The sequence below is a fragment of the Selaginella moellendorffii genome, unplaced genomic scaffold (genome assembly GCF_000143415.4).
Source record: "Selaginella moellendorffii unplaced genomic scaffold, v1.0 SELMOscaffold_64, whole genome shotgun sequence".
NCBI classification, from domain to species: Eukaryota; Viridiplantae; Streptophyta; class Lycopodiopsida; order Selaginellales; family Selaginellaceae; genus Selaginella; species Selaginella moellendorffii.
The window spans coordinates 682,075-941,414 of NW_003314325.1; the positions used below are offsets into that span (position 1 = coordinate 682,075).

General features: G+C 46.3%; 53 protein-coding genes, 11 long non-coding RNA genes, 1 other non-coding gene and 1 pseudogene across 103 annotated transcripts in view; 38 read left to right on the top strand and 28 right to left on the bottom strand.

Annotated features, from left to right (window-relative positions):
• The first annotated feature begins 33,440 nt into the window (after window positions 1-33,440).
• Window positions 33,441-34,881, top strand: LOC9645140 (carboxy-terminal domain RNA polymerase II polypeptide A small phosphatase 2). Its single transcript, XM_002984758.2, has 3 exons — window positions 33,441-33,566; window positions 33,834-34,002; window positions 34,235-34,881. Exons 1-3 carry the CDS (start codon window positions 33,441-33,443, stop codon window positions 34,879-34,881), a joined length of 942 nt encoding a protein of 313 aa, XP_002984804.2.
• Window positions 34,882-35,097: 216 nt separating this feature from the next.
• LOC9648725 (uncharacterized protein YmaE) lies at window positions 35,098-37,087 on the bottom strand. The gene is made up of 9 exons (XM_024689891.1): window positions 36,567-37,087; window positions 36,434-36,514; window positions 36,270-36,376; window positions 35,901-36,200; window positions 35,672-35,728; window positions 35,472-35,611; window positions 35,383-35,403; window positions 35,302-35,322; window positions 35,098-35,241 (listed from the first exon to the last, which is right to left on the bottom strand). The coding sequence occupies exons 4-9, from the start codon at window positions 36,187-36,189 to the stop codon at window positions 35,098-35,100; spliced, it is 672 nt and encodes a 223-aa protein (XP_024545659.1). The 5' UTR covers window positions 36,190-36,200; window positions 36,270-36,376; window positions 36,434-36,514; window positions 36,567-37,087.
• A 4,535-nt stretch (window positions 37,088-41,622) lies between these two features.
• Window positions 41,623-44,316, top strand: LOC9645141 (G-type lectin S-receptor-like serine/threonine-protein kinase SD2-5). The gene has a single exon (XM_002984759.2). The coding sequence runs from the start codon at window positions 41,716-41,718 to the stop codon at window positions 44,284-44,286; it is 2,571 nt and encodes an 856-aa protein (XP_002984805.2). The 5' UTR covers window positions 41,623-41,715; the 3' UTR covers window positions 44,287-44,316.
• A 14,628-nt stretch (window positions 44,317-58,944) lies between these two features.
• LOC9645142 (glucose-6-phosphate 1-dehydrogenase 3, chloroplastic) lies at window positions 58,945-61,182 on the top strand. The gene is made up of 9 exons (XM_002984761.2): window positions 58,945-59,341; window positions 59,396-59,490; window positions 59,539-59,653; window positions 59,701-59,906; window positions 59,960-60,109; window positions 60,183-60,303; window positions 60,354-60,583; window positions 60,665-60,865; window positions 60,921-61,182. The coding sequence occupies exons 1-9, from the start codon at window positions 58,970-58,972 to the stop codon at window positions 61,180-61,182; spliced, it is 1,752 nt and encodes a 583-aa protein (XP_002984807.2). The 5' UTR covers window positions 58,945-58,969.
• A 393-nt stretch (window positions 61,183-61,575) lies between these two features.
• On the top strand, window positions 61,576-68,872 carry LOC9645143 (CLIP-associated protein). 2 transcript variants are annotated; one of them, XM_002984762.2, is made up of 26 exons: window positions 61,576-61,659; window positions 61,734-61,816; window positions 61,877-61,946; window positions 62,699-62,798; window positions 62,862-63,314; window positions 63,383-63,538; window positions 63,592-63,654; window positions 63,704-63,772; window positions 63,821-63,995; window positions 64,051-64,212; window positions 64,271-64,368; window positions 64,424-64,498; window positions 64,553-64,621; window positions 64,670-64,755; window positions 64,813-64,930; window positions 64,985-65,083; window positions 65,141-65,459; window positions 65,517-67,255; window positions 67,309-67,401; window positions 67,453-67,557; window positions 67,607-67,681; window positions 67,740-67,808; window positions 67,860-67,928; window positions 67,982-68,083; window positions 68,136-68,258; window positions 68,317-68,452. In XM_002984762.2, exons 5-26 carry the CDS (start codon window positions 62,982-62,984, stop codon window positions 68,386-68,388), a joined length of 4,269 nt encoding a protein of 1,422 aa, XP_002984808.2. In that variant the 5' UTR covers window positions 61,576-61,659; window positions 61,734-61,816; window positions 61,877-61,946; window positions 62,699-62,798; window positions 62,862-62,981; the 3' UTR covers window positions 68,389-68,452. The 2 variants fall into 2 exon arrangements, 1 of the variants encoding a protein (XP_002984808.2); XR_002994200.1 differs by adding an exon at window positions 68,537-68,872 and having other exon boundaries at window positions 61,577-61,816; window positions 68,317-68,442.
• Window positions 68,482-68,802, top strand: LOC112351650 (predicted GPI-anchored protein 37). Its single transcript, XM_024689892.1, has one exon. The coding sequence runs from the start codon at window positions 68,482-68,484 to the stop codon at window positions 68,800-68,802; it is 321 nt and encodes a 106-aa protein (XP_024545660.1).
• A 24-nt stretch (window positions 68,873-68,896) lies between the features above and the next one.
• Window positions 68,897-71,415, top strand: LOC9645144 (ultraviolet-B receptor UVR8). Of its 3 annotated transcripts, XM_024689906.1 has the most exons (13): window positions 68,897-68,936; window positions 69,003-69,147; window positions 69,203-69,280; window positions 69,364-69,396; window positions 69,448-69,508; window positions 69,559-69,689; window positions 69,771-69,856; window positions 69,915-70,116; window positions 70,193-70,246; window positions 70,312-70,422; window positions 70,501-70,557; window positions 70,625-70,899; window positions 70,958-71,353. In XM_024689906.1, exons 1-12 carry the CDS (start codon window positions 68,908-68,910, stop codon window positions 70,820-70,822), a joined length of 1,185 nt encoding a protein of 394 aa, XP_024545674.1. In that variant the 5' UTR covers window positions 68,897-68,907; the 3' UTR covers window positions 70,823-70,899; window positions 70,958-71,353. The 3 variants fall into 3 exon arrangements, with proteins under 3 accessions (XP_024545674.1, XP_024545676.1, XP_024545675.1); XM_024689908.1 differs by lacking the exon at window positions 70,958-71,353 and having other exon boundaries at window positions 70,494-70,557; window positions 70,625-70,758; XM_024689907.1 differs by lacking the exon at window positions 68,897-68,936 and having other exon boundaries at window positions 69,033-69,147; window positions 69,326-69,396; window positions 70,958-71,415.
• A 501-nt stretch (window positions 71,416-71,916) lies between these two features.
• On the top strand, window positions 71,917-73,574 carry LOC9645145 (histone H3.v1). Of its 2 annotated transcripts, XM_024689905.1 has the most exons (3): window positions 71,917-72,546; window positions 72,598-73,190; window positions 73,289-73,574. In XM_024689905.1, the coding sequence occupies exons 1-3, from the start codon at window positions 71,971-71,973 to the stop codon at window positions 73,290-73,292; spliced, it is 1,173 nt and encodes a 390-aa protein (XP_024545673.1). In that variant the 5' UTR covers window positions 71,917-71,970; the 3' UTR covers window positions 73,293-73,574. The 2 variants fall into 2 exon arrangements, with proteins under 2 accessions (XP_024545673.1, XP_002984810.1); XM_002984764.2 differs by having other exon boundaries at window positions 71,917-73,190.
• Window positions 73,575-74,441: 867 nt separating this feature from the next.
• LOC9645146 (chlorophyll synthase, chloroplastic) lies at window positions 74,442-77,725 on the bottom strand. Of its 3 annotated transcripts, none has more exons than XM_024689909.1 (22): window positions 77,611-77,725; window positions 77,399-77,480; window positions 77,207-77,343; window positions 77,053-77,140; window positions 76,848-76,940; window positions 76,745-76,797; window positions 76,627-76,688; window positions 76,400-76,580; window positions 76,311-76,352; window positions 76,158-76,249; window positions 76,006-76,093; window positions 75,870-75,955; window positions 75,733-75,819; window positions 75,618-75,683; window positions 75,469-75,552; window positions 75,359-75,420; window positions 75,226-75,301; window positions 75,108-75,170; window positions 74,955-75,036; window positions 74,799-74,875; window positions 74,661-74,708; window positions 74,442-74,593 (listed from the first exon to the last, which is right to left on the bottom strand). In XM_024689909.1, exons 8-22 carry the CDS (start codon window positions 76,554-76,556, stop codon window positions 74,531-74,533), a joined length of 1,173 nt encoding a protein of 390 aa, XP_024545677.1. In that variant the 5' UTR covers window positions 76,557-76,580; window positions 76,627-76,688; window positions 76,745-76,797; window positions 76,848-76,940; window positions 77,053-77,140; window positions 77,207-77,343; window positions 77,399-77,480; window positions 77,611-77,725; the 3' UTR covers window positions 74,442-74,530. The 3 variants fall into 3 exon arrangements, with proteins under 3 accessions (XP_024545677.1, XP_024545678.1, XP_024545679.1); XM_024689910.1 differs by having other exon boundaries at window positions 76,745-76,805; XM_024689911.1 differs by having other exon boundaries at window positions 76,627-76,797.
• On the top strand, window positions 76,918-79,699 carry LOC9645147 (copper methylamine oxidase). The gene is made up of 9 exons (XM_024689893.1): window positions 76,918-77,630; window positions 77,677-78,004; window positions 78,056-78,271; window positions 78,321-78,557; window positions 78,612-78,797; window positions 78,871-79,011; window positions 79,069-79,337; window positions 79,411-79,492; window positions 79,552-79,699. Exons 1-9 carry the CDS (start codon window positions 76,918-76,920, stop codon window positions 79,612-79,614), a joined length of 2,235 nt encoding a protein of 744 aa, XP_024545661.1. The 3' UTR covers window positions 79,615-79,699.
• On the bottom strand, window positions 79,652-81,086 carry LOC9648727 (very-long-chain 3-oxoacyl-CoA reductase 1). Its single transcript, XM_002984862.2, has 3 exons — window positions 80,242-81,086; window positions 80,086-80,155; window positions 79,652-80,015 (listed from the first exon to the last, which is right to left on the bottom strand). Exons 1-3 carry the CDS (start codon window positions 80,946-80,948, stop codon window positions 79,740-79,742), a joined length of 1,053 nt encoding a protein of 350 aa, XP_002984908.2. The 5' UTR covers window positions 80,949-81,086; the 3' UTR covers window positions 79,652-79,739.
• An 86-nt stretch (window positions 81,087-81,172) lies between these two features.
• Window positions 81,173-82,176, top strand: LOC112351656 (immunity protein SdpI-like). Its single transcript, XM_024689912.1, has 5 exons — window positions 81,173-81,344; window positions 81,395-81,515; window positions 81,583-81,760; window positions 81,827-81,914; window positions 81,971-82,176. The coding sequence occupies exons 1-5, from the start codon at window positions 81,233-81,235 to the stop codon at window positions 82,138-82,140; spliced, it is 669 nt and encodes a 222-aa protein (XP_024545680.1). The 5' UTR covers window positions 81,173-81,232; the 3' UTR covers window positions 82,141-82,176.
• Window positions 82,177-84,535: 2,359 nt separating this feature from the next.
• LOC9645148 lies at window positions 84,536-85,298 on the top strand. 2 transcript variants are annotated; one of them, XR_002994196.1, is made up of 4 exons: window positions 84,536-84,767; window positions 84,837-84,944; window positions 84,997-85,139; window positions 85,190-85,298. It is a non-coding gene; the product is annotated as an uncharacterized LOC9645148 (long non-coding RNA). The 2 variants fall into 2 exon arrangements; XR_002994195.1 differs by having other exon boundaries at window positions 84,837-85,139.
• Window positions 85,299-85,401: 103 nt separating this feature from the next.
• On the top strand, window positions 85,402-85,895 carry LOC112351634. The gene is made up of 2 exons (XR_002994197.1): window positions 85,402-85,522; window positions 85,670-85,895. It is a non-coding gene; the product is annotated as an uncharacterized LOC112351634 (long non-coding RNA).
• Window positions 85,896-86,026: 131 nt separating this feature from the next.
• Window positions 86,027-86,671, bottom strand: LOC9648728 (probable C-terminal domain small phosphatase). Its single transcript, XM_002984863.1, has one exon. The coding sequence runs from the start codon at window positions 86,669-86,671 to the stop codon at window positions 86,027-86,029; it is 645 nt and encodes a 214-aa protein (XP_002984909.1).
• Window positions 86,672-86,746: 75 nt separating this feature from the next.
• On the top strand, window positions 86,747-90,302 carry LOC9645149. Of its 5 annotated transcripts, none has more exons than XR_002994223.1 (6): window positions 86,749-89,249; window positions 89,346-89,455; window positions 89,508-89,588; window positions 89,656-89,765; window positions 89,835-90,143; window positions 90,194-90,302. It is a non-coding gene; the product is annotated as an uncharacterized LOC9645149 (long non-coding RNA). The 5 variants fall into 5 exon arrangements; XR_002994221.1 differs by having other exon boundaries at window positions 86,750-89,028; window positions 89,073-89,249; window positions 89,508-89,765; XR_002994222.1 differs by having other exon boundaries at window positions 86,751-89,249; window positions 89,508-89,765; window positions 89,835-89,942; window positions 90,001-90,143.
• Window positions 90,303-90,321: 19 nt separating this feature from the next.
• LOC9645150 (uncharacterized protein YmaE) lies at window positions 90,322-95,926 on the top strand. Its single transcript, XM_024689979.1, has 4 exons — window positions 90,322-90,336; window positions 95,414-95,553; window positions 95,622-95,642; window positions 95,703-95,926. Exons 2-4 carry the CDS (start codon window positions 95,428-95,430, stop codon window positions 95,859-95,861), a joined length of 306 nt encoding a protein of 101 aa, XP_024545747.1. The 5' UTR covers window positions 90,322-90,336; window positions 95,414-95,427; the 3' UTR covers window positions 95,862-95,926.
• Window positions 90,406-90,899, top strand: LOC112351674. Its single transcript, XR_002994229.1, has 2 exons — window positions 90,406-90,526; window positions 90,674-90,899. It is a non-coding gene; the product is annotated as an uncharacterized LOC112351674 (long non-coding RNA).
• Window positions 93,253-94,612, top strand: LOC112351673. Its single transcript, XR_002994228.1, has 3 exons — window positions 93,253-94,248; window positions 94,345-94,454; window positions 94,507-94,612. It is a non-coding gene; the product is annotated as an uncharacterized LOC112351673 (long non-coding RNA).
• A 133-nt stretch (window positions 95,927-96,059) lies between the features above and the next one.
• LOC9648730 (probable C-terminal domain small phosphatase) lies at window positions 96,060-97,480 on the bottom strand. Its single transcript, XM_002984865.2, has 2 exons — window positions 97,389-97,480; window positions 96,060-96,708 (listed from the first exon to the last, which is right to left on the bottom strand). The coding sequence occupies exons 1-2, from the start codon at window positions 97,478-97,480 to the stop codon at window positions 96,060-96,062; spliced, it is 741 nt and encodes a 246-aa protein (XP_002984911.2).
• A 232-nt stretch (window positions 97,481-97,712) lies between these two features.
• Window positions 97,713-99,641, top strand: LOC112351672. The gene is made up of 3 exons (XR_002994227.1): window positions 97,713-99,277; window positions 99,374-99,483; window positions 99,536-99,641. It is a non-coding gene; the product is annotated as an uncharacterized LOC112351672 (long non-coding RNA).
• Window positions 99,642-99,740: 99 nt separating this feature from the next.
• Window positions 99,741-100,924, top strand: LOC9645151. Its single transcript, XM_024689975.1, has 6 exons — window positions 99,741-99,775; window positions 99,845-99,943; window positions 100,012-100,144; window positions 100,197-100,363; window positions 100,424-100,553; window positions 100,622-100,924. Exons 1-6 carry the CDS (start codon window positions 99,752-99,754, stop codon window positions 100,720-100,722), a joined length of 654 nt encoding a protein of 217 aa, XP_024545743.1. The 5' UTR covers window positions 99,741-99,751; the 3' UTR covers window positions 100,723-100,924.
• Window positions 100,925-101,057: 133 nt separating this feature from the next.
• LOC9648731 (probable C-terminal domain small phosphatase) lies at window positions 101,058-101,702 on the bottom strand. The gene has a single exon (XM_002984866.2). The coding sequence runs from the start codon at window positions 101,700-101,702 to the stop codon at window positions 101,058-101,060; it is 645 nt and encodes a 214-aa protein (XP_002984912.2).
• A 1,111-nt stretch (window positions 101,703-102,813) lies between these two features.
• Window positions 102,814-105,054, top strand: LOC9645152. Of its 2 annotated transcripts, none has more exons than XR_002994225.1 (4): window positions 102,814-104,248; window positions 104,345-104,454; window positions 104,507-104,941; window positions 105,000-105,054. It is a non-coding gene; the product is annotated as an uncharacterized LOC9645152 (long non-coding RNA). The 2 variants fall into 2 exon arrangements; XR_002994226.1 differs by lacking the exon at window positions 105,000-105,054 and having other exon boundaries at window positions 102,862-104,248; window positions 104,507-104,764; window positions 104,834-104,845.
• Window positions 105,055-105,431: 377 nt separating this feature from the next.
• LOC112351671 lies at window positions 105,432-105,977 on the top strand. Its single transcript, XR_002994219.1, has 2 exons — window positions 105,432-105,570; window positions 105,639-105,977. It is a non-coding gene; the product is annotated as an uncharacterized LOC112351671 (long non-coding RNA).
• A 108-nt stretch (window positions 105,978-106,085) lies between these two features.
• LOC9648732 (probable C-terminal domain small phosphatase) lies at window positions 106,086-107,526 on the bottom strand. Its single transcript, XM_002984867.2, has 2 exons — window positions 107,435-107,526; window positions 106,086-106,734 (listed from the first exon to the last, which is right to left on the bottom strand). The coding sequence occupies exons 1-2, from the start codon at window positions 107,524-107,526 to the stop codon at window positions 106,086-106,088; spliced, it is 741 nt and encodes a 246-aa protein (XP_002984913.2).
• Window positions 107,527-108,515: 989 nt separating this feature from the next.
• LOC9645153 lies at window positions 108,516-111,005 on the top strand. 7 transcript variants are annotated; one of them, XM_024689970.1, is made up of 7 exons: window positions 108,516-109,527; window positions 109,580-109,837; window positions 109,907-110,014; window positions 110,083-110,215; window positions 110,278-110,444; window positions 110,505-110,634; window positions 110,703-111,005. In XM_024689970.1, exons 2-7 carry the CDS (start codon window positions 109,814-109,816, stop codon window positions 110,801-110,803), a joined length of 663 nt encoding a protein of 220 aa, XP_024545738.1. In that variant the 5' UTR covers window positions 108,516-109,527; window positions 109,580-109,813; the 3' UTR covers window positions 110,804-111,005. The 7 variants fall into 7 exon arrangements, with proteins under 7 accessions (XP_024545738.1, XP_024545735.1, XP_024545733.1 ...); XM_024689967.1 differs by having other exon boundaries at window positions 109,580-109,660; window positions 109,728-110,014; XM_024689965.1 differs by having other exon boundaries at window positions 108,516-109,321; window positions 109,414-109,527; window positions 109,580-110,014.
• Window positions 111,006-111,138: 133 nt separating this feature from the next.
• On the bottom strand, window positions 111,139-111,783 carry LOC9648733 (probable C-terminal domain small phosphatase). Its single transcript, XM_002984868.2, has one exon. It carries the CDS (start codon window positions 111,781-111,783, stop codon window positions 111,139-111,141), a length of 645 nt encoding a protein of 214 aa, XP_002984914.2.
• A 1,378-nt stretch (window positions 111,784-113,161) lies between these two features.
• Window positions 113,162-116,037, top strand: LOC9645154. 5 transcript variants are annotated; one of them, XR_002994215.1, is made up of 8 exons: window positions 113,162-114,353; window positions 114,450-114,559; window positions 114,612-114,869; window positions 114,939-115,046; window positions 115,105-115,247; window positions 115,308-115,476; window positions 115,537-115,666; window positions 115,735-116,037. XR_002994215.1 is itself a non-coding variant. In XM_024689973.1 (8 exons), exons 5-8 carry the CDS (start codon window positions 114,950-114,952, stop codon window positions 115,833-115,835), a joined length of 696 nt encoding a protein of 231 aa, XP_024545741.1. In that variant the 5' UTR covers window positions 113,171-114,353; window positions 114,450-114,559; window positions 114,612-114,692; window positions 114,760-114,869; window positions 114,939-114,949; the 3' UTR covers window positions 115,836-116,037. The 5 variants fall into 5 exon arrangements, 4 of the variants coding, with proteins under 4 accessions (XP_024545741.1, XP_024545739.1, XP_024545742.1 ...); XM_024689973.1 differs by having other exon boundaries at window positions 113,171-114,353; window positions 114,612-114,692; window positions 114,760-114,869; window positions 114,939-115,247; window positions 115,310-115,476; XM_024689971.1 differs by having other exon boundaries at window positions 113,171-114,353; window positions 114,939-115,247; window positions 115,310-115,476.
• Window positions 116,038-116,170: 133 nt separating this feature from the next.
• On the bottom strand, window positions 116,171-116,815 carry LOC9648734 (probable C-terminal domain small phosphatase). Its single transcript, XM_002984869.2, has one exon. It carries the CDS (start codon window positions 116,813-116,815, stop codon window positions 116,171-116,173), a length of 645 nt encoding a protein of 214 aa, XP_002984915.2.
• A 1,608-nt stretch (window positions 116,816-118,423) lies between these two features.
• Window positions 118,424-121,059, top strand: LOC9645155. Of its 3 annotated transcripts, none has more exons than XR_002994218.1 (8): window positions 118,424-119,370; window positions 119,467-119,576; window positions 119,629-119,709; window positions 119,777-119,886; window positions 119,956-120,258; window positions 120,319-120,487; window positions 120,548-120,686; window positions 120,755-121,059. It is a non-coding gene; the product is annotated as an uncharacterized LOC9645155 (long non-coding RNA). The 3 variants fall into 3 exon arrangements; XR_002994217.1 differs by having other exon boundaries at window positions 118,425-119,370; window positions 119,629-119,886; window positions 119,956-120,063; window positions 120,116-120,258; XR_002994216.1 differs by having other exon boundaries at window positions 118,425-119,370; window positions 119,629-119,886.
• A 10,189-nt stretch (window positions 121,060-131,248) lies between these two features.
• On the bottom strand, window positions 131,249-132,689 carry LOC9648737 (probable C-terminal domain small phosphatase). The gene is made up of 2 exons (XM_024689894.1): window positions 132,598-132,689; window positions 131,249-131,897 (listed from the first exon to the last, which is right to left on the bottom strand). Exons 1-2 carry the CDS (start codon window positions 132,687-132,689, stop codon window positions 131,249-131,251), a joined length of 741 nt encoding a protein of 246 aa, XP_024545662.1.
• Window positions 132,690-134,872: 2,183 nt separating this feature from the next.
• LOC9645158 (1-(5-phosphoribosyl)-5-[(5-phosphoribosylamino)methylideneamino] imidazole-4-carboxamide isomerase, chloroplastic) lies at window positions 134,873-136,228 on the bottom strand. Its single transcript, XM_024689958.1, has 8 exons — window positions 136,108-136,228; window positions 136,012-136,058; window positions 135,755-135,956; window positions 135,596-135,681; window positions 135,439-135,540; window positions 135,253-135,386; window positions 135,144-135,192; window positions 134,873-135,080 (listed from the first exon to the last, which is right to left on the bottom strand). The coding sequence occupies exons 1-8, from the start codon at window positions 136,178-136,180 to the stop codon at window positions 134,913-134,915; spliced, it is 861 nt and encodes a 286-aa protein (XP_024545726.1). The 5' UTR covers window positions 136,181-136,228; the 3' UTR covers window positions 134,873-134,912.
• A 168-nt stretch (window positions 136,229-136,396) lies between these two features.
• LOC9648738 (calmodulin) lies at window positions 136,397-137,355 on the top strand. Of its 2 annotated transcripts, none has more exons than XM_024689977.1 (3): window positions 136,397-136,544; window positions 136,649-136,772; window positions 136,877-137,355. In XM_024689977.1, the coding sequence occupies exons 2-3, from the start codon at window positions 136,688-136,690 to the stop codon at window positions 137,248-137,250; spliced, it is 459 nt and encodes a 152-aa protein (XP_024545745.1). In that variant the 5' UTR covers window positions 136,397-136,544; window positions 136,649-136,687; the 3' UTR covers window positions 137,251-137,355. The 2 variants fall into 2 exon arrangements, with proteins under 2 accessions (XP_024545745.1, XP_002984822.1); XM_002984776.2 differs by having other exon boundaries at window positions 136,644-136,772; window positions 136,877-137,347.
• Window positions 137,356-137,450: 95 nt separating this feature from the next.
• Window positions 137,451-138,774, top strand: LOC9648739. Its single transcript, XM_002984777.2, has 2 exons — window positions 137,451-138,313; window positions 138,382-138,774. The coding sequence occupies exons 1-2, from the start codon at window positions 137,873-137,875 to the stop codon at window positions 138,691-138,693; spliced, it is 753 nt and encodes a 250-aa protein (XP_002984823.1). The 5' UTR covers window positions 137,451-137,872; the 3' UTR covers window positions 138,694-138,774.
• LOC9645159 (F-box/kelch-repeat protein OR23) lies at window positions 138,716-140,147 on the bottom strand. The gene is made up of 2 exons (XM_002984874.2): window positions 139,158-140,147; window positions 138,716-139,098 (listed from the first exon to the last, which is right to left on the bottom strand). Exons 1-2 carry the CDS (start codon window positions 140,117-140,119, stop codon window positions 138,798-138,800), a joined length of 1,263 nt encoding a protein of 420 aa, XP_002984920.1. The 5' UTR covers window positions 140,120-140,147; the 3' UTR covers window positions 138,716-138,797.
• Window positions 140,148-140,198: 51 nt separating this feature from the next.
• Window positions 140,199-143,206, bottom strand: LOC9645160 (MADS-box transcription factor 23). 3 transcript variants are annotated; one of them, XM_024689960.1, is made up of 10 exons: window positions 142,623-143,206; window positions 141,929-141,961; window positions 141,515-141,593; window positions 141,385-141,446; window positions 141,220-141,319; window positions 141,116-141,157; window positions 141,011-141,052; window positions 140,743-140,933; window positions 140,545-140,656; window positions 140,199-140,479 (listed from the first exon to the last, which is right to left on the bottom strand). In XM_024689960.1, exons 1-9 carry the CDS (start codon window positions 142,808-142,810, stop codon window positions 140,575-140,577), a joined length of 819 nt encoding a protein of 272 aa, XP_024545728.1. In that variant the 5' UTR covers window positions 142,811-143,206; the 3' UTR covers window positions 140,199-140,479; window positions 140,545-140,574. The 3 variants fall into 3 exon arrangements, with proteins under 3 accessions (XP_024545728.1, XP_024545727.1, XP_024545729.1); XM_024689959.1 differs by having other exon boundaries at window positions 140,545-140,659; window positions 142,623-143,200; XM_024689961.1 differs by lacking the exon at window positions 141,929-141,961 and having other exon boundaries at window positions 140,545-140,659; window positions 142,623-143,196.
• Window positions 143,207-143,952: 746 nt separating this feature from the next.
• On the bottom strand, window positions 143,953-147,086 carry LOC9648740 (probable sugar phosphate/phosphate translocator At3g14410). Of its 8 annotated transcripts, XR_002994213.1 has the most exons (13): window positions 146,946-147,086; window positions 146,744-146,851; window positions 146,646-146,680; window positions 146,480-146,592; window positions 146,164-146,425; window positions 145,836-146,104; window positions 145,614-145,777; window positions 145,444-145,514; window positions 145,311-145,387; window positions 145,163-145,233; window positions 144,931-145,091; window positions 144,606-144,802; window positions 143,953-144,510 (listed from the first exon to the last, which is right to left on the bottom strand). XR_002994213.1 is itself a non-coding variant. In XM_002984876.2 (7 exons), the coding sequence occupies exons 1-7, from the start codon at window positions 147,069-147,071 to the stop codon at window positions 145,683-145,685; spliced, it is 1,008 nt and encodes a 335-aa protein (XP_002984922.2). In that variant the 5' UTR covers window positions 147,072-147,086; the 3' UTR covers window positions 145,552-145,682. The 8 variants fall into 8 exon arrangements, 1 of the variants encoding a protein (XP_002984922.2); XR_002994211.1 differs by having other exon boundaries at window positions 145,163-145,387; XR_002994209.1 differs by having other exon boundaries at window positions 145,311-145,514.
• A 104-nt stretch (window positions 147,087-147,190) lies between these two features.
• Window positions 147,191-148,612, top strand: LOC9648741 (5-formyltetrahydrofolate cyclo-ligase, mitochondrial). 2 transcript variants are annotated; one of them, XM_024689963.1, is made up of 8 exons: window positions 147,191-147,372; window positions 147,454-147,594; window positions 147,657-147,809; window positions 147,868-147,909; window positions 147,992-148,037; window positions 148,112-148,182; window positions 148,267-148,427; window positions 148,482-148,612. In XM_024689963.1, the coding sequence occupies exons 1-7, from the start codon at window positions 147,228-147,230 to the stop codon at window positions 148,416-148,418; spliced, it is 750 nt and encodes a 249-aa protein (XP_024545731.1). In that variant the 5' UTR covers window positions 147,191-147,227; the 3' UTR covers window positions 148,419-148,427; window positions 148,482-148,612. The 2 variants fall into 2 exon arrangements, with proteins under 2 accessions (XP_024545731.1, XP_024545730.1); XM_024689962.1 differs by having other exon boundaries at window positions 148,267-148,597.
• LOC9648742 (cytochrome c oxidase assembly protein COX19) lies at window positions 148,538-149,284 on the top strand. Of its 2 annotated transcripts, XM_024689978.1 has the most exons (4): window positions 148,538-148,553; window positions 148,626-148,739; window positions 148,801-148,898; window positions 148,975-149,284. In XM_024689978.1, exons 2-4 carry the CDS (start codon window positions 148,641-148,643, stop codon window positions 149,069-149,071), a joined length of 294 nt encoding a protein of 97 aa, XP_024545746.1. In that variant the 5' UTR covers window positions 148,538-148,553; window positions 148,626-148,640; the 3' UTR covers window positions 149,072-149,284. The 2 variants fall into 2 exon arrangements, with proteins under 2 accessions (XP_024545746.1, XP_002984825.2); XM_002984779.2 differs by lacking the exon at window positions 148,538-148,553 and having other exon boundaries at window positions 148,956-149,284.
• On the bottom strand, window positions 149,199-149,786 carry LOC9645161 (uncharacterized protein At2g23090). Its single transcript, XM_002984877.2, has 3 exons — window positions 149,649-149,786; window positions 149,551-149,591; window positions 149,199-149,478 (listed from the first exon to the last, which is right to left on the bottom strand). The coding sequence occupies exons 1-3, from the start codon at window positions 149,722-149,724 to the stop codon at window positions 149,359-149,361; spliced, it is 237 nt and encodes a 78-aa protein (XP_002984923.1). The 5' UTR covers window positions 149,725-149,786; the 3' UTR covers window positions 149,199-149,358.
• Window positions 149,787-150,227: 441 nt separating this feature from the next.
• On the top strand, window positions 150,228-150,781 carry LOC112351675. Its single transcript, XR_002994230.1, has 3 exons — window positions 150,228-150,291; window positions 150,352-150,515; window positions 150,566-150,781. It is a non-coding gene; the product is annotated as an uncharacterized LOC112351675 (long non-coding RNA).
• Window positions 150,782-155,077: 4,296 nt separating this feature from the next.
• LOC9648540 (GPN-loop GTPase QQT2) lies at window positions 155,078-156,444 on the bottom strand. The gene is made up of 5 exons (XM_024690041.1): window positions 156,318-156,444; window positions 156,029-156,255; window positions 155,666-155,956; window positions 155,403-155,608; window positions 155,078-155,329 (listed from the first exon to the last, which is right to left on the bottom strand). Exons 1-5 carry the CDS (start codon window positions 156,424-156,426, stop codon window positions 155,146-155,148), a joined length of 1,017 nt encoding a protein of 338 aa, XP_024545809.1. The 5' UTR covers window positions 156,427-156,444; the 3' UTR covers window positions 155,078-155,145.
• A 65-nt stretch (window positions 156,445-156,509) lies between these two features.
• On the top strand, window positions 156,510-156,938 carry LOC112351652 (putative glycine-rich cell wall structural protein 1). The gene has a single exon (XM_024689895.1). It carries the CDS (start codon window positions 156,510-156,512, stop codon window positions 156,936-156,938), a length of 429 nt encoding a protein of 142 aa, XP_024545663.1.
• A 3,439-nt stretch (window positions 156,939-160,377) lies between these two features.
• Window positions 160,378-161,476, bottom strand: LOC9648744 (uncharacterized protein YmaE). Of its 3 annotated transcripts, none has more exons than XM_024689938.1 (5): window positions 161,372-161,476; window positions 161,186-161,318; window positions 160,961-161,129; window positions 160,720-160,900; window positions 160,378-160,652 (listed from the first exon to the last, which is right to left on the bottom strand). In XM_024689938.1, exons 2-5 carry the CDS (start codon window positions 161,304-161,306, stop codon window positions 160,425-160,427), a joined length of 699 nt encoding a protein of 232 aa, XP_024545706.1. In that variant the 5' UTR covers window positions 161,307-161,318; window positions 161,372-161,476; the 3' UTR covers window positions 160,378-160,424. The 3 variants fall into 3 exon arrangements, with proteins under 3 accessions (XP_024545706.1, XP_002984926.2, XP_024545705.1); XM_002984880.2 differs by having other exon boundaries at window positions 161,186-161,323; XM_024689937.1 differs by having other exon boundaries at window positions 161,186-161,328.
• Window positions 161,477-162,685: 1,209 nt separating this feature from the next.
• On the bottom strand, window positions 162,686-162,758 carry TRNAF-GAA. Its single transcript has one exon. It is a non-coding gene; the product is annotated as a tRNA-Phe (tRNA).
• A 1,076-nt stretch (window positions 162,759-163,834) lies between these two features.
• Window positions 163,835-166,186, top strand: LOC9648745 (putative Rieske 2Fe-2S iron-sulfur protein YhfW). Its single transcript, XM_024689934.1, has 10 exons — window positions 163,835-164,034; window positions 164,098-164,311; window positions 164,361-164,602; window positions 164,660-164,787; window positions 164,848-165,084; window positions 165,137-165,344; window positions 165,392-165,467; window positions 165,530-165,699; window positions 165,753-165,897; window positions 165,952-166,186. Exons 1-10 carry the CDS (start codon window positions 163,894-163,896, stop codon window positions 166,098-166,100), a joined length of 1,710 nt encoding a protein of 569 aa, XP_024545702.1. The 5' UTR covers window positions 163,835-163,893; the 3' UTR covers window positions 166,101-166,186.
• Window positions 166,187-169,545: 3,359 nt separating this feature from the next.
• Window positions 169,546-170,724, bottom strand: LOC9648746 (GDSL esterase/lipase At3g26430). Its single transcript, XM_002984881.2, has one exon. It carries the CDS (start codon window positions 170,722-170,724, stop codon window positions 169,546-169,548), a length of 1,179 nt encoding a protein of 392 aa, XP_002984927.2.
• Window positions 170,725-175,338: 4,614 nt separating this feature from the next.
• On the bottom strand, window positions 175,339-176,517 carry LOC9648541 (GDSL esterase/lipase At3g26430). The gene has a single exon (XM_002984882.2). The coding sequence runs from the start codon at window positions 176,515-176,517 to the stop codon at window positions 175,339-175,341; it is 1,179 nt and encodes a 392-aa protein (XP_002984928.2).
• Window positions 176,518-185,183: 8,666 nt separating this feature from the next.
• Window positions 185,184-186,362, bottom strand: LOC9648748 (GDSL esterase/lipase At3g26430). Its single transcript, XM_002984884.2, has one exon. It carries the CDS (start codon window positions 186,360-186,362, stop codon window positions 185,184-185,186), a length of 1,179 nt encoding a protein of 392 aa, XP_002984930.2.
• Window positions 186,363-195,290: 8,928 nt separating this feature from the next.
• On the top strand, window positions 195,291-196,398 carry LOC9648749 (pentatricopeptide repeat-containing protein At1g09410, mitochondrial). Its single transcript, XM_024689896.1, has 2 exons — window positions 195,291-195,970; window positions 196,023-196,398. The coding sequence occupies exons 1-2, from the start codon at window positions 195,291-195,293 to the stop codon at window positions 196,396-196,398; spliced, it is 1,056 nt and encodes a 351-aa protein (XP_024545664.1).
• A 1,078-nt stretch (window positions 196,399-197,476) lies between these two features.
• Window positions 197,477-200,263, bottom strand: LOC9648750 (subtilisin-like protease SBT3.4). The gene is made up of 10 exons (XM_002984885.2): window positions 200,161-200,263; window positions 199,922-200,111; window positions 199,720-199,875; window positions 199,544-199,655; window positions 198,958-199,474; window positions 198,842-198,909; window positions 198,552-198,788; window positions 198,378-198,492; window positions 198,122-198,320; window positions 197,477-198,076 (listed from the first exon to the last, which is right to left on the bottom strand). Exons 1-10 carry the CDS (start codon window positions 200,218-200,220, stop codon window positions 197,532-197,534), a joined length of 2,199 nt encoding a protein of 732 aa, XP_002984931.1. The 5' UTR covers window positions 200,221-200,263; the 3' UTR covers window positions 197,477-197,531.
• A 188-nt stretch (window positions 200,264-200,451) lies between these two features.
• Window positions 200,452-201,991, bottom strand: LOC9648542 (serine/threonine-protein kinase H1 homolog). Its single transcript, XM_002984886.2, has 2 exons — window positions 201,370-201,991; window positions 200,452-200,816 (listed from the first exon to the last, which is right to left on the bottom strand). The coding sequence occupies exons 1-2, from the start codon at window positions 201,989-201,991 to the stop codon at window positions 200,452-200,454; spliced, it is 987 nt and encodes a 328-aa protein (XP_002984932.2).
• Window positions 201,992-211,052: 9,061 nt separating this feature from the next.
• LOC9648751 (GDSL esterase/lipase At3g26430) lies at window positions 211,053-212,464 on the bottom strand. The gene is made up of 3 exons (XM_002984887.2): window positions 212,385-212,464; window positions 211,855-212,152; window positions 211,053-211,802 (listed from the first exon to the last, which is right to left on the bottom strand). Exons 1-3 carry the CDS (start codon window positions 212,462-212,464, stop codon window positions 211,053-211,055), a joined length of 1,128 nt encoding a protein of 375 aa, XP_002984933.2.
• A 7,089-nt stretch (window positions 212,465-219,553) lies between these two features.
• LOC9648753 (pentatricopeptide repeat-containing protein At4g02750) lies at window positions 219,554-221,305 on the top strand. The gene has a single exon (XM_002984782.2). The coding sequence runs from the start codon at window positions 219,554-219,556 to the stop codon at window positions 221,303-221,305; it is 1,752 nt and encodes a 583-aa protein (XP_002984828.2).
• An 8,289-nt stretch (window positions 221,306-229,594) lies between these two features.
• Window positions 229,595-232,365, bottom strand: LOC9648755 (annotated as a pseudogene).
• Window positions 232,366-236,633: 4,268 nt separating this feature from the next.
• LOC9648756 (triose phosphate/phosphate translocator, chloroplastic) lies at window positions 236,634-238,432 on the top strand. The gene is made up of 11 exons (XM_002984784.2): window positions 236,634-236,888; window positions 236,943-237,005; window positions 237,069-237,134; window positions 237,194-237,272; window positions 237,326-237,446; window positions 237,510-237,605; window positions 237,662-237,774; window positions 237,825-237,902; window positions 237,961-238,077; window positions 238,135-238,234; window positions 238,291-238,432. The coding sequence occupies exons 1-11, from the start codon at window positions 236,671-236,673 to the stop codon at window positions 238,416-238,418; spliced, it is 1,179 nt and encodes a 392-aa protein (XP_002984830.2). The 5' UTR covers window positions 236,634-236,670; the 3' UTR covers window positions 238,419-238,432.
• Window positions 238,433-240,493: 2,061 nt separating this feature from the next.
• LOC112351653 (calcium/calmodulin-dependent protein kinase type 1-like) lies at window positions 240,494-242,261 on the top strand. The gene is made up of 3 exons (XM_024689898.1): window positions 240,494-240,722; window positions 240,972-241,085; window positions 241,564-242,261. Exons 1-3 carry the CDS (start codon window positions 240,494-240,496, stop codon window positions 242,259-242,261), a joined length of 1,041 nt encoding a protein of 346 aa, XP_024545666.1.
• A 1,292-nt stretch (window positions 242,262-243,553) lies between these two features.
• Window positions 243,554-245,828, top strand: LOC9648758 (subtilisin-like protease SBT3.4). Its single transcript, XM_024690047.1, has 10 exons — window positions 243,554-243,638; window positions 243,688-243,877; window positions 243,924-244,079; window positions 244,143-244,254; window positions 244,332-244,848; window positions 244,897-244,964; window positions 245,018-245,247; window positions 245,306-245,420; window positions 245,469-245,667; window positions 245,713-245,828. The coding sequence occupies exons 1-7, from the start codon at window positions 243,579-243,581 to the stop codon at window positions 245,226-245,228; spliced, it is 1,314 nt and encodes a 437-aa protein (XP_024545815.1). The 5' UTR covers window positions 243,554-243,578; the 3' UTR covers window positions 245,229-245,247; window positions 245,306-245,420; window positions 245,469-245,667; window positions 245,713-245,828.
• LOC112351654 (subtilisin-like protease SBT3.2) lies at window positions 245,241-246,672 on the top strand. The gene is made up of 3 exons (XM_024689899.1): window positions 245,241-245,667; window positions 245,794-246,233; window positions 246,595-246,672. The coding sequence occupies exons 1-3, from the start codon at window positions 245,241-245,243 to the stop codon at window positions 246,670-246,672; spliced, it is 945 nt and encodes a 314-aa protein (XP_024545667.1).
• Window positions 246,673-246,857: 185 nt separating this feature from the next.
• On the top strand, window positions 246,858-248,356 carry LOC9648546. Its single transcript, XM_002984787.2, has 5 exons — window positions 246,858-246,996; window positions 247,047-247,306; window positions 247,397-247,608; window positions 247,679-247,937; window positions 247,995-248,356. Exons 1-5 carry the CDS (start codon window positions 246,927-246,929, stop codon window positions 248,292-248,294), a joined length of 1,101 nt encoding a protein of 366 aa, XP_002984833.1. The 5' UTR covers window positions 246,858-246,926; the 3' UTR covers window positions 248,295-248,356.
• A 116-nt stretch (window positions 248,357-248,472) lies between these two features.
• Window positions 248,473-250,844, bottom strand: LOC112351670 (putative pentatricopeptide repeat-containing protein At5g09950). The gene is made up of 2 exons (XM_024689954.1): window positions 250,765-250,844; window positions 248,473-250,693 (listed from the first exon to the last, which is right to left on the bottom strand). The coding sequence occupies exon 2, from the start codon at window positions 250,676-250,678 to the stop codon at window positions 248,489-248,491; it is 2,190 nt and encodes a 729-aa protein (XP_024545722.1). The 5' UTR covers window positions 250,679-250,693; window positions 250,765-250,844; the 3' UTR covers window positions 248,473-248,488.
• A 33-nt stretch (window positions 250,845-250,877) lies between these two features.
• Window positions 250,878-252,180, bottom strand: LOC9648547 (IAA-alanine resistance protein 1). Its single transcript, XM_024689955.1, has 8 exons — window positions 252,137-252,180; window positions 251,919-252,084; window positions 251,730-251,863; window positions 251,567-251,674; window positions 251,403-251,510; window positions 251,251-251,352; window positions 251,144-251,188; window positions 250,878-251,091 (listed from the first exon to the last, which is right to left on the bottom strand). Exons 2-8 carry the CDS (start codon window positions 252,073-252,075, stop codon window positions 250,939-250,941), a joined length of 807 nt encoding a protein of 268 aa, XP_024545723.1. The 5' UTR covers window positions 252,076-252,084; window positions 252,137-252,180; the 3' UTR covers window positions 250,878-250,938.
• Window positions 252,181-252,965: 785 nt separating this feature from the next.
• Window positions 252,966-253,403, bottom strand: LOC112351676. The gene is made up of 2 exons (XR_002994231.1): window positions 253,362-253,403; window positions 252,966-253,300 (listed from the first exon to the last, which is right to left on the bottom strand). It is a non-coding gene; the product is annotated as an uncharacterized LOC112351676 (long non-coding RNA).
• Window positions 253,404-255,866: 2,463 nt separating this feature from the next.
• On the top strand, window positions 255,867-258,606 carry LOC9648548 (subtilisin-like protease SBT3.4). The gene is made up of 10 exons (XM_024689850.1): window positions 255,867-255,917; window positions 255,967-256,156; window positions 256,203-256,358; window positions 256,422-256,533; window positions 256,600-257,116; window positions 257,162-257,229; window positions 257,283-257,504; window positions 257,551-257,665; window positions 257,723-257,921; window positions 257,967-258,606. The coding sequence occupies exons 1-10, from the start codon at window positions 255,909-255,911 to the stop codon at window positions 258,509-258,511; spliced, it is 2,133 nt and encodes a 710-aa protein (XP_024545618.1). The 5' UTR covers window positions 255,867-255,908; the 3' UTR covers window positions 258,512-258,606.
• Window positions 258,607-258,903: 297 nt separating this feature from the next.
• The window catches only part of LOC9648759, a 1,353-nt gene continuing 916 nt past the window's right edge, over window positions 258,904-259,340 (top strand). The window contains exons 1-3 of the mRNA XM_002984789.2: window positions 258,904-258,915; window positions 259,068-259,175; window positions 259,221-259,250. Coding sequence (XP_002984835.2) covers window positions 258,904-258,915; window positions 259,068-259,175; window positions 259,221-259,250 — 150 coding nt within the window. The remainder of the gene's footprint in view (window positions 258,916-259,067; window positions 259,176-259,220; window positions 259,251-259,340) is intronic.

Below are 259,340 nucleotides of genomic sequence, written 5' to 3' on the forward strand. Positions count from 1 at the left end.
TGGTATTACCTACTTAGATACCTTATATGGCTTATTAAAACCTTGCTCTAGCCATGTGGCTATAGCACCCTAGTGGTAGAAATACTTATGAGCCTCACATTGGGTGTCCCAAATGTGATTGCATATATTAAAAGTTACACATCAACAAGTCTTTTCAGATATTCTTCCTTTATTATCACAATAGTAGAAGGTTGGTATTGCTAAACAATTTATCAGCCCCACTAGTGGAGTTAACTGGGCATTTGGAATGTACTTAAACTAGATGAGCATAAGGATGAATTCCTTTGTGCTATTATCTAAGTATATTTAGCCTGATAAAGAGTTCCCATCTTATTGTGTCTTGCACTGGCTAGTGACAAAAAATTTATATAAGATTATTCCCTCAATGTCATCAAAATAATAGCTTACCATGTCTGACCAATCTGAGGTATAGTCTAGCTCCCACTTGCTTGTGTGCTTATCTTTGTTTCGTGTCCAATTTGGGTCTAAGCCAAAGCTCTATACCATGCTAGCTAATGAAGTACTTATATTCGTGTGTTAAGTTATTGGTATACTAAAATAGCACTAAATTTCATTTGACTCCATTTTACATGCTAATCATGGCAATGGGATGCTTTAAGATATCTCTCCATGCTCCTATCCCTTCATTGTTTAGGCTAAATACTTGAGAGTCATTCTATACTTTAGCTCCTTTATTCTTTGGTTGTATGGTTGGGAGTTTAACTCCGTCCCTTCGTTCAGTGGCATAAGGCTTTGAAACTCCACTACCCTTGGACATATGCCCAAGGGTTTACATTTTATTCTATGGTTATCTTATGGTAAATCACCCATACATGTGGCCATGGTGTTATTATATAGTTCTTATATAAAGGAAAAAAGAATAATTATTTTATTTAGTAATCTAAGGTATAACTACATGGTAAGGAAGTTCTAGAGGTCAATAGGGTTTAGTGGGTGTCTCCATTAAAGGAAGATTCCCTAGTGCTATCATTAATGATAGTGGATGATGTGCCACCAACTGAACAAGATAGAAAAAAAAAATCATCTTATTACAAAGATAGACAAACAAAAATCAAATAAGTAACTTACTAAAATAAGTAGATATGTAACATTTAACCTCCTTATCTCGACAATATAACTTTCAGTATTTCAACCAATTATACCAAACTTTTGTTTAATTACTTTATAATTATTATGTCTTATAACATTACTGGTACTTCCACAACTCTATAGTATAAGTGGTTTAAAGTCATTTTGTGGTCATGAGTACCAAACCCCCTAGACCCTAGAAGATAATTGTTTTAGCTTTCAAATTTGCGGTTTTAATATCATCACTTAGATTTCTCTGCCAAATCTAATGTCTCTAGATGCACAACATTCTTAAATACCTCCAAGTATATTCTAGCATATCTTACCAATTAGATTAATCTTGCATTTATAAATTATAAATCTGAAATATTAATACATAGTTTGAAAGCCTAGTTGATCAAGAGTGCCTTGTTTTCATCTTTCTCTATAGAAGAAATATTTTCTAAGCTACTTTCAAAATGCTAACATATATTCCTTATAGAAATGATGCAATGACCATTTAAAAAATGGTCTCTTCCTATAGATTCATTTTCTCTATCAATAGTGGCTTTCTAAACCATTTCAAGACATAAATTCCTGAAGTCAAAGACATGTCAAAGTAGTGGTCAAAGTGAAAGTCTAATAAGCATAACCAAAATGTTAAGAGTAAAAGTATAACTTGGCAAGGAAATGCTTAGGGAATAAGCATGAAGCAATAGACAAATAAATCCCTAAAAAATATGAAAGAATGGTTACACATGACAAGTGTCATAGCATGTGGAAGTGTCTAGCTAAAGTTTTAAAACCCAAGGACTTAAAAGTGGAACAATGCAAAAGCCAACTTATCTCATTAAAAAATTGAATGTCTAAAGTATCAAATATTTTGAAAGAAAAACATATCTAGGGCTAGAATATCTAGAGGGTCAATACCTAATGTTAGCATGACTGCAAAACAGAATAAATAACTAAAGTATTACTATTTCCTTTTAGTGCCCACATTCAGCTCAATAAATGCCATATAAGTACCAAAAGATTTAGGACAAATATTTCTGTCAGCATCATCAATGAATTAAAAATATAAATCATGTAATTTGGCACAAAAGAGAATTACAATAGCAAAGTTTTGCACAGAAATTTATACAAGTGAGATGCCTAAGACAGCATTTTAGAAAGCTTTTCCCATATGTCTCTCTTTTTCTTTGATAGTAAGAGTTTGTTGTTTTTCAGGGAGAATGCAAATTCGATTGGTTGTGTTCAGCTCACATCATATGAGATGTGCATTAAGCTGAAGAGGGAGGATTCACAAGTGGATATAGGCATGACATCCTTTCAGGAAGGAATAGGAAAGAATGAGAAGACTTGCATAAGATGGTAGAGGGAAAAGCTTGCATGCAAGATCAATCACACAGAACATCATGAAAGAAGTTGTTGCAAATGAGTTTTTTCTAAAAGTGAAGATATTGACCACCTAATGGAGAAACAGCTGCAAGAGCTTTTCAGTCGCATGGGTGATATTATGAACTGAAGGTATGCATTAAAAGTTGTGCAAATTACTATAACACATAGTTCCAGGTTAAGGTGATGGGTGTATAAAGTCTAGAGAGAGCTTCTACTTGAGAAGGACGACATTTAATTCCTTGCACAACATGTAAAGATTGATTTCTTTCAAGGTTCATTCTTTATATTTTAAATCCACAACGTCAAAAAAGAGCATTGTCACATTATGAAGATTTCCACTAAAGAACCTAGCAGTGGGGTTAACTTGGTTTGACAAATGCAAGGAGGAGGAGATCTCAGCCAATCTTGGGTGCATTTTGACTTCAGCCATCATATTAAAGACTAGGCCACTATGGGTGCGCATGTATATGATCACAAGTAAGAATCTTTAATTTCCTTTTAGAGACAACAATATACTTCTAGGTTTCACAAGCTCCTCACAACTGCAATGGCTAAGTTCAAACTTGAGGACTTCAAGTCCCAGAAATTATTTTGGAATCTCTTGAATAGTGTGTATAAGCGGGAAACCGGTTCACTACCATCCTTCCATGGTTTCATGGCTGATGAAGCAGGAGCTAATTGGAATGCTGTTTGAGAAGTTTATTTCAGAGGCTATCCAGCACCAGAAAAGGAATGCTCATATATTTTCCATTTTGAATAAAGCTTTCAAATCCACACAAAGAAGTATATTGCCCAAGACCACCAACAAGAACACCTCACCATTTGTAGAGAATGGCAACAATCCCAGACAGAGGAAGAAGAGAAGGCATACCTTCAGAAGATATAGTCTTGGTGGGATGGAAAGACAATCAATGATGACAAAAAGCACCTTTTATCATGGATTGCTTGGGGCATGCAAGAGTAATCTTATATTCAAAGTTCGGTACTAAAATATTGCCTAAAGAAATATTTTTACATAGTGATTTTTACAGGATGCAAACATCGATAATGCTGCATATACAAATTTTTTAGAGATGAAACATGCAAGCTAGTTAGTTGGGTAGGGATACAACAAAAAAACAAGTTTATATGATGAATACTGTGAAGATATGGTTGAGGCTCTACTCTAATGCATCAGCTAAAATTTGTTTTTGGAGGGAAAATACATCAGTTCTGATCCAAGTTTACAGGAGTAGGAGGAGTAGCACATGCAAAGAAATGTGCAGCTAACACTGCAAACTTCAACAAAACTGCTTAGGAAAATGGAATCACGTCATATCAGAGTGGGAATCAGAAGACAACTTACAAGAAGCAGGCTGTGACTGAGACACACATAGTGGGTGTGGACGACACTCACAGGCCAGAATACACTATTGTTAACATCCCGAGGCATGATTATTCTTCGAGAAAGATGTTGAACTTTGATAACAATAGGCAATCATAATAGCAGAATGGCATAGTGAACATCATTGAGAAAGAACTCTAAGTCACGTTGGGCTTTATGACATGTGCTGAATAGGAAGGTCACATACTACTATTACCTCAAACATGAGAAGAGAAGATGTGCAGAGGAACTATCAAGAAACACAGTAGCACTATGTATCACAGGTTTTCAGATGTACAAGGACACAAGAACACTCCAAAATTTCTAGTATTGTGGAGATAACATTCTCCACAGCTAGAACTGGTCAATTACATCGTTGGATTCAAACATCTCATCTATTTGTACCTCAATCAGTATAAAATGGACTCCACACACATTACGATTGTGCAGGTAACATTGTCCAACAAACAAGCATGAGACATCATCAACCATGCAAAATGAATGATAGTTGATGTTAAATTTTTTTAATTGATTTAATAATGCATATTTTAAGTATATACTCTGAATATCCATTGATATGGCTGCCAGATTGCCATAAAACTGGATTAAAACACACACTCACAATTGATTGTCTCATCGCGTTGTGCGGAAAATGGCCAATCTACAAGAGTCAACATGTTCAATGCATACTTGAGGCTCTCCTTTAAGTCTGTTATCTGGGACAGGTTGAACAGGTCTCCATGACAATGACAGAAGCTCATTTTTCGACAGTCTACCAAGAGCTTGTCTTCTTCTGAGCCAGCTCAGAAGAAGATGGTCATCGCAGATGATATTAAAGTACCTTCTTGACCACGAATGATCTTGCCTAGCTGTGAAGTTTGTGAGCCTCCAGTTCTTCATCATTATGGAAGAAATGCATAATGTAACACCCTGGTTACTCCCTTGCCACACTCACTCCTTGCTCCCATTGTGGTGCTCCTTGTCATACATAGTCATGCCTAGCACCACACCCTAAAAGTTTAATGACTAAATTCAAATTAGTAATGTTAAAATTTAATTAGTAGATGTTGTTAAATGGTATATTAACAACTATAAATTTGTAATTAGCCAATGGATGAACAGCTATAAATTATAAGTATATAACCTACACTTGGTTTAAGTTTTTCCTCATTTCCTTTTTATATTTTTGTTCTTATTTTTATCATTCTCTTTAGTATTATGGCTATATTGGAATATGTAGATCATGCTTAACATAGTATTATTTTTTTCTGATCTTATTGAGAGAACTAATAGTAAGATAACATTTTTTATTTTCTGTATTATAGTTGGCCTTCTTCTAAAAGAGAGAGAATGTGAAAGAGCCATTAGTCAATGAGATATCAATCTGATAATCAAGGTTGTAAAGAGAATTGTATAAATTGCAATACCACAAAATCTCTTAAAACTAATACTTGGTTTGCAGATAGCAATCTCACATTTGCTTAAATGCTTAAAGTGATGTATTGTTAGTGCATTAAAATGCCACAAGATTAAACTCATATTGAGTGTAGTATTAAAAGTGAGCATATGATAACAAATTGGTACAACTTTTGTCATGATATTTATGTTATCACATTGCAACAAGATAGTCAAAAGATTGGTGGTCCAGGAAGAATTGTAGAAATTGATAAAAGTAAGTTTGGTAAGTAGAAATATAATCGTGGTAGAAGAGTAGAATGTCAATGGGTCTTTGGGGGAATTGAACATAATTTAGATTAAATGTTTATAGTTCTAGTGGCTGATTGTACTGCACAAACTTCAATTGATATATTATATGCATATGTTGACTAAGTTCTATTTCTATTATTATTATGAACTAAAAATTATAATTATTTTTTAAAAAATTATATATAGTGATTGTTGGGCTAGTTATAATTCAAAGTGGTTGAATCAATTAAACTTCACACATTATATGTCAACCAATCCTAAAATTTTGTTGATGTAGAGTTCAAATAAATTGTATTGAATTGACATAGAATGCAATGAAAAGATCCCTTCCTCACTATGGTACAACAAAAGGATTATACAGCTCTTACTTTCAAGAATATATTTGGAGAAAAATATATATTGAAAAGAAGGAAAATTGCATTTAATATTCATTTTAAGCTATACAATCAAGATAATGCTATTATAGTAGAATAAAAAGTACATATTTTTTTTTACTTTTACAAGATTAAGTGGTCCAGATTAAAACCAATCCAATGGCTATTAAATCCCACTACACTAATTTTAGTGTATAGCCGTTAATATTAGTATATAACATCATACTTGTACACTTGGACCTCACATCATCCTCTCCTCTCAGAAGAATGGAAGGCAGTTAGAGTTCTTTGGTTAACAGGCAAAGATCTAAAGGAACATCATGAAGAGGCACTAGTGGATTTATAGATGGTATTAATTGTTCTTGATCCTTTTATACAAAGTGTTTTAGCTGTTGCATATGCATAATTTTTGGAAGATTGGCCTATTAAACATTATGCCAAACCTCATAAACTTGCAGTCCAACTTGCCACAACACCTATATGGTCCCTTTCACCAAAAAAAGAGCCCCTCAGACAAACCATGTACCGTAAGATTGGGAAACTAGATTAACACAAAATCATCCATTTTATACTCCATAGGTAGACGATGATGGAAGTTATAGTGTCATTGTTGTCCCACTTGTATGTGGCCCAAGTGTTTAGAAAACTCCATTTAAACAAGTGAAAGAATGTTCGTTAAATACTAATTCTAAGACCTAGCATCGGCAGTTTGTGGCAATCGAGCAATATCAGATCATGACCATATAGGAATTTATATGGTGAAGCACCAATTGTACTTTGTACCTCTATGATATACACTTACTAAAGAGACAGTAAATAACCATCTCAATCCAAATGCTGAAAGTTTACATATTTCGCAATCATCCCTTTGAATATCCAAATAAGTTATTTCACCAAACCATTTATTTATGGATGATAAACACTTATTGAACAGAGCCTTTTATTCACCAGCAAAACACCAAAAAACTGGACATGGTTTCATTGGGTATGAAACCAGCAAAAACCTTTACTTAGGGGAGCTTACTATAGAAGTATCTATGAAGAGGGGTTGTTCATAAATTGGATCTTGAAGGTCTACCCAAATGTGTCACCCAAAACCATTTGTCTGGTGGTGTCCACATCCATTCCCAAATACCTGCCTCTCCTTGCTTTCACAAGAAATGCCAAAGTTGTACTTCTTTCTTAGCTTTTTCTAGTCCATTTTGCCTTCCTCTCTTTTCAGTTATAGGACATGAGCTGCTGCTGTAGTAATCATTCTAGCCCACACCCGTGATACTACCACCTTTAGCCTTTCATGTTTATCATTAAAGATTCTATTGCACCTGGCTTTCCAAACTTCCCACAATTAGATGACAAGCACTTGTGAAAATGTAGTATATCTCCAACTTGTAATACATAAATTCCTAAGCCCCAAAATGGGGCTGAAAGGGTGTTATATGGTAGTGGCTAAAGCGAAAGTCCAATAGGCATAACATGTTTGGACTAAAAGTTCCAACTCAGAAAATTGATAGCAGAAGTGGAACTCTCAATAAAGTGCTCAAGGAACGATCACAAAGCAATTAATAAGCAAGTCTTCAAAAAGGGATACAAAAGGGACCAACACAATACAAGTGTCGTGACATATAGAAGTATTGAGATGGAATCTGAGATGGAGTCTGAGAAGGAGTCTGTGATGGAATCCAAGACCGCATTTGAGATTGAAATTGAGACCAAGACCAGATCTGAGACCAATTTTGACTCTAAAGGTGAAAGCCCAAAGCAATCATCTTCCAAACCCTAGGGGGTTTGGTGAGTCTCTATAAGATAGTAAAAGGAGGATTCTAATGGAGCCAGTTTAGCCAAAAAAAACTAGTGTGACTAAGGAAGATTACACTTACGTGGTAGGTGATGATATAACCACTGAGGAGTCCAATGCTAAAGTGAACATGGATGAATAAGTGGGATAAAATGGTGAAGTATTTAAGAGTTGGCTCTAACTCCTCTAGGAGATCAAATGATCGATGCTTCCAATCCAAGTGTGGGTGGCACTACTTACTTAGATACTTTGCATAGCTCATTGGAACCTCACTCTAGCCACATAACTAGGGCACCTTAGTGGCAGAAGGTGGAGGAATACCCACAAACCTTATATAGGGCTATGGTATTTTGAAATGTCATCCTAAAGCCCCAAACTGTGGAAGAGGAATCATCCTTTTGCATAGTGATGAAAGATATAATCATGTGATGAGGAAGTCCTAGAGGTCAATGGGATTTAGTGGTCAGGCTTTTGAGCCTTGACCTAGTGGTAATTTTTGTGAGCACTATTGTGGATGAAGAGGGACTTGGTGGTTATTAAAGAGATATTAGGAAAGGGTGTTCCCCATGTTTAAAAGTCTAAAATGTATGTGTAAAAAATTAATTTTTCCATTCTACTTTAGTCACTTAACCCCAGCAGGCACCGCCGAGGTGTTTTAATAGGGGCAGAGATCCGAGATCAAGGGCAGCAGATAACGGTTCTGGACAGTCACCTTATTCAAACCTCGATAGTCGATGACTAGCTATAAACTCCCATCCTTCTTCTTGACAAAGAAGACAGGCACTCCAGCCGGGGACTGCGAATGCTGAATGTGGAATTAGTGGTGGCTTTGATGAAAAGTGGTGAGGAGCTTGATAAAGAAGAAAAATGATTTTTATTCGGGGAGTTCAAACAGACAGTTCCTACTCTGTTTGGACAAGGTCATTTCCCAATTGCAACAGAGGTGGACCTTGAGGCAGAGTGAATTCGAGCAGTCGGGGAGGCTTCTTGGGACACACAGCTACTTTGTGATTAGGATTAGCATAGTAGAGGCAAAGATTCTAAGATACTCGATGTTGCTTCTCAGCAGGACTTAGCTTCCCTCTTATGAGTCAAGGAGTACCAGAAATATCCATCGGGACTGGAGCAGTAGGTTCAGGAGTATGCCCCGAAGACTCAAGATGGGATTCTTGAGTCTAGGATGGGAAAATGACGGCACAACGACTTTCCTAACGACGTTCAAAGAGACAATTGTCACATCGAACAGCTTTTTTAATGGCGTCTGACAGGTCTGTGGGATCCTCCATGGTGAGCAAAAAATCCTTGACACCATTGCTGAGGCCGAAATGAAATTGATCAATCAGGGCCCGCTCATCCCACTGAGTGTCCAAGGCAAGGAGTTGGAACTCCACAGCATAGATCGAGGCAGGACGAGACCCCTGAGAGAGACGTCTCATCTTTGTGGTGGCAACCCGAACCCGATCCATCTTGCCAAAATATGCTTCGAGCTTCTTTTTGAACAACTAAAGGACCATCAACTCCGGAACCACGACCCCTTTCATGCTCTTCTCCAGGAGAGGAAAAAACCATGACAAAGCTGCACCTTTGAGCAACATCCCAATCGTGCTGATTTGAGACTCAAGAGTGGGGTACTGCCGATGGTGAAGTGCGAAGATCAGCTCCATCTGGTTCAGGAATCCGCAAAGCTCCGAACGCTTGCCTGAGGACTTTGTCGGGAAACTTACCTTCGGTTCAAGAACTCTACTTGATCCTTAAGCTGAAAGTGAAGCAAGCTCCTATTGCATGTGAAGAAGGGCCGCCTTCAGCTCAGTATTCTCATATTGGACTTTTGTAAGGACTTCGGCCAAGGAATCAAGATGGCTTGCAGACTCCATCGGCAAAGAAAAAAAAAGGGGGGGAAAAAGGAAAATGCAATCAAACAATCAAGATGAGCTAAAGCAAAAGCAAAAAGCACAATCTGAATCAAATTGTCAAGACCCCCAACAAGATCAGGGTTGGAAAATGCGGAAGACAAAGAGAAAAGCTAGTGGAGACGAAGAAAAAGCCTTAGATTGGTGTTGATTCAAATTGTGGAGAAATGGAACAAGTTAATCTATATATATTATAGGTTGATGAAGCTCCACCACTCTTGGATCGAGGACGGCCTAAATATAGCTGAGGTCGAGGAGGTGCGATATCATTATCAGGATTGTGGTTTGAGAATTAGGAATCATATGGGAAATCAAAGAGTCAGGAATAGAGAAGTGTCTTGAGAGTCAGGAATGTGGTCTACAAGTCAGGAATCTGGCAAGAGTCAAGAATGTGGTAAGAATTGGGGGATTCTTGACATAAACTATGCCTTAGGTTGGTTGGCCATGCCCAACCTACCCACTATCCCTACTATACATTTGAAACCCCCTATAACAGCAAAAGAAAAGTGATTTTTATTAGGGGAGTCCAAATAGACAACTCCTACTCTATTTGGACAAGTCATTTCCCAATTGCAACAGAGGTGGACCTTAAAGCAGAGTGAACTTGAGCAGTCGGGGAGGCTTCTTGGGACACACAACTGCTTTGTGATTAGGATCAACATAGTAGAGGTAAAGATTTTGAGATACTTGCTTCTCAACAGGACTCAACTTCCCTCTGATGAGTCGGGGAGTACCAGAAATATTCATCAGGAATGGAGCAATAGGTTCAAAAGTATGCCTCGAAGACTCAAGCTGGGATTCCTGAGTCTGGGACATGAAAACAGCGGCACAGCGACTTTTCTGAAGAGGAGAAAACCATGACAAAGCTACACCTTCGAGCAACGTCCCGATCACGCCAATTTGAGACTCGGGAGTGGGGTACTGCCGATATTGAAGTGCGAAGATCAGCTCCATCTGGTTCAGGAATCCACGAAGCTCCAAACACTTGCCTGAGAACTTTGCTAGGAAACTCACCTTTAGTTCAAGAACTCTACTTGATCCTTGAGCTGAAAGTGAAGCAAGCTCCTATTACATGTGAAGAAGGGCTGTCTTCAGCTTGGTATTCTCATACTGGACTTTTGTAAGGACTTTGGCCAAGGAATCAAGATGGCTTGCAGACTCCATCGGCAAAGAAAAAAAAAAGGGGGGAAAAAGGAAAATGCAATCAAACAGTCAAAACGAGCTAAAGAAAAAGCAAAAAGCACAATTTGAATCAAACTGTCAAGATCCCCAACAAGATTAGGATTGAAAAATGTGGAAGACAAAGAAAAAAGCTAGTGGAAACGAAGAAAATGCCTTAGATTGGTGTTGATTCAGATTGTGGAGAAATGGAACAAGGCTAACCTATATATACTATAGGTTGATAAAGCTCTACCACTCTTAGATTGAGGACGGCCTAAATATAGCTGAGGTCGAAGAGGTGCCACATCATTATCAGGAATGTGGTTCAAGAATCAAGAATCATACGGGAAATCAGAGAGTCAAGAATAGGGAAGTGTCTTGAGAGTCAAGAATGTGGTATGCGGGTCAGGAATGCAGCAAGAGTCAGGAATGTGGTAAGAATTGGGGGATTCCTAACATAAACTATGCCTTAGGTTAGTTGGCTATGCCCAACCTACCCACTATCCCTACTATACATTTGAAAACCCCCTACAACAACCCCCCCTCCCCCGAGGAACACATGCTTTGGGCTGTCAACCCAAGCCTCCCCAAGAGTTAATCTCTGAGACAAGCTCGAAACTTACTAAATATGGAATATCCCTAAATTGTGAATTTGGACACAGTATGAGCACTAGTGAACACCAATTTTGACATTCTATAGATATGCCAAATAAGCAAATTTAAACATTTGAGACTGGAATGAGACTAATACAAAAGGTATGATAGCAAGGGTGTTTGGCAGACACGGTAAAGTATCATTTAGTAATATTGAGGGACTAGTTTTAATATGCGATGGTTTTTGTCAAGCCAGTGCAAAACAAAGTAAAAGAGAACTAAGAGCCAGGCCGAGTATGCTCAAAAAGAAACATACAGAAGTTGTTATCTTATGTCCATCTAACTAAGTACAGTAAGCCTAGTTTACTAACAGTTGAACAAATAGAACTGCTAAAGGGTCTAGCAATACTGACTTCTTGCCATTGTGGCAATAAGGAAAGAATATCTGAAAGGACAGTTGATAAGTAACTTTCGATACCCGAAGTTACATCTGCGACACTCTTCCCCCCCTTAGGGAAGATCGACATCCTCGTCGATGCATACTTGAGTTTAAACCAACAACAAGGAAACAACTCTAGACGGTGGTCACATTATGTAAAAAATGCATCAACTTAAATGAGTTAAGATAACTTCTTTGTCTGACACAAATGCGCTACCAACTCAGACACCTTCCGGCTGTTGCCGACAAAGAAATAGCCAATGGAGTTAGCCACCCTTGTTGCTCTAGGTGTCACCCAACTTACAAAAGTGTGATATACCTCTACCTACAGGGACATAGAGAGAGAAGCTAGAGGCCCCAACCCTCCTAAGTAAAGAAACCAAACCTGTTAGTAAGGTTAAAATAGACTACTGTAAATAGGCAATTAGAGTTGTTTGCAAGGTCATGCCCTTTGTACAGAATAAGGAATATCAATAAAGAGGCAGGTGATGTGACCAATTGACAGTAGCTACCCTATGACTAAAGATTTCACCATTCACACAAAGTGCCGAAGCTAATGTGTGTATACTAACTCAAACTTAATGATTAATAGATGGACAATATCAAAGTCAAAGACAATGATATCTTAGAGACTTAATTATCAAGGATTAAAGTTTAGATTAAAACATAAAACTATTCCAAATAAGTTATCATATGATACACTAGAATTATAGTATAAGAACCACCAAGATCACTATAGTTGGAAAATATAGGATTTACTATCTAACAAAATTCAATAGTCAGTGTATCATTAGTAAAACTTAATACTATTGAAAGAACACAAAGTATCACCAATTAGCAAGCAAGATGCTCGTGAAAGTTTCACTCGAAGGAAATAACATCTTATTCTATCAAAACTAATTAAAGCAACAATCAATAAAACAAAATGAATGTTGCAAAACTAATAAACATAGCATTCATATCAACTATTGCACTAACTAATCTAAATAGATCCCAGTCATAATACAAAGGAACTCAAGTTGCTTAAGTAAGCGTTAGCAATATCCTAATGATATCTCAAACCCAAAAGACCAATCTAAAAAAACCACAAAAAATTTGTAGTAATGCAAAAGCTATAAGCTATCAAAGAGAATAATTAACTATCATGAAAAATCATCAATCATCTCATTAATAGAGAGATGCATAATTATTATTGAAGAAAGAATTTACCATCCTGAAGAACGACAAATCATTTTAGATAATAATCAATCATCACCAATGATTACTAGATGCAAATACTAATATTAATATAAGTTATAAGCCTGAATGCCTTTCCCAACAACTTATAACAAATAGACCATAAGTATGAAAACTCAAGGAACCAAATGCTTGAAGAAGCATATAGCCAAATCTTGCTTAACAATGATCATAAGTTTCACATAAACCAATTTCAATGCTAAAAAAAATATCATGGTACAACCCACAACATTCTCTTCAACACATCCATAAACTAAACTTCATAATAATAACACGAATGAAAAGAATATTTACATCAATCCAAAAGCTAAGCATAACAAAGCTATGCTCAATAAATGATCCCCAAACGATCCTCCATGAATCCATCTATAGCCAAACGTAACTCACTTTATAACAAGCACAAGAAGAATCATCAATGATGGATATAATTTCAACTCAAATCCAATAAATAATTAAACATTCCAATATCAATTATTAGCTCTTCTTCTCGTAAAGCTAGCATAGCCTACGACAATATCACTTTTCAAGGAAAAGTTAAAACTCAACCTCTGCTAAACAATCTCATATAGAATACAACTAATTTAATTTGCCACTCAACTTGTTTGAACACCAACATAGTTGCTAATTAACAAATGCATGAATGTTAATAACACAAAGCTACAACCAAATCATTAACACTATCTACATCAAGATTAATGAAACTCAATATCAATCTTATGGACATCTCTTCCCACTTAAATATCAATATCAACAATATCAACAATAGGGCATCATTTTAATGCCATTAACACCATAACAAAACTAAAAGAAAGTAATGCCACCCAAAACTTTCTAACAACTAAGCTAACCAAAGTTTAAAATACTTTACTCAGTATCCAAGATTAATTCTTTAACAAAACTCAGTTATGGATAACACTTCATCAAGGAGTGAATCACCACATCCAAGATGCATCAAAATCCAACACCATGGACTAAACGTAACCAAATGATATTAACAAAGGTAAAATTGATATGCCAACATGGAAAACCCATGTAAATCTAACTGTAGTGGTTTTTACCCTTTATTTTATGGTGATTTACCATACAATAACACCACGAAGCAGAACCTAAACCCTCTTTATGCCACATGACACATGCCACGTGTCATATGCCACGTGTCCAAAGGACAATGTTGCGGAACCTGAGGTTCAGGGCCTTGGGCCACTAAACAAAGGAACGGTGCCAAACTCCCTAGCATAGAGCCAAAGAGTGACGGAACTGAATCATGGAGCAACTCCTAAGCATACAGCCCAAGGAGCGAAGGGGCAGAAGCCTGGAGCGACTTGGAATAATCCTAGAGCAACTAGTATCCCAATGCCAGGACCAGCATGCAAAACAGAGCCAAACAGAGTCTAGCGCTATTTCGGAGTTGGGAGCTAAACTATGCTTTAGGTTGGTCGGCCATGCCCGACCTACCCACTATCCCTACTATACATTTGGAACCCCCTGCCCCCTTTGAGACAGAAAATCCCTAGGCCCCAAAGTGGAGCCGAAAGGGTGCCACGTGGTAGTGGCCGAAGTGAAAGACAAACAAGCGTAACATGTTTAGACTAAAAGCTCTGACTTGAAAAGTCGAGAGTAGGAGTGGAACTCCCAACGACGTCCTCGAGGAATAAGCACAAAGCAAGCAATAAGTGAGTCTCTAGAAAAGGGACACAAGAGGACTAACATATGACACGTGGAGGAGTCCGAGATGGAGTCCGAGATGGACCGAGATGGAGTCCGAGATGGACCCGAGATGGAGTCTGAGATGGAGTCTGAGATGGACCCGAGATGGAGTCCAAGATGGACCCAAGATGGAGTCCGAGATGGACCCGAGATGGAGTCCAAGATGGACCCAAGATGGAGTCCGAGATGGACCCGAGATGGAGTCCAAGATGGACCTGAGATGGAGTCCGAGATGGATCCGAGATGGAGTCCGAGAAGGAGTCCGAGATGGAATCCAAGATGGAGTCCGAAGTCGAGATGGACCGAGACCGGGACCGAGGCTGAGGCCGAGGCCAAGACCGAGGCCAAGTCCAAGTCCAAGTCCAAGTCCGAGTCCGAGTCCGAGTCCGAGTCCGAGTCCGAGTCCGAGTCCGAGTCCGAGTCCGAGTCCGAGTCCGAGTCCGAGTCCGAGTCCAAGTCCAAGTCCGAGTCCGAGTCCGAGTCCCAGTTTCAGTCCGAGTCCGAGTCCCAATCCGAGTCCAAGTCCGAGTTCAAGTTTGAGGGGGTGAAAGCCCAAAGCATTCGTCTCCTAGACCCTGGGGGGTTTAGTGAGCTCCAAAAGTATAGTAAGGGGAGGACTTTAGTGGAGCCAGTTTGTCCAGGAAAAGCTAGTTTGGCCCAAGAAGGCCAAATCCAGTGTTGAGTGATGATCTAACTACTGGGAAGTCCAAGGCTAGAGTGAATACAGACCGACAAGCAGGGTAGCTTGGTGAAGTGTTCAAGAGCCGGCTCTAGTTCCCCCGGGAGATCGAATGGTCAATACTCCCAGTCTAAGTGTGGGTGGCACTCCCTACTTGGATACCTAGTGTGGCTCAATGGAACCTCACTTTAAGCCCATAGTTAAAGCACCCAAAGGTGGAAGGTGGGGAGAGTACCTAGGAGGCCCGCGTAGAGCCACAGTGTTCCGAAATGTTGTCCCTCTAGAAAGGGAGAGGAGTAGCCCTCTAGTGCGGTGACCAAAGACACAATCACATGGTGAGGAAGTCCCAGAAGACCATGGTGTAAGCCACAAATTTTTCCATGCCAATTTGCCAGCTTACCTCGTCTATCCGACCAACACCTCCTTGGCTTGTGCTAAGTTCCCTTGCCAAGGTTCTCGCCTCTTGTACCAGCTCCTACTTGGTTCTACTTGGTTTCAGCTACTCACTGCACGAACAACGGAGTGTTAGCCATCCATCTATAGATTACCAAATCTCTCCCAATCCCCCTCCCCGGGTTAGACTAGACTTAAGGTTTGGCTACACACCCCACAGGCACAAGCAGCCAAGCACACCAAGCCTCCAGGTTCCTAACACCCCTTGGTACAACAAGACTTGATCATAGGACCTCTAAATCCCAAGCCTTGGGTGCAGCACTTGCTTCGGGACGTCGGGGCGAAACACCGTGGCCTAACGGCCCGGTATGGGTACCTCTACCCCCCACTTCCATCCCGAAGGGAAGGCCCAAGCCCCTAGGAATGGCAAGGACCAATGAGCTACAAGGTACTCAAATGGGGCACCACTCCACATGAGCCAGGAGCACCGCAGTCGGTTTCCCTTTCGGGAGTGGGAGCTGCTCTTGAGCACTTCCCTGGGTGGCCCCTCCGGCACCACCCAAGCCCATGCCCACTCTCTGGCTCGATCTCGGACTCGATCTCGGATCCGACTTCGGATTCAGTCTCGGACTCGATCTCGGACTCGATCTCGGACCCAATCTTGGACCCGACCTCGGACTCGACCTCGGACTCGGTCTTGGACCCAATTTCGGATCTCGGACTCCGTCTCGAGCTCGGTCTCGAACTCGGTCTCCGAGTCAGTCTCGAACTCGATTCCGGACTCTATCTCGAACTCAGTCTTAGAGTCGGTCTTGGACTCGATCTTAGACTTGGTTCCATCCAATGATCTCTTTATCATTTTGGTCATGCTTTCAAGGCTCCTTTAGCTTACGACACCTCGGCGAGTTGGTTCCTTACAACTCCACCATCCATAGAAGAAGTTCAATGCCCACATCGAACATCTCTTTTTTATCCTATGACTTGTTGACCATGTCTCCGGGGGCATCCCCCCACTTAGCGGTGTGCCTAAGTTAGCCTCCCCGGCAAGGAGCCCATGACAACGGAATATAGGTGTCCCTATACTCCTCACCTCAACACGCCCTAGTATGGGGTCGAGACTTGAACCCAGCCTTGCTTTACTAGGGGGTTGGGACTCGAACCCAACCTCCATAGAATACGTCTACGGATTCGACATCCCCGCAGGGAGTCGGGCGTAGTTCCCTACGCCTGGTCGACCTAGCTAACCCATGCTAATTAGCTTACCTTCGGCACGCCTTCGGGTCCCAACATATGCCATTGCTCAACTTCTCAAATTGATACTTTTAATTGAACTTTGCATAAGTACATAGAGTTCTACCTTGCAGAAATTCCTCCACTAGATCTCGCGCGTTCGCTATGTTCTCCTCCAGTTCCCATGTTGCTTCGCAGTGTGGAAATCCTTTCCACTTCACATGGAACTCTCTCACCTCGCGTCCTTGTCGCTTGCTCTTGTGCGCATTGAGGATGGCCTCGACTTCGTATTCCTCTTCCCCTTGGATAACCTCAAGTAAAGGTCTCACTTGGTCCTTGCGAAGCGGATCCTCAAAGTACGGCTTGAGTAAGTTCACGTGGAACACTGGGTGCATCTTCCCCATCTCTCGAGGAAGTCAGAGACGGTAAGCCATCTTACCGATTTGAGCCTCAATCTCGTAAGGCCCCGCGAACCTGCTTAAGGAACTCAAGATCAATTCATTTATAGGAATACATGCATTTTTACCTTTGGGTCAACTTCCGGCTGATCCCACTTGGTAGTCTGAGGTTCTTGGTGTTCAGCCACACCTTCTCCCCAGCTTGGAACTCTATGCCCCGGTGCTTCTGGTTCGCGTACTTGGTTTGCCTTTGTTGCACCCGTTCCAAGGAATCCCTCACTAGATTCCAAATGTTGAGTCTTTCCGCCGTGAATGCCTCCATTGCGGGTAGCTCTCTATGATACTCGGCCACGCCGAGTTCCACAGGACCTTCAATAGCTCGCCCATTGATGACTTCCCATGGACTCACCTCGATACTCAAATGTGGTGAGTTGTTATAACACATTTCCGCAAGTCATAAATGACTTACCCAATCGGTCTGGTCTTCCGAGACATAGCATTGCAAATAATCCTCCAGCTGCCTATTCACCCTTTCCGTTTGTCTATCTGTCAAGAAGTGTGTAAGGAACCGACTCCCCGAGATGTCGTAGGCTAAAGGATCCCCAAAAGCTTGACGGAAATGACAAAGAGTTCATCGGATGGGACCAAGTCGAGGATCGAGTCCAAGACCGACTCTAGGACCGAGTTCGAGATAGAGTCCGGAATTAAGTCCGAGATCGACTCGGGGACCGAGTTCGAGTCCGAGTTCAAGACCGAGTTCGAGACGGAGTCCGAGATCCGAAATCGGGTCCGAGACCGAGTCCGAGGTCAAGTCTGAGGTCGGATCCGAGATCGGGTCCGAGATCGAGTCCGAGGTCGAGTCCGAGACCGAATCCGAAGTCGGATCTGAAATCGGGTCCGAGATCGAGCCAGAGACTAAGTCCAAATACTAATACGGGTTAAGGGGTGAAAGCCCAAAGCGTGTGTCTCCCAGGGGGGGGCCTGCAGGGGGTTCCAAAAGTATAGTAGGGATAGTGAGGTCCAGGAACCAGTCTTGAAGGAACTCTCCAGTGGTGCTTCCAAACTGACTTGAGGTTGAGACTGGGGCCGAGGCGCCTTGGGTGGGAGTGAGCATGGGCTTGGGTGGTGCCGGAGGGGCCACCTAGGGAAGTGCTCAAGAGCAGCTCCCACTCCCGAAAGGGAAACCGACTGCGGTGCTCCCGGCTCAGGTGGAGTGGTGCCCCACTTGAGTACCTTGTGGCTCATTGGTCCTCGCCCTTCCTAGGGGCTTGGGCCTTCCCTTCGGGATGGAAGTGGGGGGGTAGAGGTACCCATACCGGGCCATTAGGCCACGGTGTTTCGCCCCGACGTCCCGAAGAAAGTGCTGCACCCAAAGCTTGGAATTTAGAGGGTCCCATGATCAAGTCTTGTGGTACCAAGGAATGTTAGGAATCTGGAGGCTTCGTGTGCTTGGCTACTTGTGCCTGCGGGGAGTGTAGCCGAACCTTAAGTCCAGTCTAACCCGGGGAGGGGGATTGGGAAAGATTTGGGAATCCGTAAATGGATGGCTAACACTCCGTTGCTCATGCAGTGAGTAGTTGAAACCAAGTAGGACCAAGTAGGAGCTGGTACCATAGGCGAGAACCTTGGTGAAGGAACTTAGCACAAGCCAAGGTAGAGTTGGACGGATAGTCGAGGTAAGCTGGCAAATTGGAAAGGATAAATTAGTGGCTTACAATTTGGTATCGGAGCGTTTCCCTTAGTTCTAGCAAATGATAGAGGCGGATTGCTAGGAGATGGCAAAGGCAGGGCGTAAGCGAACCCAAGCGGAGACAGAACCTCCGCCAGAGCTGGAGCCTCCGGTCGAACAACAGGCTATGGATGAGGAATCCTTGCATGAGGAGGACTCCAGTGAGGAAACTTCCAAACATGAGTCCGGTGGCGAGGTTCGGTCGTCCAAGGCTCGATTGGACGTTCTAAAAGGACAATTGGCACAGACCAATGCCCTGCTAGAGATTCTCGTACACAAGCTAAAGCGTGACGAGAAGCGGAAGAAAAAGCGAAAGACTGCAGATGCGGGCAGCGTAGAAGGTGCGGACACTTCGGCAGGGACTGAGGCAAAACTAGACAAAGTCGAACAGACTGAAGTGGAATCAGTCCCTCAGGCAGTTCCCAAGTACAAACCAAAGCCCCCACCGGTCTTTAAGGGAGTGAACGACTATAAGGTGGTGGAGGATTGGTTTTACGATATGGAGGACTACTTTCGAGCGTTGCGATTACCGAGCTCGAAGAAGGTCCCATGTGCAAAACCATACTTGGCAGATAATGCCAAGTCTTGGTGGAGAACGACAGAGGCTAACGAAGGACCGGTGGCCACTTGGGAAATGATGAAGGCGAGGATCCGCGCAACTTACGTTCCTCCGAGTGCTACTCTGCATCTAAGGGACGAGCTGAGTAGACTGAAGCAGACCGGAACCATTCAGGAGTATGTGAATGGGTTCATGGCAAAGAGGATACTTGTCACGGACATGGGGGATATGGATGCGTTCCATGCCTTCATATCAGGTTTGCAAACCTGGGCTCGCGGTGAAGTAATGCGCTGGAACCCGACCAACTGAAAGGAAGCGTTGGATGCGGCCATCAAGGTGCATTTCAACGATAATCTACGAAAGGGGAACACGACGGGGTCGAGATCCATCTTTAGCAAAGGGGTTAAACCAAGGGGAACGTTTAGCAGAGGGAAATTCAAGAGGAGTTTCTCTAAGAATGAGTCCTCGGGGTTCCGGAAAGGCAAATCCAGTGGCCAGCGAGCGAGTACGTGGGGGAGTCAAGCGAAAAGAGACAAACCCACGGATAAAAAGGTCAAGTTGTATAGCAGCGTGGGAAACAACGTATGCTACAACTGCGGTGAAGTGGGACACTTTTCGAGGGAATGTCCCTACCCGAAGAAGGCCAGAGCCAATATGGCCATCAAATCGGGTGAAGTCTAAACTGAGGTATGTGATCTAGTCCCTAACTCAAAGTTACTCATTACACGAGCAACTTTGGTAGAGAGTCGCTCGTGACATCTACTAACCCTCCGAGGAAAGCTCGGAGGTAGCTTTGTTAAGATCCTTATTGACACAGGTGCTTCGGATAATTTTGTGGCTGCAGACATAGTCCGGCAAGCTGGACTAACGGTGCAGCGGCTAGGCGAACCCAGGACTATAGAGTTTGTTCAAGGTAGCCAAAGCACCGATGGACAAGCGAGAGTCGAAGTAGGGACTTGGAAAGTGGACATGGACTTCACCGTGTTGGACATGGCGGGATTTAATGTGATCTTCGGAAATGGACTGGTTCAATCGGTTTGTGGTAGCCCTGCATGGACAAGGTAGAAACCTTGTGGTACTGGCAAATGCCCAAGGAAGAAGATCTAGGGTGGAGGCCCAAGATCTAAAGGTAGGGCAAAGCAAGGCCAAAGATTCCTGCTTAAACCTGGTGTCCACGAGAGGACAACTCACTAAAGGAACTAAGGCAGCCTTTTTGTGCTTACTCTCGGTGAAGAGTGACAAAAAGACAGGAACAGAAGAAGTACCTTTAGTGATCCAACAGGTGTTGGACCAATTCCAGGATACCATGCCGGAGGAGTTACTAGCAGGGTTGCCCCCCGCACGACCGATAGAACATAAGATTGAGCTGGTCGAGGGTGCTGAGGCGGTGGTTCGACCCCCTTATCGTTTGAACGAAAAAGAACTCAAGGAGCTCAAGTGCCAACTAGAGGAGTTGGTGGACAAAGGGTATGTTAGGTTGAGCAAGTCGCCGTATGGAGCGCCGGTGTTATTTGTGAAAAAGAAAGATGGATCTATGCACATGTGCATAGACTACCGGTTGCTCAACAAGTATACAAAGAAGAACAAGTACCCTTTGCCAAGGATTGAGGACCTATTCGATAGGTTGGGAAAGGCAAAATACTTCTCGAGGATTGACCTAAGGTCAGGATACTACCAGATCAGGGTAGCCGAGGAAGATGTCGAAAAGACAACCTGTCGAACGAGGTATGGGAGCTTTGAGTTTCTGGTGATGCCCTTCGGGCTATGTAATGCGCCGGCAACATTTTCGGCGCTAATGAACCACATCTTTGTACCCTATCTGGATCACTTCGTGGTCGTCTATATCGACGACATTCTGATCTATAGCGAGACGCTAGAGGAGCATGCCGAACACTTGGCAAAGGTGTTTGAGAAACTAAGGGAACACAAATTGTACGCTAAAGAGAGCAAATGTGACTTTGCTCAACAAGAGGTAAAGTTTCTCGGGCATGTGGTGGGCCAGGATGGGCTCAAGGTGGACCCGGAGAAGGTCCAAGCGATCCAGGAATGGGAGCGACCATCGAATGTACACGAGTTGAGGGCATTCCTGGGGCTATGCAACTACTATCGAAAGTTTATCAGACACTATTCGAGAGTAGCCCTGCCCTTAACGGACCAAATAGGAAAAGGGAAGATGGTGTGGACAGCGGAATGCGAGGTGGCATTTGTCCACCTCAAAGGGAAGTTGAGGAAGGCTCCTGTGTTGGCATTACCAGACTTTGGTAAGGACTTTGAGGTAGAAACGGATGCTTCGGACTTTGCGTTGGGCGCAGTTTTGAAGCAAGACAACCATCCGGTAGCGTTCTTCTCAAAGAAGTTGGACAAGGCTCAATGGAAATGGCCTGCCCACGAGAAGGAATTGTTTGCAGTGGTCAAGGCACTCAAGGAGTGGCGACATTACCTTGGGAAACACTTCAAGGTTTACACGGACAATGTGGCAACGAAACACTTCTTGTCACAACCCGACCTGAGAGGGAAACAAGGTCGGTGGGCTAATGCCTTGGCTGAGTTTGATTGCAAGATTCTGTACAAGCCTGGGAAGAGCAACATCGTGGCAGATGCGCTAAGTCGAAAAGCGAGCTTGAGGTTGGCAATATCCAGCGCAATAGCAACCTTCTGGGACGATGTGCGGACAGCATATGAGAATGATGGTCTAGCACAAGAAGTGTTGCTGAGGAATCTAGAGGCACGGGAAGCTCACCAGAGAGGTGAGCTGCCAACGGAAGAGAAAACAGGCTATGCGGAACGCAACGGACTCATCTATTACAAGCAAATGAGGGTGTATGTTCCAGAAGGGGAACAAAGGAAGGTGGCCTTAGAAGAGTGTCATGATGGACCTTTTGCGGGACACGGCAGAGTGCCCAAGACGATGGGCTTACTCAAGAGGAAGTACCATTAGCCAGATATGGCTAAGGACGTCCAAGACTATGTAAAGACATGTCCAACATGTCAGCAGGTCAAAGCCGTGACTAAGGCTAGTGGGGGTTTGTTGCAAAGCATCCCAATTCCAGATCGTCCGTGGAAATGTCTTACGATGGACTTCATCACGGGACTTCCCCCAAGCGAGGGGTTTGATGCGATATTTGTGGTGGTGGACCGATTTTCGAAAATGGCACATTTCATACCCACCACAACGGAGGTGGATGCGGAAGGTGTGGCGAAGCTATTCTTCGAACAAGTGGTTCGAGTGTGGGGAAGACCGGAAGAGATCATCTCAGATCGAGATAAGATCTTCACCAGTAGGTTCTGGAGGACTCTCCTGGAACAGTATCGCACCAAGTTGAAATTCAGCACAGCCTATCACCCACAGACAGGTATGGGGTATTAAGTCAAGTTGTTGGCACTAACACTTCTTGACAGACGGACAAACGGAAAGGGTGAATAGGCAGCTGGAGGATTATTTGCAATGCTATGTCTCGGAAGACCAGACCGATTGGGTAAGTCATTTGGGACTTGCATAAATGTGTTATAACAATTCACCACATTCGAGTATCGGGGTGAGTCCATGGGAAGTCATCAATGGGCGAGCTATTGAAGGTCCTGTGGAACTCGGCGTGGCCGAGTATCATGAAGAGTTGCCCGCAGTGGAGGCATTCACGGCGGAAAGACTCAGTATTTGGAATCTAGTGAGGGATTCCTTGGAACGGGCTCAACAAAGGCAAACCAAATACGCGAACCAGAAGCGTCGGGATGTAGAGTTCCAAGCTGGGGAGAAGGTGTGGCTGAACACCAAGAACCTCAGACTACCAAGTGGGATCAGCCGAAAGTTGACCCAAAGGTAAAGATGCATGTATTCCTATAAATGAATTGATCTTGAGTTCCTTAAGCAGGTTCGCGGGGCCTTACGAGATTGAGGCACGAACCGGTAAAGTGGCTTATCGTCTCCGACTTCCTCGAGAGATGGGGAAGATGCACCCAGTGTTCCACGTGAACTTACTCAAGCCGTACTTTGAGGATCCGCTTCGCAAGGACCAAGTGAGACCTTTACCTGAGGTTATCCAAGGGGAAGAGGAATACGAAGTCGAGGCCATCCTCAATGCGCGCAAGAGCAAGCGACAAGGACGCGAGGTGAGAGAGTTCCATGTGAAGTGGAAAGGATTTCCACACTGCGAAGCAATATGGGAACCGGAGGAGAACCTAGCGAATGCGTGAGATCTAGTGGAAGAATTTCTGCAAGGTAAAACTCTATGTACTTATGCAAAGTTCAATTAAAATATCAATTTGCAAAGTTGAGCAAGTGGCATATGTTGGGACCCGAAGGCGCGCCAAAGGTAAGCTAATTAGCATGGGTTGGATAGGTCGACCAGGCGTAGGGCACTATGCCCGACTCCCCACAGGGATGTCGAATCTGTAGACGTATTCTACGGAGGTTGGGTTCGAGTCCCAACCCCCTAGTAAAGCAAGGCTGGGTTCAAGTCCCGACCCCATACTAGGGCGTGGTGAGGTGAGGAGTATAGGGACACTTATATTCCGTTGTCATGGGCTCTTGGCCAGGGAGGCTAACTTAGGCACACCGCTAAGTGGGGGGATGTAGCGCACGTGGTTTTGACCCTTTATCCTATGGTGATTTACCATAGGATAACATCACGAAGCAGAACCTAAACCCTCTTTGTGCCATGTGACAGATGCCACGTGTCCATGCCACGTGTCCATAGGAACCCGAGGTTCAGGGCCTTGGGCCACTGAACGAAGGAACGGTGTCAAACTCCCAAGCATGACGCCAAAGAGTGATGGAACCGAACCACGGAGCAACTCCCGAGCATACAGCCCAAGGAGCGAAGGGACAGGGGCCCGGAGCGACTTGGAACAATCCTAGAGCAGCCAGCATCCCAATGCCAGGACCAGCATGCAAAACGGAGCCAAACAGAGTCTTGCGCTATTTCGGCATACCGGTGGCCTAACGCGAGGACATGGGTACTCCACCAGCTAGCATGGAATGGAACTTGGGCTTACACCCAAGCCAGACGCAGAACAAGGACAGGCACGCAAGCGGGAGCTAGACTATGCCTCAGGTTGGTCGGCCATGCCCGACCTACCCACTATCCCTACTATACATTTGGAACCCCCCATAGCCCCCCCCCCCCCCCCTTGAGGAACACACGCTTTGGGCTTTCACCCTAAACCTCCCTTAGTATCAGGAGTTAGTCTCTGGGACAAGCTCGAAACTTACTAAATATGGAATGTCCTTAGATTGCGAATTTGGACACGGGATGAACACCATTGTGTTCAGGCCGACCTCTACATTCCGTAGATATGCCAAATGAGCGAATCTAGACACTTTCCATAAATAGCATTTGGGACCGAAATGAGACTAACACAAAGGGCATGATAGCGAGGGTGTTTGGCAGACACGGTAAGCTATCATGTAGCGATATTGAGGGACCAATCTCAATACGCGAGGGTTCTTGTCAAGCCAATGCAAGACAGAGCAAAAGAGAACTAAAAAGCCAGGCTAAGTATGCTTGGCTGAATAGACACTTAGGAATTCCGTCCTTATGCTCATCCGGCCAAGTACAGATGCTAAGTCCAGTTTACTAACACTTGAACAAGAGGGGCTGATAAAGGGTCCAGCAATACCGACCTCCTGCCATCGTGGCAGTAAGGAAAGAGTGTCCGTAAGGACTGGTCGACAAGTAACTTTCGATACCCGAAGTCACATTCGCGACAGGGGATGCCCCCGGAGACATGGTCAACAAGTCGTAGGATGAAAAGAGACGTTCGATGTGGGCATCGAACTTCTTCTATGGGTGGTGGAGTTGTAAGGAACCGACTCCCCGAGATGTCGTAGGCTAAAGGATCCCCAAAAGCTTGACCGAAATGACAAAGAGTTCATCGGATGGGACCAAGTCGAGGATCGAGTCCAAGACTGACTCTAGGACCGAGTTCGAGATAGAGTCCGGAATCGAGTCCGAGACTGACTCGGGGACCGAGTTCGAGTCCGAGTTCGAGACCGAGTTCGAGATGGAGTCCGAGATCCGAAATCGGGTCCGAGACCGAGTCCAAGGTCGAGTCCGAGGTCGGGTCCGAGATCGGGTCCGAGATCGAGTCCGAGGTCGAGTCCGAGACCGAATCCGAAGTCGGATCCAAAATCGGGTCCGAGATCGAGCCAAAGACTAAGTCCAAATACTAATACGGGTCAAGGGGTGAAAGCCCAAAGCGTGCGTCTCCCAGGGTGGGGGGGGGCTGCAGGGGGTTCCAAAAGTATAGTAGGGATAGTGAGGTCCAGGAACCAGTCTTGAAGGAACTCTCCAGTGGTGCTTCCAAACTGACTTGAGGTTGAGACTGGGGCCGAGGCGCCTTGGGTGGGAGTGAGCATGGGCTTGGGTGGTGCCGGAGGGGCCACCTAGGGAAGTGCTCAAGAGCAGCTCCCACTCCCGAAAGGGAAACCGACTGCGGTGCTCCCGGCTCAAGTGGAGTGGTGCCCCACTTGAGTACCTTGCGGCTCATTGGTCCACGCCCTTCTTAGGGGCTTGGGCCTTCCCTTCGGGATGGAAGTGGGGGGGTAGAGGTACCCATACCGGGCCATTAGGCCACGGTGTTTCGCCCCGACGTCCCGAAGCAAGTGCTGCACCCAAGGCTTGGGATTTAGAGGGTCCCATGATCAAGTCTTGTGGTACCAAGGAGTGTTAGGAATCTGGAGGCTTGGTGTGCTTGGCTGCTTGTGCCTGCGGGGAGTGTAGCCGAACCTTAAGTCCAGTCTAACCCGGGGAGGGGGATTGGGAGAGATTTGGGAATCCGTAGATGGATGGCTAACACTCCGTTGCTCATGCAGTGAGTAGTTGAAACCAAGTAGGACCAAGTAGGAGCTGGTACCATAGGCGAGAACCTTGGCGAAGGAACTTAGCACAAGCCAAGGCAGAGTTGGACGGATAGTCGAGGTAAGCTGGCAAATTGGAAAGGAAAAATTAGTGGCTTACAAAGTGTTAATGCCACCAAACTTGACTTAATACCCTATACCTGTCTGTGGGTGATAGGCTATGCTGAATTTCAACTTGGTGCGATACTGTTCCAGGAGAGTCTTCTAGAACCTGCTAGTGAAGATCTTATCTCGATCTGAGATGCTCTCTTCTGGCCTTCCCCGCACTCGAACCACTTGTTCGAAGAACAGCTTCGCCACACCTTCTGCATCCACTTCCATTATGGTGGGTATGAAATGTGCCATTTTCGAAAATCGGTCCACCACCACAAATATCGCATCAAACCCCTCGCTTGGGGGAAGTCCCGTGATGAAGTCCATCGTAAGACATTTCCACAGACGATCTGGAATTGGGATGCTTTGCAACAAACCCCCACTAGCCTTAGTCACGGCTTTGACCTGCTGACATGTTGGACATGTCTTTACATAGTCTTGGACGTCCTTAGCCATATCTGGCCAATGGTACTTCCTCTTGAGTAAGCCCATCATCTTGGGCACTCTGCTGTGTCCCGCAAAAGGTCCGTCATGACACTCTTCTAAGGCTACCTTCCTTAATTCCCCTTCTAGAACATACACCCTCGTTTGCTTGTAATAGATGAGTCCGTTGCGTTCCGCATAGCCCGTTTTCTCTTCTGTTGGCAACTCACCTCTCTGGTGAGCTTCCCATGCCTCTAGATTCCTCAGAAACACTTCTTGTGTTAAACCATCATTCTCATATGCTGTCTGCACATCGTCCCAAAAGGTTGCTGTTGTGCTGGATATCGCCAACCTCAAGCTTGCTTTTCGACTTAGCGCATCTGCCACAATGTTGCTCTTCCCAGACTTGTACAGAATCTCGCAATCAAACTCGACCAAGGCATTGGCCCACCGACCTTGTTTCCCTCTCAGGTCGGGCTGTGACAAGAAGTGTTTCGTTGCCATATTGTCCGTGTAAACCTTGAAGTGTCTCCCAAGGTAGTGTCGCCACTCCTTGAGCGCCTTGACCACCGCAAACAATTCCTTCTCGTGGGCAGGCCACTTCCATTGAGCCTTGTCCAACTTCTTCGAGAAGAATGCTACTGGATGGTTGTCTTGCTTCAAAACTACACCCAACGCAAAATCCGAAGCATCCGTTTCTACCTCAAAGTCCTTACCAAAGTCTGGTAATGCCAACACGGGAGCCTTCCTCAACTTCCCTTTGAGGTGGACGAATGCCGCCTCGCATTCCGCTGTCCATACCATCTTCCTTTTTCCTGTTTGGTCCGTTAAGGGCTACTCTCGAATAGTGTCTGATAAACTTTCGGTAGTAGTTGCATAGCCCCAAGAATGCCCTCAACTCATGTACATTCGATGGTCGTTCCCATTCCTGGATCACTTGGACCTTCTCCGGGTCCACCTTGAGCCCATCCTGGCCCACCACATGCCCGAGAAACTTTACCTCTTGTTGAGCACAGTCACATTTGCTCTCTTTAGCATACAGTTTGTGTTCCCTTAGTTTCTCAAACACCTTCACCAAGTGTTCGGCATGCTCCTCTAGCGTCTCGCTATAGATCAGGATGTCATCGATATAGACGACCACGAAATGATCCAGATAGGGTACAAAGATGTGGTTCATCAACGCCGAAAACATTGTCGGCGCATTGCATAGCCCAAAGGGCATCACCAGAAACTCAAAGCTCCCATACCTCATTCGACAGGTTGTCTTTTCGATATCTTCCTCGGCTACCCTGATCTGGTAGTATCCTGACCTTAGGTCAATCCTCGAGAAGTATTTTGCCTTTCCCAACCTATCGAACAGGTCCTCAATTCTTGGCAAAGGGTACTTGTTCTTCTTTGTATACTTGTTGAGCAACCGGTAGTCTATGCACAAGCACATAGAACCATATTTCTTTTTCACAAATAATACTGGTGCCCCATACGGCAACTTGCTCAACCTAACATACCCTTTGTCTACCAACTCCTCTAGTTGGCACTTGAGCTCCTTGAGTTCTTTTTCGTTTAAACGATAGGGGGGACGAACCACCGCCTCGGCACCCTCGACCAGCTCAATCTTATGTTCTATCGGTCATGCAGGGGGCAACCCCACCGGTAGCTCCTCCGGCATGGTATCCTGGAATTGGTCCAACACCCACTGGATCACTAAAGGTGCTTCTTCCGTTCCTATATATTTGTCACTCTTCACCAAGAGTAAGCACAAAAAGGCTGCTTTAGTTCCTTTAGTGAGTTGTCCTCTCATGGACACCAGGTTTAAGCAGGAATCTTTGGCCTTGCTTTGCCCTACCTTTAGATCCTGGACCTCCACCCTAGATCTTCTTCCTTGGGCATTCGCCAGTACCATAAGGTTCCTACCTTGTCCATGCAAGGCTACCACGAACCAATTGAACCAATCCATTCCGAAGATCACGTCAAATCCCGCCATGTCCAACACGGTGAAATCCATGTCTACTTTCCATGTCCCTACTTCGACTCTCGCTTGTGGAAGTACCTCATCGGTGCTTTGGCTACCTTGAACAAACTCTATAGTCCTTGGTTCGCCTAGCCGCTGCACCGTTAGTTCGGCTTGCTGGACTATGTCTGCAGCCACAAAATTATCCGAAGCACCCGTGTCAATAAGGATCTTAACAAAGCTACCTCCGAGCTTCCCTCGAAGGGCTAATAGATGTCGTGAAGGACTCTCTACCAAAGTTGCTCATGTAATGAGTAACTTTGAGTTAAGGACTGGATCACATACCTCAGTTTAGACTTCACCCGACTTGATGGCCATATTGGCTCTGGCCTTCTTCGGGTAGGGACATTCCCTTGAAAAGTGTCCCGCTTCACCGCAGTTGTAGCATACGTTGTTTCCCACGCTGCTATACAACTTGACCTTCTTATCCGTGGGTTTGTCTCTTTTCGCTTGACTCCCCCACGTACTCGCTCGCTGGCCACCGGATTTGCCTTTCCGGAACCCCGAGGACTCATTCTTAGAGAAACTCTTCTTGAATTTCCCCTTGCTATACATTCCCCTTGGTTTGGCCCCTTTGCTAAATGTGGATCCCAACCCCGTCGTGTTCCCCTTTCGCAGGTTATCGTTGAAACGCACCTTGATGGCCGCATCCAACGCTTCCTTGTAATTGGTCGGGTTCCAGCGCATCACCTCACCGTGAGCCTAGGTTTGCAAACCTGATATGAAGGCATGGAACGCATCCATATCCCCCATGTCTGTGACAAGTATCCTCTTTGCCATGAACCCATTCACATATTCCTGGATGGTTCCTGTCTGTTTCAGCCTACTCAGTTCATCCCTCAGATGCAGAGTGGCATTCGGAGGAACATATGTTGCGCGGATCCTCGCCTTCATCATGTCCCAAGTGACCACCGGTCCTTCGTTGGCCTCCGTTGTTCTCCACCAAGACTTGGCATTATCTACCAAGTATGGTTTTGCACATGGGACCTTCTCCGAGCTCGGTACTCGCAACGCTCGAAAGTAGTCCTCCATATCGTAAAACCAATCCTCCACCACCTTATAGTCATTCACTCCCTTGAAAACCGGTGGGGGCTTTGGTTTGTACTTGGGAACTGCTTGAGGGACTGATTCTACTTCGGTCTGTTCGACCTTGTTTGGTTCTGCCTCCGTCCCTGCCGAAGGGTCCGCACCTTCTGCGCTGCCAGCATCCGCAGTCTTTCTCTTTTTCTTCCGCTTCTCATCACACTTTAGTTTGCATACGAGGGTCTCCAGCAGGGCATTGGTCTGTGCCAACTGTCCTTCTAGCACGTCCAATCGAGCCTTGAACTACCGAACCTCGCCACCGGACTCCTGTTTGGAAGTTTCCTCACTAGAGTCCTCCTCATGCAAGGATTCCTCATCCATAGCCTCTCGTTCAACCGGAGGCTCCAGCTCTGGAGGAGGTTCCGTCTCTGCCTTGGTTCGCTTCCGCCCTACCTTTGCCATCTCCCAACAATCCACCTCTATCCTTCACTAGAACTGAGGAAAAGGCTCCGATACCAAATTGTAAGCCACAAATTTTTCCTTGCCAATTTGCCAGCTTACCTCGTCTATCTGACCAACACCTCCTTGGCTTGTGCTAAGTTCCCTTGCCAAGGTTCTCGCCTCTTGTACCAGCTCCTACTTGGTCCTACTTGGTTTCAGCTACTCACTGCACGAGCAACGGAGTGTTAGCCATCCATCTACGGATTACCAAATCTCTCCTAATCCCCCTCCCCGGGTTAAACTGGACTTAAGGTTTGGCTACACTCCCCGCAGGCACAAGCAGCCAAGCACACCAAGCCTCCAGGTTCCTAACACCCCTTGGTACAACAAGACTTGATCATGGGACCCTCTAAATCCCAAGCCTTGGGTGCAGCACTTGCTTCGGGACGTCGGGGCGAAACACCGTGGCTTAACGGCCCAGTATGGGTACCTCTACCCCCCACTTCCATCCCGAAGGGAAGGCCCAAGCCCCTAGGAAGGGCGAGGACCAATGAGCTACAAGGTACTCAAATGGGGCACCACTCCACATGAGCCAGGAGCACCGCAGTCGGTTTCCCTTTCAGGAGTGGGAGCTGCTCTTGAACACATCCCTGGGTGGCCCCTCTGGCACCACCCAAGCCCATGCTCACTCCCACCCAAGGCCCCTCGGCCCCAGTCTCAACCTCAAGCTAGTTTGGAAGCACTGCTGGAGAGTTCCTTCAAGACTGGTTCCTGGACCTCACTATCCCTACTATACTTTTGGAACCCCCTGCAGCCCCCCCCCCCCCCCCCCCCCTGGGAGACGCACGCTTTGGGCTTTCACCCCTTGACCCGTATTAGTACTCGAACTTAGTCTCTGGCTCGATCTCAGACTCGATCTCGGATCCGACTTCGGATTCGGTCTCAGACTCGATCTCGGACTCGATCTCGGACCCGATCTCGGACTCGGCCTCGAACTCGACCTCGGACTCGGTCTTGGACCCGATTTCGGATCTCGGACTCCGTCTCGAGCTCAGTCTCGAACTCGGTCTCTGAGTCGGTCTTGGACTCGATTCCGGACTCTATCTCGAACTCGGTCTTAGAGTCGGTCTTGGACTCGATCTTAGACTTGGTTCCATCCAATGAACTCTTTATCATTTTGGTCATGCTTTCGGGGCTCCTTTAGCCTACGACACCTCGGCGAGTTGGTTCCTTACACATGGGACTTAGTGGTCGAGCTTGTGGGCCTTGATTCAATAGTAGTGTTGGCAAACATGGCCATGGACAGAAAAAGGACTTGGTGGGAACCGAAAAAGGGATATTAGAGAAGGCTAATCCCCATGTCTATGGGCATCTTAAAGATATTGAGGAGTGGATCTAGGATGATCACTTGTGGATGGATGTCCCATTCCTTGAGAGATGGGATACTAATATAGGTGGTGTTAGACCACTAGTGTGACCAAGGTGAATGGGCATGGCCTTAACGTAATAGGTTAATATGTCGGTGGTACCTTAGGGTGTCAGTCATGGGATCGGACATGTGGAGCACTTGAACCAAGTGCAATGGTTAAGTGGCATGGATGCCATTCTTGGGGTTAGTAACTCCCTAAGTCCAAAATAAGACTTACGGAAGTTGTGAGTGAGACTCCTCTAAGTGGTCAAAGGTGTAGTTAAGTGACCAAAGTAGAATGGAAAATTTAGTCGTTTACTCCCCTTTGAGGAACACACACTTTAGGCTTTCACCCCAAGTCTCCCTTAGTATCAGGAGTTAGTCTCTGGGACAAGCTTGAAACTTACTAAATATGGAATGGCGCTAAATTGCAAATTTGGACACGGGACGAACACCATTGTGTTCAAGCTAATCTCTACATTCCATAAATATGCCAAATGAGCGAATCTAGACACTTTTCATAAATAACATTTTGGACCGAAATGAGACTAACACAAAAGGCATGATAGCGAGGGCGTTTGGCAAGCTCATGGCTGCTTGGAGGAGGCTAAATGTTTGTTTGAGAGGCACGTGGTGGCTTGGAACTCCATGCTTGGCACATATGCCTCGAATGGGCATTTGGACGAGGCACTAGATTCCTTCCTAAAGATGGCTCACAATGATCCATATGCTCACCTCTAGAAACCATCTTGAAAATGCAAAGTTTATTTATGATCGAATGCTTTACAAGAGCAAGATGGCGCGCACAGTGCTCCTCTCGGCCTATCTCTGGAATTGGCCACCTCCAAGAAGCGATGAGCCTCTTCTGGGCACCAAACTCAAGTTTCCAAGAGGAGTCCCTTGTGAGCAAAAGCTGGCACCATTGCCATCCAGACGATTGCATTGCGCTCCTTGCTCATGAGAGAATGCCAGAGCAAGACTTAGTCTCACACACACAATGTTAAGAGTTAAATTCCAAGACTGATGTAAAACACTTACCGAGGTGACAACACATGACTCGCCCCAGTATCGAGATAGGACTTCACGTTCCCCAAGTTCATACCACCATGGATCTGCAAGCCACTTGAAATGTAGCAGAAAACAGCGCTTCTCAACATCTGGAAATTGTATACGCTTCCAGTGCCACGAGCGCTGCCTTCAGGGTCAATGAACGTGTCCTCCGACTCGAAATTCACAACCAGTGAAGACTGTGACAAATCCAGCAGAGTAGACCCGGCCAGCAAGATCATCCATTTCTTGACCACTTTATTTTCTCGAGTCAAGCTTAACTTCAAAGAACAAAAAATGGCCTAGCCGTGTAAAGGAAGGCTAAGATCCACAGAAAAAACGTCATGGAAAACACACAGAGAGTTATACTATTGAGCACTGTAGTTTGCTGATGGATTGCCATGGTCATCGCTGGTGTGGACACAGAAACTATCGAGATTTTGGAGAAAGAACTAAACAAAACTGCAGCAGCAAAAGCCGCAGCGATGACCAGGCATGAGAGGAGCGATGCAAGCACAAGCTTTCGAGTAGGAGCCACAATTTCTGGAGAGCCAAGAGAAAAGAGAATAGATTGAGCAAACAAAGGGGGCAATCTCCCATATATAAAGATCCAAGAGCACGAACTCACACAAAAGCTCGCACAAACTTTTACTCCAGTGGCAGTAGTAGCACCTTAACGTTGATAACCATGGTTTCACCACCATGGTTGGAATGATCTACAATGAAACACACGTTCTCAATGCTCAAGTCAGAATAGATATCAGCGAAAGATGAACATCTTGAGGCGAGTTTAGATTGGAGCTAAAGGAAATTTGGAGCTGTTGGATTCTTTCTCAGCCGGCAAACTTCCGCCTTCAGTGACTCAAATCCGCTTTACATCCATGCTGGAGGTCAGAACCAAAGCTACTGAACTCTCTCTGCGTTCCAGAATATGCAATCGAACAAATCTTCAGTTATGTCAAGGTTCGTTCCCAGTAAGTTCAGTTCACTAGTACTGCGCATACTCCTCTCAAACTGTGGATTGCCATTTAAGCGGGACAACGCTCCCACCTCCAAAACCAGCGAGCCTGAGAGAAAAAATCCATGAAATTTTCTACGGCCAGAATTATGGTATATTTAGTAAAGTGTATTTAATTTGATTTATAAAGATCCTTTACAATTAGGGCTTGTGTTCTTTCTTTCTTTTTTATCACAGCGATGAAGAGGGCAAGAGAATATGGCGATTGGAGTTTTGCAACACTCAACATGGTGACCAAAGTAAAGAACAAAAAGGTAAAGGTGACATACAGTTCTCCACTACTACCGCCAGTTTTGGAGGAGAAACCCACTCTTGTGTTAGACATGGACAAGACACTAATCCATGCCCACAAGGCCACAGCGTCCCTCAAGCTCTTCAGTGGGAAGACTCTTCCATTGCAGCGCTACCTTGTCGCAAAGCGGTTGGGTGTGGATACATTTCTAAATGAGATGAGTCAGATATATGAGATTGTGGTTTTTACTCGAGCTGTGAAGCCTTATGCGGACAGGATATTGGATAGGCTCAACCCAGCTGGGAATCTCTTCACCCATCGCCTCTACAGAGATTCATGCTCGCCCAAGGAAGTGGGAGGGAGAAAGGTTGTGAAAGATTTTTCGAGATTAGGGCGGGACCTCAGACACACGGTGATCGTGGACGACAAGCCAGAGTCCTTTTGCTTGCAGCCCAGCAATGGAATTGTCATCCGTGCATTCAAAAACAGGAAAGGGCATAAATATGATGAATTGAAGAAGATAAGCAATCTGCTTAAGGAAATTGCAAGAGCTGAAGATGTAAGACAAGCGTTGGAGAAGCTTAAAAGTTAGACAAAAGATCTTGTAAAGAGAAACTCATGTATCCACTGTGTATGCTGTAACACTGCTCACTCTAAATTGATTGTGGCACTGTCTCCCTCACAAAAACAAATGTCCAATTTAGCTTTGGAAACAATGTTATGGCAAATCATAATCAGAAAGACATCTCGAGTTTCAGTCTGATTCATTACTTGAGAGTCAATCGATAATTGTGATGCTTAAGCAGCGTCATCCTGTCTGTCCTGAAACGCAACGTAGAGCCTCCCAAAATCCCATGGCTCGATCACCTGGCCTATTAGTGTGGCTTGACAAGAGTGGTATATAGTTTAGATACGATCTCATTATGCTCACTATTTTGTTGTCCATCCCCACCTACAAATCAAACATGGACGAGAGTGGTATATAGCTTGGATACGATCTCATTATGCTCACTGTTTTGTTGTCCATCCCCACCTACAAATCAAACATGGACGAGAGTGGTATATAGCTTGGATACGATCTCATTATGCTCACTGTTTTGTTGTCCATCCCCACCTACAAATCAAACATGGAGTGAGGAAAACAAAACGAAAACAAAGTTTGTAAACGACAGAAGTTTATACCTGTAAGATATCTCCAGTGAATAAAACACCTCTCCCTTGAGCTCCATGAGACCAGTGGAGGATTTGTGCAACAGCAAAATGGCTAAAAGCGTGAGTCCCTCCCATAGTAGAACTTAACCTTTTCGTGCTGGTAAACCACTCTACAAAAGTATGGATACAGAAAGATCGAAATGAAAGAGAGAAACAAAGGTAGACAATACCATTCGTGGGTATAAACCAGGACGCCTCCAAAAGCCTCGCTCCATCGAGAGTTTGTGCTGTAGTAATGCGGGTGAGAGATGGCAATCGCTCTCAATCCACCTAGTGACTTGGTTATCTCCACTGTGGCATCGTCTAGAAATGAGATGCAGTCCCACAGTATGTTTCCCTCTATCAAAAACATAAAAACCATAAAAAATGCACAACGGCCATAGCTCCAAACATACATACCTTGAGTCTGGATGAGAAACGCACGCTGTCCAATGCCAAACTTTGGAAAGGTTATGATCTCGAAGACCTGCGGCTCATGCTTCTTGATACCATTGCGAAACTGCAATCTCATCTTGCTCATGGACGTCCATACCTGACCTTCCCTAAAACTAAAAGTCAAGAAAACTCGAGACCTCCAGGATTTCTGACAAAACATCCCACCCAGACGTGTGCCTCCATAACTTTGAAATCCAAGAGTGTTAACGAGGATTCTCGTGGTGTCTTTGTAGAAAGCAATAACGCCGTGCATTGCTTAGAAACCTTAAGAGATAACCAAGATCTCAGTAGAAGGACAAACTTGTTAAAACTCGAGGAGAAAGATTGACAGACCTTGAGATCCTCTGGAGATATCAGCTGCTGGATGTGGTGGAGGCGGAGCAGAACCTCAGGTCAGACCCTGCTTATCTTGCTTACTATCACTCGCATGTCCAAGCCTCCTGTTTGAGCGCTCCATTGAAGCAAGCGCATATAACACGGTTAAACACGTTTCTTACTGGAAAGCCATCGGTATAGAGCAGCTGACGACTATCAGCTAGAACGCAGCGTATTTGGAGGGTTCCAGTCTCTATGGCCACCTATTTTTCACTCGTTTAGTTCTCTCCAAAATATAAATGAGTTTTCTTGTACCTGTAGATGGACTTAGGACAGACGTCCGAGATGTAGATCGTATAGTAGATGTGCATTTCATGTAGACGATGTTTCCATAAGTATGGATAGTGCTGTCCTTTTGGAAAGTGCTGGCTTGTCCGATCATCACAACCGTGTCAACATAATCGGAAAACTCACAACTGGAAGAGAAGAAACAAGAAGAGAGCAAACGGAATAAGAGCTTACCGGATAGGATGGATCTTGCACTGCCGCTGAGACGCTCAACCCAAACGTAAGTTGCGCAACACACTAGGAGATGATATCCTTTTGATCCATCGCCCGGAAAACCAGCCTGCTCTCTTCCACTTGTGTCCAGGAAGTTAATTGTGTCGTTGACGAGCGCGCCCGGCATTTGGAGTGCAGCTGAGCGATGGGGGATGAGTTCTCGCCGCGTGCCATGAAAAACATCGTGGCTGGACCATGGAAGCTAGAACCTGCCAGGACTTGAACCTCGGACGTCCCCATCATCCAACGGCCATGATGCGATGCGCATAAGAGCTTGCCGCATCTTGCGACAATGGCCGCCGGATCCATCGCCCACATCCTTCACAGCGACCACAACAACAGCGTCTTCCTGCGAAATGTCCTCGTCCAGATGTATGGCCGCTGCGGCTGCCTGGAGGAAGCGCGATCGGTCTTCGATTCTACCTCGGATCCCAATCTCTTCTCTTGGAATCTCACCCTCCAGGCCTACATTCGCAACCACGACCTGAAGCAGGCGCGATCGGTCCTGGAAAGCATACCGCGGCAGGAGATTGTGTCCAGCAACGCCCATACGCCGCGGCCGGGGACGTGCAGCGCGCCAAGCAGCTCTTCGATCGCATCCCTGCAAAGAATTCCATCACCTGGAACGCGATGATCGAGATGTACTCGCCCGAGGCGGAGGCGGTATTCCACTCCATGCCGGAGCAAACACTCGTTTCTAGCACGGCCATGATCGTGCCATATGCCCATAACGGGCATCTCTCACGCGCCGTGGACGGCCATGATCCAAGGCCACTGCCAGAACCGGCGGCTGGATGAAGCCAAAGATCTCTTTGAACGCCGGGCATATGGAGAAAGCAAAGGCCCCGGATCTTAATGAGGTGGCGTTTACGGCTATGATCGACGGCTATGCACCTCATGGCTGCTTGGAGGAGGCTAAATGTTTGTTTGAGAGGCACGTGGTGGCTTGGAACTCCATGCTTGGCGCATATGCCTCGAATGGGCATTTGGACGAGGCACTAGATTCCTTCCTAAAGATGGCTCATCTCTTGGGCAACAATGATCCATATGCTCACCTCTAGAAACCATCTTGAAAATGCAATGTTTATTTACGATCGAATGCCTTACAAGAGCAAGATGGCGCGCACAGTGCTCCTCTCGGCCTATCTCTGGAATTGGCCACCTCCAAGAAGCGATGAGCCTCTTCCGGGCACCAAACTAAGTTTCCAAGAGTTGTCCCTTGTGAGCAAAAGCTGGCACCATTGCCATCCAGACGATTGCATCGCGCTCCTTGCTCACGAGAGAATGCCAGAGCAAGACTTAGTCTCACACACACAATGTTAAGAGTTAAATTCCAAGACTGATGTAAAACACTTACCGAGGTGACAACACATGACTCGCCCCAGTATCGAGATAGGACTTCACGTTCCCCAAGTTCATACCACCACGGATCTGCAAGCCACTTGAAATGTAGCAGAAAACAGTGCTTCTCAAAATCTAGAAATTGTATACGCTTCCACTGCCGCAAGCGCTGCCTTCAGGGTCAATGAACGTGTCCTCCGACTCGAAATTCACAACCAGCGAAGACTGTGACAAATCCAGCAGAGTAGACCCGGCCAGCAAGATCATCCATTTCTTGACCACTTTATTTTCTCGAGTCAAGCTTAACTTCCAAAAACAAAACATGGCCTAGCCGTGTAAAGGAAGGCTAAGATCCACAGAAAAAACGCCATGGAAAACACACAGAGAGTTATACTATTGAGCACTGTAGTTTGCTGATGGATCGCCATGGTCGTCGCTGGTGTGGACACAGAAACTATCGAGATTTTGGAGAAAGAACTAAACAAAACTGCAGCAGCAAAAGCCGCAGCGATGACCAGGCACGAGAGGAGCGATGCAAGCACAAGCTTTCGAGTAGGAGCCATAATTTCTGGAGAGCCAAGAGAAAAGAGAATAGATTGAGCAAACAAAGGGGGCAATGTCCCATAGATAAAGATCCAAGAGCCCGAACTCACACAAAAGCTCGCACAAACTTTTACTCCAGTGGCAGTAGTAGCACCTTAACGTTGATAACCATGGTTTCACCACCATGGTTGGAATGATCTACAATGAAACACACGTTCTCAATGCTCAAGTCAGAATAGATATCAGTGAAAGACGAACATCTTGAGGCGAGTTTAGATTGGAGCTAAAGGAAATTTGGAGCTGTTGGATTCTTTCTCAGCCGGCAAACTTCCGCCGTCAGTGACTGAAATCCGCTTTACATCCATGCTGGAGGTCAGAACCAAAGCTACTGAACTCTCTCTGCGTTCCAGAATATGCAATCGAACAAATCTTCAGTTATGTCAAGGTTCGTTCCCAGTAAGTTCAGTTCACTAGTACTGCGCATACTCCTCTCAAATTGTGGATTGCCATTTAAGCGGGACAACACTCCCACCTCCAAAACCAGCGAGCCTGAGAGAAAAAATCCATGAAATTCTTTACGGCCAGAATTATGGTACTCTAAAGAGTATAGTCTCTCCAATTTAGAGATTCATTCGACCACTTGTGGTGGTTCTTTCCTTTTATTGATTCAGTTTTTGTTAAACCTATTAAAGACACCTTCTTTAACTCAATCCCACTATTCATTATGGAGTAATCTCAGTTTTCATTGATATAAACTTTGCACTTTGGAATTTTTAATCTTGATTTCTTAAAGTCAATTTCCTGGGTATCTTTGACACCTTGCATTGCACATATTATGCAATTCCACTTTCCCTTCTTAGGAAGTTCTATATTTGAGGGCACCATCATCTTCTCTTTTATTTCGTGTCAACTTTGACATTAAGTTTCAGTTATCATAATATGTGCTAAGGTTATTCACGGCTTTATCATTTGGCTACCTTACCGCTCCTTCCTTTGAAATTTTCATTTTTGCTAAATCAAAGTAATTGGAAATCCATCCTAGAAACCAAAGGCTTTAAAAAAAAATCTCTCATACTTGCTAAGGATTTAGTGATATGTTTGACAAGTCACTCTAAAGCGTCCACATAATACATGCTACAGCAAGGTAGGCTACTATTCTGTAAGTTGTTTGGAATTGCTTGAATTGTTTTCATCATGTTGGATTTTCATTTACAGCTGCAAATCCAACTCTGAATCTTGACTGGCCAACTTGATTTAGCATTGCAATTGGTGTTGCTGAAACATCCTCCTGGATATAAAGCTCAATGCAAAGATCTTGGACTTTGGAATTTCGAAACTCTTCAACTTAGAAAAAGGCTTCAATCACAAGAACATTGTAAGTTGCTACATTTTCCCTATAACTTATGTCCCATGCAGCGGATTTGCACCACAATATGCATTGCAAGGTCGACTAACATTCAAGGTTGATGTCTATAGCTATGGAGTACTTCTTTTGGAGATCATCTCTTATAACAATCTCACGCTTCCAACTGATGAACAGCTGCTACTGCAGTGGGTATGTTCTTCACTCACATGTTTTTGTTAAAGCTGTACTGTGGCTGCATTCAAACTTGGAGCATGAAACAAAGGGGGAAACTGCTTGAATTCGTGGACAGGAAACTAAAGAGGGATTCTTCCGAGAGCTTAGAAGCAGAGTTCTCGAGGGTGATACAAGTGGCCCTCGTGTGCACGAATGCTGATGAAAAACTGAGGCCAGGTTTGAGCGACGTGGTAGGTTAGAACAGAGCCTGAGAACCGAGCCTGAGAACAACAGTTCTCTGTTCTCGGGCCCGAGGACAGAGCCCGAGAATAACTGCTTGGTCTGAACAACTGCTTCAGGGGAATTTAAGGGAAAAAAACCTTGAATTTTCCTGTACTGTACTATTTTCATTTTCCCCTTTCAATTTGGGGGAAATGTCTCCACAATTAATTCCCAAGCTATTCCCGAAATTCCTCTGTTTTCCTTTGTTTGCGGGAATTTGACCGCTCCAGTGGCTCATGGGTCGAGACAAGCAGCACCATCACCATAGCATGAGCTCAGCCAACGAAATAGCCCACTGATATCATCGATCGATCGATCGACCCAGCCTGCATGTTTGATAAGCTGATGGATCGATTGATCGACTTGTTTCCAAATTTTTACTTTTCGTTGGAATCGGTGAGGAGGGAGAAGAAGAAGACTCGGGCTCCGATTCGTCCGTTTCAAATGTTTTTTGTGCTTGACGACCCTAATGCAGCCCAGAGAAATGGAATTTTGGCTCAGAAGCTCTTGCAGTAGGCGTACCGATCCTGACTGCCCACCAAGAGCCGCATTGGATCGAAAGGGAAAAAAGAATCCAATCAGAAAGCAGAGCATTGTGTTGGTGATATGTCCGCTTGTGCTGAAAAGCTCGGCCACTTCCGTTCCTCTTTTGTTTCTTTTTTGGTTCAAGCACCGAAACATGAAGTCAGTCGCTCGCTTGCTCGCTCGCTCGATTGATTGAAAGCTGGTGTGATGAAAGGGCAGCTGCTGTTCTTGTTGATCTGTGAACGTCACATCCGAGTTTGGTTTTGCGAAAGAGCGGAATCCAACAGGAATATCAATGGCCCCGGAGAATGACGGATTAGGAAATTGCTCTAAATCTTTGACTCTGGGGATTCGAACCCGGGCTGGCGCTGAAATGCACGACGATGTTGGAGTTTGATATAGGGGAATCGGACGGGCTTAGGGTTCTTGGAGCTGCTTTCCGCGGTCAAGGTGGTATTCTTTTTACAAGGTGCGATGCAGTCAAGCCGGCATTCTGGATATTGCCGGTTCCACGCGCAAATGAACGCGGGGTTAGTACAACTCTTGAGCACTAAGCGATTCCCCCAGGTCAATAACCTGATCATGATCAAGGTTCTTGCTTTACAAGGTGCGATGACAACTGTAAAGCCGGAATTATCGCACTGTTGAAATGAAGGAGCGGCAGGATTTCAGGCACAGCAAGCGCCTCGGATCATGAAGATGAAGATGCGAGTTCGAGGTATTTTGGTATACTGTTGTTTGGCGATCATACCATTTCTAGCAGCATCAGTGGACGTCCCTACAAGCCAGCCTCTAGTGTATATCAACAATGATCTTGGACGGTTCGGGGCTCCACTGGAGAAGCAAGACATATATGATTCTACCTTTTACAGGACTGCCTTCTTTGAATCAGACCGCGGTCTGTACAATCTGGGTTTTGCGAATTCTACACCGGGTCGGTACACGCTTGCTTTGGTACTGAATGCGGATTTATCGTATTCAGGGCCTTCGTATACGAGTAGATTGATCTGGGAAGCCAACCGAGAGGATCCAGTTGGGTTCAATGCCAGTCTCACCCTTGGAGCTGATGGGAACCTTGTGCTCCGAGACGCAGATGGAAGATCTGTGTGGTCAACTGATACGGCCAACAAAGGGGCTACCCATGCAGAAATTCTGCCAACAGGTAATTTTGTAGTCAGATCCAACAACACCATCTTGTGGCAAAGTTTTGATCATCCAAGTGACACCCTCATGGTGAGCCAGATTTTCGAACCAGGAATGAAGCTGCAGAGTCGAACAACCCTGAGTAATTCATCTTTGGGAGTTTACTCGCTGGTCATGGAACCTGGTGGACTGGTCCTGTATTCCAACTTTTCAGGCTCTCAACAACCGTACTGGGTCAGGAGCTACTACGGACAGGATACACTCAGTGGTGCACTTCGTACCTGTGATTCACTGGTTGCTGCAGTTCTCGAAGGAGACGGACCTGGACTATTGCTCGACCTTAAGACCAACGGTTCTGCGGCTGCCAACCTGAAGTCCCAGACTTTGTGCAGCTTAAATGCAACAGAGCCTTTGCAGTTGAAGAATTCCAACACTTGGCAGAATCAATCCTTTATACGACTTGAACCTGATGGAAATCTGCGGGCTTACACGCTAGGGTCCATGAATCTGTGGGAGGATCCTTACCAGCTGTTCGATGACGTCGACTCCTGCTGGCTACCTCAGAAGTGCCAGCCTTTTGGGATTTGTTCCAACGGGGGTTGCGTAGGATGTTTAAACCCAGACGGGACAACAGCAGCTTGGAGCAGCACATGCACTGCTCCTCGGGTTGACTCTTGCACAGACGTTCAATCTCTCGATTTTCTTCCTGTCCCAGGTGCAGAGTATTTTTCCAGCAGGTACTTGAATTCTACAGTCACAAGTTTCGAGGATTGCAGGAGCCGGTGCTTGCAGAACTGCTCCTGTTCAGCTTTCTTCTATTGGAACGAGTCTAGCTCGTGCTTCATGACCAATAATGTCACTCTCCAGATAGTTTCCAATCAAAGTCATGTTGCATACATCAAGGCAACAAAAGTTGAACAAGGCAGTGGTACTCCTCAGCCGGGTGTCACCGGTCTCTCAGCTGGTGCTATTGCTGGAATAGTGGTTGGCGGCTTGTTCCTGATGCTGGTATGTATTTTAGCGGTGATATTCTTCATCAAGAAGAGGAGACAGATTCAGGCTGTTCAATATGACAGTGACACCTTTCTTGAATCCATAGAGAACTTGAGGCCGATACGATTCACCCTTTCGGATCTGGAACGCATCACAGATAACTTCTCGAAAGTCCTAGGTACCGGTGGTTTTGGTGGTGTGTACGAAGGTGTACTCCCAGATGGTAGGAAAGTTGCTGTGAAGAAGCTGGAAAGTACAGGACAGGGGAAGAAGGAATTCTATGCGGAAGTTGCCGTCCTAGGGACAATTCATCATTGGAATCTGGTAAAACTGCTTGGCTTCTGCTCAGAGGGTCTAAACAGGCTTCTGGTTTATGAACACATGGAGAATGGTTCCCTGGACAAGTGGATCTACCAAGATTTCCTCGAACAGAAGGTGCTGAACTGGCAACAGAGGATGGAAATTATGCTGGGGATGGCCAGGGGTCTGGCATATTTGCATGAGGAATGCGTAGAGAAGATTATCCACCTCGACATAAAGCCTCAGAATATCTTGCTGAACGAGGACTTGGTCGCGAAAGTGGCGGACTTCGGTCTCTCCAGGCTCATGTCTCGCGATCAGAGTTACGTTATGACAACAATGAGAGGTACTCCAGGGTACCTTGCACCAGAGTGGCTACTGGAGGCTGCTATAACAGAGAAGAGCGACGTTTACAGCTTTGGAGTCGTGCTGCTGGAGGTGATTAGCGGGCGGAGGAACTTCTCTCGAGTTTCTGAGAGAGAAAAGTTTTACCTCCCGGCTTACGCATTGGAGCTGGTGACACAAGAGAAGGAAATGGAGCTGGTCGATCCGCGGCTGAAAGGCGAGTGTGACGAAGCAGTCGTGCGAGCAGTTATCAGGATTGCGTTCCAGTGTCTGCAAGAGAACGGGAGCTCAAGGCCATCGATGGGGAAGGTTGTGCAGATGCTAGAAGGCTCCAGCCCAGTGGAGGACATTCCCCTGGATAGCCTTCCCTTCTCAACCAGGAACGAAGCTCGCATCCAGCATGCTGATTTTCTCAGCGTGACAGGCTCTACATCTGCAGGAGGGTATTGGCCACAGTCGGACACAAGCTTGGGCGCTCGATGAGGATCGAGCATTGTAATTACTGGATGACTATTGGAGTCGTGAAAAAATTTTGGATTCTTTTACCAGTAAATAGGCACATAAATTAACTTTATGAACCAACTAAACACTCTGGTTTTAGGGCTTTGAGTGTTTACGGCAGTATTAGGGATAAGTTTCAATGCTGGAATACGCCAAGCGCTGCTTTCGATATTTCACTACGCTGCAGATGACAGTTCGTCCGTGTGTAGAGCCGCTTATGAGGAGATTAGTGCGGTGTGCCCAACCAATGAATGCGAATGTGTCATTTTCCAAGCAATTCAGGATGATCAGGTGAATTTTCCAGCACATCAAAATGGATTGAGCACTCAAGAAGCTGATTCTATCCAGTTCTGCAGGGCTGCCGAAGAAGGATGCCTGCCAATTGGGTTCGTTAATAGCAATCACATGCCAGATCGACTTGCGCCAAGCTGGGTTAACAACGTTGATGCCGGGTGAATTTAGTGTTCTTGATGCTGGGTGACTTTAGTGTTCTTGACGCAGAATGACCGATTAAGAAATTGGATCCGCTTGCCTTGACCTTGAGGACGGCACTCGATCATGGAATCGATGGACCCGATCGAGAGTCCCGCAAAAAGGAGCTTGTACTTGGGGCATAAACGCACCACACAATCCTTTCCTGCTTCGACTGCCACTGCTACTGCTACTTCCTGCCTTTCTTTCTCCTCGCACTCCTCGTCCCCGTGCACATACAAGGAATGCCACCGGTGGTTCATGCACACTGCAGCTCCAGCCCTGTTAAATCTGACCTGAATTTTCCAACCAGAGCTCTCATCACCCCAAGAGGAAGTCCGGCACCTTGCGGTAAAACGAGCCCCATGCAATAGTGCCAGTCACATCAGATAACCGTGTGAGTTTCCTGTCTTGAGAACAGGGTCTTCATTGCCTTCGAGAGGACTAGTTCCTCTAGAGCTGCCTTGTGCACTTCGTACCATATGTCTTGGGAAATCCTTCACAAAGTGGTTTTCGAGTGGAAAATGAAGAATGAAGAGTAGTAGCCATTTCTTTGTCAATATCAGCTGTGAGTAAACTGTAGACGGGAAAACTAACGAGCACCGAGCTCCGAAACTCAGCTTTGCTTGTAGCTTTATGCCACTTCTCACTACCAAGAGCATATGTTGCAATCATCACGTGCAAAGTTACTATTTTAGACATTCTTATCTTGTGTAGTACTGTTGATTCCTTTTATTAGTCTCTTTTATTTAAGTGTTAGGCTTAACATCTATTAGATAAGTATTTTTGTTAATTAAGCTTTTAATTATCTCTTGCTTTAATTTGCATTAACTTGGTAAAAACCTTCACATAATGATGATAACTTATATCCACTATACACTCTCATATTGTGCCTTATATTTTAATTCCTTTTCAACATCATTTTATAAAGTTTTGAGCTTGTCCCAAAAATTATTTTTTAGGACTAGGGTGAAAAGTGATCTTTCATATAGTCCAAATGTATAGTAAGGATAGTGAGGGTTGAAAGTTGACCACTTAAGACATTGTCTAGCTTCCTGGTTTCCATGCCTAGATCCTCCTCCAACAGGCGCCGGAAGCTAACCATCGTGAGTGACCTAGATCATCGCTTATTAGATATATTATGTCCAACCCCAAGCTCTATATTATATTAGTTAGCAAAATACTTACATCCTTATGTTAGGCTGCTTATATACTGAAATAATATAATGGTATGTTGGAATTTTAAATAATTTAAGAGTGTTTCAATGATGTTTATGATTTTGTCCCTTCACTCTTTATCTATAAGCTTTAGAGTTTAACTTTGTCTTTTCATTCAATATTAAAGTGTATTATAAATATCAAAAGCTACTTATTAATGAGTCCTTTCAGATGTTCTTTCCTTAGTACCATGATGGCAAGATATCAATATTGTTGAACCCTTTATCAATTTTTGCCTAAGCTAGTTGAAAAATTGGTTAACATATATGCACTTAAACCGAAAGGGCACCAAAGATAGAAATCCTTAAATGACATTTAGTTAAACATATTTGATATGGTGAAGAAAAATTCATGTTCTTGACTTGCACTTGTTAGTATTGAGAACCCCTGAATTTAGTCCCTAAATACTTATTATATGATACTTATTGTATTCGTTAAAACACTTTTGCTATCATGTTTCATGTGTTAGTTTTATTTGGTCTTATTAATTATTTATGAAAAGTGTCTAGATTTGCTAGTGAAGCATATTTATAGAATGTAAAGATTGTCATAAATATAATAGTGTTATTCCCATATTTAAATTTGCAATCTAACACCATTCTATATTTAATAAATTTTCACGATTAACCAAGACTAACTATTGGGACAGGGATGAAAGCCTAAAGCATGCCTTCATATAAGGAGGGATATGGGGGGTTTTAAATATGTAATAAGAATAATGGGTAGGTTCTATTTTCTTGCTTGTGTGTTTGTCTTTCTTTGGCATTTGGCTCAAGCTCCATACCATATTAATTGATGGAGTATTGATATTCATGTGTTAAGCCACTGATATGCTAAAATAGTGCTAAACTTTGTTTGGCTTTATGTTAGTCATGGCATTGGGATGCTAAATACTCTAAGACTGTTCTAATGTTGCTCCATGCTTTTGTCCTTTTATTCTTTGGGTTATATGTTTAATAATCTTTCTATGTTCTAATTCTTTCACTCTTCGGTTAAATATTTAGAAATTTGGCTCGATCCTTTTATTTAATGGCTAATGCCTAATACTTGGATTCTATTCTATTGCCCTTGGCACATGTATCTAAAGATGGATTCCACTTTTTGATTATTTTATAATAAATTACTATAGGGTAAAAAGTGTAAATTATATATGTTACATAATGGCTCTAAAACTCAAGTCTAGCTTCATTACTCTTGGCACATATGTCTAAGGGTTAAATTTTTCTATGTTATAGGGTATAGGGTTAAAAATATAAGTACTACAATGGTATATAAAAATAACAAACTTTAAAAATATGTTTTAGGAAATAATTTTGAGAATCTTAGTGTAAACTCTTAAATTTAAACTTATTGAAAAGTCATCCATTCCAGTAAAAGTATTCCAAAAACTTTAATTGATTAAAACATGGAGTGCACTTTTGTTTATAGGCCATTTCCCTTTATATATGAACCCTAATAGAGTGTCTTTTAAGTTGTTCTATTTTGTTACTTATATTCAAAAGAAAAAAATAATAAATAAAATAGAAAATTTTAATCTAATTACTTTTATCCACAAAATTCATAAAAAGGATGTGAATGGTATACTTCTAAGTATTCAATAAAACTTGATGCTTATTAGGCTCTACATAAAAATTACATTATTAAGGATATTATGATATGATTAGTATAGGTAATTAAGACCACTTTATCATATTATTGCAGTAAATGGTTTTAAAATCACTTATTTTCATATATTTACAATAATAGTTTGCACGGGCTATGGGTGGTTCCAAATATATAGTAGAGATAGTGGGTAGGTCGGGCATGGCTGACCAACCTGAGGCATAATCTAGCTCCCACTTGCGTGCTTGTCTTTATTCTGCGTCCAGCTTGGGTCTAAGCCCAAGTTCCATTCCATGCTAGCTGGTGGAGTCACGTTAGGCCACTGGTATGCCGAAATAGCACTAGAATTCGTTTGGCTCCGTTTTGCGTGCTAGTCCTGGCATTGTGTAGCACACGTGGTTTTGACCTTTTATCCTATGGTGATTTACCATAGGATAACACCACGAAGCGGAACCTAAACCCTTTTTGTGCCACGTGACAGATGCCATGTGTCACATGCCACGTGTCTATGCCACGTGTCCATAGGAACCCAAGGTTCAGGGCCTTGGGCCACTGAACGAAGGAACGGTGCCAAACTCCCAAGCATGGAGCCAAGGAGTGATGGAACCGAACCACGGAGCAACTCTCGAGCATACAGCCTAAGGAGCGAAGGGACAGGGGCCCGGAGCGACTTGGAACAGTCCTGGAGAAACCAGCATCCCAATGCCAGGACCAGCATGCAAAACGGAGCCAAACGGAGTCTGGCGCTATTTCGGCATACCGGTGGCCTAACGTGAGGAGTATGGGTACTCCACCAGCTAGCATGGAATGGAACTTGGGCTTAGACCCAAGACCGCGACGCAGAACAAGGACAGGCACGCAAGTGGGACGCTAGACTATGCCTCAGGCTTGGTCGGCCATGCCCGACCTACCCACTATCTCCTACTATACAATTTGGGAAACCCCCCCATAGCCCCCCCCCCCACCTCTGCTTTTCTTGAGGAACACACGCTTTGGGCTTTCATCCCAAGCCTCCCTTAGTATCAGGAGTTAGTCTCTGGGACAAGCTCGAAACTTACTAAATATGGAATGTCCCTAGATTGTGAATTTGGACACGGGACAAACACCGTTGTGTTCAGGCCGATCTCTACATTCCGTAGATGTGCCAAATGAGCAAATCTGGACACTTTCCATAAATAGCATTTGGGACTGAAATGAGACTAACACAAAGGGCATGATAGCGAGGGTGTTTGGCAGACACGGTAAGCTATCATGTAGCGATATTGAGGGACCAATCTCAATACGCGAGGGTTCTTGTCAAGCCAGTGCAAGACAGAGCAAAAGAGAACTAAAAAGCCAGGCCAAGTATGCTTGGCTGAATAGACACTTAGGAATTCCGTCCTTATGCTCATCCGGCCAAGTACAGATGCAAAGTCCAGTTTACTAACACTTGAACAAGAGGGGCTGATAAAGGGTCCAGCAATACCGACCTCCTGCCATCGTGGCAGTAAGGTAAGAGTGTTCGTAAGGACTGGTTGACAGGTAACTTTCGATACCTGAAGTCACATTCGCGACACTCTCCCCCCCTAGGGAAGATCGACGTCCTCGTCGATGCACACTCGAGTCTAGAATACCGCCAAGGAAACAACTCCAGAGAAAGTTCACGGTACTCACACTATGTGAGAAATGCACCAACTTAAATGAGTTAGGAGGCAACCTCTTTGTCTAACGCGGATGCGCTACCAGCTCAGACACCTTCCGGCCGTCACCGACAAGGAAATGACTAACGGAGTCAGCCACCCTTGCTGCTCTGGGTGTCACCCAGCTACAAAAGTGTGATATGCCCCTGCCCGCAAGGACATAGAGAGAGGAGCCAGAGGCCCCAACCCTCCTGAGAAAAGAAACCAAACCCGTCGGTAAGGTTTAGATAGACTACTGTAAACAGGCAGTTAGAGTTGTTTACACGGTCATGCCCTTTGAACGGAATAAGGAACATCGACAGAGAGGCGGGTTATGTAACCAGTCGATAGTAGCTACCCCATGACTAGAGATTTCAACATGCACACGAAGTGCCGAAGCCAATCTGCCTATACTGGCCCAAACTCAAAGATCAAGATATAGGGACTATATCAAAGTCAAACAATGATATCTTAGAGATTTAATTATCAGTGAATAAAGCTTAGATTAGAACACAAATGTATTCCAAGTAAGTTATCATCCGATAAACTAGTATTATAGTATAGGAACCACCAAGATCACTATCTTTGGAAAACATAGAATTCACCATCCAACAAAATTCAATAGCAAGTATATCATCAAGTAAACTCAATGAGAAAACTTAACTACTAAAGATTGTAGACAGTATGCTAAACAACTTACAAAAGATAACTCAAAGAACACAAAGCATCATTGACTGACAAGCACAATGCTCGCGAATATATAACCCGAAGGAAATAACATCCCAACCTACTAGAACTAACTTGAGCAAAAATCAACAGAACAGAATGAATGTGGTAGAACCAACAAACACTTAGTCATGCTAACCATTGCACCAGCCAATCTGAATAGATCCCGGTCAATAATACAAAGGAACTCAAGTTACTTGAGCAAGTGTCAGCAATATCCTATCGATATCTCAAACCCAAGAGACCAATCCAGAGCAAACCACAAAGAACATGTGGTATTGCGAAAAGCCATAAGCCATCAAAGAGAACAACTAACCATCATGAAAGATCATCAATCATCCTATCAATAAAGAGATGCATAATCGTCATTGAAGAAAGAATCCACCATCCCGAAGAATGGCAAATCATTCTAGATCAACGATAATCAAGCAAAACCTTCGACAAGGATAATCAACTTTCCTAGATGATAGTTAATCATCACCAATGATTGCTAGATGCAAAAACCAACTTCAACATCGAAGCTAATGAGCCAAAATGCCTTCCCCAACAACTTCAAACAAATGGAACAATGAGCATAAAAAACTCAAAGAACCAAAAGCTCGAAGAAGCTTATAGCTAAGTCTTGCCTAATAATGATCATGAGTCTGTGCATGAACTAATTTCAATGCTAAAGAAGAAACCATGGTACAACCCATAATATCCTCCTCAACACATCCATAAGCTAAACTTCATAATGCCAAAGTTAATGAAGAGCATTTCTGCATCAATCCAAAAGCTAAGCACAATAAAGTTATGCCCAACAAATGATCACTAAATGATCCTCCATGAATCCATCTATAGCAAGATGTAACTCACTTCATAACAAGCACAAGAAGAATCATCAACGATTGATATATTCCAACTTAAATCCAATAAGGATTCAAATATTCTAATATCGATCACTAACTCTTCCCTTGTAAAGTTAGCATTGTCCATGACTCAATCACTTTTCAAGGAAAAACTTAAAGCTCAACCTCTACTAAATAATCTCATCTAGAACACAACTAACATAAACTTGCCACTCAGTTCATTTGAACGTCAACACAGTTGCTAACTAGTAAATGCATGAATGCCAACAACACAAAGCTAAAGCCAAATCATTAACACTATCTTCATCAAGACTAATGAAACTCAATATCAATCTTGTAGAGAGATATCTCATTTCACTCGAATCTCAATGTTAACGACAAAGCATCACTTCAATGCCATCAACACCATAACAAAACTAGAAGAAAGCAAAAGTGAATCACCACCCAAAGCTTTCTAGCAACCAAGCTAACCAAAGTCGAAGATACTTTAGTCAGTATCCGAGATTAATCCTTCAGCAACACTCAGCTATAGAATACATATCATCAAGGAGTGATTCACCACATCCAAGCCTCAATGAAATCCAACACTAGGGACTAAATGTAACCAAATGATATCAACAGAGGTAGAGTCGACATGCCAACATGAAAAACCCATGTGTAAGCTTAACGACACGATCCTCCGCAACACTATCCACTAAAGTAAGCCCATCACTACTAAATCATCATCGAGCAAAGCAAGTGTCAACAGTCCTTGATGAAGTCTATAAGTAATCACTAGTCGCAAAGCAACTAACAATCACTCCTCAATTTGCCTTCACAAGACCCAAACACCAACTCTTGTCATCAAGTTATATACTTGTCCAACATGAACATAATACCCTAGGTACGAGATAAAAGTTCATTGACAAGCACAAACTAAATTACCACTCAAATCCAACTCAACCGCAATAAGCTCACTAAAACATTTAGCCAATAGCTCTGAGCATGCCTTGAAGAGGCTAACTATGCATGATCAACACTCAGTCGAAACTAAAGTGAAGACCATGAGATGGACTCATATAGACAAAGCTATAATACGGGTACCAACATCTCAACCTCAAACAACTAAGTTGGACATCACCATCCTCAACCAAAGCGCAGGGCCACCAAGACCAAGTCAAGATCAGTGAGAGCTCACTACTCTCATAGAGTCTTAACAAAATGCAAGGTGTAACTTGCCACCGAGCATAATGTTATAAAATTAAGGCACAAGAGTCACCCTTCTTAGAAAAGCACAATGGCCACTTTTCTATACCAACTCTAGACTCTATCCAACTTAATTGCCTTAGCCTCAAAAGTTAGCATCCCTTTCGGGCCGCATCATACAAACTACCACTAAGATCTAAGCCAACCGAAGTCAACTCCAACCTCTTCACTAGTTTGTATTGGCTTACGAAAACGGAATGGTTTTCGGCAAAGTGATCAATAGATCAGCCATTGGAGAAGTCTAAGAAAATTTGTGGAAAATTTCCATCCTAGAGAAAGAATGACTCTCAGTCCAGGATTGCAAACTTTCAAAACTCAACCAACTTCCTCCTACCAACAACTTCACATAGGCTCACCTCAACACAAATTCTCATGATCGAACAACATGCTTAAGCATCGAACATCTTTGCCCATATAACCGACATCCAACACTGACATCCGCAAAGTGCAAAATGAACATCTAAGGCTTGATCACGAAGACCACATCTTTGGATATCCACATTGCACTAACACTCTTCTTCAATCACCTTCAAGATCCAATGTGAAGCCAAAACACTAACAAAAAAAATGACATGGAAAAATCAAGGTCCAAGGAAAATTCCTCATCACTTGAAATAACAATGCCACTTCCACTAACACAAGTTGCTAGTGATGTCAATGCCCCAACTACACATCTTCTCCATCCAACAATCTACTCCAAGTGCTAACGGATCAACCAACAAGCTATAGCAAATGAATGCTACAACCCTTTCCAACACCTAACAGGCAAACTCAAGGAAACAAGGTACCAACTTAAGCTTAGCATAATGGACCACTATAGAGAATCCAGTCAAAGCTACTACAATGCTACTTTGTGCAAGTAGACTAGCTTCTCCATCAACCACTTTGGGATTGATCATCATTTAACAAAGCAACTTCGTAAACACATTGCTCATTATCACATGGATATGATATAAATCACAATGACTTGATCATCAATCAAGCAACACTATGAGCAATGCCCATGTCACTACTGCAAAGGTTTATGTGAATATCAAGTGCTAACTCGATTCGACAAAATGCAACATAAATGCCACACCCCATCGATAGAGATTTACAACACCAATACTACTAACTTTTGTTCACAACACGGACAAGCACATGCCACTCTCTATCCGACCAATCTCAAAACTAATCCAACACCAAGCTACTCAAAGAGCAATAGCAAGGTTCCCTAGAAAAAAATCGAGCATTGCAACCCAAGTTTTCCAATAGCAAGCTTAGACAAAAAATGGTTTAGCGCTTCACCGCTATCCATCCCACAACTCACCATTGTAAGACCACCATCTCCAACATGCATCAAGATAGGGACTCTTGATTGCATGATATGAACACAAGCAATGAGTTAACACCTCGTTGCAAATCATCTCTCCAAGAAGAGAAAATGATTTACGTATTTGATCCTCCGTCCCCGATGACTCTCTTTTCGGTCTCATCTTTGACCAAACCTCAAGTTTGCTTTTGCACTGCCTTCAGTTCAATCGAAGAAAATTTTATGAGAGAGCACGGCCATGACTACTTGAACCAATAGACTAATCCCTATAGTCTTGATTGATCCACTTATAATCATGCCTAGGAAGGATCCACTAGTGCCGTGCTAAATAGCTACGGACCAGCCTATTTGCCACTCATAGCAAACTCAGGGAAAGTTTACTTTCACCCACGGTACATGGAACAACTCATGGAACCACCGATAGGCTAATATTAATCCTGCCAACTCAAAGTGTAACCTCGAGTTGCTAATGTGCCTCACTCACGAGCTCAAGCTTAAACTCGTGCTACCGGGACAACTCAAATCCATCCTATGAGCCCAAGCGCAAGCTCACATCATAAGGTACAATAAGGTAACAATATCCATACCCAAGGAACCAATTGCGAAGCCTTTGCACCCAAACATGTACCCACTCGGATCATCGTTTTCATCTCTGCGTATGCAACAAGACTAGTTGCCCAATCTCATTGAATAGTACTCGCTGAGACTCTTTCTCTGATACCAAATGTAGCACACATGGTTTTGACCTTTTATCCTATGGTGATTTACCATAGGATAACACCACGAAGCGGAACCTAAACCCTCTTTGTGCCACGTGACAGATGCCACGTGTCACATGCCACGTGTCCATAGGAACCCAAGGTTCAGGGCCTTGGGCCACTGAACGAAGGAACGGTGCCAAACTCCCAAGCATGGAGCCAAGGAGTGATGGAACCGAACCACGGAGCAACTCCCGAGCATACAGCCCAAGGAGCGAAGGGACAGGGGCCCGGAGCGACTTGGAACAGTTCTGGAGAAGCCAGCATCCCAATGCCAGGACCAGCATGCAAAACGGAGCCAAACGGAGTCTGGCGCTATTTCGGCATACCGGTGGCCTAACGTGAGAGTATGGGTACTCCACCAGCTAGCATGGAATGGAACTTGGGCTTAGACCCAAGCCGGACGCAAAACAAGGACAAGCACGCAAGCGGGAGCTAGACTATGCCTCAGGTTGGTTGGCCATGCCCAACCTACCCACTATCCCTACTATACATTTGGAACCCCCCACAGTGCCCCCCCCCCCTTGAGGAACACACGCTTTGGGCTTTCACCCCAAGCCTCCCTTAGTATCAGGAGTTAGTCTCTGGGACAAGCTCGAAACTTACTAAATATGGAATGTCCTTAGATTGTGAATTTGGACACGGGACAAACACCGTTGTGTTCAGGCCGATCTCTACATTCCGTAGATGTGCTAAATGAGCAAATCTGGACACTTTCCATAAATAGCATTTGGGACCGAAATGAGACTAACACAAAGGGCATGATAGCGAGGGTGTTTGGCAGACACGGTAAGCTATCATGTAGCGATATTGAGGGACCAATCTCAATACGCGAGGGTTCTTGTCAAGCCAGTGCAAGACAGAGCAAAAGAGAACTAAAAAGCCAGGCCAAGTATGCTTGGCTAAATAGACACTTAGGAATTCCGTCCTTATGCTCATTCGGCCAAGTACAGATGCAAAGTCCAGTTTACTAACACTTGAACAAGAGGGGGTTATAAAGGGTCCAGCAATACCGACCTCCTGCCATCATGGCAGTAAGGTAAGAGTGTTCGTAAGGACTGGTCGACAGGTAACTTTCGATACCCGAAGTCACATTCGCGACACATTGGGATGTTGGTTGCTCTAGGATTGTTCCAAGTCACTCTGGGCTCCTGTCCCTTCGCTCTTTGAGTTGTATGCTCGGGAGTTACTCCGTGGTTCGGTTCCGTCATTCCTTGGCTCTATGCTTGGGAGTTTGGCATTGTTCCTTTGTTCAGTGGCCCAAAGCCCTGAAACTCGAGTTCCACACCACTGTCCTTTGGACATGTGGCATGTGACACATGGCATCTATCATGTGGCACAAAGAGGGTTTAAGTTCTACTTTGTGGTTATCCTATGGTAAATCACTATAGGATAAAGGGTCAAAACCACATACACTACACTAAACCCTCTATATGCTATATATCACATGCCACATTCTATATGCTACATATTCTAAGGACAACAGAGTGGAACTTAAGTTTTAGGGCCTTGGGCCACTGAACGAAGGAATGGAGTTAAACTCCTAAGTATGGAGCCAAGGAACAAAGGTATTGGAGCATAGAGCAACTCCCGAACGTACAGCTCAAAAACCGAAAGGATAGGAGCACAAAATGATTTGGAATAGTCCTAGAGCATTTAGTATCCCAATGCCAAAACTAACATGCAAAACAAAGCCAAACGAAATTTAATGCTATGTTAGCATACTAATAGCCTAACATGAGGATATGGGTACTCCACTAATTAGCATGGTATAGAATTTGGCTGTAAAGAAAGAATATCTAAAAGGACTAACCGATTGATAACTTTCAATACCCAAAGTCACATTTACAATAAATTATCAACCTAATAGGATTTTAAGGATATTATCACACTACACCTTAGGTCCACCTACCATTGTCAGGCACACAAACTACAAGTGGAGCAAGTTGTGTATCCCTTGAGAACAATTGCTATGTTGCTAAGGCAATCTCAACCAGGTAAAAGATGTTTTCCACATCTTTTTTTAGTGCATTTAAAAACTTTGTGGCTTTATAGAGGGCAACATTATCTTCTTTGCCATTTTGGTTTTTTATTAAGAGTTATATATTCATTAACTTCTTCATGAAGACACCAGCACATGTGAGACTAGACCACTCTTCTATGGCATGATAGGTAATAACTTCTACTTGCAAGAAGTCACAAAGACTGAGCACTTGCTGGATAAAGACCAACACTGGAAGAACAAGAGAGTGAACTACATGTGGGGTCCTATGCTTCATAGTTGGGCACACTTGGATTATAAATATTATGAACACCATTTTCAAGAATATTTATGTTGTAGATTAAAATTACTGGCAAGCTTCTTTATAAAGATTAGGTTTAAGAAGGAAAGATCTAGTTATCTTTAAATCTATTATAATATTTTAATTACAAAGTTCTAGTACTTAATAAAACATCAAATGCAATCACTTGGTCCAATAAAAAACAACTATCACTTGTCTCAATTAATTTTGCAATACTACAATCAAAACACTATTGCACTCACAAAACATGTTAAGTATTACATCCAATGATAATTGAGTGCAATGACACCCTTTATTGTCATAGGAAATAATAATTACTTTTATAAGAATAAAATAATAAAAAATAATTTTCTCTAGTTTTCTTCACAAAAATCCAATATTCTCATTTTATTTTTTATATTTCCTCTTCAAAAAGAACTTTGAGTCAGACTCTTACATCAAAGATACCACAAGTAGAGGAAATTATCAGCAGTTTATTAATATCATTCTTATCATAGACTCTAGTATGCAATAACATGCTTTATATAAGTATAAAATTAGTATTTATTAGTGTAAAAGATAATTTAGTTTTTAAATGTGAAAAATGCATGATTTAAAAAACTTAAAACAGCTCCATAATACTATAAAGATTTGAATAAAGAGAATGAAACTATATTGTTTTGATAGTTCAATAAAAATCCATGGTTGATCAAAAACTTTATTATAAACTAATTCTTCCTACTAGGCATCATTAAGAGTAGCTAAAAATAAATTCAGAGAGTAGTTTTTGTAAAATATTGTTTTCTATAAAAAATAAAAATAAAAATTCTCCTCAATTACCATTAGGTTTCAGCCCCATTCATTTACTTAGATCATAGGTGTCATACTATAAATGTAGCCATAAAAAATTGTTAGCATCAAAAGTTTGATAGTGACCATAAAATATAATTCACACATATAAATTTCAAATTGTGAATGACAATAATAAGTGACTTTTGGTTAGGGCATGTCATATGGCAGATTTTGGCAATCATTTCCATGCAATCAACATAACCTTCTTAATATATCAATATAAAAATATTTCAAGTATAATTCTGAAATATATAAATATGAACGTTAAAGATAACAAGTATAGGAGTTTATTTCATCAGCAGAAGTTAGTTAGAGTTGAATGGCCAATGGAAACCTTACTACCTCTTATCTCCTCAGCCTGCACAGCCACTTCCATATCCCTTCCATCTATGTGAATGCTGCAAGCTTGAGCATGGAGATTACCACTATGTCCTCATCTAGTGCACATCAGGACTAATAGTGTTGATCTCACTGGAATAACAAGGCAGAATCCACCATGGCAGCGCTTCTAGCGCTGGAGCATGATCTCAACAACAATGCCCTCTCAGGCAAGATCCCTCCACAAATCTTAGCCAAGATCAATCTGTTCCCCTAGATGTTGATAATTTTACACTCTTGGTCCATTATATATGAGGAAATTGGAGAAGCATTCATTTAATAGACTCCACCACCCAAAACAAGGCTGCACATTCGTTTTAGAGGCAATCTCAACTAGTGTGGGGTATCTAAAGAAAATAATAGATGCCAACAACAGGTTTGAAATGTGAGTAAGGGTTTGTAGAGCTATTGTTGGAGGTTGCTGACTTGGTATATTATAACAACATTGTTCTTGTCACTGGAGAACAGTGATTCCAATGTTGGCGGCTGGCAATGCGAGAGACAAATAGCACAATCTACAATCTCCACTCTTGAGCCACACTCAAGAGAATGTGATCACTAAGCAAGCCCTTTCAGTCGAGCATGTTGATTGGAAATAATTAACAAAATAAATTTAAGTTTAAGTTTTATTAGTGATCAAATGATACACATTATGCATCTAACCATTTGAGCATTGACTTGCTCTTATGAAAGCCAATATCATTATATGGGCAGAGAGATCAAGAGAAAACAACATTGATCCAAAACAGCAAACACTTCATTAGCCCCCCACCGGCTTAATAATCCAACAATGACCTATAAATGTCGTTTTACTATCTAGAGTAGCGAGCTAACAAAATATCCAGGTCCCCCTCGGCCGATGCCCTGAAGATCCGACACAAATCTTGGTTTTATTTACCCAGCCGACTATATACAGTTGGTTTAACGTGTATCGTGTTGAAGTTTGAGAAATTTGTTTGGGACAGTGGAATCAAATTCCAATCTAATAATAAAATGCATGTCCATGGGCCTCGCTACACGAAAGAATTGGAAAGTATCACGGCCAAGAGAGAAAATTATCACTCCTCCTCGATCTTTAGTTGATACAAAGGGCCAGCCGTCGGATTGGCTCCTCCGCGAATCCAGGCCGACAGACACATCCCTGGCCCCTTGGCGCCAAGAGAAGGCCACCACATTGGAATGGAAGCCTTCGTTCTCTACGAAGAAAGCATGTGAGCGTTGGCAACGAATATTCTCTCGTGGTTTGTCCTGGGTATATATTAGCTGTGAGGACCTCTCCCCCATTTTTCGTCTAGGGTTCTAGCTAGAAGCTCCAATGGCGATGGCGGGCGCCGGCGCCGCCTCTTATTTCTGTGGGCAAGCTGCTGCTACATTCTCGTCCGGATCGGGATCGTGCCGCTCCGCAGCGGTAATCGGCCGCAGGAATTCGTTTCGCGAGGTGATTTTCAGCTCCGGGAACAAGCATCGTATGGCATGCGCGGTTCTCGAGGCCAAGCGCGTACCGATCCCTTCAATTCCTTCGATCGAGGCCCCAAAGGAGGTTTCCAGCGGCGATGGAGCGATACCGGGTGTTCCAGAGCAAGGATCAACAGTGAGCATCACTGTTGTCGGTGCCTCCGGTGATCTAGCCAAGAAGAAAATTTTCCCCGCCCTGTTTGCACTTTTCTACGAAGGGTGCCTGCCACAGGTTTGTCCGTGTGTGGTTTCTTTTCCACATGACTGAAAGACCAATGTTTCTCAGCACTTCACGATTTTTGGATATGCTCGGAGCAAGATGAGCGATGCCGAGCTGAGAGCTATGATCAGTGCTACTTTGACATGCAGGATCGATAAAAGGTAATCACAGCTCTTTAGCGGCCATAACTTAGTAAGCTCTCTTTACAGGGAGAACTGCAGTGAAAAGATTAGCCAGTTTTTAAAGCGTTGTTTCTATCAGTCCGGGCAGTATAACTCGGAGGACAACTTCTCCGAGCTGGATAAGAAATTAAAAGATCATGAGGTATGTCAATGGTTTACTTGTTCATGGCTAAAGAACTTTGTGTACAGGGTGGAAAAGTCGCAAACAGAATGTTTTATCTCTCCGTTCCACCCAATGTTTTCATTGACGTCGCAAGGTGTGCCAGTCGCTCTGCATCGTCCTCCAAAGGTTGGACTCGTGTGATTGTCGAAAAACCATTTGGCCGGGATTCCGAGTCGTCTGGCGAGCTTACTAGCGGGCTCAAAGAGTTTCTCACTGAAGAGCAGATATACAGGTACCTCTAACTCAGTCGATGTAGATTATGTTCCAAACATTTTTATATTTCAGAATTGATCACTACCTGGGCAAGGAGCTCGTAGAGAACTTGTCGATTTTGAGATTCTCGAATCTTGTTTTTGAACCTCTCTGGTCGAGGCAGTACATCAGAAATGTGCAGCTTATTTTCTCCGAGGACTTTGGAACAGAAGGAAGAGGCGGGTACGTGAAAAGATTTACTTTTTTCCTTTTCGTTTCGTGAAAACAATTTGAATCTGTTTTGAAAATGTTCTAGGTACTTCGACAACTATGGTATCATCCGTGATATCATGCAAAATCACCTCCTTCAGATCTTAGCTTTGTTTGCAATGGAGCCTCCTGTTAGCTTAGACGCCGAGGACATTAGGAACGAGAAGGTATTGGTATACTAGGTACTGTCGAAGTGCGTGCTAACATGTTCGTGCAGGTGAAGGTGTTGCGATCAATGAGGAAATTGCAGCTGGAAGATGTTGTTGTTGGTCAATACAAGAGCCACATCAAAGGAGGCGTGCACTATCCTGGCTACACAGACGACAAGACCGTACCGAATAACAGTCTCACACCAACATTTGCAGCAGCGGCGCTTTTTGTAGACAATGCCCGGTGGGACGGCGTACCGTTTCTCATGAAGGCTGGCAAGGCCTTGCACAATAAGCTGTATGTTTCTTTATGCTTTTCGGTCTCTCTCTCGTGCTTGCATTATCTGGAGCTTACTGCTACTTAAATCTCGCCTTGCAGAGCGGAGATCAGGGTACAATTCAGGCACGTACCTGGAAACCTTTACAAAAGAAGCTTTGGCATGGATCTCGATCAAGCCACCAACGAACTTGTAATCCGGGTACAGCCGGACGAAGCAGTGTACCTCAAGATCAACAACAAAGTTCCCGGCTTGGGGATGCGGCTGGACCGAAGCAATCTCAACTTGCTTTACTCGGACAGGTGATATAGATTTCTATCTCTCTTTCCGAGCTCTCACCAATGCATTCTTCCACAGGTACTCGCGAGAGATCCCAGACGCGTACGAGAGACTGCTGCTCGACGCCATTGAAGGTGAGCGCAGGCTTTTCATACGCAGTGATGAGCTCGACGCAGCATGGGCCATCTTCACTCCACTCCTCAAAGAGCTTGAGGAGAGGAAGATCTCCCCGGAGCTCTATCCTTATGGGAGCCGGGGCCCGGTGGGAGCTCATTACTTAGCGGCCAAGTATAACGTAAGATGGGGAGATATGAGCTCGTCCGAGCACTCCAAGTCGTGAGTGCTCGATCGATCGAGCGCAAACCAAGGAAAGTTTTGTACAGGGTCTCCTTCGGCTACGAAATAACTTTGGAGTTCCAGAGCGATCGATTCAATCGGCTATCCGGGTTTGGAGAGGAAAGAGATGAGACAATGGAAAGTTTCTTGACACAAAGAATGGTATTGGCTAAAGGACGAAGAAGAAGAACAAAAGAATTCCAATAAAAGAGAGATTTTTCTTTCTTTCTATGGTTTGGTTGCTTCCGCTATGAATGCAAATGTCCGCAGCAACATTATGATGTGCCAGGTGCTCAAATTCTTATTGGCCAGATCTACGGCTGGTCCAAAAATACTTGCGTACGGATAGACTATGTACGGCATGTAAACCTCAGTGGTTTTTGAGGAGCCCTAATCCCGGGGATTTTGTTCTTCTTCTTGAATCGGTGGGTTGCCGCGAGCGATCGGCTCGATTTCTCGCTCGCTTTCTCCTCTCTGTTAGGTAAGAGCTGCGCCGGATCGTAATGGACATTAATCGCGCGGGCGCTTGGAAATTTATGGCCGCTCATGATTCAGGCAACCATTTCTTTCTGCGATCATGAATCTTTGATGAGCGGCGTTCCATCCGGCGGGCCGCATTCTCTTCTCTGGCTTCACAGGTTCGTAGCGATCTAGCTATCCCTAATCTAATCCGGTTTTCTCGCTGGAAATCTCGCCAGGATTTGATCGAGTCTTCGTCGATCGATCCGGCTGCAAGGCAGAAGAAATATTTGTTTGGCCGCTGCGTATGTAAGTCTGTCGCTTGCCTGCACATTCTTTGTTTGTTCTTGGCATTTTCTTTGATGCGTCATTGTCCCTGCCATCGTTTACGCGCTAAACTAACTCCTTTCCTTAACAATCCAGCCGATCGAGCATCGGCAGTGACGCTTTATCCCTGGCATTCTTTCTAGCACACACTCTTGGGTGCGTTTTCACCATTCAGTCTCCAGCGAGGTTCTCCTCTTTTCCTTCCTTTTTTATCTTTTGAGACCTCCAGCAAGATTAATGTGTCCTGCCAGTCTAGCGTCTTTCCTCTGATCGATTCTGTGAACTTTTATTTTCATTCTCAATCCTTTAGGATTTTTTTTTTCTCTTCGAGAGAACAGTTTTTCCGATTTGTGAGTTTTTCTTCTTCTTCATTTCCAGTCCTGTACTTAGCCGTGAGAAGCGCTTTGAGTCTTTCTCAAATCTTACCTTACTGCTTTGGATTCGATACTATATTACTGTCGAAGGTCATGTGCGTATGAGTCGGGTTTGTGTGTGATTTTTTTTAAGTGTGTGAATAGTTTCTATTCCAATCGCTTTATTGACGGAGGAGCCAGTCGCTGTCGACCGACTCCTGCGGTGGCCCCTCGCTGTAGGGTGTAACATCTCTTTTCTTCACCTTACTTTCTCTCTCACTCGTTGTTTGGGTTGCCCTTGAGCGTCCCTTGTGGGCTCTTCTCCCTTACTGTGCTAGCATTCTAATCTGCATTGCTACTGTGCTTGGATCCCTGGAGCAGGACATGGACCGGCGACCCTCTACGCTCTGGAGCTCGCAGATTTTTCCCTGAGGTGAAGTTAGGCAGCAGGAAATCCGGGATCCATACTGGAGGCTCCTCGGTAAGAACAGTGATCTGCTGTCCGGAGGTTTAAAATGCTGCCGCTGCTTATTTTTTATCTCAGGTGAAACTCAGGACTGGATAGGAGAGAGCTAGGCATTTGGATCTATGTGAGGATTATGGGAAAAGACCGGGCTTGGTAGATGCGGTGTTGGGTGCTCCGTGCATTGTTGTTCCCTTCGCCATGGAGGAAGCACTTACGCAGGTGCAGGCAAAAGACACCAAGGAAAGGATGGCTGGAGTGGAGATGCTCCAGACTTTACTTGAGCAGCGTAGGAAAGGGCTTTCAGCTAGCGAAGTAGGGAGCATAGTGGATGCAACCAGGGGACTGCTCACGGATAACAACTTCAGGGTTTGCCAAGGGGCTCTCCAGGTTCTTGCATCGGCGTCAGCACTAGCAGGCGAGCATCTTAAAGTTCACTTTAACGTTCTTGTCCCGGCCATCGTGGAGTGCCTCGGGGATGCCAAACAACCGGTCCGTGATGCGGCTAATCGGCTTATACTGGCACTCATGGAGGCAAGTTTCTTGTTCTCGCTTCGTTGGAAATGTGGATCTGATATGTATGGCTTCTTCACTCCGTGCAGATATCATCTCCAACTATTATAGTTGAGAGAGCGGGAAGCACGGCTTGGACTCACAGAAACTGGAGAGTTCGAGAAGAGTTTATGCGAACAATGGCATCAGCCGTGAGCCTCTTTTCGGCGAAGGAGATCACATTGCAACGCTTCATTCTTCCTTCCGTAAGCGCACTTTGTTTTGTGCTACACCTGATGTTCGTATCAATCTTTGGCAGGCCTTGCAATTGTTGAGCGATCCCAACAGCGCAGTGAGGGAAGCTTCTATGTTGTGTTTGGAGGTGCCAGTTTCTTTTCTGCATAATGGAGTGTAACTGAAGGTTTTGCCAGGAAATGCATCGTCAGGTTGGATCACAGTTTCGCGACGAGCTCCAGCGTCAGCCTATACAGCCGGCACAGGTGTTGTCGCTATCGATGAAATTTCTGCGATGCTGACTTTGGATGCAGATGACAGAAATTATCTCGAAGCTTGAAAGGATGGATTCAAAGTCTCGTCCCTTCGAAAGCTTAGCCAGGCAAGGTGGCGCAGACAACAACAAACCAATGACTAGTCCGTCTGGAAGTTTTAAAAGGCAAAGTCCGAGAGGAAAGCCCGCACCTTTAGATGTTCCGTCATATTCAGGCAAGCATTCTTTTTCATCTCTCGCGTATTTTAACTGTTATATCTATGAATGCAGGCGAGGTGGACTCTCCCGAACAACCCGTGGATCCTATTAAAGTGTATTCAGAAAGGGAGCTAGTGAGGGAGATGGAAAAGATCTGTTCCACGTTGACGCAGGACCAGGATTGGTCCGTAAGAATGGCTGCACTACAAAGGGTTGAAGGGCTTGTCTACGGAGGTACATACGTTTTCTTGTGGTTACTTCGCAAAAGTTTTAACGTTTTGTACATTTGTAGGGGCTACTGATTTCCAGTCTTTTCCTTCCTTGCTGAAGCAATTAACTCCCCCTCTGAATGTCCAGCTTTCTGATCGGCGCTCTAGTATCGTCAAGCAGGTTGATTCCGAACTTTTTTCTTTTGTGCTTTACTGACCGAATGTAAAACTTCCAGGCTTGCCATCTCTTGAATATTTTGTCTAGAGAATTATTATCTGATTTCGAGGCATGCGCAGAGTCCTTCATACCTGTACGTGGTTTTGATGTTCTGTATTCTTTGACTTATCTTCACGTTGTCAAACAGATGCTATTTAAGCTCGTTGTTATTACTGTTCAAGTTATTGCCGAGTCAGCCGATAATTGTATAAAAACGGTGTGTCATGCAATTACCTGTCCAAATTCTCATAACTCGCTTTTACAGATTCTGCGTAATTGTCGAGTTTCGCGAATGCTTCCGCGAATTGTTGATATTGCAAAAAATGACCGCAGTGGTGTCTTGAGAGCAAGGTACAGTTTAGCTCTTTGAACTAAATAATGAAGATAACAATGTATGATATTACTTAGGTGTTGTGAATACGCTCTTTTGATACTAGAACAGTGGCCGGATACTCCAGAAATCCAACGTTCAGCCGAACTTTATGAAGATCTTATCAAATGCTGTGTTGTAGATGCTATGAGCGAGGTAACTTTCGCTAATATGTGAAAGAAACAAATGAATCAAACTCGTTGTATCCAGGTACGCTCAACGGCAAGATCATGTTATCGACTTTTTGCTAAGACGTGGCCTGAACGATCCCAAAAACTTTTCTTCTCTTTTGATCCGGCTATTCAGCGTGTAAGTAACTTACATGGTTTATTCTTCTAAATGGACGTTTTCATTTTGTTTCACAAGCTTATAAACGACGAAGAAAGAGGATTTCATAAACGATACTCGTCTCCAGCATCGCGCACCAGGGGTAACCCGTTGAGGGCTTCATTGACTGTCGTCTCGAAGTCAACCCCTGTTACTCCCCAGACAGTTCCTATTATCGCAATGGACAGACGTGCGAGTTTCTCGTCGGGTGGAGCTCATTCGAGAACGAGCGAGCAAGAGAGAAGCTTAGAAAGCATTTTACAAGCAAGCCAACAGCGGGTAAACGCAATAGAGACGATGCTGAGGGGCGTTGATATATCTGACGTGAAAGGTCCTCTATCTAAGGCTACCGCCAAAGGTACGATATCTTGCTTCTTTTACTTTGCACTGCATAACGTTCCTCTTTTCGCAACAGCAAGCCCCAAGGCTGTGGATTTACCATCCTCTCGTGATCCACCTTTTCCGGCTTCAGCGTCGTCCGCCGTGGGAGGCAGTACTACAGTTTCTAGCGCTTACACTGGCGATCTCTACGGTACTGCACCTGGAGCTTTGTTATCTCCTCAACGCATGCTTTCTGACACGAAGAGAGGCATGGTCTACAACGGTTTGAGTCAAGACAGTGATCGGGTTAATGCGAGGGTATCAGTCATGGACAGATTCAACTGGAGCAGCTCTAGCTTGATGGCTGAAGGCAGGGAAGGTAAGCGGACTCCAAGGGGTGATAACCAAGGTGGAGTTCCAGGATTCCAGAGACCACTTCTTAGAAACAGCAGCTCGGGGAGGTCGCCGTCTGCCACTAGAAGCCATGGTGATACTATGCAGGGGTCCTACGAAGCGTTTAGCAGTAACGGGTCCACAATACAACTCCACGAAGCTCTTGGAGAAGGCCTTAGTCCCAATGCCGACTGGTCGGCACGGGTTGGCGCTTTTACTTTCATCAGGGATCTGCTTCAGAACGGCATAAAGGGACTACAGGAAATAACGCAGAGCTTTGAGAAGATTATGAAGCTCTTCTTTGCACACTTGGACGATCCACATCACAAAGTTGCGCAGGCAGCTCTGTCAACCTTGAATGAGCTCGTTCCAGTTTGCAGAAAACCGTTTGAGTCGTACTTGGAGCGCATTTTACCTCACGTCTTCTCCAGATTGGTCGACCCGAAGGAAATCATACGGCAGCTCAGTGCATCAGTTCTTGAGACGGTTGGCTCGACTTACACCATTGAGTCGTTGCTCCCTGCTTTGTTGCGATCCCTCGACGAGCAGCGGTCACTTAAGGCCAAAGTCGCTATCATCGAATTTGCCAACAATGCACTCAGTAAGCTCACGCTCTCAGGGGAAATACCAGGTGGTAGTGGACTGATGAGGTTGTGGCTGGCAAAGATTGCTCCTCTAGTGAACGATAAAAACCCGAAGCTTAAGGATATTGCTGTCAACAGTCTTATAGCAGTTTATACTCACTACGATTCCGGCGCAGTCCTGAACTTCATTCTCAACTTATCCATCGAAGAGCAAGCCAGCTTACGTCGTGCATTAAAACAGTACACTCCTCGCATAGAAGTGGACCTCGTCGCAGTTCTGCAGAGCAAGCATCAGCGAGGGAAGAAGTCAGGCAATGATCAAAATGACTACTCTACCATGTCCGTCGATGGTGGAGGTAGAGCCTACTCGACCTTGATGAGAAGCCAGCCGCCTGGAAGCTATTCTTCCGGATCCATAAACAGCGACTCTGGTAGAAAGTGGAGCTCCATGCAGTCCGACTCAGTGCAGTATAACGCCAGAATGAACGGTCAGTCCAAAGAAAATGATGCGAGCGCCATCAGCTCAAACAACTTCAGGAGCGTGTCGAGTATCGAGGACGTTTCTCAGTCTAAGAAGGCCGGATTGCGAAGTTCTGGAGATAAGCTCGATAGAATGTCCCAAACACGCAGACTGAGCACCGAGGACCTGAGGAATATGGTCGACAGTATTGAACATAATAAGGCTGACGAGACTAGTTTGGAAAAGCGTCAACAGAAAAATGAGGCAGACGAAGCATACAAACAGCTCTTTTCTCAGGAGTCTAGCAAGGTACCTCTAGCGGAAGAAGTCAAGCCTTCGGAGGCAAACGGATCAAGTTTCGACGATCTTCCGAGTATTCCATCGCTGCTTATACAGGTATTGAGGCTGAAGATGTTTTCTAAACATGATGTTGATGATATTTCGTGCAGATGTCTAATGTGGAGGATTCAAGTAAACGATCAGGTGCTCTCGAAGATTTTCTCGCGATATTTCGTAAAGCCGATGCTAGCAGCTGGTCACAGGTGAGAAGGTTACTCTCTACCAAGCTGAATTCTGAAATATGGTTTTTGCAGTATTTTAACCAGATCCTCACGGCCGTTCTCGAAGCATTTGATGATCCGAATAATGCCATTCGCGAGCTTGCTTTATCCGTTATCTTCGAAATGCTAAATAATCAGGTTTGTTTCCTCTGATTTTCTCGAGATTCCCATTCACTAGTTTCTTCAGAGAGCGATGATGGAAGAACCAACAGAGCTGCTGGTAGAGAAACTTCTGCATGCAAGCAAAGACCAGACGCCAAAGGTAGGCAAACCTTAATGGGAACGATTGCCAAGTTCGAGCTGTTCTCTTCTTTGGACAGGTTGCTGCTGGGGCAGACGCGTGCCTGACCGTTGTACTTAAAGAATTCGATGCCTATCGCTGCCTCTCGGTAAGCCCACAACACTTTTGGCAATGGATAACAAGCCTGCTGCTGCCGCAGGTTGTTGTTCCTCTTCTCGTGAACGAAGACGTGAGAACCTTGATTACTTGTATAAGCTGCCTAACTAAGGTACGAAGGAGAAAACGAGCATTGGGATAACATGTTTTTTGTTTCTCTTTCAGCTTGTATCCCGTCTTCCACAACAAGAGCTCATGGAGCAGCTACCGTCTTTCCTCCCGGCTCTCTTCGACGCGTTTGGCAACCAAAACGCCGACGTTCGCAAGGTCTGGATTTAAAGTTCCTCCCTTTCGGTGCTTCTTATGATTTCTTCCACAGACTGTTGTCTTTTGCTTGGTGGACATCTACATCGCACTCGGAAAAGCATTCGTCCCGTATCTGAGCAGCCTCAGCAGCAACCAGTTACGGCTGGTCACGATTTACGCGAACAGAATCGCACAGGTATACTCAAACGCGTTTGTTTCATCACGTCGTGGAATCTAAAAGTAAAACTCGTCAGGCTCGTACTGGGACCCCTGTCGAGCAGCAGCAGCAGCAGCAGCAAGCGGCAGCGGCAACACCCACACAGTAACACACACAGGATTTTCGCGAGAGAAAGTTTACATAAATCCAGCAGAGTTTCTAGGTTCGTCGTTTTTCATTTTCTCTCGTTTAGGAAGTAGGCATGGAGATCAGGAAGTTAATGGTGGTGGTGATGGTGGCGCTACTGTTGCTCGCAGTAGAGCTAAAGGGAGTGGAAGAAGTGGGCGGGGAAAGAAGAGATCTTCGAAGCGGCGGAGGTGGATCAAGAGGTGGAGGATCCAGAGGAAGCGGTGGATCGAAAGGAGGAGAATCAAAAGGAGGATCGAGAGGAGGAAGGATTCCAAGGAGCCCAGTAATCGTAGCTGGTGGATCTCATCGCCACAGTGACTCTTCTCGGTGCTCCGCCAGCGCCACTGCCACCGCCGCCACCGCCGCCATCGCCGCCGCTTTGGCTTTCCTGTAAGGACGTGGAATATGCTTCTTGTACATTTGGCATCTACTGTTTTGAGTAAAAACCTTTTTTTTTTCGTGTTCTCCTTTATCTCCTTTAATTTAGGGTTCTTCGATAATGGCGTCGCGCACCTGTGTGTTGGCGTGGTGCGTTTCGATCGTTTCTCTTGCCGCGCGCGGTACTGATTGATTGACGCTGGCTGTGATTTGCAGGGGAGCCGGCGAGGACGGGCAGCTCGGGCTCGGCAATCTCCAGGACAAGGATTCCGTGTGCGTTGTCGATGCGCTGCGCGATCACAATGTAGTCAGCGTCGTGGCCGGGAGCCGCAACTCCCTGGCGATCTGTGAGGACGGCCGGGTGAGCAGCGAATCGATCGGTATTTCGAAAGAGGTCGTAATATTTCTTGTCGCAGCTCTTTACTTGGGGATGGAACCAGCGCGGCACTCTGGGGCATCCTCCAGAGACCAAGACGGAGAGCACGCCAAGCCAGGTAGAGTGTGGTGTAGATTTTTGGTGCCTAATCGCTCCCTGCAAGACATTTCCAGCAGGGATCTGAGATCTCGGACTTTGCAGGTCAAGGCTTTGGCAAATGTGAAAATTGTCCAGGTAAGATCGCTCATACTTTTTCTTTTTGTAGTTAAAGACTGTCTATCACAGGCTGCGATTGGAGGCTGGCATTGCTTGGCTGTGGATGAAGAGGGAAGAACATATGCATGGGGTAAGAAAAGAATTGCTTTTGCGAGGAAATCCTTTGCATTTTCTTTCCAGGAGGTAACGAGTATGGTCAGTGCGCTGAAGAGCAGCAAACCAAAGAGCAGCAAAACAAAGGCGAGAGTAAAGTTCTCCACCGTGACATCACTATTCCTCAGAGATGTGCTCCTCGTCTATGCGTCCGGCAGTTGAGTAGGCTATTTGGAAATCTTTCTTGTCGTAGCTTGGTGGCCTTTCCTTGCTAAGATTCTCTTTTTTTCTTCTTTCAGGTAGCAGCGGGTGGCACACACTCGGTGGTCCTTACAGAGGAAGGACATGTTTGGACCTGGGGACAACCATGGCCTCCCGGCGACATGTAAGCTTTTTCTGGTGAGACTTTCTTTTTGGCTGATTGGTGGCTTTTTGCGTTCCAGCAAGCAAATATCTGTTCCAGTTCGCGTACAGGGATTGGAGAACGTAACCATGATTGCCGTCGGTGCTTTTCACAATCTTGCGCTGGTCCAACACGGAGAAGTTTGGGCGTGGGGCAACAACGAGTACGGGCAACTCGGCACTGGAGATACCCAGCCGCGTTCTTCTCCAGTTCCTGTGAAGGGTTTGACTGGACTTGTTCTGGTTTGTACATGATTCTCTTGACTCTCTCTTACGCTTCATAAGTTTTCTTTAATGTATGCTTTCTTTGTCTTGTAAGGTTGATATTGCAGCTGGTGGCTGGCATTCTATGGCATTGACACCTGATGGAGCGGTAAGTGTCTCTCTAAGATCTCAGCGAAACAAAGAGCATATGCTGAGTTTTGACAAAACGCACAGGTGTATGGATGGGGGAGAGGAGAGCATGGACGGCTGGGTTTCGGTGATGACAAGAGCAGCAAAATGCTTCCACAGAAAGTTCATCTTCTAGCTGGAGAGCCAGTTGTGCAGGTACAGAAACTCTCTTGTTTATATGTTTTCTCTTTTCCATCCTCGGAAGGATTTTGAGAATTGTACGCAAGTTTACAGGTTTCGTGTGGTGGCACGCATTCCGTGGCAGCAACAATCAGCGGTCGCATGTTCTCGGTAAGTTCGTGTAGTTTTGGATCACGTTTCAAGTCGTAGATTGATGGCTGCCTCTTACCTGGTCTAGTTTGGACGTGGTGACCACGGGCGTCTTGGCTATGGCGGAGCGGTCACGACCGGGCATCCCGTCGAAGTCCCCGTTTCTCTCCATCACTACTCGCGGCACAACATCGTCAGTGAAGACGAGGCCAATGGTAGTACCCGGTGGGTGGTAAAACTCGTTGCCTGTGGTGGCAGGCATGCTCTCGCGGTTGCTTCATGCTAGAAAACTTTTCTTCTTTCTCTTCTGCAAGCCTACGTAAGTCATTTCAGCCGGAGAAACTTCCCGAGCAGTGTTATCTTGTGAGTAAGTTTGCCAGTTTCTTACATTGTTCTGACAAATTCCTGGTGTTTTTTCCAGGGGGGATCTCTTCCAGAATGTTGTCAGCAATACGTAAATTCTTCCGTGGTTCCGGCACAAACAAACGCGAATCACATGTGGCTAGCGAGAACTCCGTATGATCTTTACTCGATTTTCTCGCTCGCTGCTACAAAAATTTCTCCAGGCATCATCGTTTTTGTTTCGATCTCCCGTGTTCCTTCCAGGAGGAACTATAGCTATTTTCGATCCTTCCAAGATCCTGCAATAGTAGCAAGAAGAACTACGTTTTACCTCCCGGATGGAACTAAATTGTTAGCCTCCAGCGTGGAACACATGGAACAAGGACAGTGGTCCCAAAGTACGCACGGACAAGTCACGCCTAGACACCACGTAAAACATCGCGAAAAGAAAATCACTCCAAGGAGATTTTACTTAGATTGTTGTGTTGGAGAATAGCATGCTACGTGGTTTGATAAGAGGCCATGTCGATTTTGTCACTTTCACCACCTTAGCATGAGAATTTTAACCATGACGAGAGTTATTTTGACATCACACAACACAAATTCAACCCACCTGTCATTACGAACAAATAACGACAATGAGCCCACGGGACTCGAACCTGGGACCTCCTAATCGCATCTCGGGAAGATTCCATTTATAGGAGCTTCCCTTGCGTGCCCTCTCACTCTCTTTCATTCTCTCCTTGGCTCTGTCGAGTACATCGTCACTGGCGGAGGCGGCGCTACAAACATTGATCGGTTCTCCAAAGTCCAGGCTCTGCCGCTAGGCGGTGGCAGAGTTCGTCACGTCTCGCTCATCGATCCTGCGCCGATTTATGCCGCGCTCGATCGATCCAGGTTACTGTAAGTGAAGTGCTGCATTTCTCAGGGATCCTCCTCGATAGCGCTCCTCCATCGTTCCTTCTCCTCGAAATATCGCTCCTCCATCGATCTCTCCTCCTCCCCCACCAATGTTTCTTCCCGAAATTCTTTTCTTTTCTCGAAATATTTTCCCTACTTGTCGATCGATTCCACTCTCCAGCGACTCTCACCATGGCGGAGCTCGAGAAATCCACGGCGGACAGGGAATACCGCACATCGGACACCCTGCTTGTGAGAATCGCCGAGCGGCCCATTGCTGTCGCCGCTATCTTCTTCCTCACTGCTATCTTCCCCTGGGTCGTCTACTTCTACGCTCCAGCGCTTGCCGAGGCATTCCAGTCGACGAGCTACACGGATCTCATCCAGTGGCTGTCCTTGCCAGTGCTCTTCCTCCTCGTCAACTGTGTGGTGTTCTTCCTGTGGATCAATCACTCCAAGAGCAGCAGTGGCAGTGGCAGTGGCATCGCTAGAGCTCCTTCCTCCATCGCGGGGGAGAGCTTGATCGGCAACAGCGAAGATTGGGGCAGTGTTTTTGATGCTCATCGCCAGGTGAAGAAGGATGAGAGTAGCACTACTGTAGCTGACAGTCCCAAGGCTCGGGAATCGGACCCTTCGTTCTCATCGTCATCGGAATCCGAGAGAGAGGAAGAAGAAGAACGACGAGAAGTTGATGAACTTCGAAGAAAGCTAGAGCTTCCAGCAAGAGAAGAACAAGAGCCCCAAGAAAAGAAGCGTCCGGCAAAGAAGATCTCCTCAAAGCTCGAGGAGGAACGCGATCATCAGCCTCCGGCAAAGAAGATCTCCTCAAAGCTCGAGGAGGAACGCGATCATCAGCCTCCGGCAAAGAAGATCTCCACAAAGCTCGAGGGGGAACGCGATCAACCGGCTCCATCTCCAACACCATCGAGGAAGAAGTCCGCCAGGAACGAGCAATTGGAGTCGATCGACGAGCAGAGAGTGTCCAGGCCGAGGCACAAGAAGACCCAATCGCTCAAGCTGGACGCCAAGATGCTGGAGGAGATCCACGCCGCGGCGGACAAGGAGCACCAGGAGCAGCAGCAGCAGAAGCAGACGCAGGCGCATCGGGTGACGAGGAGGAACTCGTCGCCCAAGTCGAGAACGCCCACGCCATCTTCCTTTGGGCTGGAGATCGATCCCAAGCACGTCACCCGGAGGAATTCGTCGCCAAAGACCATGACGCCCACGGCCTCGTCGTCGATATCAACACCCTCGCTCGCAAACACCGGCACTTACATCCCACCGTCGCGCCCGATCCCTCTCGACCGGGACGATCTCAACACCCGCATCGACAGCTTCCTCACCAAGTTTAAGATCGAGCGCCAGGAATCCAACTTGCGAGCCGCGCTCTTGAGCGACGACCAAAAGAACCGGTAACCTTCTGGAGCCCGTTCAGTTCCCGGACACCGTAAAGCTTGGCTGTTTCGTTACAAGGTGGCTAATCATGTGCTATCATGTGTGTGGTTCTTAGGTGAAAGGAGCTCTTCATCCGCCATGACCCCACGAAGGAAAAGAAAGCGGGACCTTCACTGGATCTCGAGCGCGATCGATCAATCGCTTCTTTGAAGAACAAGAATGTCCACAGCTTTTTTTCTTGAAACACTGTGTAAGAAGTAAAAAAGGGAGGGATCGACCCATCGATCACGAGCGGCAGCGTCTACAGTCGATACTAGTTTTGTCAGAGCTTTCTTGTTCTTTCTCTTGGTTTTCTCCTTTTTTATTTGTTAAAATGTGTGGAAAAGGCTTTGGCCAAGATACATAGATAGATCCATTCCGGACTTTCGTGTTGCTTTTGAAAGAGACATATGGACACCACCATTGTCGGGCCTCATAATCCACAGCACGACCCACAACCTCTAGTGGGTGCACCTGCAAATGCAAAGCATCCATCCAAGAAGAGCATTAGAGAAAAAATCGAGAAAAAGGGGAAAAGAAGCTCCAACAAAAAGGAAAGAACTTCCTTCTTCCCTCCCTTTAAAGAATGTTACGTACTGTGATCAATGCCACGGATGTTGTCTAGTCCACCGCGTCTGCCTCCGCCACCACCACCGCCACCGCCGCCACCACCCCACCCTCCTCGACTTCCTCCGCTTGATCTTCTCGTCCTGCCGTATTGATCTGATGCGTCCTTCTGCAATGCAACACGAGGACATCAGTCACGGGAAACCAGTGCGAATCTTTTCCGCTGGCGAGAAAACCCGGAGAGAACAGAGTTTTGTCACAAGGACTAACTTCTAAAGCTTCTAGCTTTGGGACCAGCGGGGCTCTCTATCAACAAGGTGAATCTTCAATCAATCGTAGCTATCCTTGTCTATCTTAAAAAAAGACCAAGCGTTTTGACTGTGCCCAATCAGGCTGGACAAGACAAACACACTTACAGAGAACAAGGTGAGCAAGAAGGTGTGAATCAAGGCCAAAATCCCCCAAAAGTAGTCCGCGAGGAGGCTGAGGCTCCATGGGCGCTTGTTCTTCAATGACCCTGTTCCAATTCCATCAGCAAGGAAGGGGAAATTGGAAACACTCGACCGATCTCACCTCCAGCAACGTACGCCATCGCGCGAGCTTGGAGCTCTTCCTTGCCCTAAGGCTTTTGTGTCCTTGACGCAACACGTGGCGATGCCTCATTGGACACATCGACGTCATTGTTTCAAAGGGCAACGGTTCGATTCCAGCTGGAACAAAAAAAAAGGACTTTTTTTGGAGCTCTCTTGTCTCAATGGCTAGTGGCCAAAGCCGTGACGAGAAGACCCAGAACAAAGAATGGTTGCGCACTAGCCTGCAAGACAAATGAGAGATAGAATTGGTCAAAAAGAAACTTTGGGGAGTGGAAATCATGTGCTTGCCTGATACTTCACGTCGTATTTAAGTGGATCCTTTAAGAAGTACTGGAACTGGATGAGATTGGAAACAGGGAAAAGAGCGTAAGCTAGAAACTACGAGACAATCGAGCTCGCAACTTGGACAAAAGAATGCTAGCTCACCTGGAAAATTATTTGCGGAGTGATGAGTCCAAGTAATGCCAGTGCGTAGTAGAGCTTCCCAGTGGCGAATAAGTAGCCTGTGATCAAACGCGGAATAAGTGGAAGAAAAAGTCGTGTTTTCTTGTTTTCTTAAACTCGGGATTTTTAGCTGCTGACCTGCAACGGATAGCTGCGTGAGGTCGATGGAGCCAATGCATATCCACTTTGCAGTGTCGATTCCAAATGCGACTGGTAGAGACTGGGTAATCAAGCGAAAGCATTTGAACGAGTTTTGGCTAGATCCAAAGGAGAAATATAAAAGAATATCACCTGTAATCCCATGGCACGGTCTCCTTCTATGCTCTTAAAGTCGTTCACGATGGCGATTCCGAGCTGTGATGACACTGATTACAAGAGAAATGGAAAGGAAAAACGCAAGGACGCTAACCCCTGCCGTGCTGTACAATAAAGTGAGGACGACAACGTCCCAGGAGAGCGTTCCAAAGAGAGCTTGCGAGGCCCACCTGTGTGGCGCAAAAGAGGAAATCAAAACGCGAGCGAGCGAAAGCAATGTCACGTACCAAGGCAAGGCAATGTAGCTTGAGCCGAGTGCGTAGTTTCCTATCCATCCGCTTTGCTTCAGCTGTAAAACGCAAGCTTAACTCGTACTCCTGGAGGAGTGGTCTGATACCTTTAAAGGAGGGGCAGAGTATATATATGAGAGCAAAGCGCCTCCAAGCGAAAGGCAGAATATTGTTGGAAATGAGTGACCAGCCTGTGTTTGCGAACATGTGTAAGCAAAGATTTAAAACCGAAGGACGAGATTGAAAAACAACATACCCACACATCGAGCGTATACGCAAGACCAATGCCACCAAGAAGCAACACCCAAATTTGCGTGATTACCTGTAAAGTCGTCAGAACTCAACCAAAAATTCATGACTTGTCGACTTACTTCGGGTTCGGATATGGCTCCTGACGGAATTGGTCTGTAAGGCTCGTTGATGGCGTCTATCTCGCGATCATACCAATCGTTGATGGTCTGAAACAGAAATATGGAAGATGAAGATAGAATCGAAAAAGGAAAATAACCTGAGTGTATCCAGTTAAGAATGGCCCGGCCATCAACATACAAGTGATGGACTTAGCAACATCCTCGATTGTCCAATGGAAATTTCCTGCAACATGCATTCTCGGTTTTTTGAGCGACCAACACGCACAAGCGTACCAGATGCCGCTGCACCACACAAGACTCCCCAGATCAATGGTGCCCATGTCACCGGTTTTGTCAACTGTAGACGGATTTTCCACTTGTCCTGCATTGAGATATCATGTGATTTAGAAATCTTCCTTTCGGTGGAAAAGTCGTTCGGCAGGCACCGTTTCTTTTCCAGCTCCTTTCATGCCAAGAAGTTGGTTCACGGCGGAAGATCTGGTATCACTGGGAGTAACTTCAGGAGCATTGGGCTTGGCTGAATCAGAGAAAAACAAATGTCAAAATTGGAAAGAAAGAAACCTTGACAAGTTCCTTACTTTTGTCTGTCTCAGTACCAGCTGCCCGAACGCTCAAACGCCCTGTTTCATGAGAATTGAGCACCTACAACAGCATGCAGCATGCCTACCTGTGTGCCGTTTCGATCGGACCCCGGCACTCCTGTGTTGAAATCTAATCCTGGCAGCCGGCATTTGAATGCAGCACCCATGAATTATTCGGCAATCAGAAACCCACAACGCTTCGGTGGTCGACGACTTTGAAAGATACAGAGATGAAAAGGCCATAGCCGCTCGCGGCACTGCTGCGGTCTGCAGAGACAAACCAAAAGATCAGAAATCCCTTGCTGTTTTGTACCTTAAGACGGACGAATATCCAATCAACATCGTGTGCGCTAGATCTAGCCACGTAAGTTTGATCTGCTCAAGTCGAGCTTACGATTAAATAGAAACTGCTCGACTTTGCATGAACGTACCTGGTCTGTTGCGGTGAGACACCGAATTCCTGGGAGGAAAAGAACACCCGCAGCTGCAAAACTATAAGGGACGGCGTGCATAGAATGAAACAAAAAACAATACCTGTCATGCCGGAACACCCGTTTTCATTTCGTGAAAAAGGATCGCTGCATTTTTATGAAGAAGGTTTGCCATGGCTCCTCCATCAACAGTCACCTGTAAGTCCCGGTGCAATGTCAGTATCACGAAGGGATCTCAACCAAATGGAAAGGAACAAGGCAACCAGGATGCAGGAAAATGTAAGCACTACTGTGGCAAAGGCACTCACGAGCTTCCTTCTTGCACAGGTCGCTCTTTCCACCCGTTGGATCCCTTGCAACCGTCGGAGATTGTAGCAGCAGCGCATGTTATCAAAACTGCACTTGCACCAACACTTGTGAGTTCTTTCTCTTTGCACGCAACCTCACGAAAATGGTTCTTACAGGCCAAAAGCGGCGTCATAAACTTCATCGAGGTGATCCTCGACGAGCCAGAGAAGACGCTGCTTGCTCTGTATCAATGTCAACTCCAAGTGAAACACAACCATCGACAGCTAGTACGTCCTCCAAGACAAGCAAGGCTGACCGTGTACAATGCACACAACAATGAAACAAGTCTCTGGGTTGTAGAATTACCAGCAGCGCCGAGAGCTCCCAAAGTCTTGTGGTGCCAGTACATTCCAGACGTCCAGCCTCCAGTGGTAAGTTTTCATAATTCCTTGCATGATAGACAAGAACGTGTAAGTGACCAGCAGGGAACAGAGGAATACGTGCTCTGTGAAGCAATCGTAAAATCGCACAAGCCACTAATAGAGGCATTGAGAAAACGAGGAATCACTAACACTGACCTGATCATGGTGGACACCTGGTAAGCCTTGCGGAATTCGCTTGTCGGAAACATGAACTTTGTGCAGGTGCACTGGTTACCACGAAGAAAAGGATGCTCCAAGTCGTAGACTGGCGAGACCGCTTATGTTTTATAGAACTGAGAGCTCCTGTCCGATGGAAAACGGCTACGCGAGACCGATAGAAGGCCTGTCGCTGCTAGTTGATCTCCAGAACATGAATGTCGTCGAACTCGAGGAGAGAGAAGCTGCTCCGCTTCCGCCACCAGATCCAATGAGGAACTACACACCAGCTTGTGTTCCAGGAGGCCTCCGAACCGACGTCAGGCCGTTGCAGATTTTACAACCTGGAGGACCAAGTTTTGAAGTTAATGGATACGAAGTAACCTGGCAAAAGGTAAAGGTTTCTCGAGTGCTCTTGAGACTAACCTGCTCGTTTTTATCTCAGTGGTCCTTTCGCCTGGGATTTACTCCACGAGAAGGTCTAGTAATCCACAGTGTAGCGTATAGCGACGGTTCTCGAGGTCCGAGGTCTGTGGCTCACAGGTTGAGCTTCGTAGAGATGATAGTCCCTTACGGAGATCCTGCAGAACCACATTACAGAAAAAATGCTTTCGATGTAGGAGAAGACGGACTTGGGAGGAATGCTCACTCGCTGAAAAAGGTAGGATGACTAGCAGACATGTAAGCTCACGACCTGTTTGCTTTGGCAGGGATGCGATTGCTTAGGATACATTCACTACTTCGATGCGTATCTCACGGACCAAAAGGGAGACGTCGAAACACTCGAAAATGCAATATGCTTACACGAAGAAGACAATGGCATACTGTGGAAGCACAAGGATTGGAGGACAGGTCTTTCTGAAGTCCGAAGATCTAGACGGCTCACCGTTTCTTTCATATGCACTGTCGCAAACTACGACTATGGCTTCTACTGGCACTTCTACCAGGTAGATCAACAAGCATCCTAACAATCCAGACTATCACTAAAGCTCCCTACTTAGGATGGGAAAATAGAGGCTGAAGTGAAACTTACCGGCATTCTGAGCCTCGGAGCGATTCAGCCCGGCGAGCAAAGGAAAAACGGAACGGTCATAAGCACTGGATTATATGCTCCGATACACCAGCACTTTTTTGTAGCACGCATGAACATGGCAGTCGACAGCAAACCTGGAGAAGCAGAAAATCAGGTACTTGAAGCTCAATATGAAACTATCACCTTTCCTTGCCTCGGCTCATTGTTTCTGAGTCCTTGTTTCTCAGGTTGTAGAGGTTAACGTTGTGCCAGAGCCACCGGGTCCAAACAATCCTCATTGCAACGCATTCTACGCCAAGGAGACGCTGCTAAAATCCGAAATGCAAGCTCAGAGAGACTGCAATCCTTTATCTGCACGACACTGGATAGTAAGTAGACTCAACAACGAAGAAAAAACTTCATGCTCGACTTCTATGACAATGCAGGTAAGAAACACCAAAGTTGTGAATCGAGCTGGCGGAAACACAGGCTACAAGCTTGTTCCCGGAGCAAACTGCCTGGGATTCATCGGCAAGGACGCGATGATCCTGCGAAGAGCCGAGTTTCTCAAGCACAACCTCTGGGTAACCAGCTATAGCAAAGACGAGCTCTACCCAGCCGGCGAGTTCCCCAAGCAAAACCCCCGCATTGGAGAAGGCCTGCCGACCTGGGTGAAAAAGGACCGCGATCTCGAGAATGCCGACATCGTCCTGTGGTAATACTCTAGGATCGATCTCTCCTTCCTCTCTTCTCGCAAAATCTCCTAGTTCTCGATCGATGCAACGCAGGTACGTATTTGGAGTGACACACATACCTAGGCTCGAGGATTGGCCCGTGATGCCAGTGGAGCGCATCGGATTCACACTCACGGTAGGAATCCTCGATCGCTTGCTATGGCGCCGCTAACGAGTGATCGATGGATTGCGCAGCCGCATGGATTCTTCGACTGCTGCCCGGCGATCGACGTTCCCCCAAATCAGAATGGCGCTTAAACCCTAAAGTTCAAAATAAATGCCCTTGCTCAAACCCTAAACTTCAAAATAAAAGCCCTTATAGAAGACCCTTAAAAAAATATTCTCACCAACATATTCCTCTTCCTCTTCCAGTGTTGTATAGATCAGATCTTCGTGGCTTCCTCCTCTTGCTTCTTCTGGGCATCGCGAGCGATCCCTCTCTTGCGAATGTTCAAGCTCGTCTTCAAGCGATTGGCATCGAGAGTGTGCTCCCGGAACAATCCCCTTATGAACCACAGCAGCGAGTGGAGGAAGTAGGGAGTGACGCGGGCCTCGTAGCCGATCCATCGCATCGCGCACTGCGCGTAAGTATCCGGCGAGGGACAGGCCAGAGAAGGCTTTCGCACTCGCGTCATTTTCGTGGCGACATATAGAGGAACCTGTGACAAAAAAGAAACAAAAAAGAACGAGCGATCACTTCCAAAGTTTGTGGAAATGGTCTACTGGTACCTGGCACTGGATGTCGATTCCTACATCCCGGTACTCCACATTCAGTGACTTCGAGAATTGGTCGACGAATCTGTGCGAAAAAAAAAAGTGTTTTGCAGCTTAGAACAGCGAAACTTGAAGAAGAAGAAAGGAAGAACAATGAGAGGAGGAAGAAACCCTTTGGTCGCCGCGTAGAGCGAGTATAATGGATCCGAGGAGAGAATGGACGCTGCCCCGGAGCCCATATTGATGATACATCCTTTCCTCCGTTTGAGCATCCCCGGGAGAACCATGTGAACCATTCTCGTCATCGCCTCCACGTTGATCCGGAGGAGATTGGTGAGGAGCTCGTCGTCCACCTCGTGAAAGAATCGCGCGTAAGGATACGACATACCCGCGTTGTTCACCAGCATTCCCACCTCGAGCCCCTCGATCGCCCGCTCGACCCTCGACACCTCGGCCCGGAGATCCGGCCCGCAGAGATCGACCACCACGGGGAGATAATCCACGCCCTTGTACAGCGCCTGGAATTCCTGGATCATGTCGCGGAGCTTGGATTCCGAGCGGCCGACGAGCACCAGATTGAGGCCGCGCTGCGCGAACTGGTGGCACAGCGCCTTGCCGATTCCATCCGTGCAGCCCGTGACCAGCGCCCAGGCGCCGTAATCCCTGACATTCTTGGCAGGCCGGAGGAATGCGGCCCAAATCCAAATGGAAAGCGCGTAGAGGAGGCGAAATCCACAGAGCATACCGAAGATCGCCAGCGCCTTGACAACGGGGATGTAGTGCTGGACGCATGCGAAGGCGAGAGCTGTGATTCCAATATTGCTCGCGTTCTCCATCAGGAACTCGGACAGGATCTGCGCAGGCCCCGGTGTCGTCATTTCGATCGGATCGATGGAGCGAGCGAGCGAGCGCCAAGCAAAGCGCGCCGAGAATAACCTAAGCTAAAGACTCCACAAGACAATCCCCGCCGTTGGCTCCCAGACCATCGGAGCCGTCCACCGCCTTGAGCGCATTCATTGAGCGCCCAGAAGTTTGGTCTGTGACCTATTTAAAAGCGTCGGATATTCCTTTCAACGGCCAGCTTTTATTCCTTGCCAGCTCGGCACCACTCTCTCGAAATTTTGTAGGGTTCTTGCGAGTCTTCTTGGCAGATTGGGGAGATATGGGCAATCCGGTGGGGCTTCCTCTACTGCTGGCGATCACTAGCGTCATCGCGACGGCATTTAAGTGGCATTCCGCGCCTCACAAGGTGCCATTCTGGTGGAATCTGCAGGGTAAAATCCATAGATTTCTATCGGCATTGTCTGATATCTAGATCTTCTAGGGCATCCCGTGGCCTGGGTGCCGCGATGGATCGGTCTCTTCGCGCTCCCGGTGCTCCAGTTCCTGATTCCATATGTCATCTATCAATTCGCCGCGCGCGATAGGGATCTGGAGCGACAGGGGTGAGTGATTTCTCCCAATTCTTCCAGATCTAGCACGGGAAATCTGATCGTCTGGGTGGATTTCCAGCGGAGAGTCAAAGCACGCGGCAGCACACGTGATATCCGTGCCGGCATTGTTCCTGTTCTTCGTTCACATTTTCGTGATCTTAGATGCGGCAACGAGTCCCAGCCATGACTTTCATCCTCGTCTCTTCGTTGCGAGCATAGCCTTGTGGCTACTCTTCTGGTTTGGATATAACATCCAGGTACCATCGAATTTTCATGCCTTGATCTTTCATGGTTTCATGCGATTTCTTCTTTGATTCTTCCAGTATGTGGAGTTTAATTCCACCATTGGCATTCTAACCCCATGGACAGTATCAAATTCTACTGTCTGGAAGCAAACCCAGAATCATGCAAGTACGTGACATTCTTTTGGTTCCTTTGGTTTTTTTTTAACAAAACTTTGTGTGTAGGTGTGATTCTTATGTTGTTTGGAATCATATTACTCATTATTTCGCTGGTGTGCCCCTTGGGAACTGGATTTTTAGTGACAACTCTAGTGCTTATATTTGCTCCTTTCTTTTATTTCCTGATTTATTCTTATTGTATCTTATCAAACAGTGGCGAACGATTACTACCTTGAATAATGCAATATATAAGTAACCATATTCTATCTTAACTAAGTAGCTCTTCTTAATGAGACATGTTTAGGTTGAAAGTTTATAAATATAAACATAAATATAAATATATATATAAATATAACTATTTTCTGCTAGTAATTATGAAAATTTTAAATATAATTTGTAAAACACAAATCAACACTAAAATAGTTTATAGGTTATAAATATGTTTATAAATTTTATAATAACAACTGTTAAATGGTTGAATATTCCAGAATGTCCAAACATATATCAACTGCTAACAATGGATTTGCTTAAGCAAAATAATCATTTATAAAAATAAGAAAAAATTTATTTGGCAAAAAAAAATTTACTACCAAATAATTGTGATCTAAATCACAATAATCACTCAAAGACACACCACACATCCCCAACTCTATTGTAAGATTGGATGAGAAATGTGAATGGATTCTCTAGGTTTAATCAAGCTCACTAAAGCCTTAAATTGGCTCAAAATCTAAAAGATTTGCTATTGAAATTTGTAATTCAGCATATAATGATCACTCTTCTCATCTTCCTCCTAATCACAATTCTAGAAAACTTTGTATTTACTAGTATACATAGCTTCATATATAGATTTCATTCCTTGTTAATTTCAATAGTTTAGATTTACAATATGAGCTTGGTGGCTGATTTCCTGTATATCATAAGCCATTACTACCATTTTTGGTTTGCTTAAGCAAAACTGTAGGAAGACTGAAATGGTAGTGACTATACTTGAAATATGCTTGAATATTCTAGGATGTTTTACAATCTAATGGTTATTATTCATTTAAATTAATCTTGTATTTATAATTTATAAACATGTTTATAATTTATAAAATTTCATAAACACTTTCTAGTATATTCTATTTTATTCTACCATCTATGCAATAAGATTGATCTTATGTTTATAATTATGAATTTCCATTTGATCAAATGGATTAATAAATAAGAATAACACAACTATTAAGAAAATCAAAAATTGTTACATAGAAAATTATTAATCACGTAGGCTAACATGGGACAATATCAAACTAAAAATATGAAGTATTAAGATGGTTTAATAAAACAAAACTGAACAATTAATCTAGTAATTTTGGTGTAAAATTGGAGCTACACAATGGAATTAGGCAAAGCTCTTAATTCCTGTTTAGGAACAATCTCTTGGAAGATAACTTTGAGCAAGGAAGCTTTTTGCTTGAATCCATACCCTCATATATGTTTGAGCAGGGTTATTATAAATTCAAGAATAAATAAAGGCTATAATAAAAAGTGGAGAAAAGAAATGTAAATGCATGGAATTTAAGTGTGAGTTTGTGTTCGTGCTCCTGGATCTTTATCTATGGGAGATTTCCCCCTTTTGTTTGCTCAATCTATTCTCTTTTCTCTTGGCTCTCCAGAAATTATGGCTCCTACTCGAAAGCCTGTGCTTGCATCGCTCCTCTCATGCCTGGTCATCACTGCGGCTTTTCTCTCCAAAATATAAATGAGTTTTCTTGTACCCGTAGATGGACTTAGGACAGTCGTCCGAGATGTAGATCGTATAGTAGATGTGCATTTCACGTAGACGATGCTTCCATAAGTATGGATAGTGCTGTCCTTTTGGAAAGTGCTGGTTTGTCCGATCATCGCAACCGTGTCAACATAATCGAAAACGCACAACTGGATGTATGGCCGCTGCGGCTGCCTGGAGGAAGCGCGATCGGTCTTCGATTCTACGTCGGATCCCAATCTCTTCTCTTGGAATCTCACCCTCCAGGCCTACATTCGCAACCACGACCTGGAGCAGGCGCGATCGGTCCTGGAAAGCATACCGCGGCAGGAGATTGTGTCCAGCAACGGCACGATCTCGGCATACGCCGTGGCCGGGGACGTGCAGCGCGCCAGCTCTTCGATCGCATCCCATTCCATCACCTGGAACCCGATGATCGAGATGTACTCGCAGGGTTATTCCAGCAGAAAACAGCGCTTCTCAAAATCTAGAAATTGTATACGCTTCCACTGCCGCGAGCGCTGCCTTCAGGGTCAATGAACGTGTCCTCCGACTCGAAATTCACAACCAGCAAAGACTGTGACGAATCCAGCAGAGTAGACCCGGCGAGCAAGATCATCCATTTCTTGACCACTATATTTTCTCGAGTCAAGCTTAACTTCAAAGAGCAAAACATGGCCTAGAAACATGGCCTAGCCGTGTAAAGGAAGGCTAAGATCCACAGAAAAAACGTCATGGAAAACACACAGAGAGTTCTCCTATGGAGCACTGTAGTTTGCCGATGGATCGCCATGGTCGTCGCTGGTGTGGACACAGAAACTATCGAGATTTTGCAGCAACCAAACGAGTGAAAAATAGGTGGCCATAGAGACTGGAAACCTCCAAATACGCTGCGTTCTAGCTGATAGTCGTCAGCTGCTCTATACCGATGGCTTTCCAGTAAGAAACGTGTTTAACCGTGTTATATGTGCTTGCTTCAATGGAGCGTCCAACACCGCTCAAACAGGAGGCTTGGACATGCGAGTGATAGTAAGCAAGATAAGCAGGGTCTGACCTGAGGTTCTGCTCCGCCTCCACCACATCCAGCAGCTGATGATATCTCCAGAGGATCTCAAGGTCTGTCAATCTTTCTCCTCGAGTTTTAACAAGTTTGTCCTTTTACTGAGATCTTGATTATCTCTTAAGGTTTCTAAGCAATGCACGGCGTTATTGCTTTCTACAAAGACACAACGAGAGTCCTTGTTAACACTCTTGGATTTCAAAGTTATGGAGGCACACGCTCCATACGTCTGGGTGGGATGTTTTCTCAGAAATCCTGGAGGTCTCGAGTTTTCTTGACTTTTAGGGAAGGTCAGGTATGGACGTCCATGAGCAAGATGAGATAGCAGTTTCGCAATGGTTTCAAGAAGCATGAGCCGCAGGTCTTCGAGCTCATAACCTTTCCAAAGTTTGGCATTGGACAGCGTGCGTTTCTCATCCAGACTCAAGGTATGTATATGGCCGTTGTGCATTTTTTATGGTTTTTATGTTTTTGATAGAGGGAAACATACTGTGGGACTGCATCTCATTTCTAGACGATGCCACAGTGGCGATAATCAAGTCACTAGGTGGATTGAGAGCGATTGCCATTTCTCACCCGTATTACTACAGCACAAGGCTTCCCGGTTTATACCCGCGAATGGTATTGTCTACCTTTGTTTCTCTCTTTCATTTCGATCTCTCTGTATCCATACTTTTGCAGAATGGTTTACCAGCACGAAAAGGTGAAGTTCTACTATGGGAGGGACTCACGCTTTTAGCCTTGCACAAATCCTCCACTGGTCTCATGGAGCTCAAGGAGAGGTGTTTTATTCACTGGAGATATCTTACAGGTATAAACTTCTGTCGTTTACAAACTTTGTTTTCGTTTTGTTTTCCTCACTCCATGTTTGATTTGTAGGTGGGGATAAACAACAAAACAGTGAGCATAATGAGATCGTACCCAAAGTATATACCACTCGTCCATGTTTGATTTGTAGGTGGGGATGGACAACAAAATAGTGATGATAGTGAGATCGTATCTAAACTATGTACCACTCTTGTCAAGCCACACTAAAAGGATAGGCCAGGTGATCGAGCCATGGGATTTTGGGAGGCTCTACATTGCGTTTCAGGACAGAAAGGATGACGCTGCTTAAGCATCACAATTATTGATTGACTCTCAAGTAATGAATCAGACTGAAACTCGAGATGCTTTTCTGATTATGATTTGCCATAACATTGTTTCCAAAGTTAAATTGGACATTTGTTTTTGTGAGGGAGAAAATAACTTAGAGTGAGCAGTGTTACAGCATACACAGTGGATACATGGAGTTTCTTTTTACAAGATCTTTTGTCTAACCTCTAAGCTTCTCCAATGCTTGTCTTACATCTTCAACTCTTGCAATTTCCTTAAGCAGATTGTTTATCTTCTTCAATTCATCATATTTATGCCCTTTCCTGTTTTTGAATGCCCGGATGACAATTCCATTGCTGGGCTGCAAGCAAAAGGACTCTGGCTTGTCGTCCACGATCACCGTGTGTTTGAGGTCCCGCCCTAACCTTGAAAGATTTTTCACAACCTTTCTCCCTCCCACTTCCTTGGGCGAGCATAAATCTCTGTAGAGGCGATGGGTGAAGAGATTCCCAGCTGGGTCGAGCCTATCCAATATCCTGTCCGCATAAGGCTTCACCGCTCGAGTAAAAACCACGATCTCATATATTTGACTCATCTCATTTAGAAATGTATCCACACCTGGTCGCTTTGCGACAAGGTAGCGCTGCAATGGAAGAGTCCTCCCACTGAAGAGCTTGAGGGACGCTGTGGCCTTGTGGGCATGAATTAGTGTCTCGTCCATGTCTAACACAAGCGTGGGTTTCTCCTCCAAAGCTGGCGGTAATAGTGGAGAACTGTGTGTCACCTTTACCTTTTTGTTCTTTACTTTGGTCACCATGTCGAGCGTTGCAAAACTCCAATCGCCATATTCTCTCACCCTCTTCATCGCTCTGATAAAAAAGAAAGAAAGAACGCAAGCCCTAATTGTAAAGGATCTTTATAAATCAAATTAAATACACTTTACTAAATATACCATAATTCTGGCCGTAGAAAATTTCATGGATTTTTTCTCTCAGGCTCGCTGGTTTTGGAGGTGGGAGCGTTGTCCCGCTTAAATGGCAATCCACAGTTTGAGAGGAGTATGCGCAGTACTAGTGAACTGAACTTACTGGGAACGAACCTTGACATAACTGAAGATTTGTTCGATTGCATATTCTGGAACGCAGAGAGAGTTCAGTAGCTTTGGTTCTGACCTCCAGCATGGATGTAAAGCGGATTTGAGTCACTGAAGGCGGAAGTTTGCTGGCTGAGAAAGAATCCAACAGCTCCAAATTTCCTTTAGCTCCAATCTAAACTCGCCTCAAGATGTTCGTCTTTCGCTGATATCTATTCTGACTTGAGCATTGAGAACGTGTGTTTCATTGTAGATCATTCCAACCATGGTGGTGAAACCATGGTTATCAACATTAAGGTGCTACTACTGCCACTGGAGTAAAAGTTTGTGCGAGCTTTTGTGTGAGTTCGTGCTCTTGGATGTTTATCTATGGGAGATTGCCCCCTTTGTTTGCTCAATCTATTCTCTTTTCTCTTGGCTCTCCAGAAATTATGGCTCCTACTCGAAAGCTTGTGCTTGCATCGCTCCTCTCATGCCTGGTCATCACTGCGGCTTTTGCTGCTGCAGTTTTGTTTAGTTCTTTCTCCAAAATCTCGATAGTTTCTGTGTCCACACCAGCGACGACCATGGCGATCCATCAGCAAACTACAGTGCTCAATAGTATAACTCTCTGTGTGTTTTTCATGACGTTTTTTCTGTGGATCTTAGCCTTCCTTTACACGGCTAGGCCATGTTTTGTTCTTTGAAGTTAAGCTTGACTCGAGAAAATAAAGTGGTCAAGAAATGGATGATCTTGCTCGCCGGGTCTACTCTGCTGGATTTGTCACAGTCTTCGCTGGTTGTGAATTTCGAGTCGGAGGACACGTTCATTGACCCTGAAGGCAGCGCTCGCGGCAGTGGAAGCGTATACAATTTCTAGATTTTGAAAAGCGCTGTTTTCTGCTAGATTCCAAGTGGCTTGCAGGTTGGTGGTGGTATAAACTCGGGGAACGCGAAGTCCTATCTCGATACTGGAGCAAGTCATGTGTTGTCACCTCGGTAAGTGTTTTATATCAGTCTTGGAATTTAACTCTTAACATTGTGTGTGTGTGAGATTAAGTTTTGCTCTGGCATTCTCTCGAGAGCGAGGAGTGCAATGCGATCGTCTGGATGGCAATGGTGCCGGATTTCGCTCACAAGGGACTCCTCTTGGAAACTCGAGTTTGGTGCCCGGAAGAGGCTCATTGCTTCTTGGAGGTGGCCAATTCCAGAGATAGGCCGAGAGGAGCACTGTGCGCGCCATCTTGCTCTTGTAAGGCATTCGATCGTAAATAAACTTTGCATTTTCAAGATGGTTTCTAGAGGTGAGCATATGGATCATTGTTGCCCAAGAGATGAGCCATCTTTAGGAAGGAATCTAGTGCCTCGTCCAAATGCCCATTCGAGGCATATGCGCCAAGCATGGAGTTCCAAGCCACCACGTGCCTCTCAAACAAACATTTAGCCTCCTCCAAGCAGCCATGAGGTGCATAGCCGTCGATCATAGCCGTAAATGCCACCTCATTAAGATCCGGGGCATCTTCAAAGAGATTCTTTGCTTGCCCCATATGCCCGGCCTGGTGATCATGGTCGTCCATGTTACTAGGGCATTCTATCAAAGAGATCTTTAGCTTCATCCAGCCGCTGGTTCTGGCAGTGGCCTTGGATCATGGCCGTCCACGGCGCGTGAGAGATGCCCGTTATGGGCCATGGCCGTGCTAGAAACGGGGGTTTGCTCCGGCATGGAGTGGAATACCGCCTCCGCCTCGCCGAGATTGCCACTCGGCGAGTACATCTCGATCATCGCGTTCCAGGTGATGGAATTCTTTGCAGGGATGCGATCGAAGAGCTGCTTGGCGCGCTGCACGTCCCCGGCCGCGGCTTCAGGTCGTGGTTGCGAATGTAGGCCTGGAGGGTGAGATTCCAAGAGAAGAGATTGGGATCCGAGGTAGAATCGAAGACCGATCGCGCTTCCTCCAGGCAGCCGCAGCGGCCATACATCTGGACGAGGAGATTTCGCAGGAAGACGCTGTTGTTGTGGTCGCTGTGAAGGATCTGGGCGATGGATCCGGCGGCCATTGTCGCAAGATGTGACGAGGGCGGCAAGCTCTTATGCGCATCGCATCATGGCCGTTGGATGATGGGGACGTCCGAGGTTCAAGTCCTGGCAGGTTCTAGCTTCCCGATGTTTTTCACGGCATCCCCCATCGCTCAGCTGCACTCCAAATGCCGGGCGCGCTCGTCAACGACAGAATTAACTTCCTGGACACAAGTGGAAGAGAGCAGGCTGGTTTTCCGGGCGATGGATCAAAAGGATATCATCTCCTAATGTCTTGCGCAGCTTACGTTTGGGTTGAGCGTCTCAGCGGCAGTGCAAGATCTATCCTATCCGGTAAGCTCTTATTCCGTTTGCTCTCTTCTTGTTTCTTCTTTTCCAGTTGTGAGTTTTCGATTATGTTGACACGGTTGTGATGATCGGACAAGCCAGCACTTTCCAAAAGGACAGCACTATCCATACTTATGGAAGCATCGTCTACGTGAAATGCACATCTACTATACGATCTACATCTCGGACGACTGTCCTAAGTCCATCTACCGGTACAAGAAAACTCATTTATATTTTGGAGAGAACTAAACGAGTGAAAAAAAGGTGGCCATAGAGACTGGAACCCTCCAAATACGCTGCGTTCTAGCTGATAGTCGTCAGCTGCTCTATACCGATGGCTTTCCAGTAAGAAACGTGTTTAACCGTGTTATATGCGCTTGCTTCAATGGAGCGTTCAACACCGCTCAAACAGGAGGCTTGGACATGCGAGTGATAGTAAGCAAGATAAGCAGGGTCTGACCTGAGGTTCTGCTCCGCCTCCACCACATCCAGCAGCTGATGATATCTCCAGAGGATCTCAAGGTCTGTCAATCTTTCTCCTCGAGTTTTAACAAGTTTGTCCTTTTACTGAAATCTTGGTTATCTCTTAAGGTTTCTAAGCAATGCACGGCGTTATTGCTTTCTACAAAGACACCACGAGAGTCCTTGTTAACACTCTTGGATTTCAAAGTTATGGAGGCACACGCTCCATACGTCTGGGTGGGATGTTTTCTCAGAAATCCTGGAGGTCTCGAGTTTTCTTGACTTTTAGTTTTAGGGAAGGTCAGGTATGGACGTCCATGAGCAAGATGAGATTGCAGTTTCGCAATGGTTTCAAGACGCATGAGCCGCAGGTCTTCGAGATCATAACCTTTCCAAAGTTTGGCATTGGACAGCGTGCGTTTCTCATCCAGACTCAAGGTATGTATATGGCCGTTGTGCATTTTTTATGGTTTTTATGTTTTTGATAGAGGGAAACATACTGTGGGACTGCATCTCATTTCTAGACGATGCCACAGTGGCGATAATCAAGTCACTAGGTGGATTGAGAGCGATTGCCATTTCTCACCCGTATTACTACAGCACAAGGCTTCCCGGTTTATACCCGCGAATGGTATTGTCTACCTTTGTTTCTCTCTTTCATTTCGATCTCTCTGTATCCATACTTTTGCAGAATGGTTTACCAGCACGAAAAGGTGAAGTTCTACTATGGGAGGGACTCACGCTTTTAGCCTTGCACAAATCCTCCACTGGTCTCATGGAGCTCAAGGAGAGGTGTTTTATTCACTGGAGATATCTTACAGGTATAAACTTCTGTCGTTTACAAACTTTGTTTTCGTTTTGTTTTCCTCACTCCATGTTTGATTTGTAGGTGGGGATAAACAACAAAACAGTGAGCATAATGAGATCGTACCCAAAGTATATACCACTCGTCCATGTTTGATTTGTAGGTGGGGATGGACAACAAAATAGTGATGATAGTGAGATCGTATCTAAACTATGTACCACTCTTGTCAAGCCACACTAAAAGGATAGGCCAGGTGATCGAGCCATGGGATTTTGGGAGGCTCTACATTGCGTTTCAGGACAGAAAGGATGACGCTGCTTAAGCATCACAATTATTGATTGACTCTCAAGTAATGAATCAGACTGAAACTCGAGATGCTTTTCTGATTATGATTTGCCATAACATTGTTTCCAAAGTTAAATTGGACATTTGTTTTTGTGAGGGAGAAAATAACTTAGAGTGAGCAGTGTTACAGCATACACAGTGGATACATGGAGTTTCTTTTTACAAGATCTTTTGTCTAACCTCTAAGCTTCTCCAATGCTTGTCTTACATCTTCAACTCTTGCAATTTCCTTAAGCAGATTGTTTATCTTCTTCAATTCATCATATTTATGCCCTTTCCTGTTTTTGAATGCCCGGATGACAATTCCATTGCTGGGCTGCAAGCAAAAGGACTCTGGCTTGTCGTCCACGATCACCGTGTGTTTGAGGTCCCGCCCTAACCTTGAAAGATCTTTCACAACCTTTCTCCCTCCCACTTCCTTGGGCGAGCATGAATCTCTGTAGAGGCGATGGGTGAAGAGATTCCCAGCTGGGTCGAGCCTATCCAATATCCTGTCCGCATAAAGCTTCACCGCCCGAGTAAAAACCACGATCTCGTATATTTGACTCATCTCATTTAGAAATGTATCCACACCTGGCCGCTTTGCGACAAGGTAGCGCTGCAATGGAAGAGTCTTCCCACTGAAGAGCTTGAGGGACGCTGTGGCCTTGTGGGCATGAATTAGTGTCTCATCCATGTCTAACACAAGCGTGGGTTTCTCCTCCAAAGCTGGCGGTAGTAGTGGAGAACTGTGTGTCACCTTTACCTTTTTGTTCTTTACTTTGGTCACCATGTCGAGCGTTGCAAAACTCCAATCGCCATATTCTCTCGCCCTCTTCATCGCTCTGATAAAAAAGAAAGAAAGAACGCAAGCCCTAATTGTAAAGGATCTTTATAAATCAAATTAAATACACTTTACTAAATATACCATAATTCTGGCCGTAGAAAATTTCATGGATTTTTTCTCTCAGGCTCGCTGGTTTTGGAGGTGGGAGCGTTGTCCCGCTTAAATGGCAATCCACAGTTTGAGAGGAGTATGCGCAGTACTAGTGAACTGAACTTACTGGGAACGAACCTTGACATAACTGAAGATTTGTTCGATCACATATTCTGGAACGCAGAGAGAGTTCAGTAGCTTTGGTTCTGACCTCCAGCATGGATGTGAAGCGGATTTGAGTCACTGAAGGCGGAATTTTGCCGGCTGAGAAAGAATCCAACAGCTCCAAATTTCCTTTAGCTCCAATCTAAACTCGCCTCAAGATGTTCGTCTTTTGCTGATATCTATTCTGACTTGAGCATTGAGAACGTGTGTTTCATTGTAGATCATTCCAACCATGGTGGTGAAACCATGGTTATCAACGTTAAGGTGCTACTACAGCCACTGGAGGAAAAGTTTGTTCGAGCTTTTGTGTGAGTTCGTGCTCTTGGATCTTTATCTATGGGCGATTGCCCCCTTTGTTTGCTCAATCTATTCTCTTTTCTCTTGGCTCTCCAGAAATTATGGCTCCTACTCGAAAGCTTGTGCTTGCATCGCTCCTCTCATGCCTGGTCATCACTGCGGCTTTTGCTGCTGCAGTTTTGTTTAGTTCTTTCTCCAAAATCTCGATAGTTTCTGTGTCCACACCAGCGACGACCATGGCGATCCATCAGCAAACTACAGTGCTCAATAGTATAACTCTCTGTGTGTTTTTCATGACGTTTTTTCTGTGGATCTTAGCCTTCCTTTACACGGCTAGGCCATGTTTTGTTCTTTGAAGTTAAGCTTGACTCGAGAAAATAAAGTGGTCAAGAAATGGATGATCTTGCTCGCCGGGTCTACTCTGCTGGATTTGTCACAGTCTTCGCTGGTTGTGAATTTCGAGTCGGAGGACACGTTCATTGACCCTGAAGGCAGCGCTCGCGGCAGTGGAAGCGTATACAATTTCTAGATTTTGAAAAGCGCTGTTTTCTGCTAGATTCCAAGTGGCTTGCAGGTTGGTGGTGGTATAAACTCGGGGAACGCGAAGTCCTATCTCGATACTGGAGCAAGTCATGTGTTGTCACCTCGGTAAGTGTTTTATATCAGTCTTGGAATTTAACTCTTAACATTGTGTGTGTGTGAGATTAAGTTTTTGCTCTGGCATTCTCTCGAGAGCGAGGAGTGCAATGCGATCGTCTGGATGGCAATGGTGCCGGATTTCGCTCACAAGGGACTCCTCTTGGAAACTCGAGTTTGGTGCCCGGAAGAGGCTCATTGCTTCTTGGAGGTGGCCAATTCCAGAGATAGGCCGAGAGGAGCACTGTGCGCGCCATCTTGCTCTTGTAAGGCATTCGATCGTAAATAAACTTTGCATTTTCAAGATGGTTTCTAGAGGTGAGCATATGGATCATTGTTGCCCAAGAGATGAGCCATCTTTAGGAAGGAATCTAGTGCCAAATGCCCATTCGAGGCATATGCGCCAAGCATGGAGTTCCAAGCCACCACGTGCCTCTCAAACAAACATTTAGCCTCCTCCAAGCAGCCATGAGGTGCATAGCCGTCGATCATAGCCGTAAATGCCACCTCATTAAGATCCGGGGCATCTTCAAAGAGATTCTTTGCTTGCTCCATATGCCCGGCCTGGTGATCATGGTCGTCCATGTTACTAGGGCATTCTATCAAAGAGATCTTTAGCTTCATCCAGCCGCTGGTTCTGGCAGTGGCCTTGGATCATGGCCGTCCACGGCGCGTGAGAGATGCCCGTTATGGGTCATGGCCGTGCTAGAAACGGGGGTTTGCTCCGGCATGGAGTGGAATACCGCCTCCGCCTCGCCGAGATTGCCACTCGGCGAGTACATCTCGATCATCGCGTTCCAGGTGATGGAATTCTTTGCAGGGATGCGATCGAAGAGCTGCTTGGCGCGCTGCACGTCCCCGGCCGCGGCTTCAGGTCGTGGTTGCAAATGTAGGCCTGGAGGGTGAGATTCCAAGAGAAGAGATTGGGATCCGAGGTAGAATCGAAGACCGATCGCGCTTCCTCCAGGCAGCCGCAGCGGCCATACATCTGGACGAGGAGATTTCGCAGGAAGACGCTGTTGTTGTGGTCGCTGTGAAGGATCTGGGCGATGGATCCGGCGGCCATTGTCGCAAGATGTGACGAGGGCGGCAAGCTCTTATGCGCATCGCATCATGGCCGTTGGATGATGGGGACGTCCGAGGTTCAAGTCCTGGCAGGTTCTAGCTTCCCGATGTTTTTCATGGCATCCCCGATCGCTCAGCTGCACTCCAAATGCCGGGCGCGCTCGTCAACGACAGAATTAACTTCCTGGACACAAGTGGAAGAGAGCAGGCTGGTTTTCCGGGCGATGGATCAAAAGGATATCATCTCCTAATGTCTTGCGCAGCTTACGTTTGGGTTGAGCGTCTCAGCGGCAGTGCAAGATCTATCCTATCCGGTAAGCTCTTATTCCGTTTGCTCTCTTCTTGTTTCTTCGTTTCCAGTTGTGAGTTTTCGATTATGTTGACACGGTTGTGATGATCGGACAAACCAGCACTTTCCAAAAGGACAGCACTATCCATACTTATGGAAGCATCGTCTACGTGAAATGCACATCTACTATACGATCTACATCTCGGACGACTGTCCTAAGTCCATCTACGGGTACAAGAAAACTCATTTATATTTTGGAGAGAACTAAACGAGTGAAAAATAGGTGGCCATAGAGACTGGAACCCTCCAAATACGCTGCGTTCTAGCTGATAGTCGTCAGCTGCTCTATACCGATGGCTTTCCAGTAAGAAACGTGTTTAACCGTGTTATATGCGCTTGCTTCAATGGAGCGTCCAACACCGCTCAAACAGGAGGCTTGGACATGCGAGTGATAGTAAGCAAGATAAGCAGGGTCTGACCTGACCACATCCAGCAGCTGATGATATCTCCAGAGGATCTCAAGGTCTGTCAATCTTTCTCCTCGAGTTTTAACAAGTTTGTCCTTTTACTGAGATCTTGGTTATCTCTTAAGGTTTCTAAGCAATGCACGGCGTTATTGCTTTCTACAAAGACACAACGAGAGTCCTTGTTAACACTCTTGGATTTCAAAGTTATGGAGGCACACGCTCCATACGTCTGGGTGGGATGTTTTCTCAGAAATCCTGGAGGTCTCGAGTTTTCTTGACTTTTAGTTTTAGGGAAGGTCAGGTATGGACGTCCATGAGCAAGATGAGATAGCAGTTTCGCAATGGTTTCAAGAAGCATGAGCCGCAGGTCTTCGAGATCATAACCTTTTTAAAGTTTGGCATTGGACAGCGTGCGTTTCTCATCCAGACTCAAGGTATGTATGTTTGGAGCTATGGCCGTTGTGCATTATTTATGGTTTTTATGTTTTTGATGGAGGGAAACATACTGTGGGACTGCATCTCATTTCTAGACGATGCCACAGTGGCGATAATCAAGTCACTAGGTGGATTGAGAGCGATTGCCACCTCTCACCCGCATTACTACAGCACAAACTCTCGATGGAGCGAGGCTTTTGGAGGCGTCCCGGTTTATATCCACGGATGGTATTGTCTACCTTTGTTTCTCTCTTTCATTTCGATCTCTCTGTATCCATACTTTTGCAGAGTGGTTTACCAGCATGAAAAGGTTAAGTTCTACTATGGGAGGGACTCACGCTTTTAGCCATTTTTCTGTTGCACAAATCCTCCACTGGTCTCATGGAGCTCAAGGGAGAGGTGTTTTATTCACTGGAGATATCTTACAGGTATAAACTTCCGTCGTTTACAAACTTTGTTTTCGTTTTGTTTTCCTCACTCCATGTTTGATTTGTAGGTGGGGATGGACAACAAAACAGTGAGCATAATGAGATCGTATCCAAGCTATATACCACTCTCGTCCATGTTTGATTTGTAGGTGGGGATGGACAACAAAATAGTGAGCATAATGAGATCGTATCTAAACTATATACCACTCTTGTCAAGCCACACTAAAAGGATAGGCCAGGTGATCGAGCCATGGGATTTTGGGAGGCTCTACGTTGTGTTTCAGGACAGAGAGGATGACGCTGCTTAAGCATCACAATTATCGATTGACTCTCAAGTAATGAATCAGACTGAAACTCGATATGCTTTTCTGATTATGATTTGCCATAACATTGTTTCCAAAGTTAAATTGGACATTTGTTTCTGTGAGGGAGAAAATAACTTAGAGTGAGCAGTGTTACAGCATACACAGTGGATACATGGAGTTTCTTTTTACAAGATCTTTTGTCTAACCTCTAAGCTTCTCCAATGCTTGTCTTACATCTTCAACTCTTGCAATTTCCTTAAGCAGATTGCTTATCTTCTTCAATTCATCATATTTATGCCCTTTCCTGTTTTTGAATGCCCGGATGACAATTCCATTGCTGGGCTGCAAGCAAAAGGACTCTGGCTTGTCGTCCACGATCACCGTGTGTCTGAGGTCCCGCCCTAACCTTGAAAGATCTTTCACAACCTTTCTCCCTCCCACTTCCTTGGGCGAGCATGAATCTCTGTAGAGGCGATGGGTGAAGAGATTCCCAGCTGGGTCGAGCCTATCCAATATCCTGTCCGCATAAGGCTTCACCGCTCGAGTAAAAACCACGATCTCATATATCTGACTCATCTCATTTAGAAATGTATCCACACCCGGCCGCTTTGCGACAAGGTAGCGCTGCAATGGAAGAATCTTCCCACTGAAGAGCTTGAGGGACGCTGTGGACTTGTGGGCATGGATTAGTGTCTCGTCCATGTCTAACACAAGCGTGGGTTTTTCCTCCAAAGCTGGTGGTAGTAGTGGAGAACTGTGTGTCACCTTTACCTTTTTGTTCTTTACTTTGGTCACCATGTCGAGCGTTGCAAAACTCCAATCGCCATATTCTCTCGCCCTCTTCATCGCTCTGATAAAAAAGAAAGAAAGAACGCAAGCCCTAATTGTAAAGGATCTTTATAAATCAAATTAAATACACTTTACTAAATATACCATAATTCTGGCCGTCGAAAATTTCATGGATTTTTTCTCTCAGGCTCGCTGGTTTTGGAGGTGGGAGCGTTGTCCCGCTTAAATGGCAATCCACAGTTTGAGAGGAGTATGCGCAGTACTAGTGAACTGAACTTACTGGGAACGAACCTTGACATAACTGAGGATTTGTTCGATTGCATATTCTGGAACGCAGAGAGAGTTCAGTAGCTTTGGTTCTGACCTCCAGCATGGATGTAAAGCGGATTTGAGTCACTGAAGGCGGAAGTTTGCCGGCTGAGAAAGAATCCAACAGCTCCAAATTTCCTTCTCAAGATGTTTGTCTTTCGCTGATATCTATTCTGACTTGAGCATTGAGAACGTGTGTTTCATTGTAGATCATTCCAACCATGGTGGTGAAACCATGGTTATCAACGTTAAGGTGCTACTACTGCCACTGGAGTAAAAGTTTGTGCGAGCTTTTGTGTGAGTTCCTGCTCTTGGATGTTTATCTATGGGAGATTGCCCCCTTTGTTTGCTCAATCTATTCTCTTTTCTCTTGGCTCTCCAGAAATTATGGCTCCTACTCGAAAGCTTGTGCTTGCATCGCTCCTCTAATGCCTGGTCATCACTGCGGCTTTTGCCGCTGCAGTTTTGTTTAGTTCTTTCTCCAAAATCTCGATAGTTTCTGTGTCCACACCAGCGACGACCATGGCGATCCATCAGCAAACTACAGTGCTCAATAGTATAACTCTCTGTGTGTTTTTCATGACGTTTTTTCTGTGGATCTTAGCCTTCCTTTACACGGCTAGGCCATGTTTTGTTCTTTGAAGTTAAGCTTGACTCGAGAAAATAAAATGGTCAAGAAATGGATGATCTTGCTCGCCGGGTCTACTCTGCTGGATTTGTCACAGTCTTTGCTGGTTGTGAATTTCGAGTCGGAGGACACGTTCATTGACCCTGAAGGCAGCGCTCGCGGCAGTGGAAGCGTATACAATTTCTAGATTTTGAAAAGCGCTGTTTTCTGCTAGATTCCAAGTGGCTTGCAGGTTGGTGGTGGTATAAACTCGGGGAACGCGAAGTCCTATCTCGATACTGGAGCAAGTCATGTGTTGTCACCTCGGTAAGTGTTTTATATCAGTCTTGGAATTTAACTCTTAACATTGTGTGTGTGTGAGATTAAGTTTTGCTCTGGCATTCTCTCGAGAGCGAGGAGTGCAATGCGATCGTCTGGATGGCAATGGTGCCGGATTTCGCTCACAAGGGACTCCTCTTGGAAACTCGAGTTTGGTGCCCGGAAGAGGCTCATCGCTTCTTGGAGGTGGCCAATTCCAGAGATAGGCCGAGAGGAGCACTGTGCGCGCCATCTTGCTCTTGTAAGGCATTCGATCGTAAATAAACTTTGCATTTTCAAGATGGTTTCTAGAGGTGAGCATATGGATCATTGTTGCCCAAGAGATGAGCCATCTTTAGGAAGGAATCTAGTGCCTCGTCCAAATGCCCATTCGAGGCATATGCGCCAAGCATGGAGTTCCAGGCCACCACGTGCCTCTCAAACAAACATTTAGCCTCCTCCAAGCAGCCATGAGGTGCATAGCCGTCGATCATAGCCGTAAATGCCACCTCATTAAGATCCGGGGCATCTTCAAAGAGATTCTTTGCTTGCTCCATATGCCCGGCCTGGTGATCATGGTCGTCCATGTTACTAGGGCATTCTATCAAAGAGATCTTTAGCTTCATCCAGCCGCTGGTTCTGGCAGTGGCCTTGGATCATGGCCGTCCACGGCGCGTGAGAGATGCCCGTTATGGGCCATGGCCGTGCTAGAAACGGGGGTTTGCTCCGGCATGGAGTGGAATACCGCCTCCGCCTCGCCGAGATTGCCACTCGGCGAGTACATCTCGATCATCGCGTTCCAGGTGATGGAATTCTTTGCAGGGATGCGATCGAAGAGCTGCTTGGCGCGCTGCACGTCCCCGGCCGCGGCTTCAGGTCGTGGTTGCGAATGTAGGCCTGGAGGGTGAGATTCCAAGAGAAGAGATTGGGATCCGAGGTAGAATCGAAGACCGATCGCGCTTCCTCCAGGCAGCCGCAGCGGCCATACATCTGGACGAGGAGATTTCGCAGGAAGACGCTGTTGTTGTGGTCGCTGTGAAGGATCTGGGCGATGGATCCGGCGGCCATTGTCGCAAGATGTGACGAGGGCGGCAAGCTCTTATGCGCATCGCATCATGGCCGTTGGATGATGGGGACGTCCGAGGTTCAAGTCCTGGCAGGTTCTAGCTTCCCGATGTTTTTCATGGCACGCTGCGAGAACTCATCCCCCATCGCTCAGCTGCACTCCAAATGCCGGGCGCGCTCGTCAACGACAGAATTAACTTCCTGGACACAAGTGGAAGAGAGCAGGCTGGTTTTCCGGGCGATGGATCAAAAGGATATCATCTCCTAATGTCTTGCGCAGCTTACGTTTGGGTTGAGCGTCTCAGCGGCAGTGCAAGATCTATCCTATCCGGTAAGCTCTTATTCCGTTTGCTCTCTTCTTGTTTCTTCGTTTCCAGTTGTGAGTTTTCGATTATGTTGACACGGTTGTGATGATCGGACAAACCAGCACTTTCCAAAAGGACAGCACTATCCATACTTATGGAAGCATCGTCTACGTGAAATGCACATCTACTATACGATCTACATCTCGGACGACTGTCCTAAGTCCATCTACGGGTACAAGAAAACTCATTTATATTTTGGAGAGAACTAAACGAGTGAAAAATAGGTGGCCATAGAGACTGGAACCCTCCAAATACGCTGCGTTCTAGCTGATAGTCGTCAGCTGCTCTATACCGATGGCTTTCCAGTAAGAAACGTGTTTAACCGTGTTATATGCGCTTGCTTCAATGGAGCGTCCAACACCGCTCAAACAGGAGGCTTGGACATGCGAGTGATAGTAAGCAAGATAAGCAGGGTCTGACCTGACCACATCCAGCAGCTGATGATATCTCCAGAGGATCTCAAGGTCTGTCAATCTTTCTCCTCGAGTTTTAACAAGTTTGTCCTTTTACTGAAATCTTGGTTATCTCTTAAGGTTTCTACGGCGTTATTGCTTTCTACAAAGACACAACGAGAGTCCTTGTTAACACTCTTGGATTTCAAAGTTATGGAGGCACACGCTCCATACGTCTGGGTGGGATGTTTTCTCAGAAATCCTGGAGGTCTCGAGTTTTCTTGACTTTTAGTTTTAGGGAAGGTCAGGTATGGACGTCCATGAGCAAGATGAGATTGCAGTTTCGCAATGGTTTCAAGAAGCATGAGCCGCAGGTCTTCGAGATCATAACCTTTCCAAAGTTTGGCATTGGACAGCGTGCGTTTCTCATCCAGACTCAAGGTATGTATATGGCCGTTGTGCATTTTTTATGGTTTTTATGTTTTTGATAGAGGGAAACATACTGTGGGACTGCATCTCATTTCTAGACGATGCCACAGTGGCGATAATCAAGTCACTAGGTGGATTGAGAGCGATTGCCACCTCTCACCCGCATTACTACAGCACAAACTCTCGATGGAGCGAGGCTTTTGGAGGCGTCCCGGTTTATACCCGGGAATGGTATTGTCTACCTTTGTTTCTCTCTTTCATTTCGATCTCTCTGTATCCATACTTTTGCAGAGTGGTTTACCAGCACGAAAAGGTGAAGTTCTACTATGGGAGGGACTCACGCTTTTAGCCTTGCACAAATCCTCCACTGGTCTCATGGAGCTCAAGGAGAGGTGTTTTATTCACTGGAGATATCTTACAGGTATAAACTTCTGTCGTTTACAAACTTTGTTTTCGTTTTGTTTTCCTCACTCCATGTTTGATTTGTAGGTGGGGATGGACAACAAAACAGTGAGCATAATGAGATCGTACCCAAAGTATATACCACTCGTCCATGTTTGATTTGTAGGTGGGGATGGACAACAAAATAGTGAGGATAGTGAGATCGTATCTAAACTATGTACCACTCTTGTCAAGCCACACTAAAAGGATAGGCCAGGTGATCGAGCCATGGGATTTTGGGAGGCTCTACGTTGAGTTTCAGGACAGAGAGGATGACGCTGCTTAAGCATCACAATTATTGATTGACTCTCAAGTAATGAATCAGACTGAAACTCGAGATGCTTTTCTGATTATGATTTGCCATAACATTGTTTCCAAAGTTAAATTGGACATTTGTTTTTGTGAGGGAGAAAATAACTTAGAGTGAGCAGTGTTACAGCATACACAGTGGATACATGGAGTTTCTTTTTACAAGATCTTTTGTCTAACCTCTAAGCTTCTCCAATGCTTGTCTTACATTTTCAACTCTTGCAATTTCCTTAAGCAGATTGCTTATCTTCTTCAATTCATCATATTTATGCCCTTTCCTGTTTTTGAATGCCCGGATGACAATTCCATTGCTGGGCTGCAAGCAAAAGGACTCTGGCTTGTCGTCCACGATCACCGTGTGTCTGAGGTCCCGCCCTAACCTTGAAAGATCTTTCACAACTTTTCTCCCTCCCACTTCCTTGGGCGAGCATGAATCTCTGTAGAGGCGATGGGTGAAGAGATTCCCAACTGGGTCGAGCCTATCCAATATCCTGTCCGCATAAGGCTTCACCGCTCGAGTAAAAACCACGATCTCATATATCTGACTCATCTCATTTAGAAATGTATCCACACCCGGCCGCTTTGCGACAAGGTAGCGCTGCAATGGAAGAATCTTCCCACTGAAGAGCTTGAGGGACGCTGTGGCCTTGTGGGCATGGATTAGTGTCTCGTCCATGTCTAACACAAGCGTGGGTTTTTCCTCCAAAGCTGGCGGTAGTAGTGGAGAATTGTGTGTCACCTTTACCTTTTTGTTCTTTACTTTGGTCACCATGTCGAGCGTTGCAAAACTCCAATCGCCATATTCTCTCGCCCTCTTCATCGCTCTGATAAAAAAGAAAGAAAGAACGCAAGCCCTAATTGTAAAGGATCTTTATAAATCAAATTAAATACACTTACTAAATATACCATCGTAGAAAATTTCATGGATTTTTTCTCTCAGGCTCGCTGGTTTTGGAGGTGGGAGCGTTGTCCCGCTTAAATGGCAATCCACAGTTTGAGAGGAGTATGCGCAGTACTAGTGAACTGAACTTACTGGGAACGAACCTTGACATAACTGAAGATTTGTTCGATTGCATATTCTGGAACGCAGAGAGAGTTCAGTAGCTTTGGTTCTGACCTCCAGCATGGATGTAAAGCGGATTTGAGTCACTGAAGGCGGAAGTTTGCTGGCTGAGAAAGAATCCAACAGCTCCAAATTTCCTTTAGCTCCAATCTAAACTCGCCTCAAGATGTTCGTCTTTCGCTGATATCTATTCTGACTTGAGCATTGAGAACGTGTGTTTCATTGTAGATCATTCCAACCATGGTGGTGAAACCATGGTTATCAACATTAAGGTGCTACTACTGCCACTGGAGTAAAAGTTTGTGCGAGCTTTTGTGTGAGTTCGTGCTCTTGGATGTTTATCTATGGGAGATTGCCCCCTTTGTTTGCTCAATCTATTCTCTTTTCTCTTGGCTCTCCAGAAATTATGGCTCCTACTCGAAAGCTTGTGCTTGCATCGCTCCTCTAATGCCTGGTCATCACTGCGGCTTTTGCTGCTGCAGTTTTGTTTAGTTCTTTCTCCAAAATCTCGATAGTTTCTGTGTCCACACCAGCGACGACCATGGCGATCCATCAGCAAACTACAGTGCTCAATAGTATAACTCTCTGTGTGTTTTTCATGACGTTTTTTCTGTGGATCTTAGTCTTCCTTTACACGGCTAGGCCATGTTTTGTTCTTTGAAGTTAAGCTTGACTCGAGAAAATAAAGTGGTCAAGAAATGGATGATCTTGCTCGCCGGGTCTACTCTGCTGGATTTGTCACAGTCTTCGCTGGTTGTGAATTTCGAGTCGGAGGACACGTTCATTGACCCTGAAGGCAGCGCTCGCGGCAGTGGAAGCGTATACAATTTCTAGATTTTGAAAAGCGCTGTTTTTCTGCTAGATTCCAAGTGGCTTGCAGGTTGGTGGTGGTATAAACTCGGGGAACGCGAAGTCCTATCTCGATACATGTGTTGTCACCTCGGTAAGTGTTTTATATCAGTCTTGGAATTTAACTCTTAACATTGTGTGTGTGTGAGATTAAGTTTTGCTCTGGCATTCTCTCGAGAGCGAGGAGTGCAATGCGATCGTCTGGATGGCAATGGTGCCGGATTTCGCTCACAAGGGACTCCTCTTGGAAACTCGAGTTTGGTGCCCGGAAGAGGCTCATTGCTTCTTGGAGGTGGCCAATTCCAGAGATAGGCCGAGAGGAGCACTGTGCGCGCCATCTTGCTCTTGTAAGGCATTCGATCGTAAATAAACTTTGCATTTTCAAGATGGTTTCTAGAGGTGAGCATATGGATCATTGTTGCCCAAGAGATGAGCCATCTTTAGGAAGGAATCTAGTGCCTCGTCCAAATGCCCATTCGAGGCATATGCGCCAAGCATGGAGTTCCAAGCCACCACGTGCCTCTCAAACAAACATTTAGCCTCCTCCAAGCAGCCATGAGGTGCATAGCCGTCGATCATAGCCGTAAATGCCACCTCATTAAGATCCGGGGCATCTTCAAAGAGATTCTTTGCTTGCTCCATATGCCCGGCCTGGTGATCATGGTCGTCCATGTTACTAGGGCATTCTATCAAAGAGATCTTTAGCTTCATCCAGCCGCTGGTTCTGGCAGTGGCCTTGGATCATGGCCGTCCACGGCGCGTGAGAGATGCCCGTTATGGGTCATGGCCGTGCTAGAAACGGGGGTTTGCTCCGGCATGGAGTGGAATACCGCCTCCGCCTCGCCGAGATTGCCACTCGGCGAGTACATCTCGATCATCGCGTTCCAGGTGATGGAATTCTTTGCAGGGATGCGATCGAAGCGCTGCACGTCCCCGGCCGCGGCTTCAGGTCGTGGTTGCGAATGTAGGCCTGGAGGGTGAGATTCCAAGAGAAGAGATTGGGATCCGAGGTAGAATCGAAGACCGATCGCGCTTCCTCCAGGCAGCCGCAGCGGCCATACATCTGGACGAGGAGATTTCGCAGGAAGACGCTGTTGTTGTGGTCGCTGTGAAGGATCTGGGCGATGGATCCGGCGGCCATTGTCGCAAGATGTGACGAGGGCGGCAAGCTCTTATGCGCATCGCATCATGGCCGTTGGATGATGGGGACGTCCGAGGTTCAAGTCCTGGCAGGTTCTAGCTTCCCGATGTTTTTCATGGCATCCCCGATCGCTCAGCTGCACTCCAAATGCCGGGCGCGCTCGTCAACGACAGAATTAACTTCCTGGACACAAGTGGAAGAGAGCAGGCTGGTTTTCCGGGCGATGGATCAAAAGGATATCATCTCCTAATGTCTTGCGCAGCTTACGTTTGGGTTGAGCGTCTCAGCGGCAGTGCAAGATCTATCCTATCCGGTAAGCTCTTATTCCGTTTGCTCTCTTCTTGTTTCTTCGTTTCCAGTTGTGAGTTTTCGATTATGTTGACACGGTTGTGATGATCGGACAAACCAGCACTTTCCAAAAGGACAGCACTATCCATACTTATGGAAGCATCGTCTACGTGAAATGCACATCTACTATACGATCTACATCTCGGACGACTGTCCTAAGTCCATCTACCGGTACAAGAAAACTCATTTATATTTTGGAGAGAACTAAACGAGTGAAAAATAGGTGGCCATAGAGACTGGAACCCTCCAAATACGCTGCGTTCTAGCTGATAGTCGTCAGCTGCTCTATACCGATGGCTTTCCAGTAAGAAACGTGTTTAACCGTGTTATATGCGCTTGCTTCAATGGAGCGTTCAACACCGCTCAAACAGGAGGCTTGGACATGCGAGTGATAGTAAGCAAGATAAGCAGGGTCTGACCTGAGGTTCTGCTCCGCCTCCACCACATCCAGCAGCTGATGATATCTCCAGAGGATCTCAAGGTCTGTCAATCTTTCTCCTCGAGTTTTAACAAGTTTGTCCTTTTACTGAGATCTTGGTTATCTCTTAAGGTTTCTAAGCAATGCACGGCGTTATTGCTTTCTACAAAGACACCACGAGAGTCCTTGTTAACACTCTTGGATTTCAAAGTTATGGAGGCACACGCTCCATACGTCTGGGTGGGATGTTTTCTCAGAAATCCTGGAGGTCTCGAGTTTTCTTGACTTTTAGTTTTAGGGAAGGTCAGGTATGGACGTCCATGAGCAAGATGAGATTGCAGTTTCGCAATGGTTTCAAGACGCATGAGCCGCAGGTCTTAGAGATCATAACCTTTCCAAAGTTTGGCATTGGACAGCGTGCGTTTCTCATCCAGACTCAAGGTATGTATGTTTGGAGCTATGGCCGTTGTGCATTTTTTATGGTTTTTATGTTTTTGATAGAGGGAAACATACTGTGGGACTGCATCTCATTTCTAGACGATGCCACAGTGGCGATAATCAAGTCACTAGGTGGATTGAGAGCGATTGCCACCTCTCACCCGCATTACTACAGCACAAACTCTCGATGGAGCGAGGCTTTTGGAGGCGTCCCGGTTTATATCCACGGATGGTATTGTCTACCTTTGTTTCTCTCTTTCATTTCGATCTCTCTGTATCCATACTTTTGCAGAGTGGTTTACCAGCATGAAAAGGTTAAGTTCTACTATGGGAGGGACTCACGCTTTTAGCCATTTTTCTGTTGCACAAATCCTCCACTGGTCTCATGGAGCTCAAGGAGAGGTGTTTTATTCACTGGAGATATCTTACAGGTATAAACTTCTGTCGTTTACAAACTTTGTTTTCGTTTTGTTTTCCTCACTCCATGTTTGATTTGTAGGTGGGGATGGACAACAAAACAGTGAGCATAATGAGATCGTATCCAAGCTATATACCACTCTCGTCCATGTTTGATTTGTAGGTGGGGATGGACAACAAAATAGTGAGCATAATGAGATCGTATCTAAACTATATACCACTCTTGTCAAGCCACACTAAAAGGATAGGCCAGGTGATCGAGCCATGGAATTTTGGGAGGCTCTACGTTGCGTTTCAGGACAGAGAGGATGACGCTGCTTAAGCATCACAATTATCGATTGACTCTCAAGTAATGAATCAGACTGAAACTCGAGATGTCTTTCTGATTATGATTTGCCATAACATTGTTTCCAAAGCTAAATTGGACATTTGTTTTTGTGAGGGAGAAAATGCCACAATCAACTTAGAGTGAGCAGTGTTACAGCATACACAGTGGATACATGGAGTTTCTTTTTACAAGATCTTTTGTCTAACCTCTAAGCTTCTCCAATGCTTGTCTTACGTCTTCAACTCTTGCAATTTCCTTAAGCAGATTGCTTATCTTCTTCAATTCATCATATTTATGCCCTTTCCTGTTTTTGAATGCCCGGATGACAATTCCATTGCTGGGCTGCAAGCAAAAGGACTCTGGCTTGTCGTCCACGATCACCGTGTGTCTGAGGTCCCGCCCTAACCTTGAAAGATCTTTCACAACCTTTCTCCCTCCCACTTCCTTGGGCGAGCATGAATCTCTGTAGAGGCGATGGGTGAAGAGATTCCCAGCTGGGTCGAGCCTATCCAATATCCTGTCCGCATAAGGCTTCACCGCTCGAGTAAAAACCACGATCTCGTATATTTGACTCATCTCATTTAGAAATGTATCCACACCCGGCCGCTTTGCGACAAGGTAGCGCTGCAATGGAAGAATCTTCCCACTGAAGAGCTTGAGGGACGCTGTGGCCTTGTGGGCATGGATTAGTGTCTCGTCCATGTCTAACACAAGCGTGGGTTTCTCCTCCAAAGTTGGCGGTAGTAGTGGAGAACTGTGTGTCACCTTTACCTTTTTGTTCTTTACTTTGGTCACCATGTCGAGCGTTGCAAAACTCCAATCGCCATATTCTCTCACCCTCTTCATCGCTCTGATAAAAAAGAAAGAAAGAACGCAAGCCCTAATTGTAAAGGATCTTTATAAATCAAATTAAATACACATTACTAAATATACCATAATTCTGGCCGTAGAAAATTTCATGGATTTTTTCTCTCAGGCTCGCTGGTTTTGGAGGTGGGAGCGTTGTCCCGCTTAAATGGCAATCCACAGTTTGAGAGGAGTATGCGCAGTACTAGTGAACTGAACTTACTGGGAACGAACCTTGACATAACTGAAGATTTGTTCGATTGCATATTCTGGAACGCAGAGAGAGTTCAGTAGCTTTGGTTCTGACCTCCAGCATGGATGTAAAGCGGATTTGAGTCACTGAAGGCGGAAGTTTGCTGGCTGAGAAAGAATCCAACAGCTCCAAATTTCCTTTAGCTCCAATCTAAACTCGCCTCAAGATGTTCGTCTTTCGCTGATATCTATTCTGACTTGAGCATTGAGAACGTGTGTTTCATTGTAGATCATTCCAACCATGGTGGTGAAACCATGGTTATCAACATTAAGGTGCTACTACTGCCACTGGAGTAAAAGTTTGTGCGAGCTTTTGTGTGAGTTCGTGCTCTTGGATGTTTATCTATGGGAGATTGCCCCCTTTGTTTGCTCAATCTATTCTCTTTTCTCTTGGCTCTCCAGAAATTATGGCTCCTACTCGAAAGCTTGTGCTTGCCTCGCTCCTCTAATGCCTGGTCATCACTGCGGCTTTTGCTGCTGCAGTTTTGTTTAGTTCTTTCTCCAAAATCTCGATAGTTCCTGTGTCCACACCAGCGACGACCATGGCGATCCATCAGCAAACTACAGTGCTCAATAGTATAACTCTCTGTGTGTTTTTCATGACGTTTTTTCTGTGGATCTTAGCCTTCCTTTACACGGCTAGGCCATGTTTTGTTCTTTGAAGTTAAGCTTGACTCGAGAAAATAAAGTGGTCAAGAAATGGATGATCTTGCTCGCCGGGTCTACTCTGCTGGATTTGTCACAGTCTTCGCTGGTTGTGAATTTCGAGTCGGAGGACACGTTCATTGACCCTGAAGGCAGCGCTCGCGGCAGTGGAAGCGTATACAATTTCTAGATTTTGAGAAGCACTGTTTTCTGCTACATTCAAGTGGCTTGCAGGTTGGTGGTGGTATGAACTTGAGGAACGCGAAGTCCTATCTCGATACTGGAGCAAGTCATGTGTTGTCACCTCGGTAAGTGTTTTATATCAGTCTTGGAATTTAACTCTTAACATTGTGTGTGTGTGAGATTAAGTTTTGCTCTGGCATTCTCTCGAGAGCGAGGAGTGCAATGCGATCGTCTGGATGGCAATGGTGCCAGCTTTTGCTCACAAGGGACTCCTCTTGGAAACTTGAGTTTGGTGCCGGGAAGAGGCTCATCGCTTCTTGGAGGTGGCCAATTCCAGAGATAGGCCGAGAGGAGCACTGTGCGCGCCATCTTGCTCTTGTAAGGCATTCGATCGTAAATAAACTTTGCATTTTCAAGATGGTTTCTAGAGGTGAGCATATGGATCATTGTTGCCCAAGAGATGAGCCATCTTTAGGAAGGAATCTAGTGCCTCGTCCAAATGCCCATTCGAGGCATATGCGCCAAGCATGGAGTTCCAGGCCACCACGTGCCTCTCAAACAAACATTTAGCCTCCTCCAAGCAGCCATGAGGTGCATAGCCGTCGATCATAGCCGTAAATGCCACCTCATTAAGATCCGGGGCATCTTCAAAGAGATTCTTTGCTTGCTCCATATGCCCGGCCTGGTGATATGGTCGTCCATGTTACTAGGGCATTCTATCAAAGAGATCTTTAGCTTCATCCAGCCGCTGGTTCTGGCAGTGGCCTTGGATCATGGCCGTCCACGGCGCGTGAGAGATGCCCGTTATGGGTCATGGCCGTGCTAGAAACGGGGGTTTGCTCCGGCATGGAGTGGAATACCGCCTCCGCCTCGCCGAGATTGCCACTCGGCGAGTACATCTCGATCATCGCGTTCCAGGTGATGGAATTCTTTGCAGGGATGCGATCGAAGAGCTGCTTGGCGCGCTGCACGTCCCCGGCCGCGGCTTCAGGTCGTGGTTGCGAATGTAGGCCTGGAGGGTGAGATTCCAAGAGAAGAGATTGGGATCCGAGGTAGAATCGAAGACCGATCGCGCTTCCTCCAGGCAGCCGCAGCGGCCATACATCTGGACGAGGAGATTTCGCAGGAAGACGCTGTTGTTGTGGTCGCTGTGAAGGATCTGGGCGATGGATCCGGCGGCCATTGTCGCAAGATGTGACGAGGGCGGCAAGCTCTTATGCGCATCGCATCATGGCCGTTGGATGATGGGGACGTCCGAGGTTCAAGTCCTGGCAGGTTCTAGCTTCCCGATGTTTTTCATGGCACGCTGCGAGAACTCATCCCCCATCGCTCAGCTGCACTCCAAATGCCGGGCGCGCTCGTCAACGACAGAATTAACTTCCTGGACACAAGTGGAAGAGAGCAGGCTGGTTTTCCGGGCGATGGATCAAAAGGATATCATCTCCTAATGTCTTGCGCAGCTTACGTTTGGGTTGAGCGTCTCAGCGGCAGTGCAAGATCTATCCTATCCGGTAAGCTCTTATTCCGTTTGCTCTCTTCTTGTTTCTTCTTTTCCAGTTGTGAGTTTTCGATTATGTTGACACGGTTGTGATGATCGGACAAGCCAGCACTTTCCAAAAGGACAGCACTATCCATACTTATGGAAACATCGTCTACATGAAATGCACATCTACTATACGATCTACATCTCGGGCGACTGTCCTAAGTCCATCTACCGGTACAAGAAAACTCATTTATATTTTGGAGAGAACTAAACGAGTGAAAAATAGGTGGCCATAGAGACTGGAACCCTCCAAATACGCTGCGTTCTAGCTGATAGTCGTCAGCTGCTCTATACCGATGGCTTTCCAGTAAGAAACGTGTTTAACCGTGTTATATGTGCTTGCTTCAATGGAGCGTCCAACACCGCTCAAACAGGAGGCTTGGACATGCGAGTGATAGTAAGCAAGATAAGCAGGGTCTGACCTGAGGTTCTGCTCCGCCTCCACCACATCCAGCAGCTGATGATATCTCCAGAGGATCTCAAGGTCTGTCAATCTTTCTCCTCGAGTTTTAACAAGTTTGTCCTTTTACTGAGATCTTGGTTATCTCTTAAGGTTTCTAAGCAATGCACGGCGTTATTGCTTTCTACAAAGACACAACGAGAGTCCTTGTTAACACTCTTGGATTTCAAAGTTATGGAGGCACACGCTCCATACGTCTGGGTGGGATGTTTTCTCAGAAATCCTGGAGGTCTCGAGTTTTCTTGACTTTTAGTTTTAGGGAAGGTCAGGTATGGACGTCCATGAGCAAGATGAGATTGCAGTTTCGCAATGGTTTCAAGACGCATGAGCCGCAGGTCTTAGAGATCATAACCTTTCCAAAGTTTGGCATTGGACAGCGTGCGTTTCTCATCCAGACTCAAGGTATGTATGTTTGGAGCTATGGCCGTTGTGCATTTTTTATGGTTTTTATGTTTTTGATAGAGGGAAACATACTGTGGGACTGCATCTCATTTCTAGACGATGCCACAGTGGCGATAATCAAGTCACTAGGTGGATTGAGAGCGATTGCCACCTCTCACCCGCATTACTACAGCACAAACTCTCGATGGAGCGAGGCTTTTGGAGGCGTCCCGGTTTATACCCGGGAATGGTATTGTCTACCTTTGTTTCTCTCTTTCATTTCGATCTCTCTGTATCCATACTTTTGCAGAGTGGTTTACCAGCACGAAAAGGTGAAGTTCTACTATGGGAGGGACTCACGCTTTTAGCCTTGCACAAATCCTCCACTGGTCTCATGGAGCTCAAGGAGAGGTGTTTTATTCACTGGAGATATCTTACAGGTATAAACTTCTGTCGTTTACAAACTTTGTTTTCGTTTTGTTTTCCTCACTCCATGTTTGATTTGTAGGTGGGGATGGACAACAAAACAGTGAGCATAATGAGATCGTACCCAAAGTATATACCACTCGTCCATGTTTGATTTGTAGGTGGGGATGGACAACAAAATAGTGAGGATAGTGAGATCGTATCTAAACTATGTACCACTCTTGTCAAGCCACACTAAAAGGATAGGCCAGGTGATCGAGCCATGGGATTTTGGGAGGCTCTACGTTGCGTTTCAGGACAGAGAGGATGACGCTGCTTAAGCATCACAATTATTGATTGACTCTCAAGTAATGAATCAGACTGAAACTCGAGATGCTTTTCTGATTATGATTTGCCATAACATTGTTTCCAAAGTTAAATTGGACATTTGTTTTTGTGAGGGAGAAAATAACTTAGAGTGAGCAGTGTTACAGCATACACAGTGGATACATGGAGTTTCTTTTTACAAGATCTTTTGTCTAACCTCTAAGCTTCTCCAATGCTTGTCTTACATCTTCAACTCTTGCAATTTCCTTAAGCAGATTGCTTATCTTCTTCAATTCATCATATTTATGCCCTTTCCTGTTTTTGAATGCCCGGATGACAATTCCATTGCTGGGCTGCAAGCAAAAGGACTCTGGCTTGTCGTCCACGATAACCGTGTGTCTGAGGTCCCGCCCTAACCTTGAAAGATCTTTCACAACCTTTCTCCCTCCCACTTCCTTGGGCGAGCATGAATCTCTGTAGAGGCGATGGGTGAAGAGATTCCCAGCTGGGTCGAGCCTATCCAATATCCTGTCCGCATAAGGCTTCACCGCTCGAGTAAAAACCACGATCTCGTATATTTGACTCATCTCATTTAGAAATGTATCCACACCTGGTCGCTTTGCGACAAGGTAGCGCTGCAATGGAAGAGTCCTCCCACTGAAGAGCTTGAGGGACGCTGTGGCCTTGTGGGCATGAATTAGTGTCTCGTCCATGTCTAACACAAGCGTGGGTTTCTCCTCCAAAGCTGGCAGTAGTAGTGGAGAACTGTGTGTCACCTTTACCTTTTTGTTCTTTACTTTGGTCACCATGTCGAGCGTTGCAAAACTCCAATCGCCATATTCTCTCGCCCTCTTCATCGCTCTGATAAAAAAGAAAGAAAGAACGCAAGCCCTAATTGTAAAGGATCTTTATAAATCAAATTAAATACACTTTACTAAATATACCATAATTCTGGCCGTAGAAAATTTCATGGATTTTTTCTCTCAGGCTCGCTGGTTTTGGAGGTGGGAGCGTTGTCCCGCTTAAATGGCAATCCACAGTTTGAGAGGAGTATGCGCAGTACTAGTGAACTGAACTTACTGGGAACGAACCTTGACATAACTGAAGATTTGTTCGATTGCATATTCTGGAACGCAGAGAGAGTTCAGTAGCTTTGGTTCTGACCTCCAGCATGGATGTAAAGCGGATTTGAGTCACTGAAGGCGGAAGTTTGCCGGCTGAGAAAGAATCCAACAGCTCCAAATTTCCTTCTCAAGATGTTCGTCTTTCGCTGATATCTATTCTGACTTGAGCATTGAGAACGTGTGTTTCATTGTAGATCATTCCAACCATGGTGGTGAAACCATGGTTATCAACGTTAAGGTGCTACTACTGCCACTGGAGTAAAAGTTTGTGCGAGCTTTTGTGTGAGTTCGTGCTCTTGGATGTTTATCTATGGGAGATTGCCCCTTTTGTTTGCTCAATCTATTCTCTTTTCTCTTGGCTCTCCAGAAATTATGGCTCCTACTCGAAAGCTTGTGCTTGCATCGCTCCTCTAATGCCTGGTCATCACTGCGGCTTTTGCTGCTGCAGTTTTGTTTAGTTCTTTCTCCAAAATCTCGATAGTTTCTGTGTCCACACCAGCGACGACCATGGCAATCCATCAGCAAACTACAGTGCTCAATAGTATAACTCTCTGTGTGTTTTCCATGGCGTTTTTTCTGTGGATCTTAGCCTTCCTTTACACGGCTAGGCCATGTTTTGTTCTTTGAAGTTAAGCTTGACTCGAGAAAATAAAGTGGTCAAGAAATGGATGATCTTGCTGGCCGGGTCTACTCTGCTGGATTTGTCACAGTCTTCGCTGGTTGTGAATTTCGAGTCGGAGGACACGTTCATTGACCGTGAAGGCAGCGCTTGCGGCAGTGGAAGCGTATACAATTTCTAGATTTTGAGAAGCACTGTTTTCTGCTACATTCAAGTGGCTTGCAGATCCGTGGTGGTATGAACTTGAGGAACGTGAAGTCCTATCTCGATACTGGGGCGAGTCATGTGTTGTCACCTCGGTAAGTGTTTTACATCAGTCTTGGAATTTAACTCTTAACATTGTGTGTGTGAGACTAAGTCTTGCTCTGGCATTCTCTCGTGAGCAAGGAGCGCGATGCAATCGTCTGGATGGCAATGGTGCCAGCTTTTGCTCACAAGGGACTCCTCTTGGAAACTTGAGTTTGGTGCCGGGAAGAGGCTCATCGCTTCTTGGAGGTGGCCAATTCCAGAGATAGGCCGAGAGGAGCACTGTGCGCGCCATCTTGCTCTTGTAAGGCATTCGATCGTAAATAAACTTTGCATTTTCAAGATGGTTTCTAGAGGTGAGCATATGGATCATTGTTGCCCAAGAGATGAGCCATCTTTAGGAAGGAATCTAGTGCCTCGTCCAAATGCCCATTCGAGGCATATGCGCCAAGCATGGAGTTCCAGGCCACCACGTGCCTCTCAAACAAACATTTAGCCTCCTCCAAGCAGCCATGAGGTGCATAGCCGTCGATCATAGCCGTAAATGCCACCTCATTAAGATCCGGGGCATCTTCAAAGAGATTCTTTGCTTGCTCCATATGCCCGGCCTGGTGATCATGGTCGTCCATGTTACTAGGGCATTCTATCAAAGAGATCTTTAGCTTCATCCAGCCGCTGGTTCTGGCAGTGGCCTTGGATCATGGCCGTCCACGGCGCGTGAGAGATGCCCGTTATGGGCCATGGCCGTGCTAGAAACGGGGGTTTGCTCCGGCATGGAGTGGAATACCGCCTCCGCCTCGCCGAGATTGCCACTCGGCGAGTACATCTCGATCATCGCGATCCAGGTGATGGAATTCTTTGCAGGGATGCGATCGAAGAGCTGCTTGGCGCGCTGCACGTCCCCGGCCGCGGCTTCAGGTCGTGGCTGCGAATGTAGGCCTGGAGGGTGAGATTCCAAGAGAAGAGATTGGGATCCGAGGTAGAATCGAAGACCGATCGCGCTTCCTCCAGGCAGCCGCAGCGGCCATACATCTGGACGAGGAGATTTCGCAGGAAGACGCTGTTGTTGTGGTCGCTGTGAAGGATCTGGGCGATGGATCCGGCGGCCATTGTCGCAAGATGTGACGAGGGCGGCAAGCTCTTATGCGCATCGCATCATGGCCGTTGGATGATGGGGACGTCCGAGGTTCAAGTCCTGGCAGGTTCTAGCTTCCCGATGTTTTTCATGGCACGCTGCGAGAACTCATCCCCCATCGCTCAGCTGCACTCCAAATGCCGGGCGCGCTCGTCAACGACAGAATTAACTTCCTGGACACAAGTGGAAGAGAGCAGGCTGGTTTTCCGGGCGATGGATCAAAAGGATATCATCTCCTAATGTCTTGCGCAGCTTACGTTTGGGTTGAGCGTCTCAGCGGCAGTGCAAGATCTATCCTATCCGGTAAGCTCTTATTCCGTTTGCTCTCTTCTTGTTTCTTCGTTTCCAGTTGTGAGTTTTCGATTATGTTGACACGGTTGTGATGATCGGACAAACCAGCACTTTCCAAAAGGACAGCACTATCCATACTTATGGAAACATCGTCTACATGAAATGCACATCTACTATACGATCTACATCTCGGACGACTGTCCTAAGTCCATCTACCGGTACAAGAAAACTCATTTATATTTTGGAGAGAACTAAACGAGTGAAAAATAGGTGGCCATAGAGACTGGAACCCTCCAAATACGCTGCGTTCTAGCTGATAGTCGTCAGCTGCTCTATACCGATGGCTTTCCAGTAAGAAACGTGTTTAACCGTGTTATATGTGCTTGCTTCAATGGAGCGTCCAACACCGCTCAAACAGGAGGCTTGGACATGCGAGTGATAGTAAGCAAGATAAGCAGGGTCTGACCTGAGGTTCTGCTCCGCCTCCACCACATCCAGCAGCTGATGATATCTCCAGAGGATCTCAAGGTCTGTCAATCTTTCTCCTCGAGTTTTAACAAGTTTGTCCTTTTACTGAGATCTTGGTTATCTCTTAAGGTTTCTAAGCAATGCACGGCGTTATTGCTTTCTACAAAGACACCACGAGAGTCCTTGTTAACACTCTTGGATTTCAAAGTTATGGAGGCACACACTCCATACGTCTGGGTGGGATGTTTTCTCAGAAATCCTGGAGGTCTCGAGTTTTCTTGACTTTTAGTTTTAGGGAAGGTCAGGTATGGACGTCCATGAGCAAGATGAGATTGCAGTTTCGCAATGGTTTCAAGAAGCATGAGCCGCAGGTCTTCGAGATCATAACCTTTTTAAAGTTTGGCATTGGACAGCGTGCGTTTCTCATCCAGACTCAAGGTATGTATGTTTGGAGCTATGGCCGTTGTGCATTTTTTATGGTTTTTATGTTTTTGATAGAGGGAAACATACTGTGGGACTGCATCTCATTTCTAGACGATGCCACAGTGGCGATAATCAAGTCACTAGGTGGATTGAGAGCGATTGCCACCTCTCACCCGCATTACTACAGCACAAACTCTCGATGGAGCGAGGCTTTTGGAGGCGTCCCGGTTTATACCCGGGAATGGTATTGTCTACCTTTGTTTCTCTCTTTCATTTCGATCTCTCTGTATCCATACTTTTGCAGAGTGGTTTACCAGCACGAAAAGGTGAAGTTCTACTATGGGAGGGACTCACGCTTTTAGCCTTGCACAAATCCTCCACTGGTCTCATGGAGCTCAAGGAGAGGTGTTTTATTCACTGGAGATATCTTACAGGTATAAACTTCTGTCGTTTACAAACTTTGTTTTCGTTTTGTTTTCCTCACTCCATGTTTGATTTGTAGGTGGGGATGGACAACAAAACAGTGAGCATAATGAGATCGTACCCAAAGTATATACCACTCGTCCATGTTTGATTTGTAGGTGGGGATGGACAACAAAATAGTGAGGATAGTGAGATCGTATCTAAACTATGTACCACTCTTGTCAAGCCACACTAAAAGGATAGGCCAGGTGATCGAGCCATGGGATTTTGGGAGGCTCTACGTTGCGTTTCAGGACAGAGAGGATGACGCTGCTTAAGCATCACAATTATTGATTGACTCTCAAGTAATGAATCAGACTGAAACTCGAGATGCTTTTCTGATTATGATTTGCCATAACATTGTTTCCAAAGTTAAATTGGACATTTGTTTTTGTGAGGGAGAAAATAACTTAGAGTGAGCAGTGTTACAGCATACACAGTGGATACATGGAGTTTCTTTTTACAAGATCTTTTGTCTAACCTCTAAGCTTCTCCAATGCTTGTCTTACATCTTCAACTCTTGCAATTTCCTTAAGCAGATTGCTTATCTTCTTCAATTCATCATATTTATGCCCTTTCCTGTTTTTGAATGCCCGGATGACAATTCCATTGCTGGGCTGCAAGCAAAAGGACTCTGGCTTGTCGTCCACGATAACCGTGTGTCTGAGGTCCCGCCCTAACCTTGAAAGATCTTTCACAACCTTTCTCCCTCCCACTTCCTTGGGCGAGCATGAATCTCTGTAGAGGCGATGGGTGAAGAGATTCCCAGCTGGGTCGAGCCTATCCAATATCCTGTCCGCATAAGGCTTCACCGCTCGAGTAAAAACCACGATCTCGTATATTTGACTCATCTCATTTAGAAATGTATCCACACCTGGTCGCTTTGCGACAAGGTAGCGCTGCAATGGAAGAGTCCTCCCACTGAAGAGCTTGAGGGACGCTGTGGCCTTGTGGGCATGAATTAGTGTCTCGTCCATGTCTAACACAAGCGTGGGTTTCTCCTCCAAAGCTGGCAGTAGTAGTGGAGAACTGTGTGTCACCTTTACCTTTTTGTTCTTTACTTTGGTCACCATGTCGAGCGTTGCAAAACTCCAATCGCCATATTCTCTCGCCCTCTTCATCGCTCTGATAAAAAAGAAAGAAAGAACGCAAGCCCTAATTGTAAAGGATCTTTATAAATCAAATTAAATACACTTTACGAAATATACCATAATTCTGGCCGTAGAAAATTTCATGGATTTTTTCTCTCAGGCTCGCTGGTTTTGGAGGTGGGAGCGTTGTCCCGCTTAAATGGCAATCCACAGTTTGAGAGGAGTATGCGCAGTACTAGTGAACTGAACTTACTGGGAACGAACCTTGACATAACTGAGGATTTGTTCGATTGCATATTCTGGAACGCAGAGAGAGTTCAGTAGCTTTGGTTCTGACCTCCAGCATGGATGTAAAGCGGATTTGAGTCACTGAAGGCGGAAGTTTGCCGGCTGAGAAAGAATCCAACAGCTCCAAATTTCCTTTAGCTCCAATCTAAACTCGCCTCAAGATGTTTGTCTTTCGCTGATATCTATTCTGACTTGAGCATTGAGAACGTGTGTTTCATTGTAGATCATTCCAACCATGGTGGTGAAACCATGGTTATCAACGTTAAGGTGCTACTACTGCCACTGGAGTAAAAGTTTGTGCAAGCTTTTGTGTGAGTTCGTGCTCTTGGATGTTTATCTATGGGAGATTGCCCCCTTTGTTTGCTCAATCTATTCTCTTTTCTCTTGGCTCTCCAGAAATTATGGCTCCTACTCGAAAGCTTGTGCTTGCATCGCTCCTCTAATGCCTGGTCATCACTGCGGCTTTTGCTGCTGCAGTTTTGTTTAGTTCTTTCTCCAAAATCTCGATAGTTTCTGTGTCCACACCAGCGACGACCATGGCGATCCATCAGCAAACTACAGTGCCCAATAGTATAACTCTCTGTGTGTTTTCCATGGCGTTTTTTCTGTGGATCTTAGCCTTCCTTTACACGGCTAGGCCATGTTTTGTTCTTTGAAGTTAAGCTTGACTCGAGAAAATAAAGTGGTCAAGAAATGGATGATCTTGCTGGCCGGATCTACTCTGCTGGATTTGTCACAGTCTTCGCTGGTTGTGAATTTCGAGTCGGAGGACACGTTCATTGACCGTGAAGGCAGCGCTTGCGGCAGTGGAAGCGTATACAATTTCTAGATTTTGAGAAGCACTGTTTTCTGCTACATTCAAGTGGCTTGTAGATCCGTGGTGGTATGAACTTGAGGAACGCGAAGTCCTATCTCGATACTGGAGCAAGTCATGTGTTGTCACCTCGGTAAGTGTTTTATATCAGTCTTGGAATTTAACTCTTAACATTGTGTGTGTGTGAGATTAAGTTTTGCTCTGGCATTCTCTCGAGAGCGAGGAGTGCAATGCGATCGTCTGGATGGCAATGGTGCCGGATTTCGCTCACAAGGGACTCCTCTTGGAAACTCGAGTTTGGTGCCCGGAAGAGGCTCATCGCTTCTTGGAGGTGGCCAATTCCAGAGATAGGCCGAGAGGAGCACTGTGCGCGCCATCTTGCTCTTGTAAGGCATTCGATCGTAAATAAACTTTGCATTTTCAAGATGGTTTCTAGAGGTGAGCATATGGATCATTGTTGCCCAAGAGATGAGCCATCTTTAGGAAGGAATCTAGTGCCTCGTCCAAATGCCCATTCGAGGCATATGTGCCAAGCATGGAGTTCCAGGCCACCACGTGCCTCTCAAACAAACATTTAGCCTCCTCCAAGCAGCCATGAGGTGCATAGCCGTCGATCATAGCCGTAAATGCCACCTCATTAAGATCCGGGGCATCTTCAAAGAGATTCTTTGCTTGCTCCATATGCCCGGCCTGGTGATCATGGTCGTCCATGTTACTAGGGCATTCTATCAAAGAGATCTTTAGCTTCATCCAGCCGCTGGTTCTGGCAGTGGCCTTGGATCATGGCCGTCCACGGCGCGTGAGAGATGCCCGTTATGGGCCATGGCCGTGCTAGAAACGGGGGTTTGCTCCGGCATGGAGTGGAATACCGCCTCGGCGAGTACATCTCGATCATCGCGATCCAGGTGATGGAATTCTTTGCAGGGATGCGATCGAAGAGCTGCTTGGCGCGCTGCACGTCCCCGGCCGCGGCTTCAGGTCGTGGCTGCGAATGTAGGCCTGGAGGGTGAGATTCCAAGAGAAGAGATTGGGATCCGAGGTAGAATCGAAGACCGATCGCGCTTCCTCCAGGCAGCCGCAGCGGCCATACATCTGGACGAGGAGATTTCGCAGGAAGACGCTGTTGTTGTGGTCGCTGTGAAGGATCTGGGCGATGGATCCGGCGGCCATTGTCGCAAGATGTGACGAGGGCGGCAAGCTCTTATGCGCATCGCATCATGGCCGTTGGATGATGGGGACGTCCGAGGTTCAAGTCCTGGCAGGTTCTAGCTTCCCGATGTTTTTCATGGCATCCCCGATCGCTCAGCTGCACTCCAAATGCCGGGCGCGCTCGTCAACGACAGAATTAACTTCCTGGACACAAGTGGAAGAGAGCAGGCTGGTTTTCCGGGCGATGGATCAAAAGGATATCATCTCCTAATGTCTTGCGCAGCTTACGTTTGGGTTGAGCGTCTCAGCGGCAGTGCAAGATCTATCCTATCCGGTAAGCTCTTATTCCGTTTGCTCTCTTCTTGTTTCTTCGTTTCCAGTTGTGAGTTTTCGATTATGTTGACACGGTTGTGATGATCGGACAAACCAGCACTTTCCAAAAGGACAGCACTATCCATACTTATGGAAACATCGTCTACATGAAATGCACATCTACTATACGATCTACATCTCGGGCGACTGTCCTAAGTCCATCTACCGGTACAAGAAAACTCATTTATATTTTGGAGAGAACTAAACGAGTGAAAAATAGGTGGCCATAGAGACTGGAACCCTCCAAATACGCTGCGTTCTAGCTGATAGTCGTCAGCTGCTCTATACCGATGGCTTTCCAGTAAGAAACGTGTTTAACCGTGTTATATGTGCTTGCTTCAATGGAGCGTCCAACACCGCTCAAACAGGAGGCTTGGACATGCGAGTGATAGTAAGCAAGATAAGCAGGGTCTGACCTGAGGTTCTGCTCCGCCTCCACCACATCCAGCAGCTGATGATATCTCCAGAGGATCTCAAGGTCTGTCAATCTTTCTCCTCGAGTTTTAACAAGTTTGTCCTTTTACTGAGATCTTGGTTATCTCTTAAGGTTTCTAAGCAATGCACGGCGTTATTGCTTTCTACAAAGACACCACGAGAATCCTTGTTAACACTCTCGGATTTCAAAGTTATGGAGGCACACGCTCCATACGTCTGGGTGGGATGTTTTCTCAGAAATCCTGGAGGTCTCGAGTTTTCTTGACTTTTAGGGAAGGTCAGGTATGGACGTCCATGAGCAAGATGAGATAGCAGTTTCGCAATGGTTTCAAGAAGCATGAGCCGCAGGTCTTCGAGATCATAACCTTTCCAAAGTTTGGAATTGGACAGCGTGCGTTTCTCATCCAGACTCAAGGTATGTATGTTTGGAGCTATGGCCGTTGTGCATTTTTTATGGTTTTTATGTTTTTGATAGAGGGAAACATACTGTGGGACTGCATCTCATTTCTAGACGATGCCACAGTGGAGATAACCAAGTCACTAGGTGGATTGAGAGCGATTGCCATTTCTCACCCGTATTACTACAGCACAAACTCTCGATGGAGCGAGGCTTTTGGAGGCGTCCCGGTTTATACCCGCGAATGGTATTGTCTACCTTTGTTTCTCTCTTTCATTTCGATCTCTCTGTATCCATACTTTTGCAGAGTGGTTTACCAGCACGAAAAGGTGAAGTTCTACTATGGGAGGGACTCACGCTTTTAGCCATTTTTCTGTTGCACAAATCCTCCACTGGTCTCATGGAGCTCAAGGAGAGGTGTTTTATTCACTGGAGATATCTTACAGGTATAAACTTCTGTCGTTTACAAACTTTGTTTTCGTTTTGTTTTCCTCACTCCATGTTTGATTTGTAGGTGGGGATGGACAACAAAACAGTGAGCATAATGAGATCGTACCCAAAGTATATACCACTCGTCCATGTTTGATTTGTAGGTGGGGATGGACAACAAAATAGTGAGCATAATGAGATCGTATCTAAACTATATACCACTCTTGTCAAGCCACACTAAAAGGATAGGCCAGGTGATCGAGCCATGGGATTTTGGGAGGCTCTACATTGCGTTTCAGGACAGAGAGGATGACGCTGCTTAAGCATCACAATTATCGATTGACTCTCAAGTAATGAATCAGACTGAAACTCGAGATGTCTTTCTGATTATGATTTGCCATAACATTGTTTCCAAAGTTAAATTGGACATTTGTTTTTGTGAGGGAGAAAATGCCACAATCAACTTAGAGTGAGCAGTGTTACAGCATACACAGTGGATACATGGAGTTTCTTTTTACAAGATCTTTTGTCTAACCTCTAAGCTTCTCCAATGCTTGTCTTACGTCTTCAACTCTTGCAATTTCCTTAAGCAGATTGCTTATCTTCTTCAATTCATCATATTTATGCCCTTTCCTGTTTTTGAATGCCCGGATGACAATTCCATTGCTGGGCTGCAAGCAAAAGGACTCTGGCTTGTCGTCCACGATCACCGTGTGTCTGAGGTCCCGCCCTAACCTTGAAAGATCTTTCACAACCTTTCTCCCTCCCACTTCCTTGGGCGAGCATGAATCTCTGTAGAGGCGATGGGTGAAGAGATTCCCAGCTAGGGTCGAGCCTATCCAATATCCTGTCCGCATAAGGCTTCACCGCTCGAGTAAAAACCACGATCTCATATATCTGACTCATCTCATTTAGAAATGTATCCACACCCGGCCGCTTTGCGACAAGGTAGCGCTGCAATGGAAGAATCTTCCCACTGAAGAGTTTGAGGGACGCTGTGGCCTTGTGGGCATGGATTAGTGTCTCGTCCATGTCTAACACAAGCGTGGGTTTTTCCTCCAAAGCTGGCGGTAGTAGTGGAGAACTGTGTGTCACCTTTACCTTTTTGTTCTTTACTTTGGTCACCATGTCGAGCGTTGCAAAACTCCAATCGCCATATTCTCTCACCCTCTTCATCGCTCTGATAAAAAAGAAAGAAAGAACGCAAGCCCTAATTGTAAAGGATCTTTATAAATCAAATTAAATACACATTACTAAATATACCATAATTCTGGCCGTAGAAAATTTCATGGATGTTTTCTCTCAGGCTCGCTGGTTTTGGAGGTGGGAGCGTTGTCCCGCTTAAATGGCAATCCACAGTTTGAGAGGAGTATGCGCAGTACTAGTGAACTGAACTTACTAGGAACGAACCTTGACATAACTGAAGATTTGTTCGATTGCATATTCTGGAACGCAGAGAGAGTTCAGTAGCTTTGGTTCTGACCTCCAGCATGGATGTAAAGCGGATTTGAGTCACTGAAGGCGGAAGTTTGCCGGCTGAGAAAGAATCCAACAGCTCCAAATTTCCTTTAGCTCCAATCTAAACTCGCCTCAAGATGTTCGTCTTTCGCTGATATCTATTCTGACTTGAGCATTGAGAACGTGTGTTTCATTGTAGATCATTCCAACCATGGTGGTGAAACCATGGTTATCAACGTTAAGGTGCTACTACTGCCACTGGAGTAAAAGTTTGTGCGAGCTTTTGTGTGAGTTCGTGCTCTTGGATGTTTATCTATGGGAGATTGCCCCCTTTGTTTGCTCAATCTATTCTCTTTTCTCTTGGCTCTCCAGAAATTATGGCTCCTACTCGAAAGCTTGTGCTTGCATCGCTCCTCTCATGCCTGGTCATCACTGCGGCTTTTGCCGCTGCAGTTTTGTTTAGTTCTTTCTCCAAAATCTCGATAGTTTCTGTGTCCACACCAGCGACGACCATGGCGATCCATCAGCAAACTACAGTGCTCAATAGTATAACTCTCTGTGTGTTTTTCATGACGTTTTTTCTGTGGATCTTAGCCTTCCTTTACACGGCTAGGCCATGTTTTGTTCTTTGAAGTTAAGCTTGACTCGAGAAAATAAAGTGGTCAAGAAATGGATGATCTTGCTCGCCGGGTCTACTCTGCTGGATTTGTCACAGTCTTCGCTGGTTGTGAATTTCGAGTCGGAGGGACACGTTCATTGACCCTGAAGGCAACGCTCGCGGCACTGGAAGCGTATACAATTTCTAGATTTTGAAAAGCGCTGTTTTCTGCTAGATTCCAGTGGCTTGCAGGTTGGTGGTCGGTATAAACTCCGGGGCACGCCGAAGTCCTATCTCGATACTGGAGCAAGTCATGTGTTGTCACCTCGGTAAGTGTTTATATCAGTCTTGGAATTTAACTCTTAACATTGTGTGTGTGTGAGATTAAGTTTTGCTCTGGCATTCTCTCGAGAGCGAGGAGTGCAATGCGATCGTCTGGATGGCAATGGTGCCAGCTTTTGCTCACAAGGGACTCCTCTTGGAAACTTGAGTTTGGTGCCGGGAAGAGGCTCATCGCTTCTTGGAGGTGGCCAATTCCAGAGATAGGCCGAGAGGAGCACTGTGCGCGCCATCTTGCTCTTGTAAGGCATTCGATCGTAAATAAACTTTGCATTTTCAAGATGGTTTCTAGAGGTGAGCATATGGATCATTGTTGCCCAAGAGATGAGCCATCTTTAGGAAGGAATCTAGTGCCTCGTCCAAATGCCCATTCGAGGCATATGTGCCAAGCATGGAGTTCCAGGCCACCACGTGCCTCTCAAACAAACATTTAGCCTCCTCCAAGCAGCCATGAGGTGCATAGCCGTCGATCATAGCCGTAAATGCCACCTCATTAAGATCCGGGGCATCTTCAAAGAGATTCTTTGCTTGCTCCATATGCCCGGCCTGGTGATATGGTCGTCCATGTTACTAGGGCATTCTATCAAAGAGATCTTTAGCTTCATCCAGCCGCTGGTTCTGGCAGTGGCCTTGGATCATGGCCGTCCACGGCGCGTGAGAGATGCCCGTTATGGGCCATGGCCGTGCTAGAAACGGGGGTTTGCTCCGGCATGGAGTGGAATACCGCCTCGGCGAGTACATCTCGATCATCGCGTTCCAGGTGATGGAATTCTTTGCAGGGATGCGATCGAAGAGCTGCTTGGCGCGCTGCACGTCCCCGGCCGCGGCTTCAGGTCGTGGTTGCGAATGTAGGCCTGGAGGGTGAGATTCCAAGAGAAGAGATTGGGATCCGAGGTAGAATCGAAGACCGATCGCGCTTCCTCCAGGCAGCCGCAGCGGCCATACATCTGGACGAGGAGATTTCGCAGGAAGACGCTGTTGTTGTGGTCGCTGTGAAGGATCTGGGCGATGGATCCGGCGGCCATTGTCGCAAGATGTGACGAGGGCGGCAAGCTCTTATGCGCATCGCATCATGGCCGTTGGATGATGGGGACGTCCGAGGTTCAAGTCCTGGCAGGTTCTAGCTTCCCGATGTTTTTCATGGCATCCCCGATCGCTCAGCTGCACTCCAAATGCCGGGCGCGCTCGTCAACGACAGAATTAACTTCCTGGACACAAGTGGAAGAGAGCAGGCTGGTTTTCCGGGCGATGGATCAAAAGGATATCATCTCCTAATGTCTTGCGCAGCTTACGTTTGGGTTGAGCGTCTCAGCGGCAGTGCAAGATCTATCCTATCCGGTAAGCTCTTATTCCGTTTGCTCTCTTCTTGTTTCTTCGTTTCCAGTTGTGAGTTTTCGATTATGTTGACACGGTTGTGATGATCGGACAAACCAGCACTTTCCAAAAGGACAGCACTATCCATACTTATGGAAGCATCGTCTACGTGAAATGCACATCTACTATACGATCTACATCTCGGACGACTGTCCTAAGTCCATCTACGGGTACAAGAAAACTCATTTATATTTTGGAGAGAACTAAACGAGTGAAAAATAGGTGGCCATAGAGACTGGAACCCTCCAAATACGCTGCGTTCTAGCTGATAGTCGTCAGCTGCTCTATACCGATGGCTTTCCAGTAAGAAACGTGTTTAACCGTGTTATATGTGCTTGCTTCAATGGAGCGTCCAACACCGCTCAAACAGGAGGCTTGGACATGCGAGTGATAGTAAGCAAGATAAGCAGGGTCTGACCTGAGGTTCTGCTCCGCCTCCACCACATCCAGCAGCTGATGATATCTCCAGAGGATCTCAAGGTCTGTCAATCTTTCTCCTCGAGTTTTAACAAGTTTGTCCTTTTACTGAGATCTTGGTTATCTCTTAAGGTTTCTAAGCAATGCACGGCGTTATTGCTTTCTACAAAGACACCACGAGAGTCCTTGTTAACACTCTTGGATTTCAAAGTTATGGAGGCACACGCTCCATACGTCTGGGTGGGATGTTTTCTCAGAAATCCTGGAGGTCTCGACTTTTCTTGACTTTTAGTTTTAGGGAAGGTCAGGTATGGACGTCCATGAGCAAGATGAGATAGCAGTTTCGCAATGGTTTCAAGAAGCATGAGCCGCAGGTCTTCGAGATCATAACCTTTTTAAAGTTTGGCATTGGACAGCGTGCGTTTCTCATCCAGACTCAAGGTATGTATGTTTGGAGCTATGGCCGTTGTGCATTTTTTATGGTTTTTATGTTTTTGATGGAGGGAAACATACTGTGGGACTGCATCTCATTTCTAGACGATGCCACAGTGGCGATAATCAAGTCACTAGGTGGATTGAGAGCGATTGCCATTTCTCACCCGTATTACTACAGCACAAACTCTCGATGGAGCGAGGCTTTTGGAGGCGTCCCGGTTTATACCCGCGAATGGTATTGTCTACCTTTGTTTCTCTCTTTCATTTCGATCTCTCTGTATCCATACTTTTGCAGAGTGGTTTACCAGCATGAAAAGGTTAAGTTCTACTATGGGAGGGACTCACGCTTTTAGCCATTTTTCTGTTGCACAAATCCTCCACTGGTCTCATGGAGCTCAAGGAGAGGTGTTTTATTCACTGGAGATATCTTACAGGTATAAACTTCTGTCGTTTACAAACTTTGTTTTCGTTTTGTTTTCCTCACTCCATGTTTGATTTGTAGGTGGGGATGGACAACAAAACAGTGAGCATAATGAGATCGTATCCAAGCTATATACCACTCTCGTCCATGTTTGATTTGTAGGTGGGGATGGACAACAAAATAGTGAGCATAATGAGATCGTATCTAAACTATATACCACTCTTGTCAAGCCACACTAAAAGGATAGGCCAGGTGATCGAGCCATGGGATTTTGGGAGGCTCTACATTGCGTTTCAGGACAGAGAGGATGACGCTGCTTAAGCATCACAATTATCGATTGACTCTCAAGTAATGAATCAGACTGAAACTCGAGATGTCTTTCTGATTATGATTTGCCATAACATTGTTTCCAAAGCTAAATTGGACATTTGTTTTTGTGAGGGAGAAAATGCCACAATCAACTTAGAGTGAGCAGTGTTACAGCATACACAGTGGATACATGGAGTTTCTTTTTACAAGATCTTTTGTCTAACCTCTAAGCTTCTCCAATGCTTGTCTTACATCTTCAACTCTTGCAATTTCCTTAAGCAGATTGCTTATCTTCTTCAATTCATCATATTTATGCCCTTTCCTGTTTTTGAATGCCCGGATGACAATTCCATTGCTGGGCTGCAAGCAAAAGGACTCTGGCTTGTCGTCCACGATAACCGTGTGTCTGAGGTCCCGCCCTAACCTTGAAAGATCTTTCACAACCTTTCTCCCTCCCACTTCCTTGGGCGAGCATGAATCTCTGTAGAGGCGATGGGTGAAGAGATTCCCAGCTGGGTCGAGCCTATCCAATATCCTGTCCGCACAAGGCTTCACCGCTCGAGTAAAAACCACGATCTCATATATCTGACTCATCTCATTTAGAAATGTATCCACACCCGGCCGCTTTGCGACAAGGTAGCGCTGCAATGGAAGAATCTTCCCACTGAAGAGTTTGAGGGACGCTGTGGCCTTGTGGGCATGGATTAGTGTCTCGTCCATGTCTAACACAAGCGTGGGTTTTTCCTCCAAAGCTGGCGGTAGTAGTGGAGAACTGTGTGTCACCTTTACCTTTTTGTTCTTTACTTTGGTCACCATGTCGAGCGTTGCAAAACTCCAATCGCCATATTCTCTCACCCTCTTCATCGCTCTGATAAAAAAGAAAGAAAGAACGCAAGCCCTAATTGTAAAGGATCTTTATAAATCAAATTAAATACACATTACTAAATATACCATAATTCTGGCCGTAGAAAATTTCATGGATTTTTTCTCTCAGGCTCGCTGGTTTTGGAGGTGGGAGCGTTGTCCCGCTTAAATGGCAATCCACAGTTTGAGAGGAGTATGCGCAGTACTAGTGAACTGAACTTACTGGGAATGAACCTTGACATAACTGAGGATTTGTTCGATTGCATATTCTGGAACGCAGAGAGAGTTCAGTAGCTTTGGTTCTGACCTCCAGCATGGATGTAAAGCGGATTTGAGTCACTGAAGGCGGAAGTTTGCCGGCTGAGAAAGAATCCAACAGCTCCAAATTTCCTTCTCAAGATGTTTGTCTTTCGCTGATATCTATTCTGACTTGAGCATTGAGAAGGTGTGTTTCATTGTAGATCATTCCAACCATGGTGGTGAAACCATGGTTATCAACGTTAAGGTGCTACTACTGCCACTGGAGTAAAAGTTTGTGCGAGCTTTTGTGTGAGTTCGTGCTCTTGGATGTTTATCTATGGGAGATTGCCCCCTTTGTTTGCTCAATCTATTCTCTTTTCTCTTGGCTCTCCAGAAATTATGGCTCCTACTCGAAAGCTTGTGCTTGCATCGCTCCTCTAATGCCTGGTCATCACTGCGGCTTTTGCTGCTGCAGTTTTGTTTAGTTCTTTCTCCAAAATCTCGATAGTTTCTGTGTCCACACCAGCGACGACCATGGCGATCCATCAGCAAACTACAGTGCTCAATAGTATAACTCTCTGTGTGTTTTTCATGACGTTTTTTCTGTGGATCTTAGCCTTCCTTTACACTGCTAGGCCATGTTTTGTTCTTTGAAGTTAAGCTTGACTCGAGAAAATAAAGTGGTCAAGAAATGGATGATCTTGCTCGCCGGGTCTACTCTGCTGGATTTGTCACAGTCTTCGCTGGTTGTGAATTTCGAGTCGGAGGACACGTTCATTGACCCTGAAGGCAGCGCTCGCGGCAGTGGAAGCGTATACAATTTCTAGATTTTGAAAAGCGCTGTTTTCTGCTAGATTCCAAGTGGCTTGCAGGTTGGTGGTGGTATAAACTCGGGGAACGCGAAGTCCTATCTCGATACTGGAGCAAGTCATGTGTTGTCACCTCGGTAAGTGTTTTATATCAGTCTTGGAATTTAACTCTTAACATTGTGTGTGTGTGAGATTAAGTTTTGCTCTGGCATTCTCTCGAGAGCGAGGAGTGCAATGCGATCGTCTGGATGGCAATGGTGCCGGATTTCGCTCACAAGGGACTCCTCTTGGAAACTCGAGTTTGGTGCCCGGAAGAGGCTCATCGCTTCTTGGAGGTGGCCAATTCCAGAGATAGGCCGAGAGGAGCACTGTGCGCGCCATCTTGCTCTTGTAAGGCATTCGATCGTAAATAAACTTTGCATTTTCAAGATGGTTTCTAGAGGTGAGCATATGGATCATTGTTGCCCAAGAGATGAGCCATCTTTAGGAAGGAATCTAGTGCCTCGTCCAAATGCCCATTCGAGGCATATGCGCCAAGCATGGAGTTCCAGGCCACCACGTGCCTCTCAAACAAACATTTAGCCTCCTCCAAGCAGCCATGAGGTGCATAGCCGTCGATCATAGCCGTAAATGCCACCTCATTAAGATCCGGGGCATCTTCAAAGAGATTCTTTGCTTGCTCCATATGCCCGGCCTGGTGATCATGGTCGTCCATGTTACTAGGGCATTCTATCAAAGAGATCTTTAGCTTCATCCAGCCGCTGGTTCTGGCAGTGGCCTTGGATCATGGCCGTCCACGGCGCGTGAGAGATGCCCGTTATGGGTCATGGCCGTGCTAGAAACGGGGGTTTGCTCCGGCATGGAGTGGAATACCGCCTCGGCGAGTACATCTCGATCATCGCGTTCCAGGTGATGGAATTCTTTGCAGGGATGCGATCGAAGAGCTGCTTGGCGCGCTGCACGTCCCCGGCCGCGGCTTCAGGTCGTGGTTGCGAATGTAGGCCTGGAGGGTGAGATTCCAAGAGAAGAGATTGGGATCCGAGGTAGAATCGAAGACCGATCGCGCTTCCTCCAGGCAGCCGCAGCGGCCATACATCTGGACGAGGAGATTTCGCAGGAAGACGCTGTTGTTGTGGTCGCTGTGAAGGATCTGGGCGATGGATCCGGCGGCCATTGTCGCAAGATGTGACGAGGGCGGCAAGCTCTTATGCGCATCGCATCATGGCCGTTGGATGATGGGGACGTCCGAGGTTCAAGTCCTGGCAGGTTCTAGCTTCCCGATGTTTTTCATGGCATCCCCGATCGCTCAGCTGCACTCCAAATGCCGGGCGCGCTCGTCAACGACAGAATTAACTTCCTGGACACAAGTGGAAGAGAGCAGGCTGGTTTTCCGGGCGATGGATCAAAAGGATATCATCTCCTAATGTCTTGCGCAGCTTACGTTTGGGTTGAGCGTCTCAGCGGCAGTGCAAGATCTATCCTATCCGGTAAGCTCTTATTCCGTTTGCTCTCTTCTTGTTTCTTCGTTTCCAGTTGTGAGTTTTCGATTATGTTGACACGGTTGTGATGATCGGACAAACCAGCACTTTCCAAAAGGACAGCACTATCCATACTTATGGAAGCATCGTCTACGTGAAATGCACATCTACTATACGATCTACATCTCGGACGACTGTCCTAAGTCCATCTACCGGTACAAGAAAACTCATTTATATTTTGGAGAGAACTAAACGAGTGAAAAATAGGTGGCCATAGAGACTGGAACCCTCCAAATACGCTGCGTTCTAGCTGATAGTCGTCAGCTGCTCTATACCGATGGCTTTCCAGTAAGAAACGTGTTTAACCGTGTTATATGCGCTTGCTTCAATGGAGCGTCCAACACCGCTCAAACAGGAGGCTTGGACATGCGAGTGATAGTAAGCAAGATAAGCAGGGTCTGACCTGAGGTTCTGCTCCGCCTCCACCACATCCAGCAGCTGATGATATCTCCAGAGGATCTCAAGGTCTGTCAATCTTTCTCCTCGAGTTTTAACAAGTTTGTCCTTTTACTGAGATCTTGGTTATCTCTTAAGGTTTCTAAGCAATGCACGGCGTTATTGCTTTCTACAAAGACACCACGAGAATCCTTGTTAACACTCTCGGATTTCAAAGTTATGGAGGCACACGCTCCATACGTCTGGGTGGTATGTTTTCTCAGAAATCCTGGAGGTCTCGAGTTTTCTTGACTTTTAGTTTTAGGGAAGGTCAGGTATGGACGTCCATGAGCAAGATGAGATAGCAGTTTCGCAATGGTTTCAAGAAGCATGAGCCGCAGGTCTTCGAGATCATAACCTTTTTAAAGTTTGGCATTGGACAGCGTGCGTTTCTCATCCAGACTCAAGGTATGTATGTTTGGAGCTATGGCCGTTGTGCATTTTTTATGGTTTTTATGTTTTTGATGGAGGGAAACATACTGTGGGACTGCATCTCATTTCTAGACGATGCCACAGTGGCGATAATCAAGTCACTAGGTGGATTGAGAGCGATTGCCACCTCTCACCCGCATTACTACAGCACAAACTCTCGATGGAGCGAGGCTTTTGGAGGCGTCCCGGTTTATACCCGGGAATGGTATTGTCTACCTTTGTTTCTCTCTTTCATTTCGATCTCTCTGTATCCATACTTTTGCAGAGTGGTTTACCAGCACGAAAAGGTGAAGTTCTACTATGGGAGGGACTCACGCTTTTAGCCTTGCACAAATCCTCCACTGGTCTCATGGAGCTCAAGGAGAGGTGTTTTATTCACTGGAGATATCTTACAGGTATAAACTTCTGTCGTTTACAAACTTTGTTTTCGTTTTGTTTTCCTCACTCCATGTTTGATTTGTAGGTGGGGATGGACAACAAAACAGTGAGCATAATGAGATCGTACCCAAAGTATATACCACTCTCGTCCATGTTTGATTTGTAGGTGGGGATGGACAACAAAATAGTGAGGATAGTGAGATCGTATTTAAACTATGTACCACTCTTGTCAAGCCACACTAAAAGGATAGGCCAGGTGATCGAGCCATGGGATTTTGGGAGGCTCTACATTGCGTTTCAGGACAGAGAGGATGACGCTGCTTAAGCATCACAATTATCGATTGACTCTCAAGTAATGAATCAGACTGAAACTCGAGATGTCTTTCTGATTATGATTTGCCATAACATTGTTTCCAAAGCTAAATTGGACATTTGTTTTTGTGAGGGAGAAAATGCCACAATCAACTTAGAGTGAGCAGTGTTACAGCATACACAGTGGATACATGGAGTTTCTTTTTACAAGATCTTTTGTCTAACCTCTAAGCTTCTCCAATGCTTGTCTTACATCTTCAACTCTTGCAATTTCCTTAAGCAGATTGCTTATCTTCTTCAATTCATCATATTTATGCCCTTTCCTGTTTTTGAATGCCCGGATGACAATTCCATTGCTGGGCTGCAAGCAAAAGGACTCTGGCTTGTCGTCCACGATCACCGTGTGTTTGAGGTCCCGCCCTAACCTTGAAAGATCTTTCACAACCTTTCTCCCTCCCACTTCCTTGGGCGAGCATGAATCTCTGTAGAGGCGATGGGTGAAGAGATTCCCAGCTGGGTCGAGCCTATCCAATATCCTGTCCGCATAAGGCTTCACCGCTCGAGTAAAAACCACGATCTCGTATATTTGACTCATCTCATTTAGAAATGTATCCACACCTGGCCGCTTTGCGACAAGGTAGCGCTGCAATGGAAGAGTCTTCCCACTGAAGAGCTTGAGGGATGCTGTGGCCTTGTGGGCATGAATTAGTGTCTCGTCCATGTCTAACACAAGCATGGGTTTCTCCTCCAAAGTTGGCGGTAGTAGTGGAGAACTGTGTGTCACCTTTACCTTTTTGTTCTTTACTTTGGTCACCATGTCGAGCGTTGCAAAACTCCAATCGCCATATTCTCTCGCCCTCTTCATCGCTCTGATAAAAAAGAAAGAAAGAACGCAAGCCCTAATTGTAAAGGATCTTTATAAATCAAATTAAATACACTTTACTAAATATACCATAATTCTGGCCGTAGAAAATTTCATGGATTTTTTCTCTCAGGCTCGCTGGTTTTGGAGGTGGGAGCGTTGTCCCGCTTAAATGGCAATCCACAGTTTGAGAGGAGTATGCGCAGTACTAGTGAACTGAACTTACTGGGAACGAACCTTGACATAACTGAAGATTTGTTCGATTGCATATTCTGGAACGCAGAGAGAGTTCAGTAGCTTTGGTTCTGACCTCCAGCATGGATGTAAAGCGGATTTGAGTCACTGAAGGCGGAAGTTTGCTGGCTGAGAAAGAATCCAACAGCTCCAAATTTCCTTTAGCTCCAATCTAAACTCGCCTCAAGATGTTCGTCTTTCGCTGATATCTATTCTGACTTGAGCATTGAGAAGGTGTGTTTCATTGTAGATCATTCCAACCATGGTGGTGAAACCATGGTTATCAACGTTAAGGTGCTACTACTGCCACTGGAGTAAAAGTTTGTGCGAGCTTTTGTGTGAGTTCGTGCTCTTGGATCTTTATCTATGGGAGATTGCCCCCTTTGTTTGCTCAATCTATTCTCTTTTCTCTTGGCTCTCCAGAAATTATGGCTCCTACTCGAAAGCTTGTGCTTGCATCGCTCCTCTCATGCCTGGTCATCACTGCGGCTTTTGCCGCTGCAGTTTTGTTTAGTTCTTTCTCCAAAATCTCGATAGTTTCTGTGTCCACACCAGCGACGACCATGGCGATCCATCAGCAAACTACAGTGCTCAATAGTATAACTCTCTGTGTGTTTTCCATGACGTTTTTTCTGTGGATCTTAGCCTTCCTTTACAGTACAGATCCTGCCCGAGTGTACTCAAAACAGTAAGAAACTATCAAGATTCTAGGGAAGAAAACTGCTACCTTCATTTCCAGCAGGAAAAGCAGAAGTGATGAGCAAGCACAAGGTAAAGCTCCATGAGACACAGTGTGAAGTGTTGGTCACTGAATGGTAGCTACTGGAGTTATTGTTGATTACCGTTACCATGAACATAATTATGCTTGGAATCCTGATCCACATTTCCCTGCTCCCCAAGTGGGGAGTACATCACAACCAAAAATGTGATATAGACAAAGGTTATGACAAGTAAATCAACAGTTTTTTTGCTGATTTCTGTCCCAACTCAAGACATCGCAATATGAAACATTGCCTCCAAATATGTCGAGAGAAGAGCCAGCAGTCCAGCATTTCTGTTGAGATCCAGATCTTCGAGCGATGTTACTGCACCAGCATACGTAACCGGGAGCTACACCAATAGTCACTCACAACTAAGCATGAAGAGTCCAAGATGATACGTACTGGAAACCAAGATGTTGACAAGCTCCTCATCGATTCCCGGCCTGGTGTGGTGGTAAGATTCCAGCTTAAACTATTCTACTTGTCTTACGTTTTCCTTCCGAGATCCACCTCATGGACATGAAAGTTAAGATTGCGCTAAACCAGCTAGAGTTTCTATCAATGATTGGCAGATCACTAAACTTTTTGCCACCAGTCAGTATACTCCATCCTGACAAGACATTTTCTTTTAGATATGTTACTACAAGGAATTTACTCGCCTTCTTGCTGCAACTCAGGTCCAAAACAAGCCTCTTCCAACCTAAGACGATCAAGCACTGGCAATCACATGACTCGCTCTAGCATCGAGTCGTGTTCCACAAGTTGACACCACCACCGATCTGCAAGCCAGCAGAAGATCAATGTAATAGAAAGAAACATTTTCTAAACATTACTTGCCCAACAGTGCCGTGAGCGCTGCTTTCAAGCTCAAAGAATCTCCCCGGTTTTGAACTCATTGGTGCTCCTGGGATTGCAATTCACATGGGAGAATTCCAGCGGATCGTCAAGCTGTGCGGTTTCACCCCTGCATACAATGTAAGGGTTATTTATGGAGTGTAGAGATAATACAATGAGTAAGGAAGCAACTGATGGGGTCTACTCTGATGGATTCAGTGGTTGTGAATTTTGAGTCAGAGAAATCGGCTGCCAAGTTTGTTGGAATGTACCTACGGGTGATCTTCCCTGCGAACTTGTGTTCATAGCAAGGAGTTCAAATGGCATTGCAGCAGTAGGATCAGTATTTAACATTGTAATGCCTTATGCCATGTTATGTTCTTTGAGAGTTCACAACTAAAGATGACTCCACCTTAATAGTGCCTGGCCAGTATTAATAAGACCTGGCCAAATTGCGATAGGCACTAGGCAGTTCCAGCCATGGTTTTCGGCACTCTTTCTAAAAGCGAAGTTGCAAATGTTTTGGCACTGGTTGGTATAGACTGGCCTGGGTTGTAAATGAAAGTCTCGGTTCTTGGCCTTGAATTGTCCAGCCACCTTGGCCAGTCTTTGCGCTACAATGGCAGGCATTTCCAAGTAATGTTTTACAATGAGTGTGTTCTTGGACTTGTGGAAGTGAAAAAAACTTGTTTAGGTTAAGTTCTCAAAGAACAGAACATCGCTAGGGAAGAACATAACATGGCCTAGCCTTGAAAAGAAATACAAAAAACATCCAACCAAAAATCATGGAAAACACGCACAGAGCTCTATCGAGCCCACAAGTGTTTGTTTGATCCATCGCATGGTCTGTAAATCCAGCTCAAACAGTAAGAAACTATCAAGATTATAGAGAAGAAAACTGCTACCTTCATTTCCAGCAGCAAAAGCAGCAGTGATGCGCAGGCACGATAGGAGCAATGCAAGCAGAAGCTTTTGAGAAGGAGCCATTTCTCCACAACAGGAGCAAAAGGAATGAGGAAACAGAAGGGGCAGCCATAGGTAAAGCTCCACGAGCAGAGACTCACACAGAAGCTCCCACCGACTTTTAGAATGCGAAGTGTTGGTCACTGAATGGTCATAGCGTTTACAATTTAGGGTGGATCAAAAGACGACCTAACCTCGGAAATGAATTCAGGATTAATATTATACAAAGATTAAGATTGCTGATCTCTGTGCCAACTCAAGACATCGGAATATGAAACATTGCCTCCAAATATGTCGAGAGCAGAGCCAACAGTCACGTCTACAACGCCTCGCCCAGCATTTTTTATGAGATCCAGATCTTCGAGCGATGTTACCCCACCAGCATACGTAACCGGGATCTACACCAATAGTCACTCACAAGTAAGACACCCAGATCATGAAGAGTCAAAGATGATACGTACTGGAGACCATTGGCCCAAGATCTTGACAAGCTCCTCGTCGATTCCCAGCCTGGGGTAGCAGCGGTGGCGATAAGATTCCAGCTTAAACTATTCTTACTACTTGTCTTACCGCTTTCCTTCGACGTCCACCCCATGGACAAGAAACTCGTCAGCTGATTGCGCCAAACCGGATAGAGTTCCTTCAGTGATAGGCAGATCACTGAACTTTTGCCACCGGTCGGTCACGACCATGTACACTCCATCCTGGTAAAGTTTCAGATGTTACAAGCTATCCATAGCATTGCGTTTTACTCACCTTCTTTCTGCAACTCAGGTCCAAAACGAGCCTCTTCCGGCCAACTAGGCGTACTAGCCGCTGGAGCCTTTCAGTGTCGACCTTGCCGTCCTTAAACACGAACTAGAAAAACCAAAGTTGGAGTTATTCCCTCATAAGACTGATATAAAACACTTACCGAGGTGACAATCACATGACTCGCTCCAGCATCGAGATAAGACTTCGCGTTCCCCAAGTTGACACCGCCACCGATCTGCAAGCCACCTGAAATCTAGCAGAAACGAGAGCTGTCAAAACCTAGAAACAAATGCAATAGTAAGAAAAAAACATCACTTGCCCGGATACGCTTCCAGTGCCGCGAGCGCTGCTTTCAGGCTCAAAGAATCTCCCCCGAGCATGATCACGTGTCCACCGGGAAGATCATCGCGGCGATACATTCCAGCAAACTCGGCAGCCGATTTCTCCGACTCGAAATTCACAACCAGCGAAGACTGCGACGAATCCAGCAGAGTAGATCCCACGATTTGCTTCACCTTTCCCTACAAAAAAACGCACACATCCAGCATTGTATCTCTCTCTCTCTGAAACCCTTACATTGTGGATGTCAATGCAGGGCCTAAAGCGCACAGCTCGACGATCGACTGGAAATCTCCAAGAACACGGTCAATCCCGATCACATTCGCGGATTACCTTGCTGCTGCTGGCCGATCGGACGAGATGGAGAGAAGGAAGAAGAAGAAGACGAAGCAAACGCGCGCTCCATCCTCGAAATAGTTTTGCCCTAGCGAACGGTTTAGGGCTTATGCGGGGCTTTAACGGCCTTGACAGAATATCCCTAGACGGAATGTCCATTCCGCGTGGACCCCCTAAAGCGCGCCAGCGCGGCAATGCGACAGCCGCATCAACGCGGAAACGCAGCGCGTTCTTTACCAAAGCGCCTTTACACTGGCGCTTTGGAGCTACCAAACCGCTAACCACGCCCTTCCCCACTGCGCCTCCCGTTACGCTATGGATGCCGCAATGGTTTTTTAAAAATAAGAAATTCTCGCGATTTTCTTGCTTCTTCGCCGCAGGATCACAGCACCAAGCTTGGAGCTTCGTCTCGGACTTCCATCGCTTCTTCGCAGGTAAATCTCCAAACTCTCTAGATCTGGGCCTTGAATTCGTAGCTTAAGCGCTTGGATTTTGCCCGTGTCTCCCGGACGGAAAAATGAAATGGTTTCCAGTGCAGGGCTCTTGGCGGCTCGAGAAGAGAGAGAGAGAGTGAGCGATGGCAGCCGCGGCCGAGCAGCTCACACAGGAGCAATTGGCGGAGTTCAAGGAAGCCTTCAGCTTGTTCGACAAAGATGGTGATGGTAAGAAGATGAAAACTCTTTCTTCCTCGTGTTCTTCCTTCGCGTTCTTCCTAGTTCTTAGATCATTCCTCTAAATCCTTTGATACAATCGGGGAATCCGCCAGGCTGCATTACAACCAAGGAGCTGGGCACGGTGATGAGATCCCTGGGACAGAACCCAACCGAGGCGGAGCTGCAGGACATGATCAACGAGGTGGACGCCGACGGCAATGGAACCATCGATTTCGCCGAGTTCTTGAGCCTCATGGCGCGCAAGATGAAGGACACGGACTCGGAGGAGGAGCTCAAGGAGGCGTTCCGGGTGTTCGACAAGGACCAGAACGGATTCATCTCCGCGGTGGAGCTGCGGCACGTAATGACGAATCTGGGCGAGAAGCTCACGGACGAGGAGGTGGACGAGATGATCCGGGAGGCGGACGTGGACGGCGACGGGCAGATCAACTACGAGGAGTTTGTCAAGATGATGATGGTCAAGTAGGACGGATCTCGAGGTTTCAAGACCTCTAGATCAAGCTCGAGAGAAATCAAGAGTGAGAAAGAGAAAGTTTAACATTTATATATAGGTTTTTTTCGTTGATCATCGCCTCTTTCTTTGCTTTGTGATCATGGTCCGCATTATGCAGAAATATCTTTCTCTCCTCTCTCTCTTAGATCGATCGATTGACGTCCGCGAATATGCTTGATATAATCCGACCACGTATTTGACCACATGCTTGTACCCGCCACCTTTTGTCATGCGTGCAATTCGTATCGTTTTCCTTGCATCCCATCGTCTATGGACTAGAATTCTTGTTTTTTTCCCCCTCAGTTTTCAATGCTGAGCGGATAATGCCCAGCTTGCGAGGCAAGGAAAAACAAAATACATAAAAAAAGCATCAATTCAACCACGTACCCTTATGAATCCTCGACACTTGGCTAGTCTGCATATTCCTTGACAGGAATATTTTCTCATCTTCCTTGCATTCATACAAGCTTCGAAGGGGCAGAAAAATAAGAAGTTCCGCAGATCCCGCTCTCCGCACCTGAACTCAACACCTGCAGCACCTGCACTCAGTCCGCACCGCACTCAGCACCTGCACACACCCCAAGCCAGTAAGATCATGCAAAGCCTTGCCTCGTGTCAGCTGCTCCACTACCCCCACAGCGTTGGAGTCTTGGGCGGAGGATTCCACTCCGTCCCGACCCTGCAATTCCTCAAGAGGCTCCGGGAGGCCACAGCGGCCGAGGGCGACCTCCTCCGCATCCCCCTCGTGCTCTGCGGCGATCCAAACGCCTCCCACCACCTCGGCGCTCTCATCCAGCAGCGAGAGTTTCTCGAGGACGCCGGCGCCAAATGCATTGCGCTGCCCTGCCCCTCGTCCCTCCGCTGGTTTACGTGCCTCGACTCGGGCTCCTCCGCCAAGCTGCTCAACGTCGTCGATTCCCTCGTCGAGGAGCTCCACCGCGCCGAGCTGCGGCCGCTCCAGGGCGCCGCCAGGCCCAGGATTGGGATCCTCACTTGCCAGGGCCTCGAGTTCTACCAGGAGAAGCTTGAGCAAGAGGTGATGTCCTCGAAGAGCTAGCAGCTTCTGATGACATAAGTTGGATCTTCCTTCTCTTTTTCCCACAGGGATTCGAGGTTGTGCTGCCAGACAAGGCCTCCAAGGATCGTCTCATCGTTCCAGCCATGGCGGCTCTCGAGAGGAGAGACTTCCAGGGACACCGGAGCCTCATTCGCGTCGCGATCCATATGCTGCTCGTGAATGCCGTCAACCGGGTCATCGGGGACGATCTCACGGCTGCGCTGTGGGCCGATGATCCTTTACTCCTCCAGTGCATCGATCCGGCAAACTCGCTGGCCAAAGCTACGGTGAATTGGGCCAAGCAGCAGATCCAAACTCACGATATCAAGTGTCGGGGACGACGAGCTTGCGATCTCTGATATAAGAACTTAGCGAGCTTTGAGCTGGAAAATAACTTTATACACAAGTGTTAATATACACAAATAGATTCAATCGACAAACCCGGAGAGAGTTGCTCTGTGGATCACAGCTTCATCACGCACATCGCTCCCCACGGTGGATTGTGCTGGTGATCCAGCGGAGGCTTGGTTACCACGGCTCGCCATGTCCGCTTCACCGGATGGTAAATCTGGAATAGAATGTTACACCTTCTCGTGGTGCTCCGGGACCACGAACGAGGACTCCTCTCGTATCGCTGCTCGTTCACGCCGCCAGGAATCACGTAAACTTCCCCGTCCAGTCCTACCAATCGGCAGGAGCTCTCGGCGGCCAGCGGCGATGGAAGCTCGGACTCTGGATACCACCGGTTGGATCCAAAGTCATATCTAGAAAGCCAAGAACAATCGATGTTACGCGAGAAAACAAAGAAACCACTCAACCATACCTGAGAAGCTTCGAGTTCTCCAGCATGAAAACGCTGGGAAGACCGTCAACATCTCCATACAACACGGCAATCCTCCCGAGACGAAGCCTCTCTCCATCCTCCCACATCGCCTCGAGCTTCCTCCAGCTCCCACTACCAAAGCTGAAAACCTCTCCATCGTTGTAGTGCTCGTCAACCGGCAGGACCCCGGAAATGGTCCGAGCCTCGCCATAGCCACCGATCACCCAAAACTCGTCCCCTACAAAAAATCCCGAGCACCCGGCCCGGATGCTGTGGAGCCCCGGAAGACTCTCCCACGAATCTCTTGCCAGATCGTACTTCTCCGCCTCGCAAATCCTGTCACCGCCAGCTCGAAACTGGGCGTGACGCGATCCACCGCCAGCCACGATCAAGCACCCCTGGAAGATCCCACACGCAAAGCTCCCCCTGGGAGTTTTCATGTCCTGGCACTGCTCCCACTGTGATCTCACCGGATCATACTTGAAGACCGAGGAGGAAGCCACAGGACGATCCATGGGAAAGTTCCTGGCGTCGAAGAGCGATCCGCCAAGCACGTAGAGCTGCTGCCCCGCGGCCACGCACTCGAAGTTGCTCATGCTGTAGCGCGAGGGATTGCACGGCATCGGCGAGAATGTGCTCCATAGCTGCGCGCGCGGATCAAACACCTCGCCGCGGCAGAGCGACGGATCGTCGCGGAAGAGGTAGAGGAACTCCTCGCCCTTGCCCAGCTTCCGGCGGAGCTGGATGATGAAATCGCCCGACAGCGCCGCGTTCCAGGATCGGCACACGGATCTCAAGCGGCCGTGCTGCCAAAGCGGCACGCACGCCAGGCACACGCAAGCCAGATCATTCGGGAGCCCTGGAATGAGATTGCGGATGCCGAGCGTCGAGAATTCCAGCCACAGGCTGCTCGCGGAGGATCCACTGGCGCCATTGACGATCCTGCCCCTGCTCCTAACCATCAAATCCTCTACCTGGACGACGCGAAGACCCCGCCCCAGGCCCCAAGAACCCTAATCTGGCATTTCCCAACAAAAGGTGTGACCGGTCGGATGTGCGACAAGTGGCACGATCCTAACCGTTGGCATAATGCCTTTTAAATTAACGTAAAGTAGATATATAGATAATACAAACCGGCAGCCTCTTTTCCAGTCGAGAGCGTCGTCTCGAAAATTTCCATCTCGACTTGGTCACTGTTGCTGGCCTCTAGAACAATCACCGGAACGAAAAAACTTTGAGCCCCGGTGCTAAGTAAGTAGTTGTCACTTCTCCAATTCTCGAATCAATTTCACGGCTTTCCAATTCCCAGATCATTCCACCACCTACACACCACGAGAGCAATCCATTAGAACAAATCGAGAAGCGAGAGAGCTCTTCGAGACATTACCCCTGCGAGCCCGAAAAATCTCTAAGTCGTTCAAGTCGAGCGATGGCTGTGGCCTTCATCGCTTGAGCTGTTCGAAGACCTTCTAGCCGTGGGTGGGAACGGTTCATACATCCTACTAGAAAGGAAAAACACAAAACCATTTCTCTCGTCAGTTCGCTACGCACGAAGAAAGAAGGCGAAAACGAGAAACTAGCTTACCCCAAGTGCAGTGATGTCTGCAGCATCTGTGGGTGGTGTTCCACAAACGCTGGCAATGGAGCTAACTGGCCATGAATCGAGAATGGCAAAGTTACAGACGGAGGTTCCCTTGTCTCCAGTGGAGTTGCTACCACGTTGAGGGTAGCCAACGGCTTTCCACCACTATCAATTACGCTGTGGATGCCATTGAGCTGCGTGAGGAAAAAAAAAAGAGAAAATTTAGAAGAAACTTGTTAACAAAACACGAAAAGAAAAGAAAAAACGTTACCTTCCGCCTCAGATGGTCATTTTCTCTCTGCAGATGAAGCTCCTGTAAGAAAATGTGTTAGTTTCACCTTGCATACACGAGACAAAAGAGAAAATGAGAATTTACCTTCCTACGGAGCTCGTCGAGCTGTTCGGCAATGAGCTGATCCTGTTAAAACGCACAACCCCATGGTTACGGATAGATTCAGACAAGCTTTTGTTTGAACTCACCTTTCTAGCGCGGATACGTTCAAGTCCACTCAGCAGTCGGTGCTCTAGCTGCTGTAGATCCTTGATGCCTAAGTGTATGAGATCCTCGCCAACCATGTGGCTGCAGACAATCGCAAACAAACTTTAGAGAGTTTTGCTTTTCTGATGCTGCAAGCAGAAGCATACCGGTGAGTCTGCTGCAGCTGTTCTATTTGTTGCTTGAGACGAATGAGCTCTCGACCCCAGCGCTACAATAAAAGACACACCAAAGCTTTCAGTACAGAGAAACTACAAAAGAGACTTCATCTCAACTCACCTCATTATCGTGATCGACGATACTGGTGTTATGGTTTCCCTCGGGGTACCTCCCATAGCGATCCAGTATCTCCTTCATGCTTCATTTGGAACCAAAAGAAACAAAGGTGAGTGAACGAGTTTCCAAGCTCTCTACGGCGAGAGAAAAAAGTACCACCAAGTCAAGGAGAGAAAAAAAAAAAACAAAACCGCACAAAAACGCAAATAAACACGACGAAAATGACATGCAACACAAACAACTGGGAATTAACTTCCCTTCCGACCCGCAGTCTCAATCCCCACTTTATCTGACGCGTCAGATTACCCAGCAAGCCATGGCAAACTGTACTAAACCAATGCAGACAAACTAGATCCGGCCATTGGATCCACACACCACCCGAATCCATCCACGGCCACAATTGGCTCCCTCACGTACCTTATCCAGATTTTCCCGCAGCAAAGACCATTCCTTTGGGAAAGAAGAAGAAGGAACTCACAAAAACAAACAAGACAAACCACCCGAGACTGAGAAGAGAGAGAGAGAGAGAGGCAAAAAAGAAATTGCAGAAAGAGCGACTCCATCCATCCATCCAACCATCGCACAGATTCTACGGCAAGCATCAATTTCAGGACAGATGCAACTTGCGTTTAGCCGCATTTACAGCCACCGATTGGCTCGCAGAATCTGCTCACGCGATGTCCAGCAAAAAGAAAGGCAAGAAAAATATCGTACCACAAGTAGTTAACAGACGTAAACACGCCATCAAACTCAGTTTTCAATCAGGAAACCACAACGAGAAAACGATGTTTAACGCAGCCAACCAAAAACCGGCAAATCGAAGCCACAGAGGGAAAGAAAAAACAGGAGGAAGCACGAATCAGCAAACTTTTTTCTGAAAAGGGTAATGCAGAAACCACACCAACAAGCCAAAACAAACAATATGCTGCCTCTCCTTTCGATGGCTTTTATCTCCTTCTCTCCAGGACTGACTGCCAAGAACACGATACGGCGCCCAAACAACCATGCAATCGATCCGTCCGAGAGAGCCCAGGCAATGCCAGCTCGCAAATTCCAAAAGAAAGCAAACCAGCCAGCTACCGCTCGATGGATTCTCGCGGAGAACACGTACCTGGTGCTGCTGGAGGAGTACTCAAAGAGCTTGCCGGTGCTGGAGAAGATGATGAGCGCAATCTGGGCATCGCACAGCACCGACAGCTCGTGCGCCTTCTTGAGCAGGCCACCGCGGCGCTTGGAGAAGGTAACCTGCCGATTCGTGGCATTCTCTATCCGCTTGATCTCGATTTTCCCGCGGCCCATTGGAAAGAAGAAATCTCGGCGCCGCGGGTGGGAAAGAGAGATAGGGAGGGAGATCCTTGGCGAGGCAATGCTTACTGCGTCGCGGCTCCCACGTCCGGGCTTCCACTTCCGGCTTCCACTTCGAGCTTCTAGCGCTTTTTAGAGCTCGTCCGCCCCTGCTTTTAAGCCCCCTTTCCTATTCCGGCGCCGCCGCCCTATACATGCACACACACAGCACGACGAAGGCGGAGAAGAAGAAATCTTCCGCCATAGCCAGCGCGCCCCGCCCAGCGCCGCGCGCTCGCCTCAAAGAAACCTAAAATATTATCGCGCCCAAGAGCGCGATCTAGAGGAAGAAGAAGAAGAAGAAGAGAAGCTCCTTCGTCATTCCTATGGAGTTTTATCCCCACTTCTCATTTGAAAAATTGCCCCCATTGCTCGTTGAAGGGCGTGCACGTAAAATCTAATCCCCTGTACTGCATTTTTACTTTTCGGGCCTACGCTATGCCCGTCAACGCCCGTCGGCGCCCGTCACGGGCATACGGTGGCTATTCCGAGGCTGTGCACCGTATCTCGTATGCCCCGTTTAGCTTAGGGCTTTCTATAATTAGCGTTGGCCTTTGCCAATTTTGGAAGCCTTCGCCGCCGGGTCCGCGAGGAGGTAATTATTGCAAATGTGGCCCGTACAGGCCCGCGGTAAATGGGAGAATTGGGCATCGCATTGGGGGGACTTAACCTTGCGGCGTGGGGTGAAAAAAGTTAATATTTGGCTATACGAGCCGCGGTAAATGCTGGCTAAATGGGACGGGTAACATCTGGCGCGGCACCTTCCATTACCTTCGATGGGCGCGCCAGCCAATGGGCGCGTTTTCACCCCACTCCCGAGTGTTTTTTACGGCCGCGGTAAGAAGGCGCCGCGGGAACGGGAAAAGAAGGAAAAGGACGGACGCCAGAGGCGTGTTCGATTCCCCTCCAGATTTTTTTTCTTTCCAGATTTTTCTTTTACCCCACTTTTTTGCTATTTCCTGTTATTTTTAGCGGGAATCATTGCCTAGCCTACGAGGAATATGCCACCGATTCCAATTCGAATTTGAAAAGCTAGGGTTCTTACGACTTCTTTTGGAAAGGCTGTGTGGAGCCACCATAGCTCTTTCCGTCCCAGATGGAAGAATTGCCTTTCATTATTGTACTTGGTGATTAGTGTCGTTGTCACCAAAAACAATGCCTTTCTTTTTCTTCCACTGTGGAGGGCGGGGACTCGTCGGTCCCTCCTCGGGGCCCCCATTCCTCTTTTCTCCTCTGATTCCACGCACGCAAGGCGGAAAAGGAGAGAGTTTTCTAGCTGGGAAACAGTGTAGAAGAGAGAGAGAGGGAAAGTGAAAGTGAGAGGAGCGAGCTCCAAGTACCTTTGGAGCAGCAGCCCAGGGCCATCAGATCAGACATCCCTGCGTTCCTGCCGACCCTGTCGCTGGTTTGATTTGATTTCTCGTCGCCAAGTTGCTCTCAATCCATTTCAATCCCCAGGGAGTAACTTAAGGCGCTGAGAAAATCCTGGAATCACCCCGGCCAACAAGCATCTCTCAGACTTTAATGCGAAATGGAAGGGACGCCAGCGTCAAAAGAGAAAGGCTGCCTGTCGGTTACTTGCCTGAGGTAGCGGAAAACTCTGGGCTTTTGGCGCACTTCTTTCGTATCTTCGACCATTTCCAGCAAAGCCTCGACTGCAGCGGAAGGAAAACACGGAAACAAGAGTGAGAAAACAATTCAATGACGTCGGCCAACTGTGACAAGTTGGGCATTTTCTTGTGTCACGTACCTTTGTACCTCCGGATACCTCCGTGGCTTCTCTCCGTCCACATAAGAGATCTCTGCGTGCTGCAGCGCTCTAAAATGCGAGAAGATCACTGCTTAGATCCTGCTTGACCGTCCACCACATTCTTGTGTCAGGGACCAACAAGCGGGATCTTCCCAATATAAGGAAATCTCTCCAAAAGTTTGCTTGCAGAGCACCCCCTGGAAAAAGGCTACTGTAAGCATAGCGGGAAACAAATTATTGTGGAAATGGAAAGTAGAAGCTGAGGTGACTACATTAACTACGGTGGAGCATATAAACTAGAGTAAAATGTGCAAGGACATGATACCTCTTGAGCATCGTAACAGCATTCCTTCTTCCGTCGTCCTTTTTCGACTTATCTTGGTGTTGTGGCTTGCACAGAGCTGGACTCCACGCTCACTCGGTACAATGCTTTCTTGAGAGTTTGGAGCCGCTATTGTCCTTGACTGTGGTTGTTTCCTTTGTGTCCTGTGCATGACAACGCCAGAACAAAGTTAGAGATCGTAAATCTGACAGATTACCTCCTTATAGATACAGACCACCAAAGTGCACATTTGATCTGGTTGCAGCGTCCGGCCCTTCGAAAGGCAAGCCGAGAGAAAAACAAGCACTATACAACAAAACAGATAACTTTATCGATTGCTTTTCGGGCGACCTGCAAGCGCAAATTAAACTCGACCGCGTTACCCTTCAGGATATTAGTTTAATCGCTTGCAGTTCCGGCTAAAAAATGCTTTCCTAAAAGACAACCAACGCGCAAGTCCCTGCAAGCACACAATTTCAGTAGTTTCCGCGAGCAAGTTGAGCACCGACACCGTACCTTCGAGTTACTAAAAGACGACAACGATGATCGGATTCTTCATGACAACGGCAACACATTCACCCTACTGCCTGGAAAAAATGAGTGTGCACAACAGGGAGCAAAAGAAAGAGAAAATAAAGCCGCAATTGAGGTCATTCCTAAAGCAGAGCAGACATTAGAAATGATACCTCTCACTCTTCTTTCGCTCTCTTTTTGCGTTGTTGTTTGTGTTTTCCTTGCCTTGAATATAGTCGTGTTCACTTTCCTTGTAACACTGGAAGTAATTCCTCTTGCGAGGCTGCCTGTACTGGTTTGAGTTTGTGTTTGTTGTACATCACAACGCCAAAGATAGCTGACATAGGAAGTTAAGTCATAACGGTTGTATGAGAAAAGAACGATTGGTTCCTTACCGATAACATAGCCAATGATGTTGATGGGAGTAAGTGTCGTGTCTAGGAATACTAGTCCAGAGACCAGCACAACTATCCAATCTCTCACAACGCCAGCCACACGGATAGTGAGCGCGCTCGTAGACGATATCACCAGAAACACGGAGATGTTGAGCGCAAAGGTGCACAGGGCGTTGAGAGACACAACAACGACATCAAAGTTCCAGTGCGTTGAGCTGTCCATCTTCGGCTTCTCTAGCAACAACCAGGGTATGAAGAGGCAAAACGCGCTGAAACAAGAACAAAAACAAGAATGGTCATTCTTGGTAGAACGGAAGTACAGGCCTACCTGCAAGGACTCACGTAGTACATCATCGTCAGAGGATCTAGCTTCAATCCCTTCCTCTTCAGCATGATCTCGATCAGTATGAGCCGCATTGACTCCCCAACAACCCCGCCAAGCTGATAAATCACTCCAATCCAGTTGAAGTTGATCTCGCCGTAAGATGCAACCAGCACACCGAAGCTTATTACCGACATGATGAACATCATGCGAAGAGTAAGACTTTCAAGACCAAATGCGGCTCCAAGGAGAAAAACGGAAACGGGCACTGCAAATACAGCATCAGCACCTTTCGACTACAAAAGATCTATAAGCTTCTTACTTATGGCTTTCAGCATCTGAGCAAAAGCCACGGAGATATAAAGGTAGGCCGAGTTCCCGAGCCACAAAGTCATCGCAAACATTGCTCCGATGGGAAAAACCGAGGTAGCGTATCTGCGGTTTTGAGAGTTACAACACAAAGATTGAAATTCCAAAAACTTTCTTACATTTCCAAAGTCATTCCTTGAGGCAGGGGCACTAGCTGTGCATTCTCATTCTTAGAATTCGAAGAACTAACTCAATTTTTTTTTAAAAAAACTCTTACCTTAAAGACATGGATCACAACGAAGCAAAGCACCGATGAGAACACCATGTGTATGAGCGTGAGAGACACCGGGAATGGGAAATTGAAATGGTTGGAAGACAGCAGCCACTGCAAATGGAAGAAGGAGAAAAAAAAATTACCAGTCACGGATCGAAGGGAAATTGCGCTACCCTGCATTGGAAATTTTCTAAGCTGATCAAACCTTGTTGAAGAAGATCTGGCCGCTGGAAATCACAATGTAGAGAAGAATGTACATGTAGCTCGCGAATGCGATCCTCTTCCGCTGCATCGCCGGCGCCTCGCGAGGCGCCAAAGCATCCTTCTCCATCGCAAACAAAAACTATTAGGGTTCTTCCCCACGAGATCTTTGCCGTTGGTTTCCTTAATCAACTTTTTTTTATCTTTTTTATTGTTTTTTAAACAGAAAATGCGGGGTTCTAATGGGGTTAGGGCTTTGCTCGCGAGATGGCATTCTTCGCGTTTCATGGCGATGGCGGGAGCTGGCGGCAATGGAGCCGATGTCGCAGCCCTCAATCCCGAGCATGCGATCCGCCAGGAGAAGCGTCAGATGCGTACCGCTGTCCGGCGCAAATTGAGGGAATTCGCGGCAGCGCAGCGGCAGATCGAAGGTGAGAAATATTTCTTTACAGGGAAACCCGCTAGGCCTGCTCTCTAGTCTCACAAATCTGGAAATCTTCTCGATCTTGCAGATGCGGCTATCCAGCACCACGTCCTCGACGCTCCCTGGTTTAAGAACAGTAAAAGACTGTGCGCCTATGTGAGCTGTGCCGCACTGAGAGAGGTGGACACCACAAAAATCGTCGCTCACATTTTTAATCCCGATGATCCAGGTACGCTCTCTTCTTTTTCTTTTGTTTTCTCTCTTCGATCTGAGTCCTCTCATCGTGGTCAGGGCAAGCCAAGAAGCTTTATCTCCCCCGTGTACAAGACAAGCAAAGCCATATGCAAATGCTTCACGTGAAGAGCTACGATGATCTGGTACCGAATTCCATGACGATCCTCGAGCCGGAGCCAGTCGATAAATCTGGAAGCCCAAGAGAAGATGGTGAGTTCTATTTATTTTTCTTGTTCTTTCTATCAAAACTTTTGTTGTGTGTTTGCAGTTCTAGACACGGATGAGCCTTTAGATCTTCTCCTTTTGCCCGGTATGCTTGAAACATCACTATACTTCTTTATTGTTTCGATTCTCTCTTTTTCCTCGGTGTGATGAATTCTCTGTCACTGCAGGCTTGGCTTTCGATTTATCCGGGCGACGTCTTGGTCGTGGTGGAGGGTAAGAATGTGCATGCATCAATCGTTCGCTCCGTGCTCACGCCGTGCTAACACCGAGCTGTATCGTGTGATCAGGTACTACGACTGTTTGCTTTCGAAAATACTCGAGTCGAACGAATCAAAAGGCTGGAAACGTCCGTTGCTAGGTACTGAAACCTCTTACGATTGACACTTTTCTTTTCTTTCAATGATCTCACAAACTTTTTTGCTCGTTTCTCTGCGCCTCGCAGTGGCTCTGGCGTACTCTCCTCAAATCGTCGATGGCTCTGTACCCGTGGACGAGACCGATGTTCCCGTGGATGCTCTCGTACGAGCCTCTGGCGTGACGGCGATATCGCCATACGCCCGGCAACAAATTCTCACGGACGAAGCAAAGTTTTAGGCTCTGGTGGTACGTTTTTCTTTGAGGCAAACTCTTCGTTGTTTGTTGAGTTTAAATGCATAGGAAATCTCGAATCGACAAAGCAAACTTTAGAGAATCGCGATTTTAAAGCATCGATTATCAACCATCTTGTTGGTAGATCGCTTGCTTGAAATTTCATGAGTTTAATAGTTTTGCCCTATGGTATTTTACTATCGAGTTTTTTAGGGTTTTGGAAATGCCATGGCTGCTGGTGGCGCATTTGGAGGGAGCAGGGGAGTGAAGCCCGTGCCGCCAGAGAAGGGAGTATTTCCACTGGATCACTTCCACGAGTGCAAGCCGGTAATTGATCGATCACCATGCCCAATTTCGAGCAAACTTTCTTTCTTCTCTTCTCTTCCAGGCAATGCAAGAGTATATGCAGTGCTTGAAAAACAACCAAATGCTGGCCGATCGCTGCAAGCATCTTTCGAAGAAATACCTGGAATGCCGCATGGAGAGGTAAGAGATTTCTCTCGTTTTGTCGTGAATGGTGGCCGAGAGAAGGAAGAATTCTAGGAACTTGATGTGCAAACAGGACCTCAAGGAGCTGGGATTTAGCGAGAACGATGAGATTTACGCCAGGCGAGACGACGATCCCGTCGGTGGCGATGGTGGGCTATTTGCTTTCATGAATCAGCCACGAAAAGAAGAAGCCCACATCGCTGGGATTCGAAGAAAACGCGGCGAGAATCCCCCCTAGATCTTTTATTTCGATCTTTTGCTCTTTCGGTCGAGCAAAGAGGCAAGAACACCAGGAACTCTAGACAATGCACAGCGAATTTCTTTCTCTATACAGCATCGTCGGCGTTAAGTCTTTAGTGGATCATCAAAAGCTTTTCTCTTTCTTTTTTTGTGGATTTTCTCTCTCTTTTTTTTCTTACGGTATGGTGGTGGAGATGATCAGCTTGATCCTCCCCTTCTAGCTCTTAAGATGTGGAAAACAAGCGTGAAGATCGACCTTGGGATGCTTCGCTTCGGCGTGCTCTTTGCATTTCACCTCACTCGTCGTGCACATAAACGTTTGCATACAAATCTTGCACTGCCAAGAGGAAAGATTGGCACGAAAATCCATCAAGCGCATCGAGCAATCCAGAAGGAAGAGTTCTCATACCTGGATGTTCATAGCTTTCTTATTGGAATCGAGTTGGCTACCTGCCAGAAACGAGATGGAAATCAAGCAAAATTCTTTTCCGAGAAGAAATTGCCCACCTTTGCCGCTCGCCTTGGCCTTCTCCAAGTTCCGATCGCGGGCCATCTTCGATTTCTGCGCATTGCCTCCGCCCATAGCTGCCGCCGCTCGATCGACCGCTCGCTCCGTCCGCCAATCAAAACCCTAGAACCATGGAGCATCCGCCTTGCCAGGATTTGAGCCTTGGACGTCCCGGACATGGCATCCGTCCGATCTCGTCCTTCATCCAACGGCCATGATGCAATGCGCATTTCTTGGTGGCGTGGACGGCCATGATCCAAGGCCGCTGCCAGAACCAGCGGTTGGATATAAAGGCCAGGCATGGACGTCCATGAGCAAGATGAGATTGCAGTTTCGCAATGGTTTCAAGAAGCATGAGCCCCAGGTATTTGAGATCATAACCTTTCCAAAGTTTGGCATTGGACAATGCATTTCTCATCCAGACTCAAGGTATGTTTGGAGCTATGGCATTGCGCATTTTTTATGGTTTTTATGTTTTTGATAGAGGGAAACATACTGTGGGACTGCATCTCATTTCTAGACAATGCCACACTGGAGATAATCAAGTCACTAGGTTGAGAGCGATTGCCATCTCTCACACTACAGCACAAACTCTCGTGGGGGCGAGGATTTTGGAGGTGTCCCTGTTTATATCCACGAATGGTATTGTCTACCTTTGTTTCTGTCTTTCATTTCGATCTCTCTGTATCGATACTTTGGCAGGGATAAGAAATACCAGCACGAAAACGTGAAGTTCTGGGAAGGCAAAACATTCCAGCTACAGGAGGGGCTCATGCTTTTACATTTAGGTGACCATTCTGCTAGTGCTCAAATCCTCCACTGAACCTCAAGGGAGGGGTGTTTTATTCACTGGAGATATCTTACAGGTATAAACTTCTCTCGTTTACAAATTTTTTTTTCATTTTGTTTTCCTCAGTCCATGTTTGATTTGTAAGTGGGGATGGACAACAAAACAGTGAGCATAATGAGATCATATCCAAACTATGTACCACTCTTGTCGAGCCATGCTAAAAGGATAGGCCAGTTAATTGAGCCATGGGATTTTGAGAGGCTCTACAGTGTGTTTTATGACAGAGAGATTGAAGAGAACCCAAAGAGCTGCGTCGTATTCTCTCTGCAAAGGTATATTGATTGGCTCTCTTTGGATGATGCTGCAGCTGCTTAAATATCACAATTATCAATTGGCTCTCAAGTAATTAATCAGACTGAAACTTGAGATGCTTTTCTGATTATGAATTGCCATGACATTGTTTCCAAAGTTCAGTGGATACATGAGTTTCTTTTTAAGAGATCTTTTGTTTAACTTTTTAACTTCTCCAATGTTTATCTTACATTGTCAACTCTTGCAACTTTTTGAAGCAGATTGCTTATCATTTTTAATTCATTATACATATGCCTTTTCCTGTTTTTGAATGTGCAGATGACAATTCCATTGTTGCAAACAAAAGGACTCTGGCTTATCATCCATAATCACTGTGTGTTTGAGGTCCCACTTTAATCTCAAAAGATTTTTCACAACTTTTCTCCCTTTGACTTCTTTGGTGGAACACAAATCTCTATAGCAGCGATGGGTGAAGAGATTCCTAGCTGGGTCAAGTTTATCCAAAATCTTGTTTGCATATGGCTTTACTGCTCAAGTAAAAACCATGATCTTTTATATCTTACTCATCTCATTTAAAAATGTATTCACACCTGGCCTCTTTGCCACAAAGTAGTTCTTCAGTGGAATAGTTTTCCCACTGAAAAACTTGAAGGACATTATGGCCTTGTGGGCATGGATTAGTGTCTCCTCTATGTCCAACATAAGCATGGGTTTCTCCTCCAAAGCTGATAGTAGTAATAGAGAATTGTGTGTCACTTTTACCTTCTTGTTCTTGTCTTTGGTGGTGATGTCAAACATTGCAAAACTCCAATTTCCATATTCTCTTGCCCTCTTCATGACTCTTGAAAAAAGAAAAGAAAAGAATGCAAGCCCTAAGTTAAAGAATCTTTGTTAATACACTTTAGTATCATTCTAGCCGAGCAGCACATAGAAATTAGACCGTGATGCCAACTCCAGCACTGAGAGTCGACTTGGTGTCATGGGCCAGTGCCAGCACATCGCAAGCACGCTCGTAAAGACGACATTGCACTCTCCAGGATGATCCTATGGAGTTATGTGCCACCAAGTCTCACTCTGGCATTCTCTCGAACCAAACTTGAAGGAGTCCCTTGCGAGCAAGGCCTGCCACCATTGCCATCCAGGCGATTGCATCACGCTCCTTGATCGCCTGGAAGAGGCTTATCACTTCTTGTTCCAGAGATGAGCATTGTGCTTGCTATCGTAAGGCATTCAATAGAAAATAAACTTTGAATTTTAAACATGGAGCATATGAATCATTGTCGCCCAAGAAATCTCGTTGCAGTGAGCCATCCTTTGGAATGAATCTAGTGCCTTGTCAAATGCCAATTTGCACAAAGCACAAGGCCACCACTGTTAGAGGTAGAGATGATGTGGCATCTAGTTATGCCTACATGGTAGTAGTTTCATCCATATACACTTGAATACATAGAGAAAGTTCTTCCTTGTGTGCATCTCTCTGCTGCTAACAACCACATCTTTGTTTGCCAGCCTCTCAAACAAAGCTTAAGCCTCTTCCACAGTCATGAGATGCATAGGTGTCAATCATAGCCGTAAATGCCACCTCATTACGATCCGGGGCATCTTCAAAGACTCTTTGCTTTCTCCATATGCCCTGCCTGGGCATATGCTGTGACCATGGTCGTCCATGTTACTACATTCCCTGTGGGCATTCTATCAAAGAGATCTCTAACTTCATCCAGCCGCTGGTTCTGGCAGTGTTCTTGGATCATGGCCGTCCACGCCACCACGTCCTTTTGGGGCAGGGAATCGAACACCTCACGCGCGCGCCTGAGAGATGCCCGTTATGGGCATATACCACGATCGTGGCCGTGCTAGAAACGAGGGTTTGCTCCGGCATGGAGTGGAATACCGCTCCGCCTCGCCGAGATGGCCTCTCTGCGAGTACATCTCGATCATCGCGTTCCAGATGATGGAATTCTTGGCAGGGATGCGATCGAAGAGCTGCTTGGCGCGCGGCACGTCCCCGGCCGTGGCGTATGCCGAGATCATGGCGTTGCTGGACACAATCTCCTGCCGCGGCATGCTTTCCAGGACCGATCGCGCCTGCTCCAGGTCGTGGTTGCGAATGTAGGCCTGGAGGATGAGAATCCAAGAGGAGAGATTGGGATCCGAGGTAGAATCGAAGACCGATCGCGCTTCCTCAGGCAGCCGCAGCGGCCATACATCTGGACGAGGAGATTTCGCTGGAGGACGCTGTTCTTGTGGTCGCTGTGAAGGATCTGGGCGTGGATTCCATCGCTGGGATTGTCGCAAGATCTGACGAGGGCGGCAAGCAGTTAGACGCCAGGAACGCGCATCGCATCATGGCCGTTGGATGATGGACGGGGTGGGACGTCCGAGGTTCAAGTCCTGGCTTCAATGCTCCAGCCAAGAATCGAATGAGGATGTTTTTGTGTCATATATGAACATCTTGCAAGACTCACATTGTCAAATTCACACTAAGCTGTGCCTCTACATCTTTTGATTGAGTTTACATCTCGAGCAGAATCCCTCCCATTGCATTGCCATCAAATTCCAGTGTTTGAAGTTTTAGCATACATTAACTTTGATACCAACCGATAATTGTGATACTTGAGCAGCAGAGTCTTCCAAAGAGAGCCAATCGCTATATCTTTGGCGACGGAGCTCTTTGCGTTATCCCTGTCTTGATTGAAACGCTAGAGCCTCCCAAAATCCCATGGCTCGATTAGCTGTAGCATGGCTTGCCTAGAAGAGGTATCGACGTTGAAGGGAAGGACGTGGTGGCCTGGAACTCTATGCTGTGCGCATATGCCGCGAATGGTTTCTTCGAAATGATAGTTCACCACGACAAGATATTTTGGGCAACACTAGAAACCATTTTGAAAATCCAAAGTTTCTCTTTGATATCCTCTGCCACCTCCAATCCTCTCCAGGGCATGATGCAATCGCCTGGACGGCAGTGGTGGCGGGCTTAAAGTTGGTTCGAGAGAATGCCACTGCGAGACTTACAAAAAAAAAACACTTTTTTACTCAAACAGTAGATCCCAAGCCTTACAGTCTAGATCAAAATATGAACACTCCTTACATGCCATTCTACTATGGATTTTTCAGTTCACTATAGCTCACTACTTTTGTATGTTCCTTACCCTGGTAGATTTATTTACAAATCAAGAGAATACAACATGGCAACCATGTGCATCCCGCTTGTATATCCCTTAATCCTGGCTCTTAGTTGCAAGAGAAGTCTTACCTTCTAGCTAGCTGCTAGCTTCTTTGAGGAGTCCTCTCTCGACATACCCATTCAGCAAAGAAATCCATGAGATTGAGTTCCTCAATGTCAAAGGTGTTATCTTCGGAAATAATGTTGAGATTTGCCTTGGTAATCAAGTAGATTTGAGACATAAATTCCATCAAAGCATTAACCAAGAAACCACTGTGTGCATGAGCTCATTCACTTAAACAATAAGATTATTAAAATCTTAAATTAGTGGAAACTAGACAAATTTGAAGTTGTTTAGCCACTTTATTATACACCTCCTCTTTTTGTGCATGTAACTCTCATTGGAAGTGTCACCAGGTTTGGGCTTGCCTTATCTTTGGAGTGCCTCCAATATGTACTCTTCTCTATGCACTATCATATTCATCTCAGGCTGTTCAAGTGAAGAATTGTGCTATAAGAATGATCAGTTTGTTTAGAAAATAGCAAATGCTCCTCAATTGTGAATTAACTATATCTTAATTATCTTACCTGTTGAATCACAAGAGTTTAGTGGTTTTTTTTCTTCCACTTCAAGTCTCTTCAGTTTTCTTCAACTAGACCTCAACCTCAACTTTTACATAGGTAGTCTTGAATATCTTGATCGTAGTTTCAAGAGCTGCTTCATTACTAACCTTAAATGATCAACATCCTCATTGTCCGCATAGTTTTTTAGCCAATGCAGCCTTTGTCTTGACGTACAGTACATCACTGGTCGAACATCCAGCTGAGACATCTTGTTCTGATTGCAATGAGGATAATCATGTCATAATTTGTTGAAGTTTATAACAACAAATTAATAAGTTGTTAAGAGAAAAAAAAACATTTTGATCAAGATTTTTAAACCATAGTTTTTAATAAAATAAATCACGACCATCAAAAATTTAAAAAACCTAAAATCTAAACCAAACAAAAAAAATATACTTCTTATGAAAAAGAATAAGCAGCCGATTCACTAATCAGAATTAGTCTGGGAGTTGATCCTGGAAGTTACCTGATTGCATAGCATTTTTCAGTACATATAAGCTCCTAACCAAAGCCGTTTTGTGTGGGCGAAATCTGTGATCGAGCCTTGGAACCAAAAGATTTTTCTTTCCAGCTAGCTTTTTTACATAAAACTCTACCTATTTAGTGGTCAGTCGTCATATTCGTCTTCCTCGTCTTCATCAGGATCGTCTTCTTGTTTCCTGGATTTGGTGCTCAAAACCTCCTTGCCTCCTTTCGACTCTTCAATGTCCTTGCGGAGCCGATCCATGTCTGCTTGACGGCGCTTCTCTTCAAGCCTCGCTTTCTCGGCTTTCTTCTTCTCGAGCTCCACCCTACTCAAGCATGCTCGTTTGATAAACCCGAAGAGCGAAAAAAAAAAAAAAACAAACACCAAGAAAGACTTACAAGTAGCCTGTCCTGTACTCCTCGGCACTCTCCTTCACCGCCTTGAAAAACTCCACCATTCCGGATCCAGTGATGGCTGAAACCCCCACCGATCGAAGGTTGTTGTAAAACTCGTCCAAGACCAAGCACAGGCTCTTGCTGAGAGACGCAGCATACGAAGTGTCCGACTCGACTGCTAACTGAAAAGCCTCGAAGTCTTTCATCCACTGCACCGAGAAAAGCTCTTTGAAACACGCGTCTCAACCTGGCAAGCAGAAAGGTACCTCGAGAGCGAACTGGTGCTTCACCACGTCCGTCTTGTTAAACGTGACAATGAACGGCAGCTGCGTCTTGTAGAGAATGCTGCAGGCGTAGAGCATGTTGCTCATGAACGTAACTGGGCTGACGGAGCGAGACGTGTCCACAACGTAGATCACGGACGTCGGAAAGGTGCACGCAAAGGCCTCCGTGACGATCGCGCCCGACGCCGACCAAGTGAAAATCTCGATCTGTCCGGGTGTGTCGATGAGCACGTAGTCCACTTCGTTGGCTCTCTTCTCCACAAGGCTCACGATCTAAGAACAAAACCAGCAAGTATGATCCGCGAACTCCTTTCGTTTTCAACGCAAGAAAAAGCACTAGCTCACCTCATCGATCTTCGTCGCGAAGAGATTGAGCGATGTGAGAATCGCTCCATTCGGTCCGAGGCGGTACTCTTTCATCACATTCTTGTAGTTGACAGTGTCACGGATGTCGATGTTACAGCCGTAAGGTACCGACGGCACCGCGGGATCGAGATTAAGAACGTAGGGCCGCTGCTTCATGGCGTGGATCTCCCCGACAAGGCGCTGCATCAGCGTCGTCTTCCCACTGCCTACGCAAGGGAGGAGGAGAAAGAGGGAATTTCTCGGCCTGGTGGGAGAGCAATGCACTCACCGGCCATTCCGATGACGATCAGCACCACTGGCCTCTTGTCCGACACCTCCATTCTTTCCATCTTGTCGCGCACATCCTCCTCCTCCTCGTCCATTCGCTCCTCCTCCATCGCTAAAACCCTAGACCTAAAAACCCAGATGACCTAAATCACAAGCTCTATAAATCCAGCAAAGTTTCCTTTTAAAAACAGCCATGGCTCAGGTCAAGATGTTAATGGTGGTGGTGGTGATGGTGGCGCTACTGTTGCTCGCAGAGGGAATTGAAGGAAGGAGAGATCCTCTAAGCAGGGGAGGTGGAGGATCCAAAGGAGGCGATGGATCAAAAGGAAGCGGTGGAGGGTTGAAAGGAGGTGGTGGATCAAAAGGAAGCGGTGGAGGATCCAAAGGAAGCAGTGGAGGATCGAAAGGAGGCGGTGGATCGAAAGGAAGCGGTGGAGGATCCAAAGGAAGCGGTGGAGGATCGAAAGGAGGCGGTGGATCAAAAGGAAGTGGTGGAGGGATCTTCCCAAACTGCCCAGTCTGTTCACAAATCATATTTGACGACAGTGGTTCTTCTCGGTGCTCCGCCACCTCCACCGCCACTGCCATCGCTGCCGCCGCCGCAGCTTTGGCTGTCCTGTAAGGCTTGACATCTACTGTTTGAGTTAAAAAGTGTTGTTTTTTATTTTGGTAAGTCTCGCACTGACCATTCTCTCGAACCAACCTTCCACCACTGCCGTCCAGGCGATCGCATCACGCCCTGGAAGAGGCTTGGAGGAGCCTCTTAATCCTATCCAAGAGAAACTTTGGATTTTCAAGATGGTTTCTAGTGTCGTCCAAAAGATCTCGTTGCGGTGAGACATCTTTTTGAAGAGATCATTCGCGTCATATGCGCCGCCACCACGTCTTTCTTTGGGAGCTTCTCAAAGCCTCTAAAACGTCGATACCTCTTTTTGGCAAGCCATGCTACAGTTAATCGAGCCATGGGATTTTGGGAGGCTCTAGCGTTTCAATCAAGACAGGGATAACGCAAAGAGCTGCGTCGTCAAAGATATGGCGATTGGCTCTCTTTGGAAGACTCTGCTGCTCAAGTATCACAATTCTCGACTGGTATCAAAGTTAGTGAATGATATTAATGCGACTAAAACGTCAAACACTGGAATATGGATGGCAATGCAATGCCTCGGGAGATTCTGCTCAAGATGTATAAAGATGGTATCTGGGAGTTGAAGAGGCACAACTTGGTGTGCTACGTGAATTTGACAATGTGAGTCTTTTATATATGACACAAAAACACCCTCGTTCCCGGACCATGGTGCTTGACATGGAAGCCAAGAGCTTGCCGCCCTCGTCAGATCTTGCGACAATCCCAGCGATGGCTGCCGGATCCATGCCCAGATCCTTCACAGCGACCACAAGAACAGCGTCTTCCTGCGAAATCTCCTCGTCCAGATGTATGGCCGCTGCGGCTGCCTGGAGAAAGCGCGATCGGTCTTCGATTCTACCTATCTCTTCTCTTGGAAGCAGGCGGTCCTGGGCGGCAAGAGATTGTGTCCAGCAACGCCATGATCTCGGCATACGCCGCGGCCGGGGACTCTTCGATCGCATCCCTGCCAAGAATTCCATCACCTGGAACGCGATGACCGAGATGTGCTCGCAGAGTGGCAATCTCGGCGAGGCGGAGGCGGCATAGCAAACCCTCGTGCCATGATCGTGGCATATGCCCATAACCGGCATCACTCACGCGCGCGTCGATTCCCTGGCCCAAAAGGACGTGCTGGCGTGGACGGCCATGATCTAAGGCCACTGCCAGAATCAGCGGCTAGATGAAGCTAAAGCTCTTAGATAGAATGCGCACAAAGAATGTAGTAACATGGACGGCCATGATCACAGCATATGCCCAGGAAGGGCATATGGAGAAAGCAAAGAGTCTCTTTGAAAATGCCCCGGAACTTAATGAGGTGGAATTTACGGCTATGATCGACGGCTACGCATCTAATGGCGGCGTAGAAGAGGCTAAATGTGTTTTTGAGAGGCTGCCAGAAAAAGACGTGGTGGCTTGGAACTCCATGCTTTGTGCATATGCCGAGAATGGGCATTTGGACGAGGCACTAGATTCCTTCCAAAAGATGGCTCACCGCAACGAGATCCCTTGGGCGACAATGATCTGCTCGTCTCTAGAAACCATCTTGAAAATGCATAGTTTATTTTTGATCAAATGCCTTACAATAGCAAGATGGCAAGTGCAGCACTCTTCTTGGCCGAAGAGCTCATCCACAGCATGAGTGTTGCTTGGGTCTTGCTACTGGCTGCTTGCCAGAAGATCCACAAAGATCCCAAATGTGGAGCTCCAGTTGCTGATAGACTCTCGGCATTGGGTTTGGCACCATGGTTGAATTTCTATGGCCAGAATTATGGTCTATTTACTAAAGTGTATTAACTTGATTTATAAAGATTATTTATGATTAAGCTTAAGCTTGCATTCTTTCTATATTTTTTTAGAGCAATGAAGAGGATGTGGGAGTATGAGGAGTGGAGTTTTGCAACACTTGACATCACCACCAAAACAAAGAACAAAAAGGTAAAGGTGACACACAATTCTTTGCTGTTACTACCAACTTTGGAGGAGAAATCCATGCTTGTGCTAGATATGGATGAAACACTAATTCATGCCCACAAGGCTACAGCATCCCTCAAGCTCCTCAGTGGGAAAATTATTCTATTGAAGCGCTATGTTGTGGCAAACAGGCCAATCATGGATACATTTCTAAATGAGATGAGTAAGATATATGAGATTGTGATTTTTACTCGAGCGGTGAAGCCATATGTGGACAAGATCTTAGATAGGCTCAACCCAACTGGGAATCTTTTTGTCCATCACTTCTATAGAGATTCGTGCTCAACTAAGGTAAATCACAATTATTTTCTTTCCAATTTACTAGTTTACCTCGTATATCCAAACACCATGGCCTTGGCCTTAGTTAAATTCCCTTGCTAAAGTTTTTGCTTATTGTACTAATTTCTACTTTGTCCTACTTGGTTTCAGCAACTCACTTCACAAACAACAGAGCATTAACCATCCATTAACAGATTCCCAAATTTTCTTTTAATCCCCCTCCCTGAGTTAAATTGAACTTAAGGTCCCCACATGCACAAGTAGCTAAACACACTAAACCTCTAAGTTTTTAACATCTTTTGGTATAACAAAACTTGATCATAGGACTTTTTAAAATCCCAAGCTTTGGGTACAACACTTGTTTTGGGGCACCAAGGGAAAACACTATGGTATAATAGCTCAGTATAAATGCCTTTACTCCCCCACTTCCATCCTGAAGGGAAAGCTTAAGCCTTTAAGAAGGGGCAAGGACTAATGAACTATAAAGTATTTAAGTGGGGCACCACTCCATATAAGCAAAGAGCACTATAGTTGGACCTGACCTCGGACTCTATCTTAGGCTCGATTTCAAACTTGATCTTGGATCTTAGACTTGGTCTCAGACCTGATCTTGGATCTTAGGCTCAGTTTCGAACTCAATTTTAAAGTCAATTTTGGACTTGATATTGGACTTTGTCTCGAACTTGGTTTCGGAGTCAATCTTGGACTTGATATTAGACTTGGTTTTGAACTCAGTCTCAGAGTCAGTTTCAAACTCAATCTCAAACTCGGTCTCATCCAATAAATTCTTTATCATTTTAGTTGTGCTTTTGGGGATTCTTTAGCTTATAACACCTTAGGGAGTTGATTCTTTACGATTCCACTAGAAAGGTTGTGAAAAATCTTTCAAGATTAAAGTGGGACCTCAGACACATGGTGATTATGGATGATAAGCCAAAGTCTGAAATTGTCATCCATGCATTAAAAAATAGAAAAGGGCATAAATATGATGAATTGAAGATCTACATAAGAAAATTGCAAGAGTTGAAAATGTAAGACAACCATTGAAGAAGCTAAAAGGTTAGACAAAAGATCTTATAAAAAAAACTCATGTATCCATTGCATATGCTGTAACGCTAAATTGATTGTGGCATTGTTTCCCTCGCGAAAACAAATGTCCAATTTAAACTTTGGAAACAATGTCATGGCAAATCATAATCAGAAAAGCATCTCGAGTTTCAGTCTGATTAATACTTAAGCAGCATCATCATCCAAAGATAGCCAATCAGTATACCTTTGCAGAGAGAATACGACGCAGCTCTTTGCATTTTCTTCAATCTCTCTGTCCTGAAATGCACCGTAGAGCCTCTCAAAATCCCATGGCTCGATTAACTGGCCTATCCTTTTAGCGTGGCTCGACGAGAGTGGTATATAGTTTGGGTACGATCTCATTATGCTCACTGTTTTGTTGTCCATCCCCACCTACAAATCAAACATGGAGTGAGGAAAAAAAACGAAAACAAAGTTTGTAAACAAGAGAAGTTTATACCTGTAAGATATCTCCAGTGAATAAAACACCCCTCCCCTGCGCTCCATGAGACCAGTGGAGGATTTGAGCACCAGCAAAATGGCCACCTAAATGTAAAAGCGTGACTCCCTCCCATAGCTGGAATGTTTTGCCCTTCCAGAACTTTACGTTTTCGTGCTGGTAAACCACCCATTTCTTATCCCTGCCATAGTATCAATACAGAGAAATCGAAATGAAAGAGAGAAACAAAGGTAGACAATACCATTCGTGGATATAAACCGGGACACCTCCAAAAGCCTCGCTCCATCGAGAGTTTGTGCTGTAGTAATGCGGGTGAGAGATGGCAATCGCTCTCAATCCACCTAGCGACTTGATTATCTCCACTGTGGCATCGTCTAGAAATGAGATGCAGTCCCACAGTATGTTTCCCTCTATCAAAAACATAAAAACCATAAAAAATGCACAACGGCCATAGCTCCAAACATACCTTGAGTCTGGATGAGAAACGCACGCTGTCCAATGCCAAACTTTGGAAAGGTTATGATCTCGAAGACCTGCGGCTCATGCTTCTTGAAACCATTGCGAAACTGCAATCTCATCTTGCTCATGGACGTCCATACCTGGCCTTCCCTAAAACTAAAAGTCAGAGGGCAAAAATCTTAGATGGGCATACCTTGGAACGAACTGGCGATCATCGGAGCAAATAATACACGACGAAGGCGGGCCTTGGGAGGATGTTGGAGGGAACTCCACCCCACAAGTCTTTCAAATATGACCATCCGCCATAAAATGCCTGCCCCAATTTTGTTACAAATTACAATACTGCTAAATACCTCTAGGATTTCCGAGAAAACATCACGTATGGAGCGTGTGCCTCCATAAGTTTGAAATCCGAGAGTGTTAACAAGGATTCTCGTGGTGTCTTTGTAGAAAGCAATAACGCCGTCCATTGCTTAGAAACCTTAGGAGATAACCAAGATCCCAGTAGAAGGACAAACTTCTTAAAACTCGAGGAGAAAGATTGACAGACCTTGAGATCCTCTGGAGGTATTAGCTTGTGGATGATTTGGAGGTGGAGCAGAACCTGAGGTCAGACTTGCTTACTATCACTCGTGTGTCCAAGCCTCCTGTTTGAGCAGTGTTGGACGCTCCATTGAAGCAAGTGCATATAACACGGTTAAAGACGTTTCTTACTGGAAAGCCATCGGTATAGAGCAGCTGATTGGGGACGACTATCAGCTAGAATGCAGCGTATTTGGAGGGATCCAGTCTCTATGGCCACCTATTTTTCACTCGTTTAGTTCTCTCCAAAATATAAATGACTTTTCTTGTGATGGTCTTAGGACAGTCGTCCGAATCGTATAGTAGATGTGCATTTCATGTAGACGATGTTTCCATAAGTATGGATAGTGTTTTCCTTTTGGAAAGTGCTGGTTTGTCCGATCATCACAACCGTGACAACATAACCGAAAACTCTTTTGGCTGTGAAACAACTGGAAAAGAAGAAACAAGAAGAGAGCAAACGGAAAAAGAGCTTACCGGATAGGATGGATCTTGCACTGCCACTGAGACGCTCAACCCAAACGTAAGCTCTGCAAACATTAGGAGATGATATCCTTTTGATCCATCGCCCGGAAAACGAGCCTACAGTCTCCCGGGGAAAGTTGTGTCCAGGAAGACGAGTTTGGCTCCATCGTGCATAACAGTGGACTACATAAAGACAAGATGATAAAGCTGTCAATTCACTCGCTGAAACATACCGAGTTCCAAACCAATGAAAACACAGAAAGAAGAAGTACCCACACTACGCACCCCCGACTGATGGAGTAGAATTTTTGTTCTTTGAAGTTTGAATTTTTTCTTTGTAGCATCTTTGCCAGAACGCGAGCAGTTTTCTAGCTCTGAATAGGTTGCTCGCGTCTGCTCCGAAAATCACGCATTTAAGATTAAGATTAGTTGCAGCACAACCACTTGAAAAGTTGATGAATGCGGTGAGCGTGGATCGAACACGCGACCTTCAGATCTTCAGTCTGACGCTCTCCCAACTGAGCTATCCCCGCTTGAGCTTAATAACATTAGTCCAATTCACAGCAGTTCTTCTTTGTGACGCTCGAACTCCGGAGGATCCACTCCCAGATGTTGTACAGCGGCTACTCTAACGAGTTCCTCTTCAATCTCCTCCTAGTATCTGTGGGATCTTCTAATGACAAGGAGGACGGAGGAGGCAATAACGTTTTCAGATGAGATTTCCTGGGGCAGCTCCAAGCAGTAGATGCGCGCGGCGTCTTCTCCGTGATCGCCCCAATCTATTGTGATCGAAGCCAAAACGGGCATCTGGATTAAGCTCAGTATGAGAATCAAATGATCATTGCCTACGCGTGCTTGGCGAGTGAAAGAGGCTAAAAGTTTGTTTGGTTGAATTCTGGAAAGTAGTGAATCAGATGATAAACAGCATTTGCCTCGAACCGCCATCTGGACGAACTTGGATATCTGTTCCGCTTTGCGCTTCAAAGACTTACTATAAGAACAGGAGCTTTTTCTGTTCTGTTGTTTTTCTTTTTGGAATTTTCTTTTTTCTATTCAATTCACTTTCAAATTGAATCAGATGAAAGTTCCAGGGATTGTGGAATTGAGTCAGTTTTTACTTTTTACCTTTTTATATTTTCTTTCTTTAGCCGGCATTCCAGTCAGTACTGTTATGAGACGTTCCCAGCACCGAGCTCGCGTCGCGGGGCCATTCGGTGTGCACGTACTCGCATCCGGCGACATGCAAAGACTTGAAGCTCCTGCAACGTTCTCGCGAAGCCCGTAACAAGTTCTCCCGATGACATGCCTGACTTTCTGTGTCGATGTTCGTCACTTGCAACTCATCGCTAGCCTCTGATTTAAAGGGTGTTACGGCAGCGCAGTGAGGCTTTCAAACCGGCTGCAGCCTTGGTCTTAATTGCTAGGGCCTCCATGCGTCAAGATTTTGAGGCTGTCACGAGTATTATTTGATGCTTCGTTGCTTTTGCTCCTAAGAGCAGATCAAAGCGACAAATCTTTGGATCTGCAGGTGGCGTTTTATTCTCCACAGAAGGAACCCACCTGGAGAGTTCAGCCCTCGACGCATGGATGCCTCAGGAACCGGCGCTTGTCTCAAGGCATGCAATGGGAGGCATCTAAATAGCAGAGGCTCTACATTGGTTGCCTAGAATGGCGCACTGTCTGCACTGCGTAGCGATTCCAAGTTCAACGTTTAGGAAGCTTGGCATCAGTGACATCCCCACGAAGAAAATCCCGCTCGGGAGATGGAGTAAAAATACCGCAAGGTGTACGCTGCAGACTGAGAAGCAGGTAAGGGTCGATTTGTGGTTTTCCTGGGTTCATGTGGCTCAATTGTTCAGTGTATTGTATTAGGGATCTACGCCTTCCACAGGCAAGGGTGCAGTACCAGGTGTTCGAGATACAGTATGGGACCAAAAGCAGCTTGCTGTGCCAAGCAACCCGAAGCTTCAGCAGAACACGCATGCAGATGTCGTTGTGGTTGGAGGAGGAATCGCTGGCATAAGCGTAGCCTACAATCTTGCCAAAGCTGGCAAACAGGTTGTAGTCTTGGAGGCTCGTGCGATAGGTGAGTTTCGTTTGTGCTATTGTTCACTTATAGCAACAGAAAACTTTAGGAAGCGGCCAAACGGGCAAGACAACTGCACATCTTATGCCATGGTTTGATGACTACTACTTCGAAGCAGAGAGCACCCTCGGGAGTGATAAATTGAACCTCATTGCTGATGCACAACATGGCTCGATTGATTGGATAGAGAATGTCGTCAAGGAAGAGGGTATTGAATGCAATTTTAGAAGACTTCCAGGGTACCTTGTGCCAGTTGAAGACGACCAACAGAATGCTGAAAAACTCCGTAAGGTAGAGACCAAGCATGTTTTGTGGACCTGATTTTCTGATCACCCGGGTTGATTCCAGGAGTACGAAGCATGCAAACGAGCGGGTTTAAATGACGTGCGGCTCGAGGATTTGAAACACGATCCCAAAAACGGAAATTTTGGCATGGCCCTTGTCTTTCCAAACGCGGGGGAGTTCCAGCCGATATTGTAAGCCCGTTTCTTCCCCTTTCATTGCTTTGCACGAGCTGAAACACACCTTCTGGAAAGGTATGTCAAGGGGCTGGCAGAGGCAGCCAAGAAGCATGGAGCTCAAATCTTCGAGCAGACATCAGTCGTTCAACATGAAGGGACCAAAGTCGTAACGGACGGAGGTCACACCGTCACAGCCAAGGCTCTCGTCTTAGCTACAAACTCCCCCATCAACAAAAACTTGGCAATTCATGCTCGACAGTACGCACGACGAAGCTACGTGGTTGGCCTCAAAGTTCCCAAGGGAGCTATCAAGTAAGAAATTGCTTTTTCTTTGAATACTATAGAGGTGTGTTTTTTCCTACAGCCGCGCCTCATGGTGGGATACAGCCTCTCCTTACCATTACGTAAGGCTTGAGGACAAGGACGACTATGAAGTCTTGGTCGTTGGTGGAGAGGATCACAAAGTTGGAATTGAGCCGAATCAATACTTGGACCGGCATGGCAGTCTAGAGGCATGGGCTCGTTCTCACTGGCCTGCAGCTCAGGAGCTACTGTACAAGTGGTCTGGCCAGGTTGGTCTGAGATTGGTGAACAAGTCTAACTTGTTTCATTTTACTAGGTCTATATGCCATCAGATTTCCTCCATCTACACGGTCATGATCCATTGAACACCGAGAATGTTTATGTTGCGACCGGTGAGTGTTGCCCGTTCTTAGACAAATGTTTGTGTTTACGGATTCGAGTATGTTTGATTCAGGTGACAGCGGCCAGGGAATGACTGGTGGCACTATAGCTGGTGTAGTGATTTCGAATTCGATTCTCGGACACAAGCACAGATGGGGCGACCTCTTTGATCCTTCTCGGTTCCCTCCGGCTTCACTGACCTCGGCCCAAATGCTTGCCCAAGAAGTCGGGGAGAATATTGAGGTAACTTCTGTTTTCACTCGGATTAAGTTCAAGCTCCTGACACTTCATTACAGGGTTTTAAAAACGTCCTCCCGGGACAAGGACTGACGAAGCTCACCGTGGACAGCATCCTACTTGACGAGGGAGCTATCATCCAAGAAGGATTGAACAAAGAAGCAGTATATAGAGACTCTTCAGGGAACGTGCAGAGATATTCCGGTATGGAAGAAACGCTCCTTTCATGTTCTAAAAGTTTACAATTTCTCTGCACAGCTATATGTCCGCACTTAGGCTGCGCCGTCAAGTGGAACCCGAGCGATAAGACGTTCGACTGCCCTTGCCATGGATCGCAGTTTGATGCACAGGGTGTGGTCGTAAACGGACCTTCTCCAACAAACTTGACTCCAATGTCCTACAACTGAGGAACACACAACGATTTTGTAACCCGGCGGCTATGAAACTCCTGTTCATATAAATAATGAAAGATGGAGCAGGAATCATTTTCAAACCTGCCAGTGATTTCCTCATGGAAATCCATTCTCGTCGCACCACTTACCCTTAGCCTGGTGTTGTCACAAAAGTTGAAACTGAACTAAGAACAGCGAGGAACTTACGACTGGAATCGGACTAAACCCGTGGCTGTTGTACTGAACTGCTTTGGAATTTCCTCTGGAGCGAAGATCTTTTAGTGGGACGATGTTGCTTAGTGGACATGGTTGATGTCCGATCATATGGTATGGTTTCCACGCTGAGACCAGCCTGGTTCTTCTTCGAGAGTGCATCAGTCCACAAATCAACTTGGACTACGAGCGGCAGTTTTGCATGTCAAGGCTCGATACATCCTTCACCGCGTCTTCGACACAGCCACCAAACCAGTCTACCGGATAGATTGGCACGCTCAAGCCGATTTCTCCGCAACCTTTCTTACAGATGGGATAAGGTAAGGAGTCCGTGGTGATATACGAAAAACAATCTTTTTTGTAGATCCTGCTGCAAATGCCGATATAGTAGCGTCGTTGATTGGTGACAATCAGTTTTCCGTCTCAGAAAATGTCAGCGTATGGCAGCGAAACATCAGGAAACAGAATACTTGGAAGCTTGTCACCTGCATTTCTTTTTTAAAGTTAACAGCTTTGAAGCACAACCTGGATGCACGTAGTATCCTCCTGGCATCCACATGAGCAGCGACTGCACCTTGAGCAAGCTTCCAGATCCAGCCAAGCTCGAAAACATTTGTCGCAGATGAATCACAGGTTGCCAAAACTAGTTTCTTACCATCCGCCCAGGAAAGCGCAACATCGGCCAAACGACTAGTGATGATAACATGAGGCCGACATTGCTGTAGCACCTGGACGATTGCAGCTAGAACCCTGTTGTCAACTAGTGACATCGGGTACAAATCAAGTCATTGTTAGAGGTAGAGATGATGTGGCAGTAGTTATGCCCACGTGGCAGTAGCTTTATGTATATGTACACAATCATATACAGTTATATATATAGAGAGTTCTTCCTCCTCGTGTGCGCGTCTCTCCGCTGCTAACATGGTATCGGAGCCTTGGGCTCCTTGATCCTGAGAATGGCGCTTGCTGGCCAGGAGGCCAGTGATGAGGAGGAGGATGAGCCTCCCAATTGCAATCCCTCTTGCAATGTTTGGGACGCTTGAGGCGTTGCACCAAGGCACCAGGCTGTGTAGAGGTGCTGAGCAACAAGCAGCAGCAAGTAGAGAACAAAGCCAGTGGGAGATTGAGAGATTTCACCAACCCACATCAAGAATTGGGTCAAGATTCAAGAACATTGCATAGCAATTCTTTGCAGGAATTTCCAGCAATTGGGAAGGATGTTTATGGAGATTCAAGTGCCTAGTCGCAGAGAAGTGGGAGCCTGGCAGTTCACGGCCAAGACCTCATGCTAGAGGCAAGATTGAAGCCATAGCAAGAAGCAAAGAGTGTGCAAGCAAGTCCAAGACCAAGAACCAAGTTTTGGGTAGTTGATTGATGAGTTTTTCATATGCTTTTCTCATCAGCTCTCCATGCTCATCATCTCAGACTAGCTAGGCACGATTCAGGCTTAGATTCAGACTGGAATCAGCCGCCTGATCGTGAGTGGGAGTGTTAGAGGTAGAGATGATGTGGCAGTAGTTATGCCCACGTGGCAGTAGCTTTATGTATATGTACACAATCATATACAGTTATATATATAGAGAGTTCTTCCTCCTCATACCAATCACTTACGTCAGAAGGAAGAACTCCTTTCTTCACTGCTGCAGGAAGAAGAGGTCATCCATTCCGAGACTAGCAAATTCTTCTGAGCTGCTAGAAGATGAGCTGAGCCTGGGCGAGACATTTTTGAACCAAGTAAGCTTGGCACTGGAGCAGCTCCAATGCCGCATTGGGACTCACATCCGATCCACACGAAATCTCTCCGCCGCAAAAAAGATAAAATATCGAACCAAAACACGATTCGAGCTGCTTGCTACTCACCAGGAGCAGCGCGCGTGAAACACTTCTTCGAGTTGCCCGTTTCGGGCAAATGCTGTTATCGTTTCAGTCCGTACCTTTCGGGCGTCAATGAAAAACCTTTTCGCCTATTCCCTCTACTCAAGCGCAAAAGTAGTTACTGACTGGTCTTGATGAAAATCCAATTGTTGCTTGAGCTTTCTCAGCTCCAGTAGACCAACCACAGAACAAATTCAAGGAGCAGCTTGAATCCGTGAGTCGCTGTCCCCTAATGGTTGCACCTTGCTGGATGGATCGTGGAAATAACTAGATCCAGAGCAATCTTTGCCACATATGTCACCAGGCTGCCCGCGGGCCGTTATGGCCCAGGAACATAAAACCATGGTTTTTCATCGTTTTGAGTTGTGGACTTGCAGATGTGAGCTTGGTGGCTGCAAAGGACGACCTCGGCTAGACAACATATTTTCTCTCATTTTTTATGTTTCTTCGTTTTCTTTTTTCTTCAGGCTCGAAAGATCAAGAAGCTCCTCCACACCAGCTAACAACGAATCAAAGATAATGCGGTGAGCGTGGATCGAACACGCGGCCTTCAGATCCAGTCTGACGCTCTCCCAAACTGAGCTTGGATGGTTTTAGACAATAACTTCAATATGATTAAGTTAAAATGTAAAAGCTTACCTCTACAATGAGAGTTTGGGGGCTCCGGCGATCTCGATCAAACCACTACAGCGGCTACTCTATAGATTCCTCTTCAATCTCCTCATCCCAGTCGCTTATAATAAGTTTATTACTGTCTATCAAATGCCGGAAATGAGTAAAATCACTTGGACCGGACTAATTGCAGCATTTGCCCAAAACGGGCATCTAGGGGAATCCAGGCAGTGTTTGACGCGTTGTCTAAAGAGAAGTCCATAGCATCATGGACGGCGATCAGGCCTCAATGTCCCCGGATGTTGTATATGGTACGGTATCCTGGACAGTGATCGATCCAAAACTCCTGAATCGATCAGGCCCTCAATTTCTTCCAGAAGTTCCCACAATGTATGGGCACGAGCCGGGACGGAAACCCTGTTCTTATCTATGCGTGCTATCCTGGACCAGGCAGCAGCTCTTCCATTCGATGCCCGAGATGGATCTCATCAGCTCCACGGCGGCGTTCCAGGCATTGCGTGTTTGATTCCATGCCCGAGCACAACGCCATGTTGTGAGGTGACGCGCTAGGCTGAGGCGAGATGGGCGATCACAAGGCAAGGGTGAGCGGCTGATCCTCGAGGAGATTCCCTTCAACCATCGTGACCGTTCTTGAGAGGGGAGATTTGCGGAGCTTTAATCAAAAAGGCAATGCTCGAATATGGGTTAAATTAGAAAAGTGAGTTTGTGTGAATTACATGAACTTGGTTACTCCTTTGTTTCAAAGAGGACTTTCTGGTACAGTGACGACCTTGCAACCCATCTCCAGCTTCACCTTTGGTGTGATGTACTCTCCAGCCATGATATATTCGGACATGATCTCGTAAAAGTGCTCTGTGTAGTGAATGCCATCAAAAGTGAAATACTTGCTGGGATCCTTACACACCGTGTAAGCAGCATTGGTCTGGTTCAGTGGAGCACACCCGCAAAGACCCTCACCATCACAGTTAAACTTGCCACCTCCACCGCAGCATGACTGGAGCGAGTTCGTGAAGCCAAACTCCTTCATATTCTCCAAAACATAGGTGTTTGCTGCAAACCAATCGAAATAATACACAGTGAGACCCTGGTATTTTTGCGTCAGCTCCTCCGACAGCCTCTGGATGTTGGTGTTGAGGTAAGAGATAATCTGGGCAATCTCAACAATGCAACCATCCTTGTCATAGTGGAATGTACCAGCGGGGTACTGTTGGAAAGATTGGAGATAGTTTGGAGAGCAATCGGCACGGGGCATGTTGTAGAGCACAACATGACGAGCTCCGTGAGCATATAACTTCTGAATTCCATCGGCCAGGCCTTGGATCACGGCCGGGATGGTGACGTTGATCACGTAGCCGCCTCCCAGTGGCAAACCAAAGTTGATATCGTCCCCTCCAATCTCGACCGAGTAGAGTGCATTCTCGTACCATGGTTTGCTCGCCTGGCGACCATATCGACCCTCGACAAACTCCTGGTGGCGCACGAAGTCGTCAACCTGGGCGGACAAGACATGTGGGCTCGAGTATGGCTGGTTCTCGACCTTGATCACCGTGGCTCCGGCGTATCCAAAGTTGAGGCTCTCGAACTCGGTGCCATTGTACTTGAGGCTGGGAGTTCCAAGGTTGTCGAGGCGGAGCTTCTGGAGCAGGAGGTCGGGGATGACGAGCCCGTCGCAGTAGCGTCCAGTGGGCTTCCCGTAGGTGATCCCGTATGGGTACCTGCCCGATAGGGTCTTGCCGCCACCGGCTTCAATGTCGCGGTTGCCGCCATCGCTGAGAGAATCTGCAAAGGTGAAGACTGCGGTTGGACAGATCGACGAGCTCGACTTTGGCGTTGCTGGCGTTGCTCGTGCCTGAGAAAGCAGCACAATGTTAAGCAAAAGAGCAAAGATTGCAAGAACAGTTCCAGACCAAGAAGCCATCACAGCTGATGGATCTGTAGAAGTGTTGGAGGCCAAAGTTTATATAATGGATCCCAATCTCTTGAACAAGAGCTATCACATCTAAAACTAGTTCCATATCCATATTTCGAGTTACCAAAGAGATTGAAATATCTTTAGAGAGTTTGGTACTCGTGGAGTTGTATGGCAAATGTGGCAGCGCCAACGACGCTCGGGCGGAACATCTTCTCTAGGGATTTAATTCTCTTGGTGATCTTAGCCTAGTGAGGTCTTACTTGAGGCTGGAACCTTGCTTGATCGATCCTGAGTTTTGCAGATTGCGACAGACCTTCTGAGAATGTATGGATCGCTCCAGGAGGCTCGATTGGCTGGCGAGAGTCTTAAGAAGTTGGGGCAGAGAGATCTGGTGGCTTGGAATGCGATGAACGACGCTTATGCCCTATGCAAAGAAAGGCATTTGCGATTCACGAGAGGATGCTTACAAATTCACGTACACGACGCTTCTCTCCTGCTATGACAATCTGGGCGACGTAGAAAAGATCCATGCGCACCACTGCATTTGCAATGTGGAATCCAGATAAGGTGTTTGAATAGTTGGACGTGGGGCTGTGGACTGCAATCCTCCAGGACCTAAGGATCATGGAAGCCATTCAAGTGATAGAACAACAAGGTTTCTAGCGAGCAGCTTTATGCTGCCTTCTCTCCTCCAGATTGTGGAAGGTAGCAGTTGTTGATCTGCTCAGGTCTCCAAGAATCACGCACCAATCATTCAGGAATAGCTTGTCTATAGAGTGTGATTGACGTGTGAATTGCAACTCGTTTTCTCTTCACAGATCCTTTCTGTTGTATGCCCAGTATGCGCCTCAGCCGCTCGTCAGGGTATCGTGGATGGTGGCCAATACATGTACACATGTAGGCCAGGAGAGTTGATCACGAATTACCAAGCACGGCCGGAGCGATGGAAAATGCGATGGCCTCCAATGGTATAAAAAATCTTGGATTTAAGCATGTCTATTCAAATTCTTCCCCTTCCATCGGTCTGCTCTACTTGTGAGCTGGAAAATCTGTTAATCCAGCCCCTGAATATTTCTGATCTCCCTTCCTGTGCCCTTTATCTATCGGTAGCTACTGCAAGATAGATCCGATGCAGGCTAGATGCCCGATACCTCGAATGAAATATCGCCATGTGTCTTGCGGTCTAGCGTCCTTGCGATCAATCTATTCTGTTCATTGCCATCGATCCTTTCTGATCAAGCCTTTTTCTTTCTGCATGGATGCGTTTTTTCTCGCTTGAGCATAGGAAAGAGTGGCGAGATTTTCATTCGAAACTTCCCGCAGCTTGATCGAATCATCAAAGACACAAGGCCATGTTTGGACTCCAGAGATCCTCTTCAAGGTGTACATGCGATGATCGGGGAGAGAGGTTTTGTGGAGAACATATTTCTGAATGAGGAGGCTCGAGAAAGAAAATGGCAAAGATCAGGTTCTACAGGACAAAAAAGTGATCAGTGCTCGATATGATTCACATTACCCCACATGGTACATTTGTGTCATATATCTTCTTTCTGGTTTTTTAACTTGGGTGTTTTTTGGTGTAAAGTTGGTGCAACAAACAAATTTGTGGGGAGGAACTTAGATTCTTCAAAAGGACCAAGCCAGGGGCTTTTGCAAGAAAGGTGGGAAACATTTTCTTCAATCCATCCCAGCTCTTGAGGTATCCTTCCACTATGCAAACATATCAAGCTCTGAAACCACAGGCTCCAGTCGGCCATGATCATCATGGCATCATATCTTTGTTTGAGGATAAGATCACTGAGATGTTTGTGTGTGAGACGGATTCATACCTGCAACTTTTGCGATGGAGCAAGAAATTTCTAATGTTTGTTTATTTTGCTAGATGTCGTGAAACAAGCGAGGCAAAGGAGGACGAGCAAGCGGTGATTGCCAGGCTGACCTGTGAATTCAGCTTAATCATGGCCATTTCTCTTTATATTTAATGTTTTTATGTTTTTATGCTTTCTCCAATGTCCTACAACTGAGGAACACACAACGATTTTGTAACCCGGCAGCTATGAAACTCCTATTCATATAAATAATGAAAGATGGAGCAGGAATCATTTTCACACCTGCCAGCAATGTCCTCTACCAAAATCCATTCTCGTCGCACCACTTACCTTTAGCTTGGTGTTGTCACAAAAGTTGAAACTGAACCAAGAACAGCGAGGAACTTACGACTGGAATCGCACTAAAACCGTGGCTGTTGTACTGAACTGCTTTGGAATTTCCTCTGGAGCGAAGATCTTTTAGTGGGGACGATGTTGCTTCGTGGACATGGTTGCTGTCCGATCATATGGTATGGTTTCCACGTTCAGTCCACAAATCAACTTGGACTACGAGCGGCAGTTTTGCAAGTCAAGGCTCGATACATCCTTCACCGCGTCTTCGACACAGCCACCAAACCAGTCTACCGGATAGATTGGCACGCTCAAGCCGATTTCTCCCCAACCTTTCTTACAAATGGGATAAGGTAAGGAGTCCGTGGTGATATACCAAAAACAATCTTTTTTGTAGATCCTGCTGCAAATGCCGATATAGTAGCGTCGTTGATTGGTGACAATCACTTTTCCGTCTCAGAAAATTTCAGCGTATGGCAGCGAAACATCAGGAAACAGAATACTTGGAAACTTGTCACCTGCATTTCTTTTTTAAAGTTAACAGCTTTGAAGCACAACCTGGATGCACGTAGTATCCTCCTGGCATCCACATGAGCAGCGACTGCACCTTGAGCAAGCTTCCAGATCCAGCCAAGCTCGAAAACATTCGTCGCAGATGAATCACAGGTTGCCAAAACTAGTTTCTTACCATCCGCCCAGGAAAGCGCAACATCGGCCAAACGACTAGTGATGATAACATGAGGCCGACTTGCTGTAGCACCTGGACGATTGCAGCTAGAACCCTGTTGTCAACTAGTGACATCGGGTAAAAATCAAGTCATATCAATCACTTACGTCAGAAGGAAGAACTCCTTTCTTCACTGCTGCAGGAAGAAGAGGTCATCCATTCCGAGACTAGCAAATTCTTCTGAGCTGCTAGAAGATGAGCTGAGCCTGGGCGAGACATTTTAGAACCAAGTAAGCTTGGCACTGGAGCAGCTCCAATGCCGCATTGGGACTCACATCCGATCCGCACGAAATCTCTCCGCCGAAAAAAAGATAAAATATCGAACCAAAACACGATTCGAGCTGCTTGCTACTCACCAGGAGCAGCGCGCGTGAAACACTTCTTCGAGTTGCCCGTTTCGGGCAAGTGCTGTTATCGTTTCAGTCCGTACCTTTCGGGCGTCAATGAAAAACCTTTTCGCCTATTCCCTCTACTCAAGCGCAAAAGTAGTTACTGACTGGTCTTGATGAAAATCCAATTGTTGCTTGAGCTTTCTCAGCTCCAGTAGACCAACCACAGAACAAATTCAAGGAGCAGCTTGAATCCGTGAGTCGCTGTCCCCTAATGGTTGCACCTTGCTGGATGGATCGTGGAAAAAACTAGATCCAGAGCAATCTTTGACACATATGTCACCAGGCTGCCTGCGGGCTCGTTATGGCCCAGGAACATAAAACCATGGTTTCTCATCGTTTTGAGTTGTGGACTTGCATATGTGAGCTTGGTGGCTGCAAAGGACGACCTCGGCTAGACAAAATATTTTCTCTCATTTTTTATGTTTCTTCGTTTTCTTTTTTCTTCAGGCTCGAAAGATCAGGAAGCTCCTCCACACCAGCTGCCAACGAATCAAAGGTAATGCGGTGAGCGTGGATCGAACACGCGGCCTTCCGATCCAGTCTGACGCTCTCCCATACTGAGCTTGGATGGTTTTAGACAATAACTTCAATACGATAAGCTTACCTCTACAATGAGAGTTTGGGGACTCCGGCGATCTCGATCAAACCACTACAGCGGCTACTCTATAAATTCCTCTTCAATATCCTCATCCCAGTCGCGTAGAATAAGTTTATTACTGTCTATCAAATGCGGAAATGAGTAAAATCACTTGGACCGGACTGATTGCAGCATTTGCCCAAAACGGGCATCTAGGAGAAACCAGGCAAAGAGAAGTCCATAGCATCATGGACGGCGATCAGGCCTCAATGTCCCCGGATGTTGTATATGGTACGGTATCCTGGACAGTGATCGATCCAAAACTCCTGAATCGATCAGGCCCTCAATTTCTTCCAGAAGTTCCCACAATGTATGGGCACGAGCCGGGACGGAAACCCTGTTCTTATCTCTGCGTGCTATCCTGGACCAGGCAACAGCTCTTCGATTCGATGCCCGAGATGGATCTCATCAGCTCCACGGCGGCGTTCCAGGCATTGCGTGTTTGATTTCATGCCCGAGCACAACGCCATGTTGTGGGGATCACTGGAGGTGACGCGCTAGGCTGAGGCGAGATGGGCGATCACAAGGCAAGGGTGAGCGGGCTGATCCTCGAGGAGATTCCCTTCAACCATCGTGACCGTTCTTGAGAGGGGAGATTTGCGGAGCTTGTTCCGATTTACGTAATCAAAAAGGCAATGCTCGAATATGGGTTAAATTAGAAAAGTGAGTTTGTGTGAATTACATGAACTTGGTTACTCCTTTGTTTCAAAGAGGACTTTCTGGTACAGTGACGACCTTGCAACCCATTTCCAGCTTCACCTTTGGTGTGATGTACTCTCCAGCCATGATATATTCGGACATGATCTCGTAAAAGTGCTCTGTGTAGTGAATGCCATCAAAAGTGAAATACTTGCTGGGATCCTTACACACCGTGTAAACAGCATTGGTCTGGTTCAGTGGAGCACACCCGCAAAGACCCTCACCATCACAGTTAAACTTGCCACCTCCACCGCAGCACGACTGGAGCGAGTTCGTGAAGCCAAACTCCTTCATATTCTCCAAAACATAGGTGTTTGCTGCAAACCAATCGAAATAATACACAGTGAGACCCTGGTATTTTTGCGTCAGCTCCTCCGACAGCCTCTGGATGTTGGTGTTGAGGTAAGAGATAATCTGGGCAATCTCAACAATGCAACCATCCTTGTCATAGTGGAATGTACCAGCGGGGTACTGTTGGAAAGATTGGAGATAGTTTGGAGAGCAATCGGCACGGGGCATGTTGTAGAGCACAACATGACGAGCTCCGTGAGCATATAACTTCTGAATTCCATCGGCCAGGCCTTGGATCACGGCCGGGATGGTGACGTTGATCACGTAGCCGCCTCCCAGTGGCAAACCAAAGTTGATATCGTCCCCTCCAATCTCGACCGAGTAGAGTGCATTCTCGTACCATGGTTTGCTCGCCTGGCGACCATATCGACCCTCGACAAACTCCTGGTGGCGCACGAAGTCGTCAACCTGGGCGGACAAGACATGTGGGCTCGAGTATGGCTGGTTCTCGACCTTGATCACCGTGGCTCCGGCGTATCCAAAGTTGAGGCTCTCGAACTCGGTGCCATTGTACTTGAGGCTGGGAGTTCCAAGGTTGTCGAGGCGGAGCTTCTGGAGCAGGAGGTCGGGGATGACGAGCCCGTCGCAGTAGCGTCCAGTGGGCTTCCCGTAGGTGATCCCGTATGGGTACCTGCCCGATAGGGTCTTGCCGCCACCGGCTTCAATGTCGCGGTTGCCGCCATCGCTGAGAGAATCTGCAAAGGTGAAGACTGCGGTTGGACAGATCGACGAGCTCGACTTTGGCGTTGCTGGCGTTGCTCGTGCCTGAGAAAGCAGCACAATATTAAGCAAAAGACCAAAGATTACAAGAACAGTTCCAGACCAAGAAGCCATCACAGCTGATGGATCTGTAGAAGTGTTGGAGGCCAAAGTTTATATAATGGATCCCAATCTCTTGAACAAGAGCTATCACATCTAAAACCAGTTCCATATCCATATTTCGAGTTACCAAAGAGATTGAAATATCTTCAGAGAGTTTGGTAAAAGGTTAATACCCTAAAGCAGATGTCAGAATCGGCAATCTGCTCGTGGAGTTGTATAGCAAATGTGGCAGCGCCAACGACGCTCGGGCGGAACATCTTCAAGGGATTTAATTCTCTTGGTGATCTTAGCCTAGTGAGGTCTTACTTGAGGCTGGAACCTTGCTTGATCGATCTTGACCTTTGCAGATTGCTACACACCTTCTGAGAATGTATGGATCGCTCCAGGAGGCTCGATTGGCTGGCGAGAGTCTTAAGAAGTTGGGGCAGAGAGATCTTGTGGCTTGGAATGCGATGAACGACGCTTATGCCCAGTGCGGGCTATGCAAAGAAAGGCATTTGCGATTCACGAGAGGATGTTTACAAATTCACGTACACGACTCTTCTCTCATGCTATGACAATCTAGGCGACGTAGAAAAGATCCATGCGCACCACTACATTTGCGAAGTGGAATCCAGAGAAGGTGTTTGAATAGTTGGACGCTGCAATCCTCCAGGACCTAAGGATCATGGAAGCCATCCAAGTGATAGAACAACAAGGTTTCGAGCGAGCAGCTTTATGCTGCCTGCTCTCCTCCAGATCCTTTCTGTTGTATGCCCAGTATGCGCCTCAGCCGCTCGTCGGGGTATCGTGGATGGTGGCCAATACATGTACACATGTAGGCCGGGAGAGTTCTTTCATCGTCTCGTGGACTGCCATGATCACGAATTACGCCAAGCACGGCCGGAGCGATGGAAAATGAGATGGCCTCCAAGATTGCGTGGTATAAAAAATCTTGGGTTTAAGCATTTCTATTCAAATTCTTCCGCTTCCAATCGGCCTGCTCTTCTTGTGGGCTGGAAAATCTGTTAATCCAGCCCCTGGATATTTCTGATCTCCCTTCCTGTGCCCTTTATCTATCGGTAGCTACTGCAAGATAGATCCGGTGCAGGCTAGATGCCCGATTCCTCGAATGCAATATCGCCATGTATCTTGCGGTCTAGCGTCCTTGCGATCAATCTATTCTGTTCATTGCCACCGATCCTTTCTGATCGAGCCTTTTTATTTCTGCATGGATGCGTTTTCTCTCGCTTTGAGCATAGGAAATGGGTGGCGAGATTTTCATTCGAAACTTCGCGCAGCTTGATCGAATCATCAAAGACACAAGGCCATGCTTGGACTCCAGAGATTCAAGGTGTACTTGCGATGATCGAGAGAGGTTTTGTGGAGAACATATTTCTGAACGAGGAGGCTCGAGAAAGAAAATGGCAAAGATCAGGTTCTACAGGAAAAAAAAGTGATCAATGCTCGATATGATTCACATTACCCCACAAGGTACATTTGTGTCATATATCTTCTTTCTGGTTTTTTAACTTGGGTGTTTTTTGGTGTGAAGGTGGTGCAACAAACAAATTTGTGGGGAGGAACTTAGGATCAAGCCAGGGGCTTTTGCAAGAAAGGTGGGAAACATTTTCGCAAATGTTCTTCCATCCATCCCAGCTCTTGAGGTATCCTTCCACTATTCTCAAGCTTGCAAACATATCAAGCTCTAAAACCACAGGCTCCAGTCGGCCATGATCATCATGGCCTCATATCTTTGTTTGAGGATAAGATCACTGAGATATTTGTGTGTGAGAAGGATTCATACCTGCAACTTTTGCGCTGGAGCAAGAACTTTCTAATGTTTGTTTATTTTGCTAGATGTCGTGAAACAAGCAAGGAGGCAAAGGAGGACGAGCAAGCGGTGACTGCCAGGCTGGAGGAGGAGCATAGAATCAGTTAGAACGCTCAAATTTCGTGGGTGTGACCATAACCGGAGAAAGCATATCAGCTATTTTGTGTTTCTTCCAGTTGTATAAGAATTCAATCCAAGGGCCCTGTAGGAAGTGCCAACTTTGCCATGGCCTCGTCCAGCTTTATCGCAAAGTCTAAAGGACATCCAGAGCAAGCCAGAGTAAGACGTTTCCCGTGAGTGGCGATCCACCGAGCACCCTCTGACAGAGCTTCGAGCCTGTCTGCCGGTACCATCTTCTGGCACCATCCGTCGACTGACTTGGAGCTTAGGAGAAGTTGACAGCGTCTTGTTTAAGGTACTAACACGAACTCCCCTCCAGGAAGAAGGGAAGCGTCTCTTTCCCCGTCTAGAACCCGATCGGAAACGTTGAGAATTCCTTACCTTGGAAAAACCGGCAGATATCAAGAGCAGGATCATCACAGTTCCCGACCCATCGTTTCTTCATCATAAATTTGATTTTATCATTTGGATATGTTTGCGTCTAGAGTTTCGCCAGAGGAGTAAAAATTGAGCTCAACTTATGAGTTGGATCCTCTGGGTTTGATCGTGGAGTCGAAAAGCTCGATGCGTCCATAGTGTTCCCGTTTGAGATTCACCGCTGCTTTGGGTGCTCGGTCTTTTGTTGCTTAAAGCTGCTCTATGCATCAATGCCGCTTGCGCTTCTTCTTTTTTATTGTCTCTTTCTCTTAGACCTCGTGATGCAAGTGCGAGGCCGGACCGAGCTCACGAGCTCAAAAGTCAATGCAGGGTCAATTATAGTTAATGCAAGGTCTTCAAAGACTGTTTCATCATTTGCTCAAGCTCGATCGCCCCAAGCTTTTCTCGAAAAACCGCAGACCCAGGTAGTATAAGATTTATCAAATGCCGGAAAAAAAAGCACTCATTTGGTTATCTTGTTAGTTATGTGCTGTTCTACAGAGCAACGGTTGTAGCCTCTGCCGAGGATCTGGCTAAGCAGTATGGTACCAGAACGTGCTTTATGCCAGCGAAATTCATCCAAAGGCTGTTTATGAGGTTAAGGGAGATTCCGAATATAAGTTAAAATTTGGTATAGGTCGACTTGTGGCTGTGCTACTTTATGATAATAACACAGCCCCAATAAAGGCCAAAATCATTGTCATTGGCAATGGAAATGGATGCCCCTTGAGCACTCTATTCTCTAGTCAGCTCAACATCAAACAGCAGCAAACAACAAACTGAGAGCCATGTAGAGGCTATGGATCCTACTCGAAAACATGGAAGAACACATTACAAACAAAGATCTATCCCATCAGTGGCGGTGGCGCATAGTGTGGGTTCATAAGGGGAGGGGGCGCGCCGTAGTGTGGGTTCCTGTTTGCCCCTGGGCCGTCATAGTCGCTGGTGTGGACCTCTCCAAGGAGCTTCCTGCCGTTGAGAGAGCCTGGAAGAAAAAAGAGCGAGAGAGAGAGAGAGAAGAAGAAGAAGGAGAATTTATAGTTAACAACAGAAAATGTGAAATGTAGGAGAAGATTGGCCCTGTGAGGCCAGCAAGCTCGCATCTGCAAACCAACTCAAAACAGTAAGAAATTAGATTGTGGAGGAAAATAACAAAGAAATGAAATCTATATGTGCTCTCTACCTTTGTTTCCATTAGTAGCAAAAGCGGCATTGATGAGCAGGCATGAGAGCAGGGCTGCGAGCACAAGCTTGCGAAGAGAGCCTATAGATCCAAACCAGAAATACAAAGGCCAAGCTCTCGTAGATAAAGGCCGGGGAGCACAGACTCACACAAAAGCTGGCACAGTCTTCGAAGAAATGCAAGTGTTGTCCAGTGAGTGGCCAAGAGCTAACGTAGATAACCATGGTAGCACCAACACTGGATAAAACTTCGTTTTATATGTTAATAATGTGGAATCAAGGAGAGTGAAGAAAGATGGGAGAGATATTGACTAGTAGACTTTATCAGGAGAAAAGTTGTTGCAATGTGGGCTTGCAGCAATCCTCAGTCTGGAGTTGGATGAAGGGCATTTATGGGCTCTCCAAACCTTACAGATCAAAAGGAGGATGTAGAGCAGACGCGGGATGGAGTTCCTTGACAACTTTCTATTCTAGGAACAATGACAAGCTTATAAAACTTCCACGAAGTATGAGGAGCACCCAAGTATCGCCAGAGAAATCGCAAATTGCCCTTTTGGGCATTTGCCACGAGCATTCCATTACATTCCACGGCTCCAGTCAAACCCAGAGGATCCACTCCCGGATAGTGGACAGCGGCTACTCCTCCTCAATTTCCTCATCCAGTCTTATGGCAAATGCGGCAGTGTCGGCGATGTCTCTGCGATCGATCGCCCCAATCTCTTCATCATGATTCAAGCATATTCCCGAAGTGGGCATCGGGATGAAGAGCGTAACGTTTTTGATAAATTTCATTCTCCCGATCCAGTCACGTGAAATGAGATAATCAATGCCTATGTGCAGCAAGGCATTAAATGCCGGAAAGGAGTGAAATTATGGTAACAACAGTTGCCCAAAACGGGCATCTGGACTAAGACAGGGCGGTGTTTGACGCAATGCCGATCGATAAGAAGACCATGGCATCGTGGACGGCGATGCTCCAGGGCTACACCAAAAACTCCCGGATCGGTCAGGCCCTCCAGATGTTCCCGGGCCACAATACAGTCGCCGAGACGCTGTTCTTATCAGGACGTCTCTCAGAGACCATCATCGCTTGGACCCGCTCGACGCCGCCGCTGAGCAATCGAATCTATTCTCTCTGCCTGAACTTGCTCTCATATCCAGGCGCTCAGTGCATCGATCGCGTGCGCCATTAAACTTGAGGCTGAGTTCCAATGAGCCGGAGCTTCTCGGGGATGACTAGCCCATCGCAGTAGCATCCCGTGGGCTTCCTATAGCATATGGATATATGGCTTCAATGTCGCGGTTGCCGCCGAATGCAAAGGTGAAGACTGTGGACTTTGGGGTTGCTCGTGCATGAGAAAGCAGCACAATGCTAAGCAGAAGAGCAAATATTGGAAGAACAGTTCTAGAACAGAAAACCATATCTGCTAGCGCCAAATCTATCTCACTTGGTTGACGGTAAGCTAGTCAACCCCGCAGCTGCGATTCCATGGCCGCTGCTCACCAGAAATGCCAGGCGGAACGTCTCCTCGATCGCGAGCGGGAAGGGATTCAATGTAGATGTGCTTTGCATTTGCATTTGCATTGGTTTCGTGGTGGTCTTTGCCAGCCCAGGAAATCTTTGGGTGAGGTCTTGTATGATGCTGGGGCAGGGCAACCTTGCTCGATCGTTCCTCGAGGAGTTTGGCTTTGCAGATTACTATAGAGCTTCTGAATCGCTTCAGGAGGCTCGATTGAGTTACAAGAAGTTTGGGCAAAGAGATCTGGTGGCTTAGACCGCGATGAACGAAGTGCGGGCTATGCAAAGAGGCATTTGCGACTTACTAGAGGATGCCTTGACAGATTTACGTACACTGCTGAGTATTCATGCTTGTCTCGTGAGGGATGGAATCAAATGGGACGTCGTCATTGGTCGCTGTGGAAATCCCAGGCAGTGTCATATCTGGCATAAGCACAGGCATGATCAACACAATCAGCATAGAGTTTCTGTGCTCTCGTCAATTAGTTGTTCTTTGGAAGTCAAGGGAGAATGAGGAGGTGTTTGCTCTATAGCTTCGACTTGGTGTTTTGGAACGCCGTGGTTTGGGCTTACCGAGACAGCCATGCCGTTCTAACTGCGTGTGCTACCAGTTGCCAGCATGCGCTGCTTCAAACGAACGAACTCCATGATCGAGCGGCCAGTTTGGATCCAGTTGTGGTACTCTAAGCCTCAGAGGCTCGGCCTTGGATGGACAAACGAGATGCAGTGGTGCAAAGCTCCATTCTGGCCACATCTCCAAGATGGATCATTTCCTAAGCGTTAGTTTCTATTCTTGTGGGCAAAAATCCAGGTCTTGGCGATGGATCTGTCTAGCATCCTTGCGATCAATTCGTTGCCATCGATCTTTTCTGATGAGTGTTTTTCTTTCTGGAGATAGGAAAAAAATATATATATATTGCTCAATGCTTGTAGAGTTAATAGGGATTTGGAGAGAGGAGCAAAGGTGGGGATGAATGAGTTTAAAAGTGAGAGGAGCGAGCCTGTAAGTTACATGCTTCTTGCAAACTTGGTTACTGCTAAGATACCAAGTTTAGCTTCTGATTCAAAATAGCTCTCTGTTTCGTTTAGCTTTTGCAAGAGACTAGAACGTAACTCCAGCGATTGCCATCGTCGTGCCTACAGCAGTTTGTCTTGTAATTCGACTTCCTAGGTAGAGACAAACTCACTTGTATCATCAATCTAATCACTGGAAAGCTTTCCAAAACAAGTATAAAAAATACGATGACTACGACTCGCTTTAGTACATTTCCTACTGCGTGTGACAAAGGTGCTACTCGTTCCAGAGTGTTGTGGCCAACCTGTTAGAAGATAAAAGAATCCCAACGAGAAAGCACAAACCTGATCATACAGATGATAGATGTTAGAAGATAAAAGAATCCCACGAGAAAGCATAAACCTGATCATACAGATGATAGAAAACTCTGACCACAACTAGAACTGGTACGAACTTTCGAATGCAACTGGGGAAGCAAGCCCATGCTTGACAAGGCTTGGACCTTCTATCCGTAGATAAAAAGCATTGATCCACTAAAAGCTTGTGGATTAAATGAATGCTACTTGGTGGTATGCACATGCAAAGATATGTAAACGTAAAAGATTAGTGCTGTGTTTCCTGGACAGAAAAAAAAAACAAAGTGCTTCATCAGATATGAATATGTTAAAAAATACCATAGCCTCCTTGGAAACATTGTTTCAGTGCATTAGATGTCATGGCACGTGAGAATTGAAACCTCTGTATGCGATGCAATGCTAGAGCAACACCTGAAAGACCAAGCTTGAGAACGCAAGAGATTTACAACTTTAGAGCATATGTTTACCAGCAACTACAGGTATCAAGCTAAGCCAGAGGGCAAAAGGAACTGATTGTCCTAGAAGAAACTATGATGTAGATGGCTCCAGCGCTGCCAAAAACATGAAAATCCTATCAATCTTCACGAACTAAAAGCAAAACCACAAAACTTTTGACCATATGTCAAGGAAACGGCGACAGTGGAAGAGGAAATGGTCATGATGTGTTCCAGGGCGTATCAAAACGATAGTGGCAGAAGCAATCTCATCAGTTCCTTGCTCAATGGCTGGAACCAATAAAATTAGGAACAATGTATAGATAGTCTACGTTTTGGCATTTCAGATGCCCAGCAGCCTCAGTATGTAACTGCTTCCACATCCACATTACCTGTTGTGATCCTGTTAATCCAGGGGAAGCATTTGAGACGTTATCCATTTGGGCGCTAATTTGAATATAAATGTTTTAGATGCTGCAACTCCTTGTGACAAAAGGTTGCGAGCAAGTATGTTAACGATATGAGACTTCTCAAAAAAATATTATTATTTGCTGAGTTGTGCTGATGCTTGACGCTAATGTATTTAATGTAATTTATGTTTTTTGTATAATTTTTTATTTCTATTTGTTGGGTATATCCTTCTTTTTCCATGAGTTCCCTTTTTTGACTCTTTCATTATAATATTCCTGTTGGAATATCCTAAATTATATTTGGTACATGCCTTTGTAATTGATTTTCAAATCAGTTTATGTTTGTTCTTGGTTTTCGGTGTATATTTGCAATTTATATATTCATCTTATTCTTCTCTAATAAGATGTAAGTTAATGTTGATGTGTTTGTATTTTTTGGATTGGTATGTATTCTTTATAATATTATTTGCAATATACAGTGGCTGATTATGAATTGTAAAATATAATTGGCAGTGTTGTACAAGCTTCTTATATGCATGATGTATTTATAGAATCTATCAAGACAAAAACCTTCAATCCAAGACATAACTTTCCCTACTACATTCTCTAATGGCATGACTTGGTGATGGGTGGTGGCATTGGCTTTTTCTATTCATTTTATCAATATATTCTTTGCCACATATGTCACCAGGCTGCCCGCGAGCCCGTTATAGCCCAGGAACATAAAACCATGGTTTCTCGTCGTTTTGAGTTGTGGACTTGCAGATGTGAGCTTGGTGGCTGCAAAGGACGACCTCGGCTAGACAAAATATTTTCTCTCATTTTTTATACTTCTTCGTTTTCTTTTTTCTTCAGGCTCGAAAGATCAGGAAGCTCCTCCACACCAGCTAACAACGAATCAAAGATAATGCGGTGAGCGTGGATCGAACACGTGGCCTTCAGATCCAGTCTGACGCTCTCCCAAACTGAGCTTGGATGGTTTTAGACAATAACTTCAATATGATTAAGTTAAAATGTAAAAGCTTACCTCTACAATGAGAGTTTGGGGGCTGCGGCGATCTTGATCAAACCACTACAGCGGCTACTCTATAAATTCCTCTTCAATCTCCTCATCCCAGTCGCGTAGAATAAGTTTATTATCTATCAAATGCCGGAAATGAGTAAAATCACTTGGACCGGACTGGGGATCACTGGAGGTGACGCGCTAGGCTGAGGCGAGATGGGCGATCGCAAGGCAAGGGTGAGCGGGCTGATCCTCGAGGAGATTCCCTTCAACCATCGTGACCGTTCTTGAGAGGGGAGATTTGCGGAGCTTGTTCCAATTTACGTAATAAAAAAGGCAATGCTCGAATATGGGTTAAATTAGAAAAGTGAGTTTGTGTGAATTACATGAACTTGGTTACTCCTTTGTTTCAAAGAGGACTTTCTGGTACAGTGACGACTTTGCAACCCATTTCCAGCTTCACCTTTGGTGTGATGTACTCTCCAGCCATGATATATTCGGACATGATCTCGTAAAAGTGCTCTGTGTAGTGAATGCCATCAAAAGTGAAATACTTGCTGGGATCCTTACACACCGTGTAAACAGCATTGGTCTGGTTCAGTGGAGCACACCCGCAAAGACCCTCACCATCACAGTTAAACTTGCCACCTCCACCGCAGCACGACTGGAGCGAGTTCGTGAAGCCAAACTCCTTCATATTCTCCAAAACATAGGTGTTTGCTGCAAACCAATCGAAGTAGTACACAGTGAGACCCTGGTATTTTTGCGTCAGCTCTTCCGTCAGCCTCTGGATGTTGGTGTTGAAGTAGGAGATAATCTGGGCAATCTCAACAATGCAACCATCCTTGTCATAGTGGAATGTACCAGCGGGGTACTGTTGGAAAGATTGGAGATAGTTTGGAGAGCAATCGGCACGGGGCATGTTGTAGAGCACAACATGGCGAGCTCCGTGGGCATATAGCTTCTGAATTCCATCGGCCAGGCCTTGGATCACGGCCGGGATGGTGACGTTGATCACGTAGCCGCCTCCCAGTGGCAAACCAAAGTTGATATCGTCTCCTCCAATCTCGACCGAGTAGAGTGCATTCTCGTACCATGGTTTGCTCGCCTGGCGACCATATCGACCCTCGACAAACTCCTGGTGGCGCACGAAGTCGTCAACCTGGGCGGACAAGACATGTGGGCTCGAGTATGGCTGGTTCTCGACCTTGATCACCGTGGCTCCGGCGTATCCAAAGTTGAGGCTCTCGAACTCGGTGCCATTGTACTTGAGGCTGGGAGTTCCAAGGTTGTCGAGGCGGAGCTTCTGGAGCAGGAGGTCGGGGATGACGAGCCCGTCGCAGTAGCGTCCAGTGGGCTTCCCGTAGGTGATCCCGTATGGGTACCTGCCCGATAGGGTCTTGCCGCCACCGGCTTCAATGTCGCGGTTGCCGCCATCGCTGAGAGAATCTGCAAAGGTGAAGACTGCGGTTGGACAGATCGACGAGCTCGACTTTGGCGTTGCTGGTGTTGCTCGTGCCTGAGAAAGCAGCACAATGTTAAGCAAAAGAGCAAAGATTGCAAGAACAGTTCCAGAACAAGAAGCCATCACAGCTGATGGATCTGTAGAAGTGTTGGAGGCCAAAGTTTATATAATGGATCCCAATCTCTTGAACAAGAGCTATCACATCTAAAACTAGTTCCATATCCATATTTCGAGTTACCAAAGAGATTGAAATATCTTCAGAGAGTTTGGTAAAAAGTTAATACCCTAAAGCAGATGTCAGAATCGGCAATCTGCTCGTGGAGTTGTATAGCAAATGTGGCAGCGCCAACGACGCTCGGGCGGAACATCTTCTCTAGGGATTTAATTCTCTTGGTGATCTTAGCCTAGTGAGGTCTTACTTGAGGCTGGATCCTTGCTTGATCGATCCTGACCTTTGTAGATTGCTACAGACTTTCTGAGATTGTATGGATCGCTCCAGGAGGCTTGATTGGCTGGCGAGAGTCTTAAGAAGTTCGGGCAGAGAGATCTGGCGGCTTGGAATGCGATAAACGACACTTATGCCCAGTGCGGGCTATGCAAAGAACGGCATTTGCGATTCACGAGAGGATGCTTACAAATTCACGTACACGACTCTTCTCTCCTGCTATGACAATCTGGGCGACGTAAAAAAGATCCATGCGCACCACTGCATTTGTAATGTGGAATCCAGATAAGGTGTTTGAATAGTTGGACGTGGGGCTGTGGACTGCAACCTAAGGATCGTGGAAGCCATCCAAGCGATAGAACAACAAGGTTTCGAGCGAGCAGCTTTATGCTGCCTGCTCTCCTCCAGATTGTGGAAGGTAGCAATTGTTGATCTGCTCAAGTCTCCAGGAATCACGCACCAATCAGTCAGGAATAGCTTGTATACAGAGTGTGATTGACATGTGAATTGCAACTCCTTTTCTCTTCACAGATCCTTTCTGTTGTATGCGCAACTTTTGCGATGGAGCAAGAAATTTCTAATGTTTGTTTATTTTGCTAGATGTCGTGAAACAAGCAAGGCATAGGAGGACGAGCAAGCGGTGATTGCCGGGCTGGAGGAGGAGCATAGAATCAGTTAGAACGCTCAAAGTTCGTGGGTATGACCATAACCGGAGAAATCATATCAGCTGTTTTGTGGTACGCTTGTGTCTTCCAGTTGTATAAGAATTCAATCCAAGGGCCCCGTAGGAAGTGCCAACTTTGCTATGGCCTCGTCCAGCTTTATCGCAAAGTCTAGGACATCCAGAGCAAGCCAGCGTAAGGCGTTTCCCGTGAGTGGCGATCCACCGAGCACCCTCTGAGAGAGCTTCGAGCCTGTCTGCCGGCACCATCTTCTGGCACCATCCGTCGACTGACTTGGAGCTTGGGAGAAGTTGACAGCGTCTTGTTTAAGGTACATTTTACTAACACGATCTCCCCTCCAGGAAGAAAGGAAGCGTCTCTTTCCCCGTCTAGAACCCGATCGGAAACGTTGAGAATTCCTTACCTTGGAAAAACCGGCAGATATCAAGAGCAGGATCATCACAGTTCCCGACCATCGTTTCTTCATCATAAACTTGATGTTATCATTTGGATATGTTTGCGTCTAGAGTTTCGCCAGACTTATGAGTTGGATCCTCCAGGTTTGATCGTGGAGTTGAAAAACTCTATGCGTCCATAGTGTTCCCGTTTGAGATCTCTCGCTTTTCGCACTGAACTAAATGGTGAAACCATTGTGCTCACCGCTGCTTTGGGTGCTCGGTCTTTTGTTGCTTAAAGTTGCTCTATGCATCAATGCCGCTTCTTCTTCTTTATTGTCTCTTTCTCTTAGACCTCGTGATGCAAGGCGTCTCTGTGCGAGGCCGGACCGAGCTCACGAGCTCAAAAATTCAATGCAGGGTCAATTATAGTCAATGCAAGGTCTTCAAAGACTGTGTCTTCATTTGCTCAAGCTCGATCGCCCCAAGCTCTTCTCGAAAAACCGCCGACCCAGGAATGTATGGTATAAGATTTATCAAATGCCGGAAAGGAAGGCATTTCTTTGGACCGGAATGTAAACAACCCCGGAATGTAAACAGCATGTACCCTACCCCGACTCGAGAAGAAGACTATATCTGGCGATGCTCCACGGGTACAAAACACTCGGATCGATCCAGGCTCTCCAAAACCCTAAACCATATCAGGGAGGAAACTCTCAATAAGAAGGTAAATTCTAATCCGTTCACTCTACATGCTCATTTGGTTATCTTGTTAGTTATGCGCCGCTCTACAGGGCAAAGGTTGGCCTCTGCCGAGGATCTGGCTAAGCACTATGGTACCAGGACTTGGCTCATGGTTTCTGAACTCTGGTTTCATAACGGGTGCCCAAGAACGGATGAGCTTGTTCAGCTGGAAAAGGTCTTGTTCGATCCGGAGATGAGAACATCTGTGAAGCTGGCTATGGCCCGGGGGAACCTTAATGTGTAGGAACTGGTTTGGAGTAGGTGAGTTTTATGCCATGGCCGTTGGCAAACGCTATATCTGTCCCGTTTCTCCTTTACTCATCCAAAACGAAGCAGTGGAAAATAAGGAACTTTTCGATCAGATCATTCACTTAAGGAGTTTATGGAAACTTGGATACCGGGGCAGTATCACTAGAAAGTTGGCAATGTACAATCCAACCCTCGGTTCCACCAAGTTTGTCAAGCCTTTCAAACGGGATTTTTGCCCGAGTTTATCTGCTTTATGCCAGCGAAATTCATCCAAAGGCTGTTCATGAGGTTAAGGGATTGTTTTGGATCAGCTCCCTGAATATAAGTTAAAATTTGGTAAAGGTGGACTTGTGGCTGTGCTAATAAAACAGCCCCAATAAAGGCCAAAATCATTGATAATAGGTCCCATTAAAAAAAAAAAAAAAAAAAAAAAACATTTGATACCCTAAACCTTCACTTCTGAGCGTGGATCGAACACGCGCCTTCAGATCTTCAGTGATCCCCGCTTATCTTCACACATATCACAAGCGTATTCAGTTTTGGCAGCGCTCTAGAGGAGTGAGATCGCTTAACATTGTCTTGGAAAATGTCTAGCTGATATAATCTGGCTCAATCAAAACTCACAAGATCACAACATTTTTCCGGCAATCTGCTTTTTTTTGCTGAAACATGCAAATATATGGCAATGAAAATGGATGCCCCTTGATCACTCTATTCTCTAGTCAGCTCAACATCAAACAACAGCAAACAACAAACTTGATACTCTCCAAGGGGAGGGGGCGCACCGTAGTGTGGGTTCCTGTTTGCCCCTGGGCCGTCACAGTCGCTGGTGTGGACCTCTCCAAGGAGCTTCCTGCCGTTGAGAGCCTGGAAGAAAAAAGAGCGAGAGAGAGAGAGAGAGAGCGAGAGAAGAAGACGAAGAAGAAGTTATAGTTAACAACAGAAAATGTGAAACGTAGGAGAAGATTATCAACCTGGCCCTGTGCAGCCAGCAAGCTCGCATCTGCAAACCAACTAAAAGCAGTAAGAAACGAGATTGTGGAGGAAAATAACAAAGAAATGAAATCTATATGTGCTCTCTACCTTTGTTTCCACTAGTAGCAAAAGCGGCAGTGATGAGCAGGCATGAGAGCAGGGCTGCGAGCACAAGCTTGCGAGGAGGAGCCATTTCTATACTAAGAGAGCCTATAGATCCAAACCAGGAAGGAAAGAATGAGACGCTCCCGTAGATAAAGGCCGAGGAGCACAGACTCACACAAAAGCTGGCACAGTCTTCGAAGAAATGCAAGTGTTGTCCACCGAGTGGCCAAAAGCTAACGTAGATAACCATGGTAGCATCACCGTTACCAACACTGGATAAAACTTCGCTTTATATGTTAATAATGTGGAATCAAGGAGAGTGAAGAAAGATGGGAGAGATATTGACTAGTAGACTTTATCAGGAGAATATGTGGGCTTGCAGCAATCCTCAGTCTGGAGTTGGATGAAAGGCTGTTACAGGCTCTCCAACCCTACAGATCAAAAGGAGAGACGCGGAATGGAGCTCCTCGAGAACTTTCTATGTAGTGATCTTGCTAGGAACGATGATATAAAAACTTCCACGAAGTATGAGGAACACCCAAGTATCGCCAGAGAAATCGCAAATTGCCCGTTTTGGGCACTTGCCGAGAGCATTACATTCCACTGCTCCAATCAAACCCAGAGGATCTACTCCCGGATAGTGGACAGCGGCTACTCCTCCACAATTTTTGCATCCAGTATTATGGCAAATGTGGCAGTGTCGGCGATGTGTCTCTGCAATCGATCGCCCCAATCTGATTCAAGCATATGCCCTAATTGGGCATCTTGATAAAGAGCGTAACGTTTTTGATCAATCTCATTCTCTCGATCTAGTCACGTGAAATGAGATAATAACTGCCTATGTGCAGCCTGGCTAGAAAAACTTTTCTTTGATCAAATGCCGGAAAAGATGGTAACAACAGTTGCCCAAAACGGGCATCTGGACTAAGACAGGGCGGTGTTTGACGCAATGCCGATGGCATCGTGGACGGCGATGCTCCAGGGCTACACCAAAAACTCCCGGATCGGTCAGGCCCTCCAGATGTTCCCGGGCCATAATACAGTTGCCGTTATCAGGATGTCTCTCAGAGACCATCATCGCTTGGACCCGCTCGACGCCGCAGCTGAGCAATCGAATCTCTTCTCTCTGCCTGAAATCCAGGCGCTCAGTGCATCGATCGCGTGCGCCATTAAACTTGAGGCAGAGTTCCAATGAGCCGGAGCTTCTGGAGCAGGAGGTCGGGGATGACATGCCCATCCCGTGGGCTTCCTATAACATACGGATATATGGCTTCAATGTCGCGGTTGCCGCCGAATGCAAAGGTGAAGACGGTGGTCGACTTTGGCGTTGCTCGTGCATGAGAAAGAAGCACAATGCTAAGTAGAAGTGCAAATATTGGAAGAACAGTTCTAGAACAGAAAACCATATCTGCTAGCGCCAAATCTATCGCACTTGGTTGACGGTAAGCTAGTGAACCCGCAGCTGCGATTCCATGGCCGCCACTCGTGGTCACCAGAAATCGTGCGTCAGGCGGAACGTCTCCTTGATCGCGAGCGGGGAGGGATTCAATGTAGATGTGCTTTGCATTTGCATTTGCATTTGCATTGGTTTCGTGGTGATCTTTGCCGGCCCAGGAAATCTTTGGGTGAGGTCTTGTTTGATGCTGGGGCAGGGCAACCTTGCTCGATCGTTCCTCGAGGAGTCGGGCTTTGCAGATTACTATAGAGCTTCTGAGAATGTATGGATCGCTTCAGGAGGCTCGATTGAGTTACAAGAAGTTTGGGCAGAGAGATCTGGTGGCTTTGACCGCGATGAACGAAGTGCGGGCTATGCAAAGAGGCATTTGCGACTTACTAGAGGATGCCTTGACAGATTTACGTACACTGCTGAGTATTCATGCTTGTCTCGCGAGGGATGGAATCAAATGGGACGTCGTCATTGGTCGCTGTGGAAATCCCAGGCAGTGTCATGTTCGGCATAAGCACAGGCATGATCAACACCATCAGCATGGAGTTTCTGTGCTCTCAGGGACGATCTTGTCAATTAGTTGTTCTTTGGAAGTCAAGGGAGAATGAGGAGGTGTTTGCTCTATAGCTTCGACTTGGTGTTTTGGAACGCCATGGTTTGGGCTTGCCGCGTTCTAACTGCGTGTGCTACCAGTTGCCAGCATGCGCTGCTTCAAACGAACGAACTCCATGATCGAGCGGCCAGTTTGGATCCAGTTGTGGTACTCCAAGCCTCAGAGGCTCGGCCTTGGATGGACAAACGAGATGCAGTGGTGCAAAGCTCCTAAACGTTAGTTTCTATCCTTGTGCCCCTCGTAACGGGCAAAAATCCAGGACTTGGCGATGGATCTGTCTAGCATCCTTGTGATCAATTCGATGCCATCAATCTTTCCTGATCGAGTGTTTTTCTGTCTGCAGAGATGCTGAATTTTACAAGGAAATAGGAAAAAAATAAAAAAATAAAAATTGAAACTTGCGCAGCTTGATCGAATCATCAAAGACACAAGGCCATGCTTGGATTCTAGAGATCCTCTTCAAGATGTACTTGCAATGATCGGGGAGAGAGGCTTTGTGGAGAATATATTTCTGGATGAGGCTCGAGAAAGAAATTGCCAAGGATAAGGTTCTACAGGAAAAAAAAGCTGATCAAAGCTCACATTTGTGTCATATCTCTTTTTTTTTTTGTTTTTACTTGCGTTTCAGAGAAGTGCAGGTATGAATCCTTCTCACACACAAACATCTCAGTGTGATATTATCCTCAAAGAAAGATATGAGGCCGTGATAATCATGGGCAGATCGGCCGACTGCCTCATGAGAACACAACACGCTTGCGTTTTTCCTGGAGGGGAGATCGTGCACGTAAACATCACAGAGCGAGGACCTAGCTCAACCCGAACAGAAACGTTAACTGTGGAAAACCGGCAGGAATCATGTCGACCTTCGTATCAAAATTGTTGACCATGTGGCATAGGGCGTCTTCCAAATATCCAGAATACCCAACCGAGGCAAATGCGTCATTGCAACACACGCATTTCTTCTCTGGTGCCAAATCCGGATATGGCCTCTTTCACAACACCAGCATCGGCAAAAACACCAAGCATTGTCGCCCAATTCCTCCAGTTCCGGGCTCATGCCTTTTCTTTCTGTGAGCAATAGGACATTTCCGCACTTGTTGCGTTTGCCAACAGCCACGATAAAACTCAGTTCCTACACATTCCCGCAGGCATGTCAATGTTAGCAGCAGAATGGGTTTCTACGCGGAAGGAAGTGGATCCCTCCCGCGTAAAGCACATAAAGTCGGCGGTATAAGATACGCGTATCCGAATATAGGATAAAGCCTTTTTATGCAAAGAAAACGTAAACCATTAAAAAGGCTGTAATATATTTTATTTAACACATCTCGTTTAGTTTTGTTTGAATGTATGTTGTGGCGCGCTGTTTCCTACGCGTTAGAAGCCCCACTGCCAATGCCATCCTCACCAAGACAGTTGCTTTCCATGGATGATGCCATGGGATGCTTAAAGAATCGCAAACCTGCCTCGATCTGCCATGGCCTCCCACCGCCATAGCTATGGCGAGTCTAGGAAATGATCCTTACCCAATTAGCTCCTTGCCAGAGGCGCCATTCTGGATTTCAATCCCCGAGCGATTGAGTTGGCGGAGAAAGCGATCCGGCCAACCCAGCCTCGAGCTCCCAGGGTCAGGGATGAGCAATCGAGAGCTTGAAGCTCCCACCTTCTACGATGCATGATAGTTAGTCGCATGGAAAGTAAGAAAAACACAGATCTGTGGGCGAGGGCAAGCGCATTGACGAGAAAATTGTCTCCTGCGGCCTCGATCGTCATAGCTTCCTCACGAACCTCGTCATGGAAATGTATGGAAAGTACTGGCGCGGGGGATACGTCTTGGGAATCTTCCACAAGACGGAAGATGGAGATGTTTTCTTTGCGGCATTTGCCCAAAACGGGTAAGTTCTGGCGTTCTCCCGGCAAATGCCTCTCGATCTAATTCCGTCACATTCTTGCAGCTAATCCCGATGCAAGCTCTCGTCTTCCAGGAGATTGAATTCAAGGACGCCAGCTCCTCGAAGGGATCAAGCCCAACCACATCTCCTTTTTCACGGATGGTCAAGCTCCACCTCTCGAGCTAAGACTTACCAAAATTCTTCATAAACCGATTAAACAAAACTTTATGTTGGGCAACAAATTCCTTTAGATAGCCGGCACGAACGCCTATGATGCTGATCTACCAGCATCAACCATTCTCTCGTGAGCAGCTGAACCGTCAAAACGGAAGGTTGACCCTGGGCTTTTCGCATTGGGAGCTTTTCGAGCCCACAAGTATGCTGGCTGCATTGTCGATATGGTATGAAGTTCGTTTCAATTTCTGAAAACCATTGGACTTCACAAACTTCTAATGCGGTGAGCGTAGATGGAACACGCGGCCTTAAGATCTTCAGTCTGACGCTCTCTCAACTGGGCTATCCCCGCGTGATAATAATTATCAGCAATATTATCTGGCACATACATATCACATTACAAGTGTCATGAAATTATTGAGCGCTCTAGAGGAGTGAGATCGTAGAAATGCCACTATAGCTGATATGCTGGCTCAAAACTCACAAGGATCATAGCAAAGATTCTTCCAGCGATCGGCTTTTTTGCTGAAACATGGATGTCTAGAGGTGACTCAACAGCAAACAAAAGAAAACAACAAACGTGGTAGCCGTGTAGAGGGTATAGCTCCTACACGAAAACATGGAAGAACACACAGAAACAAAGATCTATCCCATCAGCGGCGGGGGTGCGTAGTGTGGGTTCATGTTCGCGCCTGGACCGCCATAGTCGCTGATCTCTCCAAGGGGCGGTGGTGCGCCGTAGTGTGGGTTCCTGTTTGCCCCTGGAGCGTCATAGTCGCTGGTATGGACCTCTCGAAGGAGCTTCCTGCCTTTGAGAGCCTGGAAGAAAGAGAGAGAACTTTTTATAACAGGAAAGGAAAAGGAAACGTAGAAGAAGATTTCTCAACCTGGCCCTGTGCAGCCGGCAAGCTTGCATCTGTAAATCCAACTCAAAACAGTGAGAAACGAGATTGTGGAGGAAGGTAACAGAGAAATGAGATCTATATGTGCTCTCTCTACCTTTGTTTCCACTAGTAGCAAAAGCGGCAGTGATGAGCAGGCATGAGAGCAGGGTTGCGAGCACAAGCTTGCGAGAAGGAGCCATTTCTATACTAAGAGAGCCTATAGATCCAAACCAGGAGAGAAAGAATGAGAAAAACAAAGGCCAAGCTCCCGTAGATAAAGGCCGAGGAGCACAGACTCACACAAAAGCTGGCACAGACGTCAAAGGAATGCAAGTGTTGTGCACTGAGTGGCCAAGAGTTAACGTCGATAACCATGGTTCCGTTAGTGCATTGGATAAAACGATGTTAATGGGAATTAACATATTTTATCAGGAGAGAGAGATCTCGACTAATATATAGCGATCATTAGATGTTGGAAGCATCGAGCAACATCGTGGGATCGCAGCAATCCTTCTTTGCGACGCTCCTGAGCCAGTCTGGAGGCTCTGGCGATCTCGATCAAACCCGGAAGATCCACTCCCGGATAGTGGACAGCGGCTACTCCAAAGACAAGTTTCTCCTCAATCTCATCATCCAGGCTTACGGAAAATGCGGCAGTGTCGGAGATGCGCACCGTGTCTTCTCCGCGATCGATCACCCCAATCTCTTCTCATGGAACATTATGATCCAAGCATATGCCCGAAACGGGCATCTAGATGAAGCGTGTAACCTCTTTGATCGATCTCATTCCCCCGATCCAGTCGCATGGAATGAAATGATCACTGCCTATGCGAATCTTGGCGAGATGGAGGAAGTCAAACGATTGTTTGATCGAGTGCCAGAAAAGAGTGAAATCACCTGGACCGTGATGATAACAGCATATGCCAGAAACGGGCATCTGAACGAAGCCAGGACGGTGTTTGACGCAATGCCGATCGAGAAGAAAACCATAGTTTCGTGGACGGCAATGCTCCAGGGCTACACCCAAAACTCCCGGATCGATCAGGCCTTCGATTTCTTTCAGACGTTCCCGGCCCACAACGTGGTGTCCATCACCGCCATGGTGTCGGCGCTCGCGAGCCACGGCCGTGGCGACGAGGCCGAGATGCTGTTCTTATCCATGCCCGCGAGAAATTTTCTCTCCTGGACTGTGATGATCCAGGCCTACTCCAAGCAGCAGCGCATCGATCAAAGTCACCTACACGACGCTTCTTTCATGCTGTGACGATCTGGGCGATGGAGAAGAGATCCATGCTTGTGTAGTGAGGGATGGGATCGAATGGGACGTTGCCATGTCCACTGCATTGGTGCGCTGCTACGGTCGCTGCGGAAATCCAGAGAAAGCAGTGGCTGTGTTTGAGAATTTCTCAGGGAATAAGGACGTAGGGCTGTGGACTGCGATGATCCTCTGCTTCGATCAGAACCAAAAGATCACGGAAGCCATTCCGGGGGATGGAACAGCATGGTTTTCGAGCAAGCAGCTTTACATTGGTTGCTCTTCTCCAGGGATTGTCGAGCTCTTCAAAGTCTGGGTTTAGCACAGGCATGATAAACACGATCAGCTCGAGAGCCATGGAGTTTCTGTGTTCTACTGGAGGAGATGTTTCAACCAGGGACGATCTAGTTGTTGCTACAGCACTGGTGAAATGCTTTGGAAGTCACAGGAGAATCAATGAAGCTGAGGAGGTGTTTGAGAGATTTCGACTCTGTAGATTCGACTTGGTGCTCTGGAACGCCATGGTATGGGCTTATGCCGAGACCAGCCATCCCGAAGAAGTTCTGTTCGTGCTGAAAAAGATGGATCTGGAAGGTGGTAAGGCTGATACGTTCACGTTCGCGACTGATTTAACTGCGTGTGCTGCCAGTTGCGAGCATGCATTGCTACAAACGATCTTTCTTCACGATCGAGCGACCAGTTTGGGGCTTGGATCTGATCCAGTCGTGGTAGCAGCAGTTATCAACTCGTACTCCAAGTCCCCCAGAGGCTCGGGCTTGTGAGGAGCGCTTTCGAAGGACTAGCGACGGACAAACTAGATACAGTTGTGTGGAGCTCCATGAACATGGGATACGCACGATCAGGCCACATCCAAGACGCTCTGGAGATCTTCTCGAAGATGGATCATCCGGACAAGATCACAATCGCGCAGGTGCTGGATGCCTACGCGGATCTGGCATGCCTCAGCCAGTGCAAGGCCGCTCATCGGGATTTCGTGTCGCCAAACCAAGAGCTCGAGTCGGAGACAATGGTGGCCAACGCTCTTGTACACATGTACGCGAAGTGTGGGAGCCTGGACGAGGCCAGGAGAGTTTTCGACAGAATGAGCTTGCAGTCCAGGAACATCGTCTTGTGGACTGCCATGATCTCGGCTTACGCCCAGCACGGCCGGAGCTCCAAGTCGATGGAGCTGTTCCAGAGGATGCAGCAGCAAGGAGTGGAGCCGAATCAAGTGACTTTCATCAGTATCTTGAGCTCTTGCAGCCACTCGGGCTTGATCGATCAAGCAGCGTACTGTTTCTACAGCATGGAGCAAGATCACAGCTTGGTGGCGTCCCAGATTGAATTGCTTTTGAAACTGAATGGAATCAAAGCCGCTTTCTAAGGGGCAAGTCTTATGGTTTATATTCATACCATAGGTGATTCATTTATTTCGTCGTTTATTTTTCCACCCAGTCAAGCACGAATGAAATCGTTTACCTGGACACTAATGGGGCTCCGTACATAATGGACGCCATCTGACCAAGTGATGGAGCCAAAAGCATAGTGTCCCACCGAACGAACTATTTTAGCAGCCTCAAACGTGATCTCATACAACAGTTTTGTCCCAGAGCTGTTGAAATGGAGAATGTCTGGTTTGACTGTAACTTTGACGCTATGCGGCTCTTCCACAATTGCCCTGTAACTTGAGTATGGTGTTCCTACGTTTGTGACAACTCTTTTCACTGTTTTGGCTCCCACCAGGTTGGAGATTGTTATCGAGGGATAGTTCAGCTCAGTGGCTGCTAGAGTCTGAGACGAGCATTTGGAGTGTTCAATCTTGCAAATGCTGCCCAGACTGCAGCAGAAGAGAGCATAGTCTTGAGGAGTGGTAACGTAAACAAGGCCTGGATCTGCTGCTTTGGTTGGATTGATGTGTCCGGCACCATATCCGAAGGGGTTGGAATAACTTAGTGTGTAACTATCAGTTATTATATCCCTTGTGTTGTCCATGTTCCAAGCTGTAAGCGTGATACTTCAGGACAGAACTTGCGAAACCCAAATACCTGTTGTCATAATTGCTGACTTGATTGCGGAGGGGCTCCAATCTGGATGTAAGGATTTAAGCAAAGCCGCGACACCGGAAACGTGAGGACAGGACATGGACGTGCCACTCATCGCTCCAAAACTCTTTGCTGAGCTGCTTGAATGGCTTTTTGGAGGAATTGCAGCGATTATGTCAACGCCAGGAGCAATGATATCAGGCTGCAATGCCGGTGATATATCAGATGTTTGAATTTGAAAACCAAATGACTCACAAACCTTCAGAATATCAGGAGAAATTGGGTTTGGTCCCCTGGCTGAGAAGGTTGCAACAGCAGGGGCTGGTCCAATCCCGGTCACAGTTTCAGGTGGATGGATATAGATCGTTGACGATCTGCAATTGGAGGTAGCCAAGTTCAAATGATGAAGATAAACAAGATCGATCTGGCTTACTTCTCATGTGATCTGTGACCTAAGAGCTGAACACCGCATGCACTGGGAACTACAAATATAGGGAGCGACAAGTTTCCTGTTATCGATATCAATCCGAATGTATCGGTGATTATAATTCCGGTGGCTCCAGCCTTTTCGATAGCATCTAGGTCCACGGGAAGCTCCGCGCTGGAAGCAAAGCAAAGGACATACTTCCCTCTCAGGGTGGTACCATTTAATCTCGCTTCTGTGCAATAGCTGCACAGAATTCACCTCATCAGAGAGATACTAGTGTCCGAATGTATGCATACCCATCCTCCCCAGAGGCAATTCCATGCAATCCAACTTCAGAACCGGTCCGGTGCTGTGATGGCGTTGCCTGTCCAAAAACTTCAAAAATGAAGGTTCATACAGCCATTTTGCAAACCTGGCAAGAGGTAGCATTGTCGGGAAGAACGATCTTTGCATAGAAACCCCGGTCAATAGTGCTTGCTCCCACACTCAGAATCCAGGGAGCAGTGTTCGTGATTGTGGACGGATATGGTCCCGAATTGCCACCACTTGCCACAACCAAAATCCCATTCTGGACTGCATGAAATGCGGCAATTGCAATGCCATCCGTGTTGTAGTCGTACGTATTGTCCACGCCTGCAGAAATGGACAGGATGTCGACTCCGTCATGAATTGCGTAGTCGATTGCAGAAATAATGTCTGCTTCGAAGCTGCTACTCTCTTCATAGAGTTTGTACATTGCAAGCCTAGCCATTGGTGCTCCACCACGAGCTATTCCACTGCCAAATTCATCATCGCTGGCTCCATATACAAGCCTGCCTACAGCGGTCGACGATGTATGCGTGCCGTGAGAGTTTTTGTCCCTGGGTGATCTGTAGTCGTCCACGCTAGGATCCACACTTTGGTCGAAATATCGAGCTCCTATAAGTTTCCTGCATTCAACCGTTAAAACACATGAAACGACTATACTTCCAAGTCACTCGGAGGTCCCAACAACGAACCTATTACAGTTTGAAGCCGTGAAGTTCTCGCCTATTTGACATATTCCCTTCCATCTTGTGGGAACTGCTGGCATTGATTTGTCATTGAAACTCTCAGCTTCAGGCCATACACCTGCAGAAAAGTTCCGAGATTTTGGTATCTGCTGCACACTAGAATGTGAAACTTTAACAAACACCTGAATCCACAACCCCAACAATTACGTCCACTCCGAAGCCAGATTCTTGCAAAATGCCTTTGGGCTTCATGACATCCAATCCAAGGAAGTCCCAGCTGTGAGTTGTATGCAGCTTCATCTTTTTGCTGCGGAACACAGACACAACTCCAGGCATCTCTGTTACAGAAGTATTAGCCTGAAAACTGAGAGCACAGCCACTTACTGGACAAAGCTTTTGCATGCCCTGGATTCATATCTGCTGCGAAACCGCTGAATCCATGCCGGTAGCTGTACAAAATAGCACGTTTTGCCAAATCTTCACTTCCCAACACACTGGCCAGCGTTTCGTGATGGGATTTCGTTACCAGTTCGTGGTCTTCAACGGTTTTCTTCCCCATGTAGACTATATAAACCTACGATGGCACCAGTTACCGACCGCTGTAGACTCAATAAAATACTTACCTCTCCCATCAAGCACTGGATTTGAGCCAGAAGAATAAGAAAAGCGATTAGTGGTGCCATTCTTCAGGAGTGCAATGCAATGGAAAATCCCTAGCTGCTTTCCGAGCATACCCGGGGGTTGATATAGAGGCCACACCAGTCAGCATTCTGACCAGATGTATTGTGTGGGCCTTCAGGCACTCGAATTTTCTTTAGTTGCGATGTTGATCCGGCTGGCCCATCCGACCACTAGTAGTGGAGCCGCAAACAGCCAATGGGGTTGTCTGTACTGCTGCCACTTGCCCCACCAGTTCATTGCAGCAGAACTTTGATTGCAGGACCGAACAGAGACAATGCACAGTACTCATTGCAGGTGAAAAACAAATTCGAGAAGCACATTAGGCTTCGTCCATTGATGATCCTGCATGTAAAAACATTCTCTCTACAAAGAAAGTCGATGAACAAGCCGTTCCTGTTCAAAGCTGCGTAAGCTCCTAGTGCGGATAGGAGAATCTGTGTCAATGCAACCACCCTGGAGCCTTTACTTTTGAGATACTTGCGGTGATTACATCCAAATGTATGCAAGCCTGAAGTGGTGAATCTGCTGTCGATGAGGTGGTATGTGGCACTGGCTTTAAACTTAATGTGGTACTGGTATGCTGATGCGAGAGTGACGCCTAGAAATTCAACCAAACCCAAAACAAACAGACCTTTACAATTCAATTTCCAAGGTTCTAAAAAAGACAGCTCTAAGACAAATAATGCTGCTGCCAAGCAGGCCAGGATTTCAAGTTGTTAAAGTTGCATCTTCACATCAAATGCCCGTTTAACTATCACTTAGTCAGATATCGTCGTTGGGAGCACTCTGACAAAATGCAGCCACATAGCTCTTTTGAGATTTTAGGTGAAGTATTAAAAAAAATTCAAAAAACTATTACTTGCAGATGACGTTTAATCAAAGACCACAATGAAGTTGGCCACGCCCAGGGCCAGCGGCCCATTTGGAGGAGCACAATTAACTCGCGCCCGAATTTCACCTCTTTATACTGCTCCAGCATGTGGGCTCAATCCACCTGAAAACTAACCTGAAACAAAATGAAAGCAACAAACACGCGTTGACTGAAGAGGATTCTTTGTATCATGGAGATTTGTTTGACCAGTCACACATTTTAAGAGCGGCATGTAACGGAGGAAAACGGGTTAGCGATAATGTAGTTGGCTTTCACTCACGCTGCTCGAACTTTCTTAAGTTGCTACTAAAACCAGGAGCACTCCTCTTCACTCCACAGCGCCTCCTGTGAATCGTCTTCTTGATCTTACTGCTGCCATACTCCACGATCCAGGGATGATCCAGCACACCATCCAGCATCAACCTCTCGCTCGGCTCCACAGCCAGCATCCCGCAGATGAAATCCTCCACCTCGTCTGAGAGAGGACAACCATCCGGGAATTCCCCGGCTCGCAACAACTCGATCTCCCTGGATTGCTTGTAGCCTCTCAGCAACTCCCACATGTCGATGGCTGTAGTGTAAAAGCTCTGCAACCTTGAGTCACCATGACCACTCTTACAGCTCGTCGTCCCCGGGGCCATATACTTCCCGGTTCCACAGTACTGCGACATCTCCTTGGGGTCGTCCGTGGCCACTCCAAAGTCTCCATCGTGCACGGCAAGAGCGTCCAGCTTGACAAAGATGTTCTTCGGCTTGAGATTCCGGTGGACGATGCCGCTGGTATGTATCCCCTTGAGCGCCTCCGCTAGACGCTGGATGGTCTTGGCGGCCACCTTCTCGCCCAGCGGCCCTCCCTTGATCAATCGATGCCACAGACTAGGGCCGCACAGCTCCATCATCATGGTCCCGTAGCAAGCCCCGCCGCTCCTCTCCCTCACGAAGCCCGCCAAGAAGACCACTCCATCCCGGCATAGCTCGTGGCACCCTTGAGCACGAAAGCCTGGCCCTGGCGCCCCAGCCTCTGGCCCCTCGTGTAGATCGTGAGGAGCTCGGCACAATCGTCGTCCTCGAACTCACCGTCTTCGCGCACCATCGTCCTCTCGCGCAATGATATGAGTAGAAACCCTAGCTTCACATAACGACTATATGTCGACGGCTGGGATGGCGTTTTGCCGACGGCTGAGATGTGATCGGCGATCAACGGTGCCGATGTGCCTAACCGTGAATATTTTTGGTCACCTTCTTGGACAGGCAAGACAGCGTAGTTGTAAGTTGAGCTCACTTCCAAACTTTTCTATATAAGCCTCCACAATCTTTTGATCTCGCATTTGTCAAGAGGATTTGGAAGCACAGGACCCAGAACCGGAGGCTTGTCGAGCTGGGCAAGCTACAAGGTTTTCTTCCTCTACAAAGCTCTCATGTTCTTCGCAAGGATTCACCTTGCGAGCTTTGTTCCAGGATTAAAAATGCGGATAAACAACTTGCAATCAACCTGTGACAGGAAACTGGAGGAGCTCAGGTTCCTTCTCAAGTTTCTCACACAAAGGCACGTTTTCAAGCCTTCACTCCTCGATCTAACACGTGCAAAGGGGATGATCCACTAGGAAGAACTTTGACGTGTTTGCCGGGGAGGTCGGGGAACTTGCAAAAAGTTGGTCCGGCGGCTGAACACGCAAAAAGCTCAGAATATAACTAGCCTCGGGAAAGAATCACCCAAGTCAAGCAAATGGCAATCCAGCCTCAACAACTTGGCGGAAGAAAGGATTCTGTCCTCGTACTAGGCTTTTGAAAATTTCTAAGCAGGGGCATTGCGATCGACGGGCTCTTGTGTGGAGAAGTGGCAGATCCAGTGCCCTCGAAGCAGGCAAACTCCATGGCCGCAGGGTCTGCAATCTTTTGGTGGAGCGCGCAAGAACGTCTTCTCTTGATCACGGCCTATGCTAGCAGAAAAGAGGGGTGGAGGGAGTGAGCGAAGCAAGGACACTTAAGGTGGCGTTCCTCAGGCTGGCGAGGTCTTGCTGCAGGGCAACCCTGTTCAGGCGCTCCTTGAGGAGTGTGGCCTGAGCAGAGATCTGCAGATTGCCACAGAGATTCTAAGGAATCGAAGCTCTGCTGGCTGGAGAAGTTTTTAAGAAACAGAAAAATCTGGTGACGACAGTGCGAGATACACGAGCACCTACACGACGCTTTGCTGTGACGATCTGGGCGATGGAGAAGAGATCCACGCTTGTGTCGTGAGGGCTGGGATCGAATGGAACGTTGCCATGTCCACTTCATTGGGGCGCTTTCTGCTCAGTGGACTCGTGCACCTTAAAACTCCCAAGCTTTAAAATCTTAGCTACGGCGTAGCTCTTCAATGCCACAGCACTGTATGTGTACAGATCTTTAATATGTTCGAATGTCTTAGAAGCAATACTTTCGTCTTGCAACTGTGGATGGAATGTTGTTCTTGTTGGCAGTCATGGAAGGATGTCTCAAGGAAACCTGTTCTATGTTGATTCCAACACAACTGTTAAACAAACTTAAAAAGAAAGTGTTAGGAATGAGCTCCTCACCGTGGCAGTGTTGTGCACAGGCATGCAATCAAGGTTTCTGCACTGTTTCATGCCTTACAGATTCGATTAAAGCCAGCATTTTATTTGGGTTTGTTCCTGACTGGTAAGACTGTGCAAACAAGAGTGGCATACCAATTACATACCGGAAGAAGCTAATGGAGCAGCTGACACCAAATGCAATTGGATCCACATTCTCCTCCCACCACCCCACCTGATGGCTGTCATTAGGATCGACAGTTTGCTGGAAGCATGGCTTACTCAATGGACAAAGTGTACATAATGAATGTCTTTAAGAGGTCCATTTAGAAGTCTATTCACCACCATGCCATAACTTGCCACCTGGAGTGGTCATTTGTCACCAAGCAGGAAGATGGGACACATGGAGTGTTAATGTCATGCAAAGAAAGCTGCCACCCAGAGCTTACTCAGAGCAATTTGTTGTTGATGATGGCTCTTCACCCATCACTAGTGCCTGCTTTAAAGGTGTTATGGCTAGATAGTGGTGGTTTGTTTCATATGACTCCTTTGAGATCTATGTTTTGAAACGAATCGACTCAACTAGAGATTGAATTGATAACACGCTGTTATAATCTATCTCAGTCTAACTGTCGCGACCGTTGACTCTTCAGCTTGTTGGCATATTCCCCTGAATATTAACACTCCCACTCAAGCTGAACGTCGACGTTGCGTCAGTTCTTTGGCTGCACTCTAAGTGCCTGTGCATGCTGCTGGAACAGAGCTGGAGCAAGAGCTTTGGTGAAGATATCCGCCACCATCTCCTTGGTAGTGCAGTAGACCAGCTCCACAGTCTGCAGAGCAACCTGTTCACGTATAAAATGGAACTGAACCTGAATGTGCTTGGTCCTGCGATGGAACTTCGGATTTTTCGCCAATGCTATGGCTCCTTGATTATCGCAGAAGAGCTTCGTCGCTTCCTCCTGCTTATAGCTGAGCCCGTCCAGCAAAGTTCTCAGCCAAATGCACTCCTTGGCTGCTTGAGTGATGCCGATATACTCTGCCTCAATGCTTGACAATGCTATGACTGGCTGTTGCTGGCTGTTCCATGTAACCGCTGCACTGCCCAGAGTAAAAAAATAACCTGAAGTTGATCGCTGCTGATCCACTTCGCTAGCCCAATCTGCATCTGAGTATCCCTGAAGCAGCAGCCACGAGTGCTTTGTCTGGCGCTCATAGCTTAGCACAAACTCGCTGGTGCTCTTCAGGTACCGGAAAATCCACTTAACGGCTTGCCAATGCTGGAAGCCGGGGTTGGCCAAGAACTGGGACACTACTCCCACTGAGTAGGCAATGTCCGGACGAGTACACACCATCAGGTAGACCAGGCTGCCCACCATCTGACGGTATGGAATCCGATCCATCGCTCGCTTGTCACCTTCTGTGGCCGGAGACATCTCCTGACTAAGATGCAATCCCACCTCCATTGGTGTTGACGCCGCACTGACGTCCTGAAGCTTGAACTTCTCGAGCAGCTCGTCAATGTACTTCTTTTGTGACATCTGAAGCACACTCCTCCCCCTGTCACGGAAGATCTCAATGCCGAGGCAGTACTTGACTGGTCCAAGGTCCACCATCTTGAATTTGGAGCTCAGGTCCTGCTTCAGCTGCTGAATCAGCCGCTTGCTCTTGCTGAGCAGCAGACAATCATCCACATAAAGGGCTAGGATGATGAGCTTGCCTCCCACTTGCTTCTGGTACACGTTGGTGTCTGCTGACATGCTGGTGAAGCCAAGTGACAGCAGAAACGAGTTCATCTTTGAGAACCACGCTCGGGGTGACTGCTTCAACCCGTAAAGGGCCTTTTTAAGACGACACACAAGGTGCTCCTGGCCTGGCTTGACAAAGCCTGCCGGCTGCTCGATATAGACCTCCTCATCAAGGTCACCGTTGAGGAATGCTGTGGTTACGTCCATGTGCTCCACCTCCATATCCTCCTGAGCAGCTAAATTGAGCAGCAGTCGGATAGAGGTGAGCTTCACCACTGGTGAAAAAGTCTCGTAAAAATCCACACCTTCGACCTGAGAAAATCCGCGAGCTACAAATCGGACTTTGTGTCGAGTGCTGCCATCCGGAGTCGTCTTCACTCGCAGGAGGAACTTGGTTTTGATTACCTTCCGCCCTAGTGGGAGCTTCACTAAGTCCCACGTCTGGTTCGCCATCAACGCATCGTATTCCACCTGACGAGCGGCTTCCCACTTGGATGCGTCTGGACCAGCTAAGGCTTCCTCCAAGGTCTGAGGCACCAAAGCATCTCTGCCTTGGCTGAAGAGTAGCATGAACGTTGACCCTTCCTGTTCTGCACCTGCCTCCTCGCTGGAAGCAAAGTAAAACGACTCACCAGAGCCTGAGGGAGCTTGAGGAGCCGATGCTGCTCTTTCTCTCACTGCCTTAGCCTCTGCTCTGGACTCACGCTTGGCAACAGCAAGATCACGCTGCTCCTGGTACTGGTGCCCTGCCTCTGTGAGCTTTGTTACTCGAGTGGATTGACGTAACGGTGGAGCTGAAACGGCAACCTCTCTGCCATCTGAAGCCTGCTGATCAAGACCCACTGCCTGATCACTCGCTTGAGAGCTCCCCCCCTGATCGGCCTGACTCCCACCCGCTGGTGAGATCGGATTACCGCCACCTGCAGCTGGAGGCTCACTAACTCCAGCTCCGATTGCTGAACCTGGCCCCAGATCACGCTGGCTCCCACCGGCTCCATGCCCTGTGGCTGAACCCTGCGTACCTGGCTGGCGTCCGCTCCTCGTTCTCCCATAACTCGCTGCCCTAACTTCTTCATCCGAGTTATCCGAGTCCGAGGTAACCTCGGGCGATACCAAAGTTGGCGGTGGTGGGAGGGCCCGAGTGCCGTAAGTTCTGGTCTCATCGAAGATGACATCTCTGGCCACGATCAACTTCTGAGTCTCCAGGTTGAACAACTTGTAGCCTTTCATTTGTTCGGAGTAGCCGACGAGAACACACTTCTGACTGGTTCTTTCAAGCTTGCTGCGATGATGTCGCTTTACATGAGCGTAGCAGACACTCCCGAACACTCGCAGATGGCTGATGTCTGGTTTACTCCCATACCAAGCTTGATAGGGAGTTTGACCCGAAACTGCAACAGTGAGCTGTCTGTTCCTTAGATAACCGGCGGTCTCCATCGCCTCACACCAAAAAAACTTTGGAAGGCCTGAGTCTTCCAGTAGGGTTCTTGCTACATCTTGCAGCGTCCTGTTCATCCTCTCTGCTACACCGTTTTGCTGCTGAGTGTCTGGGATGGAGAATTGACGTTGTATTCCAGCTGAACTACAAAACTCATCAAATTCTCTCGACACAAACTCGCCACCGCCATCGCTCCTGAATGCCTTGATCAGCTTTCCTGTCTGGAGCTCCACCTGAGCTTTGTAGTCCTTGAACTTCTGGAACACCTCTGATTTCTTCCTCAGGAACTTGATGGCCACGATGCGAGAAAAATCGTCCACGAACGTGACAAAGTACTGTTTCCCGTCTCTGGACATATTCGGCATCGTGCCAACATCAGAGTGAACCAAGTCCAGGATTCCCTTAGCTCGGTTAGTGGATGCAGTTGGATGAGGGAGCTTGTGAGCTTTACCCAGTGCACACGGCTCGCAAAACGAGCTGCCACCTGCTGGAGGAGTTATGCGGAGGCCGATCACCAGCTCCTGCTTGCTTAGCTGCTTCAACGCCTGCTGGTTGGTGTGACCCAATCTCCTGTGCCAAGTCGCAGTGTCGACTGCCTTCTGGGCACCGGCGTAGCACAACCGCTGTGGCTGGATCACTTCTGCATTCAGCCTGTAAAGGCCCGAGTACCTACGTCCACTGGCCAGCATCTTGTCATCTGATCCTTTGATCCTGCAGCCATTGTTGTCAAACTCGACTTTAAGGCCATGATCAGCGATCTTCCCGACTGAGAACAGCATCTTCGGGACTCCAGGAACGTAGTACACGTTGTGAATGGGAACCACTTGTCCAGATGCTAGCTGCACCTGAGTTGTCCCCACACCTTTCACTTCATGAGAGTAGTCATCGCCTAGGTAAATCCTCTGGTCCTTGACTGGTAGCAGCTTGGAGAACAGCTCTCGGACGTGTGTCATGTGCTGGTTTGCTCCGGAGTCGACCCACACAACCTCTGCTGCTGTGGTACTGACTGTACTCACTCGATCGGGCTGTGTCGGCTGGTGACTCTAGTGCTTCTCTGCACTCACCCTCCTTGCCATGAACAGACTGTCATGGCACTCAGCTTCATCTTCATCTTCCTCATCTGAAGTTGCTGCCTCTCTCTTCGAATGAGCAGATTTTGCATAGTTTGCCACCTGCTTCTTCTTGCCTTTCTTCGCCATCGCATCCTTCCTGGCCTGCCATGCCTTCTTTGCCTCAGCATGAGTGCAGTCTCTGGCAAAATGACCTGGTGCTTTGCATGCGTTGCATCTGTCATCACGTTTGTTGCGCTTGCTCTTGCTGGTGCCGCCTTTGTCCACCTTATTCACTGGGCCCAGCCGATCCCACACTGTGGTTGACCGCTTGCCGTTTGCTGTGAACAGAGCAAGTTCTACCTTCTCCTCCTTGTTCTTTTCCTCGGGGCTGAGGAAGTTCTCAAGAGCTGAGAGTTCTGCAACAATCTCCTCAAAGGTGAGGTGAGAATTCATGAGATGGGCTCCAGAAACGAGTAAGGTTGTGGAGAGTCCCTTGAACAGCGCTGATGTGAGCTCGTCGTCACCGACCGGATTCTCCTGAGCGTCAGTGATCTGCTGTGCAAGGCCCATAAGGCGACTGGCATAGTCATTTACTGAACTACTGCCCTATTGACACCCGTTGAACTGGGTTTTCAGATCGATCAACCGTGCCCTGGTGCATGTGCCAAAAACCTGGCAGATCTTCTCCCAATTCGCCTTCGCTGTATCCTCCATGTTCAGGTGGCTCCTGTATCTTTTTGCCAGAGCGCGACCTAAGATGCCCAACGCCTCGTCGTTCTTGGCATCCCAATCCTTGCGCTCTGCTTTCAAGGTGTCCACCGGATCCTCATCCTTTGTTTCTTTTTCACCCTCCTTCGCTTTCTTCTTGGTCTGCCGGACTGGTGATGGAGGTTGCCGTTCCTTTCCCCTCACCACATTCCACAGATCCTTTTCCAGGAAGTAGAGTTGCATCTGAAGTTTCCACGACGGAAAATCTTTGCCATCGTAGACTTCGAGCACTTGCGACGACGACGGAGACATGCTGCTGCGGGAAACTCGTCTTGATCAGAATCTGAGCTCCGATACCATGAAACGAATCGACTCAACTAGAGATTGAATTGATAACACGCTGTTATAATCTATCTCAGTCTAACTGTCGCGACCGTTGACTCTTCAGCTTGTTGGCATATTCCCCTGAATATTAACATGTTTCACATTTACAATAGGTTATGTTCGCGACAAATGACCACTCCAGGTGGAAAGCCGTGGCATGGTGGTGATCAGGCTTCCAAATGCAGCTGCCCAACACTCGCATCCCCCACTATCCTTCCAGTGCTCGCAGCCTACCATGCCCCAAGGAGACAAACACTTCACCCCAGGGAGTCAGAGCAGCGACTGCACCTTGAGCAAGCTCCAGATCCAGCCAAGCTCGAAAACATTCGTCACAGATGGGTTGCCAAAACTAGTTTCTTATCATCCGCCCAGGAAAGCGCAACATCGGCCAAACGACTAGTGATGATAACATGAGGCCAACATTGCTGTAGCACCTGGACGATTGCAGCTAGAACCCTGTTGTCAACTAGTGACATCGGGTAAAAATCAAGTCATATCAATCACTTACGTCAGAAGGAAGAACTCCTTTCTTCACTCCTGCAGGAAGAAGAGGTCATCCATTCCGAGACTAGCAAATTCTTCTGAGCTGCTAGAAGATGAGCTGAGCCTGGGCGAGACATTTTAGAACCAAGTAAGCTTGGCACTGGAGCAGCTCCAATGCCGCATTGGGACTCACATCCGATCCGCACGAAATCTCTCCGCCGCAAAAAAGATAAAATATCGAACCAAAACACGATTCGAGCTGCTTGCTACTCACCAGGAGCAGCGCGCGTGAAACACTTCTTCGAGTTGCCCGTTTCGGGCAAATGTTGTTATCGTTTCAGTCCGTACCTTTCGGGCGTCAATGAAAAACCTTTTCGCCTATTCCCTCTACTCAAGCGCAAAAGTAGTTACTGACTGGTCTTGATGAAAATCCAATTGTTGCTTGAGCTTTCTCAGCTCCAGTAGACCAAGCACAGAACAAATGCAAGGAGCAGCTTGAATCCGTGAGTCGCTGTCCCCCTTGCTGGATGGATCGTGGAAAACTAGATCCAGAGCAATCTTTGCCACATATGTCACCAGGCTGCCTGCGGGCCCGTTATAGCCCAGGAACATAAAACCATGGTTTCTCATCGTTTTGAGTTGTGGACTTGCAGATGTGAGCTTGGTGGCTGCAAAGGACGACCTTGGCTAGACAAAATATTTTCTCTCATTTTTTATGTTTCTTCGTTTTCTTTTTTCTTCAGGCTCGAAAGATCAGGAAGCTCCTCCACACCAGCTACCAACGAATCAAAGATAATGCGGTGAGCGTGGATCGAACACGCGGCCTTCAGATCCAGTCTGACGCTCTCCCAAACTGAGCTTGGATGGTTTTAGACAATAATTTCAATATGATTTAGTTAAAATGTAAAGCTTACCTCTACAATGAGAGGTTGGGGGCTCCGGCGATTTCGATCAAACCACTACAGCGGCTACTCTATAAACTCCTCTTCAATATCCTCATCCCAGTCGCATAGAATAAGTTTATTACTGTCTATAAAATGCCGGAAATGAGTAAAATCACTTGGACCGGACTGATTGCAGCATTTGCCCAAAATGGGCATCTAGGAGAAACCAGGCAAAGAGAAGTCCATAGCATCATGGACGGCGATCAGGCCTCAATGTCCCCGGATGTTGTATATGGTACGGTGTCCTGGACAGTGATCGATCCAAAACTCCAGGCCCTCAATTTCTTCCAGAAGTTCCATATGGGCACGAAAACCCTGTTCTTATCTCTGCGTGCTATCCTGGACCAGGCAGCAGCTCTTCGATTCGATGCCCGAGATGGATCTCATCAGCTCCAGGGCGGCGTTCCAGGCATTGCGTGTTTGATTCCATGCCCGAGCACAACGCGGGGATCACTGGAGGTGACGCGCTAGGCTGAGGCGAGATGGGCGATCGCAAGGCAAGGGTGAGCGGGCTGATCCTCGAGGAGATTCCCTTCAACCATCGTGACCGTTCTTGAGAGGGGAGATTTGCGGAGCTTGTTCCGATTTACGTAATCAAAAAGGCAATGCTTGAATATGGGTTAAATTAGAAGAGCGAGTTTGTGTGAATTACATGAACTTGGTTACTCCTTTGTTTCAAAGAGGACTTTCTGGTACAGTGACGATCTTGCAACCCATTTCCAGCTTCACCTTTGGTGTGATGTACTCTCCAGCCATGATATATTCGGACATGATCTCGTAAAAGTGCTCTGTGTGAATGCCATCAAAAGTGAAATACTTGCTGGGATCCTTACACACCGTGTAAACAGCATTGGTCTGGTTCAGTGGAGCACACCCGCAAAGACCCTCACCATCACAGTTAAACTTGCCACCTCCACCGCAGCATGACTGGAGCGAGTTCGTGAAGCCAAACTCTTTCATATTCTCCAAAACATAGGTGTTTGCTGCAAACCAATCGAAATAATACACAGTGAGACCCTGGTATTTTTGCGTCAGCTCCTCCGTCAGCCTCTGGATGTTGGTGTTGAAGTAGGAGATAATCTGGGCAATCTCAACAATGCAACCATCCTTTTCATAGTGGAATGTACCAGCGGGGTACTGTTGGAAAGATTGGAGATAGTTTGGAGAGCAATCGGCACAGGGCATGTTGTAGAGCACAACATGACGAGCTCCGTGAGCATATAGCTTCTGAATTCCATCGGCCAGGCCTTGGATCACGGCCGGGATGGTGACGTTGATCACGTAGCCGCCTCCCAGTGGCAAACCAAAGTTGATATCGTCCCCTCCAATCTCGACCGAGTAGAGTGCATTCTCGTACCATGGTTTGCTCGCCTGGCGACCATATCGACCCACGACAAACTCCTGGTGGCGCACGAAGTCGTCAACCTGGGCGGAAAAGACATGGGCTCGAGTATGGCTGGTTCTCGACCTTGATCACCGTGGCTCCGGCGTATCCAAAGTTGAGGCTCTCGAACTCGGTGCCATTGTACTTGAGGCTGGGAGTTCCAAGGTTGTCGAGGCGGAGCTTCTGGAGCAGGAGGTCGGGGATGACGAGCCCGTCGCAGTAGCGTCCAGTGGGCTTCCCGTAGGTGATCCCGTATGGGTACCTGCCCGATAGGGTCTTGCCGCCACCGGCTTCAATGTCGCGGTTGCCGCCATCGCTGAGAGAATCTGCAAAGGTGAAGACTGCGGTTGGACAGATCGACGAGCTCGACTTTGGCGTTGGTTGCTCGTGCCTGAGAAAGCAGCACAATGTTAAACAAAAGAGCAAAGATTGCAAGAGCAGTTCCAGAACAAGAAGCCATCACAGCTGATGGATCTGTAGAAGTGTTGGAGGCCAAAGTTTATATAATGGATCCCAATCTCTTGAACAAGAGCTATCACATCTAAAACTAGTTCCATATCCATATTTCGAGTTAACAAAGAGATTGAAATATCTTCAGAGAGTTAAGTAAAAGGTTAATAAGCCAGTCAGCCCTAAAGCAGATAATCTGCTCGTGGAGTTGTATGGCAAATGTGGCAGCGCCAACGACGCTCGGGCCGAACATCTTCTCTAGGGATTTAATTCTCTTGGTGATCTTAGCCTAGTGAGGTCTTACTTGAGGCTGGAACCTTGCTTGATCGATCCTGACCTTTGCAGATTGCTAGAGACCTTCTGAGAATGTATGGATCGCTCCAGGAGGCTCGATTGGCTGGCGAGAGTCTTAAGAAGTTGGGCCAGAGAAATATGGTGGCTTGGAATGCGATGAAAGACGCTTATGCCTAGTGTGGGCTATGCAAAGAAAGGCATTTGCGATTTACGAGAGGATGCTTACAAATTCACGTACACAACCCTTCTCTCCTGCTATGACAATCTGGGCGACGTAGAAAAGATCCAGCGCACCACTGCATTTAGGAATCCAGAGATGGGGGCTGTGGACTGCAATCCTCCAGGACCTAAGGATCATGACAACAAGGTTTCGAGCGAGCAGCTTTATGCTGCCTGCTCTCCTCCAGATCCTTTCTGTTGTATGCCCAGTATGCGCCTCAGCCGCTCGTCGGGGTATCGTGGATGGTGGCCAATACATGTACACATGTAGGCCGGGAGAGTTCTTTCATCGTCTCGTGGACTGCCATGATCACGAATTACGCCAAGCACGGCCGGAGCGATGGAAAATGAGATGGCCTCCAAGATTGCGTGGTATAAAAAATTTTCTATTCAAATTCTTCCACTTCCAATCGGCCTGCTCTTCTTGTGGGCTGGAAAATCTGGATATTTCTGATCTTCCTTCCTGTGCCCTTGATCTATCGGTAGCTACTGCAAGATAGATCCGTGCAGGCTAGATGCCCGATTCCTCGAATGCAATATCGCCATGTATCTTGCGGTCTAGCGTCCTTGCGATCAATCTATTCTGTTCATTGCCACCGATCCTTTCTGATCGAGCCTTTTTCTTTCTGCATGGATGCGTTTTCTCTCGCTTTGAGCATAGGAAATGGTGGCGAGATTTTCATTCGAAACTTCGCGCAGCTTGATCGAATCATCAAAGACACAAGGCCATGCTTGGACTCCAGAGATTTAAGGTGTACTTGCGATGATCGAGAGAGGTTTTGTGGAGAACATATTTCTGAACGAGGAGGCTCGAGAAAGAAAATGGCAAAGATCAGGTTCTACAGAACAAAAAAGTGATCAATGCTCGATATGATTCACATTACCCCACAAGGTACATTTGTGTCATATATCTTCTTTCTGGCTTTTTAACTTGGGTGCTTTTTTGTGTGAAGGTGGTGAACAAAACACATTTGTGGGGAGGAACTTACATTCTTCGAAAGGATCAAGCCAGGGGCTTTTGCAAGAAAGGTGGGAAACATTTTCGCAAATGTTCTTCTATCCATCCCAGCTCTTGGCGTATCCTTCCACTATTCTCAAGCTTGCAAACATATCAAGCTCTAAAACCACAAGCTCCAGTCGGCCATGATCATCATGGCCTCATATCTTTGTTTGAAGATAATATCACTGAGATGTTTGTGTGTGAGAAGGATTCATACCTGCAACTTTTGCGATGGAGCAAGAAATTTCTAATGTTTGTTTATTTTGCTAGATGTCGTGAACAAGCAAGGAGGACGAGCAAGCGGTGACTGCCAGGCTGGAGGAGGAGCATAGAATCAGTTAGAACGCTCAAAGTTCGTGGGTGTGACCATAACCGGAGAAAGCATATCAGCTATTTTGTTGTACGCTTGTTTCTTCCAGTTGTATAAGAATTCAATCCAAGGGTCCCGTAGGAAGTGCCAACTTTGCTATGGCCTCGTCCAGCTTTATCGCAAAGTCTGAAGGACATCCAGAGCAAGCCAGAGTAAGACGTTTCCCGTGAGTGGCGATCCACCGAGCACCCTCTGAGAGAGCTTCGAGCCTGTCTGCCGGTACCATCTTCTGACACCATCCGTCGACTGACTTGGAGCTTAGGAGAAGTTGACAGCGTCTTTTTTAAGGTACTAACACGATCTCCCCTCCAGGAAGAAGGGAAGCGTCTCTTTCCCCGTCTAGAACCCGATCGGAAACGTTGAGAATTCCTTACCTTGGAAAAACTGGCAGATATCAAGGGATCATCACAGTTCGTCGTTTCTTCATCATAAATTTGATTTTATCATTTGGATATGTTTGCGTCTAGAGTTTCGCCAGAGGAGGAAAATTTGAGTTCAACTTATGAGTTGGATCCTCCCGGTTTGATAGTGGAGTCGAAAAGCTCGATGCGTCCATAGTGTTCCCGTTTGAGATTCACCGCTGCTTTGGGTGCTCGGTCTTTTGTTGCTTAAAGCTGCTCTATGCATCAATGCCGCTTGCGCTTCTTCTTCTTTATTGTCTCTTTCTCTTAGACCTCGTGATGCAAGTGCGAGGCCGGACCGAGCTCACGAGCTCAAAAGTCAATGCAGGGTCAATTATAGTCAATGCAAGGTCTTCAAAGACTGTGTCTTCATTTGCTCAAGCTCGCCCCAAGCTCTTCTCGAAAAACCGCAGACCCAGGTGGTATAATCAAATGCCGGAAATGAAGGCATTTCTTTGGACCGGAATGTAAACAGCATGTACCCTACCCGGACTCGAGAAGAAGACTATATCTGGCGATGCTCCACGGGTACAAAACACTCGGATCGATCCAGTAAGAAGACCTTGGAAAAACCGGCAGATCTCAATAAGAAGGTAAATTCCAATTTGCCACTCTACATACTCATTTGGTTATCTTGTTAGTTATGCGTCGTTCTACAGAGCGAAAGTTGTAGCCTCTGCCGAGGATCTGGCTAAGCAGTATGCCCAAAAGCTGTTTATGAGGTTAAGGGAGATTCCGAATACAAGTTAAATTTTGGTAAAGGTGGACTTGTGGCTATGCTACTTTATGACAATAAAACAGCCCTAATAAAGGCCAAAATCATTGCCATTGGCAATGGAAATGGATGCCCCTTGAGCACTTTATTCTCTAGTCACCTCAACATCAAACAATAGCAAATAACAAACTTGATAGCCATGTAGAGGCTATGGATCCTACTCGAAAACATGGAAGAACACATTACAAACAAAGATCTATCCCATCAGTGGCGGTGGCGCATAGTGTGGGTTCATGTTCGCGCCTGGACCGCCATAGTCGCTGATCTCTCTAAGGGGAGGGGGCGCGCCGTAGTGTGGGTTCCTGTTTGCCCCTGGGCCGTCATAGTCGCTGGTGTGGACCTCTCCAAGGAGCTTCCTGCCGTTGAGAGCCTGGAAGAAAAAAGAGCGAGACAGAGAGAGAAGAAGAAGAAGGAGAAGGAGAAGAACTGAAAGTTAACAACAGAAAATGTGAAACGTAGGAGAAGATTATCAACCTGGCCCTGTGAGGCCAGCAAGCTCGCATCTGCAAACCAACTCAAAACAGTAAGAAACGAGTTCTGAATGAGTTACAAGAAGTTTGGGCAGAGAGATCTGGTGGCTTGGACCGCGATGAACGACGCTTATGCCCAGTGCGGGCTATGCAAAGAGGCATTTGCGACTTACTAGAGGATGCCTTGACAGATTTACGTACACTCCTGAGTATTCATGCTTGTCTCGTGAGGGATGGAATCAAATGGGACGTCGTCATTGGTCGCTGTGGAAATCCCAGGCAGTGTCATGTTCGGCATAAGCACAGGCATGATCAACACAATCAGCATGGAGTTTCTGTGCTCTCAGGGACGATCTTGTCAATTAGTTGTTCTTTGGAAGTCAAGGGAGAATGAGGAGGTGTTTGCTCTATAGCTTCGACTTGGTGTTTTGGAACGCCATGGTTTGGGCTTGCCGCGTTCTAACTGCGTGTGCTACCAGTTGCCAGCATGCGCTGCTTCAAACGAACGAACTCCATGATCGAGCGGCCAGTTTGGATCCAGTTGTGGTACTCCAAGCCTCAGAGGCTCGGCCTTGGATGGACAAACGAGATGCAGTGGTGCAAAGCTCCTAAACGTTAGTTTCTATCCTTGTAACGGGCCCTTATCCAGGACTTGGCGATGGATCTGTCTAGCATCCTTGTGATCAATTCGATGCCATCAATCTTTCCTGATCGAGTGTTTTTCTGTCTGCAGAGATGCTGAATTTTACAAGGAAATAGGAAAAAAATAAAAAAATAAAAATTGAAACTTGCGCAGCTTGATCGAATCATCAAAGACACAAGGCCATGCTTGGATTCTAGAGATCCTCTTCAAGATGTACTTGCAATGATCGGGGAGAGAGGCTTTGTGGAGAATATATTTCTGGATGAGGCTCGAGAAAGAAATTGCCAAGGATAAGGTTCTACAGGAAAAAAAAGCTGATCAAAGCTCACATTTGTGTCATATCTCTTTTTTTTTTTGTTTTTACTTGCGTTTCAGAGAAGTGCAGGTATGAATCCTTCTCACACACAAACATCTCAGTGTGATATTATCCTCAAAGAAAGATATGAGGCCGTGATAATCATGGGCAGATCGGCCGACTGCCTCATGAGAACACAACACGCTTGCGTTTTTCCTGGAGGGGAGATCGTGCACGTAAACATCACAGAGCGAGGACCTAGCTCAACCCGAACAGAAACGTTAACTGTGGAAAACCGGCAGGAATCATGTCGACCTTCGTATCAAAATTGTTGACCATGTGGCATAGGGCGTCTTCCAAATATCCAGAATACCCAACCGAGGCAAATGCGTCATTGCAACACACGCATTTCTTCTCTGGTGCCAAATCCGGATATGGCCTCTTTCACAACACCAGCATCGGCAAAAACACCAAGCATTGTCGCCCAATTCCTCCAGTTCCGGGCTCATGCCTTTTCTTTCTGTGAGCAATAGGACATTTCCGCACTTGTTGCGTTTGCCAACAGCCACGATAAAACTCAGTTCCTACACATTCCCGCAGGCATGTCAATGTTAGCAGCAGAATGGGTTTCTACGCGGAAGGAAGTGGATCCCTCCCGCGTAAAGCACATAAAGTCGGCGGTATAAGATACGCGTATCCGAATATAGGATAAAGCCTTTTTATGCAAAGAAAACGTAAACCATTAAAAAGGCTGTAATATATTTTATTTAAAACATCTCGTTTAGTTTTGTTTGAATGTATGTTGTGGCGCGCTGTTTCCTACGCGTTAGAAGCCCCGCTGCCAATGCCATCCTCACCAAGACAGTTGCTTTCCATGGATGATGCCATGGGATGCTTAAAGAATCGCAAACCTGCCTCGATCTGCCATGGCCTCCCACCGCCATAGCTATGGCGAGTCTAGGAAATGATCCTTACCCAATTAGCTCCTTGCCAGAGGCGCCATTCTGGATTTCAATCCCCGAGCGATTGAGTTGGCGGAGAAAGCGATCCGGCCAACCCAGCCTCGAGCTCCCAGGGTCAGGGATGAGCAATCGAGAGCTTGAAGCTCCCATCTTCTACGATGCATGATAGTTAGTCGCATGGAAAGTAAGAAAAACACAGATCTGTGGGCGAGGGCAAGCGCATTGACGAGAAAATTGTCTCCTGCGGCCTCGATCGTCATAGCTTCCTCACGAACCTCGTCATGGAAATGTATGGAAAGTACTGGCGCGGGGGATACGTCTTGGGAATCTTCCACAAGACGGAAGATGGAGATGTTTTCTTTGCGGCATTTGCCCAAAACGGGTAAGTTCTGGCGTTCTCCCGGCAAATGCCTCTCGATCTAATTCCGTCACATTCTTGCAGCTAATCCCGATGCAAGCTCTCGTCTTCCAGGAGATTGAATTCAAGGACGCCAGCTCCTCGAAGGGATCAAGCCCAACCACATCTCCTTTTTCACGGATGGTCAAGCTCCACCTCTCGAGCTAAGACTTACCAAAATTCTTCATAAACCGATTAAACAAAACTTTATGTTGGGCAACAAATTCCTTTAGATAGCCGGCACGAACGCCTATGATGCTGATCTACCAGCATCAACCATTCTCTCGTGAGCAGCTGAACCGTCAAAACGGAAGGTTGACCCTGGGCTTTTCGCATTGGGAGCTTTTCGAGCCCACAAGTATGCTGGCTGCATTGTCGATATGGTATGAAGTTCGTTTCAATTTCTGAAAACCATTGGACTTCACAAACTTCTAATGCGGTGAGCGTAGATGGAACACGCGGCCTTAAGATCTTCAGTCTGACGCTCTCTCAACTGGGCTATCCCCGCGTGATAATAATTATCAGCAATATTATCTGGCACATACATATCACATTACAAGTGTCATGAAATTATTGAGCGCTCTAGAGGAGTGAGATCGTAGAAATGCCACTATAGCTGATATGCTGGCTCAAAACTCACAAGGATCATAGCAAAGATTCTTCCAGCGATCGGCTTTTTTGCTGAAACATGGATGTCTAGAGGTGACTCAACAGCAAACAAAAGAAAACAACAAACGTGGTAGCCGTGTAGAGGGTATAGCTCCTACACGAAAACATGGAAGAACACACAGAAACAAAGATCTATCCCATCAGCGGCGGGGGTGCGTAGTGTGGGTTCATGTTCGCGCCTGGACCGCCATAGTCGCTGATCTCTCCAAGGGGCGGGGGCGCGCCGTAGTGTGGGTTCCTATTTGCCCCTGGAGCGTCATAGTCGCTGGTATGGACCTCTCCAAGGAGCTTCCTGCCTTTGAGAGCCTGGAAGAAAGAGAGAGAACTTCTTATAACAGGAAAGGAAAAGGAAACTTAGAAGAAGATTTCTCAACCTGGCCCTGTGCAGCCGGCAAGCTTGCATCTGTAAATCCAACTCAAAACAGTGAGAAACGAGATTGTGGAGGAAGGTAACGGAGAAATGAGATCTATATGTGCTCTCTCTACCTTTGTTTCCACTAGTAGCAAAAGCGGCAGTGATGAGCAGGCATGAGAGCAGGGCTCCGAGCACAAGCTTGCGAGAAGGAGCCATTTCTATACTAAGAGAGCCTATAGATCCAAACCAGGAGAAAAAGAATGAGAAAAACAAAGGCCAAGCTCCCGTAGATAAAGGCCGAGGAGCACAGACTCATACAAAAGCTGGCACAGACGTCGAAGGAATGCAAGTGTTGTCCACTGAGTGGCCAAGAGTTAACGTCGATACATGGTTCCGTTAGTGCATTGGATAAAACGAGTTTTTCTATGTTAATGGGAATTAACATATTTTATCAGGAGAGAGAGATCTCGACTAATATATAGCGATCATTAGATGTTGGAAGCATCGAGCAACATCGTGGGATCGCAGCAATCCTTCTTTGCGACGCTCCTGAGCCAGTCTGGAGGCTCTGGCGATCTCGATCAAACCCGGAAGATCCACTCCCGGATAGTGGACAGCGGCTACTCCAAAGACAAGTTTCTCCTCAATCTCATCATCCAGGCTTACGGAAAATGCGGCAGTGTCGGAGATGCGCGCCGTGTCTTCTCCGCGATCGATCACCCCAATCTCTTCTCATGGAACATCATGATCCAAGCATATGCCCGAAACGGGCATCTAGATGAAGCGCGTAACCTCTTTGATCGATCTCATTCCCCCGATCCAGTCGCATGGAATGAAATGATCACTGCCTATGCGCAGCTTGGCGAGATGGAGGAAGCCAAAATTTTGTTTGATCGAGTGCCAGAAAAGAGTGAAATCACCTGGACCGGGATGATAACAGCATATGCCAGAAACGGGCATCTGAACGAAGCCAGGACGGTGTTTGACGCAATGCCGATCGAGAAGAAAACCATAGCTTCGTGGACGGCAATGCTCCAGGGCTACACCCAAAACTCCCGGATCGATCAGGCCCTTGATTTCTTTCAGACGTTCCCGGCCCACAACGTGGTCTCCATCACCGCCATGGTGTCGGCGCTCACGAGCCACGGCCGTGGCGACGAGGCCGAGATGCTGTTCTTATTTATGCCCGCGAGGAATTTGCTCTCCTGGACTGTGATGATCCAGGCCTACTCCAAGCAGCAGCGCATCGATCGCGTCCGCGAGCTCTTCGAGTCGATGCCCGAGAGGGATCTCATCAGCTCCACGGCGGCGCTCCAGGCATTCTCCCGCGGTGGCGATCTCGACTCGGCCAAGCGCGTGTTTGATTCCATGCCCGAGCACAACACCATGTCGTGGGGATCAATGGTGGTGGCGCTTGCGGAGCGGCGGCGGCTCGAGGAGGCGGCGCTGCTCCTGGAAGCTATGCCTGGCGAGAAGAGCGTGGTGGGAGCAACAGCGCTATTCCAGGCGTATGCCCGGGATGGGCATCTATGCGAGGCTGAGATGATCTTCCGCGAGATGGGTGATCGCGACACCATTGCCCATAATGCGATGCTCCAGGTCTACGCGCAGCACGGCCAGATGGGCGACGCCATTGCGGAGTTTCAATCCATGGCGTGGCGAAGCTCCTCATCATGGAACGCGATGCTCTCGGCGTATGCCCAGCACGGGCATGTGGATCACGCGGCGGGTTTCTTCGCGGCTATGCCAATCAGGAGCTCTCCTGTGGCGTGGAACGCCATGATCGCGGCGTATAGACGCAACGGCAAGGACGAGCGCGCGATTTCCTCCTTCTGGGCGATGATCCTCGAGGGGATCCCGTGCGATGCGTCGACCATCGCGAGCGTTCTTGGGAGCTGCAGTCATGCGGGGAGATTTGCCGAGGCGTGGAACTTGTTCCTGGCAATGAAGAAGGACTTTGGCGTGGATCCATCACACGAGCACTACTCGTGTGTGGCGGACGTTCTCGGGAGATCTGGACTGGTGAGAGACGCCGAGGAGCTCATCAAGACAATGCCATTCGTTCCAGATGAGCGTGGCTGCGGTGGATTGCTCAATGCTTGTAGAGTTCATAGGGATTTGGAGAGAGGAGCAAAGGTGGCGATGAATGAGTTTAAAAGTGAGAGGAGCGAGCCTGTAAGTTACATGCTTCTTGCAAATTTGATTACTGCTAAGATACCAAGTTTGGCTTCTGATTCAAAATAGCTCTTTGTTTCGTTTAGCTTTTGCAAGAGACTAGAACGCAACTCCAGCGATTGCCATCGTCGTGCCTACAGCAGTTTTGTCTTGTAATTCGACTTCCTAGGTAGAGACAGACAAAGAAACTCACTTGTATCATCAATCTGATCACTGGAAAGCTTTCCAAAACAAGTATAAAAAATACGATGACTACGACTCGCTTTAGTACATTTCCTACTGCGTGTGACAAAGGTGCTACTCGTTCCAGAGTGTTGTGGCCAACCTGTTAGAAGATAAAAGAATCCCAACGAGAAAGCACAAACCTGATCAGACAGATGATAGAAAACTCTGACCAGAACTAGATCTGCTACGAACTTGCGAATGCAACTGGGGAAGCAAGCCCGTGCTTGACAAGGCTTGGACCTTCTATCCGTAGATAAAAAGCATTGATCCACTAAAAGCTTGTGGATTAAATGAATGCTACTTGGTAGTATGCACATGTAGAGCGATCAAAGATATGTAAACGTAAAAGATTAGTGCTGTGTTTCCTGGACAGAAAAAAAAAAACAAAGAGCTTCATCAGATATGAATATGTTAAAAAATACCATAGCCTCCTTGGAAACATTGTTTCAGTGCATTAGATGTCATGGCACGCGAGAATTGAAACCTCTGTATGCGATGCAATGCTAGAGCAACACCTGAAAGACCAAGCTTGAGAACGCAAGAAATTTACAACTTTAGAGCATATGTTTACCAGCAACTACAGGTATCAAGCTAAGCCAGAGGGCAAAAGGAACTGATTATCCTAGAAGAAACTATGATGTAGATGGCTCCAGCGCTGCCAAAAACTTGAAAATCCTATCAATCTTCACGAACTAAAAGCAAAACCACAAAACTTTTGACCGTATGTCAAGGAAACGGCGACAGTGGAAGAGGAAATGGTCATGATGTGTTCCAGGGCGTAACAAAACGAAAGTGGCAGAAGCAATCTCATCAGTTCCTTGCTCAATGGCTGGAACCAATCAAATCAGGAACAATGTATAGATAGTCTACGTTTTGGCATTTCAGATGCCCAGCAGCCTCAGTATGTAACTATAGGAAGAGCGACCCAGTTGTCAGCACTGGGTATTTGCTCGACACACCACTGGAGGAGCTAAGATCTTCTAAAGAATATGCTTCCACATCCACATTACCTGTTGTGATCCTGTTAATCCAGGGGAAGCATCTGAGACGTTATCCATTTGGGCGGTAATTTGAATATAAATGTTTTAGATGCCAACTCCTTGTGACAAGAGGTTGAGAGCAAGTATGTTAACGATATGAGACTTATATTATTATTTGCTGAGTTGTGCTAATGTATTTTAATGTAATTTATGTTTTTTTGTATAATTTTTTATTTCTATTTGTTGGGTATATCCTTCTTTTTCCATGAGTTCTTTTAATCCTTTTTTGACTGTAATCAATATTGAAGTCTCCTGAATATCCTAAATTATTTTGTACATGTCTTTGTAATTGATTTTCAAATTATTTTATGTTTTTGTTCTTGGTTTTCGGTGCATATTTGCAATTTATATATTCATCTTATTCTAGTTAATCTTGATGTGTTTGTATTTTTTGGATTGGTGTGTATTCTTTATAATATTATTTGCAATATACAGTGGCTGATTATGAATTGTAAAATATAATTGCAGTGTTGTACAAGCTTCTTATATGCATGATGTATTTATAGAATCTATCAAGACAAAAACCTTCAATAATCATATCCATTCAAGCACTGGACGAAGACATAACTTTCCCTATTACATTCTCTAATGACATGACTTGGTGATGGGTGGTGGCATTGGCTTTTTCTATTCATTTTAACAATATATTCTTGCCACAAATAGGGATCACTGGCACCAATATGGTGAAATTCTTGCAGCTGCCCCAGACAGATTTCAAAAAAGTATGGAATGATTTTGGTCAAAACTTCTATTTGTTCTTCTTGATTCTAAGTGGCAAGCCTTTCTTGAATTCAAGGAATTTCTTGCTACGATGCAAGTTTTTATTTGGTTATCTACCAGCCTCTACTGGGGGCAGATCATGTCCACAAGCCTGGGGAAATGAGATTCCCAATGGAGAGTACGGTAGGACCAACACTTCTGGCAATTATTGCAGGATTGGAGCAAGAGAGGAGTTACAAGGAATTTAACTTAAATACACTAATCAAAACCAATCATAGTAGAGACATCACCAGTTAAATATAGGACAATTCAGATCATGTTAAGATCTACAACTTTGATTTAACTAATATCAACAATCTATATTTTACAGAGTTAAATTTAATAGGATTTAACATGAATGAGCCTATATGTTTTTAATGTAGAAGTTAAATTTTTCATGAATGAAACTCTAAATTTCAAGATGGTAGGTCTTTCCTCGTGTTCTTGCTTGGATTTGTAAAACAAGATTATGCTTATCAGGAAGAAAATATTGGAAAGAGGAGTTAGGAGAATTTAGAGTTACTTACCTTCTATGTAGTGTAAGAGATCTCCTAAGGTTTTTATGGCACAATAACATGTTTGTGGTCTTGGCTATAAGCAACAGGAAATTAAAGATTGGTCTGTAAGCAACTAAACTTTTTATTTTACTTTAATCATTTAGGGTATTTACTAGTGTTTAGATGTGTTTTCATAACCACACCAACTTCACACTTACTTTACATGTTTAGTCCCACTTCAGACACCTAAAAGTACTATTAATGTACCAACCTTTTATGCTAAGGTTATATTTTTTTTTGTGATCTCATTGGTAATCCAAGATCACATGTATCACAATCCCATCTTTCCAAGATTAAATCATCCATCCATGAGTGGTCATCCCATGACCACACTTTAGCATCTTTAAAATACCTTAAGATATAAGGAACACCATCCCCAATTCCTTTTTTTAATTTCCATTAAATCCCTTTTTGTCCATAGTAATGTTCACAAATACCACCACTAGACTAAAGCCCAAAGGCCCATCCACTAAATTCTACTAACCTTTAGGACATCTTCACTATATAACTATACCTTTATTCACTAAGGAAGAAGACCACTCCTCTTCCTTTTTATGGTCCAAAATTTGGTTTGAGATAGAACCCAAGATAAAGCTTGAGATGGGAGTTTAAGATCAAGTTCGAGATAAAGTCCAAAATTAGGTCCAAGATTGAGTTTGAGATTGAGTTTGACTTTGACTTTAAGTCCGAGACTGAGTTTGAGTCAATCTGAGACCAAATCTAAGACTAAATCCAAGACCCAGTCTAAGTTTGAGTTTAAGATTAATCTAAGGGTGAAAGCCCAAAGTAGTCTTCTCCCAAACCCTAAGAAGTTTGGCAAATCCTTGTAAGATGGAAGAAAACCACACTCACATGATGGATGATAATATAACCAGTGGGGAGTCTAATGCTAAAGTGAACATAGATGGATATATGTGTAACGCTCCTGAGTTTGGACTTCCCGGGAGGTCACCCAGCCCAGTACTATTCAAACCCAAGGATGCTTAACCCCAAATATCCCAAGACCCTTAACCGATTGGAAAAGGGGGTGCACTCTTGTTCATGGGCCCTTTCCCTCTATATTTGAACCCTATGGATCGTCTCTCAAGTCGTTCCCTTTGGTTGCTTACAATATGAAGTGATTTGGTGGTGTTTAGCAAATATAATAAGCTATCATTGATGATATTAAGGGATTAGTTTTAATACATAAGGGTTCTTGTTACTAACTAGTGCAAAACATAATGAGATGAGAACTCTTTACTAGGCTAAGTATTTGTATAACATATATTCATATTCTAGATGCAAATTGGCAGAAGCTGGATCCTAGGAGCTAAAATACCATCTTCATGGGCTATCATGCTCATTCTAAGACTTACCACCTTCATGATCTTGCTCTCAAAAAGCTCATAGTTACTTAAGATGTTTCTTTCAATGAGCAAGAACTCTATCACCATATTCAAAGTGTTAACTTCCTCTAGTTCTAATGTGGTGGACTTGTCCCTCGTCTTGGATGAGGAGCTCATCCAACAAGCACAAGCAGTTCAAAGTTAGCTTGTTCCAAGAGGAGCAACACCTCCTCCACTTGGCAGTGGCATGACTTCCCCACCAACTTTGCTGCTAGTCATGATTAGAGGCTCTTCTAGCTTGCCTCCTCTAGATCCTCTCTTGACACCACCACCTCATCAAGAGATTAAGGCTGTTACACATTCAAGACATATGAACAAGTAAATGCTCAAAGCTCTTGAGTCATTTGCTCAAGCTCTATGCATTCTACTAGGCCATGAGCTCCATTGCTAAGCCTCATGGCTACCAAGTTATTCATTCCAATCCTAATGCCTTACAGTGGCAAGTGGCTATGCATGATGAGTATGACTCATTGATCATGAATGGAACTTGGATGTTGGTCTCCCTCCTAGCAAGAAGGCAATTACAGCCAAGTGGCTCTTCAAAAAGAAATACCAAGCTGATGGTAGTGTCAAGTTGATGGAGCTCTAGGTCAAGCTCAACTGCAAGGCCCATCAAAAGACAAATGGTTTTTAGCTCATAGTAATCAACTCCCTATATTTGTGAGAAGCTATAAGCTATGAAGCATGCCTTGTAGCGCTCAATATGATCTCAACGGTGATCTTCAGGAGGAAGTACAAGTAAAGCCTAATGAGGTAGAAAACCATTAATCTTAGTGTACCATGTGTAAGTAGTAGATGAGATGCTCCTGATTGGGATGTACAAACCTAGGAGGTTGGGTGGAGGTGTAGACTGATAAGAATCTCTACATATATCGAGATGGCCAAGGATTTCTATTCTTAGCCTTATATGTGGATTAGCCTCCAATAAGATGTGGCTCATCAACTAGATTAAGATTTATCTCTCTGCTAAATTTGAGATGACTAATCTGGTAAGACTTATCTCTCTGCTAAATTTGAGATGACTAATCTGGGAGATTTGCACTATTGCTTCAGAATTCAAGTCTACTGAGATAGGCAACATGGAGTATTTGAGCTCTCTAAAGAGAAATACATCCACAACATTCTCCAAAGGTGCTTTATGCTTAATGCTAACTCAGTGGCTACTCCCATGGAAGCAGGCTCCTTTAACTCGACATCAACTCTAGATGACACTCCCAAGGAGGAGAACACAACACTATACTGTTCAATGGTTGAGAGCCTCATCTACTTGATAGCCTTGACTAAGCTTGACCTCGCATCCAGTATGGGAGCAATCTCAAAGTTCTTGGACAACCTTCATCACCACATTGGGCTGATATGAAGTAGATCATAAGGTATGTGAGTGGTACAAGGAACTACACACTGAAATATGTAAGAGGAAATGGAGACAACGGTCTGGTGGGATATATAGACACAAACTAGGCAAGAGATCTAGATGATAGAAGATCTACCTCAGGGTATGTCTTCATGTACAACCATAATGTGGTTAATTGGTGTTGTAAGAGGCAGCAGGAGGCAGACAGGTCAAACAATGACAGAGTGTTCACCCCTACGAGAATCTCTCCATGTAATGACATATCCAGTTGCTCCAGCTCCTTAAGCATGCCCAATGTTTTGGGAAGCTCACTAGTGATGTTGTTGTGTGACAAGTTGAGGTACTGAAGGCCAATTGGAAGCTCTCCACATAAAAATTGGATGACAAGTCAAGCAATGTAGTTGTCCCAAAGAAACATTCATATCCCGTGTACTGTCCTTTGACTTGCAAGAACAAGTCACATCCACCACTTGCAGCTGTGTTATTTATCATATCTGGCAAAAATCCTTTAAATTGGATGCCTCCCAACTTAGCTGGTGAAAGTTGACGAGAATCTCACCACTGAAATTATTTCTTCTCAGACCAATTAACTCCAACAAAGTGTTGGTGCCAAATGGAAGTAATGGGAATTTCCCTCCAAAATTATTCCATGGCCAATGACAAAATCTCCAACACTTGAAACCAATGTCCATGGATATAGTTATTTCCAAGCTTTAGCTGCTCTAGCTTTGTGCAGTTTTCAAAGTGAACGTGGAATGCTTCCAATGAGCTTGAAGTTTGAACGTGTGGTTAAGCTACACAATCACATTTTCAACCTGGGACACCCCTGATTCAAGTGAAGTCATATCCTAAATAAAAGAGCCTATAATGTAATGTAATGTCTCTTTGTATTGCCAGTAGACAAGTATATTATGTGGGTGTTGGAGGAGCTGAGGTGGAGTCTAGTTAAGAGTCCCTGTCTGGTGCAGGCGGGCGACTGCTCTGCATATGTTTGGCTTGACTTGCTTTGCTTGGCACCACAATGAGCATTGTGGTTGAAATAATTATTAATTTAAACCTTTGTTCTTAAGAGTCAAATGGTCAACTCTAAATCCAAAATGCTTCTTGGTCCAAGAGGGCATTGCCATTGACGCAGAGGAGTTTGGGGCTCTTGTGTCAAGATGTGGCAGATCCAATGCCCTGGAAGCAGGCAAGCGCTTGCACGCAGCTGCGATTCCATGGGCGCCAGGATCGATAATCTTCTCGTGGAGATGTATGGCAAATTGCGCACGACGCCATTGCCGACAAGAACGTCTTCTCTTGGGGATCGTGGCCTAATGCTAGCAGGGATGAGAGATTTAAGGTTCTTGGGGAGATGTGCATGGAGGGAGTGAAACCGGACAAGGTGGCGTTCCTTAGCCTGGTGAGGTCTTGCTTGACGCTGGAGCATGGCAACCTTGTTCGATCGCTCCTCGAGGAGTGTGGCCTTAGGGATTTGCAGATTGCCACAGAGCTTCTGAGGATGTATGGATCACTGCAGGAAGGCCGAGTGGCTGGAAAGGATTTCGAGAGTCTTGGACAGAAAGATCTGGTGGCCTGGAACGTGATGTCATGCCCAGTGCGGGCAATGCTAAAAAGCATTTGCAATTTACGAGAGGATGCCTTTGAAAGCGGACAAAGTCACCTACACGACGCTTCTTTCATGCTGTGACGATCTGGGCGATGGAGAAGAGATCCATGCTTGTAGTGAGGGATGGGACCGAATGGAACGTTGCCATGTCCACTGCATTGGTGCGCTGCTACGGTCGCTGCGGAAATCCAGAGAAAGCAGTGGCTGTGTTTGAGAATTTCTCAGGGAACAAGGACGTAGGGCTGTGGACTGCGATGATCCTCTGCGTCGCTCAGAACCAAAATATCACTGAAGCCATTCAAGTTTTCGAACAGCAAGGTTTTCGAGCAAGCAACTTTCCGCTGGTTGCTCTGCTCCAGGGATTGTCGAGCTCTTCGAAGTCTGGGTTTAGCACAAGCATGATAAACACGATCAGCTCGAGAGCCATGGAGTTTCTGTGTTCTACTGGGGGAGATGTTTCGACCACGGACGATTTAGGTGTTGCCACAGCACTGGTGAAATGCTTTGGAAGTCACAGGAGAATCAATGAAACTGAGGTGTTTGAGAGATTTTGACACTATAGGTTCGACTTGGTGCTCTGGAACGCCATGGTATGGGCTTATGCCGATCCCGAAGAAGCTCTGTTCGTGCTGAAAATGATGGATCTGGAAGGTGATAAGGATGATACGTTCACGTTCGCGACTGTTTTAACTGCGTGTGCTACCAGTTGCGAGCATGCATTGCTACAAACGAACTTTCTTCACGATCGAGCGACCAGTTTGGGGCTTGGATCCGATCCAGTTGTGGTAGCAGCAGTTATCAACTCGTACTCCAAGTCCCAGAGGCTCGGGCTTGCGAGGAGCACTTTCGAAGGACTTGCGACGGACAAACGAGATGCAGTGGTACGCACGATCAGGTCACATCCAAGGCGCTCTGGAGATCTTCTCCAAGATGGATCATCCGGACAAGATCACAATCGCGCAGGTGCTGGATGCCTACACGGATCTGGCATGCCTCAGCCAGTGCAAGGCCGCTCATCGCGATTTCGTGTCGCCAAACCAAGAGCTCGAGTCGGAGAAAATGGTGGCCAACGCTCTTGTAAACATGTACACGAAGTGTGGAAGCCTGGAAGAGGCCAGGAGAGTTTTCGACAGGATGAGCTTGCAGTCCAGGAACATCGTCTCGTGGACTGCCATGATCTCGGCTTACGCCCAGCACGGCCGGAGCTCCGAGTCGATGGAGCTGTTCCAGAGGATGCAGCAGCAAGGAGTGGAGCCGAATCAAGTGACTTTCATCAGTATCTTGAGCTATTGCAGCCACTCGGGCTTGATCGATCAAGCAGCGTGCTGTTTCTACAGCATGGAGCAAGATCACAGCTTGGTGGCGTCCCAGATTGAATTGCTTTTGAAACTGAATGGAATCAAAGCCGCTTTCTAAGGGGCAAGTCTTATGGTTTATATTCATACCATAGGTGATTCATTTATTTCGTCGTTTATTTTTCCACCCAGTCAAGCACGAATGAAATCGTTTACCTGGACACTAATGGGGCTCCGTACATAATGGACGCCATCTGACCAAGTGATGGATCCAAAAGCATAGTGCCCCACTGAACGAACTATTCGAGCAGCCTCAAACGTGATCTCATAAGACAGCTTTGTCACGGAACTGTTGAAATGGAGAATGTCCGGTTTGACTGTAACTCTGACGCTATGCGGCTCTTCCACGATTGCCCTGTAACTTGAGCATGGTGTCCCTACGTTTGTCACAACTCTTCTCACTGTTTTGGCTCCCACCAGATTGGAGATTGTTATCGAGGGATAGTTCAGCTCAGTGGCTGCTAGAGTCTGAGACGAGCATTTGGAGTGTTCAATCTTGCAAATGCTGCCCAGACTGCAGCAGAAGAGAGCATAGTCTTGAGGAGTGGTAACGTAAACAAGGCCTGGATCTGCTGCTTTGGTTGGATTGATGTGTCCGGCACCATATCCGAAGGGGTTGGAATAACTTAGTGTGAAACTATCAGTTATTATATCCCTTGTGTTGTCCATGTTCCAAGCTGCAACCGTGATACTTCAGGACAGAACTTGCAAAACCCACATACCTGTTGTCATAATTGCAGACTTGATTGCGGAGGGGCTCCAATCTGGATGCAAGGATTTAAGCAAAGCCGCAACACCGGAAACGTGAGGACAGGACATGGACGTGCCACTCATCGCTCCAAAACTCTTTGCTGAGCTGCTTGAATGGTTTTTTGGAGGAATAGCAGCGATTATGTCAACGCCAGGAGCAATGATATCAGGCTGCAATGCCGGTGATATATCAGATGTTTGAATTTGGAAACCAAATGACTCACAAACCTTTAGAATATCAGGAGAAATTGGGTTTGGTCCCCTGGCTGAGAAGGTTGCAACAGCAGGGGCTGGTCCAATCCCGGTCACAGTTTCAGGTGGATGGATATAGATCGTTGACGATCTGCAATTGAGGTAGGCAAGTTCAAATGATGAAGATAAACAAGATCGATCTGGCTTACTTCTCATGTGATCTGTGACCTAAGAGCTGCACACCGCATGCACTGGAACTACAAATATAGGGAGCGACAAGCTTCCTGTTATCGATCTGACTGTATCGGTGATTATAATTCCGGTGGCTCCAGCCTTTTCGATAGCATCCATGTCCACGGGAAGCTCGGCGCTGGAAGCAAAGCAAAGGACATACTTCCCTCTCAGGGTGGTACCATTCAATCTCGCTTCTGTGCAATAGCTGCAGAGAATTCACCTCATCAGAGAGATACTAGTGTCCGAATGTATGCATACCCATCCTCTCCAGAGGCAATTCTATGCAATCCAACTTCAGAACCGGTCCGGTGCTGTGATGGCGTTGCCTGTCCAAAAACTTCAAAAATGAAGGTTCATACAGCCATTTTGCAAACCTGGCAAGAGGTAGCATTGTCGGGAAGAACGATCTTTGCATGGAAACCCCGGTCAATAGTGCTTGCTCCCACACTCAGAATCCAGGGAGCAGTGTTAATGATTGTGGACGGATATGGTCCCGAATTGCCACCACTTGCCACAACCAAAATCCCATTCTGGACTGCATGAAATGCGGCAATTGCAATGCCATCCGTGTTGTAGTCGTACGTATTTTCCATGCCTGCAGAAATGGACAGGATGTCGACTCCGTCATAAATTGCGTAGTCGATTGCAGAAATAATGTCTGCTTCTAAGCTGCTACTCTCTTCATAGAATTTGTACATTGCAAGCCTGGCCATTGGTGCTCCACCACGAGCTATTCCGCTGCCAAATTCATCATCGCTGGCTCCGTAAACGAGCCTGCCTACAGCGGTCGACGATGTATGCGTGCCGTGAGAGTTTTTGTCCCTGGGTGATCTGTAATCCTCCACGCTAGGATCCACACTTTGGTCGAAATATCGAGCTCCTATAAGTTTCCTGCATTCATGCAGTTAAAACACATGAAACGGCTATACTTCCAAGTTCCAAGCCACTCGGAGGTCCCAACAACGAACCTATTACAGTTTGAAGCCGTGAAGTTCTCGCCTATTTGACATATTCCCTTCCATCTTGTGGGAACTGCTGGCATTGATTTGTCATTGAAACTCTCAGCTTCAGGCCATACACCTGCAGAAAAGTTCCGAAATTTTGGTATCTGCTGCACACTAGAATGTGAAACTTAACAAACACCTGAATCCACAACCCCAACAATTACGTCCACTCCGAAGCCAGATTCTTGCAAAATGCCTTTGGGCTTCATGACATCCAGTCCAAGGAAGTCCCAGCTGTGAGTTGTATGCAGCTTCACCTTTTTGCTGCGGAACACAGACACAACTCCAGGCATCTCTGTTGCAGAAGTATTAGCCTGAAAACTGAGAGCACAGCCACTTACTGGACAAAGCTTTTGCATGCTTTGGATTCATATCTGCTGCGAAACCGCTGAATCCATGCCGGTAGCTGTACAAGATAGCACCTTTTGCCAAATCTTCACTTCCCAACACACTGGCCAGCGTTTCGTGATGGGATTTCGTTACCAGTTCGTGGTCTTCGACGATTTTCTTCCCCATGTAGACTATATAAACCTACGATGGCACCAGTTAGCGACCGATGTAGACTCAATAAAATACTTACCTCTCCCATCGAGCACTGGATTTGAGCCAGAAGAATAAGAAAAGCGGTTAGTGGTGCCATTCTTCAGGAGTGCAATGCAATGGAAAATCCCTAGCTGCTTTCCGAGCATACCCGGGGTTTGATATAGAGGCGACACCAGTCAGCATTCTGATCAGATGTACTGTGTGGGCCTTCACGCGCTCAATTTTTCTTTAGTCGCGATGTTGATCTGGCTGGCCCATCCGACCACTAGTAGTGGACCCGCAAACAGCCAATGGGGTTGTGTGTATCCCCCGTGAAAAGAAAATTCGAGAAGCACATTAGGCTTCGTCCATCGATGATCCTGCATGTAAAAACATTCTCTTTACAAAGAAAGTCGATGAACAAGAAATTAGCCAACCTTTTAAAAAGAACTTTAGATCTTACTGGTGTAGTGACCACGAGCGAAGTTATTCGCAGCGTCTTCCTTGCCACTGATGAACTGCTCCGGGTGGAAGAGCTGCCTGTAGGTACCAGTGCGAACCTCATCGTAGTGCGGATAGGAGAATATGTGTCACTTCAACCCTGGAGCCTTTACTTTTGAGATACTTGTGGTGATTAGATCCATATGTATGCAAGCCTGAGGTGGTGAATCTGCTGTTTATGAGGCGGTATGTGGCACTGGCTTTAAACTTAGTGTGGTACTGGTATGAGTATGCTGATGCGAGAATGACGCCTAGAAATTCAGCCGCAAACAGACTCTACAATTAAGATATCAGGCCGAGGCAGGTTGCAAAGTGCTGAAAGACAGTTCTAGGACAAATAATGCTGCTGCCAAGCAGGCCAGCATTTCATTGTTTCTACATCTTCACATCAAATGCCCGTCTAACTATCACTTAGTCAGATATCATCGTCGGGAGCACGCAAAAATGCGGCCACATAGCTCTTTTGAGATTTTAGGTGAAGTAAAAAAAAATTCAAAAAACTATTACTTGCATGATGAAGTTAGCCATGCCCAGGGCCAGCGGCCCATTTGGAGGTACCCAGACGAGCACACTTAACTCTTGCCCGAATTTCACCTCTTTATACTGCTCTAGTATGTGGGCTCACCTGAAAACTAACCTGAAACAAAATGAAAGCAACAAACACGCGTTGACTGAAGAGGATTCTTTATATCATGAGATTTGTTTGACCAGTCTCACATTTTAAGAGCGTTGTGACGGAAGAAAACGGGTTAGCGATAATATAATTGGCTTTCACTCACGCTGCTCGAACTTTCTTCACAACCAAGTCGCTACTAAAACCAGGAGCACTCCTCTTCACTCCACAGTGCCTCCTCCTGTGGATAGTCTTCTTGATTTTACTGCTGCAATTTTCCACGATCCAGGGATGCTCCAGCACACCATCCAGTGTCAACCTCTCGCTCGGCTCCACAGCCAGCATCCCGGGAATGTGGACAACCATCCGGGAATCCCTGGTTCACAACAACTCGATCTCCCTGGATTGCTTGTAGCCTTTCAGCAGCTCATATGCGATCACTCCCAGTGCCCATATGTCAATGGCCAGCGTCCAGCTGTTCTCCGGCTTGAGATTCCGGTGGACGATGCTGCTGGTATGTATCCCCTTGAGCGCCTTCACCAGACGCTGGATGGTCTTGGCGGCCTCCTTCTCACCCAGCGGCCCTCCCTTGATCAATCGATGGCACAGACTAGGGCCGCACAGCTCCATCACCATGGTCCCGTAGGAAGCCCCGCCACTCCTCTCCCTCACGAAGGCCGCCACATGAGCTAGAGCTCTCTCCCGGCCTCCCTCCCCAATTTAAACATAGCTCATGGCGCCCTTGAGCATCGTCATCCTCGATGACGATGACGGCACAATCGTCATCCTCGAACTCACTGTCGCACCATCACAGAGCTTCTCCTCTCGCGTAAGAGAAACTAACGATTATATGTCGACGGCTGGATGGCGTTTTGCTGACGGCTGAGATGTGATCGCCGTGTGCCTAGCCATGAATATTTTTTAAAAAATTAGAATATTTTCTATTACCCTCTTGGACAGGCAAGACAACATAGTTGTAAGTTGGGCTCACCTCCAAACATTTCTATATAAACTTCTACAAGCATTTGATCTCATATTTCTTGGCAGAAAAACATCAAGGATTTAAAAGCATAAAACCCAAAATAGAGTGTTATTTGAAAGTTGTAAACTTTTTAGTTGTGTGAACTTTATATTGTGACAAATCCTAATGGGAATATTTATTTTTGCATTGACTATTGCCTATTAAACAAAATGACTATCTTGAATATATACCCTTTTCCTCACACTATTAATCTTTTAAATTGTTTGGGGAAAAATTGTTAGTTCGTAAAATTATATTTTGCTTTTGGATACTGATAAGTGCTAATGGCCAAGGAAAATATTCCCAAGACTACTTTTTATATATTATTTGGTTTATACAAGTTCTTGGTGATGCCATTTGATTTGAAAAATGCTTTAACTACTTTTTAGTGGATGATGAATGAAGTTTTTTGCAATATGTTGGAGGTGACTATTAACTTTATTAATGATGTTTTGATTTATTCAGAAGGGATATAAGCATACATTAGTGATGTTTGTAAAGTGTTGGATCACTTGCAAGAAGTTAGTTTAAAGCTAAAGTAATTGAAGTGTATTTTTGGGTCCAAGGATACAATTTATCTTGAGTATCATATTTTTCATTAAAAATTTCTCATTAAAGTTTGCAAATTGATCTTAATAAATTCGTTACTCTAAAGTGTGTGAATGATATGCAATGCTTATTAGGCAAGGTGTAATTTCTCAGCCATTTCATTAATCATATTTCTAATCATATTGCATTATTAGGAGCATTGTTGAAGTTGTCAATATTATTTTTCATGTAGTATGTAGATTATGAGAGGGTATTTACAGACTTTAAAGAGTTGTTAATAATTTTTCCAGTTTTAGCATATCATAACTACACTAGATCTTTAGTTTTGCAGGTGAATGTTTTTTATATAAGTTTTGGAAGTGTGTTGATGTAAGAGAGCCCAAATATGTCTAATTAGCACCATCCCATTATATCAACTTTATGTTAGAACCAACGGAGATGAATTACTATATAATAAAGGTGTATTTTACAATAGTGAGAAACTTCACACATATCTACATAGTTCTCAAACATTACTAAAAGATGATCATATTGTAGTTACTTTATTATTGAAATAGAAGAACTTGATTAATTGTATTACTCAATGGGCTTTAAAGTTTAAGATATATGATTTTGAGGTTGTTTATCACCAAAGGAGTTTTATATTTGATGTTAACACCTTTTCTCGAGCTCTTTTTCTTTTTTCATTCTCTTCTCATGTTTTTGATAAGCTTATTGTTCAAGCATTTGTGTATTTTATGAATAAAGATTCTATGCCGTTATCAGTTGTTATACTTGATGTTTAATGTTCACAATGTATGGAGCAAAATACCTTCTCTTAACAAGGTTTATAAGGCTCAAAAAGTAAACGTAAGATTAATCTTATTACAACCATTAGATGGTAAAATAAATAGAATATGCTAAAAAGTGTTTAGGAAAGTTTATAAATTATAAATATGTTTATATATTATAAATACAAGATTAATGAAATGAATAACAATCATTTACTCCTACAGTTTTGCTTAAGCATACAAAATTTACTGGATGCAACAATGTTTGGTTACTTAATAATAGTGGTTATTATTTATTAATCTTATTTATTAATTGAAATCTTGAAAGGTGTTTAGAAAAGTTTGTAAATTATAAATACAAAATTAATCTAATAACTGTTAGATGGTTAGAATATTATATTTTAGGTACATCCACTCTTCCTTTATAAGTTTGCTTAAGCAAACCAAAAATAATATTTGAAAGTGTTTTTCACATAAATTAAAATAATTTTCTGCATAGCAATGCTTAGTTTGCTTAATAGTAGTGTCATACTTATTTAGTATTTTTTAATAACCCAATTGATCAATAATTATAAACATGTTTATAATTTATAAATCAAGATTAATCTTATTGCATATTAATCATTAGATAATGGAATAAAAAGAATATACTAGGAAGTCTTTAGAAAAGTTTATAGATTATAAATATATTTATAAATTATAAATACAATATTAATCTAAATAAATAACAACAATTAAATGATTGAATATTCTTAAAATATTCAAGTATATTTTAAATATATTCAATCCCCTTATCAATTTTGTTTAAGCAAACCAATTATATAGCCTATAGTTTTTGATAATTTTTTATGTGAAGAAGTTTCTTCGGTACTTGCTAGGATCCGGGAGGTGGATGTATACGTAACGTATCGATTTTAAGGTGTCCAGGTTCATTGTACCCAGGCTGAGCAATTTAAAGGCTAGGGTTTTAGCATAAGGAATGTAGCAGCGCCTCATGGATCGATGCTGCGCTCATCTGCGTCTCAGATGCTTCCCGATCAGCAAAGAATCGCCGCTCCAATTCCATCGCCCTGCTCTTCTTGTGCGCCTCGCGGCTGGAAAATCTGTTATTCCGGGCCCTGGATTAACAGATTTTCCAGGCAAGAAATCCTCGCTTCGTCTCGTTTGCAGCAGAGCGGCAGCGGCGGCTGCGGAGGAGTGCGATCACAACAGGTAATGTGGATTTGGGGGCCAATTCGTTTAGAGATCATGAGTTCTTGTTGCCAGTGGTGCGTCGAGCTTTCTGGACCAATACCCGGCGCTGACAACCGGGTCGCTCTTCCTATCTTGGTAAGAAGAAAAGATAAGAGATTTTTGTTTTCTTCCCTAGCTCCAAATCAAAGGATCGCACAGGTCTCTGTTAAATGCGGTTTTTAATGTCTTGAACAAGCAGGTGTTTCACTACTTTCCATATCCATGGTAACTTCCTCTTCTTCTTCGTCTTGTTTAGTCTAAATCTTTTTCCTCGCCTTGAACAGTACCATGTCCGTGATTCATCTGGCGGTGGGAGTTACATACTGCAGCGTTTGCTGGGCATTTGGAATGCCAAAACGTGTCGTAAGTTTTCGATTTTTTCGCCAGACTACCTATCCTGATTTGATTGGTTCCAGCCATTGAGCAAGGAACTGATGAGATTGCTTCTGCCAGTTTCGTTTTGTCACGCTCTGGGACACATCATGACCAACATTTCCTCATCCACCGTCGCCGTTTCCTTCACGCACACGGTCAAAGGTTTTGTGGTTTTGCTTTTAGTTCATGGAGATTGACAGGATTACTCGTGTTTGCTGCTGGCAGCGCTGGAGCCTTTCTTCAACGCATCTGCGTCACAGTTTCTTCTGGGACAATCAGTTCCTTTCGCCCTCTGGCTTAGCTTGATACCTGTAGTCGCTGGTAAATATATGCTCTAGATTTGTAAACCTCTTGCATTCTCAAGCTTGGTCCTTCAGGGGTTTCTCTAGCATCACTCACAGAGGTTTCATTTAACTGGAAAGGATTTCTCAGTGCCATGACGTCGAACGCAGCATACACATACCGAAACATTGTTTCCAAGGAGGCTATGGTACAAAGCATTTCTTCATATCTGATGACGCTCTTTCTTGTCCTGTCCAGGCAACAATTGACAGCACTAATCTTTACGCTTACATATCTTTGATTTCGCTCTTCATGTGCATACCACCAGCATTACTGGTAAGTAGCATTCATTTAATCCACAAGCTTTTAGTAGATCAATGCTTTTTATCTACAGATAGAAGGTCCGAGCCTTGTCAAGCACGGGCTTGCTTCCTCAGTTGCAAAAGTAGGCATTCGAAAGTTCGTAGCAGATCTAATCGTGGTGGGAGTTTTCTATCATCTGTACAATCAGGTTCGTTCTTTCTCTTCGATAAAGCACGATGCCAGATATTTCTTGTACGTCTATCAGGTTGGCAACAACACTCTGGAACGAGTAGCGCCTCTGTCACACGCAGTAGGCAACGTACTAAAGCGAGTCGTAGTCATCGTATTCTCTATACTTGTTTTTGGTAAGCCTTTCGAGTGATTAGATTGATGATGCAAGTGACTTTCTTTCTGTCTGTAGGAAATCGAATTACAAGACAAACTGCTGTAGGCACGACGATGGCAATCGGTGGAGTTGCCTTCTACTCTTTTGCTAAAGCCAAACTAGACGAGATGAAACAACGAGCTCTTTTGAATCAAAAGCATTAGTTTTGGATTTGGTCTACCCGCCTCGATTGCATCACCATGCAATTGACATGCTAGGCTGAGAACATCGTGGACTGGAAAGTTATCTTCTTTGGCCAAACTGGACTCGAGGAGCATTTGCTATAGACGAGCTTTCTTGACAATCGAGCGCTTAGATCCGATCCAGTCGTGCTTTATCTACTCCACAACTTATCAGCCTTGCCACCTTCCTTTTCCAGGACATAAGCCCACCGAGTCCAAAATCTACAGAGTCTAAAACTCTCAAACACCTCCTCAGCTTCATTGATCCAGATTGTCACAGCATGAAAGAAGCGTTGTCGCAAAGGCAAAGTTACAAATGCATTGGGCATACAAATCAATCTACACCAGATCTTTCTGTCCAAGTTTCTCATAAATTTCTTTAACCAGTTGACCTTGCAGCATATTAAGCAATCCAAACGTTGCTACATGTGGCAATCTGAAAATCCCTGAAAAGTCACTCTTCAAGGAGCGATCGAACACTCTAGTGTTACACCAGGCTAACGAGCGCTACCTTGTGTCCGGCATCATCCACCTCCTCGCTGCTGATGGGCCGCAATCTTGAAGCCCCAAGAGAAGACGTTTTTGGCATCGAATGCTCGTGCGCTTGCCATACATGTCCACCAGAGGATTGCCGATACTGGTGGAGTGGCGGCCATGGAATCGCAGCTGCGCTTGCATGCATCCCACATTTCGACACAAGGGCCCCAAACTCCTCCGCATCGATCGCAATGTCCGTGCTCCTGGACGCATGGAGCTGGATCTCTTCCATCGAATACTGGAGCTGGACGACTTGGTCCACTCCACCGCGCTCCAATCCAATCGCTCGCGGTCCTCAAGTGGACCAGATCATTGAGCCATGAGAGCTGGCGCTGGAGAACGCCATCCTGGAGATGTATGCACGATCATGCCCACACCGAGTTGGCGAGCTGGAGCGTCTTGGATGCTTCTAACTTAGATATTTAATTCAAAACATAGAAGAGATCTACCAGCGATTTTGCTGACTCTCCACAGGGAGGAGCACCGCCAATCCAATGAATCTAGTAAAGCGCAACATTGATAGCGATGGAAATGAAAAAGTGAGGGATCACTTGATCCTAATTTCTATCGCATCCCCCGATGAGGAGCTGATCTTGCTGATCTCTACCACGGCGTCTTGTTCAACATACACACATGGGACACTGTACAAAGCACCTTCGTGCCTCTCTATCTTGATTCTTGATCCACCGCCCGCGATTCCCACTTCGAACTTCACGCGTGAAAGAATGAGAGATCTCAAGCTCGAGTCTGCAAATCAACTCAAAACAATAAGAACCCAGAAAGATAACAAAGAGCATCTGCGCTCTACCTTGGTCTCCATGGCGACCACAAGCTTGGAAGGAGCCATTTCTATGGTAAACAAGAGAAAGAATGAGAGATCTCAAGCTCGAGTCTGCAAATCAACTCAAAACAATAAGAACCCAGAAAGATAACAAAGAGCATCTGCGCTCTACCTTGGTCTCCATGGCGACCACAAGCTTGGAAGGAGCCATTTCTATGGTAAACAAGAGAAAGAATGAGAAAAACAAAACGAATATGTTAGTGTGGAATTGAGGACATGGTTGATCAGGAGAAAAAGATGGCAGATAATATCATTAGACGCGAGCAACGTGGGCTCGCAGCAATCCCTATTTGCTCGAACATTGCGTTCTGGTAAAGGTGACGTTCGTGGGACAGCCGCATTCGCTGGTACAAGTCAAAGGCGAGGTCGCCGTAGCCATTGACGGAGTACGCAGCGATCAAGCTGTTCCAGGATACAACATCCTTGCGTGGCATTGTCCCGAAAGTTGTCCTGGCGTCGCCCAAGCTCGCGCACCTCGCTGACGAGGGCGTTCCGGATTTGAGCTCCGTTCTCTGGGCTGCCGCTCGTCGCAAAGCTCTCTTCGACATTGGAGTGGATCAGCCTCGTGGTGTGCAAGTCGACTGGTCCCGTGCAAGCGTTCATGATCGAGAGAGGCAACGTCGTTTGCCCTCGAGCTCCATTCTCTGGTAGAGCTGAAGCGATTCCGAATTGAGACCTGATGGCGTTCCAAAGATCCGCACGATTCTTTGAACACGCTCCTGGCGGTGGTAAGCTGGCCTCCGTTTCCATAGATGCTCACCAAAGAGTTGCAAACAACAGTGTCGGAGGACACTCGAAGGCCCCTAGAGCTCCAGAGAACTTCCATGAAGCCCGAGAAAGACGCATAGGTGACGATGAGAGTGTTCCGGGAGATCACGTCGGGCTGGTCCGGGACACCCCTGATTCAAGTGAAGTCATATCCTAGATAAAAGAGCCTGTAATGTAATGCAATGTCTCTTTGTATTGCCAGTAGACAAGTATATTATGTGGGTGTTGGAGCTGAGGTGGAGTCTAAGTTAAGAATCCCTGTCTGGTGCAGGTGGGCGACTGCTCTGCGTATGCTTGCTTGCTTTGCTTGCCACCACAATGAGCATTGTGGTTGAAATAGTTATAAATTTAAACCTTTGATCTTTTTCAAGAGATATTTTGAGAAACAGAAAAATCTGGTGACCTGATGATGCCCAGTGCGGGCAATCCCAAGATACACGAGCACCTACAGACGCTTCTTTCATGCTGTGACGATCAGGGCGATGGAGAAGAGATCCATGCTTGTATCGTGAGGGCTGGGATCGAATGGGACGTCGCCATGTCCACTGCATTGGGGCGCTTCTGCTCAGTGGACTCGACCTTAAAACTCCCAAGCTTAAAAGTCTTAGCTACAGCGTAGCTCTTCCATGCCAGAGCACTGACTTCTCCAGCCAGCCGAGCTTCCTGGAGTGATTCCTTAGAATCTCTGTGGCACACACTCCTCAAGGAGCGACCGAACAAGGTTGCCCTGCTCCAGAGCCAAGCAAGACCTCGCCAGCCTAAGGAACGCAACCTTATGTGTCCTTGCTTCGCTCACTCCCTCCACCACTCTTTGCTGCTAGCATAGGCCGTGATCAAGAATCCCAATAGAAGACGTTCTTGTCGGCGATGCGCGTGCGTCGTGCGCGCTGCCATGTGGAATCGCAGCTGCCTGCTTCCAGGAGAAAATATTCTAATTGTTTAGAGAATATTCGCGGCTAAGCACATCGGCACCGTTGATAGTCGATCACATCTCAGCCGTCGGCGAAACGCCATCCCAGCCGTCGACATATAGTCGTTGTGGGTTTCTACCCTTTTATTTTTCATATCAAGGAAGCTTGCGCGAGAGGAGAAGCTTGCGCGAAGACGGTGAGTTCGAGGAGGACGATTGTGCCGAGCTCCTCAAGATCCACACGAGGGGCCAGGGCCAGGTTTTCGTGCTCAACGCCGGGAAGATGTTTCAATCGGGGAGGGAGGCCGGGAGAGAGCTCCGGCTCATGTCAAAGCTCCGCGGCTGCGCTGGAGTGGTCTCCTTGGCGGGCTTCGTGAGGAAGAGGAGCGGCGGGGCTTGCTACGGGACCATGGTGATGGAGCTGTGTGGTCCTAGTCTGTGCCATCGATTGATCAAGGGAGGGCCGCTGGGCGAGAAGGAGGCCGCCAAGACCATCCAGCGGCTGGCGGAGGGGCTCAAGGGGATACATACCAGCGGCATCATCCACCCGAATCTCAAGCCGGAGAACATCTTCGTCAAGCTGGACGCTACTGCCGTGCACGAGGTGGTGATTGGAGACTTTGGAGTGGCCACGGACGACCCCAAGGAGATGTCGCAGTACTGTGGAACCGGGAAGTATATGGCCCCGGAGATGACGAGCTGTAAGAGTGGTCATGGTGACTCAAGGTTGCGGAGCTTTTACACTACAGCCATCGACGTGTGGGAGTGATCACATATGAGCTGCTGAGAGGCTACAAGCAATCCAGGGAGATCGAGTTGTTTCGAGCCGGAGAATTCCCGGATGGTTGTCCTCTCTCAGACGAGGCGGAGGATTTCATCTGTGGGATGCCGATCGAGAGGTTGACGCTGGATGGTGTGCTGGAGCATCCCTGGATCGTGGAGAATTGCAGCAGTAAGATCAAGAAGACGATTCATAGGAGGAGGCGCTGTGGAGTGAAGAGGAGTGCTTGGTTGTGAAGAAAGTTCGAGCAGCGTGAGTTATATTATCGCTAACCCGTTTTCCTCCGTCACAACGCTCTTAAAATGTGAGACTGGTCAAACAAATCTCCATGATACAAAGAATCCTCTTCAGTCAACGCGTGTTTGTTGCTTTCATTTAGTTTTCAGGTGGATTGTTGTGTTTGAGACCACATGCTGGAGCAGTATAAAGGGGTGAAATTCGGGCGAGAGTTAAGCGTGCTCGTCTGGGTACCTCCAAATGGGCCGTTGGCCCTGGGCGTGGCCAACTTCATCGTGGTCTTTGATTAAACGTCGTTTTTTAGAATTTTTTAAAAAAAACTTCACCTAAAATCTCAAAGAGTTATGCGGCCATTAGCGTGAAGATATCTGACTAAGTGATAGGCATTTGGTTGAAGATGCAACTTTAACATGTTGCAACTAAAAACAGTGAAAGCATTGTTTGCCCTAGAGCTGTCTTTCAACACCTTGCAACTTTGCCTGATATTTTAATTGTAGAGGTCTGTTTGTTTTGGTTTTGGTTGAATTTCTAGGCGTCATTCTCGCATCAGCATACTCATACCAGTACACATACCGCCTCATAAACAGCAGATTCACCACTTCAGGATACATTTGAATCTATTCAATCTCAAAAGTAAAGGCTCCAGGGTTGAATTGACACATATTCTCCTATGCGCACTAAGAGCTTACGCAGCTTTGAACAGGAACGGCTTGTTCATCGACTTTCTTCGTAGAGAGAATGTTTTTACATGCAGGATCATCGATGGACGAAGCCTAATGTTCTTCTCGATTTTTTTTTTATCTGCAATGAGTACTGTGTATTGTTCCTGTTCGATCCTGCATTCAAAGTTCTGCTGCAGTGAATTGCTGGGGGAAGTGGCAGCACTACAACCCCATTGGCTGTTTGCGGCTCCACTACTAGTGGTCGGATTCAAATTGCAACTAAAGAAAATTCGAGTGCCTGAAGGCCCACACCGTACATCTGATCAGAATGCTGAGCCTCTATATCAACCCCCGGGTATGCTCGGAAAGCAGCTAGGGATTTTCCATTGCATTGCACTCCTGAAGAATGGCACCACTAACCGCTTTTCTTATTCTTCTGGCTCAAATCCAGTGCTCGATGGGAGAGGTAAGTATTTTATTGAGTCTACATCGGTCGCTAACTGGTGCCATCGTAGGTTTATATAGTCTACATGGGGAAGAAAACCGTCGAAGACCACGAACTGGTAACGAAATCCCATCACGAAACGCTGGCCAGTGTGTTGGGAAGTGAAGATTTGGCAAAAGGTGCTATCTTGTACAGCTACCGGCATGGATTCAGCGGTTTCGCAGCAGATATGAATCCAAGGCATGCAAAAGCTTTGTCCAGTAAGTGGCTGTGCTCTCAGTTTTCAGGCTAATACTTCTGCAACAGAGATGCCTGGAGTTGTGTCTGTGTTCCGCAGCAAAAAGGTGAAGCTGCATACAACTCACAGCTGGGACTTCCTTGGATTGGATGTCATGAAGCCCAAAGGCATTTTGCAAGAATCGGGCTTCGGAGTGGACGTAATTGTTGGGGTTGTGGATTCAGGTGTTTGTTAAGTTTCACATTCTAGTGTGCAGCAGATACCAAAATTTCGGAACTTTTCTGCAGGTGTATGGCCTGAAGCTGAGAGTTTCAATGACAAATCAATGCCAGCAGTTCCCACAAGATGGAAGGGAATATGTCAAATAGGCGAGAACTTCACGGCTTCAAACTGTAATAGGTTCGTTGTTGGGACCTCCGAGTGGCTTGGAACTTGGAAGTATAGCCGTTTCATGTGTTTTAACTGCATGAATGCAGGAAACTTATAGGAGCTCGATATTTCGACCAAAGTGTGGATCCTAGCGTGGAGGATTACAGATCACCCAGGGACAAAAACTCTCACGGCACGCATACATCGTCGACCGCTGTAGGCAGGCTCGTTTACGGAGCCAGCGATGATGAATTTGGCAGCGGAATAGCTCGTGGTGGAGCACCAATGGCCAGGCTTGCAATGTACAAATTCTATGAAGAGAGTAGCAGCTTAGAAGCAGACATTATTTCTGCAATCGACTACGCAATTTATGACGGAGTCGACATCCTGTCCATTTCTGCAGGCATGGAAAATACGTACGACTACAACACGGATGGCATTGCAATTGCCGCATTTCATGCAGTCCAGAATGGGATTTTGGTTGTGGCAAGTGGTGGCAATTCGGGACCATATCCGTCCACAATCATTAACACTGCTCCCTGGATTCTGAGTGTGGGAGCAAGCACTATTGACCGGGGTTTCCATGCAAAGATCGTTCTTCCCGACAATGCTACCTCTTGCCAGGTTTGCAAAATGGCTGTATGAACCTTCATTTTTGAAGTTTTTGGACAGGCAACGCCATCACAGCACCGGACCGGTTCTGAAGTTGGATTGCATAGAATTGCCTCTGGAGAGGATGGGTATGCATACATTCGGACACTAGTATCTCTCTGATGAGGTGAATTCTCTGCAGCTATTGCACAGAAGCGAGATTGAATGGTACCACCCTGAGAGGGAAGTATGTCCTTTGCTTTGCTTCCAGCGCCGAGCTTCCCGTGGACATGGATGCTATCGAAAAGGCTGGAGCCACCGGAATTATAATCACCGATACAGTCAGATCGATAACAGGAAGCTTGTCGCTCCCTATATTTGTAGTTCCAGTGCATGCGGTGTGCAGCTCTTAGGTCACAGATCACATGAGAAGTAAGCCAGATCGATCTTGTTTATCTTCATCATTTGAACTTGCCTACCTCAATTGCAGATCGTCAACGATCTATATCCATCCACCTGAAACTGTGACCGGGATTGGACCAGCCCCTGCTGTTGCAACCTTCTCAGCCAGGGGACCAAACCCAATTTCTCCTGATATTCTGAAGGTTTGTGAGTCCTTTGGTTTTCAAATTGATATATCACCGGCATTGCAGCCTGATATCATTGCTCCTGGCGTTGACATAATCGCTGCTATTCCTCCAAAAAGCCATTCAAGCAGCTCAGCAAAGAGTTTTGGAGCGAAGAGTGGCACGTCCATGTCCTGTCCTCACGTTTCCGGTGTTGCGGCTTTGCTTAAATCCTTGCATCCAGATTGGAGCCCCTCCGCAATCAAGTCTGCAATTATGACAACAGGTATGTGGGTTTTGCAAGCTCTGTCCTGAAGTATCACGCTTGCAGCTTGGAACATGGACAACACAAGGGATATAATAACTGATAGTTTCACACTAAGTTATTCCAACCCCTTCGGATATGGTGCAGGACACATCAATCCAACCAAAGCAGCAGATCCAGGCCTTGTTTACGTTACCACTCCTCAAGACTATGCTCTCTTCTGCTGCAGTCTGGGCAGCATTTGCAAGATTGAACACTCCAAATGCTCGTCTCAGACTCTAGCAGCCACTGAGCTGAACTATCCCTCGATAACAATCTCCAATCTGGTGGGAGCCAAAACAGTGAAAAGAGTTGTGACAAACGTAGGGACACCATGCTCAAGTTACAGGGCAATCGTGGAAGAGCCGCATAGCGTCAGAGTTACAGTCAAACCGGACATTCTCCATTTCAACAGTTCCGTGACAAAGCTGTCTTATGAGATCACGTTTGAGGCTGCTCAAATAGTTCGTTCAGTGGGGCACTATGCTTTTGGCTCCATCACTTGGTCAGATGGCGTCCATTATGTACGGAGCCCCATTAGTGTCCAGGTAAACGATTTCATTCGTGCTTGACTGGGTGGTAAATAAACGACGAAATAAATGTTTCTTGCATCCTAAGCGAGAATCATCTATGGTATGAATATAAACCATAAGACTTGCCCCTCTTTGATTTCAAAAGCAATTCAATGTTTCGTGAAGCCCCAAACCATTTACCATTTCAGTTGGCGAGTGCAACTGTGTTGTAAATCATTGCCTTTGTTCCAAAGCTATCAACAACGTGGGACTATTCCAGAAAACTACGACTTGCGATCAGGAATTGTTGACTCTTGACGATAGCCTGCTGCTTGTAGCGCTCGTGTCCACCATCGGTCTCCCAATCTGTTTCCAACAGTTCTTCAATCAATTGTAGAGGATAGCGATTCCAGACAGTGAAGTCGATCACCAGGCTGCCGTCCTAAGATGGGTGCTCCAGTTGGAGATTGAATGAAGCCTGAAGCAAAATTCTCCTCAATATCGTACTGGCAGTGGACCCTTTGACTCTTGTAAAAGTCAACATAGTATTATCTTCAAATTATGTGAGCACAATGAGCTCCTCATTCTTTAGACACCACATTTTCTTAACTATTAAGTTTGTTTAACAGGTGTCAAGCTCAAAGCTACGTGTTGGAATCGACGTAGAACAGGTTTCCTTTCATCCCGAGAGCCCTCCCCCAAACTTGCTGAGAGATCCTTCCATCCCAAATGGTGAGGTCGGTGCCCGCCAATGAGAATCACATTCCTTCCGCAGTTGCCAGGCGAAGTGTTGCTTCCGGTAAGAAACTCGAATACAGAAAAGATCTCTATACGAATGCATTGCTCCAGCATGGAAGAGCTACGCCATAGCAGCGACACTGGGTGTTCTTCTCTCGTGGGCTTACTTGTCTGGAGTGAAGGCTCCGCCTCCTCGAATTTGCGGGCAGCCGAATGGACCTCCAGTGACCGCTCCAAGGATTGTTCTTAGTGATGGTAGAAAATTGGCTTACAGTGAAAGAGGGGTTCCAAAGGAACAAGCAAAACACAAACTCATTGTTGTGCATGGCCTTGAAGGGTCCAGACACCAATCCCTTTCACTGGTATCACAGGTATGGTTTCTAGGATTTTCCAAGTTCGGTTTTAAGAATGAAACAAGCAACTCTTCTCATTAACTTCCACCGTGTTTTGGTCTTTCCTAGGAGCTTCTCGAGGAGCTGAGTGTGTACATGGTGTCTTACGATCGAGCCGGTTATGGACAGAGCGACCCAAATCCAACACGAACCGTGAAGTCGGAGGCTTTCGACGTTGAAGAACTCGCAGACCAACTTGAGCTGGGGCCAAAGTTTTACTTGGCATCTATCTCGATTGGAGGCTACACCGCTTGGTCTTGCCTTTACTACATCCCCCACAGGTAAAACGTTCATTCCATGTCTCATAGTTCTTTTCGTTTCGTTGTTCGGAGAACTAACTTTTCGCTATAGATTGGCTGGAGTTTTGATGTTCTCGCCCGTCACAAACTTCTGGTGGTCGAAGCTCCCATCCCGGGAAGCCTACAATGCGTTTCACACGCAGGCCATTGGAGACAAGCTCGCGCTGCTCGTCGCTCACTACACCCCTTCCTTCCTCTACTTTTGGATGACACAAAAGCTTCTCCCAACCTCGAGCACCATGGGAGCGCTCCACTTACATTGCAACCCAATGGACAGGGACACAATACTCGGAGGAAAACCGGATCCTGCTGTAAGTTTCAATACTCCCGATTGTTTCTATGATACTCATGTAGTTTTCATCGTCCAGATTGCCGAAGAGGCAATGCAGCAGGGGATCTTCGAGTCGAAAATACGCGACAAGATGGTCATGTTTGGCAACTGGGAGTTCGACCCCTCGGAAGTCCCGGATCCATTCCCGAGCAAGAATGGGTCGGTTCACATATGGCAGGGTGACGAAGACTGTCTCGTCCCTGTGGCGTTGCAGCGCGCTGTCCATCGATCCCTCCCGTGGATCCAGTATCATGAACTTGCCGGGGTTGGGCATTTGCTCCATGCTGCGCCGGGTGTGACTGAGAAAGCATTTCGCCAGCTCTTCCAATCATCCTGATACCCAATGAACACGTCACTGTGGATGTAAAATATGCTAATTTACAAAAATGTTTTACGGCCTTTCATTGACTTCGCATTGACGCTGTTGACTTTACATTGACCATGTTGACTTTCATAGAGCTTCGACACCATGGAGGGGAAAATGCTGGAATCTTAGCGTTCCAGCTTCTCGGGAGCAATGCTCTTGCTTTTTCAAACGCTGGCCAGCAAGAGATCATACCCAGCGCCATCCCTGGCATCCATCCTCACCAGATTCTCAAACGCGGCTCTGGCGAGATCATAGCTCTCCCACCGCCGGCAAGAGCTCAAGATCGTCCTCCACGCCACCGCATTCGCCCGGAAGGGCATCGATCGCAGCAGCTCCACCGCGGCATCCAGCTCGTTGGCTCGACCCAAGAGATCCACCATGCACACGTAGTGCTCCATCTCCGGCTCCACGCCATACCTCTCCGCCATCGCTGCGAAGAACTCCTTCCCCTTCTCCACCAGCCCGCCGTGGCTACACGCCGCCAGCACGCTCTGGATCGTCACGGCGTTGGGCGCCACTCCGTCCTCGACCATCGCTCCAAACAGCGCGATCGCGCGCTGGGACTCGCGGCTGTGGGCGGTGATGATCGACGTCCACGCGATCACGCCTCTGGATCCAGCGCCATCGAAGATGCGATCCGCGAGGAGGAGAGCTCCACACTTTCCATACGCGTCCACCAGCGCCGCCACTAGAATCTCCTCCTCCGCCAGCCCCGACCGGCAAATCTCGCCATGGATCACTCGCGCGGCGTCCAGCGCCGCCGCCATCGCCGCCGCCTTGAGCCCCGCCGCGTAGCAGTGAGCGTCCGGCGCGATGGAGCTCGCGCTCGCGAGGATCATGCTCCAGAAGAGATCCAGCGCCGCTCCAGCCTCGCCACTCTCGCAGCACGCCAGCAGCAGCGACGTGATCGCCACCACGTCGCAGCGATCGATCGACTGGAAAGCTCGCCGCGCGTCGTCCAAGCTCCCACACTTGGAGTAGAGATCCACAAGCGAGCTCGCCACCTTGCTCGAGACGGCTAAAGCTTGGGAGTGTAGCTCCATCCCTCTCTCCAGAGCTCCAAGCTTGACGAGTTTGCCCTCGTCCATCTCCACGCTCTCCTCACGGGCCGCCATAGCCATGCAAGCTTTGAGCGCTGGAAGAAGAATGGAGCCACTGCCGCCACCGCCGCCACTTGGATCTTGTCTCATCCATTCTAGAGCTAGCTCCACGGCGAGCTCGGGCACCTCGTTCTCGGCATAGCCGAGCACCAAAACGTTCCACGACACGGAAGTGTGAGCCGGCATCCTATCGAAAACCCGGCGAGCATCGACCAAGCTTCCACACTTTGCGTACATTCCCACCAAGCTGTTGGCCACGAAGGTGTCCGAGTCTTGTGAAGATCTCGCTGCCTGAGAGTGAATCGCCATCCCGGTTTCCAAAGCTTCCAGCTTTCTCGCATCAAACGCTCGGGAGCTTCTTGCCAAGACTTTCTTTCTTCTATCAACCTGGACGCTCTTTCCCGGGAAAGTTTCCATCCTTCTTCCATCGATCTGTGAGCTATCTTCCTGTTGAGAGCTCCTTGCCGAGGCTTCCATCTTCCTCCCATCCATCTGCGGCTTTCTTTCTGCCTTTGTTCTGTCTCTCTGCGAGGCGATTGTCGTGCAAGCCTTGAGAGCAGCGACGAAAGCTCGAGCATTGGGAGCGCAGCCCCGGCGTTGCATGCTCCCAAACAGCTCAAGCGCCGTCTCTCCCTGCCCGTTGTCCGCGTAGCCGAGCATGAGAGCGGTGTAAGTCACAACGTCGCAGCTGGGCATCTTGTCGAAAACTCGCCGAGCCAGCACCAAGCTCCCACACTTTGCGTACATGTCCACGAGACTGCTCGTCACAAAAGCGTCCGACTCGCAGTGCACCATCGCTGCCTGTGAGTGAATTTCGAGGCCTTGCTCCAGAGCTCGCAACTTCAAACGAGCTCCGTCGTGACTTTGTTGCTCAGCTTCTTTCGCTGCCAAGTTACTGCAAGCTCTGAGGGCGGCCACGAAAGTTCCAGCATTTGGAGCGTAGCCTCCGAGTTTCATGTTGAAGAAGAGCTTGAGAGCGAGCTCTTCTTCGCCATTGCTTGCGTATCCCAGCATGAGAGCGTTCCAGAGAACCGTGTCCTGGTTGAGAGTCGAGTTGAAAACCTTTAGTGCCTCCCCCATGCTCTCGCATTTTGCGTACATGTTGATCAAGGAGGTGGCGATGAATGTGTCCGACTGCAGCCCGATCTCGGTGGCTCGAGAGTGAAGGATTTTTCCCGTGCGGAGGTCTCTTGAGCTCGTGCATACCTTCAGCGCAGCAAGTAACTTGGATCTCGCTGCTCCGTTTGCAAGCATACAAGGATGCAAAGGCTGCAAAACAAAGACATGACAAAATGATGAAGCATTCACTAATGCTTTAGCTGAATGAAAGTGCAAGGTACCTATATCACTGTTGAAGGCATTTGGGTCGAAGCAGCGCAATCCAAAAGAGCAGCAAAACTTCATCTATCTGCAACAAAACCCTAGAGAAGTTCCTCCAACAGAAGTCTTAGTCTTTGTTGTCAATCTTTCAATTAAGAGATTAAATAAAAGAATCGTCTTGAAGTACCTATCTTTCACTCTGCGATGGAAATTGCAACCGCAGTTCCGATTCCACAGGTTAATGCAAACAGCTGGAGCAATGTGCTCTTGATAGAGCTTCCTTGCTGATGCATTTCAGGTATAACTCCTGCCAAGGAGATGTACAAAAAGCCTCCGGCCGTGAACGCCTGCAAGAGTTTCTAAAAGTCAGTTGCGGTCCATCTCGTAAGATTTTAATACCTCAATCACCGATGACTGCTCGGGATTGGCCCCAAAAACCAGCGCCTGGATTGAGTTTCAACCATGTGAACACCACAAAACCGAAATGGCTAGCTAGCTACACATACCACGGCAGTGCCAGCCAAAGCAACCAACGCAGACAAAAAGTTGAATGCCAAAGCCTTGAAAACAGTGAAGCCAGATCTTACAAGAATTCCAAAATCTCCAACCTGAAATATACGAGCGATTAAGAAAGCAGCAATGCCAAGAGAGTTATAACCTCTTGAGGAAGCTCGTGGACAAGAAGGAAGAACGTTCTGGACCAGCCTCCTTTTGTTCCATATAGAAGAAAAGCTGCTCCTATCGCCATTCCGTCGGTGAAGTTATGCTGCGAAAATAATGAGCTTAAAGCATGATAGGAGCATTCCAAAGCTGCAACCATACCACTCCGTCGGAGAACAGGTTCAGATAACCCAGCACAAGTTTAGATCCATCAGCGTTCTTCTGTGCTTTTTTCTTCTTGGAATTTTTTGGAGGGATCTTTTCAGTTTCCTGAAGCGAAGTTTGTTCGTTGAGGCGAAACAAAAGAGCTTCAGGAAAAACTTACAGAACTTTTGTCGCAGTCAGGTGCATTACCATCATTTTTTTTGGGATGGTGGTGATGTGAATGCGAAGTTTGAAAACCGTGCTCCTCGACGTAGCGCACTATCTTCTCAACCATGAAGAACAGTAAAATTCCGGCTGCGCAGAAGCATACTACTGTTATCAGAAAACTTCTTACAACAATTTTACGTACCGAGAACACAAAGTCCAGTTGAGATCTCCTTAAGCGAATGAGCGTGACCTCCGTTATCATGATCGTGTGAATGATGGGAATGAGAGTGCGAATGCGTAGAATGGCTTGAATCTCCAAACGCGTGAGGCAGCTGGTGGAGGAACGCATCGCCCATCATGGCACCTCCCTGCCGGTAAAATTCTAAGACCTGTTCTAAATAACCAGGTTCAAGAACTTACTCCAAATGCCGCCAAAGTGTTCACAAAATTCGCAGGAGGAGGTCCTTTAGCAGTAGGCAACGTACTAAAGCGAATCGTATTCTCTATACTTGTTTTTGGTAAGCCTTTCGAGTGATTAGATTGATGATGCAAGTGACTTTCTTTCTGTCTCTGTAGGAAATCGAATTACAAGACAAACTGCTGTAGGCACGACGATGGCAATCGGTGGAGTTGCCTTCTACTCTTTTGCAAAAGCTAAACTAGACGAGATGAAACAACGAGCTCTTATGAATCAAAAGCATTAGTTTTGGATTTGGTCTACCCGCCTCGACTGCATCACCATGCAATTGACATGCTAGGCTGAGAACATCGTGGACTGGAAAGCTATCTTCTTTGACCAAACTGGACTCGAGTCAAGAAAGGCTAACGAACGCTACCTTGTGTCCAGCTTCATCCACCTTGGGCCGCAAACTTGAAGCCCCAAGAGAAGACGTTTTTGTCGGCGATGGCATCGTGCGCTTGCCATACATGTCCACCAGAGGATTGCCGATACTGGTGGAGTGGCGGCCATGGAATCGCAGCTGCGCTTGGATGCGTCCCACATTTCGACACAAGGGACCCAAACTCCTCCGCATCGATCACAATGTCCGTGCTCCTGGAGCGCTGGATCTCTTCCATCGAATACTGGAGCTGGACGACTTGGTCCACTCCACCGCGCTCCAATCCAATCGCTCGTGGTCCTCAAGTGGACCAGATCATTGAGCCATGAGAGCTGGCGCTGGAGAACGCCATCCTGGAGATGTATGCACGGTCATGCCCACACCGACTTGGCGAGCAGGAGCGTCTTGGATGCTTCTAACTTAGATATTTAATTCAAAACATATAAGAGATCTACCAGCGATTTTGCCGACGCTCCACAGGGAGGAGCACCGCCAATCCAATGAATCTAGTAAAGCGCAACATTGATAGCGATGGAAATGAAAAAGTCAGGGATCACTCGATCCTAGTTTCTATCGCATCCCTCGATGATGAGGAGCTGATCTTACTGATCTCTACCACGGCATCTTGTTCCACATACACACATGGGACACTGTACAAAGCTCTATCGTGCCTCTCTATCTTGATCCACCACGATTCCCACTTCGACCTTCACGCGTGAAAGAATGAGAGATCTCAAGCTCGAGTCTGCAAATCAACTCAAAACGATAAGAACCCAGAAAGATAACAAAGAGCATCTGCGCTCTACCTTGGTCTCCATGGCGACCACAAGCTTGGAAGGAGCCATTTCTATGGTAAACAAGAGAAAGAATAAGAAAAACGAAGGGGCAGGCTCCCATTGATAAAGGCCGAGGGGTCACATACTCACATAAAGGCTGGCACAGACTTTGAAGAAATGCAAGGTGTTGTTCACTGAGTGGCCAAGAGATGACGTTGATAACCATGGTAGCACCACCATTTGGTTCACTCGATAAAATAAAAAGTTTTCTATGTTAGTGTGGAATCGAGGACATGGTTGATCAGGAGAAGAAAGATGGCAGATAATATCATTAGACGCGAGCAACGTGGGCTCGCAGCAATCCTTATTTGCTCGAACATTGCGTTCTGGTAAAGGTGACGTTCGTGGGACAGCCGCATTCGCTGGTACAAGTCAAAGGCGAGGTCACCGTAGCCATTGACGGAGTACGCAGCGATCAAGCTGTTCCAGGATACAACATCCTTGCGTGGCATTGTTTCGAAAGTTGTCCTGGCGTCGCCCAAGCTCGCGCACCTCGCTGACGAGGGCGTTCCGGATTTGAGCTTCGTTCTCTCGGCTGCCGCTCGTCGCAAAGCTCTCTTCGAAATTGGAGTGGATCAGCCTCGTGGTGTGCAAGTCGACTGGTCCCGTGCAAGCGTTCATGATCGAGAGAGGCAACGTCGTTTGCCCTCGAGCTCCATTCTCTGGTAGAGCTGAAGCGATTCCGAGTTGAGACCCTGATGGCGTTCCAAAGATCATGTCGCACGATTCTTTGAACACGCTCCGTTTCCACAGATGCTCATCAAAGAGTTGCAAACAACAGTGTCGGAGGACACTCGAAGGCCCCTAGAGCTCCATACGCGAGTAGATGCCGAGAGCTTCCATGAAGCCCGAGAAAGACGCATAGGCGACGATGAGAGTGTTCCGGGAGATCACGCCGGGGTGGTCCGGGACACCCCTGATTCAAGTGATGTCATATCCTAGATAAAAGAGCCTGTAATGTAACGTATTGTCTCTTTGTATTGCCAGTAAACTATTTCAACCACAATGCTCATTGTGGGGGCAAGAAAAGCAAGCAAGCATACGCAGAGTTGTCCACCTGCACCAGACAGGGACTCTTAACTTAGACTCCACCTCAGCTCCTCCATAATATACTTGTCATTAATTCAAACCTTTGATCTTTTTCAAGAGATATTTTGAGAAACAGAAAAATCTGGTGACCTGCTGATGCCCAGTGCGGGCAATCCAAAGATACACGAGCACCTACACGACGCTTCTTTCATGCTGTGACGATCAGGGCGATGGAGATGCTTGTGTCGTGAGGGCTGGGATCGAATGGGACGTCGCCATGTCCACTGCATTGGGGCGCTTCTGCTCAGTGGACTCGACCTTAAAAACTCCCAAGCTTAAAAGTCTTAGCAATGATGGAACAGCGTAGCTCTTCCATGCTAGAGCACTGACTTCTCCAGCCAGCCAAGCTTCCTGGAGTGATTCCTTAGAATCTCTGTGGCACACACTCCTCAAGGAGCGACCGAACAAGGTTGCCCTGCTCCAGAGCCAAGCAAGACCTCGCCAGCCTAAGGAACGCTACCTTATGTGTCCTTGCTTCGCTCACTCCCTCTACCCTCTTTGCTGCTAGCGTAGGCCGTGATCAAGAATCCCAATAGAAGACGTATGCGCGTGCGTCGTGCGCGCTGCCATATGGAATCGCAGCTGCCTGCTTCTGCCACTTAAACATAGAAAATATTCTAATTGTTTAGAGAATATTCACAGCTAAGCACATCGGCACCGTTGATCGTTGATCACATCCCAGCCGTCGGCGAAACGCCATCCCAGCCGATGATTATTTGTCCTAGAACTGTCTTTCAGCACTTTGCAACCTGCCTCGGCCTGATATCTTAATTGTAGAGGTCTGTTTGTGGCTGAATTTCCAGGCGTCATTCTCGCATCAGCATACTCATACCAGTACCACATTAAGTGTAAAGCCAGTGCCACATACCGCCTCATAAACAGCAGATTCACCACTTCAGGCTTGCATACATTTGTAGAATTAATCACCACAAGTATCTTAAAAGTAAAGGCTCCAGGTTGAATTGACACATATTCTTCTATCCGCACTAAGAGATTACGCAGCTTTGAACAGGAACGGCTTGTTCATCGACTTTCTTCGTAGAGAGAATGTTTTTACATGCAGGATCATCGATGGACGAAGCCTAATGTGCTTCTCGATTTTATTTTTCATCTGCAATGAGTACTGTGCATTGTTCCTGTTCGATCCTGCAATCAAAGTTCTGCTGCAGTGAATTGCTGGGGAAGTGGCAGCACTACAACCCCATTGGCTGTTTGCGGCTCCACTACTAGTGGTCGGATTCAAATCGCAACTAAAGAAAATTCGAGTGCCTGGAGGCCCACACAGTACATCTGATCAGAATGCTGAGCCTCTATATCAACCCCCGGGTATGCTCGGAAAGCAGCTAGGGATTTTCCATTGCATTGCACTCCTGAAGAATGGGACCACTAATCGCTTTTCTTATTCTTCTGGCTCAAATCCAGTGCTCGATGGGAGAGGTAAGTATTTTATTGAGTCTACATCGGTCGCTAACTGGTGCCATCGTAGGTTTATATAGTCTACATGGGGAAGAAAACCGTCAAAGACCACGAACTGGTAACGAAATCCCATCACGAAACGCTGGCCAGTGTGTTGGGAAGTGAAGATTTGGCAAAAGGTGCTATCTTGTACAGCTACCGGCATGGATTCAGCGGTTTCGCAGCAGATATGAATCCAAGGCATGCAAAAGCTTTGTCCAGTAAGTGGCTGTGCTCTCAGTTTTCAGGCTAATACTTCTGCAACAGAGATGCCTGGAGTTGTGTCTGTGTTCCACAGCAAAAAGGTGAAGCTGCATACAACTCACAGCTGGGACTTCCTTGGACTGGATGTCATGAAGCCCACAGGCATTTTGCAAGAATCTGGCTTCGGAGTGGACGTAATTGTTGGGGTTGTGGATTCAGGTGTTTGTTAAGTTTCACATTCTAGTGTGCAGCAGATACCAAAATTTCGGAACTTTTCTGCAGGTGTATGGCCTGAAGCTGAGAGTTTCAATGACAAATCAATGCCAGCAGTTCCCACAAGATGGAAGGGAATATGTCAAATAGGCGAGAACTTCACGGCTTCAAACTGTAATAGGTTCGTTGTTGGGACCTCCGAGTGACTTGGAACTTGGAAGTATAGCCGTTTACTCTATGAATGCAGGAAACTTATAGGAGCTCGATATTTCGACCAAAATGTGGATCCTAGCGTGGAGGACTATAGATCACCCAGAGACAAAGACTCTCACGGCACGCATACATCGTCGACCGCTGTAGGCAGGCTCGTTTACGGAGCCAGCGATGATGAATTTGGCAGCGGAATAGCTCGTGGTGGAGCACCAATGGCCAGGCTTGCAGTGTACAAATTCTATGAAGAGAGTAGCAGCTTAGAAGCAGACATTATTTCTGCAATCGACTACGCAATTTATGACGGAGTCGACATCCTGTCCATTTCTGCAGGTGTGGATAATACGTACGACTACAACACGGATGGCATTGCAATTGCCGCATTTCATGCAGTCCAGAATGGGATTTTGGTTGTGGCAAGTGGTGGCAATTCGGGACCATATCCGTCCACAATCATTAACACTGCTCCCTGGATTCTGAGTGTGGGAGCAGGCACTATTGACCGGGGTTTCTATGCAAAGATCATTCTTCCCGACAATGCTACCTCTTGCCAGGTTTGCAAAATGGCTGTACGAACCTTTTTAAATGTTTTTAGACAGGCAACGCCATTACAGCATCGGACCGGTTCTGAAGTTGGATTGCATAGAATTGCCTCTGGAGAGGATGGGTATGCATACATTCGGACACTAGTATCTCTCTGATGAGGTGAATTCTCTGCAGCTATTGCACAGAAGCGAGATTGAATGGTACCACCCTGAGAGGGAAGTATGTCCTTTGCATTGCTTCCTTGGACCTAGATGCTATCGAAAAGGCTGGAGCCACCGGAATTATAATCACCGATACAGCCGGATTGATACCGATAACAGGAACCTTGTCGCTCCCTATATTTGTAGTTCCCAGTGCATGCGGTGTGCAGCTCTTAGGTCACAGATCACATGAGAGGTAAGCCAGATCGATCTTGTTTGAACTTGCCTACCTCCAATTGCAGATCGTCAACGATCTATATCCATCCACCTGAAACTGTGACCGGGATTGGACCAGCCCCTGCTGTTGCAACCTTCTCATCCAGGGGACCAAACCCAATTTCTCCTGATATTCTAAAGGTTTGTGAGTCATTTGGTTTCCAAATTCAAACATCTGATATATCACCGGCATTGCAGCCTGATATCATTGCTCCTGGCGTTGACATAATCGCAGCTATTCCTCCAAAAAGCCATTCAAGCAGCTCAGCAAAGAGTTTTGGAGCGATGAGCGGCACGTCCATGTCCTGTCCTCACGTTTCCGGTGTTGCGGCTTTGCTTAAATCCTTGCATCCAGATTGGAGCCCCTCCGCAATCAAGTCTGCAATTATGACAACAGGTATGTGGGTTTTGCAAGCTCTGTCCTGAAGTATCACGCTTGCAGCTTGGAACATGGACAACACAAGGGATATAATAACCGATAGTTACACACTAAGTTATTCCAACCCCTTCGGATATGGTGCAGGACACATCAATCCAACCAAAGCAGCAGATCCAGGCCTTGTTTACGTTACCACTCCTCAAGACTATGCTCTCTTCTGCTGCAGCCTGGGCAGCGTTTGCAAGATTGAACACTCCAAATGCTCGTCTCAGACTCTAGCAGCCACTGAGCTGAACTATCCCTCGATAACAATCTCCAATCTGGTGGGAGCCAAAACAGTGAAAAGAGTTGTGACAAACGTAGGGACACCATACTCAAGTTACAGGGCAATCGTGGAAGAGCCGCATAGCGTCAGAGTTACAGTCAAACCGGACATTCTCCATTTCAACAGTTCCGTGACAAAGCTGTCTTATGAGATCACGTTTGAGGCTGCTCAAATAGTTCGTTCAGTGGGGCACTATGCTTTTGGCTCCATCACTTGGTCAGATGGCGTCCATTATGTACGGAGCCCCATTAGTGTCCAGGTAAACGATTTCATTCGTGCTTGACTGGGTGGTAAATAAACGACGAAATAACTGTTTCTTGCACCCTAAGCGAGAATCATCTATGGTATGAATATAAACCATAAGACTTGCCCCTCTTTGATTTCAAAAGCAATTCAATGTTTCGTGAAGCCCCAAACCATTTACCATTTCAGTTGGCGAGTGCAACTGTGTTGTAAATCATTCATGTTGCCTTTGTTCCAAAGCTATCAACAACGTGGGACTATTCCAGAAAACTACGACTTGCGATCAGGAATTGTTGACTCTTGACGATAGCCTGCTGCTTGTAGCGCTCGTGTCCACCATCGTCTCCCAATCTGTTTCCAACAGTTCTTCAATCAATTGTAGAGGATAGCGATTCCAGACAGTGAAGTCGATCACCAGGCTGCCGTCCTAAGATGGGTGCTCCAGTTGGAGATTGAATGAAGCCTGAAGCAAAATTCTCCTCAATATCGTACTGGCAGTGGACCCTTTGACTCTTGTAAAAGTCAACATAGTATTATCTTCAAATTATGTGAGCACTAGACACCACATTTTCTTAACTATTAAGTTTGTTTAACAGGTGTCAAGCTCAAAGCTACGTGTTGGAATCGACGTAGAACTGGTTTCCTTTCATGCCGAGAGCTCTCCCCCAAACTTGCTGAGAGATCCTTCCATCCCAAATGGTGAGGTCGGTGCCCGCCAATGAGAATCACATTCCTTCCGCAGTTGCCAGGCGAAGTGTTGCTTCTCACTGGTATCACAGGTATGGTCTCTAGGATTTTCCAAGTTCGGTTTTAAGAATGAAACAAGCAACTCTTCTCATTAACTTCCATCGTGTTTTGGTCTTTCCTAG

What these genes read in the sequence shown, in the direction of transcription:
- LOC9645140 (XM_002984758.2), top strand. Translation starts at nt 33,441, where the DNA reads ATGGTCATCGCTGGTGTGGACACAGAAACTATCGAGATTTTGGAGAAA. An exon ending in ATGCAAGCACAAGCTTTCGA is followed by an intron (nt 33,567 to 33,833) that starts GTAGGAGCCACA and finishes AGGCGAGTTTAG; the next exon opens with ATTGGAGCTAAAGGAAATTT. An exon ending in AAATCTTCAGTTATGTCAAG is followed by an intron (nt 34,003 to 34,234) that starts GTTCGTTCCCAG and finishes TTTTTATCACAG; the next exon opens with CGATGAAGAGGGCAAGAGAA.
- LOC9648725 (XM_024689891.1), bottom strand. Translation starts at nt 36,189, where the DNA reads ATGCACGGCGTTATTGCTTTCTACAAAGACACCACGAGAATCCTCGTT. An exon ending in CTGGTTTATACCCACGAATG is followed by an intron (nt 35,612 to 35,671) that starts GTATTGTCTACC and finishes ATACTTTTGTAG; the next exon opens with AGTGGTTTACCAGCACGAAA. An exon ending in TCACTGGAGATATCTTACAG is followed by an intron (nt 35,404 to 35,471) that starts GTATAAACTTCT and finishes TTTGATTTGTAG; the next exon opens with GTGGGGATGGACAACAAAAC.
- LOC9645141 (XM_002984759.2), top strand. Translation starts at nt 41,716, where the DNA reads ATGAAGATGAAGATGCGAGTTCGAGGTATTTTGGTATACTGTTGTTTG.
- LOC9645142 (XM_002984761.2), top strand. Translation starts at nt 58,970, where the DNA reads ATGGCGATGGCGGGCGCCGGCGCCGCCTCTTATTTCTGTGGGCAAGCT. An exon ending in ACATGCAGGATCGATAAAAG is followed by an intron (nt 59,491 to 59,538) that starts GTAATCACAGCT and finishes CTCTCTTTACAG; the next exon opens with GGAGAACTGCAGTGAAAAGA. An exon ending in GGAACAGAAGGAAGAGGCGG is followed by an intron (nt 60,110 to 60,182) that starts GTACGTGAAAAG and finishes AAAATGTTCTAG; the next exon opens with GTACTTCGACAACTATGGTA.
- LOC9645143 (XM_002984762.2), top strand. Translation starts at nt 62,982, where the DNA reads ATGGAGGAAGCACTTACGCAGGTGCAGGCAAAAGACACCAAGGAAAGG. An exon ending in CCGATAATTGTATAAAAACG is followed by an intron (nt 64,622 to 64,669) that starts GTGTGTCATGCA and finishes TCGCTTTTACAG; the next exon opens with ATTCTGCGTAATTGTCGAGT. An exon ending in TTCCATCGCTGCTTATACAG is followed by an intron (nt 67,256 to 67,308) that starts GTATTGAGGCTG and finishes TATTTCGTGCAG; the next exon opens with ATGTCTAATGTGGAGGATTC.
- LOC112351650 (XM_024689892.1), top strand. Translation starts at nt 68,482, where the DNA reads ATGGAGATCAGGAAGTTAATGGTGGTGGTGATGGTGGCGCTACTGTTG.
- LOC9645144 (XM_024689906.1), top strand. Translation starts at nt 68,908, where the DNA reads ATGGCGTCGCGCACCTGTGTGTTGGCGTG. An exon ending in CGCACCTGTGTGTTGGCGTG is followed by an intron (nt 68,937 to 69,002) that starts GTGCGTTTCGAT and finishes TGTGATTTGCAG; the next exon opens with GGGAGCCGGCGAGGACGGGC. An exon ending in CTGGAGAGCCAGTTGTGCAG is followed by an intron (nt 70,423 to 70,500) that starts GTACAGAAACTC and finishes GCAAGTTTACAG; the next exon opens with GTTTCGTGTGGTGGCACGCA.
- LOC9645145 (XM_002984764.2), top strand. Translation starts at nt 71,971, where the DNA reads ATGGCGGAGCTCGAGAAATCCACGGCGGACAGGGAATACCGCACATCG.
- LOC9645146 (XM_024689909.1), bottom strand. Translation starts at nt 76,556, where the DNA reads ATGGCCTTTTCATCTCTGTATCTTTCAAAGTCGTCGACCACCGAAGCG. An exon ending in CCGATCGAAACGGCACACAG is followed by an intron (nt 76,353 to 76,399) that starts GTAGGCATGCTG and finishes CTCATGAAACAG; the next exon opens with GGCGTTTGAGCGTTCGGGCA. An exon ending in AGCTACATTGCCTTGCCTTG is followed by an intron (nt 75,302 to 75,358) that starts GTACGTGACATT and finishes TGCGCCACACAG; the next exon opens with GTGGGCCTCGCAAGCTCTCT.
- LOC9645147 (XM_024689893.1), top strand. Translation starts at nt 76,918, where the DNA reads ATGGCTCCTCCATCAACAGTCACCTGTAAGTCCCGGTGCAATGTCAGT. An exon ending in TCTACTGGCACTTCTACCAG is followed by an intron (nt 78,558 to 78,611) that starts GTAGATCAACAA and finishes CTCCCTACTTAG; the next exon opens with GATGGGAAAATAGAGGCTGA. An exon ending in GCATCGGATTCACACTCACG is followed by an intron (nt 79,493 to 79,551) that starts GTAGGAATCCTC and finishes TGGATTGCGCAG; the next exon opens with CCGCATGGATTCTTCGACTG.
- LOC9648727 (XM_002984862.2), bottom strand. Translation starts at nt 80,948, where the DNA reads ATGACGACACCGGGGCCTGCGCAGATCCTGTCCGAGTTCCTGATGGAG. An exon ending in CTCTACGCGGCGACCAAAGG is followed by an intron (nt 80,156 to 80,241) that starts GTTTCTTCCTCC and finishes TTTTTCGCACAG; the next exon opens with ATTCGTCGACCAATTCTCGA. An exon ending in GAATCGACATCCAGTGCCAG is followed by an intron (nt 80,016 to 80,085) that starts GTACCAGTAGAC and finishes TTTTTGTCACAG; the next exon opens with GTTCCTCTATATGTCGCCAC.
- LOC112351656 (XM_024689912.1), top strand. Translation starts at nt 81,233, where the DNA reads ATGGGCAATCCGGTGGGGCTTCCTCTACTGCTGGCGATCACTAGCGTC. An exon ending in AGGGATCTGGAGCGACAGGG is followed by an intron (nt 81,516 to 81,582) that starts GTGAGTGATTTC and finishes GTGGATTTCCAG; the next exon opens with CGGAGAGTCAAAGCACGCGG. An exon ending in GGTTTGGATATAACATCCAG is followed by an intron (nt 81,761 to 81,826) that starts GTACCATCGAAT and finishes TGATTCTTCCAG; the next exon opens with TATGTGGAGTTTAATTCCAC.
- LOC9648728 (XM_002984863.1), bottom strand. Translation starts at nt 86,671, where the DNA reads ATGAAGAGGGTGAGAGAATATGGCGATTGGAGTTTTGCAACGCTCGAC.
- LOC9645150 (XM_024689979.1), top strand. Translation starts at nt 95,428, where the DNA reads ATGAAAAGGTTAAGTTCTACTATGGGAGGGACTCACGCTTTTAGCCAT. An exon ending in TCACTGGAGATATCTTACAG is followed by an intron (nt 95,554 to 95,621) that starts GTATAAACTTCC and finishes TTTGATTTGTAG; the next exon opens with GTGGGGATGGACAACAAAAC. An exon ending in TGGGGATGGACAACAAAACA is followed by an intron (nt 95,643 to 95,702) that starts GTGAGCATAATG and finishes TTTGATTTGTAG; the next exon opens with GTGGGGATGGACAACAAAAT.
- LOC9648730 (XM_002984865.2), bottom strand. Translation starts at nt 97,480, where the DNA reads ATGGTCGTCGCTGGTGTGGACACAGAAACTATCGAGATTTTGGAGAAA. An exon ending in AAAGCCGCAGTGATGACCAG is followed by an intron (nt 96,709 to 97,388) that starts GCATTAGAGGAG and finishes CTTTTTTATCAG; the next exon opens with AGCGATGAAGAGGGCGAGAG.
- LOC9645151 (XM_024689975.1), top strand. Translation starts at nt 99,752, where the DNA reads ATGATATCTCCAGAGGATCTCAAG. An exon ending in GTTTCTCATCCAGACTCAAG is followed by an intron (nt 100,145 to 100,196) that starts GTATGTATATGG and finishes TTTTTGATAGAG; the next exon opens with GGAAACATACTGTGGGACTG. An exon ending in CCGGTTTATACCCGGGAATG is followed by an intron (nt 100,364 to 100,423) that starts GTATTGTCTACC and finishes ATACTTTTGCAG; the next exon opens with AGTGGTTTACCAGCACGAAA.
- LOC9648731 (XM_002984866.2), bottom strand. Translation starts at nt 101,702, where the DNA reads ATGAAGAGGGCGAGAGAATATGGCGATTGGAGTTTTGCAACGCTCGAC.
- LOC9648732 (XM_002984867.2), bottom strand. Translation starts at nt 107,526, where the DNA reads ATGGTCGTCGCTGGTGTGGACACAGGAACTATCGAGATTTTGGAGAAA. An exon ending in AAAGCCGCAGTGATGACCAG is followed by an intron (nt 106,735 to 107,434) that starts GCATTAGAGGAG and finishes CTTTTTTATCAG; the next exon opens with AGCGATGAAGAGGGTGAGAG.
- LOC9645153 (XM_024689967.1), top strand. Translation starts at nt 109,814, where the DNA reads ATGATATCTCCAGAGGATCTCAAGGTCTGTCAATCTTTCTCCTCGAGT. An exon ending in GTTTCTCATCCAGACTCAAG is followed by an intron (nt 110,216 to 110,277) that starts GTATGTATGTTT and finishes TTTTTGATAGAG; the next exon opens with GGAAACATACTGTGGGACTG. An exon ending in CCGGTTTATACCCGGGAATG is followed by an intron (nt 110,445 to 110,504) that starts GTATTGTCTACC and finishes ATACTTTTGCAG; the next exon opens with AGTGGTTTACCAGCACGAAA.
- LOC9648733 (XM_002984868.2), bottom strand. Translation starts at nt 111,783, where the DNA reads ATGAAGAGGGCGAGAGAATATGGCGATTGGAGTTTTGCAACGCTCGAC.
- LOC9645154 (XM_024689972.1), top strand. Translation starts at nt 114,950, where the DNA reads ATGCACGGCGTTATTGCTTTCTACAAAGACACCACGAGAGTCCTTGTT. An exon ending in GTTTCTCATCCAGACTCAAG is followed by an intron (nt 115,248 to 115,309) that starts GTATGTATGTTT and finishes TTTTTGATAGAG; the next exon opens with GGAAACATACTGTGGGACTG. An exon ending in TCACTGGAGATATCTTACAG is followed by an intron (nt 115,667 to 115,734) that starts GTATAAACTTCT and finishes TTTGATTTGTAG; the next exon opens with GTGGGGATGGACAACAAAAC.
- LOC9648734 (XM_002984869.2), bottom strand. Translation starts at nt 116,815, where the DNA reads ATGAAGAGGGCGAGAGAATATGGCGATTGGAGTTTTGCAACGCTCGAC.
- LOC9648737 (XM_024689894.1), bottom strand. Translation starts at nt 132,689, where the DNA reads ATGGTCGTCGCTGGTGTGGACACAGAAACTATCGAGATTTTGGAGAAA. An exon ending in AAAGCCGCAGTGATGACCAG is followed by an intron (nt 131,898 to 132,597) that starts GCATGAGAGGAG and finishes CTTTTTTATCAG; the next exon opens with AGCGATGAAGAGGGCGAGAG.
- LOC9645158 (XM_024689958.1), bottom strand. Translation starts at nt 136,180, where the DNA reads ATGGAGCGCGCGTTTGCTTCGTCTTCTTCTTCTTCCTTCTCTCCATCT. An exon ending in GGCACTGGAAGCGTATCCGG is followed by an intron (nt 135,682 to 135,754) that starts GCAAGTGATGTT and finishes GCTAGATTTCAG; the next exon opens with GTGGCTTGCAGATCGGTGGC. An exon ending in TCTTGGGCCAATGGTCTCCA is followed by an intron (nt 135,081 to 135,143) that starts GTACGTATCATC and finishes CTATTGGTGTAG; the next exon opens with ATCCCGGTTACGTATGCTGG.
- LOC9648738 (XM_024689977.1), top strand. Translation starts at nt 136,688, where the DNA reads ATGGCAGCCGCGGCCGAGCAGCTCACACAGGAGCAATTGGCGGAGTTC. An exon ending in GTTCGACAAAGATGGTGATG is followed by an intron (nt 136,773 to 136,876) that starts GTAAGAAGATGA and finishes GGAATCCGCCAG; the next exon opens with GCTGCATTACAACCAAGGAG.
- LOC9648739 (XM_002984777.2), top strand. Translation starts at nt 137,873, where the DNA reads ATGCAAAGCCTTGCCTCGTGTCAGCTGCTCCACTACCCCCACAGCGTT. An exon ending in AGGAGAAGCTTGAGCAAGAG is followed by an intron (nt 138,314 to 138,381) that starts GTGATGTCCTCG and finishes TTTTTCCCACAG; the next exon opens with GGATTCGAGGTTGTGCTGCC.
- LOC9645159 (XM_002984874.2), bottom strand. Translation starts at nt 140,119, where the DNA reads ATGGTTAGGAGCAGGGGCAGGATCGTCAATGGCGCCAGTGGATCCTCC. An exon ending in GAGAACTCGAAGCTTCTCAG is followed by an intron (nt 139,099 to 139,157) that starts GTATGGTTGAGT and finishes TTGGCTTTCTAG; the next exon opens with ATATGACTTTGGATCCAACC.
- LOC9645160 (XM_024689959.1), bottom strand. Translation starts at nt 142,810, where the DNA reads ATGGGCCGCGGGAAAATCGAGATCAAGCGGATAGAGAATGCCACGAAT. An exon ending in TCGTCGATCACGATAATGAG is followed by an intron (nt 141,447 to 141,514) that starts GTGAGTTGAGAT and finishes CTTTTATTGTAG; the next exon opens with CGCTGGGGTCGAGAGCTCAT. An exon ending in ATGACCATCTGAGGCGGAAG is followed by an intron (nt 140,934 to 141,010) that starts GTAACGTTTTTT and finishes TTCCTCACGCAG; the next exon opens with CTCAATGGCATCCACAGCGT.
- LOC9648740 (XM_002984876.2), bottom strand. Translation starts at nt 147,071, where the DNA reads ATGGAGAAGGATGCTTTGGCGCCTCGCGAGGCGCCGGCGATGCAGCGG. An exon ending in TCAGATGCTGAAAGCCATAA is followed by an intron (nt 146,426 to 146,479) that starts GTAAGAAGCTTA and finishes CTGTATTTGCAG; the next exon opens with TGCCCGTTTCCGTTTTTCTC. An exon ending in TACTACGTGAGTCCTTGCAG is followed by an intron (nt 146,105 to 146,163) that starts GTAGGCCTGTAC and finishes TTCTTGTTTCAG; the next exon opens with CGCGTTTTGCCTCTTCATAC.
- LOC9648741 (XM_024689963.1), top strand. Translation starts at nt 147,228, where the DNA reads ATGGCGATGGCGGGAGCTGGCGGCAATGGAGCCGATGTCGCAGCCCTC. An exon ending in TTTTAATCCCGATGATCCAG is followed by an intron (nt 147,595 to 147,656) that starts GTACGCTCTCTT and finishes CATCGTGGTCAG; the next exon opens with GGCAAGCCAAGAAGCTTTAT. An exon ending in CTGGAAACGTCCGTTGCTAG is followed by an intron (nt 148,183 to 148,266) that starts GTACTGAAACCT and finishes TGCGCCTCGCAG; the next exon opens with TGGCTCTGGCGTACTCTCCT.
- LOC9648742 (XM_002984779.2), top strand. Translation starts at nt 148,641, where the DNA reads ATGGCTGCTGGTGGCGCATTTGGAGGGAGCAGGGGAGTGAAGCCCGTG. An exon ending in ACTTCCACGAGTGCAAGCCG is followed by an intron (nt 148,740 to 148,800) that starts GTAATTGATCGA and finishes CTTCTCTTCCAG; the next exon opens with GCAATGCAAGAGTATATGCA. An exon ending in CTGGAATGCCGCATGGAGAG is followed by an intron (nt 148,899 to 148,955) that starts GTAAGAGATTTC and finishes GAAGAATTCTAG; the next exon opens with GAACTTGATGTGCAAACAGG.
- LOC9645161 (XM_002984877.2), bottom strand. Translation starts at nt 149,724, where the DNA reads ATGGGCGGAGGCAATGCGCAGAAATCGAAGATGGCCCGCGATCGGAAC. An exon ending in GGCCAAGGCGAGCGGCAAAG is followed by an intron (nt 149,592 to 149,648) that starts GTGGGCAATTTC and finishes CGTTTCTGGCAG; the next exon opens with GTAGCCAACTCGATTCCAAT. An exon ending in AGAAAGCTATGAACATCCAG is followed by an intron (nt 149,479 to 149,550) that starts GTATGAGAACTC and finishes TCCTCTTGGCAG; the next exon opens with TGCAAGATTTGTATGCAAAC.
- LOC9648540 (XM_024690041.1), bottom strand. Translation starts at nt 156,426, where the DNA reads ATGGAGGAGGAGCGAATGGACGAGGAGGAGGAGGATGTGCGCGACAAG. An exon ending in GATCGTCATCGGAATGGCCG is followed by an intron (nt 156,256 to 156,317) that starts GTGAGTGCATTG and finishes TCCCTTGCGTAG; the next exon opens with GCAGTGGGAAGACGACGCTG. An exon ending in AGCACCAGTTCGCTCTCGAG is followed by an intron (nt 155,609 to 155,665) that starts GTACCTTTCTGC and finishes TTCTCGGTGCAG; the next exon opens with TGGATGAAAGACTTCGAGGC.
- LOC112351652 (XM_024689895.1), top strand. Translation starts at nt 156,510, where the DNA reads ATGGCTCAGGTCAAGATGTTAATGGTGGTGGTGGTGATGGTGGCGCTA.
- LOC9648744 (XM_002984880.2), bottom strand. Translation starts at nt 161,393, where the DNA reads ATGATCGCCAGTTCGTTCCAAG. An exon ending in GATCGCCAGTTCGTTCCAAG is followed by an intron (nt 161,324 to 161,371) that starts GTATGCCCATCT and finishes GTTTTAGGGAAG; the next exon opens with GCCAGGTATGGACGTCCATG. An exon ending in GTTTCTCATCCAGACTCAAG is followed by an intron (nt 161,130 to 161,185) that starts GTATGTTTGGAG and finishes TGTTTTTGATAG; the next exon opens with AGGGAAACATACTGTGGGAC.
- LOC9648745 (XM_024689934.1), top strand. Translation starts at nt 163,894, where the DNA reads ATGGCGCACTGTCTGCACTGCGTAGCGATTCCAAGTTCAACGTTTAGG. An exon ending in ATGCTGAAAAACTCCGTAAG is followed by an intron (nt 164,603 to 164,659) that starts GTAGAGACCAAG and finishes GGTTGATTCCAG; the next exon opens with GAGTACGAAGCATGCAAACG. An exon ending in GAATGTTTATGTTGCGACCG is followed by an intron (nt 165,468 to 165,529) that starts GTGAGTGTTGCC and finishes TGTTTGATTCAG; the next exon opens with GTGACAGCGGCCAGGGAATG.
- LOC9648746 (XM_002984881.2), bottom strand. Translation starts at nt 170,724, where the DNA reads ATGGCTTCTTGGTCTGGAACTGTTCTTGCAATCTTTGCTCTTTTGCTT.
- LOC9648541 (XM_002984882.2), bottom strand. Translation starts at nt 176,517, where the DNA reads ATGGCTTCTTGGTCTGGAACTGTTCTTGTAATCTTTGGTCTTTTGCTT.
- LOC9648748 (XM_002984884.2), bottom strand. Translation starts at nt 186,362, where the DNA reads ATGGCTTCTTGTTCTGGAACTGTTCTTGCAATCTTTGCTCTTTTGCTT.
- LOC9648749 (XM_024689896.1), top strand. Translation starts at nt 195,291, where the DNA reads ATGTTGGAAGCATCGAGCAACATCGTGGGATCGCAGCAATCCTTCTTT. An exon ending in GGCGACGAGGCCGAGATGCT is followed by an intron (nt 195,971 to 196,022) that starts GTTCTTATCCAT and finishes GTGATGATCCAG; the next exon opens with GCCTACTCCAAGCAGCAGCG.
- LOC9648750 (XM_002984885.2), bottom strand. Translation starts at nt 200,220, where the DNA reads ATGGCACCACTAATCGCTTTTCTTATTCTTCTGGCTCAAATCCAGTGC. An exon ending in GCATGCAAAAGCTTTGTCCA is followed by an intron (nt 199,876 to 199,921) that starts GTAAGTGGCTGT and finishes CTTCTGTAACAG; the next exon opens with AGATGCCTGGAGTTGTGTCT. An exon ending in GGTCACAGATCACATGAGAA is followed by an intron (nt 198,493 to 198,551) that starts GTAAGCCAGATC and finishes CTCCAATTGCAG; the next exon opens with ATCGTCAACGATCTATATCC.
- LOC9648542 (XM_002984886.2), bottom strand. Translation starts at nt 201,991, where the DNA reads ATGATGATGGAGCTGTGCGGCCCTAGTCTGTGGCATCGATTGATCAAG. An exon ending in CTTAAGAAAGTTCGAGCAGC is followed by an intron (nt 200,817 to 201,369) that starts GTGAGTGAAAGC and finishes TTGAATTTCTAG; the next exon opens with GCGTCACTCTCGCATCAGCA.
- LOC9648751 (XM_002984887.2), bottom strand. Translation starts at nt 212,464, where the DNA reads ATGTTCGGCCCGAGCGTCGTTGGCGCTGCCACATTTGCCATACAACTC. An exon ending in ATCTGCTTTAGGGCTGACTG is followed by an intron (nt 212,153 to 212,384) that starts GCTTATTAACCT and finishes CTGCTTTCTCAG; the next exon opens with GCACGAGCAACCAACGCCAA. An exon ending in TTGGATACGCCGGAGCCACG is followed by an intron (nt 211,803 to 211,854) that starts GTGATCAAGGTC and finishes TTTTCCGCCCAG; the next exon opens with GTTGACGACTTCGTGCGCCA.
- LOC9648753 (XM_002984782.2), top strand. Translation starts at nt 219,554, where the DNA reads ATGTTGGAAGCATCGAGCAACATCGTGGGATCGCAGCAATCCTTCTTT.
- LOC9648756 (XM_002984784.2), top strand. Translation starts at nt 236,671, where the DNA reads ATGGATCGATGCTGCGCTCATCTGCGTCTCAGATGCTTCCCGATCAGC. An exon ending in GAGGAGTGCGATCACAACAG is followed by an intron (nt 236,889 to 236,942) that starts GTAATGTGGATT and finishes TCTTGTTGCCAG; the next exon opens with TGGTGCGTCGAGCTTTCTGG. An exon ending in CACTACTTTCCATATCCATG is followed by an intron (nt 237,135 to 237,193) that starts GTAACTTCCTCT and finishes CGCCTTGAACAG; the next exon opens with TACCATGTCCGTGATTCATC.
- LOC112351653 (XM_024689898.1), top strand. Translation starts at nt 240,494, where the DNA reads ATGGCGTTCCAAAGATCCGCACGATTCTTTGAACACGCTCCTGGCGGT. An exon ending in CCGGGACACCCCTGATTCAA is followed by an intron (nt 240,723 to 240,971) that starts GTGAAGTCATAT and finishes TTTGAGAAACAG; the next exon opens with AAAAATCTGGTGACCTGATG. An exon ending in TGGAGAAGAGATCCATGCTT is followed by an intron (nt 241,086 to 241,563) that starts GTATCGTGAGGG and finishes CACCGTTGATAG; the next exon opens with TCGATCACATCTCAGCCGTC.
- LOC9648758 (XM_024690047.1), top strand. Translation starts at nt 243,579, where the DNA reads ATGGCACCACTAACCGCTTTTCTTATTCTTCTGGCTCAAATCCAGTGC. An exon ending in GCATGCAAAAGCTTTGTCCA is followed by an intron (nt 243,878 to 243,923) that starts GTAAGTGGCTGT and finishes CTTCTGCAACAG; the next exon opens with AGATGCCTGGAGTTGTGTCT. An exon ending in ACAATGCTACCTCTTGCCAG is followed by an intron (nt 244,849 to 244,896) that starts GTTTGCAAAATG and finishes GTTTTTGGACAG; the next exon opens with GCAACGCCATCACAGCACCG.
- LOC112351654 (XM_024689899.1), top strand. Translation starts at nt 245,241, where the DNA reads ATGAGAAGTAAGCCAGATCGATCTTGTTTATCTTCATCATTTGAACTT. An exon ending in GTCTGCAATTATGACAACAG is followed by an intron (nt 245,668 to 245,793) that starts GTATGTGGGTTT and finishes GATATGGTGCAG; the next exon opens with GACACATCAATCCAACCAAA. An exon ending in GGAGCCCCATTAGTGTCCAG is followed by an intron (nt 246,234 to 246,594) that starts GTAAACGATTTC and finishes AATCAATTGTAG; the next exon opens with AGGATAGCGATTCCAGACAG.
- LOC9648546 (XM_002984787.2), top strand. Translation starts at nt 246,927, where the DNA reads ATGGTGAGGTCGGTGCCCGCCAATGAGAATCACATTCCTTCCGCAGTT. An exon ending in CTTTACTACATCCCCCACAG is followed by an intron (nt 247,609 to 247,678) that starts GTAAAACGTTCA and finishes TTTTCGCTATAG; the next exon opens with ATTGGCTGGAGTTTTGATGT. An exon ending in GAGGAAAACCGGATCCTGCT is followed by an intron (nt 247,938 to 247,994) that starts GTAAGTTTCAAT and finishes TTCATCGTCCAG; the next exon opens with ATTGCCGAAGAGGCAATGCA.
- LOC112351670 (XM_024689954.1), bottom strand. Translation starts at nt 250,678, where the DNA reads ATGCTTGCAAACGGAGCAGCGAGATCCAAGTTACTTGCTGCGCTGAAG.
- LOC9648547 (XM_024689955.1), bottom strand. Translation starts at nt 252,075, where the DNA reads ATGATGGGCGATGCGTTCCTCCACCAGCTGCCTCACGCGTTTGGAGAT. An exon ending in CTGACTGCGACAAAAGTTCT is followed by an intron (nt 251,675 to 251,729) that starts GTAAGTTTTTCC and finishes ACTTCGCTTCAG; the next exon opens with GAAACTGAAAAGATCCCTCC. An exon ending in TCCACGAGCTTCCTCAAGAG is followed by an intron (nt 251,353 to 251,402) that starts GTTATAACTCTC and finishes CGTATATTTCAG; the next exon opens with GTTGGAGATTTTGGAATTCT.
- LOC9648548 (XM_024689850.1), top strand. An exon ending in TGTTGGGGTTGTGGATTCAG is followed by an intron (nt 256,359 to 256,421) that starts GTGTTTGTTAAG and finishes ACTTTTCTGCAG; the next exon opens with GTGTATGGCCTGAAGCTGAG. An exon ending in GTCTGCAATTATGACAACAG is followed by an intron (nt 257,922 to 257,966) that starts GTATGTGGGTTT and finishes TCACGCTTGCAG; the next exon opens with CTTGGAACATGGACAACACA.